The sequence below is a fragment of the Convolutriloba macropyga genome, chromosome 6 (assembly GCF_964194025.1).
Source record: "Convolutriloba macropyga chromosome 6, txConMacr16.3, whole genome shotgun sequence".
In the NCBI taxonomy this organism is placed as follows: domain Eukaryota; kingdom Metazoa; phylum Xenacoelomorpha; order Acoela; family Convolutidae; genus Convolutriloba; species Convolutriloba macropyga.
This window is the reverse complement of record NC_134473.1, coordinates 30,521,934-30,810,291: the sequence shown is the minus strand read 5'-3', so window position 1 is coordinate 30,810,291 and position 288,358 is coordinate 30,521,934. Positions and strand designations below refer to the sequence as shown.

At 35.7% G+C, this 288,358-nt stretch overlaps 2 protein-coding genes across 4 annotated transcripts in view; both read left to right on the top strand.

Moving 5' to 3' along the window:
• Window positions 1-39,808, top strand: part of LOC142341619 (glutamate receptor 2-like) — a 128,101-nt gene extending 88,293 nt beyond the window's left edge. For all 3 annotated transcript variants that reach the window (XM_075392707.1, XM_075392708.1, XM_075392709.1), the window contains 7 exons: window positions 2,374-2,535; window positions 2,883-3,181; window positions 11,146-11,419; window positions 18,390-18,562; window positions 19,111-19,411; window positions 20,106-20,448; window positions 39,506-39,808. In XM_075392707.1, the coding sequence (XP_075248822.1) occupies window positions 2,374-2,535; window positions 2,883-3,181; window positions 11,146-11,419; window positions 18,390-18,562; window positions 19,111-19,411; window positions 20,106-20,448; window positions 39,506-39,756 (1,803 nt within the window). In that variant the 3' untranslated portion in view covers window positions 39,757-39,808. The remainder of the gene's footprint in view (window positions 1-2,373; window positions 2,536-2,882; window positions 3,182-11,145; window positions 11,420-18,389; window positions 18,563-19,110; window positions 19,412-20,105; window positions 20,449-39,505) is intronic.
• An 8,483-nt stretch (window positions 39,809-48,291) lies between these two features.
• On the top strand, window positions 48,292-282,101 carry LOC142341618 (protocadherin-16-like). The gene is made up of 52 exons (XM_075392706.1): window positions 48,292-48,424; window positions 48,494-49,092; window positions 53,947-54,096; window positions 54,416-54,580; window positions 58,428-58,676; window positions 65,727-65,859; window positions 67,617-67,756; window positions 70,956-71,066; window positions 71,676-71,813; window positions 97,038-97,199; window positions 97,809-97,982; window positions 99,840-99,950; window positions 108,709-108,822; window positions 111,687-111,971; window positions 117,030-117,311; window positions 122,345-122,473; window positions 122,748-123,029; window positions 123,467-123,589; window positions 123,716-123,844; window positions 127,001-127,195; window positions 127,528-127,809; window positions 128,189-128,443; window positions 131,913-132,290; window positions 132,827-133,068; window positions 134,063-134,213; window positions 156,365-156,545; window positions 156,874-157,106; window positions 157,759-157,919; window positions 158,334-158,521; window positions 162,832-162,973; window positions 167,740-167,910; window positions 181,290-181,424; window positions 182,170-182,547; window positions 182,827-183,403; window positions 183,809-184,381; window positions 190,539-190,826; window positions 220,021-220,266; window positions 220,929-221,041; window positions 223,144-223,279; window positions 223,816-223,999; window positions 247,101-247,309; window positions 247,634-249,319; window positions 250,014-252,002; window positions 255,084-256,461; window positions 261,603-261,771; window positions 264,169-265,294; window positions 265,634-265,745; window positions 267,314-267,523; window positions 268,748-268,896; window positions 272,346-272,556; window positions 278,074-278,198; window positions 281,511-282,101. Exons 5-52 carry the CDS (start codon window positions 58,541-58,543, stop codon window positions 281,660-281,662), a joined length of 15,174 nt encoding a protein of 5,057 aa, XP_075248821.1. The 5' UTR covers window positions 48,292-48,424; window positions 48,494-49,092; window positions 53,947-54,096; window positions 54,416-54,580; window positions 58,428-58,540; the 3' UTR covers window positions 281,663-282,101.
• The last annotated feature ends 6,257 nt before the right edge of the window (window positions 282,102-288,358 follow it).

Here is a 288,358-nt window from a genome sequence, read left to right as displayed (position 1 = left end):
GCGAACTTTTTTTTCAAAAATTTTCCGCTATGTAAACGTTTATTATGTAATTTACGGACAAGAAATTCAAATCAGGGCTCAATTATAGACAGAAATTGTTTACAGTAAAAACAATCGAGAACCGACTTCATTTGATGAATAAAAAAATGTCGGCAAGGGTTTTATATTGAACTAAATGTTTCATTATTTTGGTACTACGCGTTTTCAATTTTTCTTTTAGCAAAATTGCATATTTTCTGTTCATTTTGTTTCCTTGTCGAACTATCGCATTATTGACAAGTCCAATTAAAAGAAGGCATTGTAGCAAAAATGCAAAACGTTGGAAAAAGCCGTATCTAGCATGTTAATTGTTTTTGTTGAACAGTTATGCTTTTTGGGCTGAGACAGAGTTTTCTCACAAAACTTTGTGTGTTTTTGATTTTGGCTAAGTTTGTCTTTCTTTTGGTTGTTGTACGCCATTTACCCAATAACGATAGACCTTAATTGCTTCCCAGAGACGTATATTGCAACCGAGTTGAATATTTCAACTTAAAGCTGTTTGTTCTAACAACATTCAAATTAAAATTTTAAAAAAAAAAAGATTTTTTTTTCACTTGTCGCCTTTTTAATTATATTTTCGTCGCCATGCTACTCGATCTCACTCATTAGAGGTTTTAAATATTTTTGTTGATTCAAAATTAATTTTGGCGCTTGGTTATGCGTTGTAATTGATTGCTTCGACCTTGTAGTTTAAAAAAAATTTCGAGATTATGTACGATCTTCGGTTTTCTTTTTGTTGTCATGTCGAAGTAGTCCTTTTATAAGGAAGATTCGCTGATGTTAAGATGAAAACAAAATGGTGATTTACAGTTCTTGCAGTTAACATCTTATAATTGTGCCTTGAGCAGTGTCATGTTGTAGAAATGTTTGAAGTTGTGGCTTCTTTATGAATTCGTTTGTTTGTGGGCTCGTTGCTTAGTCTCATTATTAACAGGTCCAATTGGCTTCTCGAGTTGTTGAAACTTAATTCATTGTGTTTTTTTGTAATCTTAAGTCTTTTCTGACATTGAAATATATCTGTTTTCAAAAATAATGGGTTTTGAGCTTCGTCTTTTTTATAGAGTTTTTTTGTTGATTTGTAGTTCAGTCTCTGTATAAATAGGTAACAATCCGTCTCCCGTGAGCTATATTTTAATCTTTATAACGGCTTTAGTTGCAATTAACCGTTTCCTGGTTTGTTACTTTTCCTACCACGAGATTTGCTAAAATGTTGTATTTTTATATCTCTGTATATTTCATATAATTTTTGGTTTCTTTTTAAATTATAACAATAAGCGTTGGTCCATTGGCTTTGAAAATTTGCGCCATCGAACATTGGATAGTGACTTGTCTCAATTGCTTCCTATGTAGATATAAATGAACATTTCTGTGTTTTCAGTTGATATCTAATGACATTAATAATTGTGCAATTAATTGTTTTCAAAAATGGATAATTATTTTTTAACTTCGCACCTATTTCCTCCTTTTTTTCTACCTGTTAACCAGTCGCATTGGGGACACGTCCCATGTCTTTTCTAATGAAATATACGTTTAATTGTTTTGGTTTTTATCTGATGCGAGTTTGATTTTGTTATGATTTTTTTATTGTAGATTTGATTAATATATTTTATTATAGACTTTATTATAGTTTTGGTCGTAAATAATCCTTGTTTGATTTTGATTTTTGTCCTTTCTAGTAGTCCTATTATCAGCAATTTTCATTGGCCCTCTAGTGTGGCGTTATCGTATTTCATTGGTTGTTTATTGAACGATGTGTATGTTTTTGAAAGTTTTATATCGCTTCATTATTTGGTAGCCAATTAAGTCAAGAATGTGGATGGGCGGGGTCGGAACATTATGCGCGTACGCGCATTACCGAGCCGCCTTGTTTGATTCATATTCAAGTCCAAATTTCTGAGAAATAACACAAGATTAGTACTTTTGCTATATTTTCTTAAGCTTTCTTAAATCTCCTAAGATAGCTTAAGTTTGAAATTCCATTTCTACAATGACTATCTAGTTTAATCTATGTTAACATAGTGGTAACAGCTTCAGACTGTCTTTGAATAAAAAAACAGGGTCCGGGAGTCCTGTAGTCTATCAGTTAGTTATCTTTAGGCTTCGATGATACCTGGTTGAAATAACCAAAAACGATGATACTTAATTGAGTAATATTGATCAAATGCCTTGACGGTAGCTATGACAATCAGTATTGTGATTCATGGAATTATTTACCTTCTCAAGAGGAGTACAAATATTTTCAGCTTACATATTTTGTCCAATCGAATGAGGCTTTATATTTAATAGGCTCCAGTGTCTCAGGAAAGATAAAGCGAAGACTCGGTTTCAATTTAGGTAGCTGATTTGGCTATTGCTCCTTTAACTATCAACGCTGACCGTCAGAGGGTGGTGGCCTTCACGAAGCCATTCATGAACATCGGCATCTCTATCATGATCAAGAGACCTCAGTCAAAACTACCTGGTCCGTTGTCATTCCTCGATCCATTCTCTAATGACGTAAGTAACAGTTGACCATTACCAAAAACAGTTCCCGGGTCACCTATAACGCAAAATTCTTAGAAGTCCTATATGGTAATTTATTTGCATTTTTTGTGTGAAATCTTGCGTTTCGTGGTTGCCTCATTTATGAAATCTTTGACTTCATGTGGAGCTTCTTTTACGCAAACTTGGATCTCAAGTAAAGACAATGTATGATTTCTTTGAAATTTGGTTCCTTTGCTGGATTTTTTTTCTCGTCAATACATCCCAAGTTACTTTTCACTGTTTGGAACAATTTAGATGTTATAAAAACCCTTGCCGTATAGGTTGCGCTACCGAACAGAAATAATCGGTTCGATTTTCAGATCTGGTACGGTATAATTATCGCCTACTGTGGAGTTTCTCTGGGACTCTTTCTGGTCGCGCGATTCAGCCCAATCGAGTGGCAGGATAAGGTAGCTTATAGGGAAGTCCTATCTTGTCCCTCACCCACCCGCATCAACCAACTCAAATCAAGTCAATCAGTCAACTCTGTGCTGTCCTCGGGCGGGGCTCAAACCCACACACAGGCTGTGTACATTAAACACAATGATTTCACACTCAACAATTGCATGTGGTTCTCGTTAGGAGCGTTGATGCAGCAGGGAACCGACATTGCGCCCAAGTGAGTACAAGTTATTCAATGGTTAATCAGTGGAGTTCTTCAATGGAGTATAAGTTCTTCGAAGTTCTCTCGATAAATCCATCCTAGTGCCTTAAATCTGCCATGCCAGTTCAGTTTCTTCCTAAAATGATCCTAATTCAATATCCCCATTAGCGTTACAGGCGTCTATCGGTACCGAATTAGCTCACTTATTACTTAATTTGATGCAACTTACGTACCAATTAAAAGGAATACCTAAGTATAGTCCACTTATGAAATGTCTTAAGGTACAAAATTGGAAATAAGTTTTAAAAGTGAGCAAATTTGCTCAAGAATTTGGTACCGGTAGCTTTTTTAATGCAAAACAAGTTGTTCTATGTTCTTGAGTTTTTTACCTTTAATTGTTTTTGTTCCGACCCTCTTGAGGGGGGAGGAACTATATACTCAAATGGGTTTTTCTTTGTTCCGTGAATTTTCGCCGCTCGATATATTCATCGTAGAGAGTTGAGACTGGTATCATCAGAAAGCTCGTCCAGCGTAGAATATGGAATTAAAAAGATTTTTGTAATTTTCGTTTTCTACAGGGGGCTATCGAGGCTTAAAATTCTGAGAAAAGAAGAGTGAATTCACGTTGTTTTTATTCACATTTTCCGGAATTTTTGCCTAAATTTTCGTCAATTTTGCTAAAATTTGTTATAATTTTTAAGAATAGTGTCGTTGATTTTATTTTTGAAGACGAACAAGCATTGTTGATTGTTTTGATTTAATTTTTTTGGTCAAAAAATCTGGATAAAATTTAGCCTTTTTTTATCAAAAACAGCACGAAATAAGCTACTTTAGTCCAGTTTGATTAAATTTGCCGACAGTACACCCCAAACAACACTCATACAATCTTTGTAGACTCAGAGGGGGGCTATTTCTACTTCAGAGTCCGCTGAGAGTGCACTGTAGTTAAAACTTTGCCGTTTTTTGCTAACTTTACTCGTTGATTATCAAAAATGCAGAATTTATTTTGAGTTTTCAACTAACAAATTATCTATATCTACAACATTCGAAAAATCAATCGTTCCTAACGGACAATAACTATTAGCAGGGCTAGTTTTGGGACATTCTTGGACTGTTACAATCCAAAAAAAATCGGGTTGTAATCAGTCGGTCTTTTTTTTACAAAAAAATTTCGATCTTTTTTATATATTAATTAAATAACAGAACATTTCAAATCAAAGCTCAGTAGTGATAGGTCCAACCAATTCGCTTGCTAAGCAGCTCCAAGCTTATGCATTTAGTTTTTTAATTGAAAGTTTATGGTCGTTTCTTTTTTAAAAAATAATTGACTTTTCAATAAATAGTGGCTTAATTAACTTTTCCTCTTTCTTTTCTTAATTTGTTCATTTCCAGCATAGTGTCAGCAAAGAAAGACTGCTTCTTCTTTCTACTGATTTAACATTTATTCTCGGTAGCAGTTTTCAGCCTGAAGTTATTGTTTTCTGGCTTTGATACTACAAGATTTCAGATTTTTGTTTGTTTTGATGTTTGCCAGTTTTTCACGTTTTCTAATTTTGTCACATTATCACATTATTGACAGTTCTCATGTCTCCTTATTAGCATTCAGAATAAGGTACAATTGCACATATTAAAATCCTGAAAGATATACATCATCGTTTTAACGGCCTCGACGCCTCTTTCTTGAAGAAAACAATTGAATTTTTTAATTTTGTCTCTAACTGTCATTTATACTTTGTCGTTTATGTCGTATGAAATTTCCTGTATTGTGATAGCTTTCATTGGCTTGTCATGGAAGAATAGAAGAACTGATATTCTGATATTAGTAGATAACTGATGGCTTTCATGACTTTGAAAACAATCGTTTTCCAAAATTTAAAAAAAAAACTTTTTAACTTCGCAATTTTGTTCCTTTTATGTTTCTTTTTGTTACCTAATCTCGTTAGTTAATTACAGGTCAAACATGACATTATGGGTGTCAAGGGAATAAAGGGGATTGGTGTCCCAAAATCTTTTTTTTTAAGAATTTGTTATGACCTTACTGGCTTCGACACGGGTTTTTCACAAAAAAAAAGTAAATTAATTTGGTTTTTGTCATATTTGACGTTCTTTTTGTAGATGCAAGAAATATTCTGGATAATTACAGGTCGCCAGGGCTTCCTTTTCATGAATAAACGACCCTATTTAAAAAGCTCTTTTTGTAATTAATGCCTTTCATGACATTGAATGTAATTTTGTTTCGAAAAAAAATTAAAAGTATTACATACTTTAGCACTTCGCTTTTTTGTCTACGTGTTACCTAGTCTTACTAATGAATGGCCACGTACTGCGTTATAGCTGTTTGAAGAAGGCGCAATCAAATATATTTTGAGTGCCAAAATTTGGCTTGACGGTTTTGACAGCGTTTTCTGGCAAGTTTCAATTTAAATTTTGTTTGTTCTTTGTTGTTCTTTTTAGCCGCTGTGAAAAATGAATAAGGACAGGTCCTAATGCCCTTCTATAGAAGCAGTGGTAATCTTAATTTAGTGGTAATATTAATTGATTCCTAATGGTATTTTTTACTTTGAAGTTAACTGTTTCAAAAAAATAAGTTAATTTTTTTACTTTACTGTTTTTGTTCTTTTTTGTATAATTGTTACCAAACCTTTTTATGGACTGGTCGCATATGTTTTCTGGTGATTTATAAGTTATTTTTGTTTAGTTTTAGGTTTATCTGACGGTATGTTGACTTTGTTATTAAATTTAGTTTTTAAGAGGGACATAAACTTACTTTTTGATGTAATTAATGTTTGTTGTTGTTGTTGTTTGATTTTGCTGTTCGTCTTGACTCGCTTTAATAACATTGGCATATCACAGCAATTTAATGCATCAATTTTTACTCCACTGAGTTATTTGCTTTGGAGGCTATCTTATCGTTCATACCGAATTTTTTGAAAAAGACTTGGGCTTTTTTGGGATTCGCAAAAAATAATTTTTGGGTTTTTCTATCTGTTCCTCATTTGGTAGACAATTATGCCAAAGATTTGTATGGGCGGGGTCGGAACTTTATGTGCCATCGCACATTACCGAGCTGCCTTGTCTTTTAAAATTTCACTGGAATCTGTAATGGTCTTAACTACTAAAAAAATTTTAACGAATGAAATAAACAAACATCAATCGAGATTACATAAAAGTCAGCGTTCTACGAAACCCTGATAATGTTGGCTCCTCAAAAATTATGAGATCGAGAAAAACTATCAGAAACGAAACTGCTTTCAAAACTATAGACGATTCCAGGAAATTGTGCAAATTTAATCGACTGTAACAAGAAGATTGCAAAAATGCCATATTATGCCTCATAATGCCACAGTATGCCTAATTATTATCTTTCTATTGCTATCTAAACCTGTGCAGATGTAAGATGTTTTCTTGGGTTTCAACATATGAGCTCAAATTAGGTGTTTTTGGCAACTTTACTGCGGCCAAATGGAAAACAGTACCGGGTTTTCTTCAAACATCTTAAATCTGAAAAAAAAATATTATTTTTCGCAGAGCAGTTCCTCATTGGAGGGTTCTTCATTGAGGGGTCTTCATTCGTAGAGGATTCTTCATTGAGCTATTAAAGTCAACGACGGGAAATATCTAGTTGTGCTTGCTGACTAAAAAAGTTTATTAAAAGCTAAGAAATCAAGTATGGCTAACATAAAACATTACAGTAACATTCGAAAATAAAATTTTTCAGATTCGGCGACAAAACTATTGTGCGTTATTATTTGAGATAACGTAGAAAAATTCAAATTTTTCAATTTTTTTGATGAACGGAAAATATTCGGTCAGATGGAACAATTAATTTAAATTAACAGTTTTATTTTGTTTCACAGAAGTACGCAACTGAGACACAGAGCTATTCATAAACATCTAAACAGCTTCTGCCAGTAACAGTTTATAAAATTATTTATAGAAAAGATATCAAACGACATCACAAAAAGATTACTTAGAGAAAAAATAAAACAGAAAACTTATTCCATATATTTTTTTGATACTTTATTCCCGTTTGCACACACGTATAAATTTCAAGACTTCCAAATTAGTCTCGAAACTTTTTTGTTAGTAGAAAACAAATGTTAAAAATCAATGCATATGGGAAACATTTTTAGTAATCAAGTCAAGATCAACATTCGTTTTAATTGCTGTTTGAAACAAAACAAATTATTGCCAAGCTCTGCAGTAAATCTAATATGGTCATATCTCAATCTTTTCCATTAATAATTCTCCGGGACAGTTGAAATATTGTGTTTGCATGTAAGTAAGTTCTGTTAAGCAAGTTGTGGTCACGATATGGAGCTTGAAATGATAACTGAAAATAAGAGGGCATATTAAGGCTCTCGCAGTGCGGAGCAGTTGGTTCAGTCAAGAGCTGAGGATTGCAATCAATTAACAGGTTTGTGAGGTTCCGACCTACAAAGAACCCAATCTTCCCTCCCATTTTATTGTTGTTAACAAAGAATTAACATGGCGAGCGAATAGCTGCTGTAATAGGTTAGTGGCCCAGCAGAACGCTCTAACCACATGTTGAAAGTGACGAGGCATGATGCACAATTTAAGGAGTTATGTAATAATTTGGGATCACAAGAGGAAGGTTGAATTTATAGCTCAAAAAAAAGAGTATATTAGGACTCTCTCAATTCGGAGCAGTTGGCTCAGGACTGCAATCAATTAAGAGATTGTGTGGTCGCAATCCGCAAAGATTCCAAACTTTCCTCTCACTTTGGCGGTGTTGACGCAGCGTAGCGATCTAGAAGTTGCTCTAATATGTTTTTAGAGCGTTTGAAAGCACTTTGAGAAAATATTTTTTAATGGCGATTTTTTGATTTTTCAAGTATAGATAATCAAATAATTAATTGAGTTACTTTTATTAATTTTCAGTTACTCAGTTGAATTTTTTTCCTGAAACTGAATTTTATTATTTCCATTTTTTGATATTCCGCCTTTTCTGAAGGCCATTTCTAAAAAGCTTTTAAAATCTAAAATTGCAAATGTTTAACAATTTTTCGTGAGTACTTTTTTCAAATTTCAAACGAGAAAATTATCAGGTTGAAAACACTTGGAAATCTTATGTTCTGACTCTTTTTCGATAGATGAAATATGCAAAACGTACCAACAGTTCATTCAATTTTTTGCTGTTTATTGATATCAGTGTTGCTTCTCGTGGCAGAAAATTCAATCCATTAAAAAATTGGTGCACAAAAAAAACCAAGTCGTGGTCGCATAATTTTCCTAACCCTAAGATAAGACTTTATGCAAATTGTGAATAGGCCCAATATAATCAAGTAAATGGCATAGAATAGTATATTTTAAAATTCCTCTGCGATTTGGTGTAACATGTGTTAGAAGAGCGAGTTATTGGCAAGCTCAGTGCAAGTGTAAATTTCGCGAAGAGAGAATGAAACTTACAAAAAGGAAATTTTAAAACGGTCTGGCCTGAATCAGTTTTCTGTTGCAATCATTTCAGTGCATGCCGTTATTGTTTTGTTATACAAAAATCAGCCAAAATGACAAGTTTTGGCCATTTGAAATGATTTGGTAAAATGTATCACAAGAGTACATACAAAAGAATAAAAAAAACCTCCAATGTCAGGTAACTTCATTGGGAAACTCATCAACAACTGGGAAACTCATCATTGGGAAACTCATCAACAACTTTTATTATTTCCATTTTTTGATATTCCGCTTTTTCTGAAAGCCATTTCTAAAAAGCTTTTAAAATCTAAAATTGCAAATGTTTAACAATTTTTCGTTAGTACTTTTTTCAAATTTCAAACGAGAAAATTATCAGGTTGAAAACACTTGGAAATCTTGAGTTCTGACTCTTTTTCGATAGATGAAATATGCAAAACGTACCAACAGTTCATTCAATTTTTTGCTGTTTATTGATATCAGTGTTGCTTCTCGTGGCAGAAAATTCAATCCATTAAAAAATTGGTGCACAAAAAAAACCAAGTCGTGGTCGCATAATTTTCCTAACCCTAAGATAAGACTTTATGCAAATTGTGAATAAGCCCAAAATAATCAAGTAAACGGCATAGAATAGTATATTTTAAAATTCCTCTGCGATTTGGTGTAACATGTGTTAGAAGAGCGAGTTATTGACAAGCTCAGTGCAAGCGTAAATTTCGCGAAGAAAGAATGAAACTTACAAAAAGGAAACTTTAAAACGGTCTGGCCTGAATCAGTTTTCTGTTGCAATCATTTCAGTGCATGCCGTTATTGGTTTGTTATACAAAAATCAGCCAAAATGACAAATTTTGGCCATTTGAAATGATTTGGTAAAATGTATCACAAGAGTACATACAAAAGAATAAAAAAACCTCCAATGTCAGGTAACTTCATTGGGAAACTCATTAACAACTGGGAAACTCGTCATTGGGAAACTCATCAACAACTTTTATTATTTCCATTTTTTGATATTCCCCCTTTTCTGAAAGCCATTTCTAAAAAGCTTTTAAAATCTAAAATTGCAAATGTTTAACAATTTTTCGTTAGTACTTTTTTCAAATTTCAAACGAGAAAATTATCAGGTTGAAAACACTTGGAAATCTTAAGTTCTGACTCTTTTTCGATAGATGAAATATGCAAAACGTACCAACAGTTCATTCAATTTTTTGCTGTTTATTGATATCAGTGTTGCTTCTCGTGGCAGAAAATTCAATCCATTAAAAAATTGGTGCACAAAAAAAAAACCAAGTCGTGGTCGCATAATTTTCCTAATCCTAAGATAAGACTTTATGCAAATTGTGAATAAGCCCAATATAATCAAGTAAACGGCATAGAATAGTATATTTTAAAATTCCTCCGCGATTTGGTGTAACATGTGTTAGAAGAGCGAGTTATTGACAAGCTCAGTGCAAGCGTAAATTTCGCGAAGAAAGAATGAAACTTACAAAAAGGAAACTTTAAAACGGTCTGGCCTGAATCAGTTTTCTGTTGCAATCATTTCAGTGCATGCCGTTATTGGTTTGTTATACAAAAATCAGCCAAAATGACAAATTTTGGCCATTTGAAATGATTTGGTAAAATGTATCACAAGAGTATATACAAAAGAATAAAAAAAACCTCCAATGTCAGGTAACTTCATTCGGAAACTCATCAACAACTGGGAAACTCATCATTGGGAAACTCATCAACAACTTTTATTATTTCCATTTTTTGATATTCCGCCTTTTCTGAAAGCCATTTCTAAAAAGCTTTTAAAATCTAAAATTGCAAATGTTTAACAATTTTTCGTTAGTACTTTTTTCAAATTTCAAACGAGAAAATTATCAGGTTGAAAACACTTGGAAATCTTAAGTTCTGACTCTTTTTCGATAGATGAAATATGCAAAACGTACCAACAGTTCATTCAATTTTTTGCTGTTTATTGATATCAGTGTTGCTTCTCGTGGCAGAAAATTCAATCCATTAAAAAATTGGTGCACAAAAAAAACCAAGTCGTGGTCGCATAATTTTCCTAACCCTAAGATAGGACTTTATGCAAATTGTGAATAAGCCCAATATAATCAAGTAAACGGCATAGAATAGTATATTTTAAAATTCCTCCGCGATTTGGTGTAACATGTGTTAGAAGAGCAAGTTATTGACAAGCTCAGTGCAAGTGTAAATTTCGCGAAGAAAGAATGAAACTTACAAAATGGAAATTTTAAAACGGTCTGGCCTGAATCAGTTTTCTGTTGCAATCATTTCAGTGCATGCCGTTATTGGTTTGTTATAAAAAAATCAGCCAAAATGACAAGTTTTGGCCATTTGAAATGATTTGGTAAAATGTATCACAAGAGTACATACAAAAGAATAAAAAAACCTCCAATGTCAGGTAACTTCATTGGGAAACTCATCAACAACTGTTTGTAACGAACAAACAATGTTTAAAGCACTCACTTATTTTAATGTAATATTTAAACATTTAATCATATAAAAAATTATTTATTTATTTATTTTTCAAAATTTAGAGCTCCTGCCTCGCGTATCGTGGGTGGGGTGTGGTGGTTCTTCACCCTAATTATAATCAGCAGCTACACTGCCAACTTAGCCGCATTCCTCACTGTTGAGAGAATGGTCACTCCAATCAACAACGCAGACGAGTTACCCAATCAGAGGGAGATCAGCTATGGTACTCGGAGCAGTGGTTCCACGAAGCAGTTCTTCAACAATTCCCAAATCGATGTTTTCAAAAGGATGTGGGAGTACATGAGTTCGGCTACCCCGTCCGTTTTTGAACCCTCTGTAAGCGAACTTTTGAAGTTTAAACAAAAGAATACCCGGGTCGAGAATAAATCGGAAAAATATGTAAGATAAGCTGTGAAAATTTAGTTTTTCACCGCAAATTTCGTACATAATTTTGCGGTGAATGCAGTGTAATAAGCGGTGATCTTACAAAAATTCTAAAATTTTTGTTTTGAATATAAATCAAATTCACTCTACTTTCTGTAAAACATGCGCGGTAAATTTTTGTAAGATTTGCGATTTTTAGCGGTGAAATCACATATTTAGTAGCGGTGAAATGTGGTGATTTTTTGTATGTTCACCGCTTACACTAGTGGTGAATTACATAAATTCACCGCTAAGAAAAAAGTGCCAAAAAGATGTAAGATTAAGGGGTAATTTTAATGGGAGGATAAATCTAACAACTCCTCCCTTACTCCCCATTAATCTCACCGCATTCTTTGCTGATCTCACACAATTTTAACATTTTTTTCCAAGCGGTGATTTTATGTATGTTCACCACTAAGTTGAGCGGTGAATTTATGTAATTTAACCGCATTCACCGCTTATCTTACATAATTTGGACAGTTTTTTTCGAAGCGGTGAATTTATGTAATTTCACCGCTAAATTCAGCGGTGAGTTTATGTAATTTCACCGCTACCAGGCGATAAACGTTTTTTCACCGCATTCACCGCCTGATTTATGTAATTTCACCGCATTCACCGCTTATCTTACATAATTTTGCGTTGCGTTGAATGGCGGTGACACCTCGACCCGAGTAGCAATAATTTAGATGTTATACTAAATCATAGTTTTAACAATAAACTACCCGAGGTTACAAGCTCACCATTAAAATGTTCTGAAAAAGACCATTTGTTCTTAATACATGAAATTTTAAAGACGACGAATATAATAGTTTTGCGATTGTTAGTGTATCATGAAGGGCAACAGAAGATTTTCGATTCTTCTGAAGAAATTTTTAAGGACATCATGGTGTGTAAGTAAATTAAAAGATTTAAATGAAATCAAACAAAATTTAGGTAAATTTGAAGATTTTTGTTTTTATAAAGCTGTGTTTTGATGTTTGAAATTTCTATATCGCCTCTTTCAGCCAAAACATTCGATTTATTTTTTGGAAAGAAACAATCCCTATCCAAATGTACCCTCCAAACGCAATTAACAATGTCTTTAATTGGGTTAATGAACAAAGCAATCCCAGAAAAGACAATAAAAGCAGACAAAACATGCCTAGGAAAAAATTGTCCAAAATTAACAACAGGTTCAAAATTTGACTGTGCTGAAGCAATAATCATAGAAAAGAAGGCATTTTTTAAATCGACAAATTTTACCAACAATAATAAATCGCGTATTTTTCAACAATTTCCATTTTTTCATTTTTTTTGCATTTTTCTATTTCTTTTTCATTTTGTTGCTAACTTTTTGAGATATAGAATTCCTCAGACAAACAGCAGCTACTTGCCTGCGCTTTTTTAATGTTTCGTTTGTGACTATAATGAACAAGGCGGGTCGGTAATGTGCGATCGCACATAAGGTTCCGACCCCGCTCATCCACAATTTTGGCATAATTGTCTACCAAATGAGGAACAGATAGAAAAACACAAAAATTCAAGTATCTTTCAAAAAAAACTGGTGTATGAACGAAAAGGTAGCCTCCAAAGCAAATAACTCAGTGGAGTAAAAAAGATAAAAAAGATGCATTAGGTTGATGAGACATTCCGATATTAAGAAAGCGAGCGAAGACGAACGGCAAAATCAAACAACAACAACAAACATTAATTATATCAAAAAATTTTTGTCCGTTTTGAAAAACAAAACTTAATAACAAAGTCAAAATAGCGTCAGATAAAACTGAAAATGAACAAAATAATTTGTAATTCACCAGCCAAAACTGATTTTTCACCAGTTCATAATAAGGCTTGGTAACAATTAGACAAAAAAGAACAGAAACTTTAAAATTAGAAAATTCGCTGAATTTTTCTTAGAAAAACAATTAATTACAAAGTAATGAAAACCATTAGGATTACGCTAAAATATCCCATAGGTTTAAAATTACCAATGCTGCTATAGAACGGAAAAAATAACTGTCTGTATTCAATTTTTTATGCAGTTACAAAAAGAACAACAACCATACAACAAACAAAAAATCAATTAAAACTTGCCAGAAAATGCTTTGGAAGCCTTAAAGCCATACTTTGGCCCCAAAAAAATGTTCGTTGGACACCGATAATGTATTATGTTACCGCCCAATAATTAAACTAAGTAACAATTAGACAAAAATTTAAAAAAAATATGTAATAATTGTTTTTCTTCGAAAAAAAATTATTTCCAAAGACATGAAAGCCTTTAATTAGAAAAAGAAAAGTTTGAATGGGTTCGTTTATTCTTCCAAAGGAAGCCCTTGAGAGTTGCAATTTTCCAGAATATGTCTTACGTCTACAAAAAGAACGCCAAATATGACAAAAATCGAAAAATCATTTACTTTTTTTTTGCGAAAAACCCGTATGGAAGCCAGTAAAGTCACAACGAATTCATTCAAAATATTAGATTTGTGACACTGATCCCATCTGAAACCTTCCCTTGAAATGTATTCTTTGACCTCTCATTAATGAAACTAGGTAACAATTACACAAAAAAGAAAAGCAAAATTATGTAATACTTGTTTTTATCGAAAAAATTTTATTTCCAAAGACATGAAAGCCCTTAATAACAAAACGAAAAATTTGAATTGTTTCGTTTTTTCTTCCAAAAGAAGCCCTTGAGAATTGCAATTATCTAGAATGTGTCTTACGTCTACAAAAGGAACGTCAAATTAGTTTACTTTTTTTGTGAAAATCCCGTGTCGAAGCCAGTGAATTCATAACAAGTTCTTTAAAAACATTAGGTTTGTGACACCAATCCCTTATGACACCTTCCCCTAACAAAAATAATGTATCTTCAACCTTTATTTAACGAGGCCAGGTAACAAACAGACAATAATAGGAACAAAATTGGGAAGTTGAAATGATTTTTTTTCATTTTGGAAAACAATTATTTTCAAAGTCATGAAAGCTATCATCTCTCTTCTAATATTAGAACATCGGCTCATTTACTCTGCAATGAAAAGCCAATCAAATCGGGTCATTGTACAGGAAATTAAATAGGACTAAAAAGACAAAGTATAAACGACAGTTAAAGACAAAATTTAAAAAATTCATTTAACTCTTCGAGAAAGTATTGTCAAAGTGGTAAAGAACCCCAATCTATATCTTTGAAGATTAAAATATCATGAATTGTCTTTTTTTTTGAACGCAAAAAATCTGATATATGAACTGCCAATAACGTGATAATTTGACAAAACTAGAAAACAAGAAAAATGGGCAAAAACCTAAAAGTAAAAAAAAAATTGTGAAATCTAGTAGTATCAAAGCCAGAACACACAAACTTAAGGCGTAAAACCACGCTAAAGACTAATTTTGAATTTAGCAGAAGGAAGGAGCACTCTTTGATTGCTGACACTAAGCTACAAGTTGACCAATTTAAGAAAAAAATGGAGGCAAATTTCAACAAGCCATTTTTTATTTAAAGATCAAATATTTTAAAAGCCAAAACGACCATAAACTTTCAAACAATCAACTATATTAATTAATTTGGAGGAAATTAGGAAGACAATTGGACCTATCACTAGTGAGCTTTGATATGAAATGTACTGTTATTTAATTTATATAAAAATATCGAATTTTTTACATGAAAAACCGACTGATGACAATCCGAACTATTTTTGGATTGTAACGGTCCAAGATTGGTACAAAACTAGACCTGCTAATGTTTGATTGTCCATTAGGAATATTTAGTTTTTCGAATGTCATTGATATAGATATTTTGTTAGTTAAAAAACCAAAAATAAATGCTGCGTTTTTGATAATCAACGAATAAAGTTAGCAAAAAACAGCAAATTTTCAATTACAGAGCACTTTCAACGGAAGTTGAAGTAGAATTAGCCCTCTTTGCAGTCTACAAGGATTGTGTTAGTGGTGTTTGGGTGTGCACTTGGACTAAAGAAACTTATTTCGTGCTGTTTTTGATGAAAAAGTCTGAATTTTGTGAAATTTTTAGCCGGAATTTGTGACAAAAAGTTCAATGAAAATAGTCGACAATGTATTTTGTCTTTAAACGTAAAATCAACAACATTTTCATGAAAAATTTTATTAAATTATATCAAAATTGACAAAATTTTATTCAAAAATTTCGAAAAAAGATGAATGAAATTAACGGAATTCACTCCATTTTGTCAAAAGTTTAAACGTCGATATCTCCCTGTAAAAAACGAAAATCAAAAAAATCTTTTTAATTCCATATTCTACGCTGGACAAGCTTTCTAATGATACCAGTTCCAACCATCTACGATGAATATATCGATCGGCCAAAATTGACTGAACAAAAAACATAGCCGGTAGAATACCGGAAACGACTCGAATCGTCGTGCAAAAAAATCTCTACCATAAATTGGACAAAATCAGAATATCGAAAAAAACACTAGAAATAACAAAAATAGCAGACCAATATAACATAAAAATCGTTAAAATTTTTTCAGTTCAGGGGTGTGGGTAGGTGCTGGTGGGGGGGGGAGTTGGTAGGTGGGGGGCAGGTAGGTGGTGGTGAAGGGTGTAGGTAGGTGGAATGGGTGAAGGTACGTTGCCGGGGGGGGGGGGGGTAGGTGGGTACGTTGCGGGGGGGGGGGGGTAGGTATGTACTTGGGGAGGGGGGTAGGTACGTGGGGGGGGTAGTTTTTTTTTGGGGGGGGTAGGTAGTTAATTGGGATCAAATTTTCTCATATTGACCTCTTCACCTTGAATTACAGACTTTTACCAACTGCTATACTTTACAAATTAAGCTATTGTTAAAATCCAATGTTCGAAAACAGAAGTCAACAATCAAAAACGGAGGTGAATGCTCGAACAGAAAGAAGTCAAAATTCAAGTCATGAACAAACTTGCTTTTTGCTAAAAAAAAAAAAAACCTGTAGAATATCATTACTCCTCTTCGAGTCGTAAAAAACCCATTTGAGTATATAGTTCCTCCCCCCTAAAGAGGGGTCGGAACAATAATGTGAAGGATATTTTAAAAATCGAAGGTCTTAACAGTAAAAAAATTATTTCAATTGGACGCCGATATTTAACAAAATAATGAATCAGTGCCCATTTTTGGGGAAATATTGGAAACAGGAAAATATCGAATATTATCGAAAACGTCAAAACAAGGGCTTATGTAATAAGACAGATTTGAGAAAGACTTAATGCAAAGAGTGATTAAAGAAGTTTTCGTTAGGGTTGGTGACTTAACAGAACAACTGTTGTCAATTTTTTCAAATTACATTGTTTTGATTTGGAGAAATGGAAGGTACATTTCTAAACATATTTGTTTTGCATTGATCACAGTTATTGTTTTCTTCAATTTTTGATTTCGCGGCTTTTGTTCTTGATTTCAGAAGATTTCTGGGACTCTTCGCTGCTTAACCATGAGATAAATAGATATTACCTCGGATAAATTTTTTTTCAAAAAAAGTACAAATGAACAATTTCAAAAGCATGAGTTTCATTAGCTGTTTTCAGTTATCTTCCCAGTTAACCCTTTTTCTCCTATTCTTATAGAATTCTGACATAGATATAGCAATCATCTGCTCTAGCTGGCACGTTTTTGTTAAATCTCATCCAATAGTTGGATTGTTGTGAAAGTTAACCAGTTTTTTTTTAAAAATTTTTGTTTAATCTGGTTTTATTATTACTTCTCTGCTCCAATAGCTTGAGGTAACGTAGTCATGCCTCACCAAATTTTCATCAAAAACAACGGAAGTTAACTCAAAGACTGTGTTTTTGTCAACTCTTTTTCCAACTTTGACCATGAACTATAAAAACGCCCGATATTAAAATTTTATTCTGAGTCGCTCTTCTTTGAATTTGAAAGCGGGCTAAGTACTGAAATGTTAATGATAGGCAAGCACGGTTCTATAAGATTTTAATGACTTCTTAATAGGCTTATGTTATTTTTCGAATTCCTTCCGAAAAACTTATAATCTAAGTTTTCCAAAATAACTGAAGACTTTTCTGAATCAGCGCAAAAAAATTGTTCTTTTTTTCAGACTCAGCAATCTAACTCAGTTTCACAAATTATCAAGATCTTAAACTGACTGAGAAGATTAGTTTTGTGCCACGCAGAAGTTCTAGCAAGCATTCTTGTTTAGTCATTAGGCCATATTAAACAAGAAATTATGACTTATGACATATGAAACATGACTTATGACTTATGACTTATAAAACAAAATTTGTGTGCGGGTGTTTGGAGAATAAAATGGTTTTAGGCTTTAAGATAGTATTGTTTTAGGTTTTATGTTGGTTGTATACATACTGACAACTGCATCAATCAAAATTATAGATATAATAATCAATTAGTCTCGGTTGGATTTAAAGTTGACACCTTTTTTCCCAGTACTACAAAACTTTTGAACATAATTCTTCTTGAGCAAAAGTTATTGATTTGATTTTATCATGAACGTTACTAAGATGAGGGGCTCCTTCGTAAAAAAAACCGTTTAGCATAATACATAAAAATAGCAATGTTCAAAGATATCAAAACCTATATGAGCTCCCTGTTGCATAAAAATCTTCCGATGATTTTTTTTCGGCGAAGAAATAATGTTTTCAGAAAACAAGTTATCAAAGTTACACAGAACGTTATGTAATTAATTTTTTTATTGTTTAAATTATTTCGGAATGCCATAACAAAATTTTTTGTAAGAGATTGGAATATCTATAGTCCAAATTTTAAATAAAGAATGTTTTTGTCACATATCCTTCCCTGTGTTTTTCACAACTTCTAATACCTTCTTAATCTCAGTGGATGCACAAGAACGGTCAAGATGGGAGATACTTGGAGCAGTATCGTGTTTTGTATGTTTATTTTATAACTTTTAATCTGTTGACATTTTTCCTTTAGAACAATGCAGGAATAGCCCGTGTGCGGAATAGCAATGGCAAGTATGCTTTTCTGATCGAGAGTGCGATGAATGAGTACATCCAACAGCAGAAGCCCTGTGACACTATGAAAGTCGGTCCTAATCTGGACTCGAAGGGATACGGCATTGCAGCTGCCCACAACTCGCCATGGGTGTACGTTGAAAATTACGTCACTAACTTTTCTAAATGGTTTCTGCGTTTATAAGCATTTTATTGATTGGCTTTGTTTTCATTTTGTAGTGGAAAACGCATAAGAAGGAGCCCATTTTTGAGTGGTATTTTCAGGAGCGCTTGGTCAAAACACTCACGTTATTTTTGACAGGTATGATCGTCGTTGGCTGTTTTTGGAAAATAGGAAATGTCCAATTTTGAACTGCATTTTTGCAAATGATCGTTTTTGCCGTGCATTTTGACGAAATGGTCGGTTAATTCTAAGAAAGTCAAAATTGTGACTAAAATTGTCGACTATTATTGTCGTATTTTGAAAACTGCGATTAAGTTGGCCAACTTATATGAAATTTTCATTAAAGAAGAAACTGTTTCTATTTTGATTGTTGAAATGTATTTTATTAACAATATTAAGACTGAGAAAATTATTATCGTGCAGTATCAAGGTGACTCAGATAGCATCAATTGTAAAAAATTGACTGGTGAGATCATTCCTGATTCTTCTTCTGACATCGATAACAATTGTATTCTAGGAAGAATATAACTCTGAAGATCTTGAAGTACCAGGAAGACGGAGCCCTGGAGAGACTCAAGACCACCTGGTGGGTTGACAAGGGCGAGTGTGGGGGCTCCTTCTCGTCAACCTCCACCGACTCCACCAACTCTCTGGGCCTGTCTAGTGTTGCTGGCATCTTCTACATCCTCATCTCTGGTCTCGCTCTGGCTATGGTATCCGCTGTGGCAGAATACGTAATCAAGTCCTGGAAAAATGAGTCTGGGTCTGGAGGAGCAAGTGCGAGTGCAGTTGATGGGGTTGTCGGCAAAAGCCATAATGTAAGTGATTGCAATAATATGATTAGAACTTTCGGGTCTTTCTGATCAAATATAGAGTGGGTCGTAAGTATACAATAGTGGGTGTCTATAATTTTGTGGTGTGCAATATTGTGAAAGATCGGATCCGACTTTTCAATATTGCAACGGAATAATAGTTAACAGTACTTTTTATCAGCGTTTATGGACCCCAAGACTATCGAAATAAGCAATTTATTGAGTGATTTATTTGGCTAGCGATCAGACAACTCTTGTTCATTGGGTTGTCCCCCCCCCCAGTACGTTATGCCCCTCCCCCAGTACGCTATGCCCCCCCCCCAGTTACAGAGCACGTGCCATTACACAGTAAATCATTATGTAAAAATAATATGGCACGCGTGCGTCTGGGGGGTGCAAATAAAATGCGCCCACTAAGCTGGGGGGGGGGGGGGCACAGACGGAAAAAATATCCTTTGAGCCTAACAAGCAAGCAGTCAGGTTATCCAACTTTCCGTGGAAAATTAACTCACAATTTTATGATAGCAGGGAAAAAACCAAAAACAAATAGGTAACAAGCGACGGAAGTCAAAGTCACAATTTGGTTCCACATTTTCTATTTCTATTTCATTTCACTTTCATTTCCAGTTTTTATTATTTCTATTGTTTCCAAGATTTCATTTTCAACTTTTTTCATTTCAATTCGTTTTGTGCTTTACAGCGAGTGTGCTATGAACCAGTAGCATGTGTGAGTGAAATGCGAGACCCTAAGGATCTCAACTCCTCCTTTAATCCACCCAACATTCCACCTCCGGCACTGTCAATCATGGGGGGCTCCAACAGTGTGTATGGATTTGTGCCCCCCAACATACCACTCCTGAATGCTCACACTGGGTCTGTGGGGCCAGTTCATAACAATTTGGCAACCAATATCGGGTTCTCTCTTCAGCCGGTTCCAGATGGGAATGCAGGCGTGGGCGGGGCTGGATCTCTTGCTAGTGGGACGGACTTTAACACAAACTATGCCACTCTGTACAACACACCATTCCACTCTCCGTTTCCAGGTGAGATCTAATAAAAACAACTTTTCATTGAAAACATTAGTGGGATCTAACGCAAGCGCAACTTCTTACGAAATATACCAGTACTGGGTTCATAGCAGTACATTTTAACTTCCAAGTCTAGTGTGGTACGCTTTCTCACCAACTCGTCCTAAAAAGTCATACTGCGTTTCCCATGTGACTGCTTAAGTTCTATAAAAAAATGTGACAAATGTACTACAAAACTTTATTGCTAATAGGCTATAAGGGTATGCATTTTCTTATCGGATCTCATAAGACGTTTATCAGATCTGACGGGACAATCAAAATTCTTTTTTCAGACTTTGAATATTAGTGAAATGCACTCCAAAATTTTTTTTTGTTGATCAGATCTTTTGAGATCTACGAATCGTCTTGTCAGTACTGTCAGTGTGAACTTCCACAAACACTCTAAAACACATAAAAAACTTTGTTCTGGTGGTAACTAGATAATGGATAAGTTTGGTTTCTGATATCTCCCGGGCCGAGGTGTCAACGCTAAAAAACGCAACATTATGTAGGATTGGCGTTGAATGCGTTGAATTTATGTAAGATCTACGCTTGAGCGTAGATCTTACATAAATTCAACGCATTCAACGCCAATCTTACATAATTTTGCGTTGAATTTTGGCGTAGATCTTACATATTTAGCGTTGAATTTTAGCGTAGATCTTACATATTTAGCGTTGAATTAAGCGTAGATCTTACATAAATTCAACGCATTCAATGCCAATCTTACATATTTTGCGTTGAAATTTGGCGTAGATCTTACATATTTAGCGTTGAATTTTAGCGTAGATCTTACATATTTAGCGTTGAATTTTAGCGTAGATCTTACATATTTAGCGTTGAATTTAGCGTAGATCTTACAAAAACTCAACGCATTCAATGCCAATCTTACATAATTTTCCGTTGAAATTTGGCGTAGATCTTACATATTTAGCGTTGAATTTAGCGTAGATCTTACATAAATTCAACGCATTCAACGCCAATCTTACATAATTTTGCGTTGATTTTTGGCGTAGATCTTACATATTTAGCGTTGAATTTTAGCGTAGATCTTACACAGATTCAACGCATTCAACGCCAATCTTACAAATATTGCGTTGCAGTTTGGCGTAGATCTTACATATTTAGCGTTGAATTTTAGCGTAGATCTTACACAGATTCAACGCATTCAACGCCAATCTTACAAATTTTGCGTTGCAGTTTGGCGTAGATCTTACATATTTAGCGTTGAATTTTAGCGTAGATCTTACATATTTAGCGTTGAATTAAGCGTAGATCTTACATAAATTCAACGCATTCAATGCCAATCTTACATATTTTGCGTTGAAATTTGGCGTAGATCTTACATATTTAGCGTTGAATTTTAGCGTAGATCTTACATATTTAGCGTTGAAATTAGCGTAGATCTTACAAAAACTCAACGCATTCAATGCCAATCTTACATAATTTTCCGTTGAAATTTGGCGTAGATCTTACATATTTAGCGTTGAATTTTAGCGTAGATCTTACATATTTAGCGTTGAATTAAGCGTAGATCTTACATAAATTCAACGCATTCAATGCCAATCTTACATATTTTGCGTTGAAATTTGGCGTAGATCTTACATATTTAGCGTTGAAATTTGGCGTAGATCTTACATATTTAGCGTTGAATTTTAGCGTAGATCTTACATATTTAGCGTTGAATTTAGCGTAGATCTTACAAAAACTCAACGCGTTCAATGCCAATCTTACATAATTTTCCGTTGAAATTTGGCGTAGATCTTACATATTTAGCGTTGAATTTAGCGTAGATCTTACATAAATTCAACGCATTCAATGCCAATTTTACATATTTTGCGTTGAAATTTGGCGTAGATCTTACATATTTAGCGTTGAATTTTAGCGTAGATCTTACATATTTAGCGTTGAAATTAGCGTAGATCTTACAAAAACTCAACGCATTCAATGCCAATCTTACATAATTTTCCGTTGAAATTTGGCGTAGATCTTACATATTTAGCGTTGAATTTTAGCGTAGATCTTACATATTTAGCGTTGAATTAAGCGTAGATCTTACATAAATTCAACGCATTCAATGCCAATCTTACATATTTTGCGTTGAAATTTGGCGTAGATCTTACATATTTAGCGTTGAAATTTGGCGTAGATCTTACATATTTAGCGTTGAATTGTAGCGTACATCTTACATATTTAGCGTTGAATTTAGCGTAGAACTTACATAAATTCAACGCATTCAACGCCAATCTTACATAATTTTCCGTTGAATTTTGGCGTAGATCTTACATATTTAGCGTTGAATTTAGCGTAGATCTTACATAAATTCAACGCATTCAACGCCAATCTTACATAATTTTGCGTTGAATTTTGGCGTAGATCTTACATATTTAGCGTTGAATTTAGCGTAGATCTTACATAAATTCAACGCATTCAACGCCAATCTTACATAATTTTGCGTTGATTTTTGGCGTAGATCTTACATATTTAGCGTTGAATTTTAGCGTAGATCTTACACAGATTCAACGCATTCAACGCCAATCTTACAAATTTTGCGTTGCAGTTTGGCGTAGATCTTACCTATTTAGCGTTGAATTGTAGCGTACATCTTACATATTTAGCGTTGAATTTAGCGTAGATCTTACATAAATTCAACGCATTCAACGCCAATCTTACATAATTTTCCGTTGAATTTTGGCGTAGATCTTACATATTTAGCGTTGAATTTAGCGTAGATCTTACATAAATTCAACGCATTCAACGCCAATCTTACATAATTTTGCGTTGAATTTTGGCGTAGATCTTACATATTTAGCGTTGAATTTTAGCGTAGATCTTACATAGATTCAACGCATTCAACGCCAATCTTACATAATTTTGCGTTGATTTTTGGCGTAGATCTTACATATTTAGTGTTGAATTTTAGCGTAGATCTTACATATTTAGCGTTGAATTTTAGCGTAGATCTTACATAGATTCAACGCATTCAACGCCAGTCTTACAAATTTTGCGTTGCAGTTTGGCGTAGATCTTACATATTTAGCGTTGAATTGTAGCGTACATCTTACATATTTAGCGTTGAGTTTAGCGTAGATCTTACAAAAATTCAACTCATTCAACGCCAATCTTACATAATTTTCCGTTGAATTTTGGCATAGATCTTACATATTTAGCGTTGAATTTAGCGTAGATCTTACATAAATTCAACGCATTCAACGCCAATCTTACATATTTTGCATTAAATTTTGGCGTAGATCTTACATATTTAGCGTTGAATTTTAACGCAGATCTTACATATTTAGCGTTGAATTTAGCGTAGATCTTACATAAATTCAACGCATTCATCGCCAATCTTACATTATTTTGCGTTGAATTTTGGCGTAGATCTTACATATTTAGCGTTGAATTTTGGCGTAGATCTTACATATTTAGCGTTGAATTTAGCGTAGATCTTACATAGATTCAACGCATTCAACGCCAATCTTACATATTTTGCGTTGCAGTTTGGCGTAGATCTTAAATATTTAGCGTTGAATTGTAGCGTACATCTTACATATTTAGCGTTGAATTCAGCGTTGATCTTACATAAATTCAACGCTTTCAACACCAATCATACATATTTTGCGTAGAATTTTGGCATAGATTTTACAAATTTAAGGTTGAATAAAGGTTGTAAAATCCAATTGACACCATTTTAAGGGTTTCAAAATTTTCAAGTTTTTTTTCAAAAAGTTAATTTTTTAACTTTTTCAACCCTATACTGCACAGGTGAGAAAAATCACTTTTTAGTGCTCTTTTTTAGTGCAAAATCCGTTTCAGACCATATTACGATTTCAAAAGTTTTTCAAATTTTTTTTTCAAGAATTTAATTTTTTCACTATTTCGAACTCTATACTCCAAAGGTGAGTAACAAGAAGTCAGAAAAAAACTTTTTTAGTGTTCTTTTAGAGTGCAAAATCCAATTCAGACCATTTGAAGATTTCAAATTTTTCAAGTTTTTTTTTCGAAAAATTATTTTTTTTTACTGTTTTGACCCCTATACTGCACAATTGAGAAAAATGAAGTCAGCAAAAAATAACCTTTTGTACTGTGCAAAAACCATTTCAGATCATTTTAGGTATTCAAATTTTTTTCAAAACTTAAAAAAAATTTTAAATTTTTTCCAGTACTTCCCACATGATAAATGCGCTGAATACGTTGAAATTATGTGAGATCTCGGCTAAATTCAACGAAAAATATGTAAAATCTATGCTAAATTCAACGAAATATATGCAAGTTCAACGCTAAATTCAATGCAAAATATGTAAGATCAACGCTAAATTCAACGCAAAAGTATGTAAGATCTACGCTAAATTCAACGCTAAATATGTAAGATCTACGCTAAATTCAACGCTTAATATGTAAGATCAGCGGCAACTAGCGTTGACAAGTCTGAAAATTCACCGCCATTTCTTACATAATTTTGCGCTGAATGCGTTGAATTTTTGTCTTTAAATTCAACGCATTCAACGCAAAATTATGTAAGAAAATTGCGGTGAACTTTCCCACTTGTCAACTTAGCAAATTTACCGTTATTTTTGGTTTGTCAACAAATTCATCTACCTTTACGTCTACGATCATCCTAATACTGTTAGTGCAATTTTACACTTAGATCAAAAAAAATTAAACGACAATATATTTCACGACAAAAGACGAACGGAAAGAACAAAAGTTTGCGAAAAACTTTCTAAATCTTGCAAAACTTTTGCTAAACCTTGCGAAATAATAACTTTCTTGAATTTTCATTCACGTTGTTTGAGTAAATCTAATCAATTGTGTAATTGTTTTCAACAATATCCGTTGACACCGTGACAATTAGGCAACGTGAAGGAATTGCTTGAAAAACCACCGCATTACAAATAGCTGATTAGGGAATAGGAGTCTTACACACCGAAAGCTAATGAATAAATTTAAAAATCCATAAATTAAAACGATGTTTTCTGTAAAGCACTCATGGTGGAAGACAGAAGGCTATCTTGTAAGATATTGCAAGATCGTTTTAAAAGTTATCTGGCGAGCGCTTCAAGTTATTGCAAGACAAACGTTAATCTCCTAACAATAAGAAATTTTGCAAAGTGAAAGTTTTTCTTGCAACAAATTACAAGATAAAAGGTTGCTGCAAGATCAAGAAGGATGAAAGGATCTCTTGCAAGTTCTTGAAAGACGAAAAGATATCTGCCAACAATCGTGCAAGTTTGCTCACGGTGACCTCTGATAGGTTCAATTTTGGCGTTTAAACCATCATTACTCGGAAAGACCATTCAGAAAAAAGATGCACATATTAGATAACCCTTAAACTGATCTAAAATTACAATATATCAAAACTACAGTAACTGTTTCAACTGAAAAAAAAACCTTATAAAAATTTACGCCCGAGTACAGGTTGTTGTTGTTCCTCCTCATCGCTGCTGCGAAGAACTCCGCAAATCTCTCGACCTCGTCGTGGTCGGCATTCCTGTTGGCTGGTTTGGCCATTTTAGTGGTAATTCAATAAAGTAAAATAAACGATAACGAGGAACAAAATCAACTAGAAGTAACTCCAACAAAGAAAATTAACTCAAACAAGAAAGCCCACCCAGGAGCGCCACTGTAAGATTCTGAACTTTATTAGGCAGCCCAGAACGGGAACTAGCGCCCAGATCTCACAATTCAAATGGTTCGATCTTGTTTTTAACCCCGTTTACTTGCTCTTTCCGGCTCAAACAAACAGTTAGTGTAACTATTCAGTTAACTAACTAAATAGATAAGTGATCAACCAAAGTAACAGTAATTATAAATCTAAATAAGCAACAATCAACAAATGCTATCCAACTATAACAGCAATTCTACAGCACTAACTAACATACACTTAAGAACTGCTCCGAGTACTGACTGGTAATCCTTAAGCACAAATCAACCCAAAAACAACGCGAAAGGATAAACTACGGATCGATTATATACCCGCGATAAACGCCGTAACTCGAAAACTGCCAGAGCAATCGCTCTACCACTAACTAGTCACCTAGCGATTTGAATCACGCTAGAACGCTAACCGAGCGACCCGCTCGAACTAACCGGCAAAACTCTGCCAGATAATGAACGCTCGACTTAATCACGATTACCAAGAAGAGAAGAGCGCCCGGCTCAAAAATACCGGCAATCTATAACAAAAACAATCGATAATTAACTTATTCGCGATTTGCAACTTCTGCGCGGCGCTTATAGTTTAAGCCGCTTTTATACTAAGCTGAGCAAACAATTTGTTTGCTTAAACAAACAACCGTCATTATGAGCCAGGTATTCAGCTCTCTATAAGGCTATTCGCCGCTTCTTTTACATTCCACCACATCAATGCTGCACTATGTTGACGTGTTAAACAACGAACGCACTTACTAAGGTCAGTCAATATGGCCGCCCAAATAACAAATAACCTACAACACATATACAGGTTCCTAAAACTTTTGGGGTTACGGGCAGTTTATTTCCATAGGGGAAGTCCGAGTAAGGGACTACGTATCAGTTAAACGGTTGCAGGATTCCGGCATAGTCACGAGGTAAGCACCTAATTACCAAAACAATCAAAACCGCCGACAAGTCAACTTATACCTAATTTCCTACTAAATAGGTGTTTCCGTGTCTTTTGTTTACATAGGGCGGTCAGGGGGTATGGATCGTATTCCATCTAATCAGGCGTAATATGAATAGCATTCACTAAACTCAAAAATGGCCGATTTCGGATTTTACCCCGAAATTATCACTTTCTCCCCTTATTAGTGTTTATAGCTCTGTAATGGGTAAAGCTGGCACTACCAATCCTGATTTGGAAATAGCTTAGGGGTGCCCTAAGGTGATGATAACCCCAACTTGGTGCAGCCATGTCGGCTTCAAAAAATCGGGGGCGGGTGTACAATATTTCGGTCCCAACTTGTAAAAAATTTCTGAATTTGACCAAAATTACGAAATTTGTAAAACTCAAGTTTCTTTCAGTTATAACAGAGGTCAGTGAGTATAACAAGATATTACACTACAAAAATGTTCTCCACGACATCCTCAAAGCTCCTTACACGCAAAGAACGACATTTCCGGACGAAGCTTTGCTCATTCACTGTCTGGGATGGAAAACTTTGCAGAAATGTGGAACAGGTTCTTCACAGTGAAGACGCATATCCTACGCTACTTAAGGTGCATCAAGACAAAAGTCACCTAACCGCGTGCAGCTTGAGCTTTTGGCTTGTGGCAAGTACCAAGTCGAAAGGTTACGTCCGTTTTGCCAGCGAATTGTGACACAGTGCGGAAAGTGCACTTTCGAGGTTCGTAAGACCTGACCTATGGTTCACTTTAACAGGTCCCGAGTAGCGTGACTATGTAAGCAATTGCGTATCCCATTGGATGGAACAAAATCACTCTCTCGAGTGTTGCAGAAGTAAGTAACATAACCCTTTGAAATATCCAATTAACAATACTTTTGTAATCACATAGCTACATTCTTTCAGTTCGGATTCTCTCGATGTCACTCACTTCCAAGTTAGAGCCGTATGTACGATTCATTATACGAACAACTGCGTATGTGCAGCATTATTGGTCGTGCTTTCTGGGGATCGCGATTCTGGTGGGACTATCGAAGATTGGGTGAATTGTCTGCGACAAAAAGGACCAAATCGTTAGCTATTTGATCTCCCCGATGAGGTACGTTTAGTAATTAGACCGAAGATGTTAACGAGCTCAGTTTGACCAACCTACAGATGGTTGCGCGGGCGCTCGAAACTAATATCTATATCTATGTTAGTTCACCAGGACAGCCAGAACGTCACTGGTAAAGTTATGCGGGCACGCACGCTTGCCCATCGGCTCCCGCTATTTATCTTGCGTTCTCGGTAAATGACGAACCATTCGGTCATGTTGATCTCGTACGGAAACTGGAGCAAAAACCACAATAAAATAAATTAGAAAATTTAGACTGTATACACATATAAAACGAAAATGATGATGAAGATAGATACAATGATGATGACGATGATGAAATTAATAATACGAGATACAAGTTTAGTCTTTAGTTTTTCTCGGCCTCCTCCTTCTCCTTCATTTCCCTATTGATCTCCTCCTCTGACTCCGTTCCTGTCAGCCAACTTCTTTTCTTTACTGTTCACCACCTTTTTCTTCATTCTCACCACACGTCTAGCACGATCAATAACAGTTTTCAGCTTTCAACTCAATTTTATTAGCACAAACTAGATTTTGGTGCGTTTTGGTGTTCGGTAAATAGAACTTAGCAAATTTACCGTTATTTTTGGTTTGTCAACAAATTCATCTACCTTTACGTCTACGATCATCCTAATACTGTTAGTGCAATTTTACACTTAGATCAAAAAAAATTAAACGACAATATATTTCACGACAAAAGACGAACTGAAAGAACAAAAGTTTGCGAAAAACTTTCTAATTCTTTCAAAATTTCTGCAAAATCTTGCGAAAAAATAATTTTCATGAATTTTCATTCGCATTGTTTGAGTAAATCCAATCAATTGTGTAATTGTTTTCAACAATATCCGTTGACACCGTGACAATTAGGCAACGTGAAGGAATTGCTTGAAAAACCACCGCATTACAAATAGCTGATTAGGGAATAGGAGTCTTACACACCGAAAGCTAATGAATAAATTCAAAAATACATAAATTAAAACGATGTTTTCTGTAAAGCACCCATGGTGGAAGACAGAAGGCTATCTTGTAAGATATTGCAAGATCGTTTTAAAAGTTTTCTGGCAAGCGCTTCAAGTTATTGCAAGACAAACGTTAATCTCCTAACAATAAGAAATTTTGCAAAGTGAAAGTTTTTCTTGTAACAAATTACAAGATAAAAGGTTGTTGCAAGATCAAGAAGGATGAAAGGATCTCTTGCAAGTTCTTGAAAGACGAAAAGATATCTGCCAACAATCGTGCAAGTTTGCTCACGGTGACCTCTGATAGGTTCAATTTTGGCGTTTAATCCATCATTACTTGGGGAAACCATTCAGGAAAAAGATGCACATATTAGATAACCCTTAAACTGATCTAAAATTACAATATATCAAAACTACATTAACTGTTTCAACTGAAAAAAAAACCTTATAAAAATTTACGCCCGAGTACAGATTGTTGTTGTTCCTCCTCATCGCTGCTGCGAAGAACTCCGCAAATCTCTCGACCTCGTCGTGGTCGGCATTCCTGTTGGCTGGTTTGGCCATTTTAGTGGTAATTCAATAAAGTAAAATAAACTATAACGAGGAACAAAATCAACTAGAAGTAATTCCAACAAAGAAAATTAACTCAAACAAGAAAGCCCACCCAGGAGCGCCACTGTAAGATTCTGAACTTTATTAGGCAGCCCAGAACGAGAACTAGCGCCCAGATCTCACAATTCAAATGGTTCGATCTTGTTTTTAACCCCGTTTACTTGCTCTTTCGGCTCAAACAAACAGTTAGTGTAACTATTCAGTTAACTAACTAAACAGATAAATGATCAACCAAAGTAACAGTAATTATAAATCTAAATAAGCAACAATCAACAAATGCTATCCAACTATAACAGCAATTCTAGAGCACTAACTAACATACACTTAAGAACTACTCCGAGTACTGACTGGTAATCCTTAAGCACAAATCAGCCCAAAAAAAACGCGAAAGGTTAAACTACGGCTCGATTATATACCCGCGATAAACGCCGTAACTCGAAAACTGCCAGAGCAATCGCTCTACCACTAACTAGTCACCTAGCGATTTGAATCACGCTAGAACGCTAACCGAGTGACCCGCTCGAAATAACCGGCAAAACTCTGCCAGATAATGAACGCTCGACTCAGCGACTATTCAGAGCTTCTCGCTTAATCGCTCCGGCAAAGTTAAACGCAACGACGCTTAATCACGATTACCAAGAAGAGAAGAGCGCCCGGCTCAAAAATACCGGCAATCTATGCCAAACAATCGATAATTAACTTATTCGCGATTTGCAACTTCTGCGCGGCGCTTATAGTGTAAGCCGCTTTTATACTAAGCTGAGCAAACAATTTGTTTGCTTAAACAAACAACCGTCATTATGAGCCAGGTATTCAGCTCTCTATAAGGCTATTCAGCGCTTCTTTTACATTCCACCACATCAATGCTGCACTATGGTGACGTGTTAAACAACGAACGCACTTACTAAGGTCAGTCAATATGACCGCCCAAATAACAAATAACCTACAACACATATACAGGTTCCTGAAACTTTTGGGGTTACGGGCAGTTTATTTCCATAGGGGAAGTCCAAGTAAGGGACTACGTATCAGTTAAACGGTTGCAGGCTTCCGGCATAGTCACGAGGTAAGCACATAATTACCAAAATAATCAAAACGGCCGACAAGTCAACTTCTATTTAATTTCCTACTAAATAGGTGTTTCCGGGTCTTTTGTTTACATAGGGCGGTCAGGGGGTATGGATCGTATTTCTTCTAATCAGGCGTAATATGAATAGCATTCACTAAATTCAAAAATGGCCGATTTCGGATTTTACCCCGAAATTATCACTTTCTCCCCTTATTAGTGTTTATAGCTCTGTAATGGGTAAAGCTGGCACTACCAATCCTGATTTGTAAATAGCTTAGGGGTGCCCTAAGGTGATGATAACCCCAACTTGGTGCAGCCATGTCGGCTTCAAATAATCGGGGGCGGGTGTACAAAATTTCGGTCCCAACTTGTAAAAAATTTCTGAATTTGACCAAAATTACGAAATTTGTAAAACTCAAGTTTCTTTCAGTTATAACGGAGGTCAGTGAGTATAACAAGATATTACACTACAAAAATGTTCTCTACGACATCCTCAAAGCTTCTTACACGCAAAGAACGACATTTCAGGATCATTCACTGTCTGGGATGGAAAACTTTGCAGAAATGTGGAACAGGTTCTTCACAGTGAAGACGCATATCCTACGCTACTTAAGGTGCATCAAGACAAAAGTCACCTAACCGCGTGCAGCTTGAGCTTTTGGCTTGTGGCAAGTACCAATTCGAAAGGTTACGTCCGTTTTGCCAGCGAATTGTGACACAGTGCGGAAAGTGCACTATCGAGGTTCGTAAGACCGGACCTATGGTTCACTTTAACAGGTCCCGAGTAGCGCGACTATGTAAGCAATTGCGTATCCCATTGGATGGAACAAAATCACTCTCTCGAGTGTTGCAGAAGTAAGTAACATAACCCTTTGAAATATCCAATTAACAATACTTTTGTAATCACATAGCTACAGTCTTTCAGTTCGGATTCTCTCGATGTCACTCACTTCCAAGTTAGAGCCGTATGTACGATTCATTATACGAATAACTGCGTATGTGCAGCATTATTGGTCGTGCTTTCTGAGGATCGCAATTCTGGTGGGACTATCGAAGATTGGGTGAATTGTCTGCGACAAAAAGGACCAAATCGTTAGCTATTTGATCTCCCCGATGAGGTACGTTTAGTAATTAGACCGAAGATGTTAACGAGCTCAGTTTGACCAACCTACAGATGGTTGCGCGGGCGCTCGAAACTAATATCTATATCTATGTTAGTTCACCAGGACAGCCAGAACGTCACTGGTAAAGTTATGCGGGCACGCACGCTTGCCCATCGGCTCCCGCTATTTATCTTGCGTTCTCGGTAAATGACGAACCATTCGGTCATGTTGATCTCGTACGGAAACCGGAGCAAAAACCACAATAAAATAAATTAGAAAATTTAGACTGTATACACATATAAAACGAAAATGATGATGAAGATAGATACAATGATGATGACGATGATGAAATTAATAATACGAGATACAAGTTTAGTCTTTAGTTTTTCTCGGCCTCCTCCTTCTCTTTCATTTCCCTATTGATCTCCTCCTCTGACTCCGTTCCTGTTTTCGTTCCATTACTCCTGGCAGCAAATAGCCGTTTCCCACGGGTTATTTTCTCCATGCTTACTAATATCAAACGCTCACGATCCAGTTCTTTTATCCGCCGCCTCAATTCTCTGTCAGCCAACTTCTTTTCTTTACTGTTCACCACTTTTTTCTTCATTCTCACCACACGTCTAGCACGATCATTAACAGTTTTCAGCTTTCAACTCGATATTATTAGCACAAATTAGATTTTGGTGCGTTTTGGTGTTCGGTAAATAGAACTTAGCAAATTTACCGTTATTTTTGGTTTGTCAACAGATTCATCTACCTTTACGTCTAGGATCATCCTAATACTGTTAGTGCAATTTTACACTTAGATCAAAAAAAATAAACGACAATATATTTCACGACAAAAGACGAACGGAAAGAACAAAACTTTTGCGAAAAACTCTCTAATTCTTGCAAAACTTCTGCAAAATCTTGCGAAAAAATAATTTTCTTGAATTTTCATTCGCATTGTTTGAGTTAATCTAATCAGTTGTGTAATCTAATCAGTTGTGTAATTGTTTAAGCTATTGCAAGATCGTTGTTAAAGTTAACTGGCAAGCGCTTCAAGTTATTGCAAGACAAACATTAATCTCCTAACAATAAGAAATTTTGCAAAGTGAAAGTTTTCTTGCAACATATTACAAGATAAAAGGTTGTTTCAAGATCAAGAAGGATGCACATTATAGATAACACGTAAACTGATCTAAAATTACAATATATCAAAACTAAAGTAGCCGTTTCAACTGAAAAATCCTTATTAAAATTTGGCAATAATTTCAGAAATTTATTTTGCTTTGGTTTGGAAGATTTCGGGTAAAATATCTTTTGCCCCATCGCTCATCTTCTGGAGCCTCCTTTATATTGTTTTTGCAATTATTTTTAGAATATTTGTTAATAAAAAATAATAATAGCTTTTACTTAACCAGAGATATCCTAAGATATCCGAATTCGGATTAAGTTAACGTTCATCTTTGTGCACTTCTGTTTTATGTTCTAGTATTATCTGGTTTGAGATATCATGGTCTAAAATTTAGTCAGTAATTATTTTTTAATCAAAAATTCGTCAGCACCCCATTATGCACATCACCAATACTGATCGTGTTTACACGCGTTCAGTTCTATAACAATAACTGCCTAATTAGAAGAAGCAGTATAAATAATACGATCCTGAAATTGTTCATTAAAAATAATTTATATTGCAAAATTTTAGACGATGCGAAAAGTAAGCGGATTTGCCAACCAAAATTAGTCGCTAGAAACAAGTTTTTCGCAGATGTCAACATTCGCTCACGTACTGACTCTATATGACTTTTTAGAATAAAATAAGAACTACATTTTCCACTTTTCACAATGACAGTTTTAGGTGTTCGCGAACCTTTTCTAACAATTGGATCAACACGAAAATTGATTAATTCGTTACTTAAGGTACATATCTAGGCATTATCTTTGAGCTAACAACAAGTTTTTTTTCCTATATCAATGTGTTCGAGTTTAGGTTTCAATACCCCCATTCAGATTATGCCTGGTTTTGTAATATGGAATCTGGATATTTTCATGTAGAGTTTTAAAATGTCGCTCGATATTTGTTTGAGGTAGAAGTTTTGTTAGAAAATTGGCTCTCATTTCTTTTGTTGGTGTATACAGGTGTTCAATAGTTTATCTGTTTATCTTCAACTCTTTCACGGTGAAAATAATTCTATGTGTCGATGTGTTTCAATCTTTTATGGAGTTCTGGATTTTTGCTTTTTTAGGACTCTGATTATCTTCGCAAATTGCACTAGAATTGTTATGTGAGTGTCTCATATCCTTAAAAAGACTTCGAAGAAATATAACTTTTTGTACTGCTGCAGCTAATACCTGATACTTGCAAACTAACTGCTGCACTTGTCTTTCCAAGTTTGAAATAATATCCAGTATTTGATCGTCGATCGTTCGCGTTGTTGCTCCAATCCGCATCTGATTCTCCAATTAGTTCAAATCGCTACCTCGTGGGGACGTTAACTTATAAACTTTTGAATACCTTAAGTTTCTCAACACTCGTTTTCCGGCAGATCAGTGATAAGTTGTAGTTTCATTCTTGAAACACTAAAGAAATTTGGTTATGAACAAGGTATTAAGTGTAGTTTGCTTTGCTAAGAATAGCAATGCCCCTACTAGGCTTTCATAGATTGTTGCAATAGCTTTGTTTGACTCTGGTTTAGCTCTTTATAATTTTAGGTTAAGCTCTGCTGGTGATTTGATGGCTTCAGTTACTCATTTTAAATCTTTGAAAAATGTTCGCAATACATCTTCCCTGATCTTGACTAATATGCGTCTCATGATATTCAATTTTCATGCCTAAAAAACACTTTAGTTCTCCACAATCGTCCATATTGAAATTTTTCTCTAAGGCTATTTATGTTTTTGAAGTACTTCTTAGCTTGTACTTGCAAAAACAAAAAAAATCTACCTAGCTTAATATGCAGAACTTTTCTTTGCCTTCATTTTTGTAAAAAAAAAACAAAGGTCACTTTTACTTTGCTCAAAATTTTTATTTTGCAAGTTTTTTGCTAGTTTTTGACACCAATTTTTAGTCGCTTGTTTTAGTCCATGGAAGCTTTAGTTGAGCTTACAAACTAGTCTTTCAACATTCTGATCTCGTTTTTAAAAACGATGAGGCTGCTCTAGTATACCTCTTCTTCGCATTTTGGATATAAGTAAGCTCACTTTACGTCCATTTGTCTCTGCACAACATTCTTTTTAGCAGCTCGAGATAGCGAAATTCTAAATAGTTTGGGCGAATTGGTGCGAATGTATCGAAATCTTCAAAACCCTAAACTTTTCTTGACTCCCCTTGCAATATGACGTGCTTTATATTTTTCAATAGCACCGTTTTCATTGGTTCTGATTTTGTATACCCAATTTACTGGTATTCGGTTTTGACCGGTTGGTTTTTGAACTAACTTCCAAGTGTTCAAAACAAACAATGAGCTATATTCATGTTGCATTCCCACTTGTTTTTTGATTCAATACCTTTTTGTAAGTATTTAGTTCAACTAAGCACTCATAGCCTTGTGCAGAGTGGGTAAAATTTGACCATAACGTTATGGTAAGTGTTTATTTCTGTCGCTTGCTTGAGTTCTTTTTTCTTGCTTTTCCTGTTTTCTCTCCTCTTTCCATTAACCATACTTAATCAAATGTTTATCTGTTGTATTGTCTTAGCTAGGTAGCTTAAATTTTGTGAACTGTCCAACCCTTTTCATTCTGATCCGGACCTATTTTGGTTTAGCTGGAGTTTTCTCTATTTGTTCAATAGAAGCTGGATTTCTTGTTTTTGTTCTAAACTTTTTGTTAAAAATAACTTTCGGACGTACAACCTGGTGCTCTTTTGGAGTTTCAATTTTTGGCTCGGGAGACAACGTTTTTTTTTACGCCCCTATTGACTCAACTCAACTCAGTCGGCTAAATTGAACTGGACTCTGAGCTTTCTACATCTTGCTTTGCATCCTGAGTCTGTGCTCCACAGATTTCTCGGGTAGTTTAACTTGTCTTGGCTTCTGATACTGTTCTACTTTATTTCCTATTGGATCTATGTTCACTACTAGTTAAACAAAACATTCATAGCTTCTTTTAATTTTCTGGACTCTAAGTTCTGAACGAATTACGCTGTTCTGTCGCAACGCACATTTTCGAGTTTTAATATCAAGTTTTTGCTTCTTCTTGGCATTGCTGTTTTTCAAGTAAGGTAAACAATCAATTGCTTTCAAAAGGTCTGTTTTACGATTTCTTTTGAATATTTTTTTGAATGAATTTTTTCCATCAGTTTTTCTGCTCGCTAAGTTTCTAACATAGTTGGCGCGTACCCGATAAAATTTCGGTAGCCTTGATTCAATTAGCAGGCATCGTGCTGACTTAGTTAGTGTTCGGTGATATCTTTCCACGACGTCATATATCTGGGGTGTTTGGTATTGTAAACTCATGAATAATTTTGTTTTTCATCGAGAACCTTGTTAAACTTTAAGTTTTTGTACTCTCGCCCGATGTCTGATCGCTGATTTTGTGAAAATTTTTTCAGCCACATACATTTTGAAGGATCTAAGTACTTCAGTTTTTTACTTCGTGTACTTGACACATGCTTGACCCATATATTCGTCAATGAAAAATCAACAAATCTATTACCGCTTATACTAGAGGGAGTTACAGGTCCTAATACATCTGAAAGTACTGTTTTTGAGTTGCATTCTTCTCACTTAATTTAGGTACTGGCATTTTGGCTGTTTTGCCAACTGCATAAGTTTTACAAGGTTTGTTGTATTCTTCTTTTTTGATATGTTTACTGTGTGACCTGTGTCTTTTAACTTTAAATGTCCTAATCTTCTGTGCCAATGCTTAAACTGAAATTTTTGACATTTTAAAACGATTCACCAATTTTTAGTTTCAGGGCACTGCTTTTACTAAAATGCATTATTGAATGTCCTTTTTCAACTACTGTTGAAGTTGCAGCTAGATTGGTTTTGTAACCTGGAACAGGCGAAACTTTTTTTAATTCTAAGACAACGCTTGTGCCCTTAGAATCTTTTGCACTTATCTCAACTTCTCTGTAACTTCAGCAATTGTTTTCCCTACATCTGGGTCATTAACAACTGCATCTAGTTTTCCCTAAGTTTTGATTTACTCGCTCGGAATTACCCCTTGACCTGTACTGCCTGAATCTGTATTAAGTTCAAAGTTACTCGCTCCCAAGTAACTATTTTTATCACTGGTCAAAGCTTAAGCTAAACCTGTATGACTGTTTTGCTTGCTTTTACAAACTTGAGCTAAATGACCTTTTCTTTTGCATTCTATTCACTGTGCACTGTCTTTCATGAAACAGTTCGCTTTCACTTGTGCTGCTTTTCCGCATACATAACAACATGGAACCTTTTGTTCAGACTACTTGAGCTATTTTGCTTAGCGTGATAACAGCTATCTAGTTTCACTTGAGTGTAAGTTTATTTTACCCTCTGAATTGGTCTTTTAGCCGTCCAAGCAGTGTGCTGATCAATATCAGCGCCCTCACGATGGTGTCCATTCTAATCAATTGTTCGTTTGGATAAAAAATTTTTGTATCACAAATTTCTCGTATCGACCAGAAAGACCATTCAGGATCATACCATTGAACAGCGTCTTTGAAATGTATTCAATTGTGTTATTCCAAATTGCTTGATTAGCTGTTGGGCTCTGATAAAATACTCGTATAGATGTTCATCGTCTTTGAGCTGCAATCGGGTCAATTGTCGCATGAGACTCACTAATGCCGTTGTCGCTTTGCATTGAAATCGTTTTCACAAAAACATCATGCTCGTTGTCTATTTCCAAGTCTTTTCTCATTGACGCAGTCTTAATCCAATGCTTTCAGCCAGTGCATCTTCTCTTTCTTGAGTCAACCTCTGACGTTTTTGAATGTTCTCTGCTGACGCATCTTTGCCAAGTCTTGACAGTGCTTCTGGGAACTCTTATGTCTCCAATAAGGTATCGTGCAGTTCTTTCGTCTGAGCGTATGCTGCAAAGCCTGTAGACCATTTAGCAAATTTATCTTGAAGAACACTGAATCTCATCCACTTCATGTTGTTAGCTGATTCCACTGTTTTGCAGGTTGATCACTATGGTTTTGGTTACTTATTTTTTAGCTGAAGATAATTTGTTATTCGAAAGCTTAGCGAGGGAATATTTAACTAGCAATTTCATCTCTGGACCCAGAACCTGTTAGACAAGATTACTGAACCTCAGCGAATCGGATTTGAGCACAGAAATAATTGCTAGAAAATATAATTAATGTTGAAGTTACCGTACGGAAAATTGTGATGGAATTGTTATCAATATACACTATTTATACAGAAGTTTGTTTAAAATCAACGGCCGTATAACAATCTCACTATTACTTACTTATAATAGTTTAAGTATCAGAGCGTAATCTCTGTTTATCATATTCACTTTTCTATTTGAGTCCAAATTGTTCAGCACTGGCGTTTCTATTTGTGAAGTTTGAATGACACATCAAAAGGTTGACAAGTTTTCTGCAAAGGTCAATGTTCCCTTTCGCGCTGGCTTTTTACTACTTCTTCAGAATAAGTTTTCTACTTTTCAATATGACATCTTCTAGGTTTTTGCAAATTTTTCTACCAAACGAATTAACACGAGTGCAGATGAATTCGGTACTTAAGATACATATCTAGACATTAACATTGACATATTAACGTTTTTTTCAATCTCAAGATATTCGGATTTAGGTTTTCATACGATGTAGGGTGCTGCAAGATTCTGTCAGAATGATGTAAGATAAACTTCTTATCTCGACTTGGGATATAATGAATTGAAAACTCGTTTATGTATAAACAAAAAAAACAAGATTACGAAAGATAAAAGAAACACACTTTTGGCACTTTTTTATCAAAACTATATCTTTTGTTCGATGTTTCCTTTGGCCGGATTGAATTTCTGCCCAAGTTATGTTATGCTTACCTTTCAAATCATTTACTTTTGATTGAAGACTCAACCTTTTACCAGGTATACGCTTGACTATTTTGTTCCGCTCCCAGACAAATATTTTTGGATTCAAAATATTCAAAAACAAAAAGTCAAATTGATCAAATACTCTCCTTTCCATTTCCATTTTAACTGTGCTTTAAAAATTTGAAAACAAAAGCAGATCACCGCCCAAATTGTCTTGAAAACCATCTTCATTGGATGTCTAATATAATAAATAACTCGTTATGATTGCGACGCTTTGATGTTTTCGAATATGCTAACGGTTATGGTTTTTAATTTAGATGTCTCCTTAAAAAAAGAGTATTGAAATAATACTCGTATTCGAATCTGTTCACTCCTTGTCGTCAAATACGGTTACTTCTGTTATCTAAATTTTGATGTTCTTATGGCGTATCGCAAACCTTGTGGAGCCACAATTAAACTGTTTCTGCGATAATTTTCAGAAAAATTTTATAAAAACTGATTACTATATTATTTACTTAACCAAAGATGGTCGAATTTTGATTGTATTAATGTTTATTTTGGGTTGAACAAATTAACTTCCTGATAAGCTATTCCTTTTGAGGAATGTAATTAATGTCTTGACTTAGGAACTCCGACTGGTCAAAGTTCCCAATCTGCCACTGGATTCTTTCCTCAACCCACTGGAGGCGTACCCTCTGGATCTCTCGCCGGCCCATCCTCAGCCCCAGGGTTTCAACTTCCCCTCGTCCCCTCACCCTCCCCCAACTATCAATGCCAGACTGGCATGGCAACCGGGGGAGAAAGGGGTGTTCTGGGCTTAGGACACGGTAGAACAGGTCATCTGAAGTCGAGGAAGTCCAATCATACTGATGTTTAGAGTTTCAAGTTTAATCAACAGAACAATTTAACCAAAGTTAATCAGAAATTGTCTCGACCCTTCTCTATAAAATTGTTCTTTCAACTAAAGTTTATTAACTCAGCAATCATCTCTAATGGCAACTAGTAGATAAGAAATTAAGCATATAACTTCCATAAAGAGCATATCTGCATAATTAAGCATATAACTTCCATAAACGTATCAAATAACAATTAAGAAATTGGGTACGAGCCGAGGTGTCACCCTTAATCTGAGCCTAATTACAAGGGATAAGAGTGAAAGGTCCACTTCACTCTTAACTATTGGTTAAAATAGTTTTAAAGTCTAATTTTGGGAGATTACATGGTAATTACGCTCCAATCTTCACTCTTTTTATACGCTTTATTCCTGTTGTTTTCGGGAAAACTTCTCCATTGTTTGTTTTTGTATGTTCGTGTAATAGTTTAAGTATCAGAGCGTAATCTCTGTTTATCATATTCACTTTTCTATTTGAGTCCAAATTGTTCAGCACTGGCGTTTCTATTTGTGAAGTTTGGATGACACATCAAAAGGTTGACAAGTTTTCTGCAAATGTCAATGTTCCCTTTCGTGCTGGCTTTTTACTACTTCTTCAGAATAAGTTTTCTACTTTCCAATATGACATCTTCTAGGTTTTTTTTCAAATTTTTCTACCAAACGAATTAACACGAGTGCAGATGAATTCGGTACTTAAGATACATATCTAGACATTAACTTTGAGATATTAACATTTTTTTCAATCTCAAAATATTCGGATTTAGGTTTTCATACGATGTAGGGTGCTGCAAGATTCTGTCAGAATGATGTAAGATAAACTTCTTATCTCGACTTGGGATATAATGAATTAAAAACTTGTTCATCTATAAACAAAAAAAAACAAGATTACGAAAGATAAAAGAAACACACGTTTGGCACTTTTTTTATCAAAACCTTATCTTTTGTTCGATGTTTCCTTTGGCCGGATTGAATTTCTGCCCAAGTTATGTTATGCTTACCTTTCAAATCATTTACTTTTGATTGAAACCTCAACTTTTTACCAGGTATACGCTTGACTATTTTGTTCCGCTCCCAGATAAATATTTTCGGATTCAAAATATTCAAAAACAAAAGGTCAAATTGATCAAATCTTTTCCATTCCATTTCCATTTTAACTGTGCTTTAAAAATTTGAAAATAAAAGCAGATCACCGCCCAAATTGTCTTGAAAACCATCTTCATTGGATGTCTAATATAAAAAATAACTCGTTATGATTGCGACGCTTTGATGTTTTCGAATATGCTAACGGTTATGGTTTTTAATTTAGATGTCTCCTTAAAAAAAGAGTAATGAAATAATACTCGTATTCGAATCTGTTCACTCCTTGTCGTCAAATACGGTTACTTCTGTTATCTAAATTTTGATGTTCTTATGGCGTATCGCAAACCTTGTGGAGCCACAATTAAACTGTTTCTGCGATAATTTTCAGAAAAATTTTATAAAAACTGATTACTCTATTATTTACTTAACCAAAGATGGTCGAATTTTGATTGTATTAATGTTTATTTTGGGTTGAACAAATTAACTTCCTGATAAGCAATTCCTTTTGACGAATGTAATTAATGTCTTGACTAAGGAACTCCGACTGGTCAAAGTTCCCAATCTGCCACTGGATTCTTTCCTCAACCCACTGGAGGCGTACCCTCTGGATCTCTCGCCGGCCCATCCTCAGCCCCAGGGTTTCAACTTCCCCTCGTCCCCTCACCCTCCCCCAACTATCAATGCCAGACTGGCATGGCAACCGGGGGAGAAAGGGGTGTTCTGGGCTTAGGACACGGTGGAACAGGTCATCTGAAGTCGAGGAAGTCCAATCATACTGATGTTTAGAGTTTCAAGTTTAATCAACAGAACAATTTAACCAAAGTTAATCAGAAATTGTCTCGACCCTCCTCTATAAAATTGTTCTTTCAACTAAAGTTTATTATCTCAGCAATCATCTCTAATGGCAACTAGTAGATAAGAAATTAAGCATATAACTTCCATAAAGAGCATATCTGCATAATTAAGCATATGACTTCCATAAACGTATCAAATAACAATTAAGAAATTGGGTACGAGCCGAGGTGTCACCCTTAATCTGAGCCTAATTACAAGGGATAAGAGTGAAAGGTCCACTTCACTCTTAACTATTGGTTAAAATAGTTTTAAAGTCTAATTTTGGGAGATTACATGGTAATTACGCTCCAATCTTCACTCTTTTTATACGCTTTATTCCTGTTGTTTTCGGGAAAACTTCTCCATTGTTTGTTTTTATATGTTCGTGTATATGTGTATTATTTGCTGAAATCGGGAGGAGGGTTGAGAGAACACTTTTGATAATCAGCTCCTGATTTCTCGATTTCATTCCGAAATTACCAATAGCAATTCCCCATAACTCACTGCTTTTTAGAAAAAAATATCAATGGTTTTCAAAGCTACCAAGTATCTGTTTAATTTATTTTCAAATTGCGATGAATGGTTTTTTATTTTGGTTTTCAAAAAGCAAATGAGTTTATCAGCTATGCTGCACTTCTATCGTTATACATGACATATAATTTTGTTTATTACTCATTTGTAATTGCATGATATGCATATTGTAAACCTATTTTGCAAATGATATTCGGTAAAATATTGCAATGCAATTCAGTTTTAGTTTCATTTTTTGTGGATAAAATAGATGTAACGAGTAGAAAAAGAAAAAAAGTATTTGTGAAGGATTCCATTAGTCTGGTAATTGTATTGCAGAAATAGGAGGTTCGTGTAGATAGCATTCAAGACTGAACGAAAAAAGCCGATGATTTTTCCAAAGCACTTCCATACTCACAGCAAAAAGTGCCGCAAAATGGAAAAACAACTTGTTCTCAGAGGAAATGTCATATCAGAAAAAGCAATTGATGCAGTGCCAAAAATCGTCACAAATTTCCAATACCGGTAAAATAAGAACAATTTTGCAGGCTTCTTTTTTACATGAGACGAAAAGCTTCGTTCACATGACCTAATTCTGCATTTACTACAGGAAAACCATAATTTTGCATTCTCATTCGGTTATGGATAGGTTTTGATTAAGATACTATTGGCATATGGTATGCTCGCAATGTAGCAACTGATAATTAAGAGAATTACTTGAATGAGAAAAAAACTACATTTGATTGGAGATTGAAAATATAGGTGTTCTCACATTTAAACTAGAGAAAAAAGTTTATCTCTGAGTCCTATAATGGCTGTACCTATTTAAGTTATGAACGTATGGAACAACAACTGAACCATAAAAACTGCCATTTTTGTCTCCGTGTGGTCAAAAATTTAGCAAGTAGCTAAAAGTTTTGCCATCTTCACGTTGCGATTACCCGCCTCAAATTTTATTGAATGCGTCAGATCCTGAAACAATATCTCCAAGATGCCAAAAAATCAACATATTATATAGTTGCTAGAAAATAAAAAATAAACCACTGAAAACTTATTTGCATAAAATTTTCGGAAAGACCAATACTTTTTTATAGACATTGGCCAAATGTTTGACCTCGGTTACCGTTGTCCTCTGAAGTACACAGAAAACGATCAGATTTCCACTGACCTCAGGGAATTCCACAGAACATTTAGAGCAGCATTCTAGCTACAATAGAAGTCTAATGAAGCCCATCTTTCAATTGGCTTTAACTGAAGTATGAGCCAGCCATTGTACCGCTGCACCAGATAGAACCTTCCTGACTAATGCCAATTAAATACAACGTAAATTCATTTATCATAACAGAAACATAATGCGTGTAAATTTTCTGCCAATAGGTAATGTTTCTATGATCTCGGGTCGAGGTGTCACCGCTAAAAATTGCTCAAAGATATAAGACTTGCGATGAATTCGAGTAAAAAGTGTAAGATTTGCGCTCAATGCGATGAATGCAGTGAAAAAAAAATTAAGCGGCAAGATTTTTTTTTCACCGCTTAAGCGGTGAAAGAAAATTTTTCTCCACTATCAGCAGAATGCGGTGAAAAAAAAATTAACGCTATCAGCAGAATGCGGTGAAAAAACTTTTTAATCGCTAAAATAGTAAACCTTACAAATATTTACCGCTAATATCAACGCTTATCTTAAATTCACATAAAATAGCGTAGCAGTACGTGATAGATGGCGCAGTGGAAAATGAAGTTGGGAACATAATGGAAGTAAAGTTAGTGGTTCGAACCCCTGTACGCAGTTTTTTTGTAAGAAATCCGGTGAATGCGGCGAATCTTACAAAAATTCGCAGCTTTCACCGCATTCAACGCTAAAACATGCGGGCGCTTTGCAGTGAAAAAAAAATTTTTCACAGCTATTTAACGCTAATCTTACATTATTAATTGACAAAACCTCGACCCGGGATTTTACTGAGATCTATTCGGCTTCTCTGGAATTAATAAGATCCATCGATAGGAATTTAGACTGCTCCTGGCAAAATAGGAGCAAACTGACCTGCTCGAACTTTGATATGTAATAAAAAACACACATTGAACTTTTAGCTGAAGCTCTGAACTCTCAGAAAAAATTAACTTCAACCAGAAACCTACCACTCTGCTCAAGTAAATTTCAAAAAAATAAATAAACCGTAAAATTTTGCACTCTATCAAGATCTAAATTGCAATTGAAGCATAAAAAGCCCAAACAGTCTCTGCCATTATTAAACCACTATTTCAATCTTGCATAACACAGTCATCAGAACTGATTTCTACGTCAATCCTTAAGCATTACCCTAAAATTTCATTGATGCCTGGAGAAAACAAGTATCTACACTCTAAAAAAACTTCTGGTAATCGGAAGTTCAGGTGAATTTCAGGTTTACGAACAGCTGAAACAATCCTGAATTCTTGTTTAGGTAAGTATTTACCTCAACAAGCTCAGGTGCTCAGGTAAATGAAATTTTTTTTGCATTCAGCAACGAAATAGTAAAAACTTTTTTTGTTCACACGAAACTAAACTAAAACAAAAATCATACAAATTTAAGGGGTCTCAACAACATATTTACCACGTAATGTTCAGCCGTTTTCTATATTTTGCAAAGATCGGTCTAAATATTGCAGTGAGTGGTTTAAAGAACTTTTTAACTTTTGGAATCAGACCAACCAAAAACCGAGGAATTTCAAGTGGATCAACTTGACTCCAATGGACTGTTCTCAAATATTTAATCAAAAAGAAGCATTCCAAAAAAATAGATCACAAGAGCACTGAGTTCCGCCACTCTGCAAATGGTACCAATAAACGGTCTTCAATTAGTTTCTATTTTCTCAACTTTTTCAAAATTTGCCCTAAAATTCGGTTAAAATTCAGGTAAACAGAATTGTACAAATTACCTGAACATATTAGGTGCTTTTGCAGTTAAATCTCAAGTAAGTTCAGGTAAAAGATTAAACAGTGGTACCTGATCTTTTTGGGTAATTTGCCGGAACTTTTCAGGTCTCTTCAAGAATGGTTCAGATGAGACAAATTTAACTGAACAGTTCAGGCGTATTCAGATGTTGTTTCAGGTAATTTTACCTGAATTTTTTTGTGTAGAGACCTTTGATCTTACTGAAACTACGACTGCCAAATCCAATTCCCGTTGTTTTTGTTTCTACAAGCCAAATCAAACAAAAAAAATGACGTTAACTGTTCAATGGCAATTACAATTCCAAGTTAAATCTACGTTAAACGGACTCTGAGCTCAAAAAAGCATCATGATACATCTGTATAACTGCGTCAGTTCATATACATTGTATCAGCAAATTATTGCTCAATTTCAAATACTCCTACATAAAGTCTACATAAAGGAAACCCACTTTCATGTAATGTTTACTAAAAAATAGAAACAAAGTTGAAAACGAAGTTCACCAGGAAAAATTTTTCCATTGAATAATCTCTTCCCAGAGAGCCTCATTTCTCTTATCTTCATGAGAAAGAAGATTGTAGCTTAAATATTTTGGCCCCAAAATTATGTACTTGTCGTGTCCTATACATCTAGAGCTTATTTATTCAGAGCTACAAATAAAATTTACAAAAGACATTGTTGTTATTTAGTTTGATTAGTTGCTTGGCTTGATAAGATTCTCCCATCGCTTGAAAAATCAATTGTCAAATCCAATTTATTAAAAACTTTTTAAATTTCCGATCTCAAGGGGCCACTTGAGTTTAAGGTCAATGAGTGTGAAGTAAGAACACTTCAGTTTTTGTTTGCTGTCAAAATAATTTAGGGAAAGCTTCTAAAATTGACCCTAGCGTCCCCAATTTGAATATAAGTGCATTAAAAAGCTTTAGAGCCAAGAAAATGAAATCTTACGGACGATTCAGATGATCACAGCAAAAGTGAGTTCCATCCCTAGTGAAGCACCAAAACTTACACCGGGTCAAATTTTTCAGCCCAAAATTATGAAAGAGGAGGGCTGCAATGGGAGGATATTTTGGAAAAAGCAGTTGAAAACTCTTACGTCTTTTTGTGCTGCATTAAGTTTCCAACGGGGGTAAAGTGATGAAAGAGTTCGGGGGCAATTTCTACATTACCCCCAAACTCTTACATCATTTTACCGCTCTTGACAGACCAAAAAGATGTAAGAGTGGGGGGTTAACTTGTATTTTAACCCATCACTCTTACACAATTTTACCACCGTTGGAAGCCTAATGTAGCTCAAAAAGACATAAGAGGTTTGAGCTGCTTTTTCCTAAAAAATCCTCCCGTCCAGTTCTTAGCTCATTTTACCCCCTCTGGACAATAACCCCCAATACTTGAACAACTTTACCCCCCTTGGGAGCTCAAACCTTACCTGATTTTACCACTCTGAACAAATTACACCTTCACTCTTAAACCGTTTAACCCCCCTTGGCAGCCCAGCTCTTACCTCATTTTATCCTCTGAACAAATATTCCCTCTCACTTACACCATTTTATCCCCCTTGGCAGCCCAACTCTTACATCATTTTATCCCCTTTCTCCACTCAACTCTCACATCATTTTTCCCCTCTGAACACCTTACCCCCACTCATACACCACTTTACCCCCAATGCAGCACAATGCAGTCCACTCTTACATGGCAATTTTAGTCAGGGGAGGTAATTTATCACAAATCATCCCATTGCAGCCCACTCTTACATGACAATTTTAGTCAGAAGAGTTAATACCTCAAAAATCTTTCCATTGAAGCCCATTGCAGCCCACTCCTACATGGCAATTTTAGCCAGGGGAGGTAATTCTTCAAAATTCCTCCCATTGCACCCCATTGCGGCCCACTCTTACATGGCAATTTTAGACAGGGAGTAATCTCTCTAAAGTCCTCCCTTTGCAGCCCATTGCGGCCCACTCCTACATGGCCATTTTATTCAGGGGAGGTAATTCCTCAAAAGTCTTCCCATTGCAGCCCATAGCAGCCCACACTTACATGGCACATTTAGTCAGGGGAGGTAATTCCTCAAAAGTCCTCCCATTGCAGCCCATAGCAGCCCACACTTACATTGCAATTTTAGTCAAGGGTGGTAATTCCTCAAAATTCCTCCCATTGCAGCCCAACTCTTACATCATTTTACTCCCTCTGAGCAAAATACCCCCACACTCTTACATCAAATTATCCCCCATAGAGAAATTAACCCCCCCCCCAACTCTTACAACAAAATGGGAGGACTTTAGGGAGGACATTCGAACCGGGTGCTAGGGAAATCTTGCAAAATTACTGCAAAAGGTGATGTTGCAATATCGATGATAGAGTTAGTTTGCATGGTCTTGTAAATCAGTGCTTCTAGAATTCTTATATTTACCCGGATCATAGTAAAATAGCGAATCAGCGCTGAATCATAGAGTTTTCATTCAAGGTTTCTACTATGATCGTACTCTGATCATATCGCTTTGTACCATGAAATTGGTAAAAGTAAGGGTAAAATTCAACCTATAATTTCAATACTGATTGACGTCCTATTATCAACAAATTCAACTCTATGATCAACCTATATTGCCATCCTGTTTTTACGCTTCACTCAGCCTGAACAGACAAAAAACTGAATTCTTTTATTTTTTGAAAAAAAGGCATAATAGTGAATTCAACGATTCTATAGAATCTCAAGATAAACTTTTAATTGAGCAGGTTGAAATTAAAATCGATGATTGAGTTTCCAACAGAGAAAACGGTATCGAATGCTTAGAAATACCTAAATCATTCTTGTAATGCACCGTTTTCTTTTTTTCATACGGAAATTGTAAACATTACTAACTCTTATTTAGTTTTCAACTCAAGATCTCAGAAGCAAAATGGATAACGTCTTTATTTTTTATGAATGTTTTTATGGTGTTCTAAAAATGTCAAATACATGTTGGCAAATTTTTATTGACGTCACCATAATTTTATTGAAGTCATTTTCTGCAGTTTGAAGACCAACGAAACTATTGTTGACAACTGAGGCTTGAACACATTGTTGAAGATGTTAAGAGAGTATTGAGCAGTTTTTTGGCACTGTTGTTCTGAAGTTAATCTCAAGTCTTTTGTTTTTAATCCGACCGTAAAGCTCTTGAAAAAGAAACTCAACTTCAGATTATAAAAGTGTGCTCAATTTTAAGAGATGCTTCATAATATTGTATAAAATTATATTGCAGCTTTGTGTAAAAATATCAACTGTTGTGTTTAGTTTGTTATGTACACGTGATATTCTGGTAAGTTTTAATCAAATATTCTTGAGCGCAAAGTTTTGATATGAATTAACAACGGCTATGAATTTTCAGGTAGCTTCGACAGGACTGAGGAAATGTTCAAAACGAGGAGAACGAAAGCAGGACAACTTGTTCAGATTGTTGTTCACGAATTGGTTTCAATCATCCCCAAATATTGTCCTTGCAATTAACCCCGGATCCCTTATTAATTATTATTATTATTTAATTAATCGTTCTGCTGTTTCTTAATTTTTTTCCTTTACTATATCTTTCATGTTCTCCTTTATGTTATATTTTATCTTTTGTTTCTAACTTCAATGTATTTCATATAAGAATTATTGTGAAAATTAGTATTTTAATTTCGTATTCCTGAAATTTTAGCTGTTTTTAACTTCTTTAGAGGCAAGTATATTTTTCCTCAAATTTAGTCGGCAGCTGTAAGTTGTTTTATGGTATAACAACTGTTTATTGTTTACTTGAGATAAGGATTTATTTTAATTTTTATAACTAGTTTATCATAACAGGTGCTTCGGGTGCAAGGGATTGCAATGCTGATGAGTTCTTATGTGGGTTCAATGATGCAACAAGACCTGAAGACATTGGCTGTGTCAACAACAGTACCCTGTGTGATGGTGTGAATGACTGTGGCGACTACAGTGACGAATACAACTGTAAGTCTCAACAATCAAAATTGAATTTTCCGATTAAAATATTGTTGATTGAAACCATCCCAGACCGAGGAAAACTCTAATTGAACTTTCGTGCGTTTTTGCAGTTCTCAGGTTGAGGTCGCAGGTGGAAAGTTTCTATGTCCTAGTTGGAAAGTCTCTATGTCCAGACGGCCCCAGACGGAAAGTACCTATGACTTTTGTGTGTTCATCAGACCTCTTATTTAAAAAAATGACCAGATTTTGGTTGATTTTTCAATAATACTAAAATACTCGAACACGATTTCAATTTTAATTTGTGAAAAATCGATCACGCACAAAAACCTCAGAATCTTCATTTCATCGTCCGATCTTTCTCTATCCTGCATGACTTCAAAACTCTTTATCTTGTGATCTTACTCTCTATTTTGACTCGCAGCTCATTGGGTGTGACAAATAAAGTATGTCTAAACAAGCCTCAAAGTTGTCAACAAATTTTCCTTCTTCTCAGAGAAAAAGGGTTTCCTACTATCAGTTTTGCGAAGCTCAAAACAAAACAGTTTTTCCGGAGCAGCTTTGTGTACGGACTTTATGTATTATGAAAACTCAAAGATTCAGAACTCTCGTTATGCTTACCAGATATAGAACCACAAGCTCTGTCAATTCTTTTACATTAAAAAAATACTTTCCATAGAAACATGAAGTTCAGAAAGAGCAATATCATAAAAAATGATTATTATTATGCCAAGTTCTGTCTTTTTTACGAAAATTTTATTCAAAATATATTTAATTCACGTGTTTTATACTGGAAAAATTTTATACAACTTAATTTTAATTCAAACATAACGAAAAACAGTATATGCATTCGATGTTCAGGTGACAAATCAAAGACAAGAAAGAAGTTCATTTTTCTTACAATTTTAATTTAAAATAAAGTGTTGTATTATTTTACTTAAGATTGCGTATTTTATAATAAGTTGATCATTCAATCAATTTTGAATTATTTGGCGGAAAGTAGGTTCCAAAATCAAACAAAACTCAGTTGAGAAGAAAGGTGAGCTGTTGATGAATATAATAAGTTTCTGCGTTCTTACCATAATGACTGTCTCCTCCTGCTCCTTTGAATACGAAATTCCCATATTTGATTAATTTGTCCTGATTTGTCTAAGGCGAAGGGATCACCTAATTACCTAGATTACATGGTTTTGCCTATATTGCAGAAATTTGGAAAAAAAATTACAGAATAAAATTGTAACGGTTTGTTTGTCTGGTGTGAAACTTATAAAAAGCACCCCCATATTATTTTAAATATATATACGAATTAGTACTGTTCAATTTTACATAGCAAGCATCAAAGTCAATTTGGATCTCTAAAAGCAGAAAAGTTGAAAAAGTAAAACAATTTTTTGTTTCTCAAGAAATCGCGTTTTTTGTTCTTGTTTTATTACCGAAAATTTACTCAGTTTTTCAATATTGAACTAAATCCTTATAGTTTGCTTTGCAATGTTCAGCTTGACTTTTTGATTTTCTACTTTAACACAAATTATTCGAGATATCAGTATATTTTTTCCGCAAAATTTTACTTGTAGCTTTTTCAAATTGTCTTTTGACTGAAGTTGCTGACCATTATGAGGACAAAAAGTAAGTTGGAGCTCTTCGTCTGAGGAAGCAAGCCATCAAAAAACATAGAATTGTAAAAAAAAATCAGTTTTTCTTTTTCAAAAAAATATGATTTTCTGATGTTCTTGACCTTTAATTTGAAACAAAATCATTATAAACACTTTTTAGCTTTTCGATGAGTTTTTTATACATTCTTAGGTCAACGGGGCAAATAGATTGCGAATTTTTTTTGAAGAATCAGGAACAATCAATAGAATCAAGATTTAAAGGTTTGCGGAAAACGGCCTTTTTGTTCCGACCCCTCTTAAGGGGGGAGGAACTATATACTCAAATGGGTGTTTCTTTTTGTTCAGTCAATTTTGGCCGATCGAAATTTTCATCGTAGAGAGTTGAGACTGGTATCATTAGAAAGCTTGTCCAGCGTAGAACATGGAATTAATATGATTTTTTTAATTTTCAATTTTAACAGGAAGTTATCGAGGTTAAAATTTCTGCGAAAATTAGAGTGAATTCCGGCGTTTTTATTCACATTTTCCGGAATTTATGCCTAAAATTTCGTCAATTTTGATAAAATTTGATGAAATTTTGAAGAATAGTCATGTTGAATGACTTTTAAAGACCAAAAAAATTGTCAACCAATTTTATATAAATTTTTGTGCAAAAATCTGGCTAAATATTTCAAAATTCAGACTTTTTCATCAAAAACAGCACGAAAAAAAAGCTTCTTTAGTCCACTTTGATTAAATTTATCAAAAATACATCACCAGACACAACAAACACAATATTTGTAGACTCAAAAGGGTGCTATTCCTAGATGAACTTCCGTAGAGATTTCTCTATTTTAAAACTTTGCCGTTTTTGCTAACTGTACTCGTTGATTATCAAAAACGCAGCATTTATTTTTGATATTTTCACTAACAAATTTTCAATGTCTACAATATTCAAGAATTTATGTTTTCCTAAAAGACAAACAGCACTAGCAGGGCTCGTTTTGGACCAATTTTGGACTGTTACGATCCTAAAAGAATTCGGATTTTAATCAATCGGTCTTTTTTTAAAAAAAAATAACCTTTTTTTTATTAATTAAACAACAGAACATTTCAAATCAAAGCTAAGTAGTGATAGATTCAATTTGCTTCCTGGGCAGCTCCAGAATAATGCATCAAGTTTTTTACTTGAAAGCTTACGTTCGTTTTGACTTTGAAAAAATGATTTTCAAACAATGGCTAATTGAAATTTTCCTGTTTTTTCATAATTTGGTCAATTTGAAGCTTAGTGTCAGCAAATAAAGAACGCTTATTCTTTCTACCAATATAAAACTCAATCTCTATTGCGGTTTTACGCCTTAAGCTATGGTTTTTTGGCTTTGATACTACTAGATTTCACATTCTTTTTTATTTTCAGATATTTGCCCATTTTTCACGTTTTCTAATTTTGTCATTTTATCACATTATTGACAGTTCACATATTACATTTTGGAGTTTGAAATAATCCAGAATTGAACATTTTAAAACCCTGATGATAAATATGGTTTCAACGGCTTCTACATTACATTCTTAAACAATTTAATTGAATTTTTTATTTTTGTCTTTAACTGATTTTTAGTCGTTTTAATCGTATGAAACTTCCTCCATAATGACAGGTTTTATTGGTTTCTATAAAAAAAACTAGATAAGGCGATATTCTGATATTAGTAGATAGCAGATGGTTTTCATGACTTTGAAAACAATTGTTGTCCGAAATAAAAAAAAACTCTTTTTAACTTCGCAATTTTGTTCCGTTTATTATCTATTCATTGCCTAGTCTCGTTATTTACATGTCAAATATGACATTATTGGTTTCAAGGGAATGGCGTTACAAAATCTAACGTTTTCAAGGAATATTTTATGAGTTTACTGTCTTCGACGCGGTTTTTTCACAAAAAGAATAAAGTAACTTTTAATTTTTGTCATATTTGAGGTTCTTTTTGTAGAAATTAGGCATTTTCGAGATAATTGCGGGTCTCAAGGGCTTTTTTTGGAGAAATCAACTAATCTATTTAACTATTTTACATTATCTGTGATCGAAGAAGGCGCAATCGAACAAATATTGAGGGCCTAAACATAGCTTTACTTCTTTGACAGCGTTTTCTGGCAAGTTTTGAACTTTTGTTTGTTGTCTTTTTGTTGTTCTTTTTAACTGCAAAAGAACGTGGAATGGGGATAGGTCTTAATGTTTTTCTATAGAAGCATTGGTAATCGTAAACCTATGGGACATTTTTGTTGATTTCTAATGGTTTTCATTACTTTAAAATTAATTATTTATGAAAAATTAAGCAAACTTTCAAGTTTAGTGTTTTTGTTCTTCTTTGTCTAATTATTACCGAGCTTTATTATAGAGTGGTCCCATATGTTTTCTAGTGAATAACAAATTATTTTGTTTAGTTCAGTTTTATCTGACGTTGTGTTGACTTTGGTATTAAGTTTTGTTTTTTAAAACGGACATAAAGTTTTTGACTAATGTTTGTTGTTGTTGTTTGATTCTACAGTTCGTCTGAACTCGCTCCTTGAATATTGGCGTATCTCATCAACATAGTGCATCATTTTTTACTCCTGTGAGTTATTTGCTTTGGAGAGTATCTTTTCGTTCATACAATATATTTTTGAAATTTACTTGAACTTTTGGTTTTTCTATCTGTTCCTCATTTGGTAGACAATTACGCCAAAATCGCAAAATTGTGGATGAGCGGGGTCGGAACCTTATGTGTAATTGCACATTACCGAGCCTCCTTGTCCTTTTTCCTCCAGAATTTTTGTTTTCTAATCTTCTTGATTTCTCTTCGAAAATGTTCTGATGACTTACTCACATTCTGACTTCAATGAAATTGATAGTTTACTGTACACAAATGGAAAACAAGAGTTCGAAAATCACTTGAAGCATCTGAACGATCTACATATAAAAAGTTGAAAAAGGAGACTTTTGTCGCTATTCTGTCACTTCAGAAAAACAGATAAACTAATCATTTTCATTTTTGTTTGGTCTTCTCATTGTTCTCGAGAAAAATGTTGTCTCTAGATTTCCTTTCATTAGTCAAATCACAGTTGTTCATTTGGAAATAGTTTTTTTGCAAGTAATTTGCAAGAAAGAGGCAGATTGTAAGCATTTCGAAGCAATCTCTACGCAGGAAATATGGAGGTAGAATTGACTCAAAATATATGCTTTCCATGGCTCAAAAGTTGCTATTTCACTAGCAATAGGGTAATATTTTCCATTGTACAGGTTACTCGGGGCACGCTCAGTATTCATGTTACCATGACGACGGGTCCAACCAGTACAGGTCAGTGAACGTGGTGTTGGCCAACCTGTGCAATGGCAACAATGACTGTGGAACCACTTCTGATCAGACCAGATTTAGAGACGAATTGGGATGTTAGTCAGAAGTTTAAAACTTTGTTTCGCATGTCCTCCCGGACTCTAATAACAAAGGAAAATGATGCTGGTTTATATTCCATGGAAAAAACGCGAGTAAAAGATTAATAATTAGGTCTTTCCTTGATATAGCCTTCCTCCCACTCGGCCCACGCCACCCACCCTCGACGCACGCAACTATTGAACACAAATTGTTTTGAATGAAAAAATGAACTTGTAAATGGGCCTCTGAAAACTTTTATAAGCAATTATTATCTGTATATACCAAAATGATACAAGCAAATTCAGCCATTACTTTATAACATAATGTTGTTTGCAGGTAGAGATGTTAACTTCAATTGTAGTAAAAGTGAGTTTGCGTGTCGAGACACGGATAGGGCAATAGTGAAGTGCATAGACTACGACACTAAGGTGTGTGATGGCTTGAATGACTGTGGACAGTACGGGGGATCCAAGCCATGGCACTATCAGGACGAAGCAGGCTGTTAGTAACTTCGCCAGTGATACTAGTTAATAAACCATCCTAGTTAATAAACTTACGTTTAAAAAACCGATCTTAAACATCTTTACTTCTTAATACACGTGGCCTTCGAGTTGCTACCTCTTGCCTCGTCAGTAGCAAAATGGCAGCTTCTATATTAATGTAGTGCATGTGATCTAGTTGTCAATCTATATCTCAAGTCAATTTTTCAGTATTCCCGCACTAACTTTACAAGGCTCAAAAAGTCCCAGAACGTTACATTATGTAGAATTTAGTTTCTGCGTAGTTTATTGACACCTTTGTTAGTTGCAACTTTATCTTTCACACCGAACTTTTGCGGGTAAAATAAATAGGCCCTAATTTTGACAGGTCTCAAATACAAATATGCGTCTTAACATTAGGGCTAATGAAACAAACACTTAGGACTCAAATATCTTGTTCTAACAAAGATAAGACCGAATTAGCACACAAATGACCAACAATACCAAAAGTGGAGTTTTGCACGGCAAATAACACCTGATAAGAGGCACACAAAATTGTGGCGCAAATTAGAGCAAGGCAAATAAGACCAAGTTTATTCGAGTTGGAAATCCTCGGGGTCATTCACTTTAAAACTTAGCCTGCTGAAACTCCAATCGAAGGAAATCAATTTGGTGCCCTTTTTTTTGGTCATTAAAAACTGAACATAGCTAATTGCTATTATTGGCCTTGCTCCATATTACCCTTGTTCGCCAGGCTTTAAAATTTAACTTACTCGCAGTATGGACGGCAAAATTGTTAAAGCGCGACATGGAAAGGCCCCGATAAAACTACCTCCAGTGGCTGGCAAAACGCCACGGGCAGAGCATATTCGAAACTCCAAAACGAAGGCAAAGAGGCGAACAAAAAGCGGCAAGTCTAACAATGGAAAGAAGACCCTCGCAGCGAAATCAGACGAGCAATCACAGCAATCAAGCAAGCAACAACAGCCACCAAACGTTCAACAACAACAGCAACACGAACAACAGCATCAACGAGCATGCGATAGCGACTTGTCCGACGACGAAAAAGCCGAGCAACAAGCGCTATTGGAGATAAAGAAGAAAGTGCAAATCGAGCGTCCGTATGCAGTGTAAAAGCGAACTTTAATTTAACTTAGATATCTGTCATGTGTGTGCTAGTCCGGGTTAATAAATTATGTCATCTAAATTGAACAACTTACCCCTCATTTTTTTTGCTTAACACGAGTAACAATAAAACAATGCATTGTTCCACCGCTCATGCCGGCCTTTAAGTAAATTCCTCCTCTATTTGGGCCCATCTTATTTCCAGTATAGCAATCCCAGTGGGCTTGCTCGAACTCATCGGTCTCATAAAACATATAAATATTAGTTCTAAAGGTTCGGGCTAGCATTCTCAAATCTGTTGTTGTAACGAAATTAAGATCATCTGGGCCATTAATAAGAGGGGCAGCGCCCATCAGATTTAATAAGTGGCGGTCCGGGCCTTCTTTTCGTAAAGAACGAATTACTTCTTCAATTTTTCCGCCTTGATTAGGGTTTCCGGTCAGAATTGTGCTAAGAGCAGCGCACACGCAATTGTAATCGGGATCAATAGTGTCCACGGTTTTAGGGATAAAAGAAGTAGGATCTAACGAAGGGGCGTTCTTGAAGCAATTTTTTTTCTAGTAACGGCCTTTCGTTAATAACTAGGCCTAATTCATAACAAATTCTATCCAGTGTAATGCGAGAAGCATGAACTAAGGGACCGGTAAAACGGCGATGAGTAATTTTTTCATTGCAATAACCACAGTTACGTACTACTTCTCGAACGATAGGCTGGGCTCTCTGGACATCATAAGATTGTTTAACAAGCCGTTCGAGCTCAACTGCTTTAATATGCTCGTGGTCCCGATGTAATTTTTGTATAATAAATTTTGCACTCCTTGAGTGCAATACTTTAAGTCCGGTCTTTTTATTAAAAAGAGTTAGTTTGGGTTTGGTGTAGCGACTACATAATTGTTTAAAACGGTGCCTTTTCTGTCGATTAATACTTATATCTTGTGGAATTGTCCCACGACGATGAAAATTGAGAATAGACTGATACAATTGGAAATCCATTGGCACTCTAAGTTAGTAGGTAAATCAAAGCTAGTAAGAAGTAAGGTTTAATAAATTTGCTAGTTGGTGATTTGCTAGTATTTGCATAAGATCATTGGCAAACAAGAAATGGCGTGCGCACATTGACTGAGTTATCAGAGCATGAAATATTGATTTGCCACTCTATGATACTGCTTCAGGGCCCCTAATTGTCCCAAATCCAGGCGTCCGCATTTTCACCACCCCCCCCCCCCGCAAGTCCTGAAAACCCTACTTCCCCAAGTCCGATCACCATGAAATTTTAACTGATCACTCCCGGGACAATTTCTTACACATTGAGAAAAACAACGGGCTTTTTCCTGTACCCGAAACCGTTCTTTTGGCCTTTAAAGTAAAACATAGAAAACAGATCAAAGGCCAATTTCTTATACTCCTTTGAAAGAAGCGACACTTTTCCAGAGTCAAAACATTTTACCAAGGCCTCGTTCAGAGTGGAAATATGGGATAAATTACCTTGCAATCCCAAAGTATTCGCACTGAAACCATTCCTCAAAGGAATAAGGGACAGAAAGAGCTAAGTTTTATTTTTCTTTTTTTTTGATGACTCTAGGGAAATGGTTAAAGTTTTATTTAGAACGGGACATTACTCCAGCCTAAATGGGAAACAAAGGTATCATAGTTTAAATTGGATGCGTATTCGTTACTTAGGAGGGAAAAAGCAAGTGTGCGAAAAAATTGCACACGTATTGCTCAGCATGAAACATGGATTGTGCCATATTCTGAAATTATCAAACCGAGTTAAACACGCAGCTCCGGTCATCTCGAACAAACATCAACATAAGATAAGTGGCATCTTGTGACTGACCTTCCACGCCAACCATAACACTTACACGTTAGGTCAGAATGTTCTAAAAGGAACGACACGTTACGTTTTGCTGATAAAAAACTGATAAGGTTGAGTACCCTTAGGCACAAGAAAAACGACCAGAGAGAGATTTGCGAATCTGAAAAGCAGTAGTTCGTTAATTAAGTTGGTTATAGTTTGAGAGACGAAGTTGACGCGTGAGTTCAACTTTCCTAGAAGAAAAAAAGTGTTGAAAAGAGCGATTAATCGATCTTTCGGATTAGCTTAAATTACTCTGACTTAGTGGAATCGGGATTCTTCCAACTGTTGTAAGTTGTTTATGATTCTTAATTTTGAATAACAGGAGAATATTTGATTGTGTTCATTAATTCTCTACTCCGTAATTATTTATTCTGGGCATAACTCTTAGCTTCATTTCAACGAGGCAAAGAACCGAGAGATACTTGGTTGTTTTAGTAACTACATTTCGACGAATTATTATTTTTATTATTGGAAAGGAAATTAATTATTGTGCGCAGCAAATATTTTTTTTTATACAGCTTTGAGAGAGCACAGGGGACAAAACTCTATACTTAATTGTCAGACGGACTCACTTTTCTTCGAAGAACCTTTCAAATTTGATAGAGTTTTGTGCGCTAGTCAGTCCCCAGCTAGAAGCCTTCTAACGATAAAAATACAAAATTCTACACGTTAAATACCAGTTCATAGTAACCCGGGTCAGAAAAATGCACGGCAAATCTTACTAAAATTCACCAGTCAATTCGCCGCTACTTTTGCAATGGTTTTCCGCAATCAACGTATTCACAGCCGAAAAATGTGAAACTTGCTGAGTATAAAATGGACATTTTACCCAAAGTTATGCAATTTTTTTCTTATGGCTTCTTGGCACTATGATTGATGTTAACAGGCAATTCTAACTGCAATGCAAACGAGTACTACTGTCCAATCACAGGAGGGTGTCTCCTAGCAGATGGCACCTCTTCCGCAGAAGTGTGTGATGGAACAAACGACTGTCAGGACATGAAGGACGAACTGGGATGCAATTCCAACTGTGGTGTGAACGAAGTGCACTGCGGGGGCACTGAATGTAGCCCGAATGTGTGTGATAAGAATAATGACTGTGGGCCAACTTACAAATATGTCGACGAAATTGGATGTTAGACATTATTAATTTCATCTTTCATCCAGGGGGGAACAAAAGTCTATAAAAATTTCTCAAAATTAGCTTGTGAGGGCCGCTACTTTCGCAATGGTTTTCCGCAATCAACGTATTCACAGCCGAAAAATGTGAAACTCACAGCCGAAAAATGATTTTTATAGACTTTTGCAAAGCGAATTTGACCGAAGTCTTCATTGGCTATGTTAGGCGTTATTTTATATACCCACAAAACCTCATCGGTTTTGCGTGGATTTCTGGCACTCGAAATGCCACATCTTCCTTTGGTCAAGCTGTATCGCAAGGGGAAAGAATTAATATCACAAATATGCAAAAAGAACCCTGCTGTTTTCCATTTCCGGTTAAACCACTTAATGCCACTTAAACCACTTTTTTGAATAGACTGAATTGATTAACGGGAGTGCAAAAGCAGGACTATTGATACTCCAAGCACAGCTGAAAATTACAGCATAATCATTCATTTGAATTTTTTCTTAAAAAAACGAAAAATTAAATTTTTGCATAATGTGATGCATATTTTTGCATATTGTAATTTTTGCATTCGTGATGTTGGAGCTGAGCTTAAGGAATAACAAGCTTGCATAGGCGGGGAAAATAGAAATAAAACACTTTCTGTTGTCTTAGTCATTTAATAGTTATAGTTATAGTTCTAGTTCTAGTTACAGTTTGTCACGTGAGAAAAAAGAGAAAACGGGGGAAATAACAAAAAGCAACACACAGAACTCAACGTAGCAGCCGCAGAAAACGGCTTAAAGTATAACTCTGCAAAATATTGCAAAAACAAATTGTCTTGAGCAGTAAATAACGTGTTACTGTGTCTTGAACTAGAAATATTCCTGAGCAGTAAATTGTTACTGTGTCTTGTATTCAAAATATTATTCTTGAGCAGTAAATTCAGTTACTGTGTCTTGCATCAACGAATTATTGGAGCTGAAATTCAACTGTTACAACCCCAACTTCTGGTATTCTGAACTTGTGAGTACAAACAGCAAAAGCCAACTTAGGTTTAAATTTAAATATTTTTGCACAAACAGGTCTTAGACATATATCTTTGTCTTCGATTTGTTTTTCAAATATCAATTTGAACTGGATTGCTACAGATCACACAATACGGGATCTCTTTATGTATACCAGTTCAATCCGATAGAAAAAACAAATTGAAGACAAAGATATATGTCTAAGACCTGTTTGTGCAAAAATATTTAAATTTAAACCTAAGTTGGCTTTTGCTGTTTGTACTCACAAGTTCAGAATACCAGAAGTTGGGGTTGTAACAGTTGAATTTCAGCTCCAATAATTCGTTGATGCAAGACACAGTAACAGAATTTACTGCTCAAGAATAATATTTTGAATACAAGACACAGTAACAATTTACTGCTCAGGAATATTTCTAGTTCAAGATACAGTAACACGTTATTTACTGCTCAAGACAATTTGTTTTTGCAATATTTTGCTTAGTTATACTTTAAGCCGTTTTCTGCGGCTGCTACGTTGAGTTCTGTGTGTTGTTTTTTGTTATTTCCCCCTTTTTCTCTTTTTTCTCACGTGACAAACTGTAACTAGAACTAGATTTATAACTATAACTATTAAATGACTAAGACAACAGAAAGTGTTTTGTTTCTATTTTCCCCGCCTATGCAAGCTTGTTATTCCTTAAGCTCAGCTCCAACGTCGCCGGCCCTGTTTTCCTTCGTGAAAACATCTTTGTCCATTGATAGCACTGGAGCGAGCTTCACTACTGGTCTCTTGTAGTATCCATCTTTCGTTCGGATTGTCGCTGATCGAATCACTCCGTCGGAACCTTCAAAAGTTTCGATTATTCGAGCCAGATCGTAATATCCACGTTTGTCACTGTCTTCCACTAACCACACAAGATCGCCATGCTGAAGACTTCTGTCCGTTGTGGTCTGCCATTTCTTTCGACTATTCAACGTTGGCAAGTATTCTTTACGGAATCTGTCCCAGATGAGGTCTGCGTAAGCTTGTGTTTGTCGGAAGAGCTTTCTATGATCAACAAATTGCTCTGCACCTGAGAGATACGGTAAACAAAGGTTCTTGTTGCCAAGTAGGAAATGGTTTGGAGTAATAGCTTCTAAATCGGTAGCATCAGAACTGACTTGTGTCAGCGGTATAGCATTCAGCGTCTGTTCAAGAAGACACATCGTGGTTGACAGAACATCCTCCGTGACTGATCGATTGCCCAGCACTGCGTACATTGCCTTCTTGCAACTCCTAACCAGTCTTTCCCACACTCCTCCAAAGTGTGGTGATGCAGGTGGGTTGAACTTCCATCTGATACCTTGTTGAATCAGATGTTCTTCAATTCGCACCTTGTTCCATGCTGCTATATACTCTGCCAGTTCTTTTTCAGCTCCAACGAAGTTTGTCCCGTTATCGCTAATCATTTTGACCGGTTTGCCTCTTCGTGCAATGAATCGCATAATTGCGTTCAGACAACAATCAGTGTCTAATTTTGGTGCAATCTCTATGTGTACCGCTCGTACAGTAAAGCATGTGAATAGACAGCACCAACGCTTTTCGTTTCTTCGACCAATCTTTACTGTGAATGGTCCGAATAGTCTATGCCCACATTCGAGAACACTGTCGATGCCACTAATCGTTCTTCAGGTAGATTTGCCATTACTGGTGACTTTGTTTGGGCTTTTCCCTTTCGACATCTAATGCATTTGTTTTTGATTGATCTCAAAGCATTTCGTATGCCTAGGATCCAGAATTTTTGCTGGACTATGTTTCTGACATGTTCAGTACCTTCGTGGTGATTATTCTTATGTTCATTTTGCAAGAATAATTCAACTACATGGTGCTTCCAATGTAACAGTATTGGATGCTTGGTTTCGAAGTTCAGATGACTTTTACCTATTCTGCCTTGAGCACGAATAAGTCCTTGCTGGTCTATGAATGGTGAAAACTGGAGGATTTTGCTGTTTTTTGGAATTTCCCTTTCAACCTTTTGGAATTTTATCTCTTCAGTAAACTGTTCTTGCTGCAGTAGTCTGAAGATGCTTGCTTGTGCATCCTCTCTTTCTTCAACACTTAGTGTTTTTGTTGCCGGTTTGTGTTTTTTGAATACACGCTGTATGTATGCCATTGTATTTACTAGTCGATTGTAATTGCTGAATCGTTCCCACTGAATCATCGGCTTCTTCTCTTCAACCTTTGCTGAGAAGACCATTTCGTCGTTTTGTTCATCTGAAGCAATTGTTAAATTCAACTGTTCAGGCCATTCGTTCTCTCGTTGTTTCAACCAGGCCGGCCCAGTGAGCCAATCTTATAGTCCAATGGACGTTGAAATTCGTAGGCATCTTGTCCAAGTATGATACCTACTTCCATCAGGTTGAATGTTCTGTTAGTGAGAACATTCAGGTGTCTGAATTTGTTCTTCAGTTCCTTGTAGTCATATCTTGTGTTTCCCAACGAGATTGATGAGTGTGCAAACGCTTCAATTGAATGCACCTTTGAATGTAGTCCCTTTATTGTGATAGGAACCTTCTCTGTCCTCAAATCTTGCGTCCCATGTATGCCAGCTATGTTTAAGGTAATGTCCGTGCCTTTGACTTGTAGTTGATTCTTGACACTTTGGTCGATGAATGAAACTGTTGACCCACTATCGAAGAAAGCATAGGTAGTCAGCCTGTTACCACCACTCTGAACCGATACCGGAACTATTTGAAGAAAACTAGTAACTTGGTTACTCTGGCTGATTGTTGCTGCGCTTACGTTAACTGCGTGACTACCCTCGTCCATTCGGTTTTCTGAGTGTAGCAGTCTGTTGTGCTTTTTGCTACATCCGTTTATACCGCACAATTTGACTTTGCAATCTTTGATTGCATGTCCTTTTCCCAGACATCCATAACATAAGCGTTCTCTCCTCACTGCCACGTATCGATCATTCACACTCATGTTTTTGAATGATGGACAGTTGCAAATTTTATGAGTGCCATCGGCTAATGGGCAGTGATCGCTTTGCGTCTGCTTGGTTTCTTGCAGGTTTGAACTTGCACTGAAGTTCGATGTCTCCGAGAATTGTTTTTCTCTATTTGCGTTGCGTCGGTCTTCTTCTTTGCGTTCCCCTTTAAACGCTGAAAACCCTTCATGCACGAATGCCATTCGTGATAGCCATTTTTCAAACATGATAAGGTCAGGCCAGTCCTCGTCTTTGTCATCGACGTAGAACCATTTTTCTTGAAGAACCTGTGGTAGCTTATCAACTGCCATGTACAATGTCGAACTTGATTGCAAGTCACCAATATGTTTGTACTCTTTAAGCACGTTCACGAAGTTAGATACAATAACAGAAAAATTAATCAGACTGGTTGAATCATGAGGTTTCACTTGATTAGCTTTTCGTAAGCTCTCGAGCTGCGCATCTATAATTACATAGGGTCTTCCAAATTTTCTTCCTAAAATGTTCCAGGCAGCACTATAAAACTGTCCAGAATAGCCCATTCCCGAGATTACAGATTTTGCTTTGCCTGTTAGCAGAGTCTTCAAATGGCTCATTTTTTCTGAGTCGGGAATCGTGCTTTTATCTACTGTTGCTATGAACATGCTAGACCACTCAGGCCACTCCAGTGGGTTTCCGTCAAAATTGTTCAACCTCAATTTTGGTAAACTACTGCTTGAATGTCCAGTGTTGTAGTACCTTCCAGCTATCGGCGATATATCCCGCCCTTCAACACTTACTGAGCGTTCGCGAGAGTTTGGGTACCATGGGTAATGCCTCTGCTTATTCCGTTCAGGGCTGACGTCAAAGCGAGCTCTTGGTCGAATTGGCGTTTGCGTGTCGTTCATCGAATTCGCCCACTCCGAGACATCTCTCCCTTTTGGGGTGCAATTGAAAGGTTACTTGTCACGCGCCTTAGTCGATTGAGAACGGAAGTCATCTTTCTCCAACGCTGTTTTTTGCAATTGGCGCTCTGGGTCTCGCTCTTTTTCCCGAAGCTGATGTCGCATCTCTAGTTCTTTCATTTGCATTTCTAGATCCAACCTCTTTCGATCAAATTGTGCTCGTTCGATTTGCAACTTTCTTTCAAATTCAATTTCAAAGTCTTTTATTCGTTCTTCAACCTGACGTTTCACTGAAGATGTTTCCGAAGCGTTTTCTGTATCCTGGTTGATTGTCCGTGTAACCGTATTCGTCGTTGCATTGCTTGTGTTACCATGGTTTTGGTTAAACTCTGGAATTCCAACGTTTTGTTCTAACTGATGCACATTATTCGCAGGCGGCTGCTCTTCATTGGCTTGAAGAGTTGACTGGCTTTGCTGGCTTGACATGTTTGTCTCTCCGTGGATATACGGTAACCACTCTGCGTTCAAATATTGAAAGTATTTTTTTCTCTCAAGTTTGCATTTTAAAGAAATATCTGGGTCTCGGAGAGTCTCAGCTTTCTTATTCACGAGTTTTTGAATGCTGTCGTCCAATTGCAGTATCTGCTGATAAAGAGTCTTGAGCTTGCTTGGTCGATCTCGATTCTCAATGAGCTGAAAACCTTCTTCCTGTTTCTCAATCCAGTTGTTTCGCAAGTTGTTGATCTGTCGATCCAAAACGCTTTGACTCTGTGACGGAGTCACTTCTTGTGTACTTCGGGACTGCAGCTTGAATCTCTACAGCTCCTTTGTTTGTTTGCTTTAATTGAGTTTGCTTTTCAACGTTCCTATTCGCTTTGCCTAATTGGCTTTGCGTTGTTTAATTACTCGATGAGTTTTGTTCTCGTTCGTCGATGACTTTTTTTACTTCGACTGTTGGGTTGGACAGCAGTTTATTCCACTGTCCGGGTCGGCGGACCAAATGTAACGGCTGCTCTCCTTGTGTTTCACAAAGAAAGTTTTACACCGCCCAGTTCGTTCTGAGTGGTTACAAAATCTGTCCGGATAAAGTTGAGAATGCCAGAAGTTGGGGTTGTAACAGTTGAATTTCAGCTCCAATAATTCGTAGATACAAGACACAGTAACAGAAATTACTGCTCAAGAATAATATTTTGAATACAAGACACAGTAACAATTTACTGCTCAGGAATATTTCTAGTTCAAGACACAGTAACACGTTATTTACTGCTCAAGACAATATTTTTTGCAATATTTTGCTGAGTTATACTTTAAGCCGTTTTCTGCGGCTGCTACGTTGAGTTCTGTGTGTTGCTTTTTGTTATTTCCCCCTTTTTCTCTTTTTTCTCACGTGACAAACTGTAACTAGAACTAGAACTATAACTATAACTATTAAATGACTAAGACAACAGAAAGTGTTTTGTTTCTATTTTCCCCGCCTATGCAAGCTTGTTATTCCTTAAGCTCAGCTCCAACATCCTATAACTATAACTATTAAGTGACTAAGACAAGAGAAAGTGTTTTGTTTCTATTTTCCCCAACTACGCAAGCTTGTTATTCCTTAAGCTCAGCTCCAACATCACGAAGGAAAACAGGGCCGGCGATGTTGGAGCTGAGCTTAAGGAATAACAAGCTTGCATAGGCGGGGAAAATAGAAACAAAACACTTTCTGTTGTCTTAGTCATTTAATAGTTATAGTTATAGTTCTAGTTCTAGTTACAGTTTGTCACGTGAGAAAAAAGAGAAAAAGGGGGAAATAACAAAAAGCAACACACAGAACTCAACGTAGCAGCCGCAGAAAACGGCTTAAAGTATAACTCAGCAAAATATTGCAAAAACAAATTGTCTTGAGCAGTAAATAACGTGTTACTGTGTCTTGAACTAGAAATATTCCTGAGCAGTAAATTGTTACTGTGTCTTGTATTCAAAATATTATTCTTGAGCAGTTAATTCTGTTACTGTGTCTTGTATCTACGAATTATTGGAGCTGAAATTCAACTGTTACAACCCCAACTTCTGGCATTCTCAACTTTATCCGGACAGATTTTGTAACCACTCAGAACGAACTGGGCGGTGTAAAACTTTCTTTGTGAAACACAAGGAGAGCAGCCGTTACACATCATTTAAAACAGAAAATAAAAAATTCTAAGAATATAGAAATTACACAATTTGAGGTGTATATAGGTTATGACTCTTCGAGTGAGTGTGGAAGCAGTAATGACAAGACCAAGATACAATGCAAAGACAACTCAACGTGTGTGACTGTAGCCGAGACTTGTGACGGAGACAACGACTGCGATGACTACTCAGATGAAAGGTCAGTCGGTTGACGTATTTTTAGGGATCTATTCTGGCTCTCTCTCATTGCACCCCCTCACTTCCCCATTTTTACACACCTACACACGTGTAATCATTACATAGCAACGTTTTGTATAAGAATAACTCATAATTGGTAACAGGTGGTGGTGGTGGGGGGGGGGGGGGTGGTAGACAATACTGCACAAGGGGGGTTGGGGTCGAACACAGATCTATTTTTTGCTATACCAATTTTGACCCTTTGCTATAATAACTTTTTTTAAAAGCCATACAATTATTCCGGTGGACGCCGTTAGAGCTGAACGGGCGTAGAGCAGAATGCATTAAAATGAGATTTAAAGCCGAATATTTCCCTGTGTCAGGACGAAACACCCAATGCCAAATACTTTTATTCTAATGCTGAAATTACCAGAACGATTATTTAGCATATTATTTATCTAATGGATTTGGCCATGCCTCGCGGGCCATGGCCAGATGCGGTTAAATACCCTCGTTACACTAGTTGATAAACCTTCGTTACGCTAGTTGATGAAAAAACTGCGGTATATTTGTCCGCTTACGAAATAGTGTTTTAAATTGGCCAATCACAGCTTCAGAATAAGTTTTATTGCTCATTTTACTTAAATTGTCGGCTAAATTTCTCATTTTTTGGTTGTCGGCTAAACGCCCTGTCGGCCAATACGGCGGTCACCTTACTCTATATACTCATTCTTCTGTCATAACTAGGGGAATACATGATAATTTACTTGCAAAAATTGAATCAATTGTTAAAGTGTATTGTCCGATATCAAAATTTACGTCATTAATGATTCATTGAGCTATTTGGCCACCAATGAGAAAATCTAATTATCTATTCTGATTGGCCAATTCTGAAGCTGAGTGAATTTGAAACGTGTTCCTTGCCAGGGAGAAATGTAATCGACATTACAATTGCTACAGTGCGTTTGACCGAAAAGTTATTAAGCCTACTATTACGAAGCGAGTTGAAGACAATTAATCGAATAAGTGCGGTTTAACGAATGAAAGCTACATAATCATATACGAGGAAACCGAAACTTCTTTTTCAGGCTAGCTTTTCCTTGTTATTACTTCAAATTTTTGAAGCTGATCCGTTATCAAATATTTATTTGGCTCCAAATTGTCTTGGTATTATACTCTACGATACCGGACGTTTTAGAATACCAGCTAAAAGGAAAACCATTTTATTCCTTAAAAACTTAATATCATTTGAAGTTCACTATTATAGCAACTATTTGAAGACTTTCTTGGAAGAGAGAATTCTAGCCGAAAGGGCTGATGGATAGCGGACTGCGAGAGATGAGAATTCTAGCCAAATAATTTAATTTCATTGGGTAGGGAGTTGCAACCGAGGATTCACGGATAGGCCTTCGTTACGCTATTTGAGAAAAACTGCAGTATAATTGTCCGCTTACGAAATAGTGTTTTAATTGGCCAATCACAGCTTCAGAATTAATTTTTTGCTCATTTTACTTAAATTGTCGGCTAAGTTTCTCATTTTTTGATTGTCGGCTAAATGCCCTGTCGGCCAATACGGCGGCCACCAGAATTCTCAATTTTAGCGTTCTGATGAACTCCCCTTTCTCTAGAATTCTCTAGTTTCGTACAAAATTGCCTAAAATTCTTCAAAAATGCGTTTAAACATGAGTGAGCCATCTCACTATGAATAGTTTTTCAAGAAAGTCAATATTTTGAGTCTTTACGTATTGTGTGTTTGTTATTGGTGATATTGTGTTGAAGAAACTGTCACACCGCCTGTGGTCTGACGGAGTTCACGTGCGACACTTCCCTGGCCAGTGCCCACGTGTGTATAGTTGAGGGTGACGTGTGTGATGGGAAACCGGACTGTAACACCACAAGATACAACGACGAACTAGGCTGTAAGTTAATATTTTTGTTCTGTGTTTTGTCTTTGAGTTTGGTTTTAGTGTTATTTGTTTATGCAAAAAAAGGCATATTAAGATATTTTGAAAAAAAAAATTAAATTGGTGCCGTTCGTTTTGCACACATCTTTTTGCAAGAAACAAAATGTATCTTTTCAACAATTACCCTTTTTTGCGAAGAGCACCTACCTACTGAGGAGGCAATCAGTTACAAATTTTTATCTCACCCCATGACCGGGAGGATTGATCGAAGTCCACTTTCTATCTGAGTACCCGGGTCGAGGTGTCAACGCTAAAAATGCAAAATTATGTAAGATTGCCGGTGAATGCGTTGAATTTATGCACGATCTACGCTTGAGCGTAAATCTTAAATAATGTTGCGTTTTTAAGCATAGATCATACATAATTTTGCGTTGTATTTAGCGTTGGTTTCACATGACTTATGAAGAATACGGTTCCTAAGATGAAGCAGGTCAGTGGTAGTAAAGGGTACAATCACGCAGGAGGTCAGCGGTTCCAGTTTCACAAACAGAGCTATAAGCTTTGAAATTTTGTAAGATTACGCTAAATTCAGCGCAAAATTATGTGAGATCTACGATAGAAGACGCAAAATTATGCAAGATCTACGCGTAGAAACGCAAAACTATGAAAGATCTGCGCTTAGAAACGCACATTTCAACGAAGTCACCGCAAAATTATGTAAGAAAATTGCGGTGAGTGTTCGGACTTGTCAACTCTAGTTACCGCTCATCTTACATAACTTTGGCGAAATTCCTCGGCCCGGGTAATTGTCTGAGCAAAGATAAGATATCTCTAGCGCCATTAACTTGGGTGTCTGATCAAGAGTTGACGTTTAATTTCTACACATATTTAATTAACCACCATGGCACAAAACTAAGATTTTCTCAATTTAAACTTCAAAACAATGCCTAGAGTAGATTTGCTTAAAATGTGAAGAGCAGGCATTTGTCAAAAAATAACTGAGAACGTTCAAAATTTTTATCTTCAGGACGCCCATTGTAAACTGATCATATTCTCAGAGTGATAGAGTCACATATTTTAACCTTTATTGAGCAAGGCATTCTATCTGGTATTGCAAACGTGAAGATATTTGGAACTCAATGCATGTGCTCCGTATTTGAGCCTCAAAAATTCCTTCACAGGAAGAGTGGGTTGAGGAGTAACTAGATATAAACTAAAGGATTTGCTTTTAGTGATGCCATCCATGCTTTTTGAAATTTTAACTTGGGTCCAAATGGCTGAAAACTGCTCCAGATACCTTTTGACTTCCAGGCGTTCTTATTTAACCGTTTGGTATAAGTGCTTAAGCAAATCGGCAGAGTTAATCGAAATAAAAATGAAAAACCTAGCAAGTTAAAAACCTAGCAAGTTACTTTTTTTTTGAAGTTCAGAAATTTGAAACAAACATTTTTTTGGAAACGTGCTTTTGAAATGGGAATCAACTTGCGACTGTTTTCCGAGCCTTGGAGAAGACTTGCAGTATTTGTTTTCAGACTTGCTCAGTGGTGATATGGGGATATTAAATTGCAAATAGACGTGCGCAAAACTAATTCACGCTTTTAATTAGGTCATGGAGGACAGAGCAATTCGTTTCTATTTTTCCTCGATGTTGAAAATTGTTTTTTTTTTCGAAAGAAATTGTCAGTCAGTTTCTGTAGTTTTCTTGCTGGCAATATAAATGCTGGTTATCAATTTCAATAAACAATCATGATATTTCGTTTGGTAAAATGCAACCCAAATTAACGGCAGATATAGATCAGGGTGATTGATCCTCTAACACGTTGGAATAAAACGCTTTTTTCTTACCTCAATCAGCTATTGGAAAATTTCAGATGCTAAATAACTCAAATATTCAAGCGCTAACTTCAACTTGGAACACGGGTTCATAAATCGAGACTATAGTTTTTATAATTCACGTCTGTTTATTCAATTGAATTTCGAGCCCTTCTGTTTGTGTCATTGTTCACTGTGAAATATTTTAAAAGCTTTTCAATGTAAAAATGCGCAGACTTATTTTATAAGAAATAAATTTTGCTTGTGGCATCAGATATAAATTCAGCGTATAATTTCTGGATGCTTTTTTTAAGTTGCAAAGCATGTTAATGTTTTTTAATAATTTCTCAAAGGCGGAAAGGAAGACTAAAACCTGCACACATAGGGTTGCCGTACTTTACACTCTAAAAACGTTCAAGAAGATTTACCTGACATTGTTCAGGTAATTTTTACTTTGATGCACCTCAAATGTTTTTCAGTAGGATTTAAATGTCCTAAGGTCTTGAGTTCGCTTTCCGGAGTTAGTCAGGATTCATTTGACACTGGGGAATTGTAATTCATTTCTTTCGTTGCTCCTCAAATAAGTAGTCATAAATCTTGCACTGCACGGCTCCGCTGTAGAATAATACTAGCCACTTCAGTAGAATGAACACCGGTAAGCAAAAAATGATTGGTAGCAAAACAATAATTCGATACAACTTTTAACTATTTTTCTATTTTGAAACTGCTTTTTGGTCCAGCCCAGAAAATTAGAAGAATAAACAGAAGGAACTTTATCCATAGAATATTCTCTGTTAAGATCAGAAACAACTGTGCTTTTAAAGTGAATCAATACACGAATTTGAGCAATATTTGCAGTAAAATATCAAAATAACCTCTATATGGTCAAATAAGGTAGCAAGATCAATGTGTTTCAACAGCAAAGGGGAGCATCCAAAAGTTGTATTTTTTGATTTCGTTTTCAGATCAGCTATTAATTATTTTGAACTCGATGAAGATTATCTGGAACCATTTGAAACTCTTTGAAATAGTTCAAGTACTTTTCCTCAATAAATTGCATATCCGTCAAAAGACTGAAAGTTACCTGAAATTCAGGTTGTTATCAAGTGAAAATACCTGAACATGGAGAATTTGCTTGAACTGTTCAGGCATTTATTCAAGTGTTTCTCAGGCTTATTTAGGCAAATTTTCAGCTAGTGGTGCCTGTAAAATTTAGGTAAAATTCGGGTAGCTTTATGTGTTGTTCAGGTGCGAAAGATTTGCCTGAACAATTCAGGTTTATTCAGCTTTCTGTTTCAAGTAATTTTACCTAAGCTAAAATATAATTGTCAGCTCCTGGCTTTACCATAGCTTGCAACAAAAGACTTTGGTAATTATTTTTAGGTTTTTTTAAACTTTGCAGGCAGTTCGTGCACTCCAGCTCAGTTCCAGTGCCTAGCTGGCACATGTGTGTCCAAGACAGTGCTGTGTGATGACAGCAAAGACTGCCCTCTGCTGGAAGACGAGGCCAATTGTAAGTGGAACGCTTTTGGAAAGTACAAAATTGGTATATTACTTGTATATTTACTGTTTGTTCGAATCAGACCATTTTTTTTTTCAGGCCATTTAGTAATTGTTGGCTTTTAATTTCAAGCATTTTTATAAGAGTTAGTTTTTAAGCAACTGCGACAGGAAACGTTTACAGCAGTTAATTGTTGTCATGCTACAGTAAATGGTAAAGGTATTAAGGAAATTTGTGAATTAATTGATAATCAAGAGTCGAACTCCATCTCATTCTTTTTGTTAATAACCATTAATTCACACAAAATATTAAAATATTTTTGTTTGTATCCCAAATTTTAGAGCATTGAGGTTCTTTTGCTCAACGTTGTTCGATATTGTTTAAGATCTTATGCTCAATGACATTGTTTGGAATTGAAATTTGCCTCAAGCTAAAGTCTCAAGTTTCTTAAGGTAAATTTGAAAAGCTATAACTGACACCTTTATAATGAAAAGTCGTAATTGTCGTGGCTAGTGGCCAGGCGCATCCTTTATCTGAAATCACTGTTCACCGGGGGCGGGGTGAGGGGGGGGGGGGCAAGGCAGTTTTGTAAAAACAAAATATGCCTTCTACAATTGACAGGTGACGATTCTTGTAATGATGACGAATATGTGTGCAAAGTCACTGGCACCTGTCTGCAGTTAGACTCACCCTATGCAAGTGCCTCCTCGATCACTACTCAAATATGCGACACTGTCAATCAATGTGGAACTTATGAAGGTAACCGACGGAAAACTTTCTAGCCCATGTCTTTATACTTCAAACAAAGTGCAGAAAGTGTGCTTGGTTGAACCGTGCTCAGTTATTTTGACGTTTTCGGCAATTCTTTAATTGCTTGCAATATCGGTTGCATGTAGGACATTTGCAGTTTAATAGACTGCAGTTTAATATGAAAAATATTGAGGGGGGGGGGCTAGTTTGCACAATTCAAATTTTTAACTAACTTTTTGTTTATTGTTCAATTTATTATTTTAAACAGTGAATGAGCTCTTGTTTAGTATGGTGATGCTTGAAAGTTTTACTGAAGATGAGACAGTCGGAAGAATTCCGGAAAGGACTTCTAAAATCTTGTCCCCCACAAAAGTATCTTGTGAACTAACTAGTGTGGAATACAAAAGAACAAGGATGTTCGGTAATGTGCGTTCGCACATGATGTTCCGACCCGCGCCCATCCACATTTTTTACTTGGTTTTAAACCTAATGAGGAGATAATTAAAAATAGATATTTGAGTTTTAAAAAAAAACGTTACACAACCGAATTACTAATTGAATTACTTGATACCATGCCTCATTACAGCGGTCAAAAGTCTGCCATTAGAAAGATTACGAGGAAAAAAACAAACAACAAAAAAGCAAAAACAAAAAAAAAATTAGCGAATGTGCTATAAAAGAAAAGAAAAAGAAACACAAATATTGACATCTCTCAAAATTTTTATGAAAACGCATATTGTCCAACAAACAAAACATCAGTTACGACATGATATCAATTGAAAAATTGTTTTTGAATTACAGGGAATTGAATGGAACCTTTCAATGATGAGAATAAATTACAAGTTGACGAAAAGAACAAAAATTGAAAAGTATAAAAAATCTTTGAAAATGATCAATATCATAAACTGTAATACTAATCGCTATAAACTGACTGCATTGAGTAACATCATTCATTTAATCTTCAATTGAAAGCCTATGAGAGCAGTCAGCATTTTACGACTACATGAAGAAAAGAGCAAAAAAACAGCTGATTCAATGAAAAATTGAGCGAGGAAATTGTCGAAACCATTAAAAAAATGAATTTTTTTCTAAAAAATTTTCTCGCTTCATATAGTTTTTTAACAGCAATGGTGTTTTTCTTTTTTTAACAATATGACCTCAAAAAATCAACAAGTTTGAACAAATATAACAAAATTTTGGAGAAAACCCGTTATACCAACGTCATTAAATTCAATAGATTTCAACGGAAGCCAAAAAATATGCTGAATTATGCCTCAATGAGAAGGCAAGCATGTTGGTCGTTCATGAGTCATCAACAGGACCACACAATAAGTCTTATAATTATGAAAACAACAACAATTACATGCAAAAACCAAAAGTTCAGTAGAAACGTGGCAGAAGAAAATGTCGAAGCCAATTAAACCACACGCGTTTCTCTGAAAACTTTTTTTATGATCCATTGGAAGTCTTCTCTAAGCCAATGGGAACTATCAATATTGGGATAATGTGATAATATTTCAAAAGGAACCAAACTTACAAAAAACCCAAATTTTTTTCAAAAGTATGAAAACTCGTGGCATCGAAGTCCTAAAAGCAATAGTTAGAATATAAAACAGCTTACCCGATTAATTTTGGTTGCAGTAAAAAGGAAGTGAGTTCTGTCATTTTTGAGACTGACTTACAGTTCTTGAAAATAAATTTAATAGTGGTTAGTAATTAAAAAAAATCTTTTTAAGTCAACAGCTACTAAAATCAATAGCTCTCAACGGAAGTCAATACATACGCAAAGCTTTGCCTCGATAGGAAGTTGAGGATGATTGTTATTCCTAAGGCATCAATAAAACATCACAATAAGTCTTAGCATTATGAAAACAACAACAAGAGCAGGCCATAACCAGGAACTCAGTACAAAAATGCAAGAAATTGTCGAAGCCTTTTAAACCACAAACTCTTTTCTGATCCTTTGAACGTCTTATCTAAGCCATTCGGAACTATCAATGTTAGTATAATGTGTTGGAATTTCAAAACGAACCATAAAGACAAAAAAAATATCCAAAAATTAAAAAAGAATTATAAAAACTCGTGGCATCGAAGTCATAAAACCAATAGTTAGAAGACAAAACTGCTAAGCAGATTCATCTTAGTTGCAGTAGAAAAGAAGGAGGTCCTGTTGTTTTTGAGACTGACTTACAGTTCACAAAAATATGTTTAAGGTTGGTTAATGTCCAAAAAATTCAGCCATTAAATTCAAGAGCTTTCAACGAAAGTCAAAAAGTACACCAAGTTATGCCTCGCTGGGAGGATAAAAGTTATTTTCATTAATATGTCATCAATAAGACGTCACGATAAGTTTTTTGGTTATGAAAAGAACAAGAAATACAGGCAAAAACCAAAAAAGTAAGAAATGCGAGAAAGTTTCAAAGCCATTTAAACCATTTTTTCTCTGAACACTTTATCTACGATCCATTGGACGTCTTTTCTAAGCCAATGGGAACTGTCAATTGTAGGAAAACGAAATAAGATTTCAAAAGGAATCAAATTTCCAAAAAAAATCTGAATTTTTTTTTTGAAATTTTGAAAACTCGTGCCATCGAATTCATAAAACCGATAGTTAGCATATAAAAGCGCGTACCAGATTAATTTTGGTTGAAACAAGAAAGGGGGAACTGCCATTACTGAGACTGATTTACGCTTCATGAAAAAAAAGTTTAAAATTGGTTAATTTTCAAAGAACCTTTGGAAAAATTATTTTTGAAAATCTTAACAGCCATTAGCTGTCCACTCAAAGCACTATATAGGTTTACCTAATGCACATTAGGAAGCCGATTGTACTTTTAGTTAGCGAATCAATACCGTAGGACTCCCAAAATTTAGTAAATTCTTAAAACGTAAATCAAAAATTTCGTTAGAAGTTTCGAAAACTCAGAGTCGAAGACAACAAAAAACATGAGCGATTTATGAAAACGAATATTATTTTCAATGGGTATAATTTGATTGTTAATAAGGTTTGTCATTAACTGAACTTCGATATGAAAAGTGACCAATCTCTAAGTGACTAAAAAACAATAATAAATAGGAAAATTTTTCTAGAAGAAACAGCTCTGAAATTGAATTCAAGTTTTTTTACAGTAAACTTCCTCGTGAGACCAGAACTAGCCTTTTTATCGGTCTGTTGGTAACACAAAATTGTTTCATTTTGTAGCGTCATATGTAGTTTTAAACTTACATTTTCATAGAAAAGCCTTAATTTGTAAAAATTACGCTAAAAGTGAACAAAATCATGCAAATATCACGTGTTCACATAAAACTTTAAACCTCAATAAATCCTCGAAAAATACGAAATTCAAAAAAACTTTTTATTTCGAATTCTACGCCGGACGAGCTTTTTTATGATACCACTCATATATCTCTACGATGAATATATCGATCGGCCAAAATTGTCTGAACAAAAAAAACCCATTTGAGTATATAGTTCCTCCCCCCACAAGTGAGGTCGGAATAAGTGATTTGTAAACAATACCAAATAAGTGATCTTTTTTCAGATGGCTATATATAAATAAGCTGAAAACTAATCGAAAAATTCTAAATAGAAAATGACAAAATTTTGTTTCCTTCAACATTTAATATAGCGAAAAGATATTTCTCCTGTAATTAAGCGTGCTATTTTATGCTGGAAAACTAGGAAGCTGCTGTATTCTCAATTAGTTTAAGTTTCTACAGTTTTGATTATAGAAAATAGTTAATGTTTCTCTCAAATTTTACTGTGAAGTTCACAAAGTGATAAAATACGTGTCTAAATAATTTTTGCAATGTTGGCCATGACCGAAACTGTGTTGAGATACCGCTTGGAACTAGAATCTATAATTTCTACCGCATATACATGTGAGTTGCAAATTTTGTTCCAAGTAGCATCTCTTTGTCAATCAATTATTATAAACCAGTTATCATTCAATAAAATCAACGGTTTAGGAATTGAGCTATCCTCTGCTCCTTTGTTTGTGCCTGCGCTGTTGTGAACGAAATTGACCATTATGAGGGATGTTCGAGATAGATGAGAATTGGTAGTTTTTCCACCTCTAACAGTTGCAATCTGAATAGTACTAAGGCACAGTAATAACTTTTCTCTAGGCCTCCGGCGGAGTCAATTTGCTATTTTGTCAAATCTTGTTTTTTAAATAATGGTTCAAATAACAGTAAATTATTAAACATCTTGGAACCTTTTATTTCAACCTATTGTTCAACTTATTTTATTCACGCTGTCTAAGCTGGTAGTTGTTCTTCTTCTCTTAGTTACCGTTTCTAATTCAGCAACTTTTAAGAAGGCCTTGATCAGAGATACTACCCATTCGTCTCTGATTATGGTAATCAACAAATTGAGAACTGCGAAAGAGTTGAACTTTCATACAAATCAAGCTCTCTCTCTCTCTCAGGAAAAATTCTATTTTGCTCTCATTAATTCAGATATTGATTCTTTTGTGAAAAACAGATCTCGTTAAAACCCCTTATTGGAAAATTGGTTGGACATAACTGTTGAAAAACCTTACCTTTTGCTCACTGATTTTTCTGCTGTCTGAATTTATTGGTCTGTATGACGATGCTAAATTTTGATTGGTTGAAAAAGACTTTTTGTAAATTCATACAGCACGCATTAATTATCTTGAAATTCATACAGACGATTCTGCTCAGTACAGTTCAGTTGCTTACTAAATTACTTGAATTGAAAACTTATAGCAGAAAAAGAGCGTTTTTACCGATCCCGCGCTCCGAAGAGCACTTAGCAAAAACTTGCAATTAAAAGCCTTTATTAGAAAGGATATTGCAACGATAACTCTGTCTTCATACAATATAGCACTTGGCACTAGCACCTACATAGCCGCCTCTAAAAAGATAAAAATGGAAGAAGCAAGCTAAGAAGAGAGTTATCATATGGCGACAGAGATGTTGAACGCTTACTTCTGTTAAAAAGAAAGAAAAATTTGCAACTCATGGAGTTAGCCATTAACGGAACAACTTACAATCTCCAAATCATTAGAAAAACAAACACTGGAATCAGCCTTTATTTTATCGCACAAGAAGACAATCAAACCGACATCAAACGGATCCGTATTATAAAAAACTCAGAACTTTACAATTTCTTTCAAAACTATCGAATTCGATGAATTAACCAAACCACAAGCACAAACCAACTTTATCCATTCAAAATTATTTGAGCATCAACCTATTTGTTTTGCTAGCAAAGAGAAAATACAACGCAAACCACAACAATACTTCTATGACACTGTTGGAAGGCTATCATCCTAGAAACCCGTTCGTATTCTTCAACGACAAAACAATCGACAGAAAAGTAAGTCAAAAACTTGCAGCGAAGAACAAAAAAGACCAATCAAATAGCCTAAACTGCAAACTCTGTGACACAGCTAAATTGGAGAAGCGCACAAATTGCTCTTTCCACAGAAACACTTCAACAACGAACTGACTAAAAGAAAATGGCCGATCCAAGTCCGCCTCACGTACATCTGAAAAGGTTCTCAGGACTACCAAACGAAAACTGGCCTGAATTTGAAGGACTACTGAGAGCAAGCATTGCCGTATCTAGAATTCCTGAAGCGAATCACCAACGTGCACGATATCTTCACCTACACTTAGCCGGTAATGCACTCAACTATTACCTTCGACTCGCCGAAAACACACGAAACGACCTAGACGATTCGCTTGAAAAACTACGCAACCGATATGCAGGAGCAGACCAAAGAAGAAAGTTTGAGCTCGATCTGCAATCGAGAAAGTTTGATCCAGTGAAAGAACGACCAGATGACTTCCTCACAGATCTGCAACGCCTCGCCAACCTCGCAATTGTGGACGATCCTGCAGCTCACATCGACCGCACTGACGAAAGAACAAGACGAATAAGAGAACAATTCATTCAAGGCATGCCCTTCAAGTACAAGAAAGTGTTGCTGAAAGAGAATGACAACATCACTGTGAACGAACTATGCGCTATCATCAAAAGACGAGTCAGAATTGATCAGATAAACCCCGAACCACAATACATCACGGCATTCAATACACTAAACGCATCAGGAAACCCTGCTGTGGTCCAAGCCACAGAAAGCATAATGGCGGCAGGAATAGCATCAATGCAAGTAGCACAGCCACTGCATCAGCGCGTGGAGAGTACTCAGTACCCTAGCTACAGAAGAGGAAATTACTACAGAGGCTACAACTACAACAGACAAACTTACCAGTATAATGGAAACCAAAAAGGCCGAGGATACAGTAACAACTACAACAGCAGAGGACGTAACCGTGGAAGCTTTCAGAGAGGTCGAGGAAATTATTCGAGAGGAAGGTCAATCTTCCAACGAAACGACAGAAGTAATGGACGTACCGAAAGATCTCCTACACCAAGGAGAACATTTTGCAGAACATGTGCTAGCAATGAGCACACTGCCCGAGATTGTCCAGAACGTCAACCAGCATATCGCGATGGAAACATGCCATTCAATCAGCAATCAAAAAACTAAATAACCTGCATGTTTTTTCACAACGTATACCAGATAGCATGACAAACTATAGCGAAAATGTATTTATAATACCTCTGCAGTTCGAAATATTAATAATGAAAGCAGTAGCAGACACTGGAGCATTCAGCAGCGCCATGTCAAAGAAACATTTTGATAAAATAAGCAGAAACCTCTACCAAAAACCAGAAAAAACAAATCCTCCTGAAATAAACGTCTTTACAGCTTTCCTACACCAATCAACCATTTTATTTACAGTCCAACTGACATTCAAAATTGGCCACTTACAATTTGAGGAACAGTTCAGGGTGTTTGAAACACTTTCCGCTATCCTTCTTGGTTTTCCCTTCTTTGACAAAAATGAGATTATTATTGACGCCCACAACAGACTACTCCAAACACCAAAATTTACTTTTCAGCTAAATCTAATGCACATAAAAGGCAACAACAAACAAAAACGTCTCAACAGCCGGAAAAAATCATGCTCAAAACCAAAACAACCTATACGCTCTCACCTGGGGAACAAAAATCCCTGGAACTAATCCCATCGGAAGAAACTGATGCACAAGATCAAATTGGACTCGTAGAGCCTACTGTCAAATTTGAAAAACTGGGCCTTGGTCTAACAAGCACACTTGACAAACTTACAAAAAACAAAACTACCACTCTACTTGCAATCAATACAACAGAAGTTCCACTTCACATTAGACAAGATTCGCCAGTAGCAACATTCAAAATCATCACACCAGAGCAAGCACATTACCTGATACCACTTGAGCCAAAACTTTTCCCATCAAGCGACTCAAAGAAAACAATAAAGCAAATAGAAAAATCTATAGAGAGAACAGCAAAAGGCGAAATAAATCATATAACAATAAAACATGAAAACGGATTCTGGTTTCCGACCCCAGAAACCAATCCCGACACATCCAAGATGAGTGCAGTTGAAAAACGCATATATGACGAACTTGTTAAATTTAAAAATCTTGAAGTAATTCAACCACTCTCGAAAAACGAAGACAGGAAAACTTTTCTTAACGCATTCAAATGGAGCGACAGCGTACTCTCTGAAAAAGATAAAGAATGAACAGAACAGCTTCTAGTAGAATTCAATGACATATTCACGAGGCACCGCCTTGACATTGGCTACACTCACAAATTCTCAGTCAAATTGACACCAGACACAAACAGACCTGTATACTCAAAAACTCAAAGAATCTCAATCCATCTCAAAGACGATTTGCTTGTTGAACTAGCCCTTCTCCAGTACTACAGAGTCATAACAACGCTCCCATTCAGCCGCTATTCATCTCCAATATTTGCAAAAGCGGAAGCCAAATGGGAAGCTCAGAATATTAGTAGATCTCAGAAAAATAAACCATCTCATTAGAAACGACTACAACAATAACAACTTCCCGATAGCTACACTAGCAGATGCGGGAACCCACTTAGCCGGCAAGAAACTCTTTTGCAAAATGGATGGCAGCCACGGCTACTTCTCTGTACCAATGGCAGATGAACAATCAGTACATTTACTAGCCTTCAACTTCGCATCGAGAACATATGCTTTTAAAAGACTGGCCCAAGGACTAAGCAGAAGTGTCAGCGCCTTTAGCTCATTCATGCGTCAAAACTTGACCCCGTGATAACAGCGGATAATTGCTTTCAGTACGTCGACGACATTGGCATCGGAGCACATGACACAAACGACATGTTGGAAAAACTTCGAGCAGTCTTTACATGCATCCGCGAATCAGGAATGAAACTCGCAACAGACAAATGCGCATTTGGACCAGAGAACTACATTTCCTTGGTAATACGATAACCTCTGAGGGTCTCACATCAATTACACAGAAGATTACAACTTTTCTGAAAACATTCAGAAAGCCGCGAAACCCAAAACAAGTCAAACGAATGATCGGATTTTTTCAATTTTACAAAGCCCTTATGCCTGAACTTGCTGAAAAACTTTTACCGTTCTATCGTCTACTTAAGAAAGACACCAATTTTGTGATAGAAGAAGAACTCCAAGTTATGCTGGAAAAGCTCACAAATGATCTAAGAACAGCCTGTGACCTTTCACTCAGATTACCCAAAGTTGACCAGCAATATGTAATAATGGCCGATGCATCCTTTTACGCAGCCGGATACGTACTAATGATAGAAGACTACACAACAAATGATGATAATCAGGAACTGAAAATTTATGCACCCGTCAGTTTTGGATCTAGATTTTTCCACCCAAACCAACTCAAACTTTCGATATATGCGAAAGAATTCCTCGCAGTTCATTTTGCCCTAGACACCTTTGCAAATATTATATGGGGATTAAAAAAACCAATTCTCATTTGACAGACAACAGATCAGTAACCAGGTTCTTCCAAACAAAAGTTATACCGCCAACACTTTGGATTGCTCTCGATCATGTACTCAGCTTCGACATCATACTGGGACACATACCCGGAAAAGCCAGTTTAGCAGCGGATTATCTGTCGAGAATACACATAAACCCGAAAGAGAAGCTCGAGCTACGCATCAACTCACGCGTACCGGTGCACGAAATCGAAATCAACACAGCAGCAGATACACCTGACAATTCAATCAGTTATCTGAGCAGCTCAGAAAATGACGATACCCCCAAAATTATGAAAACATACTTACTTGAGAGAAAACAAACCAGCGGAGAAGATCCTATAAATGTTCGAGCTGACGTTCAACTGCAAATTCTTGCACCTGCAACGGAACAAATAAACCCCATGCATGAACAAAACCCATTGGTCGAATTTATTACTCATGGGCACGGACCTTTAGACCTGCACGCCGAACAACAACAAGACAAAGATATCAAACGGGTACTGCTCTGGTTTGAGAGAGGTTCAGCGACTACAAGACAATATCTATCCAGTGACCTAAAAAGTATCTCAAGCAGTTCCCAAGACTATCGATAACAGAAGGCGTCCTTCATCGCAAGTTCTATAACCACACTGGAAACCAATTTATTAAACAATATTGCGTCCCGTCGCACTTACAGAAGGAAGTACTCTACAGAACTCATAACAGTGTTTGGAGTGGGCACAAAGGAGTCTCACTGCCAATAGCAGAATTCAGAAAACGATTATGATTATACTTCCCGAACTTCATTGAACGCCTAACAGAATATATCAGAAACTGTCTCACATGCTTGCAAACAAAACCAGCGCCAACATCTGCATTGAAACCTCCATTACAACCACTTTCGTCTCTGCAAAACTTCCCGGCAGACCTTTTACTAATAGATCTGGTGGGAAAGATGCACCCTTCTCCCTACACGTACATTCTCTCAGGTATTGACGTGTTCTCGAAGTACCTTTTCGCCACACCTCTTATGAAAGGCGACGCAGACATCGTAGCACAAGCCCTTGTCTCATTTTTCTTAGACACTCCGACATTCCCTCAAGAATCATATGTGACCTTGGTACTGCGTTTACATCCGAACTAATGAGCGAACTAGCAAACCTATTGGAGGTAGAGCTCAAACATTGCACATTGAAACATGCGCAAACCATTGGCTTACTTGAAAGAAACCACGCACCGCTCTAACAAATCTTGAGAATTAACGAAAACCAAACTTCCTCGGACTGGCATAGATACGTTGACATCGCAGTATTCATACACAACACAACATTTGCACCAGCTCTTGGGTGCACGCCATCTGACGTTTTTCATTGCAGAACACCAATAAATCCTTTGGACCTCAGATTTCAAAACACAAAATTATAGGAGTCTCACCCAAAATACGACTGCATTAAAGAGCTACAAGAGAAAACTAAGGAGCTTTTCTCCAGCGTAAAAGACAACCTTATCTCGTCTTATCTGAAATATAAAATACTGACAGAAAAGCCAACGCCACACCACTAAAACCCAAATCATACTGCCTGATCCTTGACCCAAAAAGCACAACACAAGTAGCAGTGATGAATAAACAGCAAAGCAGATGGATACCATTATACAGAGTAGAAAAAGCTCTCACGAATGCAAACTACATTGTACGCAAAACCAACACAAATTACACGCAATGTATCCATCGAATGAGACTTCGACCTGTGAAACCTCAATATCAAGTAGAAGACCTCGAACATGTAGACCCCGAAAACTTTGAAGCAGATCCCACCATACCAGACGAAGAGAGAGAACCACAGCTGTTCGACAACCAAGTCAGGCACCTCATTAAGGAAGACAACATGCAGCTACCCATAACAACACCAGATGTCCAGTCAGCTTCTTTCAACTCAAACATCCAAACAGCTAATTTTTCTTCTGAAGACCCGCCAATACAATTTTATGATATGACACACAAACCGACGTTTGACCAAGATGAAGTCTTCGTGGAAGGCTCAGTTCCAAGCGGAAACACGCAAGAAACACCAGAATCAATTGATACAGGAGACTACGTCTTCTCAAACAACTCAAACTTCTTACCGTCCGACAGTCGTTTTGGCTCAAATCGACGATACAACCTTCGCAGAAATGATCATCTGGCATTGGCCCGAGAAAACTTGCTATATAACCTTTTGCAACCATCAGAAAAAGCAAAGGAAGAACAGGTAAAAGTAATAACTTACTTCCCACTTGACTACATCCCAGACCCAAACCTGACAATTGATACAACAGAAACTGATCACGATGAGAGCATTGCAGACTCACAAGCAACAAGCACACAGTCGCGAAACCAGAGTCTCAATGACTTCACGTTCGATTCATCTGAAAATCTTGGCGATCTATTTGATGACGTTAATAGCCCCGTATACACGCCCCCAATATTAGACACTACAGGCGAAACCTTATACCGGACCAACTCGATCAACGATAATTACCACAACAATACAACCTCAAGCGATGATGTCCAACAACCGAGATCCGACGAGAACAATGAGCACTCCCTTATAGGAGGCAACTTTTCACAAATTGAAAATAACGAGAGCAATAGTGCTATTGAACAACACGACAACCCAAGAACATCTTCACCACTTCCTCAAAGAGTATCCAACAGAGAACTAGCGGACCTTGGCCCAACGCTTCAAAACAGACGAAGAATTGTTCCGCTAACACTTCACCGTCGGGAGATCAACGGAAACCTTCACCAAACTTTTGGCTTCGAAGATGACAGCCAATAGGAATTGAGACACAATTCTCTATTATAGATACACATTAGATACGTCACCAACCAATGAAAACACTCCAAAAAAATGCTAATTTAAAAGGAAAAAAGACACAGCTCAAATCATTTTCCACAATTTTGTACCTCAAAATCAGTCGCACAAGGGCTCTAATTCAATTTCACAAACAAGCCTAGTTAGCAAAATGCTCAATATCGTACTATTTTTACTACAACTTTTACCCCTGATAAAAACGAACCAACCATCGGTGGAAACAAAAGATGGAGTATTATTCAACCTTCATCAGAAAATTCTATTGACAGAAAAATTTGTCAAAACTGAAATCCTGGTCCCCTACCCAATATATAACAGAACAGTAGAAGACAAACTGATCAACCTGACAAAAGAGATAGACAAAATGTGGACTTCAGAAAATTATGGATGCCCATTGAACTTCACTAATATGACTGACTCGACAGCAGGCCTCCACTGGATAGCGCAACAAACAATGATAGAAAACCAACAGGCCCAACACGACATTGTAAACCTCAAATTGGAAATGAACACACTACTAAGAGCAAACAGTCAAACTTCTACAACACTGCAAAGACAACTGCCGCAGTGCTTGGAATTGGAATAGGAACAGGCGACAAACTACTATGCTTCATCAAATCAGTGTTTGGAGGATGCGACAAAAGAGTGTCTAGAAACCAGAAAAACATCAGACAAGCAATGGCTTATCTCCAATACCTAACCGATCATGTTGAACAAATAACAATCCAAAACAATGGAAAATTCTATGTTGTATCAGGTGAACTGAAAGCCATCAAAGAAGCCCAGAAATAATTGAGAAACAAAGCAGGAACTGGGAACTTGCTGAAAGACAATTCAAGGCGTTACGACAAAACGTGCACCACATGATAAACTGCATCCAATACTTATACGCAAGAGAACAAATCAATCAACATAGTCTCGTACTTAGCAATATTTTTCAAGCAATACTTGCTAACATCAAAACATACCGATCGGCCCTTTATACGTTTCGAATCAACATACTGAATGCCTTGACGCCTCTCATGAATCAACTATTACCAATGTCATTAGTCCCAAGGGAGCAGTTGCATGAAATTCTTACGATTGTTCATTTGCTACAAAATGGACAACAGGATCGATTATCTCTAGCCGTACCAATCCAGGAGATTCTCTCGTACTATGAAACAAAATTAGTCACACAAGTTGAGGCAATTGACGCAGGTCTTATACTTACACTTGCAATTCCAATGGCTTCAAAAAGTACAGTTATGAACGTATTGCATGCCATTCCGATCCCAATGCGGGACGGGGATACGGGTTAAGCTTTAGTTTGGCGACTTGAAGCCAAATACATGGCCGTCTCAGACGACGGAGAAGAACTAGCGTTGATTGATGAAGACGAGCTCGCAAATTGTATCGGATCCCAAAAATACGCAATATGCACCAAAGCCATTCCAACAGAAGATTTATCAGTCCTGTATGGCTACTTTACTTTACCACGATGACGAGCTACTTGCATTGCAACGCTGTCAACTGGATGTAGTAGAATTGCCGTTGACTGAAAAAGCACGCAATCTCGGCTTCGGTCTTTGGTTAATAACATCGTCCAAAGACGATTATACACTCATCGAAAGCGCTGGTAATGGCAGCAATCCATGGGCAAGAATTGAGCATCCTGGGTGCAGAGTTTGTATCATCACACTGGGATGTGGAAAACAGCTGAGAGGACCAAATGTTCATCTTCGCTCAGACCTCACTGCTTGTGACACAGTACCGGCAATACTGTTAGATTTTCAATTACCAGATCCAATAAGTACACTCTTCAAACTACTGCCCCCATTGGATGAACTACCAAACTTCTCATCAAGATCTGAGGCACAAATTCAAATTCTTCAGCAAGTTCAACCAGATTTCAAACAAATGGAAACACGACGAACAAACAGCAAATCAATAGAACAAAGGCCGAACCAATTTTTGAAAGAATAAGAGCATTCAAGCCCGAACTCGAACACCGATTCGAACAGTACAAACCATGGAAAATGTCTCTTCTTTTCGGATTTTTATCCTTCTTGATTAGCGTATTACTACATCTAACCTATTCGCATCTTTTACACAAATGGGCAAAACTTCACCGACGTTTCCCTTTCCGAATAACACAAGAAGGACGGCAAATAAAACAAAACCAGTACAAGTTGTCGCATTAAATGACTATGAATACCTACAAGAACATCCAGAACATCCCCTGCACAAATGCTCACTAGTACTACCACTCGAAATTAAAACTGAGTTCGAAAACCAAAACGAAAAAAACATAAATAAACCTCGCACTCCTTTCACATTCCTAAGAGACTACATCAGGAGACTAAAACGTAACGAAGAACCAACTTTCAAAATCGATCATGTCAACAGGCCTGCCGCACCGAGTCAGCCAATCTATACACATATACCGGAACACCCACCGATATCCCATTACGGAGCGTACCCTCTCAGAACAATCAATACAGGAAACGTTTTAAAAAAAAACCTGACCGGGACTCGAACCCTCAACTTCAGCATGAGAGTGCAGCGCGCTACCAACTGCGCTAAGTGGGACGGCTGCGTGATCCGTAAAAACAGCTTATAATTAAAAAAAAGGAAAAAATGTTAAAGTTTTTTTTACCCTTCCCCTTTTCTCTACCCCCTTACCCTTACCCTAGCTTACCCTTACAGCCCTTTGCCCTTTCCCAGATTTTTCCCACATTATGGAAGCACCTGGAACCCGCCGGGATTCGAACCCGGAACCCCAGCTCAACGGTCAGAAATACTAACTACTGAACTAAGTCACTTGTTAAAAGTTATTAATTACATTCAATTCTATTCTACCGCGAATTAGAAATTTTGTTAGCAGTTATGAAGGGAAAATAAAATTAAAAAAAACTAAAAAAAACATGATTTGACTACATTTTTGAAAGTCCTAGATATACCAGAGACTCGTTTCCCCCCTGGAAAGTACCGCACCATTATACTTGCGAAAACTTACTTCATAATTTTGACATAAGTCGAGTATCAAACCGAAATTTTTATTACTTGAAATTATTCTTTGAGAAACCGAAAAAAAATAAAAACTTACAGAGCAATTCCCCTTAAACCTTCATTGAAAAAGGCGGGGATTTGCTCCCTACCTTTTTATTCACCGACAAATTTATTTTTAAAATGAATTTATACTGACGCACTAAACAACGGAGTAATAAGATGCAACTCCCAAAGGAAACTTATCAATTATCTGTCAAAGCGAGAAAAAGAAGGCAATCCATTAACCCGGAAGGCGAAATGTCCATCAATCACAATGACGGCCTATAATGGAACACTAATCAACCCAACCAGGGATAATTCCCCACAATCCCAATTAATCAAAATGTCAAATTTCCCCCACTTCCCCCGCAACACTATCAATCATTCAAACTACTTTATGCCTACTAATTACCAGCAACTCTCTTCATTGCTAACTGTTCATTCTCTCAATCTATTATAATTTCTTCGCGGATAGAAACTTGGAATTTATTTCAAACAACTTAAACAATTTTCCTACAACTAAAATTTTACCTTTTGCATTACTCCAAACATTTTATAATGAATCCAGTATATCACTTCAGAATTAAAGTTGAGCCGCGCATTAACACTACATTCAACGGCCAGCCAGCTTATATTACTGAATACAGCATTGCCTTTTTTACAGATCGTGAAGCAATAATTAGTATTAACGTGCAACAGGACAATATTGTCAACAATATTTATTCAATTTCTTTTATCCCCCTTACAGTGAATGAGACATCAGCCGTATGGCAAACAATTCTACAATGCATACAATCGGGAAATAATTACATTAATATGAATTTCTATCTTAACTCAGAAGGAGAACCAGTTGCAGTAGAACCATCGTAACCAACCATTTCTGAAAGTCCCGAAAGCCCTGACCCTACATCAGACCACAATTCAACTGAATTAAATTATATTCCAATTTCTCCCCCATCACCCATTCCATTCTCAGTTGACTCCATGTAAATTTCCTCAAATATTTGAATTTATATTCCATTAAAAATCTTATCTCATGCCTTATCCACCAACCCCAACTTTCACCACAATTGACCAATCAGAAGAAACCATTCCTTACATCCCTCCAATTCCAACCCAATTTCCACTTTATGCTTACTTTCTCACTGATTTTGATATAAAACTTGCAGTCTTTTCTGAATACTTCATATTCCCCTGCAATACCTTATGCTTCTGGATTAACTTCCTGGATAATAATCAAGACAAAAAAATCACTTTGGAACCAGATCATACAAATTTTCTTACCTTTTTGAATTTCTTACAAAACACCAAAGAAGAATTTTTAGAATGCGAATTTGACCTGTAATTTCTTTTCGAAACCATATTTACTTATTCTTTCCCTGATATTTCCAAATCTCTAAACGTAGCATCTCATCAATTTTAATTTTCCTCAAAATCATGACTACAAGCATTTGGGACCAAATCCGGAACTACGTCGGCCCAGAAGACATCGCCCCAAAATTACACACCAACCACAACATCAACGTTTGCGTGAAAGTAGGAATCCAATACAGGGAATGTTTTTTCAATGAATATGTCATACTACAAAATGGAACCATCGTGATCTGGGCACACTCCCATACAGGCCTTCTCACGAAAAAATGTTTTTTCTACACAACCTGGGAATATTACACCTACGTTTACCATTTCATTACTTCATCCCAAGGTACCCAATAAACCCACCAATTCTGGGATTTTATTCAAATGGACAATGACGACCCCATTGAGTTCGACCCTGTTGGCATCCGTGTATTCACTTAGACTTGCATAATTGTCTTTAATTTTACTATCCAAAATAATTTTTTTAAAATTTTTTTTTCTCATGAGTCGCAATTAGTTTAACGTAGTACCATTTTATAAACACCGCAAAATATTCAAATATAACGCCTCCTCTTCTTATTTCTTAATTTCTTACCAATTTAATTTTTTTTATTCTGACCAAAAATTTTACTCGTGAGTCATAACTCGTGAGCACAATTAAGCAACCCTAACATAGCAAACTATTATTACCCAAACTATTCCCAACCATTACCAACAAAAATTGACATCCCACCTTCTTATCACTTCGAAGAGCACGCGATTGAAAGTCAAAAAATTATTGCTTACACTTCATACGACTGTGCAAAATAACGACCAAAAAACTCACGAAACATCTTTTTTTCCAAAACAACACCAAACTAACACAGACAGGACCCTTACCGATTGCTCAGTATCAACAAAAAACAGTCCAATCAACATACGTTGAAAGGGCACGGGCTTGAAATAATAAAATCTCAAAAAAAAGTTCAGAAAAAACCTGGCAGTATAGTTCCAACCCTAACAAAAAATAATAATAATAATAAATTAAAGTTGAACAACTCACTTATTCCATTGAAGGATCCTTTGGAGGAGGAAACGAATACACAATATTCTCGTTATCGTTCGACTGCGTTTTCGTTTCCCGTTTCCCACCCCATTTTCTTCGATTAGCTCGTTTGTTATTTGTTTTTAAAATTATACCACTATTAACGAAACTCTGCACATGCTCAGTCACATCACTAGCACCACCCGTTGACACTTCCCTTTCTTTCGCCCAATCTAACACTGCATTTTTATTTTTATTTGATATTACAGTTCTTTTCACCACCCCCTTACGCACACCATAAGCAAACGATCCCAAAGTCCGATCGACAACAACTTGATTCGATTGATCACGCGCCTCCCAGCCAGTCACCAACGACAAACCTCTTGTAAAAGTTAAAAGAGCATGCGCACACAACGAAGGCTGGCACAACACATTATCTTTCATCGGAATGAAAAACCAAAATCCTTTCCCAAACCACTTGCAGAAGGACCCTTCTTAATTAAATCCATAAAATATTGCGGAGTACCCATAACATTATTAAAATCCCTTGATGTCTGATAACTTCCACAAATCAGAAACAATTTCTCACCACACGGCGTTTTCGAAACACTATCATTACCCCCAATTTCATCATGTGCTGCCGTCGACCACTCATTCCATTGTACCATGGCATCTCTCCTTACACCAGTAAAACCATCAGGCAAAACACCACTCATCAAACCATCCACACAAAACGTCTTGAATTGCACAAACCAGCATACGACCCAACTTCTTGATACCACCTGCTATCACCACTCTCCAACTTTAATTTACTAACATAATTATACACATCGCCCTGATCTCTACAGCCCCGGAACGCTTCTACTAAGCTTTCTTGTAATCCCAACATTTCTCCATTATTTACTGCCAATGGTACCTTTGGCCAACCATTCTCTCCAACCAGTCCCCCTTTACCTTCTATAGTTAACTTATTCTTTAAGGAGTTCCAACTATTTATACCCCGCCCATCGACTGTTTCCACTTCTTTCCATCCCAGACTTATTAATTTTTTCCGATCGTAGTACTGATGTTTGAACTCGTTCATTTCGATTAGCAAATCTTGTCTGCCTCGTGTCGTTCTAAACACGATAATTCTGTTTAAAATTACAAAAAAAAAATATTAATGCTAGCCTATGAAATCCTAAATTGTTATAAGTAATTAACGAACCTTTTAGTGTCCATACTTTGATAAAATAGAATATCCCGTCTCTTTGTTATTACAATCGTTTTTGCAAAGCTTCGATGAAAGATCCAACAATCGATGAATAACGCCGCTATTAAAGTTTGACCTCTTCGCAGTAAACGTATTCTGAATAACTTTATCAATAGAGCAGTCAATCACACTGTTCTCAATTTACTTTCCTCCAAAACTTCCATTAGTGACTATCAATTACTGCCATACCGAGGGAATTACTTCCGAAAACTCCATTAGTGACTGTCATTCACTGCCATGCCGAGGGATTTACTTCATTACTCTACTCCCCTCACAACGTGGAGCAAATGGAACTGCCACACTTGACAGATCACTACTACATTTATCTTCCTGGGAAAAATACAAATAAACCCGAAGAGATTATCAAACAACTGTTTACACTGATACAAAATCTAATGAACGGCCTGCCACTCTAACCTTACTCAGAAAAAAAAACTATTCATCACTTTATCCATTCAGTCTCAGTTTTATTTTCAACAGCGAAGAAAACGGCAGCGAAGAAAACACAACAAATGAACTATCAGCCTGAACCCCCACAACTCTTCTCATTCGACGGGAGGCTCGCCCTGCTAATAAAAATGGGCATACCAGAGACGCCGATTCACCGCACCTACGTGCAAATTACGTACGTTTGGCAGGGCGAGCCCACGAACCTGGACGTCCTGAGAAAAACAGCCCTCATACCAAGACGAAGCACACTTATGCCTCACCTAAGGAGAGTTGTGGGCGGTCAGGAGGCCCTCAATCTACAAATACAGCCTCACCACTATGTAATCAGACACTTTTAATCTATTTTTGTACAAAACTGCACGCCTCTATTTTTTCTAATGCATGCTTACTACGCCTGCCACGACCAACACGAACATCCTTAAAAAACTTGGCAAGAATCGAGGACACAAATCTCCAATCCCTCCATCACCAACTGGACAAATATGGCTCCGATATGGCACGAAACTCACATCCACTTGGCCAACGCGGAATGTAGTATTCTTTTCACAACATACAGCAGTCGCGTTCCCCAGCTCAATTTCTTCGCATACATCAGATGAGGAAACAAGAGGCCACAAAAGAGCAAACAGAAAGTTATCTTTCAGCCTTTTGATCTGGAATACTCAATAAAAACTTAGAACAAACCACTATTGATGTTGCTTTCCATTTATACTTAACTAGCCCAGTAAATCCCTTGACTTTGACAATACCACTAATCAAGACCCACTTGGCACAGCACACTAGGCAACCCTGTTTATAATCATAAGATTAAAGGTTCGAAACCCATCGCCTCCGCTTTTTCTAAAGAGCCGTAATATGACGATGCTAAATTTTGATTGGTTGAAAAAGACTTTTTGTAAATTCATACAGCACGCATTTATTATCTTGAAATTCATACAGACGATTCTGCTCAGTACAGTTCAGTTGCTTACTAAATTACTCGAATTGAAAACTTATAGCAGAAAAAGAACGTTTTTACCGAACCCGCGCTCCGAATAGCACTTAGCAAAAACTTGCAATTATAAGCCTTTATTAGAAAGGATATTGCAACGATAACTCTGTCTTCATACAATATAGCACTTGGCACTAGCATCTACATAGCCGCCTCTAAAAAGATAAAAAAAGGAAGAAGCAAGCTAAGAAGAGAGTTATCATAGTCTGTAAAACGGAACAATAAATTTTGTGAGTTTTGCTTTAAAATTTTCTACAAATTTGTTTGACAAATTATTGTCCATTGTTGTTCCCAATTAACAAATTGCATCAACAGTTTCAATGTTTTTCCCGTTGGTAATAAGTTAACCAATTTTGCTGTGAGGAGTTTTTCTTAAACAAAAATGACTTTGTTTTCTAACTGTTAAGAGTAAAGTTGTTTTCTTCTGCTCATATTTATGTTTGCTCATATTGAGTTCTGATTTAGTTAATGTTTTTAATCTGTGTCATTTGCGAATAGGATTTTTCCGATTCACCAACAAACGTTTTCTCTCATTCTTTTGTTTTGTCTCTATCATTCACATATATATTAGGAAAAGAAAAGGTATCTAAACAGAACCCTGTAGCCCACCGTTTTGCCTATGAGCCCTGTTGGAAGCAACAACTTCAATACGAAGCGTCTGCTTTTACAGCTAGTTTTTGTTGCAATGTTTCACTAAAAAATAACAGCAGGATTAGTAATTTTTGGCAAAAAGCATACTGAGCTGGAGACTTGATTGATCTACACTAAACGTGAAACCGTATTTTAACCTAAATTTTGAAAAACTCCAGCTATTGTTGGTAATAAATATTTTGGTCTGAAGTTTGATGGGTTACTTTTTTCTCTAGATTTCTTTGGAATAGTTTATGCTCTTCTATTGCATTCTGTGAAAAGACCTTGGCTTAAGCAATCATTGAATCTTTAAAGAAGGGATCAAATAAAAAATTTGTGAAGCAATAAAATTTTATCTCATAGCATTCCTCGTTGTGTTTGAGGAGAATTTCTGTTTGTTTTTTTAAAAAAGATTTATGTTTACACTTTTGAAAAGCATTTTCTGTTTTGACCCTTATTGTTTTCTTTCTGTTTTTTCTTCAATTTTTCTAGAACTGTTAAAGTGTTCTTTATGCTTATTTTTCTGGGGATGTTTTTCGTTCGTATTTTTGTCTTTTCCTCACAATTTGCTAGAGAAAATTGTAAAAAATAGCAAGAAAAACAAATCAAAACTTCTTTAAAGTTATTAGAGAAGTTTTGATTTGTTTTTCTTGATATTATTTCAATTTCTATTTAATCTCTTGCTCCGTCCATCTTTCGGCCCTTTTGCACTCTATATTTTTCAAGCTGATCTTGTTTTTTGTTTAAGTTTCAGTCAAAATTCGTTTTTTCCGCTGCAACCTTTTCGATTTATTTGTGTATCAAAATTTTTCTGTGTTTTTATAGACCCTCTGAGTAAGTATTGGTCTAAAGTTTCATAAGAGGTATTTTGAAGTAAACAGAACTGAATGTTAGTTTCTTTTCCTGTCCTGTCTATTTATATTAAACGTTGCAAAAGAACAAAATAGGTTTTTCCCACGGAACAACATTTGCTAATTGGTTCCATTTTTGTTTATGTTCCATCTTCATTAGTGTTAATTTCATGACCAATGGACAATGAACGGTTATGTTTGTGATCTTTGTATTTTTTTGACGAGAAGTGTGGAAATACAGCTCCATATAGGACCTTGGCCCCATTGTCTCGGGAGTACAAAAATTTTCATCAAATTGTTCTGAGTCAAATCATTCATCAATTTCTGTCAGATAGCTTTTTTTTCATAGATCTGAAATCGACAGTAACATCACATCTAAGCACATGCAATCTTTATATTTCAGCAACCTGTTGCTCTGAGTGTGAAGTGATAATATCAAATAATGTACGGTAGCATTTGACAGATTTTGCACATGTCAACAATAAAGATTTGCTTGTGATTACGAAATTCAAATTGAAAGCTTTTATGTATTTTAAGACATTTTGTTACATATTTATATATAATACATCAAAACTATGTCGCAAAAAAATGCCCCCTCTTCGACTTCTTTTGTCTCTAATATTTTTTAATTTTTTTTATAACCATTTAACTGAATTGTTTTGACAAAATAGTTTTTTCAACCATGTTTCGCTGTGTCAGGTTGTTAGTTATCAGGAAATTGCGTAGAAGCATAAATATATTCAACTAGGCAAAATCCTGAAAAATTGTCTTCTACTAGTGTTTGTTTTTCATTTGATGAATTGTGGAATTTTCTTTGAATGCTAAAATTCAAATTCTTTATGCTATAACCCTAATTTAAAATTAAACTCTTTTCTTCTTTCATTCTTTGATAGGTTTCTGTTTTGATACAATTTAGTATGACAGCTCTAAAAATTCCACGGATACTTGATTCTTCGGCATCAAACTCGGTCCGCAATTTTAAAATTTAGGCCTAGTTTTTTTTAAAGAAAAACCATGTTTATATAGGAATACAACAAGGCGGCTCGGTAATGTGCGATCGCACATAAGGTTCCGACCCCGTTCATCCACAATTTTGGCATAATTGTCTACCAAATGAGGAACAGATAGAAAAAAAACAAAAAATTCAAGTATTTTTCAAAAAAAAAAACTGGTGTATGAATGAAAAGATAGCCTCCAAAGCAAATAACTCATTGGAGTAAAAAATGATGCATTAGATTGATGAGATGTGCCGATATTAAGAAAGCGAGCGAAGACGAACGGTAAAATCAAACAACAACAACAAACAATAATTACATCAAAAAATTTATGTCCGTTTTAAAAAACAAAACTTAATAACAAAGTCAAAATAGCGTCAGATGAAACTGAAAATAAACAAAATAACTTGTAATTCACCAGAAGAAAAATGATTATTCACCAGTTCATAATAAAGCTTGGTAACAATTAGACAATAAAGAACAGAAACTTTAAAGTTAGATAATTCGCTGAATTTTTTCAAAAAAAATTAATAATTTCAAAGTAATGAAAACCATTAGGAATCAACTAAAATATCCCATAGGTTTTCAATTACCAATGCTTCTATAGAAGGGAATTAAGAACTCTTGGTATTCAAATTTTTATGCAGTTACAAAAAGAACAACAAATAGACAACTAACTAAAAATCAATTAAAACTTGCCAGAAAATGCTTTGGAAGCCGTAAAGCCGTACTTTGGCCCCCAAATATATGTTCGATTGCACCTTCTTCGAACACCGATACTGTATTATCTGGCCGCTCATTAGTGAAAAAAGCAACAATTAGACAAAAAAGAAAAAAACGCAAAATTATGTAATACTTTTTTTCTTTCGAAAAAAATTTATTTCCAAAGATATGAAAGCCATTAATTACAAAATGAAAAAGTTGAATAGGTTCGTTTGTTCTTCCAAAGGAAGCCTTTGAGACCTGCAATTAACCAGAACATGTCTTACACCTACAAAAAGAACGTCAAATATGACAAAAGTCAAAAATTAATTTAAATTTTTTTGTGAAAAACCCGTGTCGAAGCCAGTAATATCATAACGAATTCTTTATTACATTACGAAAACATTAGATTTTGTTACACCAATCCCTTTTGACACCTTCGCTTGACAAAAATATTGTCATCTTTAACCTTTAATTAACGAGACCAGATAACAAACAGACAATAAAAGGAACAAAATTGCGAAGTTGAAATGTTTTTTTTTCATTTTGGAAAACAATTGTTTTCAAAGTCTTGAAAGCCATTATCTATCTTCTATCGGAAAGTCGGCTCATCTACTCTTCCAAGAAAAACCAATCAAACCGGGCTATTGTACACGAAAATAAATACGACTAAAAAGCCAAAGTAAAAACGACAGTTAAAGACAAAATTAAAAATTTCAATTGAATTCTTCGAGAAAGTATTGTCGAAGCGGTAAAGAACCACAATCTATATCTTTAAGGATTTAAATATTATCAATTGTGCATTGTTTTGAACGCGAAAAATGTGATATATGAACTGACAATAACGTGATAATTTGACAAAATTAGAAAACATGAAAAATGGGCAAATACCTAAAAATTAAAAAATTTGTGAAATCTAGTAGTATCAAAGGCAGAACACCATAACTTAAGGCGTAGAACCACAATAAAGACTAAATTTGAATTCAGCAGAAAAAATGAGCACTTTTTGATTTCTGACACTAAGCTACAAGTTGACCAAAGTAAGAGAAAAATGGAGGCAAAGTTCAATAAGCCATTTTTTATTTTAAAATCAAATTTTTTAAAAGTCAAAACTACCGTAAGCTTTCAAGCAATCAACCAGATAAATTAATTTCAAGCTAATTAGGAAGCCAATAGGACCTATCACTAGTGAGCTTTGATTTGAAATGTTCTGTTTTTTAATTAATATAAAAAAGATCGAATTTTTTTTATAAAAAACCGACTGATGACAATCCGAATTATTTTTGGATTGTAACGGTCCAAGATTGGTACAGAACTAGTCCTGCTAGTGTTTATTGTCCATTAGGAATATTTAATTTTTGGAATGTCATTGATGTAGATATTTTGTTTGTTAAAAAATCAAAAGAAAATGCTGCGTTTTTGATAATCAACGAATAAAGTTAGCAAAAAACGGCAAAGTTTTATTTACAGAGCACTCTCAAAGGAAGTTGAAGTGGAATTAGCCCCCTTTTGAGTCCACACAGATCGTGTTTGAGTGTGCACTTCCTGCCAATTTAATCAGAGTGGACTAAAGAAACTTATTTCGTGCTGTTTTTGATGAAAAAGTCAGAATTTTGTGAATTTTTCAGCCGGAATTTCTGACAAAAATTCAATGAAAATAGCCGACAATGTGTTTTGTCTTTAAACGTAAAATCAACAACATTTCATGAAAAATTTTATTAAATTGTATCAAAATTGGCGAAATTTTAGTCAAAAATTCCGAAAAAAGGTGAATGAAATCAACGGAATTCACTCTATTTTCTCGAAAGTTTAAACCTCGATATCTCCTTGTCAAAAAACGATATCTCCTTGTCAATCTTTTTAATTCCATATTCTACGCGGGACAAGCTTTCTAATGATACCAGTCTCAACTCTCTAGGATGAATATATCGATCGGCCAAAATTGACTGAACAAAAAAACCCAGTTGAGTATATAGTTCCTCCCCCCTCAAGAGGGGTCGGAACAATTAGTCGTCTGTGTATCAAAAATAGAAAAAAAATTTAAATTTTTTGGTTAATGAGAAATGAACAACAATTTAAAGAAAATTTGCGCAATTCGAGTAGAAAAGTGACATTTGAAAGATATTTTCGTTTTCCGGAAGAAATAAGAGAAGTCGAATAATTGTTTGACATTATGTTTTTTTTTGTGATATTAAGTAATTGTGATGAGAAAAAAAAGAGAAAAATTACTTTTATGCAGACGAGTTCGAGTGCGATTCCGATTGCGATGCTGCCAGTCCATACAAGTGTGGCAACTCCACTCACTCGGTCACTGGTGCTGCTGGATGCGTCGCCCTGGCCTCCATATGTGACCAGAAGAACGACTGTGGCCCACCATACAACTACGCTGACGAAGATGGATGTGAGATTTTAACTAAATGAACAACTAGTTTTCAATTGTTACAGCCTTTAGGGAACAGTTTTTTGGAAAATAGTAAATTAAACAAATTCTTGGTAAATTGTGTCAAATACTTTGCTCAATCGTTATGAGCAGCAACAGTAATTAATGAGTTAACCCGTTGAAGTCATTAATGTCATGTGCTGTTTGAGATTTTTCTCTTTGCATGTTCTTTAGAGACAAACGTAAATAAACCGTGTCATGGAACTCTGTCGTAGGACAGACACAAATTCTGGTCTATAAAAATGTCATAATGACAATCAAGTTTAAATTGAATACTATTTATGTTTTTCTTTTATGTCAGCATCAAAAACGAAAAATTTTCATGAGCCATCTGAGGACATATATTAAAAAGGCCACCACATTCCGCTGATTTGAAATCTTTCATTTTCAGTCCTTGATAAAAAAAAATGTATGCTTTCCCATTAGACACGAAAGGAAATTATTGAACGTTGTATATATGAGACGCTCTAAAATTGGAAGGTGTTACAAGCAAAGAATCCAATAACACACGCAGTGCGAATAGTGTTTTTTTTGCAGTTGGTTTATCCGAAATAATATTTTTAATTTCAGGTTACGAGGGAGCTTCAGAGCAATGTTCTGTGGGGAACTTTCTCTGTTTGGACAAGTCGAAGTGTATCTTGAATAGCAAACTGTGTGACAGCAGCACTGATTGTGGGGATTTCTCAGATGAGGGAGGATGTCATTCTTCATGTACAGAGAACCAGTTTTACTGCTCTGTGTCTGGTAGGTTTCTGAGTGGAATGATAACAACTTTTACTCTAGGATCTTTTAGGCTCCCCTCCCGTAACAGACCTCATTACAAGCCTATACCGCTACCAAATTTTTAAGTAAATTGACTCATTTTTATCGCTTGTTTCCACCTTTGAATTACAGTTCAATATAAAAGTGGACTTGATTGTTTTATGCTTAATCGTCTTTAGTTGGTCGGTAGGTCTTTGAATGTAGGTTTATATCGGTGCCGGTAGACGCTTGTTATGTCTGCGAAAGGGCAGTCGCCTATTTTCTAATAAACTCAGTTATTGGGGTCTATGAGTTCTAGCCCAACTAAACTTAGAGGAACTGTTAACGGGAAACATTTTGCTAAAAATATAATCCAAAGCTGAAATCAATTATTACTATCTAGTTTTTAGCTATGATGTGCGTCATTTTTGGGAAAATTTGTCTTACTAGAGAATATGAGACCATAAAGTAGCCAATAATGGATTTCCTGAGTAAAACTTACGCAATATTGTTATTACTTTCACCACCATCTGTTAAGATTAGGGTTATAAACATGTGTGAAAACTAGTAACGTTAAGCAAATTTAGGTCAAAAATTTTTTCGACTTCTGATATATTTGAAACTAGTTTGCATTTTGAGTAACTCATTTCCACATGCAGTATTTAATAACAAAAGATCTTTCCAATTAGATTGTAATGAAAGAAAACTTAAATGGTGATATTTCCAGAGTTGTCCATCTCTATTCTAGTGGTGGATTAGGCAGACAATTAGTGGTTTGACAATTACCCTAATCAGTCTTCACCAGAACAAATGAGTTGAATTTGGTCCCAAGTAATTACAATTAAATTTTGGGCAATAAGGTTTTAAATTAATTACATTATCAAAATTGTGGAATTGGATAACTTATTTTAACGTGGAATATAGTTTCGCAATATGAAAATGATATTGCCACCCGTTTCCACAAAACGCCATAATTTTCAAAATTTGCCTTTGAGGAAGCACTTTCCGATATCGAATTAAAACCGTTGAAAAAGGCGAGGAAATTTAATGGGGTACATACTTTATACTTCTAAATCAGTCACCGGAGTACGCTTTGGCTTTTTTGAAAACAAAATGTATTATTTTTTGATATAAAGAAGTAAGATTTCTTTAAGTCATCAAATTAACAACCCGTGAAAGCTTTTTTGGCCTGTTTAACGACTTGAAAAATGGTATTGTTTTCGTGTACTCTTTTCAATAAGAATACAGACCGTTTTTTTTAGAATTTATCGTTTTCATTTTTTTAGTGCAAAATTTTATTTGATGTTTATAAATCTCAATTGTATCTAAACATTAATAAACACTAAATCAATATTAGTCGACCTGCTACGTGCCAATGTAATTGGAGTTTTATATATCAAATGAACTAGGTTGATTAATGGACCACAAAAATTTTGCCTGGAAATGAAAACGACAAATTCTAAAATTCTGAAAGTTTTTGCATTAATTGAAATAATTCAATTGATTGCACTCAAAAATGTAGCGCTAGTCGCCACCTCATTTTTTATGTAGGTTCCGTTGAATTCAGGCAGAATGTATCGTAATTTTCTCAGAAGAAGCGGTCGATTTAATTATGAAGAGGTGTTGTGGTGATAAGCAAACAGTCAAACACACCTCAGGTAGAGGATTAGCTTCATTTCAAATTTACATTAGATTTATTTGAGAACTAGTTTTTAATGCACATTTTTTGCAGAAATGCTACGGAGTGGGCTCCACGCAGAGAAAAACAGCAATGAAATATGCCGCCAAAGAAAGAAAAGTGTCAAAATACAAGATTGGGCCAAAAACGATTTAGAATTTTTGCCTTTCGATTTGTTCCAGGCGTGTGTGTCGGTATCTCAGCACATGTGTCCGTCTCTGCCACTGGATTGACTTGTGATGGCAAGAATGACTGTGGTGCTGGCAACGACTTGTACAATGACGAACTCATGTGTGAGTCAAAATTACAAATCTTAATTTCTTCAAACTAGTGCTCCATTTGAAATGTGATTGGGAACTGTTTCGCTTCTCTCTTGAAGAAGGAAAACATTCCTCTGATTTTCCTGAAGAGGTAGTCCGCGATCAGTCTTCAAAATATTCAAAAAAATTTCGGATTTCAGACCATTTAGAGGTAAAGATTAGCTTAAGTAAATTTACCTGAACTTTTGTGTTACATTTTTCTGTATGTGATTGTAAAAATTCTTGAAGGAGGCAGAACTGCCAGACAATTGCCGTAAGTCTAGGCGGTTTTTAGGTAAATTTACGTGAACTTCATTTAGTGAGCGTTTTTGTCCGTATTTTTTTGTTACAATATGGGACTAATGGGGCTCATTACATGTGACATATAGATTTATTTGGATGTAAAATAGATGCATGATTGATTGTTGAGAATTAAAAATTTCTTGTTTCAATATATATGATGTTGCTTCAATTAGTACGGAAGTGATCGGAACTACTGCTGTTATATGTCTAATGGGCTAAGGCAGTAAAACATCCAAGATTGAGGGAAATAGAGACCCTGTGAAGAAACTTCTAAACAAAAAGTTCTATAACGTCTCATCTAACAAGAAATGCTTGAGATATGTAAAATATTCTTTTCTCGGAATGTTATCTAAATGTATGAAATGGAGATCTGTACTAAAATGAATCGAATGATTTGTCTCAGTTCAAAAAGATAACTATTTTGCGGCATTGAAGTATAAAGTATCTATTTTGCGACGGAGTATTCAGCTGATTGTACTTTGAGCACTTCTTGAAGCCACTCATTTGAAGATTTAAGTAAGCATATCACGTCGGGTTCACCAAAAAAATGTAAAATTTTGTCATCTATGCTTGTGCTAGTGTAGATTCAACAAATGTTTTAAATACCACTTGAAGAAATCACTAGTTCAATTTTTTCTGAGGAAACGATATATACCTAGAGGTTGACGGAAGAGCACTTTTTCAGGATGGCCAGGGCCCCGTTCATGCTGCAATTTACACTGGCTAGTCTTGATATCTGAGTAAAGTATACTCATGAAAAATAATATGTTCAGCATAACTACCGCCAACAAGGTTTAATTTATGTGCGATCCCAACTTCCGTGGTATTCGCACAATTATTTTGTGGGTATTTGTGTAATTATTTGCATCAATTAATTTGCGTAGCAAGTCTTAACCACTAAGCTAAATGGGTTTTGTGGTAGTTACCTACAACCTAGATTAAGAATAAAGAGCGTGTATACTACTATAATAATTACCATTTGTAAGCAAAAAAAAGTATGACATTATGCTGCTCAGGTGCATGAGTAATTTTCAGACCAAACGGGGTTAATTTAGCCGGGGCGAACTCTATCACCTCAATATAATCACATGAGGAAAAACTGTGCATAAAGAAATTTAAAACATTCTGTAGATGCAATGTTTCATAACTGAATTAAGTTTTTATTCTTGATGTTTGCGGGTTCAGCGCTGAAATACTCTGAGACTCAATTCCGGGAAATATCTTTCTAACATAACGCCTATGAGTATATAACGCTTTAATATAAAGCATGTAAATAAATAAACGCCTATAAATAAATAACGCCTGTAAATAACATCTTTATCACGTCTCTGTTAATATTGTGACGTGTATAAGCATGACAATTTTTTTAAAAAAAATCAACATCCTTTTTAATCCTGCGGTTACAGAGGTGAAATTACTTTCAGTTTCCAGCCAACTACCTATTTTCATAATTGACAGGATCTTAACCAATGTTGGTCCTTTAATAGATTTTTGCAAAGTGCAAAGTATTTTGAAAAATTTTGGTTATCAAGAAATTCAAGGACATATTTTTCTCTTTCGAATGAAATTAAAAAATTATATACGATTTTTAAGCTTTGAGTAGTTCTTGGGGCCTAAAATTTATGAGCCTAAAATTTATGAGCCCAAATATGAATTTAACTCTTGTCTTTTTGAAATATAAAGAAACATCACGAAAACCATATTTACAGAAATAGTGGCAAAGCGGTGTCAATTTTCCTGAACCCGTTTTTTATTATTTCTAGGGGCTTTTTTGCGTTAGTTTCTACTGAATCAGTCGATAATACAAACATCTAGATGCTGATAACGTTTGCGCAGAAGTGGCTGGTTGGAATCCGTCAAATAGAATTAGAAATGTTTCTGTAAATTTTCATGCGGTTTTTATATATATTTTTTTAATGATGGCCTATATTTCAAAACGTCAATCAGCAAGTGTTCAAAGTTAGCCACACGGTTGATTTAAAAGATTGGAAGAACACAAGAGGAACGTTTAAAGAGAAACATTCAAGAAACGTCTAGAATCACTGACTGTTTTTTGTGTGAAATATTTATCCACAGTTTAGTTTGCTTTTATCAAACTTCCCACTGGATGCTTCTCAAACGACTCAAACAGCTGGTTTTTATGAAAACTTGTTAAGGTGAGATTCTACTGGAATTTTCAGTCCACATTTTTTGTTTTTGGTGTCATGGCTGCAGCAATTTTTCTTGTACTCGAGGAACTTTCTTTCGAAAATTTATTTGCCCTCAGATATGCCATTTGTGTTTTTTTATGAATTCCTTCGGCTTTACGAAATAGTTAATGCCCCAATTTGAGCTATTCGCTAGCTTATTTGTAAGAGTTTATTGAGCCAGTTTTTTATCTATTAATTTATTGCTATATTTTGTCAAATTTATTCTTGCATTTTGTTAAATTTTTAAAAACAAAAATATTTTCCGGTAAGAAACTTTAGTTTGGAAAGCAATTTCCACGCAATTTTTCCAAAAATGAGATTGAGAACATGAATATTGATTCAGCATCGTATCAAAGGAAAACAACAGTGCCCAGATCTCGCAATTCTGAAAGGTTTGGTTCCGTGATTTGTCTTTTTCTTGACAATAGAATTCTAGTACTGTTCTTTTGGCTGTTGACAAATTTTGTTGATAAAACATTTAAATTAAAAATCTTATAAATAAATACAACAACTCAATATGCATCAGATAAAAAGATCTATTAAGTTAAGCAAAGTAATTATAACTTTAACGGAATCTAAATCAAGCACCCGCAAGCTTCGAACAAAAAATAACTAAATAAGTTAATCTCAGATCAGCTACTAACTATTGCAATTGCCGCGAGTAGTTAAAGTTATTTAATGCAGCTGGAGTTATCCCTCGGCTAATAACCGACTGATGAACCACAATCAAATAACAACAATAACTTCCAGCTTCCGAGATTTTTACTCAATCAATCAGCCAAAGTCTGCCAATTAACTTCAAATTTATAACAGCGACTCATCAGAACCTAGCGGTAAATCGCTCTGACAAAATAACACTGCGGGGCTTGAAAACTATTAAAGGAGACCTTAGTTCTTCTATACCTGCAGAGGTGGCCGTTAAGGTGGTTAAGTCGCCTAGAAAAGATTTTCGTCCGATCTTGTTACGCATCATGTGAGACACTTAAGCAATTTAGCAAAATGCATTTCCGGGGTTTTTGTTCGTATTGGATGGTTTGGGGTTACGGGTCGTTTACTGCCTAACCCTACATGACCTCTGGGCTCAGATGCATACTTTTATAAAAGGCTTCAAAAAAACTCTTTTCCAAAATTATAACTTTTTGCCCTCATAAGTGTTAATAGCTACCCACTCCTAAAAGCTATCCAATTATTGTATACAAAGAGTTTTGGGGTCTTGTGAGGGGCTGGTTATTCCCGCTTGTTACCAAGAGATTGGCTTCGCAAAAAGTAGTGTGTACAATTTTTCCTTCCTAATTTAAACAATGTTCAGATTGGACCAAAATTTGTGGTTCAGATTTTACCAAAGAATGGTTTTCGGCGAGTACCAATTACTTTGGCTTGTCAGAAGCTATCCGCAAACTGCAGCCAGCAACTATTCAATACAGAACGCTATTTCGTATAAATCACTGTAGAGGAGAATGAGGTCCGCAATTCGCTATAACCGGATTATGAACACCAGTCGCCTAGAGATGATTTTCGTCCGATCTTGTTACGCATCATGTGATACCCCGTACTCCTAACTAAATAGAAGAAGCGATAGATAGAGTTTGATTGATTCCTTCGCAGCGGCTTTGATGGTAATATTCTTCTCACGGTAACATTTCAATTATGACAATTTTCATAATCCCAGTCCTTACAATAACATGCATATGATAACAGTGTGCTCCAGGGTTCTACCGACTTTCATTTAGTGCATGCTAAATCATGTAGGCTTTTGTTGAATATTTGGGACTTCTATGAGGTTGGGGTAAAACAATTTTTGACTAATTTCTTTCTCTCTCCGTTTCTCGCTACATTCCATACTAAGCCTCGAAAATTATTTTTTTGCCCAAGCTCTCAACCGCTGCGTTTTGAGCAGTGGATATGATTTTACACTGAATTTTGTTGCTGCTCGATAAATCAAACATACGTAATTTAAAAAATTCGGAGGTCACGCAGGTCTGTTTGTGACACAAAGTTCCAGTTTAGTCAAAAGCAAAACCTAAATAAGAAAATAAATGAAAGATCATACATCACTGTTGAAAAATTAAAACAAAAGTGTCCCATTTGGAAATGTCTGAGTTTTTTTACAATCTTGTCAGTTTTCAGGAAGTTTAGTTCTTCCATATAGTGATTTAAGATGCATTTTACGGTTTTTCATTTCAAAGTATAGAAGCTTGATCGGGTCTGCTTGGTTTAAACTGGTCCTCTGCCAATTAACTTCAAATTTATAACAGCGACTCATCAGAACCTAGCGGTAAATCGCTCTGACAAAATAACACTGCGGGGCTTGAAAACTATTAAAGGAGACCTTAGTTCTTCTATACCTGCAGAGATGGCCGTTAAGGTGGTTAAGTCGCCTAGAAAAGATTTTCGACCGATCTTGTTACGCATCATGTGAGACACTTTAGCAATTTAGCAAAATGCATTTCCGGGTTTTTGTTCGTATTGGATGGTTTGGGGTTACGGGTCGTTTACTGCCTAACCCTACATGACCTCTGGGCTCAGATGCATACTTTTATAAAAGGCTTCAAAAAAACTCTTTTCCAAAATTATAATTTTTGCCCTCATAAGTGTTAATAGCTACCCACTCCTAAAAGCTATCCAAATATTGTATACAAAGAGTTTTGGGGTCTTGTGAAGGGCTGGTTTTTCCCGCTTGTTACCAAGAGATTGGCTTCGCAAAAAGTAGTGTGTACAAGTTTTCCTTCCTAATTTAAACAATGTTCAGATTTGACCAAATTTTGTGATTCTGCAAAACTTCGTTTTTTTTCCAGGAAGAATGGTTTTCGGCGAGTACCAACTACTTTGGCTTGTCAGAAGCTATCCGCAAACTGCAGCCAGCAACTATTCAATACAGAACGCTATTTCGTATAAATCACTGTAGAGGAGAATGAGGTCCGCAATTCGCTATAACCGGATTATGAACACCAGTCGCCTAGAGATGATTTTCGTCCGATCTTGTTACGCATCATGTGATACCCCGTACTCCTAACTAAATAGAAGAAGCGATAGATAGAGTTTGATTGATTCCTTCGCAGCGGCTTTGATGGTAATATTCTTCTCACGGTAACATTTCAATTATGACAATTTTCATAATCCCAGTCCTTACGATAACATGCATATGATGACAGTGTGCTCCAGGGTTCTACCGACTTTCATTTAGTGCATGCTAAATCATGTAGGCTTTTGTTGAATATTTGGGACTTCTATGAGGTTGGGGTAAAACAATTTTTGACTAATTTCTTTCTCTCTCCGTTTCTCGCTACATTCCATACTAAGCCTCGAAAATTATTTTTTTGCCCAAGCTCTCAACCGCTGCGTTTTGAGCAGTGGATATGATTTTACACTGAATTTTGTTGCTGCTCGATAAATCAAACATACGTAATTTAAAGAATTCGGCTCACGCAGGTCTGCTTGTGACACAAAGTTCCAGTTTAGTCAAAAGCAAAACCTAAATAAGAAAATAAATGAAAGATCATACATCACTGTTGAAAAATTAAAACAAAAGTGGCCCATTTGGAAATGTCTGAGTTTTTTTACAATCTTGTCAGTTTTCAGGAAGTTTAGTTCTTCCATATAGTGATTTAAGATGCATTTTACGGTTTTTCATTTCAAAGTATAGAAGCTTGATCGGGTCTGCTTGGTTTAAACTGGTCCTCTTGTTGTCAATATAATTTTCGTTTTAATGACTCAAATTGTTTTTGAAAAATTAGTTTGTCAAATCGAATGGTTTTCGGCCCTTAATTGGTTACATTTGATAATGTATTGAGCTTTTTATTTATTATTTTGGCTTACTTTTTCTAATTGGTCAACTTTCTGAACCATCTGATTAGAGATGTTAGTTTACTTGATGCTCCTAAATAATAATTGAACAAATTGTTTGCATTAATTTCGTAAATCCGACGCTTGTATTGTTTCCAATGCTTTGATTCCTTTCCTTGTCTGGTTTTTGTTCTTCCCGTTTTAGGTTTGCTTATGTTAAGAATATAACCCAAAAAGTTGACTTTAATTTGTTCTAGCTCTTGTGGTTATAAAAATAGTGCGATCAATCCTTCCATATGTTTTTGAACAATTTTTTCTGCTCCTGTTCAAATTATTTAAGCATGTTAGTGCTTCGTTGCTGTTTGCAGAAAGGTTATTAAATTGCTCTAAGTATACCGATAGTTCTTTTGAATGCATTAGTATGCAACCTATTCTTTTTCTAGCCAACTATTTAGGTTTTATGTAGGCTGTGTCTTGAAAAAGCTTAGTTTTGTCAAACTTATATTTGAATAAATTGAATATATTATTGATGAAATTTTCATATTTCAATGTTTTCAATCATATTTCAATCATTTTGTATCTTTCAGTGCCCTGCAGAGAAATGAGGTCAAACGAAACAAAAAAATGAAATGTGAAAATTTATCAATACTACGTTTGATTTCTTCTAATATAAGTTTGCCAAAATTAAGCTTTTTCTCGATACAGCCTACATAAAATCGAAATTGTAGGCTAGAAAAAGAAGAGGTTGTGTCTGAGAGTTAGATAAATAAAGAAAAAAATGAAAGAGTTAAAATATTTACTTTTTTAAGCATGGTTATTATATGTTTGTTAAGTTTCGGCTATTAATGCCTTCAAAGGAACTATTGGTATACTAAGATCAATTTAATAACTCTTCTGCAAATTTGATAAATTCATTAGCCTCAAAATTAAGCCCAGGAAACGAAATATGTATAACGAGGACAGTTTTCAATTTTGGTTCTCTTTATGTCTGTCAAAGTCTATATTTTTTTTCCACAATTGACCGTTTCGTTTATTGAATTTTGGCTCTTAAGTGGATAATCATCTGTTTATCTTGATTGTTTATTGTTTTTGAATTTATTCTTGAGATTTGAAAGGGCAAAATATGCCTCATTTCTTCAGTGTTCGAATCATTTGAATGAAGAACCAAACAGAATTGTGCGAAAAAATCAAAACACAAGTTTCTCATAAGATTCATTTTTGTACTGTGTCTTCCTGTTGTACTGTGCTGTACTGTCTTTTTCAGTTATTGGGTTCAAAGTACTCTTCAACTCTGAAAAACGACCCAGAATATTTCTTCTCTTCAACTCTGAAGTAATCAAATTGCTTGAACAGATAAAACAAATAGAAAAACTAGAAGCTTACTAAATTAAGAAGAAGAGTTTGACTACTGAGATGGTATTTTCAAATGTAAACTGAGCTTCTTGTCTTGTTTCATCACATTTTTTTAGCTTCAGTATTTGATAGGGAATGATATATAATGAAGATACGCACTCTTTTTAAATAATGTTCCAAAACATATGGGGCCGCGGTGGCTTGTAAAAATTTATTTGCGGCGCAACTTTGCTATAAGTCAATTGTGTTTTACATGTTTTTGTCAATAATAGCGAAATGTTGGAACGGAGCGAGAAATCTAAATCGGTTTTATTTTTTGTCCTGTAATCCCTAGCAAGAGGTTGAAAAATTGGAAAAGAATTTTGTCATTTCTTAATTTCTTTGTTCTCTGTATTTCTGAAACTTTAAGGGTAAAGTCAGCAAATTGTCAGCAAATTTTTTCATTTCTAAAGTAAAAAAAAGCTGAAATTTACTCAAATGCTTGATTTTTTGAAGAATTATTCCTGTCGCTTTTTGAAGTCTTCATTGAAAACTGGTGAATTTGTTGAAATGTTGCTCGTAATTTTTCCATGATAATAAAATCTAGCTAAGTACAGCTGTTTAGTAAAACTATCAGAAAAGTACAGCTGTTTAGGAATTTTCGAACAATTTGAGTTTTTTTGTTAAAAATATTGTACTTGTCGTGGCTATTGTAAAAACAATTTATTTCTTTAAGCGTTGATCAATTTACGCTTTAGTGATGTAAGAAAGCGTTGAAGAAAACCGATTTTTTTAAAAAAAAAAAAAAATTTCCTGTCAGAGCACAATCTTAGTTCTCTCTCATCTCATGTCTTCGGCCCAGGACACTTCTGAAACATCAATTTTTCTCATGAGCTATTCTTAATTTTTTGGTCACACAATTCTCCTGCAGGCTATTTTCATGTATGAGACTGATATATTGATGGGTATAATTTAGATCGTGATCAAATAGGTAATCTGTAAAGTTTTCAATTCAATTATTACTCCACGGACTAACTTTGTGGAACTTTAAAGTTTCTAGAAGACACTTATACTTTGTATAGCTTTCCGATACAGCATGAAACTGCATTTTTGTAAAAACGATTTACAAATTCTCCCTGTTCTAGGCGACTCTAGTTGTGCTGGTTTCAAATGTGGAACAACTTCCGAGTGCATCACAAATACTACAAAGTTATGCGATGGATACAACGACTGCGGGGCATACGAAGATGAAAAGAAGTGTAAGAATGTAAAATTTGATAACGATTAACTGCAAAACGACATTTTTTGCTAAATTTTTGTTGTAACAATGCATAAATAGAAACATAACCAATATTGTATTATTTTGTCGAATTTTTTCTGTATTAGATAGGTTTACCATTATTTGTATGGAAAATGGCAAGCATGAGAAAGGGTGATTAGCTTCACGTCAATAATTATAGCTTTTATAAGTGATATATCAATCACCTAAGTGATTTTGTCACGAGCAACAAAATTTTTATCGAGAATTAAAAAAAAGGACATAATAATAAAATTGTTCAACTTTAACGAGCAAGCTTGACCGTGTAATTGTAATTGTCTATATTGAAGAATATGCACAAGTGGTTTTTTGTCCGGTTTATTTTGACCGATCGGTATATTTATCGTAGATAGTTGTGAGTCTTATCAATAGAAAGCTCAACCAGCGCAGAGTATTTTTTAAAAGAAGGTTTCTGCGCATTTCGTCTTTATAAAGGAGTTAACATCACTTATTTATTCTCTCATACGCTTTTTCGAAACTTTTTAATCTTCTGTAGTTTTGTTTTTTGCTGAAACCTCTGATACTTTATACGAGCACTGCCCTAAAACTTGTTCAAACAATATTCTTTTTTGCTAATTAAAGCCGATCAAAGTTTATTTTTTTACTCTTTACGTCATTTCTGGTCATTTATAGACAATTTTGCAATTTTTTTAACATTTAAAAGACATGAACCAGTGGAGAGAATTTTTTAGTGTCATTGCAGTTTGGTTCCATGCAAAACTGGTTTGTATTGTACAATGTCTTTTTGAAAGTTCTGCTCATGTTTCGTTATTTTTATTTCAGTGAGAGATCAAACTTCATTCATAAATTTGATCACTCTGGTATGGTAAATATAGGGATAAGTGAGTAAGTTTGACGCTCAAAACTTTCTAAAAGCTCTTAAAGTGCAGTGCTGCAAGGGCGTTGGAAGTCATTTTTTTGACACTTTTTTCTTTATTCGTTTCTGAATTTTTGAGTTCAGCCCTTGTTTTTGCTCTTTTTGTTGTCTTGTTCTCTAAACCTCCCATCTTCCGTTTGGGTTGCTATCAAGCGTTTGGTAAGCAATGAAATTTTTCTAGTTAATGGTGTGTTATTTTTATGACATTGATACTTTCGTGTTCAAAACATTTTTGTGAGTTTTTGAAGTTTAACCGCATCTTTTGCTATTTTTTTGGTATAGACTTAACGTTGCAATTTTGAGAGTGTTCATTGATTTTGTAATGTGGCCTTTGAGTAGCAATATTAGTTTTATGTAAGTTTTTATAGAGTGTTTAGTTTTTATGCGTCAACAATTTGCGTCAACTCACTACAATGTCAAATAGAACGGTGGTTAATAGTATGCTTCCAATAAAAAGAAACGCAGAACATAACAACTTGCATACAATGTATGCAAGTTTTTGTGTTCTGCGTTTCCTTTTATTGGAAGCATGCTATTAACCACCGTTCTATTTGACATTGTACTGTTTTGACGCCTTAGTTAACTAATATCATGTCTTCAGTTCATGGCTTCTGATCATTTGGTTTTCACATAATGTGTTTTTAAAACATATTATTTGTGAGTTTTGAGCGCTTTTTTAGCGCACATATTAGTTGTGTTTTGAGCGCTTGCATAATATGTTGGCTGTCTATTCCAATAATTGACATTTTTTGAACTGAAGAACTAATTTAGCCTTTTCGGTAAACTTCTCATGGTTTTTTTTAATGATTTTGCACTCTGTTTGTCTGAAAGACATCTGGGCGTTTTTAATTTTTGAAGTTTTTCTTTTTGTTGTCTTGTCCTTGAGACCCATTGAAATTGGTTTGACTGCACGTGTCTTAAAGTGCTTTTTGTATTTTGGAGTGTTGTTTTTGATAATTATTTTTGAAGCAAATGTTAATCCCACTAGATTTAGCCGACGGATTTTTGCTCGAATGCTGTTTTAGTTTTGTTTTCAGCCGGTAATTTTTCCATTGCCCCTTAGTCTCCCTAATAATCGAATTCATCGGTCCCCCAATGTAGCTTTTGTTACTTCAGTGTTCGTTCTTTGATTGTTTCTTCAATTTACAGTTTATGGCGAGTATTATTGAGTGAGACACCATTAATTTTGGTGAACGTTTAGTCACTTGGTGAATCTTGTTTTTATTAGTTGTTCACTTGCCTGTAACAAAATTTAGCTGCGCGTCACTTATGAATGGCCTGAATTACTTTAATTTTTTCATGTGGTTTTGTGCTCTGTTATCTTTGACTCTACTAAATTTTGAAAACATTTTCAGTGTTGCAGAAAAATTGTTTTTTTATCCTTTTCACTACTTCTCTCTTTTTCGCAAAAATTCTTAAAGTAAACTCCAATAAATTGGACCTGGCTTTAATATTTTTTTTCGCGCTAATGCTCCTTAATTGTTTGATGTTCAGGTCATTAGATTTTTCTTTTCTTCAAATTGCATTTTTTCCTGGAATCTTTAAATTAGGTGTTTGTTTGATTAAAAAATGCTGTTTTTTTTCTGCTTGAGAGATTGTATTTGCTAGGTTTTATTTTTTTAAACAAATGCTTTGCCCGTTTAAATTTTCTGCCGTTTTCGTTAAATAAAATTGCCTACCGACATGTATTAACACATACACTTCTATACTAATTTGAGAATCCATCAAGTAGTAAATTACAAAGCATAATTTGCTCTTATCATTTTCAAAGTTTACCAATCTTTGCTTCATTTGGTAGAGAAATAAGCCAAGAATGTGGATGAACGGGGTCGAAACATTATGTGCGACGCTGGACATTGCCGAGGCTCCTTGGTAGGTCCCCCCTTTTATAGGTCTCCTTCGTTTATAAGGTGTGCTGCTCGTTTCAGGCCATGCATCCTGCTCAAACGCTCAATTCCGCTGCAGGACCGGCTCAACATGCCTCCCCGAGGCTAAACTGTGCGATGGTGTGAACGACTGTGGCGACCTGTCTGACGAAATGAACTGTGCCCGCGACTCATTGACCTATAACACGTGTAATGATGGCACTTTGTTCTACTGTGGTGCCACCAAAGGATGCATTAGCGAGAGTCTCTTGTGTAATCAGATCAATGACTGTGGAGGTGTTGACACTGAAGAGTATCAGGATGAAATTGGATGTCCAGGGACCCAAAGTTAGTACATTTCTCAAATTAAGTAATTTTTGTTGATTAAAGAACGATATTATAATTACGAATTCATTACGTGCGTGTTTTCTGAAGATTATAAAGATTAAGTCATTAGCTATCATTTTGCTATTTTTTTTCTAATCATGCATTAATATCACAAGAAAGAAGTCTATCATAAAAAGAACATCGCAATTGAGATCTATCCCCGCATACTTTTGCCGTGCTGTTTGTTTGCGATAGTTTTAAGTCTGCAAATCAACAATCAACAAATATCAGGGAAGAAAAATCTAAGCATGGCCAATCTAATCATCACAAGCGAGTAGTTTGCTCGAAGAAAAAGAAGAGTTGTGAGAGTAACTTCTGATTAGTTCGAATCGCAAAACTGGCATTTTAAAGCAGAGGTAAAAAAAAATTTGAATCCATTCCAGGAAACTAACGTTTCAATCGGATTGGCTCATCAGATCAGCAGCTTATTAATAATTGGTGACCAATTGCGAAGTTATATCCCCTCCTGCCAAATGGGGTTTCTTTTCTTAGGACCATAAGAACGGATCTTTTTAGAGAGATGCTCCGGTTTTGAATAGAAATCTGTTGAATGGATTTACGCTAATGCACACCACAACTAAATATAAAAATCACAAAACTGAAATCTGTTGATCGGGTTTACGCCAATGCACACCACTACTAATTATGAAAATCAGAAAACATCTTTTGAACGAGTTTACGCTATTACACACCGCAACTAAATATAAAAATCACAAAACTGAAATCTGTTGATTGGGTTTACGCCAATGCACACAACAACTAATTATAAAATCACAAAACTGAAATCTGTTGAACGAGTTTCAGTTGATGCACACCACTACTCCCACTGGCTTTCAGAGTCTTCTGGAATCATAATTTTGCAAATTTAAACTCGATAATTATACAAAATGAAATATTTATTTTTGATATACTGAAAAACTTTTGTTTAAAAATTGATCTATTTCGCAACCATATGAACAATTGAGTGTCTTCCTAGTAGACGCACAGCATTGTCAGGGCTGATCTTGATCTCACCATGGATCCTTACGGCAAACAATTTTAGATTTTAATGGGGCGCGGCCTTTTCAAAATATTTCCGCATTTATAAATATTAGGTAAAGTACTGACAAGAATTTCAAATTGGGGCTCAATTATTGACAGATACTATTTACACAAAAATGAGGCCCAACAAACATATTATGGTTTCAGAGTTAAGGTTATGCTTTTAATGGCTCTGACCAATTGTTTTCCTAAAATTTTATGGACTTCATTTGCAAAACCCTTTGTAGTCAAATAACTCAGTCTCCCCATTCAAAGATCGAATTGGTTTTTTGAGAGGTATAAGTGAACCTAGACGATGTTTTCATTTGTTATCAAATGTCTCATATGACTTTGAATATTTTTTGAGAAAATGTCGTTGACTTTTTGAACTTTGCAACTGTTTTATTTTACTTTTCTCAACCTCTGGCATAGTCTCAGTTAAAACAGGCGGAAACCCCTTTCCTGTGAGTTCTAGTTAAATGTATGTAACGGTTTTATTTTTAACTAATTGTTTCTAGGTTTTGATACGACTAAACGCTCCAAATTTCAGATTTTGAAAGCTGGTCAAATTCCGAAAGTGACGAAAAACTTCCATTTGATAATGGAACTGCTTTTATTTCACATAATAAGACATCTAAGATGAGATGAGCTTTTTTATCGTGCCCATTTTAACCTGTTTTCTAGCTATCTCTTAGTGCCCTCAAAGTGATCGTAAATTGCACATCTGTTTCATAAGCAGTCAAAAATCATACTGAGTATTGATCAGCTTGTTTTCCACTTCTGGTTTGTCCTTTGTGGACCTTTCCACGCTTGGTCATTCTTTCTGTCACAGCACTTCCTTCTATGAATTTTTTTCGACCCCTCCTGAGGGGAGTGGGAACTATAAACTCAAATAGATTTTGTGAGTGGTATCATTAAGCAGTCGGGTTTTCTAGAGCGAGTTATCGTGAATATTAGACCGATATCCGCTATTTTTATTCAAATGTTCCAAAATTTTTGCTTAGAACTTTGTCAGTTTTCCTAAAAATCAAACAATTGCTAACAATAGTTGTGTTGATCTTATATAATACTAAAGACAAAAAAGATTTTTGACTGATTTGATTTTATTTTTTGTCTAAATTAAATTTTTGGCTAATTATTTCAAACTTCAGCCTTTTTCATCAAAAATTGCCCGAAATAAGTTTCTTGAGTCCACTTTGAGTGAATTTTCCGGAAGTACACACCCAAAAACAACTAACACAATCTATGTAAACTACAACGGTAGCTAGTCCTACTTTCACTTCCATTGAGAGTAGTCTGGAATTAAAACTTTGCTGTTTTTTGCTTACTTTATTATTATCAAAAACGCAGTATTTATTTTTGATTTTAAAACTAACATTATCTGAACCTGTAACAATCGCAAAATTTGTGTGTTCCTAATGGACGAACAGCATTAGCAAAGCTGGTTTTGGAGAAATTTTGGCCTGTTACAATGCAACATTAATTCGGATTGTAACCAGCCAGTCATCTTTTTTTAAAAAAAAATTGGTCCGTTTTTTATTTAATTAAAGAGCAGAGCAATTCAAATCAGAGCTCATTGGTGATAGACCAATTGGCTTCCTAATTAGCTCCAAATTAATATATCTAGTTTTTTTACACAAAAGCATATGGTCGTTTTGGCTTTTAAAAATGTTTGATTTTTAAATGCACAATGGCTTATTGAACTTTGCCATTTTTTGTTAGTTTGGTCGACTTGTAGCTTAGTGTCAGCAAAGAATGGCATTTTTAGCCATTTGCGCATTTATTTTTAGGCATTTGCCCATTTGTTCCATTTGCACAATTGAACATATTGAAATCCTTAAAGGTATAGATAATGGTTTGATTGGCTTCGACACCACTCTCGAAAAATTGAATAGCATTTTTCACTTTTGTCATTAATTGTAGTTTTTACTTTGTCATTTTAGTCGTATAAAATTTCCTGGTTAATGACTGGTCTCAGTAGTTTTTGATGGAGAAATAGATGAGCCCCAATTCTGATTTTAGTCGATAGCTGATGGCTTTCAAGACTTTGCAAACAATTTTTTTCACAAAAAAATAAAAAAAAGATATTTCAAAACATTTCAACAAAATAAAAAAAAACACAATTCAACTTCGCCTTTTGTTCTTATAATTGTTTATTGGTTAACTAAGCTTGTTAATTACAAGTCATATATGACCTTATAGGTGTCTGCGCAGGGCGCAAGTGGACAAAATCAACTTTTCAAAGATTTCGTCATGACTTTACTAGCTTTGACACGGGTTTTTCGCAAAGAAAGTAAATTAATTGTCAAATTTTGATCATAATTGACGTTGTTGACATAAGAAATATTCTGAATAATAAGGTCTCACGGGTTTTGCTTCGGACGAATAGACGAATCTATTTAATTTTTTTTCGTTTTGTAGCTAATGGCTTTAATGAGCTTGAAAATAGCTTTCTTCGAAAAATAAAAATATTTTACTTTATTTTGCACATTTTTTCTTTTCTCTGCTTGTTTCCTGGTCTCATTAATGAGAGGTCACATGCGACGTTGTCGGCGTTCGGAGAAGGCGCAATCAAACATATTTTGAGGGGCAAAATGGCTCTACGGTTTCGACAGCGTTTTCTCGCAAGTTTTAATTGATTTTTTTTGTTGTCTCTATTTGTTGTTCTTTTTGTAAGCACATAAAAAATTTAGAACTCACAGGTATTAATGCCTTCCAATAGCAAGATTGGTTATCATAAATCTTGGATGTTTTCAGTTGATAGCTAATGGTTTTTATTTCTATGAAATAAATTGTTTTTAAAAGTTTAAGCGATTTTTAACTTTGCTGTTTTTGTTCTCTTTTGTCTAATTGTAACCCCGCCTTATTATGGATTGGTTCCATATCATTTCTAATGAATACAAATTATTTTGTTTAAATTCAGTTTGATCTGACGCTATTTTGACTTTGTTATTAATTTTTATTTAAATTGTGATGCATGTAATTAATGTTTGTTGTTTTTGTTTGATTTTTCTGTTCGTCTTGACTCGCTTTCTTAATAATGGCAGACCTCATCAATCTAATGGGGCATTTTGTTACTTCACAGAGTTGTTTGCTTTGGAGGCGATCTTTTCGTTCATACACCAATTTTTTTTAATTTTCGGGTTTGCTATTTAGTCCTAATTTGGTAGACAATTATGCCAGAAATGTGGAACGTTATGGTGGGGTCGGAACGTTATGTGCGATAGCACATTACGGAGCCTCCTTGTCTACTTAGTTCCCCTTGGATTTAATCTGGCAGCCTTTTGATTCCACGCTTTGTTGAGCACTTTGATGTAATCCTCCTATCTTTTATGAACATCATCAGAGTGCGTTAAAATTTTACCCGATGTGCTTTCGATGCAGCTTAACATTGACGAAATTCTATTTTTGTTCTATTTTCCCAGTAATTTTTCCAATTTTCTGCCGGGCTTGTCGAAGAGGAAACAAGTACAAATGCTTCACTTCCTTGTACTTTGGAAAACCCCTTGGCCTGCATGAATTTTTTTCTGACCAAGGTTTAGTTTTCTGCTGTGTCGGGACCAGTCTTTTAGGTCAGTTTGGATGCTATTAAACTTTTCATTGTTTGTGCTGAAGTTAAGGTGTTTGATTTGTACCATGGCGTTTCAGTTTTTGGCAGAATTTCGAAGAGGCATCTCGAGACAACATGAAGATGCTTTATGGTTTAAGTAAAGCTTTCATCCTGCAAGAATATCTGTAGCTTTCACTAGATGACACACAAATCGGTGTTAGTTAAAGTAATGCGATCTTCTAATAAAACATACGTAATGAAAACCTTGGATTGGCCTGGACGTTTCAAAGCTCTTGATTTAATCTAAAACCAAGATATTGTAATTGATTTTCGGAGATACAACACTAAATATGCTAAAGTGAAGTAGGACGGCACTACATTTGACATTGTTCTGATTTTAAAAATTGCTAGTTCTGGTAATAATTCAAACTAACCGTCTGAATTTTTAGCTTGCTCCTCAACTAGTTTCGCATGTGCGGTCAGTGCGACATGTGTACCCGAGAGCCAAATATGCGACGGAAACAACAATTGTGACGACTACTCTGACGAAGAGGGATGCACAATCTCACCAGCCACTGTTTGCACCAATGAACAATTCCACTGCAGCGGAGTGAGTGGAACCTTTGCTTATGATACTTGTGTGGGGGCATATCACTCTAACGCGACTGTGACGTGCAACGGAGAAAACGATTGTGGAAGTTTGAACTTCGGAGACGAACTTGGATGTAAAGGTGAGAATGACACTTTACCTTGGGGGGCGGGGGCTAGGCCAACCTTGGCTAGGCCAACCTTTCATGATGAAGGTCTTATTAATAAGGTCTAAGTAAACTTTTTTTGGGTCTTTCCCATTATAACCCCCTCCCCCCCCCCCCCAGCTTAGTGGTCAGATAACCTATACCCCCCCCCAATCATGGTAAATGGGGGTCTATATTTTCATGGGGGGCTATAATGGGAAAGACCCCTTTTTTTCTTGAAACTCATGCAAAGAAGTTTTGCAAAGTTTTAAAAACATTCATATCTACTTTCGTTGACTCATTTTAGGATCTATTCTCCCCCAGCTTCTTGGGTATATAAATTTTGCACCCCAGACGCACGTTCTAATTTTTACATTGTAATTTGCTATATAACAACTCAAAAAATGCGGGAGCATGCGAAACACTGGGGACCGAAATAAAATGGATCCAATCTTAACAGTTTGGAATAATTTCGCCCGAATGCTTTATCTTCAAAATTGATAATTAAGTTATGTCTTACCATGGTTACCCCACAGCATTCTTATGCGAAAATTTGGAATGAAATGTGAAAACATTGAAAGTCATACCTTAGATAGTTTTGAGTTTTTCCCGCAAAAGTTTCGCAAAGAACAAATCTTTTGAATGAGTAAGATATTCTTTTCAGTATAAAACGCGAATCGGCGAATTGCCTCCATAAAAAAAAACGCGAATACGCAGTTTGTAGGAAACGTCAAGTTATGAACTTAATTTACCCAATGAACTAAAATATGAAGTTTGTCGTTCTGACTTGTTGAACTAAAACGAGTCTGTCGTTCTGACTTGTTGAACACTATAAGATCTAAAGGTATTCTTTGAAGTGCGTGTTTGTTATTCAACCCCAACGAGGGGCGCCAGATTAATTTTGACATCCATGCTTGTGTTAGTGTAGGTTACATCTGCTAATTTTTTTTTACTGAAGTGAGCTAATGTCATGTTCGTTTTGCCCAGTTAAAATCTGGAGGTAACGTTTGACATTTTAAACTAGAAACAAAAGAATTGGCAAACCGTTTATGGTTCCGACCCACTTTAGTGGGCGAGGAACTATAAACTCAAATGGTTTGTTTACTCAATTTTTGGCGATCGATGTATTCATCGTAGAGGGTTGTGAGTAGTATCATTAGAAAACCCGTCCAGCGTTTTATATATATATATATATATATATATATATATATATATATAAAATTTTTCAAGGGAGTTATCGAGGTTTAAAGTTTTGTGAACATTTTACTAATTTTTGTTGTTTTTGTTCTCACTTTCCGTATTTTTACGCAATTTCTGCCGATTTTGCTGAAAAATGTGTTAAAATTGTGAACGATAATGTTGATGGTTTTACCTCTAAAGATGAAAGAGTGTTGTGCAACTCTTTCATCCAAATTTTTGGCTAATATTTCATCCAAAATTGCACTAAAATAAACTTCTCTCGTTTACTTTTGTTTAAATTTGCCGGATCAACACACTTAAAAACTGCTTACACAATCTTGTTTAACTCCAAGGAGGGACATGTTTGATTTTTGTCTGTTTTTGTCTTTTTTGTAGACGTATGAGATATTATAAAATTTGATAGATCTCAATTTTCCTTGAAGAACTAAATGAACCTATTTTTTTTCTCAGTTGATAGCTAATGTTTTTGTCACTTTGAAGTTTATTGTTTTCGAAAAGTTCAATTATATTTATAACTTTACACTTTTTGTTGTTCTCTGTCTTGTTGTAACCTATTCTTTTTATTCGCGGGTTACACATGGCTTCCTTTGTGCTCAAAGAAGGAAAAATTGACTATACTTTGTTTTGTAAGGAATCGATTATGGCTTTAACGGCTTCGACACTGTTTTCTCGCAAAATTATACTGAGTTTTTGTTTACCATTTGTATGTGTCCTTTGTTTCTGTAGACATACGACATATTCTGGACAATGACAGGTCTAAATGTCTGCATATGGTGGTTTGAATGATCATGAACCTATTTAAAGATTTCAGTTGATAGGTATTGGTTTTCATTAGTTGAATTTTTCTGTTTAAAAAAGTGATTACTTTTGTAAGTGATTTGAGTCGGAAGCCATTTTCCATTCATGCTCTAATCATTTTTGCACGGTATTGGATTTTTTTGAAAGTTTTGTCTCTGTTTTTCATTCGGTGGACATTTAGGCAGAAAAAAAAGTTGCGGGGTCGGATTATTATGTGCAAAGGCATATCATCGAGTCTCATTTTCAGGTTTAAGTTATTCTCTAATTTTTTCATAGTTCAAAGCTAATAGAGCTTAAATGTGAATATACTATTATGTGATTAATATACCGATTTCCGTTGTTATTGCTTACATTTTCCCTAATTTTGCCCAAATTTCCGTTCATTGTTCATATTTCTTTTTGCAATGGGGCGCAATCAATTTTTCAACAAAAATTGGAGTTTGTTTTATATGATAATTGCCGACTAAAAAGATCAAATCAAAGTTCATTTAGTTCAAGTTCCGGATAAATGAAAATGAGCTCTAATAAACATAACATAATAGCTTTTGAGTATTAGCTAATGATCTTCAACGCTGCGTACAACGTGTTTTTAAAAACATAAATTGAATTCTTGTGTTTTACCAGCACTTTTTCTGCGTTTTGCAATCTCATCACTTAGTCATTCTAATCAAAAAATGCAATTTGCTCCTTTAATTGGCACAAATAAATCAATATCGTGTTTTCAATTGATATGTAATGCCTCATGGCTTTGTATATATTTGTTTTAAGTGAGCCGTTGAAATATCAGTGAATTTTTTTTCAACTTTGCATCTTTTATATCTTTTTTTTTAAACTTGCAGACAGCAATTTTTTTTGTCCAATCTGAAAAATGTTTTTCCTATAATGGTTTAAATTTAACTAATTGTTTCTGCGCTTTGGTACTAAGAGTTTCCAAAAAACGTGAATTGAAGTGTTATCTCATTTTTGTGGTTCATCTTTAATAGCTTGACAAATTATTACATTATTACAGGCCCAACTGACGTTTAAGGAATGCGCAATGAAAATATTTAATGTTTTCGGTGAATGTCTTCTGGTTTTGGGGCTGCGACACCGTTCTCTCCCAAAGTTTAATAGAAGTTTAAAGTTTTTTTGTTGTTCTTTTTGAATTCGTCCAAAATATTGTAGTTTTTGAAAGATCTCAGTCGCTTCTTTTGGATGTATAAAAGAACCAATTCAATAATTTAACTTCATAGCTTTTGTTTTAACGACTTTCATTTTTTGAACTTTCCCTTGTTTCTTTTGTGGTTTTGTCATCATCTGACTTAGTTTTTTGTCGATGGTTACCATCAACATTTTGGTTAGCCAAACACTATATTGTCTGTTGGTTATATCTTCTTTGATTGTTGTTTTTAGGGCTTAGACAATGTTCTTATTGGAATTCTTTTTTTAGTTTTCTATACTGGTCAATTTTTTTTAATTCTTTTTTTCTTTTTCGCATAGAAATTTTAAATGAAGACGCCATTGATAATCAAAAGAGACCCAAATGAAGCAATAAATTACCTGAAGTATACCATAGAATTAATAGTTTTTAATGATGTTTAAAATGACATAATTTTAATGGCTTCAATACTGTGGTTTGTTAAAGTTGTTTGTTAAATTGACTTCCGTACGTGTTTATTTTTTAAAACATAATAACATTCTCACTAAGAACAGCCCAGTTTGATTCCAACGGATTGCAAGTTAAAAGTTTATGGTTTTTATCACTTTTGAAAATATTTGTTTCAAAAATTGACTTTTAAAACTGGGTTTTTGATCTTTGTCATCTTTTATCTTCTTTTTGTGAATAGGTCGTTTGGTCTCTGTAAGGTGGAGTCTTCTTTCTAGCTAGCAAAAATACAATGTTTATAACTGTTTTGTTTTCAATTAATTAATTCTTGACTTTAATGATACGCATTTTTAGTTCAAAAAATTTTGATTTCGGATGTCTGCGAATATTTGAAATTACGCTCTTTTTCCATACCACAATATCACACAGATGAGGAGATCCCATTAGCGTTAAAGATTGCGCAATTGAACAAAAGTTTTGTTCTCAGTGAATATATTATCGTTTTAACTTCTGCGACACCGTTTTCTTGCAAAACTATTTGATTTTTTAAAAATTTGTTTGACTGTTTATGTCGTTCTTTTTGTAGTCGTATAATATAATCTGGAAAATGACAGGTCTGAAATGTTTTCTTAAGAGGTATAAATTAACAGGTAGCAATAACTCCTCAATTATACTTTCAGACGTATAAATGAATCTTTTTAATTGTATTAGTTGATACCTGATGGCTTTAATCACTTAAAAAATAATGGTTTTTCTAAAATGGAAACTTCTTTTAAACTTTGCGAGTTCTGCTCTGTTTTTTTTTTCAATTTTTATGGAGTCAAATTAAAACCCGCTCTCATATCCTTATTTGTAGTTTACAGGTTTTATTTGTTTTGTTTTGGTGTTAATGGATACCATTTTGATTTTATTATTTTGTTTTCTTCTTTTCTTCTGCATATAGACACAAAACTTTCAGTGTTATTAATGTTTTATTTGAATTTTATATGTTTTATTTGACTTGTCTCGTAGTCTCATCAATGGTAGTTTTCATAGGAGGGACCTCAAACGTAGCCTCTAACTTTTTCTTCTTTTATTGGTTTATTGAACAATATGTGAATTTTAAATTTGTCTATCTCTTCCTCATTTGGAGGACCATTAAGTCAAAAAAGCGGTTAAGCGAGGTCGGAACAATATGTGCAAACGCACATTACCGAAGCTCCTTGTTATATCTTAATAATCTTTTGCAATTTGCGACTTTTTACTATTAAACTCTTTTCAAATATTTCAGCGTTCAACTTCAGATTGTCGTTGTCTGAAACGAAAAGAGCGATTGTTTGACTTTATCAAGACATGTGCAAAAGCATTCACGACTCCTTCGCTGATCAGTGAAAATAATAAATCATGGTGCTAAATAGTACGGAGAGAGTAAAAAAGCCCTGGAAGTTGTTTTTGAATTTATTTGTAGATGCTACCTCCAACTGTGGTCCCACTGAGTGGCTGTGTCGTGTGACGTCTGATTGTGTGGCTCTCCCTAACACGACCTACTTCTGCGACGAAGGCAACGACTGTGGAGACTATTCTGATGAAGACTACTGTTAGTCAGAGTTTTTATTAAACTAAATCTTTGCGATGAACATTATTTATTCCTCACAAACAAAGTTTGTAGCAATTTCTAGGTCCTATTGTTCATTCGATTTTTCGCTTTTTGTTTGTGACTGTTTGTCCTCATCAAGTGGATGAAATGACAAAAGCCTGTTTAACTGCCCTTAAGTCTTTATATATATACAGCTATAAATAGCAATTAAATAAAGTTCAGTTTCGATATAACAGTATTGTTGCCATATGTAAAGTTCTATTGTATACTTCAGGTGATAACTCGTGTGCTGTTGGTCAGTACAAATGCCCCAATGCCGCCCTTTGTGTGAAAATTACGGGCACGGCTGGTAGTGGGGTTGTGTGTGATGGGCAGAATGACTGTGGAGACTACTCAGATGAATTGGGTTGCAGCAGTAGACCCAACACCTGTGCAGAGGGAGAGTTCGACTGTGGAACTAATCTGGGTGGTGATCAAGAGTGTATAGCCAGTTCTCTGACATGCAATGGGGACAATGATTGCTACTACAGCAATTTGTACAGTGATGAAAAGAAATGTAAGTTGTTATAATGGTTGCGTCAGACAAATAACGACAGTTTTCTAAAGCGTCAGATTGCAGTTTTAGCATTTTAAAAAGCATTTTTTATATTACCGATCTGATCCCTGGTCGAAACAATTGTTATATTGCAAGATTCCCGAAAAAAATGATTATCTTGCAAGTTTCTTGTATCACAAATGATTATCTTCTAAGATTCTTGAAAAAAATGGTTCTCTAGCAAGATTCTTGCACTACAAATAGCCATTTGATATCCAGTGGAGATATTTAGATACGAACTGCAGTCAAAGATTTTTAATGCAGGGAGGCAACACTGATAGTTGAGTCTTCTAATTAATTAGCAATTAGCTATAGCGAAGAAAATGGAGAAATTATAACAAGAATTTTAAAAGAAAGTTTATCAAGGCACCCGATATGATATAGGGATTCGTTTCCAGGTGGAGGATGTAGTCTTTCTCAGTTCAAATGTAAGACTTCTGACCCTGAACAGTGCGAGCCTGTGGCCACTGCACTCTGTGACGGAGTGAACGACTGCCACGACTTTTCAGATGAACAACACTGTTAGTGCTACTCTGAAATAAATTGTGTTCGTGAAATGGTAAATCGTGTATTTACACAATTTTTTTGGGAAAATATAAGACGCCCAGATTTTTTGTTGCATTGTATTATGAAGTGGGTATTAACAGGTAGCTACAGTGCCTGTGGGAGTAACAAAGATCACTACTATTGCAACAATGGAACCAATGTCTGTGTTGTTGAGACTAAAGTGTGCGATGGATATAAAGACTGTGACTATGGGGAAGACGAATATGGATGTGAGTTTAATATTTTAACTTGAATGGAACTTGAATTTAATCAAAAAATCATTGGGGAAAAATCGTTGGAAGCAATTTACTTAGAAATATGTGATTTGAATAAGATTCAAATAATTTTTTTTGGCGCATGCAAATTTAAAAACAACCGAATGGTTTAACGTACTTGCAATAAAAAGAATTATAAATCATGCAAGCAAAATTTGGTGTTTTTTGTTTCATGTTGACAATTTTTTCTTTGCGTAATTTGAAACTTAAAATTTTTGATTTTGATCTTTTTTGTTGGCATATACCATGATTCAATTGGATTGTTGACAAATTGGCGTTCTTTTGATGTTTCGATCCCTTTTCTTCGCAAAAGTTTTTTTGTTATGAACTCAATTGCCTGTGAAAGTTTTAGGTAGTTACCAAGTATTATTATTCAACAACAGTTGGAGGGTCATGTAGTTATATAAGCATTTTCCATCTAATTGTTCCTACCCTTCTTGAGGGGGGGAGGAACTATATACTCAAATGGCTTTTTTTGTTCAGACAATTTTGGCCGATCGATAATTTGATCGTAGAGAGTTGTAAGTGGTATCATTAAAAAAACCGTCCAGCGTAAAATATGGAATTAAAAAGATTTTTTTGAATTTCGTTTTCTAGAGGTAGTTATCGGGGTTTAAATTTTTGTGACTATTCGACCGATTTGCGTAAGTTTTTGTTCAAATTTTCCGAAATTTTTGCTAAAAATATGTAAAAATTGTCAAGAATATTAGTGCTGGCTTTATTTTAAAGACAAAATGGTTTTGTTGACTATTTAATTTTAATTTTTTTGGCTAAACATTTCAAAATTCAGCCTTTTCTTCATTAAAAATTGTCCATTGAGACTTCTACTTCCATTGAGAGTAGTCTAGAAGTAAATTTTTGCCGTTTTTTGCTAACTGTACTCCAAGATTATCAAAAACGCATCATTTATTTTTGATCTTTTAACTAACAATATTTCTAGATCTATAACATTCGAAACAATTGAGTGTTTTTAGTGGACGAACAGCAACAGCAGGGCTGGTTTTGGTCCTTGGACTGTTACAATCAAATATATTTCGGGTTGTGATCAGTTGGTCTCCTTTAAAAACAAATTCGATCTTTTTTATGTTAGTTAAAGAATAGAACATTTCAAATCAAAGCTCACTATTGATAGGTCAAAATGGCTTCCTGACCAATTCCAAATTAATGTATATAGTTTCTTTACGCGAAAAACTATGGCCGTTTTGACTTTTAAAAATGTTTGATTTTTAGATAAAAAATGGCTTATTGAACTTTGCAACTATTTTTCTCTCATTTTGGTCTAGTTGTAGCTTAGTGTCAAATAAAGAATTTTTCTTCCTCCTCTCCTTTCTACTGAATTCAAATTAAATCTCTTTTTGGTGGTTTTACGCGTTAAGTTAGGGTTTTCTGTCTTTGATTCTACTAGATTTCACAGAATTTTTTTGATTTTGTTATTTGGCATTGGCGCATTTTTCAATTTTTCTCATTTTGTCACATTACCACATTATTGACAGTTCCCATACTACATTAATGGCGTTCAAAATAAGGCCCAATTGAATACATAAAAGTTCTCTATGGCATAGATGATGATTTTAACGTCTTCGACACCCCTTTTCTCGAAGAATTTAATTTGAAATTTTGACAATGGTCTTTAACTAATTTATACTTTGTCTTTTTAGTCGGATGAAATTTCATAGATAATGACTTGTCTCCCTGGTTGTTTCTGAAGAAATAAATGAGCCTATATTCCGATTTGAGTATATAGCTGATGGCTTTCATCACTTTGAAAACAATTGTTTTCAAAAATAAAAAAACACTCTTTAACTTAGCATTTTTGTTCTTTTTGTCTCTTTGTTACCTAGACTCGTGAATTACAAGAAACATGACATTTTTGTCATCGAAGTAAGGTGCAAGAGAGCAAAATCTAATGTTTTTTTTAAAAAAATTTGCTGTGAATTTACTGGCTTCGACAAGGGTTTTTCGCAAAAAAAATTACCTAATTTTTTATTTTTGCCCTTATTTCACGCTTTTTTCCGACGTAAGACGTATTCTGAACAATTGATGGTCTCAAGCGCTTCTTTTGACGAACCTATTTAATTATTTTATTTTTTAGCTAATGGTTTCCATGACTTTGAAGGTAATTGTTTTCAAAAAATACAAAAGTACTACTCAATTTTGCTTTTTCTCTTTTTTCTACTTGTTACCTATTCTCATTAATCAGAGGACGCATACTACATTTTTGGCGTTTGAGGAAGGCTCAATTGAATATATTTTGAGGGTCAAAATTTGGCTTTCAGGCTTCTACAGCGTTATCTCGCAAGTTTTAATTGAATTTTTGTTTGTCTCTATTTTCTGTTCTTTTTGCAACCGCATAAGAAATTGAATAATGGCAGGTCTTAATGGCCTCATATAGAGACGTATGTGTTTAAAACTTGTTGGATGTTTTCAATGGCTCTATAATGGTTTTCAGTTTTTGAAATTAATTGTTTTTGAAATTATAAACGAATTTTTCTTAACTTTGCTGTTCTTTTTGTCCTTTTTTGTGTAATTGTTACCGAGACTTTTTATGGAGCGGTATCATATCTTTTCTAGTGCTGTAAAAATTTGTTTGTTTAGTTTCAGTTTTACCTGACACTTTTTTGACCTTCTTAATAGGTTTTTTTCAAATGAACATAAAGTTTTGGATGTATTTAATGTTTGTTGGTATTGGTGTTTGATTTTGTTGTTTGTCTTGACTTGCTTTCTTAATAATGGCTGATCTCATCAATCTAATGTGGTATTTTTTACTCCACTGAGATATTTGAGTTGGAGGCGATCTTTTTGTTCATATGTGGATGAGCGGGGTCGGAACTTTATGTGCGGACGCACATTACCGAGCCTCCTTGTTGTAATCTAAAATACCAATCACATGCGGGTTTGTTTTTAATCATTTTCTGCACCATTGTTGACGCTTTGTTTTAACATTGGTTTTTGATCAAGAGACTCGCGCGATCCTTTATTGCCGTCCGAAATCTTTTTTTTTTTCATAAATCATTTCAAGTGACTGCGTTTTCGTAAAAAGGGTGGTCATTTACAGGGAAAACTAATTAACAAAATCAAAATTTTTATTGCGATTCCAAATTGATTTTTCAGGTTTCATCGGCTCCTCGACCAGTGTGTCCTGCACCTCCACCCAGTTCTACTGTGGGTTGGGTGCCACCAGTGTGCTGCCAGCGGATACGAGCACCGGATGTGTTTCTAAAGATACAATTTGCGATGGATTCAATGACTGTGGCAACTTCGGCGATGAAATCAATTGCGATGACAAACGGTCCAATATGTGTGGAGGTAATTCCGTTTTTATGTTACTCAATAAGATTTTCATACTGGTGATCATAATATGTTTTTCTCAAGCTATGATATAAAGGTGCCATGATCGCCTGGTCAAAATGTCAAAAGGTCGCAGGAAATTCTTTACGAAAATCCTTGTACCACACGACGAGACAACAGTGCCTTTTGGTGATCTCTCTCTATTCAGTAAAAAAGTGTATCCAAAAGTATAAAAAAACATATATTTTTCTTGTTTATCTGATCCGAAAACAATTTATTATTATTATTTTTATTGTTTATCCCGTAATACCTTTTTATAATGTTTGCTCTTTATGTTTGTGGTGATTCAGAAAAAAAGTATGAATGCTTCAACACAACCAACAAATGCGTCGATGCTGATCCAAGTGGGACAAACGAAGTGTGTGATGGTGTGAACAACTGCGACTACTTTGAAGACGAAATGGGCTGTGGTCCCACATGTGGTATCTACCAACTGACTTGTGCAAATGGGAACTGTGTCACGACAGCTTTGGACGGAAATTCCGAGAAACGATGTGACACATTCAATGATTGTGGCGATTACACTGATGAGATGCTGTGTGACTCCATGATACAGCTGAACCCTGATACATGTGAGAAAAAACCTTATCTTAATTTCTTTTGTCCCAGATCTCAGAAAATAAGCGGTTTCGATCCTCCGTTTATGTTGACTTTAGACTGATCCGGCGCTGATTTGGTCAGCCACTCCCCGCCGAGCGGAAAATTTTTCATAAGGTGGATTTGCGTCTAACCTCACCCGTGCTGAGCATGAAAATTTTTTTTGGAATGTCGGTGAGTTGCATAATTTCTCGGTGTTTTAAAAGCATAACCGCTTTCAAATGACGACCGATCAACTAATTAATCTGGGAAAAAAAGAAAAAATAAAAGCAAGAGATTGTAAAGAAAAAACGGATTGTGTGTTTGCAGAAAAACGGGTGAAATAGATCCTGTTTCGGATATCTGTTGATTTAGACACGTGCACGAGTGCTAATGAGGACTTCCAGTGTTGGGACGGGACTTGTCTGGCCAAGTCCAAATTGTGCGACAGAACTGTCGATTGTCCTTCATATGATGACGAACTCAACTGTGAAGCATATTCAAGTGCCTGTCCAAATCCAGATGACTTTGTCTGTTTCGACAATGCATCCTGTATCGTTTACGCGAAATTGTGCGACGGAGTGAATGATTGCGGAGATTCTTCAGATGAAAATGATTGTAACAACCCAGGTAACTATATTTCGAATTTGATTTAACAGATTAGTTTTGTGCATTTCGGGATTCTACTTCTTATCTACTCGCTTAGTTTAACCGCATTTATCAACGCCATATCATTTCACCCCTTTATCATTTCACCCCGCAGCAACAGTTCGAATTACAAGCATCATAATTCAGCGGATGATATATCCCATTTTCTTATGTGACAGTTTCAAATCAAGTCCCAAAGGCTGCTGAGGCATGGTGATGATCCGCGAGGTTTGACCAAGTGATTATAGTACCAATGTTAAAAGTATCAATTATATTAAAGATTAAAATTGGGGTCAAATGATAGAGTTTTTAAACAAGTAGGGGTGCAAAAGCTATATATGATTTATTGACGTGTAGTTTTTTGTCCATAACGTACACTTTTGCAATGTTGGTGTTTTTGTACACGCCGTCTTATTTTCTCACATTAATCAGCATTTCTCGCTATGAAAAATTGATACGTTAATCTTGGACAACACTGGCCAAATTGCATCAATTATGTCACCCATTTTCACGGATAGCCAATTTTCAGTTTCCATTGACCAATTTCCACAAAAAAATTTGTACAAAGTTCTTCAACTACCTTTAAACTCGGTTTTTGAGTTTTTGAATTTTATAACAAAAGAACTAGTTTGGGTTTTTAAAGAAGTTTTTGAGCCATGATATTGATAGAGGCAAATGTGTCTTGTTAATCAATTATTAAAAAAAAAATTGTGCACTTATCAACGATTTTTCACTTAATGACCAATTCTAAACAGATAGCAGCAATTAGAATTTTTCCATAAATGACCAATTTTAAATAGATAACAGCATTTAGAATTTCCCCATAAATGACCAATTATAAATAGATAGACAATTAAAATTTCTCCATAAATGACCAATTGCAAACAGATCGCAGCAATTAGAATTTCTCCATAAATGACTAATTGCAAACAGATAGCAGCAGTAAGAATTTCTCCATACGTGACCAATTGTGAACATTTAGCATCAATAGGAATTTTTCCATAAATCACCAATTGTAAACAGATAGCAGCAAATGGAATTTTCCCATAAATGACGAATTGTAAGCAGATAGCAACAAGTAGAATTTCTCCATAAACGACCAAATGTAAACACATAGCAGCAATGAGAGTTTTTCCATAAATGCCAAATCGTAAACAGATAGCAGCGATTAGATGTTCCCCATAAATGACCAATTATAAATAGATAGACAATTAAAATTTCTCCATAAATGACCAATTGCAAACAGATTGCAGCAATTGGAATTTCTTCATAGATGACTAATTGCAAACAGATAGCAGCAATTAGAATTTCCCCATAAATGAACAATTGTGAACATTTAGCATCAATAAGTATTTTTCTATAAATCACCAATTGTAAACAGATAGCAGCAAATAGAATTTTCCCTAAATGACCAATTGTAAGCAGATAGCAACAAATAGAATTTCTCCAAAAACGACCAAATGTAAACACATAGCAGCAATTCGAGTTTTTCCATAAATGCCAAATTGTAAACAGATAGCAGCAATTAGATGTTCCCCATAAATGACCAATTGTAAAAAGATATTAGCAATTAGAAGTTCTCCGTAAATGTTGAACTATAAACAGATAACAGCAATTAGAATTTCTCCATAAATGACCAAATGTAAACATATAGAAGCAATTAGAATTTATCCATAAATGCCAAATTCTTAACAGATATCTGCAATTAGAATTTCCCCATAAATGACCAATTGTAAACAGATAGCAATAATTACAATTTCCCCATAAATGACCATTTGTAAAAATATAGCATCACTTAGAATTTCTCCATTAACGACCAAATGCAAACATATAGCAGCAATTAGAGTTTTTCCATAAGTGCCCAATTGTAAACAGATGGCAGCAATTAGAATTTCCCCATAAAAGACCAATTGTAAAAAGGTAGCAGCAATTAGAAATTCCCCATAAACCACTAAATGTAAACATATAACAGCAATTAGAATTTCTCCATAAACAATCAGATGTAAATATATAGCAGCAGTTAAAGTTTTTCTATGAATGTCTTATTGTAAACAGATTGCAGCAATTAGAATTTCGCCTTCAATTTCCCATTTTAAGTAGATAGCACCAATTAGAATTTCTCCATAAACAACCAATTGTGACCTTATAGCAGCAATTAGACTTTTTCCATAGATGACCAATTGTAAATAGATAGCAGCAAGTAGAATTTACCCATAAATGACCAATTGTAAACAGATAGCAGCAATTAGATTTTTTCCATAAATGACCTATTGTAAAGAGATAGCAGCAATTCGAATTTCTCCATAAATGACCAATTGTAAATACATAGCAGGAAATAGAAGTTACCCATAAATGACCAATTGTAAACAGATGGCAGCAATTAGATTTTTTTCCATAAATGACCAAATGCAAATACATAGCAGCAAGTAGAAGTTACCCATCAGTGACCAATTGTAAACAGACAGCAGCAATTAGAATTTTTCTATAAATGACCAATTGTAAACAGATAGCAGCAATTAGAATTTCCTCATAAATGACCAATTGTAAACAGATAGCAGCAATTAGAATTTATCCGTAAATGGTCAATTGTAAATAGATAACAGCAACTGGATTTTCTCCATCATGAATGACCAATTGCAAACAGATTGCAGCAATTAAAATTTCTCCAAAAATGATCAATTGTAAACAGATGACAGCAATTAGAATTTATAGCAGTGGAGTAAGCTTAGGTGGACAACAGTAACCATAACAGTAGTTAAAATGAGCAAAGTGACATTAATTTTCAAATTTTACGCTTGTTCAAAAATAGGTATCCTGGATAATAGTGACTGATGTTTCTAATTCTGAAGCAATTTTATCTATTTTTCTTAATGCCACTGTTGTCGACATATGCTGACAGCTTGAATCTTAAAAAATGAGCTTTGAAAATTGTTGGTATATTGGAAGTCAAATTTGCTATCATGCAGCGTTTATGTCCATAAATTTTGCGGAGTATTCTGTGTTAAATTGGAATTACAGGAATTGAATTATCGGGGTATCTATGCACTTATAACTAACGTAAAAAATACGAAACAACAAGCACCCTATTTGAACTAAGATATCTAATCTATCTAGAGCAATGCACAGTTGCATGGATTGGTCTCAAGGTCTCAAATTTAGGCATCCTAGCCGTTCTCTTTTTTTTTCTGGTTGATAAAAGTGTTGTACCCGTTTTTTGCTCTGTTTTCTGTTCAAGCTGTCATATATTTTTTCTGGGTATACATTCAACCTTCCGTAAAGAATCCTATCTCTTCCTTTATTACGGGAACGTTCAAGTTAGACTTTCAGTTAAAACTACATCACATTTATCTCTATTAATCTGTTGTTGTTTTTTTTAAGAAAAAACTTCATATTTTTGCTGGGTTGATTTAGAAACACATGCAGCGATCTTTCACCAGCGTGTTTGTTTCAGCAACTCCAGCTACTTGTCCGACGAAAACCACCTACAACGGAGTGAGCGAGAACAGCTACTTGTACTCAGTCGACATTGGACCCGGATCCTCTGGATACGGCGCCTGGCTCAGTTGTGACCTCACATTCACTTTCGCAAACGACGTCTGCATTTACTTCGAAGCTTTCAACCTCCAAACTATAGACACCAAAACTGGAAACTGTCGAGATTATGTTCAGATTGAAGCTGGTGGTGTAACTCGTGGGCCCTATTGTGGAACAGCGAATCCAATTCCAGAGGCAACTGTTTTGGACACGGATGCAACGTCAATTGTGGTCAAATTCAGATCAGATTTGAACTCGTATGGCACTGGAGTTTCAATTGTGACTTATGATTGTGGTAATTTTTCACCTTAATAATTGCATTACGTTTGTGCACCCACCGTTTTTAGAGATTAAATTGCACTTTTCATATTCTCTCGGTTTAAATCAATTGGAATTAAAATCAGTTTGCATGATGAACTTTTAACCGCGAGATTTTCAGCTAATTAATTTTTAAAAATATTTTAAAAAAATGTAGTTTTCCTTCAAAAGAGTCATATTGTTTACCAATTTTAACTGGAAGTTATATGAATTGCCTTTTTTTGTCCAAAGTTGAAATACAAAGGGAGATTTTGTTGGGAAACTATCGACATAATGAAATCAAGTACAAATTTTTAAATCTGGGATTGAAAGGTCTAAGTTTCGAGGATTGCACCACAGTTGAAATAAATTTTTCCTACAAAGACACAAAGTCATACATCGAAATAAAGGGTGACCCTTACGGTTTTCGAACAATTTTTTTGATTTACTGGCGTTAAAAACTGCTTCTAAACACTGCAATAGACACCAATTTTATAAGATTTGACTGTTATTTTGCTATATAACAACTTTTAGTCATTACTGCTGAACAAATTTCGGGTGGATCATTTACAATCCCTGAAAACAGTGCAGCTGCTACTGCATTGACATCGAGTGTGGGACTGTCAATCAGAGGCACAGGGGTACAATACGACAGTCCCAAGTGGAGAATTGTGTCCCCCACTGGAGGACACCCATTTGTGATGAGCAATGCTGATGCCACTATCGGAACAATTGCAGTAGCTTCTGACAATTCCCTCCTTGACTATGAATTGCAGGTGATTAGATTCAAAGAATGGGTGAATACTTCTTTTTTTTAATCTTCAAAAATGTAAATTTAAAGTTATAACCACAACAAAAACGTTTGATTAAATACTCAAAATCGCCTCGTAAATATATGAATAGTTTGGTCTTTATACTTCAGTAGAAAAAATTCCTAAAGCGTCTTACTTGTCGATCTATTGGAACACGTTCATGCAGTTTGACCATTTCGCTGCTTAGTTTCTCCTTAAATTTATTTTTAGTTTTTTCTTTTCGGATCTCAATTGGTAAATTATTCCACTTCCTAGAAAAACTTCTGATCAGTGACCTGTCACTCCATTTCGATTGGCACTTATTCTTTGGAAAAAACTGGACAGTTCTGGAGTTTTTGGTCAATTTCGACAATTCCCTCCTTGGCAGTGATTTTCTAGCACTGATATGAAAATATTTCACACTTCTATTATCTGCTATGTATAGTTTACGTACGTGACTCTGGTGGATTTTTTTCACTGAAAAAATCTGTCGGTAAAAACCGCGCAGCGATTCAAGATGGAAGCTAGAATCTCGAAGTGGCTTTAGCAGAGTCATGCGAGTAACCTTGCTTGAGACATGCGCTGATCAAATTTTAAAATCTGGCACTCTGGAATTTGCAGATTTCTAGCATTTTAAAACCTGAAATTGAGTGTTTCAGACTTTTGAAAAGCCTACGCAAGGACTTTTGCTGCATGTTTACAATACTGCACTAAGTTAGAAGTACTTTTGGAATAGAAAAAGTCGATTTAGTGTTTGTTTTCAACGTCCAAACTAATTAAATCCGGAGGCGTGTTGATAAATGAATAACTTTGTTAGCCAAGTTTTACCCGTACTACCATGCTTGTTCGTATGCATACATATTGGTATCTTCCTTGTTGATGAAATGCATATAAGAACAGAAGGATTCTAATTATTTTGCTGTAATCGAAGTTTTATTCTGCGAGTGTGACTCACTAATAGCTGATGCTGTCTTTTTAGAAAGTGTGGTACCTTACAGTGGGTGCTTTCACAATATACACGCCCTACAATGGATATGCGCTAGTGACCATATTTGTGCAGGATGTTGATGAAGCTCCCTCATTTTTTCCGATGCCAGCTGCAATCACCATTGATGAAAATGTCCAAATAGGTTAGTTAAACAGTTTTCAAAAATACTTTGAGTTGAACTCCCAGAACAAAATGATCTCAGACCAGATCGCCCCAAATCGAAATGAGCTCTAATCAAACATTTTCTGTTCGAAACGATCTTTTATCAGACTTTCAAAAGCTCGAAATAGTTTTAAGTTCGAATTTGGTTAAAACATTCCTCTGACCGGACCCATCCGGACCAAAATAGCCTGTGCTTATATCGTCACTGACCAAAATGACCTTTTTTGGGAAGTAGTATAACGTGAGCAAAGCTGGGGGGGGGGGTAAAAGGAAGTACCTATGTATTAACATTAGGTATAGCCTCCTACCCTCCAATTTCCAAAGATGTACCTCCTCACAGCATGATACCCAAGCTGTTCACACGAAGGGGATTAGCAAGATAATCCTTCAATAATAATTTAGGATGACTCATTTACAGTTACGTACGACTTTTCAAAAATGTACCTCTCAGCATGAGACCCAAGCTGTTCACACGAAGGGGATTAGCAAGACAGTGCCTTAACATCGAATCAGTAAGGTCATTGACCCCCTACCATATTGCACTATAATAATGTAAATTTTCAAAAGTGTACCTCACAGCATGACACCCAAGCTGTTCACACGAAGGGGATTAGCAAGATAATCCTTTAATATTAATTTAGGATGACTCATTTACAGTTACGTACGACTTTTCAAAAATGCACCTCACAGCATGACAGCTTACGTGATTTTCAAAAATGTACCTCACAGTATGATACCCAAGCTCTTCACACTAAAGGGATTAGCAAGATAGTGTCTTAACAACAAACTAATAAGGTCATTTACCCACCATAAGTGTAAATGACTCATCCTATCTATTTTAATATTAAAACATTACCTAGCTAATCCCCCTTTGTGTGAACAGCTTGGTGCAAAAAAGTACAATTTTTTATTTTTGATTTTTACAGATTTTGTTACAATTTTTTAAATCAATTTTTTATTTAAAATAGTGTTTCACTGTGTCGTTTTAAACTGATTTTCCAATTTTCCGATTTCAGAAAAAGTTGTATTATTGTTTTGAAAATGTCTATTTCTTATTTTTTTTAGCCAATCACATAATCTGTCAGATCTGATTTTGGAATGTTGATGCTGAAAAACATTTACGATTCATTTTGTCTTTTGTCTTGGTTGAACAAAGTAGCCTAAAAAAAATACAAAATACTCCAATTCTTCCTTTACTTCCTTCAACATCTTTTCTTTCTACTTTTCATTCAGATTTAGATTACGCTCCTATCACGGAAGCATCAATATTTAAAACGGTAGTAACCGATAACAATTTTGAATTATCTTTTGAGGTGGATTGCACTAGAGTAACAATTAAAACTCAGACAACTAGCTTGTCATTTCCGAAGGATTTGTGGAGAACTTTAGAGGCGGCTAGACATCATAACCTCCACCTAGCCGAAGAAAAAGTCAACAATTCATTGCTTTCTCCCCAAACTTATTTTCAAACCATTGAAAGAATTCGAAAAGAACAAGGGTTTCACCCGTTGAAAGACAGCAAAGGAATTATGTTCCCGTACTCTCGTGACCTAAATCACTACGGTGTTTGGTGGGTAGAAGACATGTTCTCCAAGCATGCTGACTCATTTTCTAAAAAACCAGAAGCCTTCAATCTGCCCGATTTCAAAGACCTTATTCTTCCTCCGATCCAGGAAACTGTCAATGAAGAGACTCAATCATCTCATCAAAATATTCCTTTCTCGAACTATAGGTGTTCTCCGATAGAATAGTGAGATAACTCGCTTGAGTTCGATGCTAAAATTTCCCTCACGTGACTAAATATAGAAAACTCATCTTTGGCATCACGTGATGTTACTAAAAATAGAAGTGACATAACTATTACGTCATGATGCACGCTCTATTTTCATTGGTTACGAATTATTTTATAACATCTCATTGGATACGAAGTTTATTTTTCGCTACTGTTCTCGTTTTTACTTGATTTTCATTGGTTTAAGATATCAAGCCCTTTCTTGAAGACAATTCATTCATTTGTTTTTTTTCCACTCTCAATATTCAGTTACCCTTGTATACCCAACTTTTCTACTTTAAAAACTCATTTTTACTTACTGATGGATCAAAGCTCAGTCTCACCTAACTCCAAAAAACAATTCTCCTTTCCCATCCGCAAACGAAATTACAAGGGAAAACCAGTTGTTCCCTCTCCACAGTTTGATTACCGCAATGAGAGCATGTTTTCTCTATATAAAGACATCAACGATAAAAAAGACAACACTGACCCAAAACCAAATGAGGACCACGATGGAAGAAACAACTGTTGGTCCTTTCAAGAATACGGGAACCGGAAGTTTCAAATCAATATCCCAGAGGAAACCGTCAACACCAACTCTAACTGGACTCACTTGAAAGTATTTCGCGAAAATGTGGAAAGTGAATATGTTCTGCATCAATTTCTGATGCTAACGGCCAGAGAATTGAAGCTTGTTATTGAAAAGATACCTGATATGATAAAAGAAGCACTACTGTTCGAACCTACTGTAGGTACTGCGAAGCTGGTGATTGACGAATCTGTGTTCAAACCAACTGATGTTGAGGAAAAAGCAAAATTTGATGTGTTCTGGGAGGTGAATGAGACTGCTCGACGGAAGGTGTGTGACTAGAATATTTTTCCAAGATGACCCGAATCGATGTTATTTCACAATCAAGCTGTTCACACGAGGGACTGAAAAGGACAATTTTAGAAGGAAATGCTTTCTTTCGGTCAGAATTGGTGAGATGGAGAAACTACACAGAATGAGTGATGAAATTATTTCAGTGCTGAACAAAGTCAAAAATCAAAAAAGATCGCAAAGTGCATAACAGTAATTGTAAATTTTTTATATTGTATGTTGTGATGTTTGTCTTTAATCACTTTTTAAAATTTAATATTCCAGTAAAGTTGCTTGATATGAACATTGAGGAAATTGTACCGTTAGAGAAAGAAATCAGTAAACTTTTTGTTGGAAATACAAAACGCAAAAGTTATTTTTTGGCTGTCTGTCGAAGCTTGAACAAAAATGTAGATCTGGATAAAATCAACAGAGAAGCTGCGTTTGGGGGACTAATAGGAGTTGGTGACTCAAAGTTAGAAAAACCTCTCAATTGGTCAAAAGTTTTTCGATTACATGCTACGTTTCATGATGCCGCAGGATACCTGAAAACAAATCTAAATATTGGCCCTGGATTTTGTTACGTTGTTCCATTTTTTAATTCTATATTGCATCACATAATGTGTCTGATCTGATTTTGGAATGTTGATGCTGAAAAACATTTACGATTCATTTTGTCTTTTGTCTTGGTTGAACAAATTAGCCTAAAAAAATGCAAAATACTCCAATTCTTCCTTTACTTCCTTCAACATCTTTTCTTTCTACTTTTCATTCATATTTAGATTACGCTCCTATCACGGAAGCATCAATATTTAAAACGGTAGTAACCGATAACAATTTGGAATTATCTTTTGAGGTGGATTGCACTAGAGTAACAATTAAAACTCAGACAACTAGCTTGACATTTCCGAAGGATTTGTGGAGAATTTTAGAGGCGGCTAGACATCATAACCTCCACCTAGCCGAAGAAAAAGTCAACAATTCATTGCTTTCTCTCCAAACATTTTTTCAAACCATTGAAAGAATTCGAAAAGAACTAGGGTTTCACCCGTTGAAAGACAGCAAAGGAATTATGTTCCCGTACTCTCGTGACCTAAATCACTACGGTGTTTGGTGGGTAGAAGACATGTTCTCCAAGCATGCTGACTCATTTTCTAAAAAACCAGAAGCCTTCAATCTGCCCGATTTCAAAGACCTTATTCTTCCTCCGATCCAGGAAACTGTCAATGAAGAGACTCAATCATCTCATCAAAATATTCCTTTCTCGAACTATAGGTGTTCTCCGATAGAATAGTGAGATAACTCGCTTGAGTTCGATGCTAAAATTTCCCTCACGTGACTAAATATAGAAAACTCATCTTTGGCATCACGTGATGTTACTAAAAATAGAAGTGACATAACTATTACGTCATGATGCACGCTCTATTTTCATTGGTTACGAAATATTTTATAACATCTCATTGGATACGAAGTTTATTTTTCGCTACTGTTCTCGTTTTTACTTGATTTTCATTGGTTTAAGATATCAAGCCCTTTCTTGAAGACAATTCATTCATTTGTTTTTTTTCCACTCTCAATATTCAGTTACCCTTGTATACCCAACTTTTCTACTTTAAAAACTCATTTTTACTTACTGATGGATCAAAGCTCAGTCTCACCTAACTCCAAAAAACAATTCTCCTTTCCCATCCGCAAACGAAATTACAAGGGAAAACCAGTTGTTCCCTCTCCACAGTTTGATTACCGCAATGAGAGCATGTTTTCTCTATTTAAAGACATCAACGATAAAAAAGACAACACTGACCCAAAACCAAATGAGGACCACGATGGAAGAAACAACTGTTGATCCTTTCAAGAATACGGGAACCGGAAGTTTCAAATCAACATCCCAGAGGAAACCGTCAACACCAACTCTAACTGGACTCACTTGAAAGTATTTCGCGAAAATGTGGAAAGTGAATATGTTCTGCATCAATTTCTGATGCTAACGGCCAGAGAATTGAAGAATGTTATTGAAAAGATACCTGAGATGATAAAAGAAGCACTACTGTTCGAACCTACTGTAGGTACTGCGAAGCTGGTGATTGACGAAACTGTGTTCCAACCAACTGATGTTGAGGAAAAAGCAAAATTTGATGTGTTCTGGGAGGTGAGTGAGACTGCTCGACGGAAGGTGTGTGACTAGAATATTTTTCCAAGATGACCCGAATCGATGTTATTTCACAATCAAGCTGTTCACACGAGGGACTGAAAAGGACAATTTTAGAAGGAAATGCTTTCTTTTGGTCAGAATTGGTGAGATGGAGAAACTACACAGAATGATGGATGAAATTATTTCAGTGCTGAACAAAGTCAAAAATCAAAAAAGATAGCAAAGTGCATAACAGTAATTGTAAATTTTTTATATTGTATGTTGTGATGTTTGTCTTTAATCACTTTTTAAAATTTAATGTTCCAGTAAAGTTGCTTGATATGAACATTGAGGAAATTGTACCGTTAGAGAAAGAAATCAGTAAACTTTTTGTTGGAAATACAAAACGCAAAAATTATTTTTTGGCTGTCTGTCGAAGCTTGAACAAAAATGTAGATCTGGATAAAATCAACAGAGAAGCTGCGTTTGGGGGACTAATAGGAGTTGGTGACTCAAAGTTAGAAAAACTTCTCAATTGGTCAAAAGTTTTTCGATTACATGCTACGTTTCATGATGCCGCAGGATACCTGAAAACAAATCTAAATATTGGCCCTGGATTTTGTTACGTTGTTCTACTTTTTAATTCTATATTGAATTTTTGTTTCTTGGGACATATAACAGGTCTCGCATATTGTTGTTTTTTGAAAATGTCACCACGATTCCAATTAATCAAAGTGTGAATCATTATTACAAAAAGACGAACAAAAATCAGTTGCTCTCTAATGACAGATGATCTCAATCACGCATCTGAATTTATTTTTGATAATAACAATCCGGAAAGACCTCTTTGGAAAATCTGTGGTCGCACTTGCTCTCGAACAGCTTTTTTGTCAATATTTCAGTGCTTAGTTGTATTAGTACTGCTTCTGTTTTCAATTATTAATTTTATTTTTGCTAGAACTTGTGACGAACGAACAGTTTGGATTGCTATTCTTTCAAGTGCCGTTGGTTATATACTTCCTAATCCCCGAACATAAAATGAACAAAATCATTTCAACAAACGAACGAATTTTGATGTATCTCGTTGGTCCTTCCGGATCTGGAAAAACTGTTTTTATCAATGATATGCTACGAATGAAAACTTTTCAGCCATCATTTGGTCGAATTTTATACTTTTATAAGCACTTTCAGCCAATTTACGACACAATGATGCAATCAATTGCAGACATAGAATTCATTCAGGGAGTTGACTTTGATTTAATCGATAACTTACCCGCTGACGGCACTAAATATTTACTTATATTCGATGATTCATTAGACATTCTTTCCAAGTCGGAAAAATTCAACGGAATTGCGACAGCCGGTAGACATCGAAACCTAAATTGTTTATATATCAAGCATAATCTCTTCCACAAAAACAAAACTGGACGTGATGCCGAGCTGCAGACTACTCACATTGTTTTGTTCAAATCACCGAGAGATGTGCAGCAGATTGATATCATGGGAAGACAGCTAGGTCTCGGAACACAACTAAAACAGTGGTATGATGATGCAACACAACAACCGTATGGTCATCTTATGATTGATTTGAGACCATCTACACCTGATTTGTTGAGATACTGTTCAAATGTAACATCATTTCCCTCAGAATTCTTCGTTCCGAACAGTGGTGCTCGTATTACTGATATTAATGATAAACGCACAGAACTATTATACCCTGAAGCTCTTTCGGAATCTCAGCAAGAAATTTCAACCAGTTTTCCTTCTAAATTCTCCTAGAGAGTTCATCAGATTTCTCTGTGAGTGTATTGTAAACTTGATTGAAGGAAACCTCACAGGAGTAAGAAAAAATCAGTTTGTGCGCTTCCAAAGACAACTTAGAAAGCTCACTTCAAAATCAACAACCCTCAATTCCAGAAGACTTATATTGGGCTCGAAAGCTGGAATAACAATATTAAATTACATATATCAACCTTGTATGAACAAATTTTCAAATTTCTTCAATGAATGAGGTCAAAAAGTTTGTTCTTGTTCCAAAAGAACTGTGGGAGAGCAGAAAAAGGAATTTACCGGAACCCTCCTGCGAAATCTATAAAAAAGAAGAAACTGTTTTTCCAGTTATCAAAAAAGCGAAAGAAGAAATTAGTTCCGAAAAAACCGAGCGTCCACCTAAAGATCTTAAGACAGATCTGGAATTTCACTATAAGAACAGTCCCGAGACATTGAAAACTTTGAAAGAAGTTTATGAAAACAAACGGTTGAAAATTTCACTTTCCAATACAATTATTGTTGACAACGTTGACACAGGAGTTGATATAAAAACATTCCTTCATTCAATCAAATTGAAAAACGCTCCAGTTGATCCAAACTATTTCCTAATTTATAAAGTTCTAAATCTGAGACCATATCTGGTTAAAAACAACATTTTGAGGACACAGTATGGTTCAGACTGGTTCAATTACAGCTTCAGATAGAATCAAATTGCAGAAGTTGTATAAAGCGAAGGCACCAACAGCTTTCGGTTCTATCAACAACCTAACAAAATCAAGTGGAATAAGTCGCAAGAAAGTTACAGAATTTTTACAATCAAAAGACTCTTATACGAAGTACAAAGGGATCAGAAGAAAATTTAACCGGCTAAATGCGCATGCTCGTTATATTGATGAGATTTGGTGTTTGGATCTTAAACAAATGGATAAACTATCACAATGGAACCGAGGTATCAACTTTTTACTCGTTACTGTCGATGTTTTTTCTCGATTCTTGCGAGTAGAAGCATTACGAAGCAAAGGAGCAGAGGGTGTGAAAGCAGCTTTTATCAAAATGTGTTCGAAAAAGAACGAACTCAATTTCCCGAAAAAATTATGGTTAGATCAAGGAAAAGAGATTTTTGGAGACATGGCCAATTTCAGCGAGGATGTGGGAGTCAAATATTATCACACTTATAGTGAAACAAAAGTAGCTTTTGGCGAGAGAGCTATACGAACCCTGAAAAACTTAATTTACCGCTACCTGGAGGAAAACGACACATTATCTTACATCAAAGACTTTTTGACTGTCATATACAAGCGGATGAAACTACGAAAAAACAAGAAGCCTAATTTTAAAGTAGGTGATAAAGTTCGGTTGGTATTAGTAGGGCACAATTTTCAAAAATGATATTAGCCTCACTATACACATGAAATTTTCCTAATTCTAAAAATAAACACTTTGGCTCCTTTCCCGACTTACTTTGTTGTTGATCAGAAAGGAGAAACCATAGATGGAGTTTTTTACGAGCAAGAATTGTCAAAAGTTAAATAACCATTTTTCAATTAGTCGAGCTAGAAAACGGACGGTTACAATCTACCTTATTTAAAGGAGTTCCTCGTCAGAGAGGGCGTGGCTTTGGAGCCTTGGCTAGAACAGTCGCAAGAACAACTCTTCCAATTCTCAAGAAATACGTTTTACCTGCAGCAAAAAAAATTGGACGAGATGTAATCGAGTCAGCCATTCCCAAAATTGGAGGTGTTTTATCAGGACAGACTTCAATTTAAAAAGCAGTAAAGAAGACTGCGAAATCAACAATACGAAACCAAGTTGGTGGTGGTATGAAAAAGAGGAAAACCACGAGACAAAGTATCGTTCGGCAAAAAATTCGGAAAGACTTTCTGAAGAACCTTGACTAACCATTTTCCCAAACAAACGTCACAGAGTACAGTCAAACATCATGAATTCGTTTTATCTTGAATTAGTATCCAACGCTTCCTCTCAAGTTTATCCTCAAAATACAATGGCTTCATTCACTAATTTTCTTCCCGACAAAATTGAACTGGATGGATCTTGGGAAGTAGCTTTAGTCGAAGTATCATATCCCGGTATATGTTATAACGTTGAAGGAGGATTGATGACCTTTCACTATGATGAGAAATTTAAGCATGTCTTCGCCATTCCACCAGCAGTTTTTAACTCTATGGATGAATTTGTAAAGAGTCTTACAGATATTCCTAAAAAAGCACGACATCCCAAAAACTTAGATCCTCAATTTTCCATCAACATCGACAAAAAAAGTCGAAGACTAACTTTTTGCAATAGAGAATCTCAAAATGTATCATTCAGCAAAAGTTTGGCTGTTAACTTGGGCGTTGAAGCTGACAAACCTGTTATGCCTTATTCGAAAAGATCATACAACAACAAGTCCTGGGCAACGGCAGATCTCCCTTTTGATATTACTGGAACACATACAGTTTTACTCTACTTGGATATAGTTGAACCCAATTCAGTCGGTGATGTGAAATGTCCTCTTCTACGCTCCTTTCTCCATTCAAACACCGAGAGTTCCATAATGATGAGAATTTTAAGAGAGCGCAAGTTCTGAGTTATCGCAGTTTCGAACACTTGAGATTCCATAAAGTAATCAAATCGGACTTCCACAGTATCCTTGTAGAATTAAGAAACGCTGCTGGACAGCTTGTTCCCTTCTTCCCTATTGGTCAAGTTCAACTTACTTTATTATTCCAGAAAAAATCTTGATCATTTCCTCAATTATCATTATAAAAAACGGTCGGCTAAAATGAGTTCCTTGTCTCACTTTATGCTCGACTTTTTTGGGAAAGTTCCAATTTTAGACCCAATTCTTTGGTCGAATGAACAACAAATAATTCCAACAAATTCCTTAAACGAGTCAACAATCGAATTTCAATTGGAAACAGATCGTAATATTTTTACTGACTTGCGATCTACTCGATTATTCATCAGAGGAAGGGTTATTAAAGGAGATCGAACACGTTTGGATAATGCCGAAGAAAGATTATTGGTAAACAATGCTCTTCATTCACTTTTCTCTAATTGCGAAGTCCATCCAAACAATGAACAAGTTCACAGTGCCAATTCTCGTTATGCTCATCAAGGTTTTGTTTCTGCTGAGTTTTCAGGTACAAAAGGAACGAAGGAAAGCTTGTCTCAGAGTCCAGGATATCGATACGAGATTGAGCCAAACGATTTTACTAAAAGACCATTTACAGATGTTGTTTTTCAAAAAGATAAAGATGAGTGTACTTTTTACGGTCCGTTAGCAATAGGTCTATTTGCTTGTGAAACTTTACTTCTCCCAAATGTCAACCTCAGACTGAAATTGATCCGGTCTTTCCCAGCGTTCTATATGATCGATACTGGTGGGCTGAACTCTGAGGCCTTAATTTTGGAAGCTTGTCTTTTTACTAGACAGGTAGCGATCTCAGATAACTGGATGAGAAGTTTTAAAAGTAGACTGCTTTGAGAGCCTGCCATATTTTACTATAATGAAGAATTTCCAAAAGCGTTTATCATTCCCGCAGGACAGAACCAGTTTATACAAGAAAATATATTTTCAAACAAACCAATTCGAATGATTGATATTGCTATGAATGTGAATAATGAGTTCAGTGGAACATACAACACTAATCCGTTCCATTTTCGTAAATTTGGTCTTCGACAAGTTAAAATTGTGCGTGGGAGTCAAACTATTGTAAACTTGAAAACAGAAAATCACGTGAGAGCTTATGCTGAAACGATGAAAGCACTCAAATTTGTTGATGACGGTCCTAACATTCAATACAAGGAATTTGAAAACCATTTTCATTTATTTTTTGATCTCACTTCAACACAGGAGGCCAATGTCGAAATGCATTTTCCTGATGTAGTTGGAGCAGGAATTCTTTTGGAGCTCTACTTTGCTAACAATTTGACCAATACTGTAGAATTATTTGTTAGTGGTGAACGTATAAGCTCAATTGCAATTGATAAGCAGGGATCAGTCACCAAAAATGGATAATCAACAACTCTTACATGTTGTCAACAGGTTCCCACACCTAAAGTTCAAATATCTCGGATCCTTCCCTGCAGATCTTCGACCAAAAAATTTACCTACAAACACGTTTTGTATAATCAACACAGATCCATCTACTCAACCGGGCTCCCACTGGATTTTTCTTGCGAATAAAAATGGAAAGTTGTTCTACGGTGATTTGATGGGAGAAGTTTCGGAAAAATATGGCATCAAGACGAAATCAAACTTTGGTTCATTAGTACAGGAGAAACTCCAAGATTCAGAATTGTGTGGTTTATATGCAATTTTTTTTTGCACATGTGTTATTTTCTAAGGTCTCATCTAAATATTTAAATGATTTTCATATATTGAAGTTCTTTGCTGATGTTTTGTGAGTTTTGAAAACCAAAATCTTGAAGTGTTTAAGCAGTAATCCGTAAAATGTTGCAAATGGTTTTCAAAACTTTCTATTGAGGTTTTGTAATTTTGTATTTAATTATTTGTATGTGTATTTGTATCTAATTCATTTATTTCAAAAAAAGGTCTTTTGTTGAAAAGAGATTTCGGTAGGAAAACTGAATTAAAAACATAAGTAAAGAGGCGATGTAAGTATAAGACTAAAGAAAACGAGTTATAAATCTAAAGGAGTAGTGTGAATACCATCTTCACAGACTTTACGCTTGGGATAAAAATATGACAGTCCCACTTTCTTTAGTTCATAGGTACAAACTTTCTTGTTGTCAACAACTCTGAAACCACGATTTGTTGAATAAACGCGCTCCTCATTGAACAGAACTTTTCTATACTTGTTTAGGGGCTCCTCGATGTTTTTCTTGTTGAGTCCTTTACTTGATAGTTTAACTGTGTCTGTTTCCTCATCGTAACAGCAGTACGTCTTTGAATAAAGAGCAATCATTTCAGAGCACCGAAATTCTTCCTTAAAAAGTCCAGGAGTTCTCTTGTCAAAGACAGCATGTTTTCTGCAACATTCTCGTGGGAAGAAATTGCTGCTGGAGTTTGCAGCAAAGTTATCAGTGCAGTCGCTCTGTCTCATCCAGTACCACACTGATTGCATTTCTGGTCGAATGATGTCGTCAATTTTTTCCTCGCTAAGGGCCATGTAGAGACTGTCTGTATCCATTTCAATGAGTTCGTACTTGTTCTTATCACAGAAAGGGGAGAAGAAATTGTATTTAAGTTGTAACATGGTGAGTTTGGCGTACGGGAGGATGAAGAAGCCTACAATGATTGGTTCTCTGTGATCGATACGCGACTTGCTCATTTCTACCTCATATATCTGCTCTGGTAGCTCATTCATAGTCTTGAAGAGCCTATTGTTAATAAATTTGTCCACCTGTGATCCTTTCACGTACTTGCTATTCGTATGTCGACTACGGTCCATGATCTGATATCCATACGAACTGTTTCCAATCAGCTTTATTGTCTCCGCAACGACTGTTGACTCCTTATTCTGGTCTCCTTCGCGGCGGGCATCGACAACATTCTGAACAAATGTCTCAAAGCAGCGCCGGGGAGTGTATTGGAGAAACTAAAAGACGTCTTTTAGGATCACACCCTTTTCTAGATAAAATAACAAAAGTGGTGTAATAACTGGTCCTCGTTCAAGCTTGAAACTGGAAATGAGCATTTTTCTGGGTCTGGGTAGTAATTTGTTGCGTTCTGCAAACTCTTTCATATGGTCCCCAATGTCGTCTCGTCCAACCTCACAATTCTTGAAAATTGGAGGAAAGTCATCAAAGTATGGATACATTTCCTCTGGAACCTCAAGACTACAATCGACGACACCAAACAGTTCTCCACGTTTAATTTTCTCGATGAGCGAGTTTTTGTTCATCGATGGTTGGAATGGATAATTTGACTTGAGAAAGTCTTTAACCCCATTTGTGTTTTCGCTCCTCCATTTCTTCCATTGACACTCCCACATCTCTTCAACATTCAACCTCAATCCCTTCAGGTACTCTCTTGTATCATTGTCACGTTCTCTTCGCTTCAATCCACTTTCAATGTCCTCGAAGAGAAGTGGTTTTTCCTCTTGACACTGACAAAAGTGGAAGAAGCAACCCATTGCCTCCAAAACCGTGTTGCAATGACTACAAAACCCGTCAACTAAATAAGGTCCGAGCTTCTTTTGTTTCTTGTGTGTGAACTGGGTTTGTATTTTACAATTAGGGTGAACCTGTTGGAAGTAGTCCATGACCTGCTGTTCAAAATAGCTCCCCCAGTTCCTCTTCGGAGGGAATTTTTCGGTTTCTTCATTGTACTCCCACTTAGTATAGGGCCCTGTTGGCATCTCTTTTGTCATGGAAAAAGGGTAAAGTTGACTTGCATCAATGCCTACTATAGATTTGCAAATATTTTCAGACTCTCTGATCTTTGTTTCCCCGACTTTTGCATAACGTGTAAAAATGATGGAGGGTCCCCCTGTCAACCATTTTCGAATGAAATTATCATATTCTTTATCTTTCTCACAAAACGGAAAGAAAGCTGCTTCTGTTGACGAATGAAGGAACCTGTTTGCCAAGTTGGGAAGAGTGTAGCCCAACTTCAACATGTCTACTTGTCTTGAGTGGTAAAAACTGATCATTTTATTCATAGCCTCAAGTGTAGGTTCGGCATCTTTGTTATTGTACCACATGAGGAAGTCACGAAACGTCTGCATGCCTTCTCTTTGCCATATATTTTGGAGCTCCAAGTAATTTTCTTCGGTATTTTGTGGAACTTTCTTGAGGCTCAACTTCTTCAAAATTTCATCCTGTTCCATTCCACCGTTTTTCAATTGCACAAACTTATCGTACTCGACTGAAAGAACGTTGTGGTTCTTCAATTTGCTCCAAAAGCTGTCGATTGGTGGTAGATGGGATACATTCAACTTCTCAATGCTGTCGAACCATTCATAGGGGAAGAAACCTTTTTCTTCACTCGCTCCATAGGCTTTTAGGAAGTTATCCAGAGTTGTCGCTCCTCCCAGGAAATTTAAAATGTCCAGAAACTGTAGACCAAGAAAATTCATGCCAATATATTTGTTCCCCATTCGAATCACTTTGGGAACAACGTTTTTTTCTATTAAGAGGTGATGCAGAAGATTCTCTTTGATTAAGTTTAAATCGTACCTCGAACTGTTGAACCCAAACACAGGAATGGTGCTGTAATAGTTCTCAAAATCTTGTCTCAATTTTGATAACATCTTGAGCTCGCTTCTCAGTCTCCTAATTTCAAGATCTTCGTCTTCCTCTTCCTCGGGTTCAGCTTCGCTCTCAAGTAAGTCTTCCGTTCCGGTGGGCACCTGCTTGTCTTTCACTGGAACCAGTTGTCGAAGAGCCCAATATTTTTCTTCCAATACCAGTACGAAATCCTTGAGTTTTTCCCTCATTAGAAGCGTGCTCTTTTCCGCTATATGTGTTAAGTTGGATACAAAATCACGAATTAGTTGATTGGGATCTTCGTTGAGTATGGGGTCATCAAGTAGGTTGGAAGCTATCGACACGCTGATGGGAACATGTTTTCCAATCCATGAAGTCAAATCTGTGTTTTTGAGTGTACTGTCGGGGACTGTTGTTGACTCAAAATCGAATACGATAAGATGAGAAGACAATCTCAGCTCTTGCGGAACATTAATATTTACATTTTCCAAGCGCTCGAAAATAGTTTCAGATAACTGATAGGCTCCTGTTGGATATTTGTGTTGCGTGTTTTCTGAGCAGTTTTGCATGTTCCGCAATAGGTTGAATGACCTGTCGAAAAACTGATCGCATACGTAGCACCGGAACTTTTTGAGGAATTTGTTGATGTCTGCTGTCCAACAGATATGGTTTTCATATCTCAGTAATGAAGTTGTCTTTATGCGTTTCATCGAGGAGCGACGAGAAAGTTCAGCAAACATTTCCGATTCTTCGTCAAAAAATTTTGAGTAAACTTGAATATTTCTGTCAACTATTGCCTCAAGAACAGGAATATCGTCCTCATGTATTCCTGGAAAGGTTTCGTCATCTCTCCTTGTTGCTCAGAGAAACATCTGCATCAATTCCATTGTTTTTTGTTGTAAATGAACACTACCATACAAATCGTAAGCCAATGCACGGAACATACACAAGTTGTCTTGGTAGGGCTTTTTTTCACAATCAGAAACAAAACACTTGATGTAACCGTTCCTGAGCAAAATAGATGGAACATTTTGAGTGATACAGCCTAGAGGAACACCACTGAGGAGAAATACAAAGAAAGTGACATTTGTAACGCAATAAAACTTCCATTTTGTGTCTGGACGTTGATTGATTAGATTTGGTAAAGTTTCATCTTCTCTTAAGGTTGATTTGATAAAATTGAGGTCTGAGTCATCGGCGAGAACCATAGGATTTAAGAATACGGGGTTGTTATCTGCGGCGTAGAAGTAGCGAAACTCTTCAGGATTTTGCACACTCTGCAGCACGAATCCAAAGGAAATATTGATTTTAGCTGAACTGGGTAACTCGTTGTAGACACAATCCAATTTTTCGATCACTGTATCATGATTGATCTCCATTATTTTGAAGTTGTGAACTTTCTTCCTGGACAATTCGAGAACCGAGTCTCGCAGAAAGTGTTGAACGGTTTATAATTCACTATGAAGAGCGGGAGAGTCTCCATAGATATATAAGTCAACTTCCTCGTAGGTTCTAGGAATTGAATGTTGGTGACTTTTTCTTTTGTGATTAAGGAGTTAATAATACGTAGAGAAGGATAAGGGACAGCTGCTACAAGAAAACTTCTTCTCAATAATCAGAGACGGTGAATGTACAGAAGCAATGTGACGCTGCAGTTTCTCGTCGTCCGGAAATGACTGTGAGCATTGTGAACATCTTTTTGCATGAAGCTTCTGATGTCTGCTCATATTGGATTTCATAATAAGCTTATTGCAGGAAGAGCACTGTTCCTTTGGGTTAGAACTTCTGGGCGTTTTGGCTAAAAAAATACAGAGCAAGATAAGGATTTGTTGATTGGAATCTGTGAAAGTTTGCACGGAATTGAAAAGTGAAAATGAAAGTAAATGTTAAAATTGAAAATAAATTCCACAATTGTTAAACTGATTTTTGAATTGTTAAAAGGGAAAATGAAAGTTTGCCTGAGTACTGCTGTCCTCTCTACTGTTTTCAAACTCCAGAAATTGTTTTGGAAATAATACTAAAATGTGCACTTCTTTGCTGCCTTATTATTATTAAACTCTCTGGAAAATTAAGAGTTTTTCACAAAGAATTAATTCAGAATTAATTCATAATAGGTATTAGAAATTTTCTTAATCTTAATCTTACCTCCCGAAAACAGATTTTATTAAAAGAAAACTTGCCTGTTCGTTTTCGGATTTGGAGGTGAAGTGAAGTGTTGCGTTATCTACTGTTGAGGGAAAATTTTGGCAGGCTAAAATGGTTCAGTTTAAATACAGGAAGAGACTAAGATTTCTATTAGTTTAATTTGAGCAAACTTACCTGTTTGTTTTTGGATTTAGATGTGAAAAAAAATTTTTCCGTTATCTACTGTTAGTGGAAATTTTGGCAGGCTAAAATGGTTCAGTTTAAATACAGGAAGAGACTAAGATTTCTATTAGTTTAATTTGAGCAAACTTACCTGTTTGTTTTTGGATTTAGATGTGAATAAAAGTGTTGCGTTATCTACTGTTAGTGGAAATTTTGGCTGGCTAAAATGGTTCAGTTTTAATACAGGAACAAATCAAGATTTCTATTAGTTAAATGTTTTGCTTACCCGCTTCAACACTGCAAGTGTTCAACTTGAAACTGTCAATAAGGAGAAAGAAACAAAGTCTATCTGAAAACTGTCAACTTGAAACTGTCAACAAGGAGAAAAAACTGTCAAATTGAAACTGTCAACAAGGAGAAAGAAACAAAGTCTATCTGAACACAAAAAGATAAATTGAAACTGTCAACAACGAGAAAGAAACATAGTCCATCTGAAAACAGAAAATTAAGTTAAATTAGAGTTTTGACCAACTGATTTTTAGATTTTGTTTTGAAATAATTAATAGGAGTAGTGGCGAAAAAATGAGTAATCCAAACTGATTTGTTATTGAGGGATTATGTTGCTAATCCCTTTCGTGAGAACAGCTTGGGTATCATGCTGTGAGGCACATCTTTGGTAATTGACATTAGTAAAGTGTAATATTATAAGGGGTAAATGACCTTACTGAATTGTTAAGAGATTATCTTGCTATTCTTTTTCGTGAGAACAGCTTGGGTATCGTGCTGTGAGGTACATTATTGGCAATTGTCTTTTTCAAAGTGTAATATGTGAAAGGGTAAATGTCCTTACTAAGAGATTATCTTGCTGATCCCTCTCGTGAGAACAGCTTGGGTATCATGCTGAGAGGAACATCTTTGGAATTTTACATTAGTAAAGTGTAGTATGAGAAAAGGTAAATGACCTTACTGATTTCTTATTGAGGGATTATCTTGCTAATCCTTTTCGTGAGAACAGCTTGGCTATCATGCTGTGAGGAGGTACGTTTTTGGAAATTTACATTATTTAAGTGTAAAATGGTAGGGGGTCAATGGCCTTACTGATTTGTTGTTAAGGCACTGTCTTGCTAATCCCTTTAGTGTGAACAGCTTGGGTGTCATGCTGTGAGGTACATTTTTGAAAAGTCGTACGTAACTGTAAATGTGTCATCCTAAATTATTATTGAAGGATTATCTTGCTAATACCCTTCGTGTGAACAGCTTGGGTGTCATGCTGTGAGGTACCCTTTTGAAAATTTACATTATTAAAGTGCAATATGGTAGGGGGTCAATGACCTTACTGATTCGATGTTAAGGCACTGTCTTGCTAATCCCCTTCGTGTGAACAGCTTGGGTGTCATGCTGTGAGGTACACTTTTGAAAAGTCGTACGTAACTGTAAATGTGTCATCCTAAATTATTATTGAAGGATTATCTTGCTAATCCCCTTCCTGTGAACAGCTTGGGTGTCATGCTGTGAGGTACATTTTTGAAAAGTCGTACGTAACTGTAAATGTGTCATCCTAAATTATTATTGAAGGATTATCTTGCTAATACCCTTCGTGTGAACAGCTTGGGTGTCATGCTGTAAGGTACACTTTTGAAAAGTCGTACGTAACTGTAAATGTGTCATCCTAAATTATTATTGAAGGATTATCTTGCTAATACCCTTCGTGTGAACAGCTTGGGTGTCATGCTGTGAGGTACACTTTTGAAAATTTGCATTATTAAAGTGCAATATGGTAGGGGGTCAATGACCTTACTGATTCGATGTTAAGGCACTGTCTTGCTAATCCCCTTCGTGTGAACAGCTTGGGTGTCATGCTGTGAGGTACATTTTTGAAAAGTCGTACGTAACTGTAAATGAGTCATCCTAAATTATTATTGAAGGATTATCTTGCTAATCCCCTTCGTGTGAACAGCTTGGGTGTCATGCTGTGAGGTACATTTTTGAAAAGTCGTACGTAACTGTAAATGTGTCATCCTAAATTATTATTGAAGGATTATCTTGCTAATACCCTTCGTGTGAACAGCTTGGGTGTCATGCTGTGAGGTACACTTTTGAAAATTTACATTATTAAAGTGCAATATGGTAGGGGGTCAATGACCTTACTGATTCGATGTTAAGGCACTGTCTTGCTAATCCCCTTCGTGTGAACAGCTTGGGTGTCATGCTGTGAGGTACATTTTTGAAAAGTCGTACGTAACTGTAAATGAGTCATCCTAAATTATTATTGAAGGATTATCTTGCTAATCCCCTTCGTGTGAACAGCTTGGGTGTCATGCTGTGAGGTACACTTTTGAAAATTTACATTATTAAAGTGCAATATGGTAGGGGGTCAATGACCTTACTGATTCGATGTTAAGGCACTGTCTTGCTAATCCCCTTCGTGTGAACAGCTTGGGTGTCATGCTGTGAGGTACATTTTTGAAAAGGCGTACGTAACTGTAAATGAGTCATCCTAAATTATTATTGAAGGATTATCTTGCTAATTCCCTTCGTGTGAACAGCTTGGGTATCATGCTGTGAGGAGGTACATCTTTGGAAATTGGAGGGTAGGAGGCTATACCTAATGTTAATACATAGGTACTTCCTTTTACCCCCCCCCCCCCAGCTTTGCTCACGTTATACTACTTTGGAACAATGTCCACACCATTGTACGGACCTTCGTGCGCTCTAACTTTCTTCCCGGAGTATAAATGGTTCCACAAGTCTGCGCTCAAAGTTCATTTGATCAAAGGACATTTTGATTTGTGACTTCCACCTGCGCAATATACAATTTGCAAGTATGCATTTAATTAAGTCGCAAAGCGTAAAAATTTTGAGTTTGTTTGTGTGTAGATATCGACATGTATGCTATGATTACTTACAATTAATAACCAAAAATCGAGTTGGTTGATTGAATTGTTGTCTCCAGCTCTATTTAGCGGCATAGTTTTGTCAATGACAAATCAATCTTTCACAAAAACATTATCGGAAAAGTCGTTCACTGTAAATAACTTTAAAATTTTTTCAGTTTGCGTTTCATTTCTTAGCCGCTTTGAGTTTTATTCCAGCAATTCAAGGACCAAATAGAACTGAATCAAACAATAACATGAATGGCATTCATTTAAAGTCTGCCTGGAATTGACAACAAAAAAAATTTCTAAAAGATTCGGTTCTTATTTGGTTTTCGCGACAAAAACTGCTTAATATTTTTTTCAATTTTTCAATTCTAGTTACTTGATTGGTAAACTTCAACTTTTCTGGAATTTTAGAATTGAAATCTTTCTACAACTATTCACTATAGTTGTTGATACCACAAACATCAAGAAGTGAAGTTGTTTTGTTTATTTTTACAATTTTGTAGTCTTTATGAGAGATTACGGCAAAATTGACTAGCTGTTTCAATGTTTTGATCTAACATATGCCATAATGTGGTTTGTGAAATTATTTTTTATGAGAAATATGGATTTAACAAAGTCTTTTTTTTCTAGCTGAAATTTAATCAAACTCAATTCATTTTTTTTAATTTTCAGACAGTGTTTGCAATTTATTTCAAAATAAAAGTTGGTTTATCAAGTTTTTATCAATTACGAACAAAAGTTACTTAATGTAAAAAGTTTGACTCATCGTAAATTTCACGTGTCAACAAATCTACTGGGCAGGCAAATTTACTGAGCCCAAAATTAAATCTTAAAAAAAATCGACATCAACTTTGTAGATTCTGTAGATTCTACCCAGATTTTGCGCTTTTTTGCCCTCAAACCAAGTTTGCAGCAACTATATCGGTCTTCTTGATCTTTATATACTGCCAATTTTTTGTCTGCCTTACAGAATATATAATATTTCATCGTGGGGATCTGGATAAGCTGGTAGAGCTTGATGGCATTAATTTGCCCTGCAATTCTTTAAGAACCTTACTAGTCGCTAAGTATGCGGTTCGACGAACCCCTTGACACCAATTCAAGCCAAAACCTCGCAAGTCATATGAGAGCAACTTGCCTGCCGTTAGTCTTAGTTTTGTTTCTTTTTTTATTTTTCCACAAAGCTGCTAAATTTTTTATTCGTTTTTTCATCTTCTGACAAGTAAGTTTTCTATCAAACGATATATTAATTGTGAGTTCATCGTTTCTTTTAGTTTCAGTTTTGGTATTTTGTTTTTTTTCCGCAAAAATCGTGTCCGATCTTCTTATGTTGATTATTTTCGACATTTCTATTTAATCCGCTTCTCGTATATTTTAATTTATAAGATCTGGAAAGCAACTTTTGATTTGTTTTAAAGCATGCTGTACAGTATTTTGCATAGTTATTTTTTCCTCATTTTGCAATATCTCGAGTTCTGAAAATAGATGACGAAAGAATTAATTCATTGAAATAGATAGAGTTAAATTGGTTATCTTCACACTCAAACTGTTCTTTGTTGACTTACTAATCAGCAGATACGAACCATCTCAGAATTATTCTAATTTCTTTGTTCAAATGCTGGTTTAATAATTTTCACATCATTTATTAGAGAAATTTGATTATTTAAAACAATGTTTTTCGCTTCAATTTTTTTCCCAGGAAGTGTAAAAAGTAAGATTTTGAGAACGGTTTTTTAATCTATAGGCGCAGAAGAGAGAACTGTATCCGAAAAAATTTGCCTGGATATTAGTAAATGTTTTTTTAGAGAAGTTTAAATTAGCTTACAACTTTTTAATAAGTTAACTGTTAACTATTAGAGTCAACAGCTATGCGTTAATTTTTATCTGAAAACTTCTATATAGAAGATTTTGTCTGAAATTTTCGTTCGTTTGTTCGTGTTTGTTTATAGTTTCAAAAAATTTTTATTTATTATCTTGTCCGGACGACCCGCTTCCTTAAAACAGAATTTGTAAAAATTATCCAGCCCAGTTCATTTCATGCTGCATAATTGAACACAGTTGCTCAGAATTGTTTCCAGTTAAAGTCATCTCGACATTGAGAATAGGAAGATTGGATGCATTAAAATTTATAATTTTTCTAAGATATGTTATTCAAACGGCCATGAAGCCAGTTTTGATACGGTTTCATTTGTCAATTCCTGAGTTGCCAAAATCGGTTGCCAGTTGCAGGTTTACTTAGCTAGTGAAATACTGCAGGTGCCTGTTGTCTCACATTGTCTTTTATTAGTAAGAGTCGTCATCCCAGCTGGAGAGAGCTGTATCTCATATGAGTCGGTCTGATTGTACTGAGAGAATTTTTTTCATCTCTCGTATTTGTACTTGACTGTACAGGTTTACCAGCTAACCTTCTGGTTCACGTCATTTTTAGCTACTGTGAGCTTCCTATCCCTTAGATAGCTAAAATATCTATTATGAATTTTGTAAGCTTTTGAGACCAACCAAGAAAAGAAAATGTGTAAAGTTTAGAAATGGTTTATTTTTAAAAAAACAGTTTATTAAAAAGGAAAGAGAAGGAAAGGTTAAATTCTTAGCTCAGGTAGATATTTTTTTGAAGTTTTGTTGGAAAAACCCTGGGAGGCAAATTTTGGGCGCTCTCTCTCTCTCTCTCTCTCTCTAATTTTGAGGTTCAAAATGGGTTTCCTGGGCACTGTTCCTTATTTTGCGGAAATCCGCCAGTATTTCTTGATCTGGAACAAGGCAAGCGGCAAGAGTTCTGGTGTAGAGTTCCGCTTTGAAGTGGGGGCAATCGCCATCAGATGGTTGAAAATTCATTTCTCTTCCTCCGAAAGGAGTGATCTGCCATTCGATCTGCGATCCAATCTCCGTATCACAAATTAAATGTATGGCCTTGCATTCATTTGCTTGCCTCACGTTCAATAAATCGCAAATAATTGATTTGGAGGAGTTTATGTCGATGGTATGTCGCGTGTGGCGGTACAGAGAGAAAATTAGTTTAATTCGGATCTCAGATTTTTGATCTGTTTAACCCATAGTTAGTTGAAAATACCTTCAACAAAGATAACTTCCAGCAATATCCCTAAGACTCGTTGCAATGTCAAAAAAGATGCAAAAATATTCTTTGTCACGCACCTGCTCACGTGAACGCTCTTATTCTAAACTTCTAATGCGTTTGTGGTGCAAGTATGGCCTTTCTTGTGATTTTCATTTCTTATAGGCTCTACAATCTTTGCACTGCGAGCCAGTGATCCAGACGCAGCTGATAGAAGCCAGCCTAACTTGCAGTTCTCTTTCACCACTGCTTCGTCTGAGTTCGGGGTAACAGAAGATGGCTACGTGTACACCAAAGCAGCTTTTGACCATGAGGCCACAACACAATACGGACCCATTACTTGCAAGTTAGTAAAATGCAACCAATGTAAAGTATTCCAAAAATTAGCTGTATCTACTCTTTAGTACAAAACCTATAAAACCCACTTTTACTCCAAAAAGATGGAATCCTGAAATGTTTCTTTGTTTAACTCTATTTTTCAAGCAAAGCCAAGAGATCCATCTAAGTGAAATAAATGTTCCTTCCTCACTAGAGCTGTCATGATCAATTTTTTTCGCCATTTAGGGCACTTTTGAGTTTTTTTTATTTTTTGTGTGTTCTGTTTATGAATGACCAGATTTGATCAAAGCCATATATAGTAATGAAGAATATCAGGAGGAAAATCTGTATTTCAGAGTATGCGATGTTGATGACACAACCAACTTGTGCGACAGTTCCTACACCCTCAAAATCAACATAGCCAATGTCAATGACAACCCACCCGTGTTGGGGACAACAGCATACACTGCATCAGTTCCAATCACTACAGCTCCAGGCACCGCTGTCACGTTGACCCCCACTCTGCAAGTCACAGATGCAGATGACGGGGGAGGAGTCACTGACAAGACGCTGCTACGATTAGATGGATGTTAGTCATACCCCAGTCTTCACTAAGAGCCCACTTTTGCCACCCTTGTAATTGTCCTATGTTAACCCTTAGTAACCTGAGATCTATTCGGGGCTGTCCCAATATAGCCCCCCCCCATTAATTTGAACAGTTTCAACAAAAAATCTAGGATTGGCTTGGGTGAATGGTTTCAACATTGTTTGTTCAATCATTTTGAGACAAATAGCTGATACTGAGTTCGCCACTTCAAGTCATCTGGCTTTTTTCTTTCCTTCTGGATTTACTCTTGTAATACATAAAGTCATAGTGGGTTTCAAATGGTCAAACACCTGTCATATAACTGACTTTGATTGGGGTGAAATTTTGAGAATGACATTGTTGTGGTTTTTTCATAACAAGCGAAGAATAGGCTGCGTGACTCCGATGAAGTAACGAAAAAATCTGTCATTAATCGAAAACTCCGCAGTGGTTTTTGAGGTTGAAGCCAAAAATTTGAAATGACTTTAGCAAGAGTCACCTAATCTTGCTTGTAACACGAACTGGCAAGTTTGGAATCTGGTTCCGTGTAAAGTAAAATCTGGCATTGCAGAGACCTGACATTTTAAAAGTGCACGTGGATGTTTCAATCGACCAATACTGATTTGAACAGTTATATTTTCTTGCTTTGTTTTAGCAACCGACCTGTTCGCAATGGACCCTGACGGGACTGTGAGACTGACTCGAAGGGTGGAGATTAGTGAGGAAAGTACCACAGTCATACTTCGGATCATAGCATCCGACTCCTGGCTCAACTTTGAAGACACAGAAGATGATGCAGCCACTCTGGCCATTACGGTATTAAAACCAGTGTTAAATGATTCATGATCTGAGGTTGAATTGGATTTATAGTTTTTCTGAAAAACAGAATAAAATGCTGTCCAATGCCAACTAGATCAAGAGTTAATTTGCCATTTTTGTTCCTCCCTACTTCTCCATTTTTTCTTGTTCAGTAACTAGTGCTTCAAATTGTTCACAAGGTCTTGATTTTCTTGACAAAACTTCGATTTTTGGCAAGATTTTGCTAAGCTAAGATTTTTTGATATCTCTTGACATGTCTTGATGAAAACTTGATTAAAACATCCGCTTTTTTGACAAACATGATAAGATCCAAAAAATTGTGAATATATTGACGTTTTCGAGCCAGCCAAGTTTCTTAAAAAATCTTATCAAGAGATTTCAAGTTCCTATTCACTAGGTTCATGTGTTTAGATTGGAAGTGGATCATTCTACGCCCCCACGTGTGGTCACTCGTCTATGACTAAGATCTACTCTGAGGCCAGACAGGTGGCAGTGGAGTTCATTGACAATCTGGCCTCCCTTTTTAGCTGCACAGATCTGGACGGAGATCATCTAACATTCACTTTCACGTCATCAGATCGCGGCATTTTCACCATAAGGTGCACGAGGAATAAAGTTGATTGTTTAGTTACGCGAAATATATTTAACGAACAAAAAATATCACGTTTGTAACCCTCTGGTTAAAGTCTTCGAGTAAAACAAAAATATTTAGCGAAAAATGAATAAAAGAAAATTTGCTGCTCCCTGTTTTGAGATGTAAGCATGAAATATGAAAAACTCATTTTTTCTTTCCAAAGACGCAGGTTTGTTGGATAAACCCAATAACAAAGTTTAATATGACCGAATTTTGTAAATATTTTTTTTCGTGCTTGAAAACGTACTTTCCTACTCCCATTTATTTAGCACTAAAAAATGTGAACGCAACTAGCCAACAAAAACTCAGAGCATCTTCGAAACTCAGAGAATAGAATGAGATTATCATTTTTGCATAGATCAAAAACTTATTGACTAAAATACTGCTTTAATTGGGGAGTTTTATCTCACAACAATCAACAAACAGTTAAACTGATTTCAATTATGAAAAATATTACTTGCCCAATTCAAGGGTTTTGCGTCACGCAGGAGTTTCCAGTGATGATTTACTCGAGAGATAGATATGGAGGGATACAGAAAAAATTCTGCCCTTAATGGAGACGATCAGCGTTCATTGTCGAAATTGAGCCGAATAATGATGACCACATCCAACTATAATTGAAAATATGGCTGGAGTTTATTTGAATTGTCAAAAAAAACAGCGAAAAACACAACAACTAATCAAGATTGATCATTTGTTGGCTCATAAAATGTGAACGCATCTAATTTGAATCCCTAAAGAGCAAATTTTCTTTAATTGATTCCAAATTACGTACCCCAAAGTTCAGCCACAATCTAATTGAACAATATGTGAAAAATTGCGGCATATCAAGTTTAAGAAAGCTTAACTTGAATGAATTGGGCCTCGCTTTGACGATTGTTTTTAAGGCTTTTGGCATAAAAATTTTTATTCCTTTGGAGCTGACATCTATTAACTTTTATTTAAAGCAAATGCCATTTGTCATATCCGACTGAAAAAGGTTTTAGAGAACGTTAAAGAAGAAAAATTATCTAGTTTAGTTGAAAATTGGATCGAGATGCGCTTTTTCTAAGATTGAAGAGGCATGTGAAAATTGTATCTTTACTGCTGAATGGACGCTTGTGAATCGTAGCTACGATGTAGGTTTTCGAAACTCGACGCAACTGTTAGTAACAAAAATTATTAAAATTTTTGAGAATTTATTTTTAGCCAAAGATAAGGGCTTCAGAAGTTTGTCGTTGAAACTAACGATATTTTCTTGATTCAATTTGAACTACCAGGTGTAGAGCTCGTTAGCTTACATGAAGTTTTTCGAAATTTTGTTGATACACGATATTTTGTTGAAGCGGATTAAAGAGTTCCCAACTTTCGTAAATATGAGGAAATGAACGTTGACAAGTAAAATTTATCCGGAACTGTTGTTCCATATTGCTTCAAACTATCCTTAGTTGTGCAATGGGAAACATTAGACACCCTTTCGGATGATAAGCAGCGGTTTCTTTTATTGGTTTATGTTGGCCTGGAGCTGCTTCTGATTTTTCTCACCGAACGATTTTTTAGAATATCATAAAATTTCATTCTTTTTTATATATTTCTATTTTTTGAAGCGTGTGTCTTAACTCGTAGCGACTATATGGAACGTGAAAGCTCCAATGATTAATGTTTTTTTTTCGAGAAAAGTAACATGTTTGCAAATGAATGGACTTTACTTTGCAGGGCAATTTTAGTGTGCTATTTTCAATCTCTGTGCAAAAATATCAACTGGCTAAAATTGGTTTAACTGCAAACACTTTTTACATCAAATGTCAAAATAAAGAATAAAATTATAGTGCTAGATAAATTGTTTCTAATTTCAAAATTTTCTCTCTGCTGGACGGTATAGATTTGACTTGAAGTAATTGGCCAGCTGGGGAAGCAAGTTTTTTGAAATGTATTTTTTAACTTGGAAACTTAACATTGATTTAAATCAAAAGGACGTTTTTTCAAAATTGTTTACTGCCTCTTAAAAACTATTATTTGCTCCTTAAACTTTTTCAAAAGTGTTTTACCTTTTTTAGTTTTACTAAAGTCACTTATTACTCTTGATGTGTGATTTACCTATTGTTGAAGCTGAAAGGATTTCAGAATTGCTTCAGCGCCGTTACTCAAATATGGCCACTGTCAAAATGCAAAATCAAAAGAAGACAAACCAGTAAATATTTTCCCGCAATCTGTCCACTGTGTTTATTATTTTACATAAAAGGTTTTTAAACTGCCACTTATTTATGTAAACTTTTTATCTAGTTAAATACGGAGATACAAAGAAGATTTTTGAGCAGAGACAAAATTTAGCTGATGACTTGTTTAAGCTATTTCTTGGTAAGAAATCATCATTTATTTTTAGCTAGAGCAGAGACAAAATTTAGCTGATGACTTGTTTAAGCTATTTCTTGGTAAGAAATCATCATTTATTTTTAGCTAAGTACTGTATTGTGCGCTTTTTAACTGTTTTTGTGGAATCTTTCTGTTAATAATTGTTTTTTTGGCTTCTCATCTTCTACAACTAAATATACTTTAGGTCTTACGCCTATTATTCCGTTTTGAGTAAAAGTCACTCAATAATGTTTATAGCAAAAAATTTAAAATGATGCTTTTTCATTGAATGTAGTCATAGGGGTCAAGAATATTTAATTTTATTTTTTTTATTTTAATTTTCTCACTGTTTTTCGGGCTGACAACCAAGCTTCAGATAGCTTTATATCTAGCAAAGGGAATTTTGTACAATATTTTACCCTATATAAAATTTGACAATTGACAACATAAACAATTGCCACTTTTTTAGGAAAATGTCGAAAGTTCTTTTGTAATGTTTCTCGTGGATCAAGGTTATAATTTTTCGAAAAATATATTTGTTTAATTTGCAAGTAATTTTTAATAATGCAGAATTGTTGCATTTTTAAAAAATTTCTGCTCACTTTTTTAAATTCTTGTAAAAACAAAATTTGCTTTGCAGTTTTTTTTAGAAGCAATTTTTTTAAAACTGTTTGATAGAGTGACAATATTTTGATGATCAAAAATTTAAATTGTTTTTATCGGTCACTTATAAATCGCCTTTGAAATTCTTCATAAAGTTCGCATTCATTGTTTTGGAAATTGAACTTTGATTTTGAGTGTATTTGTAAATCTAATTTGGTTCTCATACTCTAACTTAAGAAATTGATACTTAAAACACGAGTTTCTACTTAATTTTCTTTTAATTATGTTTATTAAAATTGTCCATTTCCGATATTTTTCTGTTTATCAAGTATAAATAGATTGTTTCAACAATAATAGGTTAAGTTAGTATGTTAGCCTTTGTAAAAAAAGTCTGTTGGCTTTGTGTGGGGGAAAAGCTAAAGCATTTCTAGCAGTGATCTAAACATGGATCATGAGTGTTCTAATAGTAGAAAGATCCCCCAAAAAGCAAAAAATTGTGAATTTTATATGGTTATTAATAGCCGCACAGCGATAGCTGGGGCTATTATTGGCCTTCTCTTGGTTTTTTTTATTTCGTCGTCATGATTTTTGTTACGACCATATGACGTCACAGCCACTTTTCGTTCATGCAATTTCAACTGAATCGCATGCGTGACGTCATTTTTCGCTCTTAGTGGAGCGAGTTTTTTGTTCATTCGCGTGATTAATTTTTTGGTCACACTTGACTTACCTCACTCTCAAAATTGACTTCCTCACTTTGAAATTGACTTTTATTTACTTTAATTCAAAGAGATAAGGTCAAATGGGTGTGTGTCACTCTAAATGAAGGTTATTTGAGATCAGCTAATAGAGGCAGCAATAACTTATACAGATTTTTAGTCAAAATATAACAGATAAGCCTTCATTCAAAAGACAATTTTTTTGGTCTGTCTTTTTTACTGTTTTTTTTTAGACTGCCGATCTACGAATCTATTGCGGCTATTTTCTGGCAATCTGCCAGCTATGTTTAAATATCAACAAGCGAATTTTTCTTTGTAGTTAATGTTACATATAGTATAATCACTTTACCAACTTCCAAGTTTTACATTTTGTGCAATAACTTTGCAAAATCTCTTCAGCAATTGAGTCAGTATCGGCAAATATTGACTAAACAAAAATCGTCTGGCTGGCATAGAACTCCTAAGCTCCTTCGAGGAGAGGTTAGAGTAATATTTTTTCCACGACAAAAGTTTTCCTTGCAATCTGTAAAAAGCCTTTGTAAGGATTTCTTTTGACTTCTTTTCGGATAGTTGGGAAATAATATTTCAAAATGATTGAAACTGAACAGATTGATGTTTTTAGTAACGGCCAAGACCTGCAGTTCATCAACTCGACAGCGTACATTGACTTTGAATCTTTTGGGAACGTATATCTCTCTTTCGAGGTGTCGGACGGGAGTTGCACATCAGGCATTGACTGCCCCAAAGTTAATCTCTGGATCATCGTAAGTTGTTCACGGGAGATTTTCATATTCTGGTTTTTTCACATCATGATTTTTTTCAGATCCAAGTTAAGGTTATCTGGTTTGTTCTGTAAACAGTTATCATTAAAAAAAACACCAATTTTTTATTCATTCAGGTTTAAGGTTGCTTGATTTGAACGATACTTTCTTTAAAGTTTTGTTGTTTTGTTCTACGTTTTTTGGTTAGTTATGCAAAATGGACCAATTGATGTAATTCGTTATAACTGAGTTTGTTTGCGTTCACTGTCATTCTCAATCATGCGAATTATAGCAAATCACAATTAAGCACCAATAAGGAGTGGTTCTTTCTAGTGCAAAGATTATGGCACACTGATTGATATATTTAATTGAATATATCTCCAATAGTGAGTGTGTGCGATTTCTTCAAGCAGATTTCAAAATTATTCAATTTTCGACCATACAATGCTATTTGCAATCGTTATAATAACTTTGCAGTTAATATGCAGTTACAATGCTTGAGCATGTTACCCGAGTTAGCTTTAGTCTCGACATTATGGCGATTGTCAAATTGGCCGGGCTGGGTTTAGCCGACTACAAATAAAGACGAGTATTTTAACCAAATAGATTTGTCGACCAATCAGAATTAATTGGTTGGCAAAGTTTCTCATTTTTCTTTGTAGGTTCACACCCGCTCTCGGTCAATATTCCTAGCACTTGCCTTTATGTTCCCCTTCGTAGCTTAGAAAAGCGCTTTGCTTGGAATTGATATTTAGCTAGAGAATTAGCAGGGTACTGCCGTCAACTCTAAATAAAGGTACTGCTATCAAGGTTACCCCCTTTCTTTAATAGATCTTTTCCGTTTGTTGCCCCCCCCCCCCCCCCAGCTTAGTGGGTGCATATTATTTGAATCCGCAGACGCACACTGTCATATTTTTGCATAAGGATTTACTATGTAGTGGCAGGCGTTTTGTAACTACGGGGGGGGGGGGGGTCGCATAACATAATGGTGTGGGGGCATAAACCGAAAAAATCCTATTTAAATTTAAAAAATTTAAAAAAAATTTAAATAAAAAGAGATTAGTCTATATTCCAAGAGTCGTGAAAGACAGACGGTAACCTTGCAAGAATCTTGCAAGAAAGACAGAGGATTATATGTAATATATATTGCAAGGTAGCTATCGGTTTTGGACTAGGGCACTAATTTTGCTTTACCTTTTCAGGTGAACTCGGTAGGTGCTCCACATTTATTTTCACCTTAGCACCTGTAGATGTAGTTATCATAATCATCATCACTCTGTTCCCGCATCCACTCGCTTTAGACAATGAATCATCTTTTGACTTCTGGTCGCTCGTTGCAATACATTGCTTTTGATTTTTATCATTGCGCAACCAAGAACTGCTTTCTGCAAGCTGCAAAAACATCCCAGTGAAACAAAATTTGATAGCCTTGATAAAAAACATATAAAAACATGGTAAATTTTGCCAAAATCTTGCCATGTTGCATGGCTAGATAATATCAAGATATGTACGAACTTGCATTGCTGTCAAGAGACAAGATCTTGTCAAATTTTTCAAGAAAGATTAACCACCATGACATTAACCACTGTCAAGTTTTAACCCATGTGTTAGCAAGGTGTATCAAGTTTCCTTTCAGTGGAATTAATTTCGCAAAAATTTTCATTAATTAGATTTACTACTTGCCTAATTTTTAATAAAAAGCTTCTGTATTTTTGAAATGTTGAACTGAGTCAAATTTCGAGTTAAAAATCTTCATTTCAGCCGACCAACGGAGCTCATCAGAATCAAACTACTTATAGCATTCAAACTGAATAATGCTTTGCACTGCTTGCGCTATTATAATTCGGGTTTATAAATGATATCTCATTTCACTCATCATTTTAGGCTAAGCCCTAGACACTGAATTTTTTAGCACAGAAAAGCACTTTTTGTGATTGATCGTTGTTTGGAAGCACTCTAGTTTTTCGCGGCACTTTTTTTACGGCTAATAACTTGAACGAACTCTGCGCTATAATTTGGTTTTGGTCGAACAAGCAAAAAAAAACAAGAAGTGAACCTGTTACTTTCCAACAATATTTCTATTTTTTCTTTCTTTCTCTCTCTCTCTCTCTCTAAGGTTTGACAGATGTTCTTAAGGGCAAGTGCTACACTTGAGGAACATGGTGTTATTTTTACCGAATTCCTCAAAAACACAGAGGTCATTAACATTAAACTGCTGCGTACTTTTGAACTTCTATTGCATTCGATAAGTAACCAATATGACCATGAACTTTTGCATCAGCTCAACAATGATAAAAACAAAAAAAACATAGCAGGACAAGTCCTGACGTACAACTTAAAGAATTTTCACTGACTAAGCAAAAAACTAAACCTAGAACGGACTAGCAGTGCATTGGGAAAACCATTTCTAAAAAAAATCACATTAAAAAAATTTAAAAAAAAACAGGAAATCAATGTCAAAATGTCGCATGTGAACAAAAAAAACCACTAGCGAGAAAAGGAAATTTGGTTCAAACAAAAAACTAGGCCTAGATTGAACTATGAATGGATTGGGAAAAACATTTAGAAAAAATCCAATCCAAAAATCGAAAAAAACAGTAAAAATCAGAGTGAAATTGCCGCATGTGAACAAAAAACCACTAGCGAGAAACCGAATTTTTGTTCAAACACCGTTTTCTCACTCTACTTGAAAATTAGAGCGAAAAAATTTCACACCGCAAAACCACTCGCTTTCTCAGTCCACTTCCTGTTTCGGCGTGATCAAAATCACTACTCCAATTTGACTTCAAAAATCATGAAAATTTTGAACAGATCTTTAAAAAAAGACAGCGCCCCAATACAATTCAAACTCTCTGAATTGTATTAAAAAGACAATTACACACGAGAGTGTAACGAAAAAAAAATCGACACTAATCATTAAATCATCAAAAGTAGTTCTGTAATTGTTATACTAAAAGGAGTTCTCTAATTGCTTAACCTTTAATTGATTATCTAAGTATGCAAAAGAGTGACCTCTTCTCAAAAAACATTTTTTTGGTAACTTTCGAGGAAAACAGCTGAGGAAAACTTTTTTTCCTAACCAAAAATAATTTCAACGAAGAAGTTCAACTCGGTAGTTAAAACAGGCTATTAAAGAAGAATCAAGGGGTTATCAACTTGAATTCAATTAAAAAGGATGTGACGAGACGAACTGTTTCATTGGTAGAACATTTTGCGGATTCGGCTTTTTTTTACCATATCATACGAGTTTCAATTTCCCTGAATGACTTGTACTTCTTAGATAGAATTTGGACACTTCATTTGAAAACCATCAGGTCTAGAGCATCTTCGTTTTTGTTCAATAGCTCTGTACTGCATGAAAATGTAATGCGTGAAATTACAATTTTCCTGCTGATCAAATTGACTGGCGATCACAATAAAACCAGCTTTGATTTGTTTGTCGAAATTGGATATTTTATCATCGTTGATATGCTAATTTTTATGTTTGCAAAGTTTACGAAACCTCATAGCCGTCACCGATTATGCAGATCAAATCTTCTATTGATTTTACGGGAAGAGAAATTGAAAATCAAAAGCCATATTAAACAACGCAAATTAACGATATTGTCACAAAAAAGGTCTAGTTGACATAAACCAAATTTATAATGTTAACTATTGTAACCAAGTTGTGATGCAAAAATTTCCTCTTTTTGTACTCTTCTTAGAGTACTCGCAGAGGACGGCAACTTCATTAGAGTGCCATTAGATCTACGTACTGTTTTGTTAGAGTACTGATAAAGCTTGTATATAGGTGGTCTAATATTGCAACGTATAATGAAAATGAGCTATTCTAGAGATGGCAACTGTGACGAGAAACGATTAGCTGGACGACCCTCAATAATTTCAAAGGAACAGTTCGACTAACTTTTTTGGAAAATGCGTTTTCCTTGTTGTAGCAAGAGTTTCGGGAAAAAAAAGTAACCGAACGGTTGTTAATGACCTCTCGAATTTCCCATAACACTTCGGTTTTACCTTGGAAGTTAATGTCTTATCGATCACAATATTATTCGACTGGTGATTGGTACGACAGTATTTTGTAAACATCAAACTCAGTGTAGGTCTTACTCAATCCAATTTTTTCAGTACTTGCTTCTGTAAGCTTTCATTTGTCAATAGTTAGCATTTCAGTTCTCATGACACTTTGAATTATTGAATAAGATCAGCTTTTGAAATGTTACTAACTAATGTTATAGTAATTACAACAGCTGTTCTTGAACAACTCTGTTAGTAGCTATGCTTACTCAACCTATTTACAATAATATTCTCAAGCTTTGTTACAGCTCTAGCATTTCGGTTTCGGGAAAAAAACCTTTGGAAAGAATCACTTTTAATTTTAGATAGGAAACGACCCCCAGGGAAATAAACTCCCTCTTGACTATTACAGAGCGCGTTTGGCCATGCCTTAGCAGCCCGTGGGATTTGTTTGAAACTATCACAACTTAACAAACTATGATGACCAAAATTCAAACATAAAATGGGGGTTGATTTCCGTGGGGCTTTATTTCCGTTGGGATTTGTTTCCGTGGGGCTTTATTTCCTATCTAAAATTAGGCTGGGTTTTTTTCCTTGCGGATTTATTTCCTAAATCCATAGCGTTTTTATAAACATTTTTCTCCACATATTAACCCAACGGTCTTTGGGAATGTGCTTTTGAAGGTATATGATATAGAGAAGTTAATACAGATTTGTATTATAACATAATGCCCTGATTTAGCTTGGGTTCTATATAGGTGGTTCCAGTGAACGACGCCAGAATACCCTTCGACTACGCGGATAATACAGTGACAGTTTCTGAGAGTGTAGCAGTTGGAACTCTCCTCTTTGACAATTCTGTCACAACCTGTGTGGACTCAGACCACGCAGTACCCGATCATGCTATATGCTACTACGAGATATTACAGGTCAGGAAACCTACCATCACGTCAAGCCCAGTTTGGTATGCAGGCAGAAAATAGATCACTAATTCCATGTGCTCAAAAAAAATTGTTGCACCACGTGTGATATTTTTGGCCCAGGAAATCGACTTTCGCTTTTTCAGGCTGGGAAACGTGGAAGGATTTCTTAGTTTAGTTCATACGAAAATTATTTTCTTTCTTGCGTTGTTTGTGCTCAAGGGACGATAACAGTGCTATTGTAAATTTGTTATGTTGTGATATCAAAAAGTCATCAACTTAAACTATCATCATTTTTGATACGGACATAAATTTCTCGTATCTTTTATTTTTGTCGCGGCGAATTTTCTTGTAGACTTTGTTTCATGACTAATCTTAAACATTTTCAAGATGAAAGACTTAGGTTATAGTTGCTAATATAGCTTTCACTGTTCTATAGACTCCTCTTGTGAGCAAAGCAAATTATTGGCTTCTGAGGTTGCCGAGACCACTTCTCACCACCTTATATACAGTCGGTTTGATTCTAGCCGCGAACCTGTAAGCTGGGCATAGCGATATTGCGGTGATCTTGGTTTCTGTTTCGTCATCTGACGCTGTTTTTGTTTTAAAATTTTTACGGTGCAAACTTTAAAGGAGCTATTTTAATGGTTTTTTCATGCCACTATTTACTTTTTGCAGTTTTTATGTGCATGACGTCATTCCCTAAACGAATTGGAGGTGAGTTTTAAGCTGAACAGTGTGCGAAGTTTTATCCTAACTGACTTACCTCACTCTCTAAATGAATTCTAATTTTATTAAGATCAATTGAGATCACTCTAACCCCTATCAACGTGAATAAAGGACCCTATGCAATGATGAATGTTGACAAAAAAGCATGGCCTTAAAATAAAAATTTAAAATAATCAAATTAAAATAACAAAATAAATTAAACGAAATTGAGTTTTGTTTGAAAGGAACTTTTTTTGAAAACGTTTCAGTCATTAAAATGTTGGTAACTGCCTCAAATCAATTCTGTATCTGTTGCGATCTATAGTATACAAAACGTGAGTCTGTTTCGCTGCTAATTTGGTAATCTGCTATGTTTGTAGTCAAATCATTCCGTTGTTGTGTAAATTTGTTTTGTTAAAAGTGAATTAGATGTTTTTTTTCAGGCATAAATATAAACATTACACAAAAATGTTGTTATCTCTTCTTTAGTTGATTTGTTGCGTACGGTTCCAGTAGACCAATTGCACTTTGTGTCATTGTCTCCGTTTTTTATCGGACTGGTCAATTTAGAGGACAAACAATTTTAGATAGCTTAAAACCGTTGTTTGCATTTATTTTGATTTTGCTTTTTTTGTTCTATTTTGACATTTTCATTGGAAATTTGAAAGATCAAATTGCATAGTAGTAGGTCAATGTTTTGAAGTTACATAACTAATGTAAGACGTTTTTGACATTTTTGATGTTCAATTCACTTCATCTTTGGTTTTATCTTACGTTTTGCGCAATACTGATTATCGTGTTTGATTTTGGACTTAACTCCCTCACTATTAGAACTGAACAAAAATCTGATCTAATTCAAAAAAAATCACGCGATGCGTTTCAGGTCAAAAAGTGAAATCAAAAAGAAAGGGTCTCAACCGAAAGATTTCAGTCATTAAACTTGGTCCATTATCTTAACAAATTTTGTCAGAGTAAATATTAATTATTTTTAGTATTAGGCTTATTCTATAAGTGTGAACTTTAGGTTCAAGTCAGAAAAATGTATAATTTAATGCTGCTGACCAATTTAAAACACTTCTGGCCACTTAATAGGCTCTCAATTTTTGTACTTATTTCAATCTCATAGTAAGTCAGGGTTCAAGGAAGGCTATTTTTCTGGCTCTCCTCAATGCTAGCTTTTTTAATGTTTGACATCTTCTTCGAGTATGTAGTTTGAGCGATGGGTTTTTTCGGCAGATCGTAAGTCTCTTAAAATCCAATTTCGGTCGAGCACGTTATTTAACTTTCAACCTCTCTACTAGATTTTCGAAATGTTTGTTAATTTTTCTCGAAGAGAAGCAACTATTGGCAACGTGTGTGTCTTATTACCACTCGATGAGTAGTATTGGAGTCTACAGGTTTCTAGGACTCGAAGAGGACTATCGAGATTCTACAGGTTTTTTAACAGACGCAAGCTTGTTCATGACTTAAACTTTGACTTCTTTTGTTTCTAACAATTACCTCCGTTTTTGATTGTTAACTTCTGTTTTCGAAAACTGGACGTTAACTTGGTTTGTAATGTAAAGTAATTAGGAACTGCTGATAATATCCAAGTTGAAGAGGTCATGAGATTTTTTCATCCTATATAAGTCAACCCTACTTATCTAAACTACAGACACCCCACCTACCTAACCCCCTCCTAACTACATACCCCTACCTACCTACACCCTCCACCCCACACACACGCACACATACACACACACACACACACAAACCTACCGAACCCCCCACAACTACCTAACTCACACCCTCAAAATGCCTACTCTCCCCCACCTACCTACCGCCCCCAACTACCACCCCCCCCCCCCCCTCCAACAAAACAAACTACAATCCTTCCCATTTTTTTTCTCATTTTTGACAAAATGTCTACGGTTTCATTAGGCTATTAATTTCTTCTTTTTTTCTATTCTCTGATTTTTTTATGGGTCTTCCCATTTTAGTCCCCCAAGCTTAGTGCTCAGATAACGTATAGCCCCTCAATCATAGTAATTAATAATGCCTAAATGTGGGGCTATAGTTTTATGGGAGGGCTATAATGGGAAGGTTCCCTTTATATTCTATCATATTTTAGGTAAAGTTAGATTTAATTATATTGCACGACTCTTCGAATTGCTCCCGGTAATCTACGTTTGTTTTCTTAGCTGAGGTCATGACTTGAAATTTGATTTTTTCAACTTTGACTTCTGTTTTAGAACGCTGATTCTGTTTTCGATCAATGGACTGTAAAAGTAGCTTGGTTTGTAATGTATAGTAATTAAAAGCTGATGGTAATATTCAAGGTGAAAATGTCAAGGTGAAGAATTTTTGATCCCATATTATTTCCTCCAACCTGTATAATCTACCCCCTCTTCTCCCAATAGCCCCCACGCCTGCCCCTCCCCCGCACACCTCCCCCCACCTCCCTACCTACATTTCGCCTTTTGAATTTTTGGATTGTTTCCGTACCTGCCGCCAGCTTAGTGGGTACATTTTATTTGCACCCCAGTCGCACGTTTCTAATTCTTACATAATGATTTACTATGTAAAGAATGATACGTGTTCAGTTACTGGGGGTGCAGATCTTATTGGGAGGGCGTACGAAAGAAAAAAGTTCGATTCTTAATGCACGACTCTTCGAGTCGTTTCCGGTTTTCTACTGGCTATTGTGTTTATTGCACAATTTTTGCCTGACCTTTTTTGACCTTTTGAGTGACTTTTGTGCCCTTGATTTTCTGTGTTTTGGGTGATCTAAAGTTTTCTCTCATATACAATTTCACGCAGCAGAACTCCATTTAATACCAAAAGTCAAGTGATAAGTGCACCCAAACTGGTGCCACTTTTTCACTTGTAACAGCCCTATCGTTTTCTTCCTTAGGCATTATTAAGGCTCCATTTGTTAAACCGTTAATCTTTAGACGCCTATCCGCCTAAATTTTATTTCTTTTTCGCGCAACTTGTGCATAATATGTTTAAAGAGAGTGTTTCAAGAGCTAAATGTGATTTTGTTTCGCTGGTCCTCTTACTTTGGCCTTAAGCACATAAAACTTGTCGGCTTTCAAATCCAGTTAGTTGAGCTCTTTCTCAACAACTATTTGTGATAGGCTTATCAAACGTAATTTATTCTTATTAAATAACAACTTTGAATTCAAGCAAGAAACCTTAAGTTAAGTAATAAGGTAAGATCATTTAAATATAAAACTTAATTATTTTAACTAAAACAACCTAAAAAACCACGCATCCCGCATTCGAATCTTCTAAGTCAAATTTTACAGTAACATACCGTGTTGTTCTCTTGTTGACAGGTCCCGGATTTTTTTTTCACAAAATGTAAGTTCCTGCACTATTCGGGAGCTTTAAAGTTAATTGTTTTTTTTTAGAAAAAAATGACTAAAGTTTTCGTTGGTTTTTGGCATTTGCTTGACAGATAGCAGTTGTTCCTTTTCTTAGTTAGACAATAATCGCTTTTAAATTTGGAACGCTTTGAAGAATATGCGCTAATTTCAGAGGCTTTTTAGGCTTTGTCTGATTTATCGGAAAATAGACGCTCCTTGTGTCCGCAGCTTCTACTTTCCCGGTGTCTGTAGGTCCCACGCCCACGTAATAAGATTGAGGGGCTTAGCGAGGGAGTAATTGGCGGCTTCTACGGCAACATTAAGGACATATAACTTTAGACGAGAGTCCTGAAATCCTATGTTTAAAGAGTCTCAGCGTTCATTTTTTTAATCGGTCAGCAGCCAGATTTTTCCGGCGCCATATTTTTAACAATTGATATCTGACTTGCCGGTAAATACCCAGGTGGAAACTTTGTGCAGCATTTTTTTTATAATGTTTTAATGTGAATAGTAATAAATGGCTGACGCAGCTCTGGTTGCTAAACTTCTACCAGAGCCTTTCAATGGAAGAAGTGATATTCAGGCCTGTATAATACAATTTTAACTTTTGCCTTTGCTACAGAATTGGCTATAAAAAGCATGCAAATTGAAGTTAATCCGCAACAAGACAGCGCTGGTCAACAGGCTTATATTGATAACCGCCATACTATTTTTCCCTTACGATTACGAGGCAGTGTTATTGAATTTTATCAGTCTTTAGATGACGCCATAAAAAATGATTGTTCAGAGCTAAAAAAACAGTTCTTGCTCCAATACCAGTGATCGCTTGAGTTTTTTCGATTATCACTTGCAAAACCTATTTAAAGCGAATCTGAAAAAGTCAGTAAATTTTTCAACTCAGCTCAAACTTCTATCTAGTAAGGCTCATCCACAAGACACACAGGCAATCAGAAATCATATTATGCTTGAATCTTTTATTGATGGCCTTCACAATGTTCATGTACGATTCGAATTGGAAAAGAAGCCGACTGATGTTAACACGGCCTTAGAGTCAGCACTCTACTTCGACGCAATTTTTCGTCTTGAAGCAAATGCAAGCTCAGACATCGGCTACTTCCTTGAGTTCCACTGAAGCGATTTTGCGTAATGTTGACAAACTCATGGGCGGACAGATTAGTTATCAATCACGTCCTCATCGGGTCGCAGAGTCAACTCTTCTCACAGATCGCCTCCGTTTAACCAGCGCAAATCACCTACTTTTTCACGTAGCCCATCACATCACGGAGAGCGCCGACAATCTTTCTCGCCTCGAAAAACGTTTCATGATAAATCGTTTGAAGTTTCATGATAAATCGTTTCACACGAGTCGCTCAGTTAGTAACGAAAATAAAGTCAGGTTCAGCGGACCAACAACTATCTGCTATGGTTTTAATAGACAAGGTCATATCGAAAGTAATTGCAAAAATTTTTGGAACTGCGGTTCTTCTCAACCTCAACGACGTAATTGTCCGAAATCAATATTATATTATAAACGACAGCTTCTTCTATCGCGATAGTTTTCTCTGAAAGAATTTGTTCTCTTTTGTTAAAGAATGCATGGCCGAAAAGAAGTGTGTTTTATGGCATACAGTCGCTCTTTTCCAAAAAAAAAATAGTCGCCGATCACTTAATGCCTGCCCTGTTTGATTCAGGTGCCGCAATAAGTGTAATTCGTGCCGATGTTTTTGACATGTTCAAGAACTCTAGCCATTCACTTACCTTGGAAGCATCTTATATCAAATTGTCCGCCATAAACTTCTCTACGCTCCAATTCAAAGGAATGTGCTGGCTGTTATGCCGTTGGCTTGAAAGTGGACCTAATTTTTATCTCAAATTTCACATTCTCGCCCAACTTAGTGTTCCCTGTGTAGTCAGTTTTGATCTCTTAAGCAAATAGAATTGTGCAGTAGACTTCTATCGGGGCTTATTAGATGTAGTAGACGCAGTGCTGGAATGCATCAGTCCCTTCTCTCAGTGGTTTGAGTATAGTTCTCCGACAACTGACACGTCGCTTTGTTCAGTAATTTAGCGTTTTCTTATTCCACCTCGAATTGAAGCACTTGTAAAATGTAATCTCAAGTCACATCATGCGCATAAGTTCACTCCAAACAGTTCGCATGCTTTGTATGGCGTAACTGCTGGTTTGGTAGAACCCCACGTAGGTTTCGCCAGTTTAAATCTTTTAGTTGCCTAATCTCTATCAGTTTTTCAGAATGAGTTTTGGCTCAGAGTACATAACCCTACCTGCATTTCAATGGCTTTATACCCTCCGCAATCTATTGCACAAATCATGCCCTACAAGGAGACTATTGGTTTCAATACTGAATGCGAAACTTTTATGCAGGTCTTTAAGTCACACTTTAGCACTCTCAATGAAAAACAAGAGAAGGAAGCTTTTTGTCCACTCCAACAATTTGAAGACGTGTTTGCTAACGACAAATAGGATTTAGGTTCATGTAATTGGCATAAGCTGCATTTTCAGTTGAAAGAAAATGCTCAACCTAGTCGAGTACCATACCGAGCAAAAACTCTTTCTAAAAGAAAAGATCTCAAAAATAAAATAAACAAACTCCAACGAAAAGACCTTATTTTTCCTTCTCATTCCGATTGGACAGCTCCATTTGTGTTAGTCACGAAATGTGATGGGTCATATCGCTTGGTTATTGATTATCGGAAACAAAACGCTCAAACTGTTAAAGACATCTTGGCCTCTTCGGCGAATTTCAGATATTCTGAATAATCTTCAAGGAAGCTCTTTCTTCTTTAGTCTAGACCTGTGCAGTGAATTTCATCAAATGGAAACTGAAGAAGAGGATCAACATCTAACTTCTTTCATTAGGCTATTGGGATTGCATCAAGGGAAACGGATGCCTATGGGTCTTTGCATTGCACCCGGAGTTTTTCAAAGGCTCAAGGAGATGGTCTTATCAGGATTGACCTGCAAAATTGTTCTTGTTAATCGACCGAATATTTTAGTATTCGGTCGATCATTCGAAGAGCACATATAACGTCTCGAACTTGTGTTAAAACACATTGGGGAAGCAAATTTGAAAATTTCTCCAGCCAAATGCTCCTTATTTCAGACTAAGTTAGTATTTCTGGGTCATGTGGACTCTGCTGAAGGGATACACACTGATCCTGCCAAAATAGCAGCTGTCGAAGAATACCCAGTTCCACAAACTATTCGTCAGTTAATATCATTTATTGATCTTGTTGGCTTCTATAGAAAATTTTTTCTCAACTTTGGTGTCATTGCATGCCCATTGTATCAGTTGATGAATAAAACGGAATGTTAAGTCTTATGCAGCACTCTTAACTTTTGAAGAACTGAAAACAGCATTAGTATCCGCTCCCTTCTTAGGTTTTCCAAATTGAAAGGATCAATTCGTCCTTTGTACTAACGCATCGCTTACTGCCATTGGAGCTGTGCTCTCTCAAAAACAGAAAAACGTTGAAAAAGTTGCTGCATATGCTAGCAAAGCGCTGCATAAGGTTCAAAGAAATTACTCAGCTACATAACGTGAACTCTTTGGTGTGGTATATTTCAGTTCATACTTCAAATAATTTCTTCTGGCGGAAAAGTTTCAGATAATCACTTTTCATCTTGCTCTCGTTTGGCTCTATTCGTTCAAAGCGTCGGATTCAATAGTTGCCCGATGGATGAGAAAGCTAAGCATGATTAATTTTGAAATTGTTCATCGACCTGGGAAAACTATTGCCAATGCTGATGCTCTTTCCAGTTTACCAAGATTGAATTTATCCGCTACTTCTGTTACTTCTGTTCTTTTGCCGGTGTGTTTTGCAGAAACTCATGATTGGGAGAAAACTATATCTGCAGTCAAATCATAGTGCCAATCAGTAGAGAAACCACCTACAGCTTTGATGCTTGTTCGATCATGTCATGCAGTGGTACTGGCAATTCGCATTAGAAATTTTGGACGGTGTTTTGTACCGGCTATTTCAACGAGTCGACAAATGTACACTATTTCAACAATGTTGCGTTCCTTCAGGTTCAGAACATTCTTCTTTAGTTGCTTGATTCACCTGCCTTGGGACATTTGGGAAACAAGAAAACTCTTGATCGCGTACGCCAACAATTTTACTGGAGAGGAATGAAAAATGATGTGAATTCCAGACCTCAGGATGTGCAACCTGTCAGAAAAGAAAAAATCCCAAGCAATCACATCAGCAAGAAATGCAGCCGGTTGAACGGGAAACTTTATAAATATATTTTAATGATTGCAGATCATTTCACTCGTTGGTTCGAGGCTGCACCACTGCAGGATATCAAGGACGAGACAATCTGCAGCACTTTCTTCGATCAATGGGTCACTAGATTTGGTCTACCTGAATATATTCACAGTTCACATCGCAACCTTTCACAGATATGTGCAATCGGCTGCAATTAACCAGCTCAAGATCTACTCCATACCACCCGCAAGGTAATGCCAAATTAGAACGCATAAGTCGAAATTTGGAAGAGGGGTTGGCAAAGTATTGCGAAGAACGACATGAAGTTTGCGAAGAACGACATGAAGAACGACATCAACCTTTTCTGATGGCTTATCGTTCCGCAATTCGTGCGTCAGCAGATCAATCGCATTTCCGATTACTTTCCGGGAAAGAAATACGCCTGTCTATTGATATGCTATATCGAACATTGCCTACTTGAATCAGGACTAAATTTCCAATTGGGTCATCCGTAATATATATTTCAACGATTATTTGAATCTTCTTCCATTTTCGATTCCGTAATTCAGAAAAACGGATGGGAAATAAGCGACAAAGAGCCATTTTATGGTCCTTTGTTTAAGGAAGGAGACTTAGTGTTTTTTTTCATTCACCCGTTTGTTAGCAAGGACGAAACCCTAAACTAAAAGCTTCTGGTCTGGACCTCACTGCATAATAAAGTACTTAACCAAATTAATTTTTGTTCTGCAAGATGTCATAGATATTGAACCTTTACGCCACCAGAACAGCGATTGCGCAGAAAACGCTCCAAACAACTTGTAGAAACAGTTCCTCAACTAGTTGCCGTTGAAGACAATAATCTTGTGTTTGTCGCTTTAGCTGACTGAGAGGCTCCTACTTCTAATAGGTCACAAAGTACTATAACCCGTTCAAGTTGCGCCACTCCGTCACAGTCAGCCGGTTTGTCGGAAAACCGAAATGGTCCTAGTTTCACAACGGTTTCCCTTACACCGCATAGAGCTGCTGCTGACCATGCACGGCATCCAGGATTCTTTCGCTTAGCTTATTTTGATTCGAACAGTGATGTTGAGCGATTTGTTAAGATGATCTTTGTGCAGTAAGTGCTGCTGTTATTGAGTAGTCTTGCAGAATGCAGTTTCTTAAATTTTGTAGGCTATGTTTTCAAGGGGATCCTTAAAACAAAAATTTAATCGCTTCTTCCGAGTGAACAGTGTACGCCCTATAAACTCAGCACCAGAATATCATTTTTGGTGGTCTGGTTCTTCATGCGCATTAAGTAGACATTCAGATGGGCTTTTGCATTTTTCAATCTTCTTACGCTGTTACTGGAATGGCGCGTTCTGCCCGGTTCGTTGACTCCGTGTATTTGAAAGAATACATTCGCCTAGTCCCTACTTTCTATGCATTAGAAACTTGGGTTTGCCCAGATATTTGGAGTGGTAGCAGTTTCAAACTCCCAGGTTTTGCATATAAAACTTTGCATGCAAAATAACTGAGGAGGATCTTCTGTTCGATGGTTGGCCATACAACCCTGGCAATTTCAACGTTTTTGACCTCTCCTACTCATTCATGCATTGTTGTAAGGAAGCTGGAATTTATTTCACTGGGCCTTTTCGTTGGATTACACAGGGTAGTTCCAAAAAACACGCTTCCGTTGTTATAAATGCTAAACTCCCTATCGGCAAAGTAGTCAACACCTTAGACAAAACCAGAACCCCTTGGTCGCTAATAATGACCGACTCCAATGAAAGATCAACATCTTGCAGTTTTCCAGGATCTGATTTTCAACATGGCTGTCTCTTGTTTACCGCATTTCTACGGCCAATGTGAGATTAAATCAATATTCGAGTTTTCGGCGGAGCATCCTGGCGCTCAGATCTCATCTGCTGATTCCATGTATTTGAGTTGAAAAACTGTTTCCAGGGATGATTCCCGCGTCTTTTTTATTTAGGTTTTGAACACCACTGTAAGCGTCAGCTCGTAGAAAATTCGACTAACAATCTACTCTGGTGTGTATTTTGTCATTGAACCTATAACAGAGCAACTTCGGGAAATAGACTACAACACAGATGCGATTCCAAACATACACTATGGATTCAAATTGGGTTTTTGCATATCGATGCGCATCTTTCGCGGCAACGAATTGCAAACTTCGTTAAAAATGAAATTTGCAATACGCGTCAGATGATATTAAATGGACTCATTTCTTTAGCGTCCAATCCAAATCTTTTCCTTGGATCTCACTGCATGGTTAGTATACATGCGGAAAAAGCGGCTGCAGTTCTTTAGGTTCACAAATGTGCAAAAGTTGAAGCTAGGATTGCGGATTTCCTCTGTTGCAAGGAAGAAGTTCCAATGATTTTGGGCAAAGATACGCGAATTTGTTTCATGAATCCGATCACACAGGTTGTTTATCCAAATTATACGTTAACTGATTGTGATCCCATATCCCTTTACATGTTCCGCACTTCTGAAGGCATCTCGATTCAGTATGGAGATAATTATTCGGTCGCTCGTCCGCCCGAATCTTTAATTATTTTCAGCCACTTAGATTTTATTGATAACATACCTTCATTACATACCGCTGGTCTCTTTTCTTATCAGAACTTGAGGCAAAGCGCGAAGGCTCGAGTTTTTAAGTACTCGCGATGCAGCATTTCGGGACGAGAATTATTCCTTGGTCCTCACAGCCAATATTCTCATCCCGGTTAAATGCATTTTAATCCCAGCGTTTCCGACGAACTGAAGAATTCGGCAGCATGGATATACTTGATTGATTTGCAATCTGTGGCCAGTGATGGTTGCTATTACGCCGAGAGGTCCACTTTAATTACGCTAACAACGTTGGCGCTTCTGGTGATATTTTTTTATCTAATGGAACTTGTTTTTGCGCTCAGACTCCTTTCTCATGGAGTTCATTTCTGGACAGTTTCCCGGCTTCTCTACCCTCTCGCGCCTTTTACGCAAATGCTTAAAAATCACATGCATAATATAGATGCATGTGCGCCTACGAATTCGGACCAACTTGTAATTGAAATTGATGATTGATGACACTCTCGTCAACCGAACTGTTGTAGTTGATTCATTTTATCCGTCAGAACAATTAACGCTCTATTAGCGCGCTATACAACATAAGTTTATACACCAGCTGATCTTTTGTTTTACCTAGTGTTTTTTTTTTATTGAAACAGTCAGTATTCTGAATTTCTTTGCAGCTCATATGCACTTCTGTAAACCATGAACAGTTAATACTTGTTTCAGATGTCGAAAAGCTCGGTTTCAGTCAACATAATGCCTGCATCTCCAGGCCCTGATACTCTTTTTGACCTGATCTGCTATCAGGTGCTGCTTCTCCTGCAATTCCGCTGCTCGATGATAACATGGACCTGCAATCAAATTCAGACATAACTTGAAACTAGGCAAGTGACCAGTCGCTGGAGTTCAAAGGGAATCTAACACAGCATCGGGATCATCAGCAGCAAACGGATTTGGGTTCATCTGCGTCTTCTGTTGAAATGACTGTTATCTCTTGTCCGCCATCGGAAAACATTCAAGTCGTACAGACTGCTTCTGCAACAGCAGCTTCGGTTCCACGAACCAGCCCTAAGCCCGCAAAAACGAGAAAATACACGCCAGGCTATGGGTCCTCCGCAAAATTTTCCAATCCGGCTTAACGGTTTGGTCTTCTCACCAAATCTGCACGCAGTGTTGCGTGTTGTTGAATTTTACCGCAATGGAAAAGTTCGCCTTCGGGATCCTCACAATGCAAGGTGCAAGCCTCTGCTGGATCCTGTGGATCTTGTGTCGATCCCAGTCGACAACTCCGCTGAAAAGCGCAATCTTCGGGATCAGCTGATAAGGCTTTGCCGGTCTCGTGAGGCTTACGAACGTGAGCTTTATGAGGCGACAAATGAGATCGACAAATTGAAAGTTCGCGTTTCTGAGATCACGGAGGTCAAATCGTCTGCTTTCCGCAGAGGTTGTTACTTTAGAGAAAAGACAACCTAAGCTTCCAAAAGCTTCTAAAGTCCGCAATACTGGGTGAATACGGACACTGTGTCTGCCTCTGAGTCTTGTTCGACGCCATGTCATCTAGGAGGTCTTCAGAGTGAGTTTCGCTCTCTGCCTTCTCAATTACTTAGGGGAAGTGAGAATGCGAAATCGAAGATAATAAAAAGGAAGCCTCGCTCGCGTTCTTCGAGCTGATTGTCCTCCTCGAGTTCGGAAACCGAATAAAAGGACACGAGGACATGTCCTTCCTAAGCGGAGTGATGTGACAGCCCTACCCCATTCTTCCTTAGGCATTATTAAGTGTCAATTTGTTAACCTTTAGACCCGTTTCCGCCTAAACTTTATTTTACTTTTGCGCCACTTGTTCATAGTTTGTTTATTTTCTATAGCAAAACTTGGAACGCAATTTGTTTAGCTTTTGCGTTTTTCAAAAGCTAATTGAGATTTTGTTCCGTTGGCGCTATTCTTTTGCCCATTAGCACATAAAACTTGTCGGCTTTCAAATCCAGTTAGTTGAGCTCTTTCTCAACAGTTATTTGTAATAAACTTTTCAAACTTAATATTCTATTATTCAAAAACTACTTTGAATTCAAGCAAGAAACCTTACGTTTAGTATTAAGGTAATGTCATTTAAATATAAAACTTAGTGAATTTAACTAAAACAACCCAAACCATGAATCCCGCATCCGAATCGTTTGACTTAATTTTTACAGTAACATACCGGGTTGTTAAACACTTAAACTTTGTCTTAATAGTGCTATATATTAACCTCTAATGAGCTTATTTGAAGCCCAGTAGTGAACTTTTTAGTCCCATTCAGGCTTACACCCCCGCCCCCCACTGAAGCAGGCTGCAATTGATTAGACATCCTACTAGTAGTTCGAGAGCTTTTTTTCCGACTGTAGTCGGTTATATTTTGGTTTAGCAAGTTTTTAGTTCATTCAGTCAATTATGACGGTTCTACCTAGCACGTCTCAACAGTTCCAAAAATTTGAAATATTGTTCCTAAGATACAAATTAGTAGTTTCCTTTAATTAGTTATAGCAGAACTTCTTTGTGTCATTTCAGGTAACTCCCAGCTCTGGAGCGGAACTTTTTGGTGTGAACCCTCTATCAGGTGACGTCACTCTAACGCAGAGTCTGAACAGGGAGGGAAATTACGGATCTGCAACATACACCATCAAAGTGGCTGTCAAGAGCTTCGTTAGTTCCTTCTGTCAAAAAATATATCTATCAAATTAATTTTTGCACCAATCTTGTTGATGTGTTCAATTGATATGTAATGTGGCTTATAAAATGTATAGCTCTTCAACTCGAGAGAAGATGAAAAGTACGTGGCCTTATTTTCGGTCCCATTGTGTCAAATATTTGAATCTTACTCTTCCTCTTGAATGATGAAATGAATTTTCGCGATGAGTGAATTCAAATTTCAAAAGAATATTGCATCATTGTTATGCCAAGCATTCAAGCGAAATCTAAGAATCTTTCCAGATATGGATCTTGGCGAAAAATTGACGTTTTCCAATGCTCTAAAACGCACAGTAATAACATTTAAGTACTGGTAGAATAAAATCCAAACCTCTAATTACTAGAAATTCCGAGATTCAAAATCTTGCAAATTTAAAAAATTTTTAATCCCCAGAAAAATCGGAAGGACATTTTTGAGGCTAAAAACAGCTAAATGTGCAATTAGAATAATAAAATTTATCCCCTAAAGTAATCACTGTGTGGTTTTCTATTAAACATCTTTGGAAAGCATTTTTTTTTTCGCAAAAACCATGCTTGACAAAGATCCTAATCCTTTTGAGGGCAAATCAGCTAATCATCATTTTCACGAAAAAACCGCACATTATAGTTTTTTTACAGTATACCAAAATTAACATTCTATTCTAATTTGAGCAAAGGGAAACAAGTATTTTTTGATACTATTTTCATTCACGATATTTAGGGAGATGACTCAAAATTGACTTCAAACTCTTTCGACACCCTAGTTCTAACAGTCACAGACGCCGACGATTCCCTACCTATTAGTCTCGCAACTCTCCACTACGCAACAGTCAAACAAACTGATGTGAGTGTACTCATCTATAGATTCAACGTGTCAGACCCAGATCCCGATGCGACTATTGTGTTCGCTACGACATCCACTGATTACACTGTGGGAGCGTCGACTGGACAGGTCACAGTGACAGACAAAAGTGCGCAAGCGTTGGATGCCAAGAACTGTCCGACAGATGACTCCGTTGTCGTCACTGCAACTTCAGGAAGCAATATCGTAACGATGACACTCTATGTCCAAGCGATTCCAGAAGATATTACAACTCAGGTAAACTTGTTGTAATCAGTTTTTGTATAGATTTATTTTTTCGTTCATGTGACATTATATGTCATATCTCTTTATGGCTCATCTCATTTGCATATATAGGTCTTCAGATAAAACTACTCTTAAGACGAATTCTGTGCACTGAAAAGAGCCGATGCTTCGAAATAATATTTTTCAAAATCTGAAGTTTTCACTAACCGAGTTTGACTTTGAACTCGAGACTAATAATGTTTAATGAATTTTTGGGAACAAGAGTTCAGGCCGTGTAATCTTCGTTCTCAGGTTTTCAACCCAGCTGCGATTCCAGATGTAGGACCCTTCGTGGAATTAGCAAATCCAGTTGGTCACGTGATACATTCAGTGACAGTCGATGACGACGATTGCGAACTTTACGGTGCTGAAGGAATCCGATTCACCTTAACACACTCAACAATCGATTGCTGCATAATATCGCCCAGTCCTGCTGCTAGTGGTTCAGTTTCAGCTAACATAGTTCTAAAGCAACTTTTGAATTATGACGAAACAGGAGCATCGTTTACTCTGACGGTCACTGCCTATAATATTTTGAACCCAGACACCAAGACTATATCAGATACCTTTGCGGTATCGGTGACGGATACACCAGCTAACGAGGTTCCCGACTGTCCAAAGACAGTTGTTGCATACGTTGATGAAACACCTGCAACGGCAGCCACAGTTGTGACGTCAGTGGCATGCGCTACTGGACCCTCTTACGCCTACTCATTGACAAATTCATTGTTTGAGCTGAGCGGAAGTGATATACGGATTAAGACGACGGGATCGCTTGACTATGAAACAACCAAAGAATACGCTTTCACAGTGGCTGCGGTTGTTACAGGTTGGTACCAATCTAATTAGCCGTTTAAGATTGTTTTCATATTTACCGCGTTTGGAATGAAAAAGTAATTGACTTATTTTGCTGATTTATGCTTGGTTATTCTAGATTTTTTCATTGTTTTGTGATTTTGATATGCTTTTGTTGTAATGTTATATTTTTTAGTGTTTGTTAGCTACCCAGTTTTAAAGGCTAAAGCATAGAAATCTCAGGTACCAAACTGTAAACAGCCTAGCCAAAACTTGATATGGTGTCTAATGGCCGAATCTGGACATTGAATTCGGGAGAAAAGATTTTGATGCCTGGAGGAAACCTTTGTGCACATATGATTTCTTCAAGGGAATCAGATTAAATAACCGATTTAAAATTAATCCGCTTTAGTATAGTTTACACTTATTGTTCTCACAGGTGTCACAAATTCGTTTGACATCCAAGTGAAAATTTACGTACAACCCACCGACGAAGCAGCACCATCATGGTCAGGCTCTTCCAGTCTCTCAAAGAGCGAAAATCTGGCTGTAGGAACCACTCTGGATACATTCACTGTCACTGATTCCGACACGGGAGGCCACGGGATCCTAAAAGAATCCATTGCCCTGGTTGATAATTTTGGCGGAACCTTCCAGTTGTATGTTGAAGACAACGCTGGATCCACAAGCTATGACGTCCAGTTGATTCTGGCAAAACCCCTGGATTATGAAAGAGTAACATCGTATTCATTGACTTTGACGGCGAGCGATCCGGACACGACTGATACTCATGCGGTTGAACTGACAGTAACGAACGAAGCTGAATTTCCTCCTTCATGTTCTGAAACTGCAATAGTAATTGCGATCAAGGAAACGGTTAATCCGACTACTGTACTTCATCAGGCATTGAATTGTAACCCAAATGACGTAGGAGAAACTATCACATACACAAGCACAGACGCAAATGGAAGATTTACCATTTCATCGACTACAGGAGAAATTTCGTTAACTTGTGAGTAATTAATGAATCTTAACCCGATGGCAGTCTGTATAATGTGGGGACATATTACTCCTTAAAGTTATTAAAAAGCTATAAAACAAAAATTTGAAAAAAATTGAAGAACTAGAACGTGTTATTTAAAAAAAAACAATTCAAAAATCTTTCTGATTGCTTTGTTTAAGAATAAAAATGTAGATCTTGTACCACACCCATCCCGAGTCTGTACTGTACTCTATATTAGTATCATACTGTTTGTTTCCATGTCAGACCATTGTGAACTGATGATCACTTCTTTTGTTTTTACCCGAATTTTTGCTTATTCAATTGATTCAGTTGCAGCCGTTATGTCAGTATGATTAGTATGTACTGTACTCTATATTACAATCATACTGTACTTAGTATGAAGAGACGTGTGGTAATTTCCATGTCAGACCATTGTGAACTGATAATCACTTTATTTGTTTTTACCCGAGTTTTTGCTCAGTCAACTCATTCAGTTGCAGCCGTTAATCCGGTACGATACGTTTGTACTGTACTGTATTTTAGTATCATACTGTACTTTGTATGAAGAGAATTGTGGTTATTTTCATGTCCGACCATTGTGAACTGATGATCACTTCTTTTGTTTTTATCCGAAATTGTGCTTATTCAGCTCATTCATTTGAAGCCGTTATTTCGATACGATAAAATTGCACTGTACTGTATATTAGTATCATACTGTACTTTGTATGAAGAGAATTGTGGTTATTTCCATGTCAGACCATTGTGAACTGATCATCACTTCTTTTGATATCATCCGAAAGTTTGCTTATTCAGCTTAATCATTTGAAGACGTGATTTCGGTACGATTAGTATGTACTGCACTGTGTATTAGTATCATACTGTACCTAGTATGGAGAGACTTGGGGTTATTTCTATGTCAGACCAGAGATGCTTTTCAACGCCTTGGTCCTCAATGGTCTGCCAATGGGGTATAAAAGTTTTGCTATACAGGAAAACTTCAACCCGGCAACAAACTTCGCAGAAGTGAGGAAAAATCTCAAGAACGTTAGAGATCACAACCCATGGGCACAGTTGACAACATGGCCCAATGGCACTAAGAGTGAAGCCTCAATCTAAGAAAGGACCGAAGAAAAGTAACTGCTTTGTATGAGGGATCTGTGGACACTTTTTCAAGGCCTGCAGGAGGATTGACGCATTGCAATGAAACAAATCAGGTGAGAAGGGTCACCTAGACAGGGTATGCAGAAGGCAAAGTGAGGGCGGCAGACATGAGTCTGTGGTGATGCGTCCAACATTGGATGCACCATACGAAGGGTACTGGACAGCTCTTTATCAATGGAAGACAGCAGACATGATAGTGGAGCGTAGTTGCACAGATTGCATTGTGACAAACATCCATGCGTTCCTGGACTTTGTTTTCATTCAATTAGTGGTCAGAAATCCGTATGGTGTGGCTTCTCGAGTAGTGTGACGTTTAGCATAACCTCAGACAAGTGAGAATTCCAATGCGAACTCAAGAATGTTTTGTGTGCCTGGCTGTTCTTCAAATCAACCTATCAGTCTCGAGATACACGTAGTGGGATTTCGGCTTCATTTTCCAGAAAAACAACAGTTGCATCAAACTCCAGAACAAAACTCGGGTATCTCACTCAAGAAAATAATTTGATTTTCTTTACCTGCAGCGTTCTAGAGTTCAAAGCGAATTCCAACATCGTGAATATTAGCTAACAGTGCGAAGGTGTGGCACAAATGATTGTATCGTCTAAGTCAATTAGATGTGTCCAGGAATGCACCAGAGACAGTGAGGGAACACGAAGATGTGTGCAATGTGTGCGCTTGGACAAAGATAACTAAAATTCTAGTACCGGGAGGGCCAGAATCCTAAGCAGAATAGAATTTGGAGAGGGTGTTCACAGACCTATTTGGACTCTTCAGAGTAGAGTCATTATCATGGCTCCGGTTTTGCAATGCGCTTGCAGCTCAGTACATGACGTTTGTGGTTGTTATTTTGCTAAATGCAATTATCGAGGCAGTGGCCAGACTGAAGAAGTTTTTTCTCCGTGTGGGAACGCGCAAGAAGCTGAGACAAGACAATGCGAAGGAGTTTCTCCCAGAGCAGTTGAAGACGTGCTCTTTAGACGCCGGCATTCTACAGGAGAAGACCATACCAAAACCGCCACAACAGTACGGTTAAGCTTAAGCTGAGAGGTGCAACGGGTCATTGCTGGAGATGGCAAGATGTTTGCTTATTGACTCGTTCGAGATGTGATCATCAGGCGGTCGGAAGTATCCTCAAACCTTGAAAAGACAGAGAATAAGACCTACTAGACAAAAGGCAGGAAAAATTGTGGATCTGGCACCCAGTTGATGGTCATCGAGTTGATGTAATCACGACACATCTACTGCAATAGAGGAGGAATTGCATGATGTAGAGAGTGTGAACACTCAGGAAATGTGTATGTGGGATCTCTGGACACTTTTTCAAGGACTGCAGAAGGATTGAGGCATTGCAATTTAGCAACTCAGGTGAGAAGGGTCACCTAGACAGGGTACGCAGGAGGCAAAGTAAGGGCGGTAGAAATAAGTCAGGGGTGATGGGTCCAACATTGGATGCACCGAACGAAGAGTACTGGGCAGCTCTTTACAATGGAAGACAGCAGACGTGATAGTGGACAGTAGTTGCACAGATTACATAGTGACAAACATTGATCTGTTCCTGGACTGCGTTACCATTCACTAAGTGGTCAGAAATCCGAATGGAGTGGCTTCTCGAGTTGTGTGACGTTTAGCATGCCCTCAGACAAGTGAGAATTCCAATACGAACTCAAGAATGTCTCCTGTGTGCCTGGTTGTTCTTCAAATCAAGCTATCAATATCGAGATACAGGACTTGGCTTCATTTTCGACAAAGACAACAGTTGCATCAAACTCCAGAATGAAACTCGGGAAACTTCTTTCAACAATATAGATCGTTTTTCTTTTCCGGCAGCGCTCTAGAGATCAAGGCGAGTTCCAACATCGTGAATCTTAACAATGTGAGGGAATGGCACAAATGATTGTATCGTCTAAATCAACTGGATGTGTCCAGGATTGCACCAGAGACAGTGAGGTAACACAAAGATGTGTGCAAGGCTAGCGGTTGGGCAAATATCGCGGAAACTTAAGTACCAAGAGTGCCTGAATCCTAAGCAGGGGATAATTTTGAGAGGGTGTTCAGAGACCTGATTGGCTATTCAGAGTAGAATCATCAACAGGGTTCTGGTTCTGCATTGTGTTTGCAGCTCAGTACACGAAGTTTGTATTTGTTAACTTGCTTAATGCAAATATCGAGGCAGCGGCCAGCCTGAAGAAGTTTTTTCTCTGTGTGTGAACGCCCAAGAAGCTTAGACAAGACAATGCGAAAGAGTTTCTCTCAGAGCGGTTCAAGACGTACTCTTTAGACGGCGGCATTCTGCAGAATACCATACCAAAAACGCCGAGATGAGACGAGGAACCTGAGCAATAAATAATCTGCATTTTTTTGGAGAAGTGAGGACTCATTTTGTTATAACTGATGGTGGCTATGTGGAACCCAAGACAGTAAATGAAGCCAAGCAGGGTTATGGTTGGGACCAGTGGCACCGGACAATGCAGGATGAAATCAAGACAAGCTCTTGGTACTCCATGAAAAGACGACTTGGGATCTAATGAGAGCACACCACTCACAGACAAAGATGTAATCGCAGGCATATGGTTCTACAAAGTGATTTTGAGACCCTGTGGTCAAGTTGACAAATACAAAGCACGCTATTTGGCAAATGGCTTCTATCAAGTTGAAGCCTTGATTGCTTTGTGATTTTCCCTCCTACTTGTAGGCCAGAGACATTCAGGATTCTGTTTCAATTTTCAGCAAATCAGGCTATGTGATGCTCCAATTTGATCTCAAGACGGCTTTGCTGCATTCGCCAATAAAAAAAGTCGGTCTGGATTAGCCGCAGGAAATTGTGAAAAGCGGATTGGGTGGAGAGAAGCTATTATGTCAACTAAATAATTCAATACATGGTTGGGAACATGCTGCTAACAACTGGTACAAGGAATTGGTAAACTCCCTACTGAGACAGAGATTCACCAGAAGCAGGACGATTATTGATCATTCGCAAGAGCAGAGACAGATGGTCACAGTTTTATACTGGTCTGGGTTGACATCATTATACTGGCATACAGAAGCATGACATAGATCTTCAATGTCAAGCAAACAAGAACTAACTTTGTACCTGGATGACAGGGGTAGACAACACTATTTTTTGGGCATAGTCACAGTCGACCCAGAATGCTACATAGAAAAAATGCTTGAACGGCTTCAAATGGGTTTTGTAAATCGGGTTTGGATTACTTGAACTTGAAACTTCAGGCACCACACAACAGATTTTAAGAAATGGACCAGTGGACGTACAGAAGCTTGGTTGAATCAATTCTTTATCTGGCCAAAAAGACGAGGTCAGACATCTTGTTCACAATCAACATTCTGTGCAGAAACTTGAGTGCGCCTAGCAATCGTTACTGGCTATGCGTATAACGACTCTTGCTTTATCTTCAAAGTTCAAATGTTTAAAAAGTTACTGACTCAAGGGAGGCTAGTTATGGTTTAGTGGGGAACTGATGCAGGCTGGTCTGGTCGTTGTCAGGGCATGGCAGCAGCAGTTCATGAAGCATTTTATTGGAAACAACTTCAAAACAACTTCAAGAAGCTTTTATCATCCAGAAAAACCAATAGAAATTGGAGAGGATAATCAGAGATGTATCAAATTGTTCCGAAACTCAGTCATTCACAAGAGGCTATGCCGACTATGCGTGAAACGACTCTTGCGTCATCTTCAAGGATCAAATGTTTAAAAAGTCACTTTCACAAGAGAGGCTAGTTATGATTTAGTGGGGAACTGATGCAGACTGGCCAGGTCATAGTCGGGGCATGGCAGCAGCAGTTCATGGAGCATTTTTTTGGAAACATTTTCAGGAAGTTTTGATCATTTTCAGTCAGGATTTTTCAGTCAGGAAGTTTTCCAACTGAAAAATCCAAAAAATATTGGAGAGGATAATCAGAGTTGTATCAAATTGTGCCAAAACTCAGTCATTCACAAGTGGAGCACATCGAGACAAAATTGCACTTCATTCGGGACAATAGGGAAGATGAGACTACTCTAATTCCTTACGTGTCTACTGACAAAATGGCAGCTGACATTTTCACAAATTCTTTACCCGTATAGATGGTGCAAACATTCGGAGTAGTTTTTATAGGAACAGACTCAACGCAATCAGCTCAGTTCTTAGTGAGGTCGTTAGATTTTTAAAACTAAAGCTTTACCTTTGAAATGGACCAGAGGACCATCTCAAAGTGGACCAAAACTTTGAAATGGACCAGAGGACCAATATCCGAAAGTTTTACTTGCCAGTATAATCAGACAAAGGTAAATCTTTTCAAGTCACGAAATTGATTCAATGGTTTTTCAAGAAATGGTGCTTATAATCAATGCTCAGTTCAAATTGATGAATTGAGATGGCTAAAATTAAATGCATTTTTTTTGTTGTAATTTCTTGTCTGCAGGTTTTGAATGATTATGATATCACCGGAAATGGGAACGAATTCTTCGAAAAAGTGCAATGCATGCTAGTTATGTTGTCCCATGCGAATGATTTCCGGAAATTTGTCGAATCAAACCATATTTGGTAATCCTTACGAGCCCCCACTATAAATCATTGGTGCTGTGGTTAGAGATTTATCTTGACTTTTTCACACTGAAAATGGGTATAAGTACAGCTGAGTTTTGGGCCTTTTTTCATCCCCAAATCCAATTCACTATCTCGATCTATTACTCAGATCTTTTGTATAATTTTATTTTGTTTTTTCTCCTTTTTGAGAAAATAATTCTCTTTACTTAGTTGACAGCGCTTTTCATTTCCACTGCGAAATTCCATATCCCAACAGGCTAGATATTTTTCGTTATAAAAATATTGTATACTCTTTAATACATGTCTCACATGCATATTGAGAGAAATTCTGTGTTTTTTGTTGATGATTAATTATCTGAAACGTAATACTTAGAAAACAAGAAATCCATTTTAAATTTTTCCGATTTCCTAATTAATTTCAACTACGAATTTTAATTTTGATAGAAATTGAACTATTTCAGCTCAAAATCTGGACTTTGAGGACGCCAACAACAAGTTTAGCTTCACGATTAAAGCGGATGACGGTGGTGGCACTGAGGGAACCGTATTTGTGACAGTAGAAGTCCTGCCCGTGAACGACAACTCACCCAAGTTCGCAGTTAGCAATTTGCCCGCGATTAACGTGACCGAGTCCACTGACGCTGGAAGTTTGATTGCAACAATTGTGGCTACTGACCTTGACCACGATACTGCAGCAACGGATCATGGGACAATATTGTATCATATTTGCAACAGCTTGGAAGTTGAAGGTTACTAAAACCTATCTGTTCTGACTTGAAGAAGTCTTCTTCCAGAAGTGTGTTCTGTTTTAACTAGATTCTATTGTTAATTTGGTGAGCGACGTGACTCTGCTTGAAGTCATTGTGAATGTCTGGCATTTATTGAGAGCCGCGAAGATATTAAGTCGGTTGTTGAGCCGGTTCGAGATATTAAGTCAGAATTTCGAAGTGACTTTTGCAAAGTCACTAACCATTCTTAAAACACGAAACGCGCACGTTTTATAATGACGGAAGTCAACTTCTGACTAAGTAGCATTTTCTGGCACCGCAGTCTTTCGGCATTTTAAAATGTGCACTTGAGTGTATTAATTTCAGTTTTGTCGATAGCGCTTGAATGTGAAATGTAACCACTTTCGGGTACCGATTCACTTTCCATTGATTTTGACTGTCAACAATCTAAGCAGAAGGCGTGCACTCAGATAGCGGAGATTCACTGAGCCAAAAATAATAAAAGTTTTTCGAAGCAAAATGATTGGATGATTTTTAGCTTTCGTTTCATGTTACTCTATTTTGATTGGACAATCAAAATAATAATGGAAAATAGTGATGCTATGTTAATTCTTGTTAATTGCTCTCTGGCAAAGTTTGTAGCAATTACGTTTGTCCTTTATATGCGATTCCCCTGACCGATTTGTCGTCTGACCCATTTGACTTTTCGTCCTCAAAAACGGGATAAACAGGTTGTGGAAGCCCAGTTGTCGGTTGGAGAAATTGAGTATGTTGCGGTGCAACATTAATTGAATCACTTGCTTAGAAATGCTTTATTATAACGCTTTATGCTTAAGAATCTCAAGCTCGAAAATACCAAGTGAATGTGATAATATCGTTTGAAATTATGAATATTTGGTTTCAGCACGTGGTTAATTATCATTGTTTTCCTCATCTTGCTCGGATTCCATTGAAGGTCATTGTATCAAAGGCTATTGTAAATCGTAACATACCGGCCTCCTTGAACTGGTGAAACTTTTTTAATATATCATTGAAACTGGCTTTCTGGTTAAAGGGCCAATTGCGGTAAATAGTTTTTCTCAGCAACCCATCACAAGTTTATTGATACTTTCTTAAATTCAATCAGTTGTTGTTTGTCAGTTTTGTACAGTTGTAATTTACATTTCCTTGCTGTCATTCCTCGTCTTCATCCTGTTGTTTAGTCTTCATCTGTGTCATCTTCCTTGTCAGATCTTAATGGCGGCATGTCATTATCGTTTTTCATTAACAAGACAAGCTTGTTGACTGGCCGTATAAATAGTCCAAATGATGTCTTCAATTCAACAACTCGAACTATTTTATCATTTCATCAAAGACCTTTGATATTCGTCCCATTGGCCACAGAGTGGGTGGTGTGTTCTCTTCCTTGATTGTTACTACATCATTGATGTCAATATTTGTTTGTCAATATTTGTTCTGTCTTGTCAGGGAAATTGTTTCTTCCGTTGTTTTTGGTTCAGGCAATGCTGTGATTGGTCGTCCTATTAAAAAAGTGTTCTGGTGTAAGTGCTAAGGCATCATTGGGATCATTTGAAACGGAGTTAATAGGCTTTGAATTCAAGATTGCTTCAATTTGTGCCAACAGTGTTGTGAAGTCTTCAAAAAACAGTTTTGTTTTTCCAATGCTGCGGTAAATGTGGCGTTTCAAGGATTTGACAGCAGCCTCCCATAGTCCTCCAAAATTTGGTGTTCTCGTCGGAATAGTAAGCCAAGTAATATTGTTCTCCTTGCCGAATGTTGATATCAAATCTTCAAACTCGTGAGTAGCTAAGGCTTGTCGAAACTCTAACTCTCCCTTGGTCCCAATGAAAATTGTTGAGTTGTCGCTGTTTATTTTGTCAGGAATTCCTCGACGAGATACAAATCTTTTAATGGCTGCAAGACTGTTGTCCTTGGTCAGAGACATAACTGGCTCTATGTGAACTGCCTTCGTACTGAACCAAATGAAAATTGCAACTTATGTTTTCAAAAGCGTTCGAGTTCCATTTTTTGTGAAGAACGGTCCACAATAGTCGAGTCAGCAGTGACTGAACGCAAACGACGGCACTACTCTTTCTCGAGGTAGATCTCCCATCTGAGGCTGTAACAATTTGGTATCAAATCGGATACATGGCTTGCATCTGTATAAGACACCCTTCACTACAGAAAGCCCTCCAGGTATCCAAATAGTTCGTCGAAGCGTGTATAACGTCAATTGAGGTCCTCCGTGAAGATTTTTCTCGTGTGCTTCTCGAATAAGCATTTCAGTGATTGGTGATTTTCTTGGAATAAGAACTGGAAATTTTCGGTCTATTGTGTAAGGTGAATTAGCTAGGCGTCCCCCAACTCGAATCACCTTATTTTCTTCATCAAAAAATGCTGAAAGGCTGTTGAGACTGCTGCTTCTAGGAAATTTTCGTCTTCTGTGTCTCCCCTTAGTGGCTGCTCCATAGGCGTTAACAAAACCTTTTTTTCTCTGGTTTCATCTTTGTTGAATTGATGTACTGTTTCGCTAGAATTGTCTGTATTCCCGGTAGACACGATGTACAGCTGATCCCCAGGGCCCCCGGCCCAAACTATACCATGGCTGACATCATCCTTTGAGACCCCGACACCATCTACGCTGACAAGACATCCTATATCTAATGAATTTGTAGAAACTGAGCTCGCATTTTCACCTGCGCCCCCGGCGCTGACATGACTACCCGGACCCCTGGATCTACCTGTACCTAAGGAATTGGCAGTAGAAACTGAATTCGCATTTTCACCTGCGCCCCGGCGCTGACATGACTACCTGGGCCCCCGGCCCTACCTGTACGTAAGGAATTGGCAGTAGAAACTGAGCTCGCATTTTCACCTGCGCCCCCGTGCTGACAAGACTACCTGGGCCCCCGGCCCTACCTGTACCTAAGGAATTGGCAGTAGAAACTGAATTCGCATTTTCACCTGCGCCCCGGCGCTGACATGACTATCTGGGCCCCCGGCCCTACCGGTACGTAAGGAATTAGCAGTAGAAACTGAGCTCGCATTTTCACCTGCGCCCCGGTGCTGACAAGACTACCTGGGCCCCTGGCCCTACCTGTACCTAAGGAATTGGCAGTGGAAACTGAGCTCGCATTTTCACCGGCGCCCCCGGTGCTGACAAGACTACCTGGGCCCCCGGCCCTACCTATACCACCAAACCCCTCTGGTCCAGTGAATTTGTTACGTTGCTGAATGTCTTGTTGTGTCGCATCTCTGCTGCGGTTGCTTGCATCTTCAGTGGGCTGATTCCTGATGGTCTTGAATTCATGAAGAAAATTTCGCTGTATGAAGCTGTACAGTTGAAGTCGTCCTTCGTATACATCTTTCCCTTGTAAGGAGACTGAATTATAAGTCCAGATCATTGGTTGAGACGTAGACGCATTACTATCAGTCCATTCGTTTGGCGTTGAAGAGCATGCGTTTATGCTTTTCGACAATTTTGTTGTCCGTTGTTTTGCTTTTGAATATTGAATTGTTCTCTTGATACTGCTGATGAACCTTTGGAAATAGGTAAAAATCCTTGTAACTTTATGTATTGACGAATGCCGATTTATCATCAATAAAACTGCGTTATCTTCGTTCTATGAAATCATTGTCACGTTTTCAGATTGCACCTTTACTTCTTTTTCCGTCTCTTCTCCTGTAGGTGACAAAATGTCTAGTGAGGGCCAGGCGTTTTCAGGTAGCCGCAACCACTCTGGTCCATTCCACCAAAGTTTATGGTTCAACAAATCAGCTGCTGCTAATCCTCTTGAAGCACGATCTGCTGGATTATCTTCTGTTGGAACATATTTCCAACTACTGGCTGGAATAATTTCTTGTATTTCGGCTACTTGGTTGGCGACAAATGTTTTCCATTTCCTCGGATAATCTTGTAGCCAGGCAATTGTAACCGTGGAATCTGACCACGCAAAAACTTTTGGATTTGGAAACCGTTCATCGCTAATAGCATTTGTCTCTGCTTCGACAAGCTTAGCTCCAAGCAGGGCAGCACAGAGTTCCAACCTTGGCACACAAACTGATTTGATTGATGCAACTCTTGTCTTTGCTGTAAGCATTTTTGTTTCAATGAAGTTGTTTGTCTCCTGTATGATGAAAACAACAGCAGCATATGCTGTAGTTGAGGCATCACAAAAGACGTGCAACTTCAAATCTGATTTCTTGGCTGACTTGAGAACCTTCCGTTGAAGACTAATTTTTTCAAGATCTTTCAATTGTGCTCGAAGTCGCAGGTGCTGCTGTAGAATTGGGTCCGATAAAGGTTGATCCCAGCTAAGGTTTTCCATCCACAACAGTTGAACAAAGGATTTATGTTGAATAGTTGTTGGTGATAGCCATCCGAGTGGGTCAAATAAACGTGAAACTTCTGAGAGGATTTGCCGTTTAGTAAAGGGAGCTCTCTTGTCAAGTTTCACTGTGAAACCAATTTGATCAGGATTTGGATTCCACCTTATCCCAAGCGTCTTATTGGCATAGTCTTCGCTTTTAATTATCTTCTCGTCTTCCGTTTCTCTGAAAGTGGCAGCTAGTCTTGATACAAGTTTTGAGTCGCTAGTTACCCATTTCCGTATATCAAAACCTGCTGAAGCAAGAAGCGTAAAAATGGCGTCCTGCAGCTTCTCTGCGGCTTTTGAATCCTCGCATCCTGTAAATACATCATCCACATACATATCAGTTATTAGTGACAAACGAAGTTTAGTGTTTGTTTTTTCTTCGGCAAGAACGTGCAGTGATCGAATTGAACGAAAAGACAAAGAAGCAATGCCAAATGTTACCCGAGTCATACGATAAGTTTCAATCGCCTCTGAATTTGGATCTTTCCACAATATTTGGTGATAATCTTTGTCTTCCTTGTCCAATTCCACTTGCCTGTACATTTTTGCAATATCAGCAGAAAGTGCTACTTGGTGTAGTCGAAATCGAACAAGAATGCTGAAAAGGTCTTTCCGAATTTTTGGTCCAACCATGAGTCTGTCGTTAAGAGATACTCCTGTTGTCGTCTTTGCGTTCTGATGTTGGAATTTTCTCCATGTGTCCGAGATGAGAGAACTCTCCAATGAATTCTGCGTATTATGTGGGGTCGTTTTTTGGTTTGTTGAAGTGAATCTCCCAATGCTTTTGTCTCGTTCTTGAAGGGAAGTTTCACTATGAAGCGACCTTCAGGGCTTCTTCTAGTTGTTTCCTTGAAGTGATCATCGCAGCGTTTTTCTTCGGTTGTCCAAAGCTGCGCTGCTGGAATTTCTTCTATTTCCCAAAAAAGCTGCAAATTTTCTGGCTCTGAAGAAACAAAGAAAGTCTGCAGATCGTTTTTATAGGTTTTGTCTGTCTGTTCCATTCCAATAACGACCCAACCGAACATTGATAGCCTATATGTTATTCCACAGTTAGGCTCCTTTAGTCGATTTTTGCCAATCATTATATCTTCATAATGAGATGCTCCAATCAAGAGGTCCATTGATGACGGCTTGTTGAAGTCTGGGTCAGCAAGCTCCAACTCCTTTACTGTTTCCCATTGGCTGGTGTCAATGAACCGTGATGGCAGATTATCAGTCATTTTTGTCAAAATTGACGCACTAATATTGACAGTAGACGATCTGTTCTTTGATGAGATAAGAAGGTCCACGCGACTTTGTTGTCTTGAACCGTCCCACCTAGTCCAAAAAATTTTGTGTTGCTGCTTTTCTTCTTCAATTGTAACCTTTGTACTGCTGATTCAGTTATACGGTTGTTTTGTGAAGCTGAGTCTAGAGGTGCCCTAAGTAGAATTGTCTCGCCGTGAACATTAACGGAAACAATTGCGGTTTGAAGAAAGACTTCTTCTGAAGTTCGTTGAGTCATAGCTCCTGTGAACTTGTTTTCATCCTTAGATTTTGCAATTGGTGTTGTTGTTATAGCGTTGTTCTTCTGTTTGTCATTTGCTTGAGTGCTGGTTGTTCCGCTAGTTGTTTGCTGATTGGTGTTTCTGTTGTGAATGTTTTCACGATGAAGAAGAGTGTGATGATTTCTACCACATTGCTTGCATTTCGATCCATCACAATCTTCTGATCTGTGTCCCGGTCGCGGACAATTGAAACAGAGTTTTCTAACCTTTATCAGCTCTGCACGTTCCCTTACTGAAAGTTTCTTGAACTTTCCGCATTTGAAAATTTTTTGCGTTTCTTCACAACATTTGCATTGTTGCTCGGAAGTCGCCAAATGTGTGTGCAAATGTCGTTGGTTCCCGTTCATTTGAGTTTTTGTCGCTCCTACTCCATTTGGCGCTGTTGCCTCGAGTACTTGTGCGTGTTCCTCTAAGAAAAGTCTGAGCTCTGCATACCTTTCAGGTTCCTTGCCTTTTGAAGATAGCTCCCCTTGTTTTCTTGTCTCTGTAGGAAGCTTCTCACTGATCAAGTAAACAAAAAAGATGTCTTGACTGTTGACTGGTTCTCCCAAATTCTGCAAGGCAAGTCGATGTTCGTCCATTGCTTCAATTAAATTTCTTAAGTCTCTGGCATTATCGGGTGTCAGTGATCGATGCGAAACAATTGAATGCAGGTGTGTGCGAATGATGATCCTCTTGTTCTCGTATCTGTTTATCAGAGTGTTCATAGCAATGTCGAAATTGTGATCGGTAACTGGTATCGAGGCAAACAGTTTGGCGGCATCACCTTTTACAGATGCTTTCAGATACTGCAACTTCTGACTCATTGAAGAGAACTGTTGTCGATGACCGCTCCTTTGAACAAATCAAAGAACGAAGTCCATTCCATATAATTACCCGAAAAAACTGGCAGATTGAGTTTTGGTAGCTTGATGTTGGCTGAGTTCCTCATAGCATCGGAGAGCGTTGAAGTAGATGGCGTTGAAGTATCTGCTGCTGTTGAAGGTCCCTCAAAACGTTTCGTGAAGCGTTTGATTCCATCAATGTTCTGTGTCAACTTGTCATCAACTTCCTCGGACTCCAGAATGCCATTGTCCAGCGCTTCCGCCTCCGTCAAGTTCTGTTGAAGTTCTTGGTTCAAAGTTACCAGAAAATTCTGCTTTCGGGTGAGAAGTGTCGCTACCTGATTTAGCCTGTTGATGTCTGCTTCTGAAATGGTGTCTAGATCTTTTGACATATTTTCAGCCTCATTGTTAAACCTTGTAGCAACGCTGCGGTGTGATCCCCGCGACTGTTTCTGCATTTCAAGATTGGACATTTTGACTTGCTGTTGCCTTTGAGGGCGTTTTTTTCGTGTCTTTGATGCTGGTCTTTATTCGTATTAGTTTCGTTTGTCTTTTTCGTGGATTTTGCTGTGCTGAAAGCTAAAAACACACTAAAAGAACGCAAAAGATGGGAAATCGGGTTTCACTTAATCACCCCGTCAAAAATGCGGCATATTTTTGCTTAATTGGAACTTAGTGCTATTACTTCGGGGGAGCAAACCTAAACTAAAAATTTCGAGTTCTCCGCGAGAACTGAGAAAGAGATTGTTTTCCCCGAAGTTTCAAAAAAAAAGTTTTTGTAACCCTTGAGATATAGTTCCCCACTAGATAACTTTACCGGGTCTCAAAATTAGGTTAATCAACCTGGTTATACAAGTTAATCAACTTGTATAACATGAGGGGGGATGTGTTATCTAGTTGGGGGTCCGCTTTCAACTTCCCCTTTAAGTTTCCCCTTTTAGATTTTTTGCTAAATTTTTTGAGAGAGTTAATGCTTTTGGTGCCTAATGCTTTGACTATTTTATCCTTAACCTATTTGTAGGCGGACCAAATGTTGCAGTGCAACATTAATTGAATCACTTGCTTAGAAATGCTTTATTATAACGCTTTATGCTTAAGAATCTCAAGCTCGAAAAGACCAGGTGAATGTGATAATATCGTTTGAAATTATGAATATTTGGTTTCAGCACGTGGTTAATTATCATTGTTTTCCTCATCTTGCTCGGATTGCATTGAAGGTCATTGTATCAAAGGCTATTATAAATCATAACAGAGTAACTATTACTTTTTACTAAATCATGGCTTAGCTACCGAATCAAATCGTTGTTACTATCATGTGTGTTTATTTCCATTTTCATCATTTTAAATTTTGCAAGATTTTTTAAAGGCACGATCTTTTATTTTTCCGTTAAATCTGCGCATTGTATTGTCGCGATTTGAGAACATTTGAATTCTTGTGGGCTAATTTTTGCTGGCTTTCGTTATTTTCCGAGTGTTCATTGTTCTGAGCCTATAGGTCTTAGTCACCATTTAACCAAGTTTAGTTTACATTTATTTTAATGCTCTTTCTGCTTGACACTACTGTTATACTTGGCTCTTACCTGCTCTTTTTGCATTGGTTCTGGTTGATTTTCTCGGTTTTGGTCCACGTTTGAGGTCAGGTTTGGTAAACTTCTTTGTGGTCCATTTTGTAGATCTGGTTATGGGGTTTTCAGTCCACCTCTTTATTCTCCTTTCCTCGGTTGTCTTCCGATCATTGTGGTGGTGGGGTTTTTTCTACACTCCATGGTGGGTCTCGGGAGAGGTCATTCCAGAATCTGATTATCCGCTGTTTCTGCTTGTCAGCTGTTTTTTTAACGAGTCCTCTGAGTTAGTGTCCGATTGGTTCAATTTTTGTGTGTTTCTATTATCACATTTTTTGTTTTTTTTTCTTTGCGTGATCCTTAGACCTCATATTGTACGGAACAAACGTTTTGTAAGCATTATCATTCTCAGCAGTGGTAAGTTTTTCATTTTCATTCTCGTAAGATACACGAGGTTTCTCAGTCGCTTCAGTAGTGTCTGTTGATTGGCTTTGCTGAACATTCTTGGCTTTGCTGAACATATCTTTTAAGCTGCGTGAGACTTCAGATTTTCAGTTGTTCCTCTTTCGTGGTTTTCTGCCTCTTCTCTTTTGTGACCTTATTAGTTTTCTCTCTTTAATTGGGTTTTTTTTTGTCTTTTTACCACTTTTTGTTCAAGCTTGAAATTTTCATAATAGGTTATACTGGTCTACGGTTAGTGGTACAATTTCCGTTTGCGGTGTGTTTGTAGTTTATGACTAGGTGTATAGTTAGTTCCTTTTTCTGTTTTAAATATTGTTGCTTTACTAATTGTTCCGACCCCAGTTGTGGGGGAAGGAACTATATTATATACTCAAATCGCTTTTTTTTGTTCAGTCAATTATGGCCGATCGATATATTGATTGTAGAGAAATGTGAGTGGTATCATTAAAAAGCTCGTCCCGCCTAGAATTTGAAATTTAAAAGATTTTTTTTTAATTTCGTATTTTTCGAGGAGTTATCGACGATTGAAGTTTTGTGTGAACACGTGATATTTGGTATGATTTCGTTCACTTTTAGTGTAATTTTTCTTCAAATTATGATCTTTTCTTTAAAAGTTTTTCATTAAAAATTACACTTCACGTCACAAAACGAATCAATTTCGTATTCCTAATACACGAAAGGTGATAAAAGACTAGTTCTAGTCTCATAGGGAAGTTTACTAAAAAAAATCGAATTCTTTTTGAGAGCTGTTTTTCTTTTAGAAAACTTCATATTTTTTAGGTCACCTAGAGACTGGTCACTTTTCATATCAATTTTTGGTTAATGATACACCTGATTTACAGTAAAATGACGCCTAATGAACAAAAAAACACGTTTTCAAGGAATCGCACTTTTTTTTGTGGCTTCGACTCTGAGCTTTTGTAATTTTTAATGAAATTTTGATTTTCTTTTTGAGGTTTAACTGAATTTTTGGAGCCCTATGGCATACAATTGTTGCCTAAAAGCTCTTTGGGTTTCGTAATGAGCCTTAGTGAAGCTATTCATTTCTTTGATTATACAGCTAATGGCTGTTAAGACTATGTATAATTTTTCAAAATTTAACATTAACCGATCATAAATTTATTTCTGTAGACTGTAAGTCAGCCTCAGTTCTGACAGGATCCCCTTCCTTTCTACTGCAACCAAAATTAATCTTTTTAGCAGTTTTATCTTCTAACTATTGGTTTTATGACTCCGATGCCACAAGGTTTCAAAAACAATTTTAAAGTTTTCGGTTATTTTTGCATTTCTGAATCGTTTTGAAATTTTACCACAATATCCTAATTTTGATAGCTCCCGTTGGTTGAGGGAAGACGTTCAATGGATCATAGATAAAGTTTTCAGAGAAAAGCTTCTGGTTTAAATGGCTTCGACACTTTCCTCTCGCATTTTTCTACTGAGTTTTTGGTTTTTGCTGTATTGGTTGTTGTTTTCTTAGTCAATGACTTATTGTAATGTCTTATCGTATCGATGAATAGTCAATGAGAAACATCTTGGTCGTCCTATCGAAGCATAACTCTTATGCTCCCATCGAGTGCTTCTATTGCCTTTCGCTGAAAGCAATTGAGTTTAATGGCGTTGATACTACCGGTTTTCTCAGAAATTTCGTGGTCTTTTAAAGTATGTGTTCATATGTAATGATATTTTGAAGTCATATTGAATAGAAGAATTTCATGTGTTTAACAATTATTGGATGATAGAAAAGTCATTACCGAAAAGTTATTTTTAATGGCTTCGACACTTTTCTCGCTCAATTTTTTTTTGAATTAGCGAATTTTGCCCATTTTTTAAATCTTAAGTTAGGCGTAAAATGCTGACCGTTCTCAAAAAATTGTAATTGAGTTTTCAATTATTAATATTACCCGAGGCAGTTTTTTTATAGCGAATAGTCTCAAAGTTTATGATTTTATACATTTTCAATGATTTTTTAAACTGTTCTGTTTTTGTTGTTTTTTTCGTCAACTTGTAGCTTATTCTCATCATTGAGAGGTCTCATTCAATTTCTTGTATTCGATTTTAATTTTAAACAAAATTTAAATGTCAAGTAATATTATGTTGTAACTGATGTTTTGTTTGAAGAAAATATGCGTTTAAATAAAAAAATAAAAAGTTTTAGTGGTGTATTTGTGTGTTTTTTTTTCTTCTTTTAGCACATTCGCGTAATAACAGATCCCAATTATTTACTAATGTGGCCCAAATGCACTTATTTAATCTTTCAGTATAATTTTAGTTGCATTAGTATGAATGAAAAAGGAGGAAAGAATACATAGTATTCAGATAATAACTAATGATTTTAATGGCTTCAATAATTTGTGTTTTCGCAAATTGTTTAATTTTTTGAGTTTTTCTGCTTCTGTAGTCCGTTCCTATGGCCTAATCTGACCAACGACAGGTCCTATTGGTTTATAATGAATGCTTAGTAAAATTATTAAGATTTATTTCCCTAAAAGCGAATGATTTTTAAGACTTAAGAAATTATTTTGTTTAAAAAAATGTTGATTGATTTATCAATTTCGCCTTATTAGTTCCTTTTGTCGACTTTGTTACCTATTTTTTTTTTGCCATCTGCTGTTTAGTATGGACAAAGTAAGTTTGTGCAGCTAAGGTTTTATACGATTGCATTTTGACGTTGTTACTAGGTGCGTTCAAATTTAGATATTTTGTTTTTGCCGTGAAAATTTCGTTTTTGCTTCTTTTGTTGTTTGTTTTTTTTCTCGTAGTTTTTTCAATGAAAGTTCTCGTCAGCGCTGTAATGAGGCATGGCATCATGTAATTCAATTAGTAGTTAGGTTCTGTGCCAATTTTTTTAAAATTCTAACAGTAATGTGTATATGGGTACCTCCGCAACATAGAGCCGCGATATGGTACCCATATACACATTACTCTAATTCCCGTTATATATCCGCTACTCTATATTGTCCTCTTTTATATTTTAAGTCTATCCTTCTTGTCTCACTTAGTGCAAGCCACTAGTACAGAGTTAAGCTGGTAATTAACCATTATCAGACGGATAGTTCGGGTTCTATCCTCACTGACTCCAGTGAACGTATCCCAGATACTAGTATAAAACTAGTGAGACCGTGTAAAAAGCACGTAAAACCAACTTGCGAAAAGACTTGAACAAAAATTGAAAGAAATATTAAAATAATAAAAATTTTCATATATCTCCTAATCAATATTTAATCAATTTAAAATTAAAACTTTCTGTCTCACTTGGTGTAGTGGTTAAATCATCGAGTCTAGTTAGGTTGCTTTAGCAAACGGAAGGTTTGGGGTTCCTTCCTCACTGACTCCAGTGAACGTCCCCCGACTCTGATGAAATAGTATAAAACTAAGTTAGATAAAAAAAACCAAATTCACAGTTCTTAAAAACGATGATCCCTGCTGTGAGACTGTATATGGGACACACTGTGATGGGTATACAGTCAAAAACACTGAGATCGGTGGAAACACAGTGATTAGTGTTTTTCAGTATAACTAGTGAGACCGTGTAACAAGCACGTAAAACCAACTCTCGAAAATTGTTGTAACCACTTCGTGGATAACTTGAATAAAAAACCAGCTTAACTCTTTTATAAAATTTAACTTTTGCTATTATTTAATAAAAATTAATTATCTGCGAAGCAGCTTCACTGGTAAAACCTAAATTCACCATTACTATCTCTAATGCCCTTATCATCAAATGGATCTATAGCTATTTTATATTGTTCTTCAGTTTCTAAATGATGTTTATTACTATCAATAGTATAATTAGTTACATATTTAGTTTTACCTTCATATATAGCACTAGTATAATCTTCAATTGTAATCTGTTTTTTAATAGTGGCTTTAGTTATACCTTTTAACTTTTTCACTTCTTCTCTTTTAACAGTATTGTAACAATATGCTTTAGCTTTAAGGAAACTTGCTTCTATAATAGTATCATTAGGTAATTCATCCTTCATCTTACTTAACTCATTATTATGTAAAATATCTTTTATCTTATCCATTTCTTTTTCTCTAGTACTACCTAATGGAATATTTACGTTTATAAATATACTATCTGTATCTGTGTAATGATAACTACAATCTAACTCTTTCTCAAAGTAATCATATATAGCTTTATACATGAATAATTTAGCTTTTTCTAATATAACAAATCCAATATAATTAAACTTATCTAATTTGACATTACCTCTCGTTTTATGTACGGCTACTAAATCATCATCAAACTCTACAGAATATTTGAAACCAATATTTTCTACTAATTTAATATATCTATCTACATCATTAACTAACTCTACATCTTGTCTATTATATACATTCTCTATTGTTTTTCCATAGAAGGCATTATTCATTAACTTAAAGAATACATCCCCAAATTCATCACACTTAGCTTTAGCTTCTTTTCTTTTCTGAATATTAAACTCAATATAAGGCTTTAACCACTCACTCTTACTATACTCTAACCTTTGCTTAATTGTAATATCTTCCAACTTCAAACCACTAGCTAAATACCAATCTAACATCTCACCATCAATTACATAATTGTTTTTATCCGTTAACTTCAACATTAACTTCTCATTGGGTTTATATCCTTTCTTTTTTATTTTCATTTTGATGGTCTGTAAACTGGTTAATGTTAGCTTTTGTCTTTTCAGGAAAGAATGGATATTTCTTTGTTTTCTGTTTCAACTCATCATTATACTTTATGTCAATGGTATAGATATATCCAGTATTAGAGCTAGATCTAGTATATACTGTATCTGCTAAGCCAGTTTCTGGATCGAGAGTGTCACATACTTTGATCTCACCATTAGGTAAAGCTTGAACCATAGCAGAAGCATACAATGAGTTGAAGTCTAAATACTTTAAATAATTCTCTTTCCCTGTATACGCAGAATCTATTTCTTTATTTTTACATTTTACATGACAATCACCTAATACTGAAGCTAACCCACCTCTAATACCATGTTGTATTGTATCATAAATATTAACTGTATTTTCTTTATAATACCTAAGTCTAACGTTAGTATATTTCAACCCACACAACCAGGTTAACCCAGGAGTAGAATATGTGTAACATGGATCTATTTCATAATATTCTAAACACATAGCTCTAAATTTCTCAAATACATCAACTGATAATAATACATCTGTTTTAAGATATAACATCATATAATCCTTTTTTGTCCCCCATCCAGTATTATTCCAACAATCTATTGCTTGCTTATATTCTTTATCTGTAATACCACTTTGTTTCAACTTAGAATAGAATGCTTCCTTAGGTGGTAATGTTGTTTCATATAGTTTATCTATACTATCAAACCATTCATATGGGAATATACCTTTACGTCTTTCTAAGCAACATTTATTTAATGTTATACATTCTTCATTACTCAATGTTTTACTTATAGCATCTAAGCTAAGTGGAATGAAGAACCTAAACATATCTAATGCTTTAGCATAACCCATATCAATACTAATATAATTCTCATCAGTTTAAGTTAATACTTTAAGTCTAATGGGACTCTGTCCATGGTGTTTCTCACCCTTCTGCTTTGCTAGTTTAGTTACAAATAGATGATTATCATAATTAGAAGAATTAAATGCATATATTGGTACAAATGTATTCTTAGCTTGGAGGTTACATTTATTGTGAGCCTATCCTCTAAATTTACCATTCAGATGATCATGATCTCTAACGACGTCTTCACCCAAGTTCTCATTGCAATCGTTACATCTACTATATAACGGAGTATTACTATCTTCTTTCAATGAATATTTATACTAAATATATCCTTAAATAATTTATTATAATGATCTACTCTATCCACAAACCAATCAACTACTTTATCGCCACAGTTACATTCATACTTATCTTCTAATATATCAGGATAGTCACTTTTTATATATAAACCACAAGCAATAGAAATGTGTTTACCATCTTTTATTATACTTTCTAAATCATAATACATAGCAAATGGTACTCTGTTTTTATAATGGAACTTATCAAACTTTAGGTCATCATCTTTATGGAATGTTCTTTTTCCTACATGTTTCTGTGTAATACATATTTCTAAATGTTTATTTAATGCATCTTCTGTTCTAAATGATGACGATGGGTAACGACATGGGTAACACATATGTTTAGATGATTTTCTTAATAAGAATGATACATCTCTACATAGGAAGTAATGATTATCCCAGTATAATATATTACATCCTTTAGGATCATTATGATTAATTAATACAGGATTAATAGTTTTATTTTTATTTAGATTAAACACATTGAATAATATTTTATCTTTATTTAGTTCTTGTATTTTCTTTAAGTGATAATAATCATAGGGGGTGTAACTCCTATTGGTAATTTTATCTCATTAATATATTCAGGTTTATTTTAATTACTAACTCTACTGGGATTATGTGGCGCAGAATGTAGATAAGCAATTAGACACCATAGCAAACACTTATTATCAGTATTATGTATATTAAGTATATATCTAGATGTGAATGGTAACTCAGTATCACATCCACCACTAGGATAAAACCTATGTATTTACATTGTCCTTTTAACAAATCATTGCATGCTCCATCCAGATTGATTCATTTCTTGTACCTGCATTCTTGTCTCTAGTTCCCCATTCAATAAATCCAAGTCATGTGCACCATTATATTGCCTAGTCATTAACCTAAAGGTGAATTCGTTTTCTTCTAACTTATCCTCTGTAGGTTTTGTATACTTAACTACATCAAAGGTGTTAAACTTAATATGGGGATGTATGTTATGCAATGACTCCAGTATATTCAAGAATTAAGGATCTTCATAATTACTACTAGTTATTATTATTTGATTATGCTTCATGTTATGCTCTAATCCTAACTCATTAACTTTATCTCGCCACTTCCCATCAACAAGTTTTTTCTGTTTAACATTTTCTTTATGTTCTTCTGATTCATTGTGTTCATTTTTATTGTTATATCTATTATTACATATATTGCAATATCCTTCAGTTATATTCTTATCTATATCCTTATCCTTATCCTTTCCCTCTACATTATCTAGATGCATCTTTGTTTTTAAATGCTGGTCAACACTATATTGACTCAGACTTGTCTTACATATCACACAATCAAACTTACTTCCATTCCTTACTATTTCTCCAGTAACCAATCTTACATTATTCCTATGTTTTAATGTTGTTAAATGTTTATTATAAGCAAAACTTTACTCCTTCTTCTATATACTGCTCATCCAATTTTTGTTCTATATCCTCATTAGTAACTTTTATTCCATCCTCATTAGCACTCTCAATAATTTTTATTTCTATTATATACATTCGCTCATTCTTTTTATGTTTAAGTGATTGAATGTGTCGGTTATAATTCTTTCGAGTCATCTCTTCATCACATTCTTCACATCTAATCCTATTTGTTTTAGGCTTTTGAACATAGACAAAATCATCAAATGAGTCTAAATCTGAGTCCTTATCTTTATCAGAATCTACATCTTTATCTTTATCCTTATCCTTATCATAACCTAAATCCTTATTGGTGTAACCACTTCGTGGATCTAAATCTGGAAAGTATTTTGCTTCAGCCTTTCGCAATGACGCACGCATATCTTCTTCTTTTTGTTTTAATTTTGCAGCCTGTTTATCATACGACTCCTTCATTTCTTCGTTTACACGATTAAACCTTCTGATTGATTCTAAAGATTTTTCTAATTCTATCTTTTGTCTTTCCTTATCTACTGGTTTGATTTCTTCCCTTGGTTTGTTTTAATTTTTTAACATTTGGACCGCCGTGCTAGTAGAACTAGATTGAGCTTTCTCACTTCCAGATTGGACTTGTCCACTTCCAAATTGAGCTCGCTCACTTCCAGATTGGACTTGTCCATGAGATTGAGCTCGCTCACTCGTGGAATGAATGTAACCGGTATAATCTTGTCGATTCATTTTTATATGCCAAATTTTGAAATAATATTTTTTATATAGCTTTTCAATACTATAAAAATGATTAGTACCAAATGTGATAAATGTAAAAATAAGGCTTGGAGTTGGAGTTGTGATAAATGTCAAAGTAAACCATTTCAATGTTTCATATGTAATGAAATCATAACATATAGAGAAAAACAAAATCATATGGTTGTTCATTTTAATAATCTCAATCATTATTTAGTATGCAAAATGTGTAAAGTAAATAAACACATCTCTCAGTATAGATTTGAACATTTCTATTGTAGGTTATGCATATATCTCCATAGATATAGGTTTCATCATACAAAAGAAAGATTCTTAGAACATGCAAAGAAATATAATATCAGCGAAGCTGGTTTCCAAATCCACGAAGCTGGTTCCGAGATTGAAGTAAAGCTATAACTAATTATAGTAAGTTTATTAAAGAATGAATTAACAATTCTTGATGATAGAAAGTTTATTGAAGCCGCTATTAGATTATATAATGTTTGTGATATTTATTTTTATAAAAATGACTAAACTAGAAACACTTATAAAATTAAACAATCTAGAAAAACAAAACAGAAAGAATAGATTAGAAGATAAATAAAACAACAAGAATATTATGGAGAAATAGAAGAGTTATTTGATCCTTTAACTAAAACTATCAGTGAAACTACTTCGCAGATAAATGCAAACAATGAACGCAATCTAGCATTAAGTGAACAAACATTAAGAGCAATAGATTGGCAAAATCAAGTGTTAGATAAACAAACTAAGATGATAGAGCAAACTAGAAACGGGGCATTAATGAAGCCAAATTTGTCCAATGAAGTCGTGGAGGAAACTCAAGATATGGCACCAGTTTATGTTGATACAAAAACAGCCAAACTTCTTCATGACATGGGGGCTCAAACTAATCCTCAATTAAGATTAGAACTCATAGATTTACCTACTAGGAGATATAAAATGAATGGTGTTGATATAACCCTAGAACAGGGTGCATTTTTAGTTAGGGATAATGTATATGAGTTTTCAGAAGGATTTACTGATTTTCGTACTAAATCAAATATAACATATGATAATGTTGAGGAAGATGAAAACAAAATTGAAAGGTTTTTAAAGGATATTGGATATGATTTAGTAAAGGGGGATAAGAAAAGCGCTAGATATAGAACAATAAAACGTATAATGGAGGTAAAAGATGATGTATTTGGCAGGGGTTTAAATAGCAACCGAAACCCAAATAGTTTAATAGAAAGATTAGAATTATTAATACTAGAAACAAAAGCTGGTCATGATGGATTATATGATGAAATGCTAGATATATCTAAGCAACTATTATCTTTGAATATTATTAATCAAGACCAACTAGATAATTTTGTTTTTAACTATGGTAAATAGGTGAAATCATGACTACGTCCATGAGCAAGCTCACAACTTCGTTGACCAGGGAACCTGCTTTGCAGATAGGTGAAACCATCAGGGAACCTGCTTCGCAGATGACTACATCCATAAAAAATGTGGAAAAACAACAACAACATCAACAACAACAACTAGCTAAGGAAGTATTCAGTCTTCGAATAACAAAGTTTAGAAGAGAAAGAATAATACCATTATATAAAGATGAAACATGGTCAGCTGATTTAATTGATAAGTCATTTCTAAGTAAATACAATAATAATTATAAGTTTATATTAACAGTTATAGATATTTTCTTAAAATATGCATGGGCTATTCCATTAAAGAATAAATCTGGTTTATCTATAACTAATGGTTTTAAAACAATCCTATCAGAAGGAGGAAAACCAGAAAAGTTATGGGTAGATAGAGGTAGTGAGTTTTACAATAAAACATTTATACTTTACTTAAAGAATATGAAACCGGCAAAGCCGCTTCAGGGATAGAGCTATTTTCTACTTATAGTGATTTAAAGGCTGTGTTTATAGAGAGATTCAATAGAACAATATTACATATAATAAATAAACCAATGTTCATCAATGGTGATGGTAATTGGGTAAATATATAAAATCATGCGGTCATAACATATAACAATAACATTCATTCAACAATTAATATGACACCAGTTGATGCTTCTAATAATCCTGATAAAGTTAAACACTATATCAGTGAAACTGCTTCGCAGATTAAATCTACCAAAGCAACACCCAAACTTAAAGTTGGTGATTATGTTAGAAATGCAGATGAACGTAACATCTTCTCTAAGGGATACACTTCTTATTGGAATAGGGAATTGTTTAAAGTTAATGAAGTTCTAAAAACACAACCACTAACATATAAAATAGAAGATATTAATGGTGAGATAATAGAAGGTAAATACTATGAACAGGAACTATTAAAATCCGATTTTGAATTTGAATCTAATAGTAAAGTTTTAGAATCATTAGACATAATTCTTACTGTCAATAAATACAGAGATGACAAGAAATAGATTCAATCAAGCTAAACAATCAATATCAACATCAACAAACAACTGAACACTAAGTAAGGCTAGTGGGTTATTCCTAGAAGATAATGATAATATTGATATGAAGGATACCTATAAAATTACAAATGTTCATCCTCCGATAGATGAAAAAGATGTTGTTAATAAAGAGTATTGTGACAATAACTTATTATCTTCTAATATTAAAATAGACATTTTGAGTAAAAACATAACTGAACTAAGAAAGGGTGACTTTGATAAAGTTACAACTAAAACATTACAACTAAATGAGACACAAGTTAATGATGAACTAATTAATGAGTTTATTGAATCAACAAATGAAGTCATAAATACTGTTAAGTTTTGTAATAAAGTTGCTGCTGATACTATCTCTAAGTATAATCAATTAAAACAAGAATTTGATAATAATAAGTTTAATCAGAATATCACTAACATGCAACTAGATGAAATGTTTACTAATGGGCTAAAACAATTTAAAGAAGTTAACAAAAAGACTAATTCTTTTAAAGATGAAGCCCTTTTAAAGAATAAAAGGACAAAAGTACAATATATAATTGCTATAATTTTACGAAGTACGTTACTTGATAATAAAGAGAAATACAGACTTGAGATGCATTATGGTTTTAAACAAGATATAACGAAAGAAATAGAAAGTTATTTTACTACTGAAAATGAGTCAACCAACAGCACCGAGTGAGAGATTACTATATCCAGATTTGTCATCAGTATCAGAAAGATTGATCCGCGAAGCGGCTGATTAACAGATCAGCAATGCTGCAACTGCCAATGAACAGTTGATAAACAAAAAAAATCCAAGCTAATAATAAATTTAACAACAATATTAACATTTTAAAAGATATTAGAATTTATTATGAAACTGAAACTAATAACTATAATAAGAAATTAAGTAGATATAAAAATTATATTAACGTAGCTGAGATAACAGAAATACTATTATCATCAATAGCAACAACGGCAACAACAACATCAGTTGCATTAACAGGTATAGGATTACCTTATTCTATACCAACAGCTTTTGCTACAGCAACTGTTTGTGGTTCATTATCGAAAACAATTAATACTAAAATAAGAAATAAAATTATAAAGTCTTCACAAATGTATATTTTAAGTAAACAGTTTAGTGATAAGTTTAATAAACTATATACTAAATCAATGAATAATAATAAAATAGATAATGATGAGTATAATGAATTTGTTAAGTTATATGAAGAATATAAGAAGAACAAGAAAAATAAGTTGAGTATTTTTTTAGATTAAAGATATTAGTGTTTAGTAATAATAATATTAGTATTAATATTTATCCGCGAAGCGGTTACACCGATCAGGGAAACTGCTTCGCAGATCGATAATCATAAATATAATATAATCATAATCATAAATATAATATAATCATAATCATAAACATAAATATAAACATAATCATAATCAAATAATTATCTTTTCTTTGTACCTAAGTATAACCCTCTACCTTTCTGTACTACTTTTATACATTCACCAGTAGTTGCAAATTTAATTAAATCGGATGTGGCTGATAAAGCAGCTCTAGGGTTTCTACTTGCAGCTGCACTTCCTATTTTACTTGCTATTTCTAATGCTCTTACTGGATTATTAGCAACTGTCTTTCCAAATTTAACCGTAGTTTTACCAACACTTTTGAAGAAATCTTTCAATCCCTCAGCTTCTATTGTTGCATACTGTCATTGATTTATTCCTTCTACATTTAGTGCAGGATCCTCTTAACATCTTAGTACCTTTTGAAGTAATAGCTCCACTTATATTATTAGTACCACTATAATGTCTACCTCCAACACAATATGAATTAGTTTTGAACTTATTTAAAAGACTCATTTCTCTATATAAAAAATAATGGAAGTTAGAAAGTATAATCCTTTTGTTGTTATTAAACCCAAGCCCAAGCCTAAGCCCAAACCCAAGGTTAGGTCTAAATCTAAACCAAAGCTTGAAGCTGGAGGTTTATCCAGGATGGATGGAGTCCTATCTCTAGAGAATAAAAAGAAATTAGATATTATTTATGCTAAAGGTTTTGTTAATACTAATAAGAAATAGATAGGTATTAACAAGAGTAACAATTAGAGCTGACTAGCTATAAGTATGAGTATAAGTATATGGTTATGTTTAAGTAAAATTATATAATTATAATAATAACTATATTATACTATAATTTTAAATTATCGCTAGAGTTATATCTAAAATTATAATTATCGCTAGAGTTATATCTATAATTATAATTATATCTTTGACTTAAATTATATCTATGATATTATATCAACCATCTTATTACCATCACTATTAACACTAATAACTTTTCTAGTTAATACTAAGGTATGACATATGACATCTGCAACTGCAGCACTAAATTTAAAATTAAGTTTTATTGGTTGTGGACCTATATGATCACTTTGATATCTAGTATCAAATACATATATTCTATAACTGCTTTTGAATTTTCTATGATTTATATATGGTTTTATATTATGTGGTAGCCCATTATAATCTTTATTAAAGCTTTTATTAAATCTTTATTAAATCTTTATTAATATTCATTCTATCCTCAGGATAAAACTCACTACCAATCTTACAATAACATTCAGTAACATTCATTATATGAAATGTACTTGCATCATGAGTTTGTTCATTTACATTATTATTTTCAAAACCAACTATTATATATTGTGGTCTTTCCATACCACTTTCCATACCTAGATCAAACAAGAAATTAGTAGCATTGGGCACATTCTTATAAAATGTCTTTCTTTCATAATAGTTAAAGTCTACATTTTTCTTTAAACTTAAACCCTTTTGTACAATAATTCTATTATCATTACTAGGATCAATACTAGGCACACACCATGATATATCTCTAATTTCTATATTACTATCATTAGCAACTGCACCAGGATTAGCATTAACTCTAAATCACCAATATCACCAACATCATCTGATACAACAAACTCTATCTCTAGATATGAATCACGTAAATTTAAATGATTCTCTTCTCTATTGAGAATGATATTAATATTAGTATTAACCGTATTCATTGTTGCTAGATTATTAGGTTTATATTTTATAATCTTACTTTTATGTATATCATTATTATAATCATAAGTTGTATCCAAATTAAAATCCATTTTTGTAAGATAAAAAATGACAGACAACTTAATCTTAAGGGAACTACAAAATATACACGAAGCTTTAACTAAAACTAAAGAAGAGCATACACTTAACTTTAGAATGATAAAACCAACAGAAAAGTTTAACTTTAGTGAACCTATACTTAATACAACAGAATTAGGTTTAATTAGATTATCTGTTTATAATTCGGTTTTTAATGTGAATAGAAGGAACAATCAATTCATATATGCTAGTACTGTTATAGAAGATGATGAAGCTTTACCTCGGGCTCTTAGCTCTGACCCTAACCTTAACCCTATCTCTACCTCAAGCGCAAACATTACATCTATACTTAGAATCCCATTGCTATATTCAACTATTACACCGGGAGCATATGAGTTAACTGATATAGCAGAATTAATAAAAGAAGAAACTGATGGTAATGTTATAATAGAACCCGATAAGAATACGATGAAATGTTTAATGGAAATAAAACAAGGAGCACTCAGCTTTGATATAGCAACTCACTAACCTTATTACTAGGATTTAGAAAAATCATTTATAAAAAAAATAGATATAAATCTCAGAAAATTATTGATGTTATGGGTTTCAATAATATTAACATTCATTGCAATATTATATCTGGAGCTAAAGATAATGGTAAAGATACAGACATACTATATACTTTTAATCTAACTGAACCACCAGGCTATTTAATAAATATTATACTAACTAATATCTTATATCAAAATGTAACTAAAGATAGAATAGAATATATTGAATTTCATATTAAAGATGAGCATAGAAGACCTATAGACTTTAATGGCGATGTATTAAGTTTTACTTTACATCTAGTGTAACTAGTTGGGCGAAGCCCCATCAGTGAAGCTGCTTCGCAGATCTGGTGTAAACAGCAGACCGGAGGTCCATTTAATTTAGATACAAACTTAAACTTAAACTAAACTACAAAACTCTCCGATCCCAATTAATTCTTAGTTTACCATTAATATTTTTATTTTTAGTTATATCAATGACAATATAATTATAAGGCTCTTTCCATACCTTATTACATATATTAGCAAAATCATTATAACTAAGTTCAACATTATTAAAGAAATCTTGATATATAGATATGAGGACTTTACCTCTCTATTCAAATAAAATAAATAGATTACAGTTCTCTCTAACACTCTGCCTATCCAGAGAGAACAGGTTTTGATTAAGATATATCATATTGCAATTATTATGTCTACCTCTACAAAAGTATTCATTAATAACTGGTTCTTTGGCTCTAACATCATCGAATGTCATTAGTTTCTTTAAGTCTTCGGGTAGTTTATCGGGAGATGGTAAATCTTTTATATCTTTAATAAATTCAACATCTGCTTTGGGGTTTATTCTTTCTATACCATGGTACTGGTCGCCAGTAGGTCCAATGATGTATAGCTTATCAAAATATATACTAGCTAGAATTAGTTTTTTTAATAAGAATGTCTTACCACATTCACTAGGACCAGATATTATACATCTAAAGTTATCTGGGAATTTGGCTTCAGTAATTATATCATCATCATTTAGCCATGAATATAGATCATCATTTATATTAACAGAAATCGCTTCGCGGATACTGTTAGTAGGACTATTACTTTTGTTATTACTATTATATTTACTCCTTTGATTTTTTCATCAAATAGATATATAAAATTATCTCTATCATTATCATTATCATTACAATTATCATTATCATTATCATTGTTAGCAAAGCTACTTCGTAGATCATAATCATTATCATTATCGTTATCATTATTGGCAAAGCTACTTCGTAGATCATTATCATTATCATTATCATTAACTTTATCCTTATCTTTATCACCACCTCTACTACAACTTAAACAAAAACACTCATTATATATTCCTGGATTTTTACATTGATTAACTAGAATATTCAAAGCATTTTTAATTCTAAATCCTCTATCAATAAGATAGATCATATATAAACAATAGGCCCCACAATAAGATTCATCATATTGTTGTATTCTCTCATTAGAGCCTAGATCAACATATTCTTCTAGGAATAATGGTGGAGTTTCTACACCAAAACTATCAAAGTAATACACAGGACCATCTTCTCTTCTTATAACTAAAACCCAATGTGTACCTTCAGTTGGATGTAGATTTACAATAATGTTAGAGTTAGGTTCACTTACCATTTCTGGTTTATCATCTCTCATTACAATTTCAATTGGTGTTAGACATATAACTTTGCCTATATCTTTTATTCTGATATCACTCATAGCATTATTATCAATATTAAATTTATTATTGAATTCCTCAAAAGTTAGGATAAGCATTTTTATATATAAAAATGGATAAAGGCGGTATACTTTTTTTTCTTATTATTATAATTGGAATTTGTTTTATAATATATGATTCAATACCGAGTAAATACACAAAACTAGAAGAAAGCTTTGGTGGATTTATGAATAGGAGTCTAGTTAGTTTTGAATATGAAAAGTAACCATTACATACTATTGTTTATGGTGGAACTGGTACAGGCAAAACATATTTTATTAGACATTATTTAAAATTATACTCAGTCCAAAATCAAGAACAAGACCAAAACCAAGACCAAGCTAAAAATATAGTTATAGTGTGTAAAGATGACAGAGACTGGATAGATCCTGAGTCTAATAAGTTTTATACTGGGTTTAATAAATGTGATAAAAATATGATCACAAAAAATAATATGCATAAATTTCAAAATTGTGTAATAGTACTTGATGATATGGGTGATAGGTTAAATAAGGATATAGCTTATTATTCTACTGAAGGTAGACATTATAATATTCAAATGATTGTAATGTGTCATAAACCAGCTCAAATAATTAATACAGCAAGAATGAGTTGTGATACTATTTATTTAACAACTTATAATGGACCTGATCTATTTAAAAACTTTAATGAGATATATAAATGTGAACATTACTTTAGTAAAATAATTAGTGAGTTAAATAGTAACCATTATATTCGTACAGATGGAATGTCAGATGAACTTCGTTATGGTATAATTAAATATAATAAGAAGCAAAATACTTTTATTATTATTAATAGTAATAGAACAATGATATATGATTCAAGAGTTGGTTTCCTTGATTTAAAAGCTCTTAGTTTAAAAGATGAATTAGAAAGAGAAGACATAAATAAACTTATAGCATATATGAAACCACTCATGATAAATGCAACAGATAGAAATGTTATTAATCACGATAACTATATGTTCTATTTTAATAAACTTCTTAAATTAAATAATAATAAAATACAGAATGATGTTTTCACTAAAGAAATGATTATGGGAAAGGGTATAAAAAGTTTATCAACTATTTGTGGAATTATAAGCTCAGGTTTATTTATATTTAGTTATATTTGTCCTGATATAATATCAAGAAATGCTGGGAGTGTAGCAATGGGAGCAAGCACAATGTTGAGTAGAGTAAATACATTAGTTAACGTTGGATATGGAGAAGAGTTGGATGGAGAAACACGGACAAAGTCCGATCCACGAAGTGGTTACACCAATAATAATCTGCGAAGCAGTTTGGTAAACCACGAACAAAGTTCGTTCACTGATCTGCGAAATACAATACAAGAAGAATATGTAAATCAGTGTAACTGTGACTTCGTCAATGAAGAGATGGGAATTTTGAATAGAAAGGGAGGAAAGTTTTTAACCAGACTATATGGAAATAATGAAGAACTTAGAGAAAAGATTATAAATTTTGTTAGAGATAAAAAAAGAATTAGACCTTGAATTGATTTTGGATAAGAGATTTAAAACTAATACACTCAATACGTTAGGAAATAAATATTTAATAGAGTGTATCACATCTAAAGATAATACTAAAGATTTAATTGAAATCATGGCTAAATATTATCCGCGAAACGGTTACACCGATCAGAGAATTGATTAGGTAAACATTAAAGTTTACCCTATTATAAATGCTTTTAAAATGTTTAGAGTGTACATATAAATATGGAAACATTGCTGTTTTAAAATATCATTATGAATCATGTCATAAAGATAAAACTGATAAATGTATGTGTGGTAATATAATACTAAGTGGTATTTGTGCTAATAATTTTTCTCCATGGGGTTTTTCTTTAAAAAATGAATCTAGTTCTAGTTCTAGCTCTAATTCTAGTTCTGGTTCTGGTTCTAGTTCTATTTCGAAACCTAGTTCTAGTTCTAGTTCTAACCCCAATACTAGCTCTAGTTCTGGTTCTATCTATGACTATAACTCTAACTCAGATCCTAACCCCAACCCTAACTCAGATCCTAACCCCAACCCTACCCCTAACCTTATCCCTACCCCTAACCTTAACCCAAGCTCGAAATTATTAAATAGATGTTGCAATAAGTGTAATTTTATAAAAACACTAAATAATTTTGATGAGGGTAAATATACATGTAGAAATTGTACTTCAGCTAAAGTTAGTTGTCCATATTGTGCTTCTGTTGTGAGATATGATGGGATAAGGGCTCATGTAAAGAAACAACATCCAAAAGTAGAGTTAACTAGACGATTTAGTAGAAATCTGGGAACGGACGAAGTCCGTGGCAAGCCAAGCAGTTGGGGAACCAAGACCGAAGGTTCTTACACTGATCTGGGTGAGAAAACAATTATTACTAGAGCTGTAAGTCCATTAGTTATTAGCCAAACTGGGGATCTTCGAAGCAGTTATACTGATAGTTGTTCATGTAAATACTATAATTTTGTGTCATTTCTTATTAATAATGGAATAAATATAGAAAAAGTAAAAGAAAATATAAATTTGTTGAAGAGTATAGATAATTTGAAATGAAAAGTATAAAATAATTTAAAAAGAGGGAATCACTCTTTAAGAGCGAAAAAGAGCGATCTTTTCTACTGGGGGATCACTCCGAATAAGAGTGAATCACTCTTTAAGAGTGAAATGTAAATTTTGCATTGATTTTTTGATTTTTTTGTTTTATTTTTTTATTTTAATTGATTTTTTATTGAATATGGAGCTAATATATAGTAGTGGATAAAACAAGGGATTCAGCCAATAGCAAAATTTGAAGTTAAAAGGTATAACTAAAGCCACTATTAAAAAACAGAATAATTTGGAAGATTATAAAAATGCTATATATGGTGAAATCAGTAAATATGTAACTAATTATACTATTGATAGTAATAAACATCATTTAGAAACTAAAGAACAATATAAAATAGCTATAGATCCATTTGATGATAAGGGCATTAGAGATAGTAATGGTGAATTTAAGTTTTACCAGTGAAGCTGCTTCGCAGATAATTAATTTTTATTAAATAATAGCAAAAGTTAAAATTTATAAAAGAGTTAAGCTGGTTTTTTATTCAAGTTATCCACGAAGTGGTTACAACAATTTTCGAGAGTTGGTTTTACGTGCTCGTTACACGGTCTCACTAGTTATACTGAAAAACAATAATCACTGTGTTTCCACCGATCTCATTGTTTTTGACTGTATACCCATCACAGTGTGTCCCATATACAGTCTCACAGCAGGGATCATCCTTTTTCAGAACTGTGAATTTGGTTTTGTTTATCTCACTTAGTTTTATAGTATTTCATCAGAGTCGGGGGACGTTCACTGGAGTCAGTGAGGATAGAACCCGAACTATCCGTCTGATAATGGTTAGTTACCAGCTTAACTCTGTACTAGTGGCTTGCACTAAGTGAGACAAGAAATGATAGATTTAAAATATAAAAGAAGTGAATATAGAGTAGTGGATATATAAAGGGAATTAGAGTAATGTGTATATGGGTACCGTATCGCGGCTCTATGTTGCGGAGGTACCCATATACACATTACTTCGAACGTCTAATTTTGTTATCTCTTCTTTTGGCTGACAATTAGGTCAAAAGTGTAGATGAGCTCGGGTCGGAACATCATATGCGAACGCACATTAACGAGCATCCTTGTTTACTATCTAAATTTTTCTGTGTCATTTTTGTCTGTTTCTTTTTCCCCTTCCAATCTTTAGTAAACTTTAATCGCTAGTGCTGGGGTGTTGTTCTTTCGCCGATTGTTCTTATTGACCTGTCCCTGACGATTTTCGTAATTGAGGCATGTGTGTTTGCTTAAACGTCGTCAATTGATTGAAACATATTTGAATAAAATTGTCGGCTTTATTTCCGCGTGATTTTTGCGATTTTAATATTTGGCCATTTTTTGAAATGGTGGTACTCTGAGACCAGTAAGTACTTTTTGGTTTTTGTGTTTTATTGGTACGTAAAATTCTATCTGTAGTTCCTGGTTATTTTTGTATAATGTTTTTACTCTAGTTATTTTGGTTTTTAGGTTTTTGCCTGAGCGTTTTACCTGATGTTTTTTGTGACTAGTTTCAACTAATCTGATGTAAAATAAAGATGCAAACTATTAGAGAGTAAATGAACAAAAATTTGTTCAAAAAAGAATAGACATTTTGGTAACAAAATGAATTGTTTTGCTTCGCTAATTCATTCATTCTTGACGATTCCTCTGTGATTAATGAATAAGCCTATCAGATCATTTCATTTTTTCTTTTTTAATTTATTTGAATAGTCGTGGAGGGGAAACGAAGTGAGTATAGGATATAGAATCTGTAGTTGTCGTAGCAAATCCAAGTATCTTCAGAAGATACTTGGCTTTGCTGTAACAACTAGAGAGTCTGGTTCTTGCTTTTCTCATCATTTAATTTTTCCTTCCACTTCTATGACTTCACCTTTCCAAATTCCTTTTTTCCATGTTTTTTTAATCCTTGAACAGAGTGGGGAGGGAAAACATTTTTGAACCTCTTTTTCAGAAGTTTTCAACATAGTCCCGTCTGGTGCAGAGGCGGGCGAACTGTACTTAACGAGCCAGCTAGACTACGAAACAAAAAACACGTACACATTCGAAGTTTGTGCCACAAATCCCTCCGATCCAACTAGTGCTGATCCGACAGCTACCCAGACTGTGACCATGTCTCTCACTGATGAAAATGACAACGGCCCGAATTGCCCGCCGTGTCCTTTTGTGGTCACGCAGAATGAAAATGCCGCTTCTCCAGGTAAAGATGATTTTTATATGAGTATATTTGCTGAAAATCCATGCAGTAGGAACTGCCTGAGGATATACAAGATTGAAACGATTAATGAGGGGCTCTTGCGCAAGGCTCCTATTTCTTCCCATTTTCTCGATTATTTTTTCTGCTCATTTCCTTCAACAAATTTGTCTTATTTCTTTATGTATCCGCTTTTTTCGGTCGAATTTAATCGGAAAGGAAACTAAAAAAAATTGTAAATGTCTTTTTTTTCGAAATTTTATTGTTTGGAAATTTTTAAGGCAGTGAACATGGTTCTATGCAGTACCGCCGAGTTAATCAGTTTAATCAGTAGCTGGGAGGATATGACCTAAACGTTAGTTGGTGTTTATGGCCGCAGAATTTTATTTCAATTCTTAACAAAACTCTTGAAATTAATTGTGGTGATGTTATTTTTTTTGCAACTACAAACATGCCTTATGTATTAAAACATGCCTTATGCAAAAAGTGCCTTAAAGTGTGGTATATGGCAGCAAAGGAACGATTATACTATTTGGAAGTTATACGATGTTTCGGTTCTTTCTCGCCAAATCCCAATTTAGCGCTATATTTATTAAAGGTAGGCGCGGCCCTATTATTTAGTAATTCCAGATTGGCCAGAGTGACATAATCGTTAACTGCTTGTTTAGTGACCTCTGTTGACCTTCAGTGCTCGGATGCTGATGCAGGTACTACTCTCACGTACACTTTGAGTGACAGCACCAACTTCGCAGTCACAGCAGGCAAACTAGTCCTCAATCCGGTTAATAATTGTCTTAATTTTTTCACAAAATTATGAAGTACGAAGTGTTGCTGATCAAGCTTGCAATTGGTATTTTTAAGAACCTGAACAAATTGCAAGTTACTCAAAGAATTTGCGTCAACTGCAGACTGCTCTGTGCAATAAAAATCATATTCTAGAGTTCAATTTATATAGTTCTGGGGAATTGCATGCTCACAGTTGAAAAACAACGTCTTTTCTCGATTTACAGCACGTTTTACTCCTCAATACCTAAATCCGAATAATGTACGTGACTCATTACAATTTCATTGAGTGATATAATTTTTGTTTTTGTTTCCGGTAAGCTTTTACTTAGTGTACTCAAAACATTTATTCCAAAAGCCATTCTATGAAGCATCTTTTTTGCTTTTTCATCGAATTTTCATTTGCTATCAATAACTAAGCCGAGGTGCGTCACAATTGTTGATTCTGATATTTTTGCATTGTCGACACTCAAAACGGTATTTGTTAACCTCTTCCTGGTGCTGAATAATATATACTTTGTGTTTTGTTTGTTGAGCATTGACTGTGACCTGGTTAAAAAATTGCCACTTGTGGCGAGATGTTATGTTCAAGTTTTGCTTTTGACGACCATTCAATCTTCTTCTGTAATCTTTGTAAAATCATTCACGTAAGGGCGAAATAACAGAGGACCTAAAATACCACCTTTTAGAATTCCTCTTTTCAATGTTTTCCTAGTGGATCGAATTTCGCTGAGGACAACTCTTTGTGTTCTCTTACTCAAAAAATTCTTTATTAAACTGGTAGCATGTTAGTCAAAACCTATATTTTCAAGTCTCCGTAAAAGTATTTCGTTGTTTATGGAAACAAGAGCCCTAGAACGGTCTAAAACTCACTTGTAACGGGTTTTCTCCTGTTGAATTTTTATCTTATTTGTTCTGTAGATACTAAGATAGCATCAATTGTTGAAATTTTTTGCTAATCAAACAGACTGTCAGACAATAATTGTTCCCTTTCTTAAAAACTTGTTATCTTAGAACTAAAAGTCTTTTCAAAATTTTTTGACAAAGTGGATATAAAGAAAATAGGCCTATACTTTTTGGTAACGGAAAAGAGAAAGTACAATGGCTTTTTTAAGATGTTCAGGAAATTTTCCTTTTGTGATGAATTGATTAATGGGATAACTAAGTGGTTCCGCTAGCGCTGCTGTAGCGTCTTTTTTGCCCATTCTGGTATTTTCACGGACCTAGTAGTTTACCTGTATTTGATGAATCTATAAGCACATTGGTTTCCTTGGTTGTTATGTATCTGAAATTGAAACGATTTCATGGTGCAGTTTTAAGAGGAATGATGTTTGTTCTTTGCAAGCCAATGGAATCTACAGTTGGCTTGGAAATCTGTAGCTTAGAAAATCTGTAATTTCCATAGGCTTTGTTATTTTATGACAAATTAATGCTTGGACTCTTGTTTGTGTCTTTTTATTACAAAGGTTGTGAATGAAGTTCCACCTGACTTTTCACTATTCCGCTCCATAAAATTGGAGAGAATTTGATTTTCTTTTTGACGAAGTATAATTTTCTTTTACAGATATTAATTGACGATAATTTTCCTCCAATTGCATGGGATCCAATTTTAAATACATTCAAAGTCCATTTTCTATCATAATGATCTTTCGTTAGTCCACTTTAACTCCACTCGTTAGTCCACTCCACAAATTAGAGCAATTTTATTTAAAGGTAAGGCATGGCATGTCTGTGTCGTTATTGAACCCATTTCAAATTATGGGGGTTTTCTTCCCTCCCCCTTCACTTTGGCATAGATTATAACGTTTCATAACTGGTATCTTTTATTAGGCTATACAAACATTTGTAATAGTTGCACTTGCATTAGTTTGTTCGCACGTGGCAGTGAATAATTTCTTCGCCACTGAAAAGGAAAACAGTTCTGTTATGCGTTGTTACATGCTAAGCGTGGGTGGGGGTTTCTTAAAACTTACAGACTAGAGAAACAGAGTGGAGCCGGAACAGAATAGATCCATGCAAGTTATCGTATAATAAAACTAGAATTCATAATATATTTTTCTGCGAGAAAACGTGAATTGCGTGCAATATTTGCTATTATAGCTCAACTACGAGACGGCAGCTTCTCACAGTTTAACAATCACAGTCTCAGACGGAGTGGCAGCAAACAACTTTCTATGCTTTGTCACCGTCTTAGTCGGACCAGTCAACGAACAGTCCCCATCTTGCGACTCGACTCGTTAGCCAATCACATCTCATGTCTCCAGACTATTCTGATTGGAGCACTCAAATAATTTTTTTTTTAAACAAGTAAATTGAAAATATAACCCAGGGGTTAAATATTACAAGTTTAAAATTATATAAACAAAATTAGTACAATGTTAAAAATCAAAATTAGTGGTTCCGTTTTCTAAAGGTAAAAATAACTTTTGAAGCCACCAACGTTAATGAGAGGAGAAAATACGCAGTGAACTTAATAAAGCTGCAGGGAAATTACGATATCAAAATTTCTTGAATGTAGCCATTAAACTAATTGAGCGCATACTTTGATTACTGCAGTGAAGACTAGAGGATTCAAAATTGTTGAGCAAAAAGATGATGAGCATATTACGCTGATGATATCCAGTAATTATACAATCTAGTAAGCGTTTCTGACCTCATTTAATAGCTGACAATATTTAGTCACCATTCACGTTCCCAAACAAATAATTCGAATTCGTGATTTTCCAGATCTTGATTTTTTTCAATCACTAGCGAAAGCCTGAATTTTTTCAGCATTCTCTGGCTCAGTAACAGAGAACACGCTGGACCAATCAACTATCGTACAAGTGAGCGCCACCGACTCTGTGGACGGGACGAACGCGGACGGCATCACCGGACAGGGTACCTACAGTCTGGTAGAAGCATCAAAAATCTTCAACCTGGACCCAGACACTGGAATCATCACTAACATTGTCAGGTTTGTTCTGTTCAGTAATTGCGTCTATCAGCAAAAAAATTGATTTCGCATTTTGTTTTCATTTCAAACATGCAAATTCAAAAATCTAGCCGAAAAGTTAAATTGTTACAAGCTTTGAAAAGTATATAATTTCAATGGGTCTTTTAAATATCTTAATACAGTAAAATTTGCCTTTACTTATGCTTTTTGAGTTGTGCATTGTCATGAAAAAAAAATGAGGCGCGCGCACCTGTACTTTCTCACAGCTAGTTTTGATCTTTTGCTGGAAGTCAATAGCATCAAAAACCTCAAAATGTAGATAGCCAAGTTTGATTCATGCATTTGAAACTTTTAGTGACAAAATTCAGTGCTAACGGTATTTTAGGCGAACGCTCGACTAATCCACGCTAATTTTGAAACCATTAGGCGAAATTGATCAACTATTTTTTGTGGAAACTAGGCGCAAATCAATTGAAACACAAGGCGGTACCTCAAAATCCGCTTGAACGCTACAAAGAACTCAAATGTCCCTAATAATTGTCTTGCTATTACAATAGCTTACATAAAAACAGAAGAAAGGTTTTCAATAATGTGAATATTATACAGCAGTTCAGTTTAGGACTACCATTTTTATCGACCAACATCCCAACATTTTTATCGAAGTTACCCGCGCCACATAGCTCTAAGCTACAAAGAACAATGCGGGTCGGTAATGTGCGATCGCACATAAGGTTCCGACCCCGCTCATCCACAATTTTGGCATAATTGTCTACCAAATGAGGAACAGATGGAAAAACACAAAAAATTCAAGTATTTTTCAAAAAAAAACTGGTGTATGAACGAAAAGATAGCCTCCAAAGCAAATAACTCAATGGAGTTAAAAACGATAAACTAGATTGATGAGATTTGCCGATATTAAGAAAGCGAGCGAAGACGAACGGCAAAATCAAACAACAACAACAACAAACATTAATTACATCAAAAATTTATGTCCGTTTTAAAAAACAAAACTTAATAACAAAGTCAAAATAGCGTCAGATAAAACTGAAAATAAACAAAATAACTTGTGATTACCCAGAAACAAATGGTTATTAGCCAGTTTGGTAACAATTAGACAAAAAAGAACAGAAACTTTAAAGTTAGAAAATTCGCTGAATTTTTTAAAAAAAAAAACAATTAATTTCAAAGTGATGAAAACCATTAGGGATCAACTAAAATATCCCATAGGTTTACAATTACCAATGTTTCTATAAAAGGGAATTAAGAACTCTTGGTATTCAAATTTTTATGCAGTTACAAAAAGAACAACAAATAGACAACAAACTAAAAATCAATTATAACTTGCCAGAAAACGATTTGGAAGCCGTAAAGCCATACCTTGGCCCCCAAAATATGTTCGATTGCACCTTCGTCGAACACCGATAATGTATGATGTGGCCGCTCATTAATGAAAATAAGCAACAATTAGACAAAAGAGAAAAAAAGCAAAAATAACTTTTGAAGCCACCAACGTTAATGAGAGGAGAAAATACGCAGTGAACTTAATAAAGCAGCAGGGAAATTACGATATCAAAATTTCTTGAATGTAGCCATTAAACTAATTGAGCGCATACTTTGATTACTGCAGTGAAGACTAGAGGATTCAAAATTGTTGAGCAAAAAGATGATGAGCATATTACGCTGATGATATCCAGTAATTATACAATCTAGTAAGCGTTTCTGACCTCATTTAATAGCTGACAATATTTAGTCACCATTCACGTTCCCAAACAAATAATTCGAATTCGTGATTTTCCAGATCTTGATTTTTTTCAATCACTAGCGAAAGCCTGAATTTTTTCAGCATTCTCTGGCTCAGTAACAGAGAACACGCTGGACCAATCAACTATCGTACAAGTGAGCGCCACCGACTCTGTGGACGGGACGAACGCGGACGGCATCACCGGACAGGGTACCTACAGTCTGGTAGAAGCATCAAAAATCTTCAACCTGGACCCAGACACTGGAATCATCACTAACATTGTCAGGTTTGTTCTGTTCAGTAATTGCGTCTATCAGCAAAAAAAATTGATTTCGCATTTTGTTTTCATTTCAAACATGCAAATTCAAAAATCTAGCCGAAAAGTTAAATTGTTACAAGCTTTGAAAAGTATATAATTTCAATGGGTCTTTTAAATATCTTAATACAGTAAAATTTGCCTTTACTTATGCTTTTTGAGTTGTGCATTGTCATGAAAAAAAAATGAGGCGCGCGCACCTGTACTTTCTCACAGCTAGTTTTGATCTTTTGCTGGAAGTCAATAGCATCAAAAACCTCAAAATGTAGATAGCCAAGTTTGATTCATGCATTTGAAACTTTTAGTGACAAAATTCAGTGCTAACGGTATTTTAGGCGAACGCTCGACTAATCCACGCTAATTTTGAAACCATTAGGCGAAATTGATCAACTATTTTTTGTGGAAACTAGGCGCAAATCAATTGAAACACAAGGCGGTACCTCAAAATCCGCTTGAACGCTACAAAGAACTCAAATGTCCCTAATAATTGTCTTGCTATTACAATAGCTTACATAAAAACAGAAGAAAGGTTTTCAATAATGTGAATATTATACAGCAGTTCAGTTTAGGACTACCATTTTTATCGACCAACATCCCAACATTTTTATCGAAGTTACCCGCGCCACATAGCTCTAAGCTACAAAGAACAATGCGGGTCGGTAATGTGCGATCGCACATAAGGTTCCGACCCCGCTCATCCACAATTTTGGCATAATTGTCTACCAAATGAGGAACAGATGGAAAAACACAAAAAATTCAAGTATTTTTCAAAAAAAAACTGGTGTATGAACGAAAAGATAGCCTCCAAAGCAAATAACTCAATGGAGTTAAAAACGATAAACTAGATTGATGAGATTTGCCGATATTAAGAAAGCGAGCGAAGACGAACGGCAAAATCAAACAACAACAACAACAAACATTAATTACATCAAAAATTTATGTCCGTTTTAAAAAACAAAACTTAATAACAAAGTCAAAATAGCGTCAGATAAAACTGAAAATAAACAAAATAACTTGTGATTACCCAGAAACAAATGGTTATTAGCCAGTTTGGTAACAATTCGACAAAAAAGAACAGAAACTTTAAAGTTAGAAAATTCGCTGAATTTTTTAAAAAAAAAAACAATTAATTTCAAAGTGATGAAAACCATTAGGGATCAACTAAAATATCCCATAGGTTTACAATTACCAACGTTTCTATAAAAGGGAATTAAGAACTCTTGGTATTCAAATTTTTATGCAGTTACAAAAAGAACAACAAATAGACAACAAACTAAAAATCAATTATAACTTGCCAGAAAACGATTTGGAAGCCGTAAAGCCATACCTTGGCCCCCAAAATATGTTCGATTGCACCTTCGTCGAACACCGATAATGTATGATGTGGCCGCTCATTAATGAAAATAAGCAACAATTAGACAAAAGAGAAAAAAAGCAAAACTATGTAATACTTGTTTTTTTTTTTCGAAAAAAAATTTATTTCCGAAAACCATTAATCACAGAATGAAAAATTTGAATAGGTTCGTCCATTCTTCCAAAGGAAGCCCTGAGACCTGCAGTTATCCAGAATATGTCTTACGTCTACATAAAGAACGTCAAACATGACAAAAATCAAAAATTCATTTATTTTTTTTTGTGAAAAACCCTTGGGGAAGCCAGTAAATTCGTAACGAATTCTCTTAAAACATTAGATTCTGTGACACCAATCCTTTTTGACATCTTCCCTTGAAATGTATTATGCGACCTCTCAGTAATGAAACTAGGTAACAATTAGACCAAAAAGAAAAAAAAAAGCAAGGTTATGTAATACTTGTATTTATCGAAAAAAAAATTATTTCCAAAGACATGAAAGCCATTAATGACAAAATCAAAGATTGAAAAGCTCCGTTTATTCTTCCACAGCCCTCGAGAACTGCAATTATCCAGAACAAGTCTTAAGTCTACAAAAAGAACGTCAAATATGACAAAAACGGAAAATTAATTTACTTTTTTTTGTGAAAAACTCGTGTCGAAGCCAGTAAAGTCATACCGAATTCTTTAAAAACATTAGATTTTGCGATACCAATCCCTTTTGTCACCTTCCCCCCTCGACAGAAAAAATGTCATTTTTAACGTTTTATTAACGAGACCAGGTAAAAAACAGACAATAAAAGGAACAAAATTGGGAAGTTGAAATGTTTTTTTTTCCATTTTGAAAACAATTGTTTTCAAAGTCATGAAAGCCATTATCTATCTTCTAATATCAGAACATCAGCTCATCTACTCTTCCATGAAAAGCCAACCAGACTGGGTCATTGTACAGGAAATCAAATACGACTAAAAAGACAAAGTAAAAACGACAGTTGAAAACAAAATTAAAAAATTCAGTTAAATTCTTCGAGAAAGTACTGTCGAAGCGGTAACGAATCACAATTTATATCTTTAAAGATTTAAATATTATCAATTGCGCGTTATTTTGAACGCGAAAAATGTGATACATGAACTGAGACAATATCGTGATAATTTGACAAAAATAGAAAACATGAAAAATTGGCAAAAGCCTAAAAACTAAAAAAAAATTGTGAAATCTAGTAGTAGTATCAAAGTCAGAACATCATAAAATAAGGCGTAAAACCGCAATAAAGATTAAAAAATTTGAATTCAGCAGAAAGAAGGAGCACTCTTTGATTGCTGACACCAAGCTCAAGTTGACCAATTCATGAGAAAAATCGAGGCAAAGTTCATTAAGCCATTTTTTAATTAAAAATCAAATTTTTTAAAAGTCAAAACGACCATAAGCTTTCGAGCAATCACCTAGATGAATTAATTTCGAGTTAATTAGGAAGCCTATAGGACCTATCATTAGTGAGCTTTGATTTGAAATGTTCTGTTATTTAATTAATATAAAAAAGATCGATTTTTTAAATAAAAAACTGACTGGCGACAGTCCGAATTATTTTTGGATTGTAATTGTCCAAGATTGGTACAGAACTAGTCCTGCTAAGAATAATTAATTTTTGGAATGTTGTTGAAATAGATATTTTGTTAGTTAAAAATCAAAATTAAATGCTGCGTTTTTGATAATCAACGAATAAAGCAAAAAACGGCAATTTTTATTTACAGAGCACTCTCAACGGAAGTTGAATTGAAATGAGTCCCCTTTTCAGTCTACAACGATTGCGTTAGTGGTGTTTGGGTGTGCACTTCCTGTAATATTAATCAGAGTGGACTAAAGAAACTTATTTCGTGCTGTTTTTGATGAAAAAGTCTGAATTTTGTGAAATATTTAGCCGGAATTTGTGACAAAAAAAAATCAATGAAAATAGCCGACAATATATTTTGTCTTTAAACGTAAAATCAACAACATTTTCTGGAAAAGATTTATTAAATTTTATCAAAATTGGCGAAATTTTAGTCCAAAATTCCGGAAAAAATGTGGATGAAATCAACGGAATTCACTCCATTTTCTCGAAAGTTTAAACCTCGATATCTCCCTGTCAAAAACGAAAATCAAAAAATCTTTTTAATTCCATATTATACGCTGGAAAAGCTTTCTAATGATACCAGTCTCGACTCTCTACGATGAATATATCGATCGGCCAAAATTGACTGACCATTTGAGTGTATAGTTCCTCCCCCCCTCAAGAGGGATCAGAACAACAAAGTATTTTTCTGAAAAAAGTAAACTCTTTCTGCTGTGACTTTTGTGTTTCCTGGATTTTATCAAGGACTGTAAAAATGATCAAAATAATTGAAAGATGTTACATTTTACATGTATTTCATCAACCCATTTCCATGTTAAGACAATTGTTAGGGACACTTGAGTACTTTAGCGTCAAGCGGATTTTACCGCACCGTCTTTAATGGTTTTGATTGTTTTTTCGCATATTTACCTCAAAAAGTTAACTGGAAAATTTTGACAAACAGTCACCAAAGTTAGCTTTAGCTAATCGAAATTGAAAATTTGCCTAATATCTTACGAAACAATGCAGCGTATATAAAGTATTAAAAAATAAAATACTACATTTTTCTGTTAAATTGAAGTCAGTGTGAAAAGAGTTGTTTCGTGATTGCAGCATAGACTGGCTAACTCTTGCCGCAGTTTGATTGCATTTTTGACATTGTACAAAAAACTATGAATAAGAAATGAACTGTGAAATATAAAACACAGAAGATAAACTCCAATTATAACGGTGTTTATAAAGAGTAACACTGGAGTCAGAGGTATACACGTCGTGTAAATACTAAATTAGACTGACTGCAGTTAGTGGAGTTAGCGCTATTTAAAAGATAATATTGTCTTCTCAGTCTCTGATTCGTTGGAGGTGTATATCCAGTATTTCGACTGCTACATCAATCCGGGGTTAAGAGTTTTTAATCTGGTTTTGTGAATTGTAGCAGAATTACGTTCAATGTGCAATCTTGTTGCGTTTGAGCCGATTACTTGTGCCGTTGTCTGGAGTGTCTGTCAGTGGAGTATTGACTAGTGTCCTCAGTGTATAGCTTAAAGTGTGGAGCCAGCGATTTTGCCAGTTTCCGGGTGTGCTGGCCAGTGACCTCAGTCCTGTTAGAGTACACAACTGTCTCTCACTGTCATGTAGTGAGGATTTGTTCCCAGTTGGTAGATCGCTTGTAGTCGCAGTCTCTTGGTTTGTACAAGGACATTTCTGTTTTTATCTCCATCCGGTACAATTTTGTTCCGATCGGATTTACCAGCTTACCTTCTGGTGGAAATCAATCTTTTAGCTACTGTGGGTGCCACTTAGTCCCTTGAACTTTTGTTAAATTTTAATGCCTGCTGAGTAAGCTCCGACCAGAGAAAAGAAGAAAGAACTGATCCTAATCTTCAATTGAGACAAAGAAGAATTAATTGAGAAAAAGGATTATATATAAGAAAAGAGAAAAAATGAGTATAAAAATTAAAATAGAAATGAAAGAAAAGTCAATAGTGAGTTTGTGAGTTTTGAAGAACAGTGCGTCCTTTAATCAATGGGTCAGTGGCCCAATGTGATAGGACAGTGGCCTATGTGTGGAATTCGAATTCAAAATCAGTGGCCCGATTATCAGGGTACCTGAAAAATTCTAAGAATTCCTTATCTCCCGCAAGGCAGGTGACGAGAGCTCAAGTGTATAAGTGGGTGTTGCAGTGTGGCTTTGTCGCCAGGAGATAGTTGAGGACTTGTGGTTCCTCCGGTATAGGCTCCCCGTTTGCTAACTTGTCCACTTTCCAGTACCTGTAGAGGACGTTGAATGTGTTTCCATGCATACAATTTGTGGCTCCTCCCTCTACGCACTGGAGGTATTCAATAGGGACAAATACTGGGTGATATGCTTTCGCGTAGAATGGCGAGAACAGTAAATAGTTCTTGGTTGGGTCAAAATTAAGTACGGTGCGTTCACAGTGGTTGGAGTTGATGGTATAACTGTAATTAAGGTAGGAGGTAGACGTGAGCTTTATGTTAGCATACTGTAGACGTGAGTTTATGTTAACCAATGGATTTGTCCTGTGAAGGTGGTGCTGGACAAAGAGGTAATTGTATATCGTATGTAGCATCTTTGCCCGATTGACTTTTTGAGTTTGGTTATTTACATCGATTTGTGTTGGATGTAGAAAATCAAACTGAAGGTAGAAGGGTTCGTATTTTTGGTAAACACGATAGGGAGCAACATCTCTCGTTAACATTGTTTTCAAATAGTTGTTCTGTCGGTCGGCCAGAGCGATTAAACATTCGGACGAATGCCAAAATCTTTCTGTGAAGCGGGTATTGATGGGAAAGTGGAGACATTCTTGAGGGATATCCTTGTCACTTCCCTCTTCGACATAATCGTTTTCCGATTCTCGAAGAGAGCACGAGCTGGCCGTCAGTTTCAACGTTTGGTGAGGTGGTGTTGAAACATTGTTAATTCTCTTTGGGACATGAACACCATGCTCCGTGTTAATGCCCAAAGGATTCGTGAATTGGTGAAATCTGAAATTCGGGCCAGGTGCTCTGTGAAAGGTGCTCTTTGTGGGAGCAAACGGGTTTGCGCGTTGTCTGGTTGACAAGGGCTGTGGGCCTTTTGCTGGACTAGGTGTATGCCGAGCAGGTGACTGTGAGGCCTGAATCGGTGATGCACGCACGGGGTATATTTCATGCGTGGTATGCCGGGGACATCTTCGTGGTGAAGGGTCCCTGCAGGGGTTGGTGTCGTTCGCAGTTGGCCGATCATATAAAGGAGGCTGAAGGAAGGACGGTTGAGGTCGGGATAGAGGAACTGTGGGTACTCCATACCTCGATTGTTGGATGTTTTTTGGTTGTGCTATAGGTGTGGGTATCACAGGCGGAAGGTAGACAAGAGGACGTGAACGCGGATTCATCCAGAGTAGGCACAGTTTGGGACAACTGTTTCGGGTGTTGAGCCACCCGACTGTTCGGCTGCAACCTCGTCGGTCCAGGAGGAGCTATGTGGAGGGTGTGGGGGTTGATGTTGCACCAATTGTTGTGGCTGTGGCACCGTTTGCCGCCTTTGTGGGAGCAGTTATTGTGACGAACTGATCGGTCCTTTAGTTGCAGTCGGTGAGCTTGTGTCGATCCCCATAAAAGGCAATTCTCCCAATGATGATTAGGAAGTGGCAGGTGAAGTCAGTGGGTTCACCCGTAAATAACTAGCTGAATCTACAGACTGTGGCTGTGGAGAGGCCTCAGCATCTCGCAAACTGGTTCAAATACTGGAGGAGGCAGTACCAAGGGTGTCAACGGCAAAGGAACAATGTCAACGACATCCAGCATGATATTTTATGTCGTGGGGTCGACATTTGGAGGGATCAGTGAGCCTCCACCATGAGAGCTAGGGTTGACAGCTGTGGTGTCGCTGAAACAAAACAAGTATCATTTACGAGTACTAGATAGGTTTAAAATGAGTTGTTCCGGCATTTTCTGGTAATCAGGATCATCCTCAAAAAAATCTTTAAGTAGTGGAATGGCTCTTGAACGTTTACGTTTAATCGGATTAAAGGTGTGTAGGTGTAGTGATTTAAAATCCGTTTGTGTTGTGATTCTAGTGGTAAATAGCATTCGTAAATTGATGTGGGGAGAGTTGAAGTTCTATGTTTAATTGAGTTATTTTGTACAGAAGAGGATAATTTTTTGTAGAAATTTTCAAACTTTTATTGTAATAAATTTAAATGGTTTTTGAAAATACAACAAAAAAATCCAGAGCTGATATCAGGTTCTAAAAGTGATTTGAGATTATATGCGTTAAAGACTCTACGAAATAGTCCAAAGAGACATTGTAAAAAATTAAACACTGTCCAAATTATGGATATTTCTTTTGATACTTACCACGGGTAGCCAAAAATTCCGATAAGGAATTCTTTTAAATAGTTTCGAATGATAAGATCACGCCAATCGAGACGGTAAAGTGTAAATTCTTTTCCGTTAATAAATAGTTTATTAAAATAATTTGTGTATTGATTTTGTAAGTGTGAAAATTGTGCTCGTAATTGTGCTTGTTTTGCAAGGTCTACAAAGTTTTTTTATGCAACTTCAAATTTCTGTGCAGCATCATCTACTAATTGATTAAAGTTCATTTTATCTGTAGAATTAGTCCAATCTCTTTGTCTATATATGCCAAGTTGTTGTGCAGTGAAATTGGCGTGGGTCTTTCAATTTCATCGGGCGTGAATACTTAAACGAGGTTTTAAGCTTTAATTGGATAAGGCGTTAAGCGGTATGACTCGCCATGTGCGTCTAGTGAGATTTGCTGATCGAAGCTGTCAGTTTTACATGGTGCTGTAATAGACCAAGGGAATGTTTTACGTATTACTTGATCTACGAATTGAAGTTTTTCTGATAGTGTATAGGTATACGTTCAAAACATTGATTCTCTAATACATAAAGTGGCGAGGAGACAGTTTTACAGTTAAAAATGGAGATAATTTTTGAAATTTTTAGTTTGGCGAATGTGTTTCGCTGACCTGTGCCTATATATCCGACAAGTGGAAATTTTTGTATTAATAAGATAAAGGCGGTCTGTATCAAATGCCGATCAAGATCGCAGTGTTTTTCGTTAATAGAAAGACTCTTGCGGTCCATGTCAAGTAATACGCGACTCATCATGTAATCAAGTTTAGCGTCGATCTGTAAGTTGGGGTGTACAGCACCGAACCAGTTTTGCTTTTCAAAAAAGTTCGTATTTTTCCGATTTTCTGTCGAACTTTGATTTTGGAGGATTACATGTCCATTCATAATAATAGCTTTAAGGTAGAATATGCATTGTTAGGGTTGTCATGTGGACATCCTTGAATTCCTCCTAGGCGTTGCCTGTGACGAAGTTAAAACCTTCTTTGTATGGTATAAAAATGACTTGATTTTGTGTAGCGTAATAAGGGCGAGCCTCATTAAATTTTTAAATAGGCTTAGTGAGTAATTCCAAGCGAGAGAGTGCGGAATCTTCATATTGTCTTGAAAACGGTCGGTGTACATGTCTGCATTGTGTTGGTGTCCAGAGTTAGTTTCACTTTTTGTGAATGTTAACGTTTTTGGAATTTTACCATTCGGGCATTTGATCTACCAACGTTGAAAATTCGACATTGATTATTTGGTTCCCAAATGGCTGTTGCTTTAATAGCTTGATTTGGGAGACAGTACTCTGTTTCAATATTGCATTTTATGCTTGTTTTGCCATTGTAAATACTTTAAGATTTAATATCAAAACTAACTGTGATGTTAGTTAATTGAAGTGACCATCCTAGTGTGTGGATGACATGATATTCCTGTTTAGAGTTTTGTCCTGGGAAGTTTGCCCAGGGAGTATCGGTGGCGTTTGGGATCCAATCATGGTCCCGTGATTTATATATACGAGATTTCCTTGTTGAAAAGCAAAAGGGCGGTAGCGGTCCAGTTGGAAGCGGCCTTTTTTGGCTTCGATTTTAGCTTTCCAACGTGGATCATTTAGTAAATCGAATTGTATCAACAGTGGGGTAAAGCGGGGGAGTGTCCAGTAGGACGAGGTCCATCTGCAGATTTGGCAGTAGTAATGACTGAGTATGGCTGTTCATCGGTTTTTTGTGCTTGTGATTTTTTTTATAAAAGAGTTTAAATAATGACATTATTGGATGGATTGTTTTGTAGCGTCGCTGTAAGAACAACTTTGTGATTCAGTGACCGGGAAGGCACTAGGGTTGGTGTTGGGTTGTTGATTTGGTTTTTGATGTTGCTGGTGGTGGAAAAATTGGAAGTTGGAAGCAATATCTTTTTTTAAAGTCTTTTATGTAAAAAACCCATTCACAACAAGTGTGTGAAGAATAAATGTGATCTAAATTATGAAGTGTTGAAAGCGTTTTCGTTTTTTTTGAAGCTTTGAATGTATTGGAAAGTATCAGTGTAAGGAGTTCTTCGAAATAAGACTGCGAGTCCGTGTTGCAAAGTTATTTGCATACCTGTCTGTAGTGAAGACTATTGATAACATTCAGTGTTGTGAAACTGAAAGTTTATAGAATGAGAGAAGGCTGCTGTGATCTGACCGACTGTTGCTGCTGTGATCTGATCGACTGTTGCTGCTGTGAGCTAATTGAAAGGTCTCCTTGAAGTGATTGAAAGAAATGTAGTGTGAGACAGTTCTCTTTAAGTTATCAAGAATGCAAAAATATTTGTAGAATCTTAGATTTTTTTCTACGTTAGAAGAAAGCTAATGAGGGAGAGTTTGGTATATTTCAGAACGAGAAGTTGAGAGAGTGAGATGGCTTTGAGAAAAATGTTTAGAGTTGCGATCAAAGAAAGAGAGAAAGAGAGAGTTGCCAGTGAGGAAGACTGTGAAGTGATTTTAGACGATGTGGTTTGGTCTGGCCACGACTTTTCTCCGGGAAGAGAAAAAAGTTAACGAGTCATATCTCGTTAAAATAAATTTTTGGAGAATTTTTTCCATTTTTCCAGACCGACCTGTGGGTCGGCTGTTAACTTAGTTTTTGGTTAATTTACTTTTTTTTACATTCGTGGTGAATGGACTGTAATTCCCTCTTTTTCGTTTCCGGATGGAGGGGTTTTTGCTCTGCTTGGGTAGCAGGTGGTAAAATAGTTCATTTGCTTTGTTAGCTTAGAAAAAGGTCTTTGTTGGTTTTCGCAGTGGGAGTAATTGTATTAGAAGGGAGAGGCGTGAAAGAACTATCCAATTTTTTTTATCCCCCTTATATTAGAGAGCTACGTGTTTGTTTTCTATGTGGTTGTTTTTTATGTAGTATTTTAGGTATTATGCTAAATTATTTTCGTCTAAAGCGAGAGATAAAAATTTTGTATGTGATTCAGGTAGTATATGTATGTATTAGAAGTACGTTCTTCGTAAAGCCGAAATGTGTGACTGTAGTAAAACTCTGTAATCTTTTGTCGAAGAGTTATTTGGGGTAAAAAAGAACGATTTTACTTCGATGAGTTATTTGTTTGACCGAAAAGTTCTCTAGTATATATGTTACCCTAGTGAGGCTATCAATTATTTTTAAGGGCCAATTTCCTGTGGCTTTTTATATTTGAATTCCCATCTGTAGGGCTTTACTTACGATTGAAACATAAGTGTTAATTTTTAGTGGTTGAGCTTTTCCAAAACGACAATTTATGAACGTGCTTACTTGTTTATTCTAATTGAGATAGTTTTGCGCATTTTATAAGCGTCTGTGTGTTTTTTTGTCTATTTAAGAACCAGCGTGCAAAACTTCCTCTCTGTATTTTTTAAAATTTTCTTTGGGTGGATACCAAGGTGATCAGTGTGCGTGTGTTAAGGGAAGGAATGGCATGGGGAAGCTTGTGACGGACTACAATTTTCGAAACTATCTGTGGTGGAAGATAGATTAAACATTATTGGCTTTTTAGATTTGATACCGAAAACAAGTTCATATGGTGAAAGAGTCATAATTGTTCTGACTTTTGAGTTAAAAGTAAAAGGAATTTTTTTTACTTTTTGTAACCCCATGTTGTATTTTGTGTGTAAAACTGTGCGGGGAAATGTGTTAAGTTGTCTAATGCTGTTTTCTACACATCCATCTGACCAAGGTGCATACAGTGTACGTGGTTTAAATAGTACGTTATATGTACGACCAAAATGCTTGAATTCGCCATTAATGTATTCTTTTCCATTATCTGTGACTAAAATATCAGGTACTCGGAACTTAACTATCCAATGGTCAAATAACACATTTAATGCATTGGTCGCATCCTTTTTGGGTGAAGAACGAAGAAGAATGTAATGTGTAAAGGCATCTACTCTGACGTAGATTTAAGAGTTTCCGTCTGAAGACGGAGAGGTTGGTCCTTTAGTTTCCATCGAATTAAGATGGTTGAAGTATGGTGAAACTTCTAAGAAATGGTGTTGGGGAGCCAGAAGGAGGTTTGGCAAAGATTTGCTTGATTAGCACTTAGGCAATCTTGTGTGAGGATTGCTATCCATGTTTTAATATTCGGAAAATGATAAGTTTATGTTATCGTAGCGCGTGTTTTCTCACGACCGGGATGGCCTGAAAGAAGGTGTGAATGTGCTTGTGAAATATTGTTAGAAGTAAAGAGTGGTACACAGATATTTGGTATTTGTGTTTCTTGTATGTAATATAAAATTTGATTCGCTTCGTTTATGCTTAGATCTTGGATTAGACATTTGTTTGCTCTGATTGTTAAAGTGGGGGTGACAGGGTGATTTTTATATTGTTTTCAAAGGAGAATTTATCGCAAAATAGGATTTTGTTGTTGCGGGGAAATGAGAATTCGGGAAAGTGTAAAGACATTCATTGCGGGCAAGTGAGAATTTTATACAGTTTATCATTTCTTCATATAGTCATTTATTGCGAGGAGGAATTGAGGGGAAGTGTAAAGTCGTTCATTGCAGGGAAGTGAGAATTTAATACAGTTTATCATTTCTTCGTATATCGCATTTTGAGAGTCAGATGTGAACGGCTCTGTTTTTTTTAATGTACCGTCTGTGTGTTTCACTATGGGGTATGTTTCTTAAAGTGTTTTTTTGTTTGGTTCGTTGACTATGTACGTGTTCTAATGTTTGTGTTGTTGTTTTGTACTCATGGTATGAGACGGTGAGATACAACTTATCTTTTAATTGTACTTTAAATTAGTTCTTTCATTTGTAGATAGATTGGGGAATGTGTTAAATCTACAGTGGAGGCGGTAGTTATTGTGTTAGTATTTTCTTTTGATACAGCATGTTGACATTGTATTTGTTGTGTTTGTAAGTTGTGCGTCATAAAAATTTTTTAATGCATCGGGAGTTTCTACCGTTCGCAGTCAATGTTCGTCCTGTGTTGTCATCGTTAGTGAAGGGCATAATAAATCTGGAAGTGAAAGGTTTTGCCTTCCTTCCAAACTATGTGTAAGTTTGGAAACTTCGTTAGAATTGAGATAAAATGTGTAAACTGTGATTCGGTTTGTTCATTTTTGTGAACAAGAAAAGTATTGGTTTGTGATCTGTGTATAAAATAATAGGATATTGTGATCCTTGAATAAGGAATTCGTATTCCAAAAGTGCATAAATTATAGCTGAGCGTTCTAGTTTGGTGAAAAGTCGAAGTTCAGTTGTGGAAAGTATGCGGACACGAGTTCCATTTTCCGAAATTAATTTTTTTGCAGGAGTGCACCGCCGATACCATAGTTAGAGGCATGGCAAAATTTTTAAAAGGGTTTTTTGATCCAGGAATAGCAAGACGTTGTGTACCATCTGCGAGTTCTTTTTTTTAACTCTATCAAAGTTATGTTGGAGTTCTGGTGTCCATTTAAAATCAACTGTATCTCTAAGTTGGATATCGTAAGTTGGAAAGGTCGTAATTTTACTTGTAAGTTATATATGTATTTCAAGATCATTGTTGGATTTCAGAAGTTTTGAATTTTCACAAATCTTGAATTTCAGAAGTTTTAGAAATCTTGGATTTAAGTGGGTGAATGCGATTATTTTCAATCTGATGTCCTAATAATTTTACTGATTCTAAAAAGAAGGAGGATTTATCTAGAGCGGCTTTAAGGTTTTCTGTTTCTCGAATTGTGTGATATTTATCTAAAATTTGCAACATTTTGTCTATCGTCGTGTCTTGTATGAAGACATCGTCCAGATACGTGATTATTTTAATTTGGCGAATTAGTGGTTTGAATATGCTGCTCATAAGCAACCAGAAATCTGCTGGAACAACGGATATACCGTCGAACAAATGTTTAAAACAGTATTGCTGTCCTGTGAAAACAAAGTTAGTTAACCGTTGCAATGATTTATCTAGTGGCATTGGTTATGTGCGCTGTTCATGTCGGCTATTGAGAAAAGCAGTCCTTTTGTCCATATTGGAATAAATTGTATTGTCTCCTCTGGCCGGCTATATTTAGTTTTGTCAATCATCGTGTTCAATTGACGGGCATCTAATACGATTTTGGGTGATTCCCCTTTTTAAGTATAGTTACGGTATCAATAAATATGTTCCCTGTAGTTTGTGAATTTGTGTCGGCGGGTGCAATTATATCAAAGTGTGTCAGAATGTCGAGTAAATGTGGTACTAGTTCCTGTAGTTGTAGGGGTATACGATTAGCGCGTTGTTTTTTGAATATTGCTCTGGATTTCAGATGTAGATTTAGTTCAAGCTTGATTTTACCTACATCGAGTTTAGAAGTGGCATAGCAGTTTTTGTAGAGAATTAAGAGTTCTGCTCATTGTTCAAACTGTTTTTGGTTTAATTTCGTGTGTTATAATTTGCGTTTTTGTTGTTTTGTCAAATTTAAGAAGTATAGTTTTTAAGTTTCTCTGATGTACAATGTGTTAGATAGTTTGCTGTGTATGCATTATTGAATTGCGTGAGTTCATTGATAGGATATTTCGTAGTTTGTAGGTCTGTTAGTGAGACATCTGGTTGTGCATATCCAATGAGTCCTTTTACAAGTATTAGTGGTTGATTAAAGGGCTTTGGTTTAGAATCTGAATGAAGGATTGAAAAGGATATTCTAAATTATTCCTATCTTTAATAGAAAAGAGCGTTTTTTATGTAGTGGTATGAATAAAAAGTCAGATTTGTAAATTGTGTTTCCATTTGTGTACCTACTTTTACATTCGTATTCAGTGAGTGAGTAAGTTAAGATACGATGTTCGAATTTTTGGAAATATAATGTGCGATACCCGATAATTGGAAATAATTGGGCATAACATGGTGGTGGTTTTGTGGATGATTCATAAAATTTCAAGAGTTTTTTCTTGTAATTATGTTTTATCTCTTGTGTGTGAGATGAACATATTAAAGATTCTACATATTTCTTTAGGAATGGTGTTCTGAGAATGTTAAATATGGTGTTTGATACATGAAAAGTTGACGTAAAAGTTATGTTTTGGTATATTCTATGTTCTGTTACGTCTTGATAAAGTTTTACAGTGCAATGTGGTTGTAATTTAATATTGTTTGCTGCCGAAATGACAAATATTGATGTTATTAGTTGGAGGTTTCGATATTCCCTAATTTTGTTTCAAGTGTCATTATTTAATACGTTAAATGTAGCTCTTGAATCGATTAGAAATGCAATTCCGAGATGTGGTGAGATTGTTCTAGTGTGATCAAGTGCTTGATATGTATATATTGTTTTACAAGATGTATAAAGGATGCTTTCATCCGTGAGAGTGTTACATTCTTCCTAAAAAGTAAAATATTCGTTTTGTGAATCTTGGTTGCGTTCCAAGAGTAAATCGTTAAGTTACTGAACCAGAGGTTGTCCTTCTGAAACGTTTTGCGTTTCTATTTGTCCATTGTTAGACTTTGTGTCGTCAGTCTGGTCTTGGTCTAGATTTGAGTACATATAATTTCGCACATTTCTAAGGAGATTACGTGAGAGTGGTCGTCGTGAGCGATTTCCCTCTCTATTGTAATTAGGTGGTTGTGCTCGAGAGTTACTAGAGTGATTATTGTTTTTCTAGTTCGTTTTATTGTTTTAAAAGTTTTGAGGTCTGGGGCATGGTGAACTCGCTCTGCTTAGTGGTTGAAAATTACTGTTTCCATAATATGGTTAAGCATTAGAATTTGAAGTCCTATTATGGCTTCTGTGTCAAGAAGTGTCTCCATTTTCTCTGCTATTGCTTCATGAGCGATAGGAAAATGGTAGTGGTTTGCCAGTCATATTATTAGATGTGGCTTGTTTGTTCGGAAGATTATGATTACCTTTCATGGCTTGGTTAAACGTTTGCTTTCAATAATGTGGTTTTTCAAGTGGTTTTATGTATCTTTTTTCCGGGCATGTGGAGATACTGTGTCCTGATCGTAGACATTTTGTTACAAAACTTAAGGAGCATTAGTTTCCTTTTGATGTTTGGATTGTTTGAGTGGTTTTGTTGTATTAAAATGATTCCATAAGCAATATTCTGTTCCATAGTTTGTACATCATCTACTGTGAGATTGTCTATATCCATAGATAAACCATTTACAGATGAGGAAAGTGTGGAGTTTATGTTTATTTTATATCTATCAATGTGTGTTCTCGTAATTTATTCCTGATGTAGTTTTTCAACTAAATGTGCAAATGGAAGCGGTGGTTCCAACGCTGTTGATTTTTAGCTATCGTTTTGAGAGCCTTTCTGGCTAATTTTAGATCTAGTGCTTTTACAAGTGCATAACTAATTTGGGAATCTCTCATATGTGGAGCGTTGTCGACATAAGTTTTTCTAGCACTTTGTTCAAATCGAAGGGCCAGTGTTTTTATTTGTTCGCCTGAAGCAAGTGTTGTGCTTTCTAAAAGTAACTTCGCTTGTGTTTGTTGGTTATCAAGAGTCTTTTAAAATTCTCGGCAAAAGCTTGCCAATTCTTTTTAATATCGCGTGGTAAATGTAAATACCACTGTTATGGTAAAGCTGTTCGTATCCTGGCTATTTGTTTAAGGGTCCAAGCTTCATGATACGGTGAGTCAACTTGTTCTGGTCCTGCTGTCATTACCAAGTTTGCTGTTATAGCATTTAAAAAATTTTCTGTAGTGTATGTTGGATCAGTACCATCAAACGCTCTTAATGACTGTTGCATGTGTACTGAGCCTCCTAAACAAGAATTTATCTTTTCTGCGTTTATTCTAACAACCGTTGAAGCTGTTTGTGTTGACGCAGCTTGTAAATAATAAGGGTTTGGAGCGTTTGTAATTTGTTGAGTGTTTTGTGAATTAAATTGTCTAGCAAAATTTACTAATTGTTGGGGATTCAATTGAATATTTTGATTATTTGTCGATGCCGGCAGGGTAGACGTATTTAAGATGACTGGTTCAGTGTTAAAATGAACTGGATTTTGTCCTTGTAAACGTGGGAAAGGTGTATTTACATTAGGTAAAAGGGGCAAAATTGTGTTTAGTGGGTTCAAATGGCAAAATTGTGTTTAGTTTGTTGTTATCTCGATCTATTAGTGATAGAGTGTTCACTGTATGTGATGAAAAAAGTTTTCCATCTTCTTGTAATGTGGAATTGAAGTCAGTTTCTAAGGGTTCATTTAAATTTGAGTCCATTGGTTATGAACGTACCAAAGTATCCATATTTTCCTCCGATAGACGTGTTTGTGTTATTTGTTATATTAGTGAATGTAAATGTCTGGTTTTCACAATTGTGGTTTCTCAGTTGAAATTGTCCATGATCAAGTTTCAATTGTTGTATGATTTCAGATGGTTCTTCAGTAATGGTTTTATAATTTTCTGGAAATCAGTTTGGATCATAGATATGTTTCTGGTAATTTATCCATTAACTGGGGTTATGTTTCTGCTATTAATTTTGTGGCTGAAAAATTATGGCGTACAGGGTTTTTCCAAGATTTATGGATGTACCAAGATAAGAGTGTGTAGTATATCTTCTGCTGGTAGATCTGCATCTTTCACTTAGCTAATAATGTGCCTTTATCCGGTTAGTGAAACCTTCATTTTCTTGTCTAGCCATTTTGTGTACGCTTTCTTTTCTTCATTGTATAGCGGCAGTTTTTAATGTTGATGCTGAGCGTTTTGTGTGTGACGATTTTCCAAATGCACCAACTCTATCAGATGGCTGTAATTCTTTGTATTCTCCGTTAAGGAGTTCAAATAGTGTCTAATAGTGGACTGAATAAAGTTTCATAGATGAGTGAGGTATAAATATCAGTGAGAGGGTCACATAAAAAGTTGTGCCTTTTGTAATTTGAGTTCCCGATATCTCAATTGAAAGAAAAGCTTTTCGAGAGACTCGTGAAGCCTTATCAGTTAGAGAGAGGAGAGGCTGTTGCTCAACACTGAAATAATGGCGATTAACTTGTTGTCCCTTATTTAAGAATATGTTTAGTTCATATTGGTTTTGATAGTCTGATACTTCAGAAGGTTTAATATCACGTACAAGGCGCCTGTTCTTTTGTGTAAGAACAGCTAATTGTAGGTAATTGGAATGTGAGTCAGATTGGGATGATGTTTGGCCAGTGTGAGGGCTCGTTTTAGTACGTTTATTAGTATTTCTTTAGTGTTCTAATTTTAGTGTTCTAAAGCGGACCCGGAGAGGCAGCCTTTAAGTATAAAGAGTTAGGGCTACTTATTTCTGTGCGCGAAGTAGGCTTACCTATGTCTCTCAGACTAACCGACTTTATAAAACACAGAAGATCGATTTCAATTATAACTGTGATTATAAAGAGTAAGAACCGAGTAAGAGGTATACACATCGTGTAACTACCCTATTAGACTGACTACAGTTAGTGTAGCGCTATTTAAAAGAGAATATTGTCTTCTAACCAAAACCAAACAGAAACCAAAGAGAATAGAACCAAACCCAAACACACAATAAGTCTGCAAAAAGCTGGTGGTGTCTTGTCAGTTAAAAGGAGGGAGTCTCTTTCAAGTTTGCTCAATATTTGTTTCAGAGATATTTGATAAGATATTCAACATAAGATATTTTGCTAAAATTTGTTAAAGGTTTTCAGAAAGTGTTGTTGATTTTAATCTTAAATGCAAAAAGTATTGTCGGCTATTTTCTTTTTTCGTCAAAAAATCTGGCTAAATATTTCACCAAATTCAGACTTTTTCATCAAAAACAACACGAAATAAATTCTTTAGTTTACTTTGATTAATTTCTGCAGGAATTGCACGCCCAAAAGCCACTAACACAATCTTTGTAGACTCAAATAGGGGATGTTTCTACTTCAAATTCCCTTGCGGTTGCTCTTTAGTTTAAACTTAGCCGTCTTCTGCTAACTTTAATCGTTGATTATCAAAAGCGCAGCATATGTTTTTGATTTTTTAACTAACAAATTTCTATATCTGACATTCGAAAAACTAATAGTTCATAATGGACCAACAGCAATAGCAGCGCTAGTTTTCGATCAATCTTGGATTGTTACAATCCAAAAAATTTGGGTTGTAATCAGTCGCTTTTTTAATTAAAAAATTCGATCTTTTTGATATTAATTGAATAACAGAACATTTCAAATCAAATTTTAATAGTGATAGGTCAAATTGCCTTGCTTATTAGTTCCCAAATCATTTATTTAATTTATTGCTCGAAAATTTATGGTCGCTTTGACTTTCAAAAATATTTGATTTTTAAATAAAAAATGGCTTATTGAACTTTGATCCATTTTTCTTTTACTCTGGTCAATTTGTATCTTAGTGTCATCAACGAAAGAGTGCTTATTCTTTCTATTGACTTCCAATTCAATCTCTTTTGCGGTTTTACGCGTTAAATTATGGTTTTCTGGCTTTGATTCTACTAGAATTCACATTTTTTTCAGGTTTTTGCCCAATTGTCATGTTTTCTAGATTTGTCACATTATCACGAAATTGACAGTTCATATATCACATTATCAGCGTTCAAAATAAGGCAAAATTGATAATATTAAATTCCTTTGAGATATATATTATGGTATTATACGGCTTCGACACTACTTGCTCGAAGAATTTAATTGAACTTTTTAATTTTGTCTTTAACTGTCAGTTTTACTTTGTCTTTTTAGTCGTATGAAATTTCCTGAAAAATGACCCAGTTTCTTTGGCTTTTATGGAGGAATAGATGAGCCGATTTTCTGATATTAGAAGATAGCTGATGGCTCTAGTGTTTTTGAAAACAATTGTTTTCCAAAATAAAAAAAAAACACTTTAACTTCGCAATTTGTTCCTTTTATTTTCTGTTTGTTACCTAGTCTCGTGTTACCTAGACATTATTGTTGCCAAGGGAAGGTGTCAAAAAAGTTTGGTTCAACAAAATCTAATTTTTATAAAGAGTTCGTTACAAATTTACTGGCTTCGACACCTGTTTTTCCACAAAAAAAAAGTAAATTATTTTTGATTTTTTTTCATATTTGTCGTTCTTTTTGTAGACGTTAGACATATTTGGAATAAATTCAGGTCTCAAGGGCTTATTTTGGAAGAATAAACGAAACTATTTAATAATTTCATTTTGTAATTAACGGCTTTCATGTCTTTGGAAATAATTTTTTTTCGAATTTTTTTTTGACTTAGATTTGCCTTTTTTCCGTTTTTGTCTTCTTGTTACCTGGTTTCATTAATGAGAGGTCGCAATTTGTTCAATTGCAGTTTTATCTGACGCTCTTTTGACTTTGTTATTAAGTTTTGTTTTTTAAAGCGAACATAAAATTTTTGATGTTGTTAATGTTTGTTGTTGTTGTTTGATTTTGCTGTTCGTCTTGACTCGCTTTCTTAATATTGGCATATCTCATCAATCTTTCAAGTTTACTGTTTCTGTTCTTTTTTGTGTCATTGTTACCAAGCCTTATTATGGACCCGTCCCATATGGTGAAATACAAGTTGTTTTGTTCAATTGCAGTTTTATCTGACGCTCTTTTGACTTTGTTATTAAGTTTTGTTTTTTAAAACGAACATAAAATTTTTGATGTAGTTAATGTTTGTTGTTGTTGTTTGATTTTGCTGTTCGTCTTGACTCGCTTTCTTAATATTGGCATATCTCATCAATCTAATGCATCATTTTATACTTCACTGAGTCATTTGCTTTGGAGGCTATCTTTTCGTTCATATACCAATTTTTTCCGAAAAACACTTGAATTTTTGGGTTTTACTACCTGTTCATTCGGTAGAGAATTATGCCAAAATTGTGGATGAGCGGGGTCGGAACCTTATGTGCGATCGCACATTACCGAGCCTCCTTGTTATTTTTGTCTACAATTGTTTATCATTTAAAGCAGTTTTTACGAAAAAGAGCAAACATAAAATAACAAAAATCTTTATCATTTTTCGCATTTTAAAATAAATACAATGTTTTTCATTATGTCATTTATATGGCACAACTTCTGTAGCATCACGAGCATGAAAAGGTTGTACTTTTTGCTTTTTATACTCTTAGCGATTCTATAGAACGAGAAAGCCTTAGGACCATTATCTTGATGATATTACAGCCAATACGAAATCATAATCTGTTTGAAATTTTAATGCTTTTTAATTGACTAATTTTTATCAGTTTTTGAAATCAATATAAGACTTGCTCCGTACCTCAAACAATGTTCAATTTCATATTTTTTGTTATAGCTTTTTCTTCCATTTCACCAGCATTCTATTTGTAGCGTGATCCCTTGTAAATGTTTAATAGTCTGCACAAAAAAAGAATCCATTTTTTTTGAAACATTAAATAACTTTTCTCTCCCCGTCCATTTTTAATCCTTTCTTTGCATCTGATGCGGCATCTTGAATCTTTCATCAATTATACATAGATAAATACATAGTTTTGAGAAGTCTTAAGAGATTACATATGAACCTTTCTTTTTGTCCAGTATTCTTTTCAAGAGACATCACGCGTCTGGATTAGGCCTTTTTGAATATATCTCAAGCGTCGTGTGTACCAACGGCGCAATGTGCAAAGTGCAGTGCTGAACAATTCAAAATCCGTGTTAATTAATTGCTCTCAAACAATAATTTAAGCAATTATTTGGGTCCTGATGGTTTGTTTATGCGATTTGCCGCCTGGTTGATTTTTTCTCGGTTTGATTTTAACGCAGTGGATGGCAGTTTACTATTAAAAGTCGCATGTAAGGTGTGTCGAATTTCATTTCAGTTTTTTCTTTATAATTTACTAGTGGCCCATAATAATCGCCCATAATAATCTATAATATGGCCATATTGAAACCAAGTTGGAAGTGCATAATTTTTAAGGCTTGATCGGGAGCAAAAAGACTCGTATGAATTTGATGTGATCGCATCGGACGGTGCAGGCAATGCGGTGACATGCTCCGTCTCAATCACAGTGGTGGACGAGAATGACAATTACCCCGTATTCAGTCAGAACAGCTACACTGTCTTCGCCTATGACAGTCAGGCTGCAAATCCTCTCATCACAATCACAGCTAAGGACAAGGATTCGGGTTAGGATATTCAAATTATATATTGTTTGTTTTTTTTATTACTGCTAGTTTCAATTTTCTCCATTTTTTTATTTTTGAATCAAAATAAAGTTTAAATTTTGGTGGAATTAGAACTAGACTCACTTTCTCGAAGCGTCACGCTATGACTGATCAAAACATTCTTAAACATTTTTGAAGTCAATTTTTATTATTCTGCCGTTCGATATCAATCAAGACAAAAAGGCTACTGAGACATGCCGATGATCCAAATTAGCTAATCTCATGTTTGAATTTCTGTTCACCTTCTATCTACTCTCATAATTCCCTCATAAGCCCCTCTTTTAGGTGGAAACGGTAACATTCTGTACTCTCTGGTCAATGATTTTTCATCGCAATTCTCCATTGTTCCTGCAACTGGGGCCCTAAGTGTGGTCGCACTCAACTTTGACGATCCGGCTGTGACTTCAACTTATGACCTCCAGGTTGTCGCAACTGACCAGGGTTTGACGCCTTTTGCCATAACAGCAAATGTTGCGGTAACTCTACAGCCTGTGAACGAATTTGTGCCCCAATTTACTGGAACGCCCTACACTGAAACGCTTGCTGAAAGTTCTAGCCTGGGAACTGTTTTGCCCTCTGTGGTTAGCGCTACAGACTCTGATTCTGCGACTACGGGTGATGGGCAAATTAGATATTTCATCGATCCACCGAATGACAAATTTGAAATATCGTCAAACGGTGGAATAATTTTGACAGGAGAACTCAATTACGAATCAATGATATCGCCGTTTCAGATAACTTTGACAGTTTTTGCAGAAGATCTTGGAGAAAACCCCGAGCATAAGTCGGCTTCAACAAGATATGTAATAACCGTAACCAATGTGAATGATATTTACGCGGAATGCGACCAAACTATCATAAATGTTTACCAAGCCGAAGATCCAAGCGTGACTTCCGGAAATTTGGCAACTCTTTTGTGCACTGATTCGGAGGCCGATACCACAATGGGCTACGCGGTATACTCCGTGAACGGCCTGACTAGTTACTCCGGAACCCCGGCATTTGCTATGACTGGCAACGTTCTGGGTTTCTCTGGCGGTTTTTTCGACTTTGATGCGACTAACTTTTACGAAGTGAGAATTGCGGTTACAGATCACGCAACGACGCCTTTGACGACGTTTGTGGATGTTAGAATTTTTGTGACGAAAACGGTCACTAACGATCCAACTTTCAGTCCATCATCTTACACTCTGAATGTTGACGAAAACCAAAATGCAGGAACCCTAGTTGGAGATATAGACACAACAACAGAAGGGACGAACACTGTTTACTCTTTAATTGGAACCACTTTGTTCTCAATAGACCCTCTGAATGGAGAAATATACACCACCAAAAGTTTAGATGCAGAATCTTCACTTTCTCATTCATTTGTAGTCCAAGCAACAGCAACTGAATCGACGGTTGTTTCAACTGGATTGGATGGTTACACGAATTTGCCAGTGAATGTGACTGTTAATGACCTGAATGACAATGCTCCGGCGTTTGCGTCGGAAGTCTATACAGTAACAGTGACCGAAGGTTCAACGGCGACCGTATCACTCATAACTTCCGACAATGACGCAACAGCCGCAAACAATGTCATAGCAAGCGCATCCATAGACACAAGTTACAACGGTGGAAGTGATTCTGCAAGTTTTGTATACGGTTCAGATACTCTTACCATAAATGGAAACAATGCGTTGGACTACGAACTCGGAACTCGAAACTTTGAGATCAGACTTGAAGTTGTCGATTCGGGATCCAGCGCTCTGACGGGGACTTGCACTGTTTATGTGAAAATTGAAAACGCCAATGAGGCGACTCCAGTGTGGGCTTCGGGTACGTCTTTCACAGTTGAGGAAGGTCAGCCAGTCGGCACAACGGTTACTACAATATCCGGCACGGATGCGGATTCAAACGATACTGGAGATGGTGTGTTAAGATACGAATTTACAACTTCGAATTCAGACTTTTCAATTGGCTACACAACGGGTGAGTTCAAAATTAAGGCATTTGCTAATTATATTTCGACTTTGTAATTTTCGGCCTTCGGGCAAAAGATAGTTCTCTAATCACACGAGCAATTTACCGATAAATTAGTGGAAATGAGCATAAAACATTGCCAAAAATTGTAATGTTTTATTTTTGTGTTCAAAAAGCGCTTGATTCTGTATTATTCGCTAGCACCACTCTTGCTGTTTCAAGCTTGTTGTTGAGGGGGCTGAACTTTAGGCCAGAGAAGTTTTTTTTAATTGACACCCGTGGCCAAAATGTTTCCCCGGGTACCCGTTGTGTCTTTTGTATGAAAATAGTCGGATTCGTGTTTTTTGTTTCTTTTTGTGTTGGCTTTCTCGCCAACAACCAGTTTAAAGTTCAAAAAAGTAAGGAAACAAAAAAAAACGATATTTTGTTTCAACTGCTTTTGATTTTTATTTTAAATTTTTTCAAAACTTTGAATACAAAGGCAACTTTTGAAAGACTCATTGTGCCTGGCCGCTGCCCCGGAAATTTTTTTTGACATAACACGCAAATTACCGCAGGTTGAAATGGAACTTGTGTAAAGAAAAAGAAAGCTAAAATGACAAAAACAAAAAAATGTAAATCCAACAAATGCTATCAGATCACGGGAAATATTGGGATTGCTGCGGACTGGAGAGCAAACTTTGATTTTTTATGTTATGCTTAGGCGTCATCAAAACAAAACAAATGTTTGATTACGAAACAACGCCCTCGTACTCAATGTCTGTGAGGATATCTGATCTTGGAACCGTTCCAAAAACGGTGGAACAACTGATTACAATCAACGTTAACGATACAAATGATGAACAGTTAACATGTGGGTCTCCGAACGAAGCGTTTGTGTACTCCTATGCAGAAACAACATCAACTAGCGGAACTATTGGAACCATATCTTGCAATGGTCAAGATTCAACAACTTCTCTTAATACTTTAATCTTGGGATCCATTGTCGTAACACCAAACGTTGCATGGATTAATGTAGCCGTTTCTGGGACCACAATAACCATCTCACATACCGCAGCAATTGACTATGAAAGCTTATCAGTGTATTTTTATAGTGTGACCATAACAGTTTTGGATAACGCTGGTGTTTCGCCTTCATCAAGTGTAACTTTGGAAGTCGACATTGAATTCACGAATCTAAACGAAGCAACACCAGTTTTGACAGGATTGCCAGCGACCACCAGCATTGATGAAGATGTCGCAATTGGAACCAGTATCTTTAATGCCACAGGAACCGACACAGATGCGGGAACCTTCGGTGACTTGCGATTTGAGATCACAAATGGTAACACAAAAGGTGCCTTCGAAATTGACGAGTTTTCAGGTCAAGTAAAGACCGCGGATTTGGTTGACAGCGAAACATTGAATACATACAGCCTTGAAATTTCAATTTTTGATGGTGCCGGGCTTACTTCGAATGCAATTTTGACAATCAACATAAACGACATCAACGATAATTCACCTATCTGCCCTCCCCAGATTGCAGCTGTGAACATTCCTGAAAACCATCAAAACGTGAATGGAAGCTTCCTAACTATACCATGCACAGATGAAGACGTAATCGTGGACACATCTGCTGTGATTACATATGCGATTACGTCATCGCTTCCTTCGGGTCCCTTTGAGTTCGACTCCCTGAATGTGAATCAACTTCAAGTTAAACCATCGGCAACTTTGGACTACGAAACTGCCCAAAATTTCATTTTAATAGTCGAAGTTAAAGACTCAGCAAATATCCATACAGCAACTACGACAGTTTTCATTACGATAGACCCAGTTAATGAGTTTGATCCAACCTTCAGCCCGTTAACTTACGAGTGCAATATTACAGAAACTTACGTAATCGGTGACATAGCGTGTACAGTTTACGCAACAGATGATGATTCTAATGAGGATGGTTTAATTTTGTACGCAATCGATGCTGCAGGAAACCAGGAAGGAAAATTTGCTATTGGCTCTGAAAATGGTATCATAACTTTGCTGAGCACAATAGATGTCGACAGTTACTCGAGGGACCCTGTAACATACATTTTGACAGTCACCGCTGAAGATCAGTCTTTTACTTCTCACCGAATTGCAAGTCCTGCTGCAACTGTCGTGATCAACGTGTATGACGTCAGAGATTCCGGTCTCGTGTGTGAATTGTATCAAGCGTTCAGCCTTACGGAAAACTCAACGAGCCCTGCGAATCTCACCGACATTGATTCTCTATGTACTGATGAAGATGATGAAGAACCGCTTTTTACAAGCTACGCCATCATAACAGGGAACTCGGAAAACAAATTTGCGATATCCGGATCTCAATTTCAGTTGATAAACTCTTTAAGTTTCGAAGAAACCAAATACTACAACTTGACAATCCGAGTGTGCGATAGCAGCTCTCCGTCTGTGTTATGTGCAACATTGACAGTTTTGGTAAATGTGGAACCAATCAACAAATGCGCACCTGAGTTCGCCCTCCCTAATTCTGGGATCTTTGAAGTTGCGATTACTGAAGACACTCCAATTGGGACTACAATAATGACTCTAACTGCATCCGACTGTGATGACTCGACAACTGATTTTGGACAGTTCTTTTTCGAAATGGTCAACGCTACCGCTGATGGTTCTGAAGCTCTGACCGTCGACAAGTTTTCTGGAGATATTATAACAGGTACTGGTGTGAATTACCATGCTATACTGCATCCATAAGATTTGACGGCTTCTCTGAAAAAATAACACAATGAAAACAAGGCGGCTCGGTAATGTGCAATGGCACATAAGGTTCCGACCCCGCCCATCCACAATTTTGGCATAATTGTCTACCAAATGAGGAACAGATAGAAAAACCCAAAAATTATTTTTTGCGAATCCCAAAAAAGCCCAAGTCTTTTTCAAAAAATTCTGTATGAACGATAAGATAACCTCCAAAACAAATAACTCAGTGGAGTAAAAATTGATGTATTAGATTGCTGTAATATGTCAATATTAAGAAAGCGAGTCAAAACGAACAGCAAAATCAAACAACAACAACAACAAACATTAATTACATCAAAAAATTTATGTCCCTCTTAAAAACTAAATTTAATAACAAAGTCAACATACCGTCAGATAAACCTGAAACTAAACAAAAATAACTGATAAATCACCAGAAAACATATGCGACCAGTCCATAAAAAGGTTTGGTAACAATTATACAAAAAGGAACAAAAACAGAAAAGTAAAAAAAAATTAACTTATTTTTTTGAAACAATTAACTTCAAAGTAATAAATACCATTAGGAATAAATTAATATTACCACAAATTTGCGATTACCACTGCTTCTATAGAAGGGCATTAGGACCTGACCTTATTCATTTTTTAGAGCGGCTAAAAAGAACAACAAAGAACAAACAAAATTTCAATTGAAACTTGCCAGAAAACGCTGTCAAAACCGTCAAGCCAAATTTTGGCACTCAAAATATATTTGATTGCGCCTTCTTCAAACAGCTATAATGTAGTACGTGGCCATTCATTAGTAAGACTAGGTAACAAGTAGACAAAAAAGCTAAGTGCTAAAGTATGTAATACTTTTAATTTTTTTTTCGAAACAAAATTACATTCAATGTCATGAAAGGCATTAATTACAAAAAGAGCTGTTTAAATATCGTCGTTTTTTCATGAAAAGGAAACCCTCGAGACCTATAATTATTCAGAATATTTCTTGCATCTACAAAAAGAACGTCAAATATGACAAAAATCAAATTAATTTAATTTTTTTTTGTGAAAAAGCGGTGTCGAAGCCAGTAAGGTCATAACAAAATCTTTAAAAAAAGATTTTGGGACACCAATCCCTTTTTATTCCCTTGACACCCATAATGTCATATTTGACCTGTAATCAACTAACGAGATTAGGTAACAAAAAGAAACATAAAAAGAACAAAATTGCGAAGTTAAAAAAGTTTTTTTTTTTGGAAAACGATGGGTTTGAAAGTCATAAAAGCCATCAGCTATCTGCTAATATCAGAATATCGGTTTTTCTATTCTTCCATGAAAAGCCAATGAAAGCTATCACTATACAGGAAATTTCATACGACTGAAACGACAAAGTATAAATGACAGTTAAGACAAAATTAAAAAATTCAATTGATTTCTTCAAGAAAGAGGCGTCGAGGCCATTAAAACGATGATTTATATCTTTCAGGATTTTAATATGTTCAATTGTGCTTTAATTTGAATGCTAATAAGGTGACATGAGAACTGTCAATAATGTGATAATGTGACAAAATTAGAAAACGTGAAAAACTGGCAAATATCAAAACAAACAAAAATCTAAAATCTTGTAGTATCAAAGCCAGAAAACAATAATTTCAGGCTTAAAACTGCAACCGAGAATAAATGTTAACTCAGTAGAAAGAAGAAGCAGTCTTTTTTTGCTGACACTAAGCTGGAAGTTGAACAAAATAAGAAAAAAATAGAGGAAAAGTTGATTAAGCCATTATTTATTGAAAAGTCAATTATTTTTAAAAAAGAAACGACCATAAACTTTCAATTAAAAAACTAAATGCATTAGCCTGGAGCTGTTTAGCAAGCAAATTGGTTGGACCTATCACTCCTGAGCTTTGATTTGATATGTTCTGTTCTTTATTATTAAAAAAAAGTCTTTTTTTTAAAAAAAAAAGACCGACTGATTACAACCCGATTTTTTTTGGATTGTAACAGTCCAAGAATGGCCCAAAACTACCCCTGTTAATACTTATTGTCCGTTAAGAACAATTGATTTTTCGAATGTTGTAGATATAGATAATTTCTGAGTTGAAACTCAAAATAAATTTTGCATTTTTGATAATCAACGAGTAAAGTTAGCAAAAAACGGCAAAGTTTTAACTACAAGGCACTCTCTGCGGACTCTGAAGTAGAAATAGCCCCCCTCTGAGTCTACAAAGATTGTATGAGTGTTGTTTGGGGGTGTACTGTAGGCAAATTTAATCAAAGTGGACTAAAGTAGCTTATTTCGTGCTGTTGTTGATGAAAAAGGCTAAATTTTGAAATGTTTATCCAGATTTTTTGACCAAAAAATTAAATCAAAACAATCAAAAATGCTTGTTCGTCTTCAAAAATAAAATCAACGACACTATTTTTAAAAATTATAACAAATTTTAGCAAAATTGACGAAAATTTAGGCAAAAATTCCGGAAAATGTGAATAAAAACAACGTGAATTCACTCTTCTTTTCTCAGAAGTTTAAGCCTCGATAACTCCCTGTAGAAATCGAAAATTAAAAAAATCTTTTTAATTCCATATTCTACGCTGGACGAGCTTTCTAATCATACCAGTCTCAACTCTCTACGATGAATATATCGAGCGGCAAAAATTCACGGAACAAAAAAAAACCCAGTTGAGTATATAGTTCCTCCCCCCTCAAGAGGGTCGGAACAATAATAATATTTAGTTATATAATCATAGTTGCCATAAGACGATTCATAAGACTTATTTGTACGGTATTCTATAGTAATGCACCAATAAAAAAATCAAAAGTAACTTTCTGAGGGGCTCCACCACAGCCAAGAGTCTAGAACAAATGTTCCTTGTCGTTTTTTGCAATCATGTAGATAAAATGTTTTTATTCATTCGGTATACATTTATCAATAATGACCATATATGGCACTCTTTGGTAAGTTTTTTTCTCAGTTATGGGTGGTGAGTCTCGGTGCTCATTACACTGATCGATTTTGCTTACCAAATAAAAACCTTCCAAATGTAACTCAAATTTTAGGGAAACGACTTGATTTTGACACCGCCCCTACAACCTACACGTTCGAAGTGTCAGTTTTTGACTCGATAAGAGACGCAGCAATTTCCAGATCTTCAGTTGTGAATGTGACAGTTAATTTGATGGATGTCAATGACAACCGACCTCTATTCAGTCCTGCTACATACGTCGCAAGTGTAATTGACGATGTGTCTTCTGGAACCCAAATCAAGACTTTAACCGCTACTGATGCCGATTCGGGTAACAATGCAGTGATAACTATGCGAGTGACTGGAGGTGATCCAGGGCAACAGTTTTTCATGGACGGAAACATTTTGACTTTGAGTCGTAGCTTGGATGCTGATACTGTTGACAGCTACAAACTCGAGGTCGAAGCCAAAGACAATGCTGCAACTGGCTACGAATTATCATCAACTGCACTGGTCAGTGTCTACGTGTCCGAGAGAAACAACATGCTTCCAACAATTGTCCAGCAAGACTATACCTCACTTTCATTTCCTGAAAACACAGCAATCGGAACTTTGCTATTCCAAATTCAGGCACATGACGATGATAGTTCAGCTACAATTTTGACTTTTGCAATTTCAGACGTTACATCAGGTCGAAACTCGCCTCCTACACCACAATATGAAATCGATTCCTCAAATGGTAACGTATACTTAGGAGCTGAGTTTGATTACGAGGACGGGAAAGCTGATATTATAACAGTTATCGTATCCGACGGAACGAACTCTCAAGCAGTTCGAATTATAGTCAACGTCACAGACGTGAACGAGCACGCCCCAACGTGCAGCTTCAGTCTCGGATCTGTTGGGTTTATTGAAAATACGGGTAAAACTGTAGTTCGATATTTAGAAGCATCTAATTTGGTATACGATTTAGACTACCAAGCTAAAGGAGTTACTAACGCTATGAAATTTACGTTACTTTACGCGTCGGCCCAGGACGTTTTCGCGCTTGATCCATTCACAGGCGCCACCGGCAGCACTTCATTTACGGGCAGACTCGAGTTAATAGATCCGATTGTTGATTACGAAAGTGACATCACAGATTACCATCTTATTTTCAGCGTTTCAGATCAAGATTACAATCCCGTTGCATTGACATCAACCTGTAACATTAGGATTAGAGTTCAAGATGTTAACGATAATGCTCCCGAATTTCTGCCGGAATCGCTTTTCATCGAGGCGATGGAACAAACTTCGTTCAGCCACGTTCTGGACGTTACAGACGCTGATACTCTGGCTTTGGGTGGCTCAATCGCAGCTTGCACAACCAACTCCTCAAGTTTTTCAGTTGTATTGGCTAGCAAAACTTTGAGGTTTGACTTGTCCAGTACACTGTTCACGAGGGAAGATCTCGGAATTACAGACACTTCGCTGTAAGTGCAAAAATACAAAAATCTTTTTATAATGTGAGGGCCATATTTTGGGTCAAACTGTTAGGCCAAACTGTTGGTTTAAAGATGCATAAAAACCATGCTTACTAATGGAAGTTTTTGCAATATTTCGTCCTAGACAAAAACAATTGTCCACAAAAAGTTATCCGAGCAAAAATTCTTGATTTGTGGAAAAAACCTATCATTTCTTCCTTGGTTGTTATAACAATTACACTTATACTCATCTGTCTTGTTTGCATAATCCGTTTTTGCTGACCAGATCGGACTTTATTACTGCTGATTGCAATCTTAGCCTTAACGGGGGCTTCATAATCGTTCTTGGTCGAAATTTGAAGCAATGGTTTTAGTCTTGCTAGTCTTTTCTATTTGGTTTCTTCTCTGATAACTTTTCATCTACCCAATTTCTGTTGACTTCCTGCTTTATTTGATCAAATTTGCTACGAATGAGAGTTCAACGCCGAGGAACTCAATTTAATGGAGTTTTCTACAGGAAAGCGAAAGATAACGCTGAATTTGGCTTCATCTTTAAGTTTTAACTTAATATCTAGTTTAAACAAGACTACTCGCGCGAGACTGTGCGTAGCACAGAATATTCCAACATACGTCTCAAGTTTGTCAACAATTTGGTTCTATTCCGAGTTGAAAAGATCCTTTGACTGTCAGTTTTTGGAAGCTCAAAATGAAGCAGACTTTCCGTGGCAACCTTGAGTACATTATTTTGCGAAAACGATTTTTTCAGAACCCTTATGTTAATATAATTTTACCAGATGAAAATCAATTGCGCCATCAATTAGTTTGCAATGAACAAATGATTTTCACAGAGTTGTATAGTTCAAAAAGAGCACTGTGTGCTCAAAAAGTTAACTGCAAATTATGTTAACTAAAGTTAACGAAAAAAAAACGAAACCAAAACTTGGAGTATAATATGTGAAGTTCCCTTTTGGGCAAAAAGTTAAATTCAATTTATTTTTAATTCATGTGTCCTATATTGGCACAATTTTGAATTTTACAACTTAAATGAAATCAACATCAAGAGAAATTCTTCTTTTCATGGTTTACGTTACAAATACAAAAAAAATGTTTTTTTTTTTAATTATATTTTTGTAGTTGACAAATTGATGTTTTTGTATATCAATTAACCCAAGCAGGTGGGTTCTAGTGTTTGCTGATAACTTGTTTCGACAATTTTTGGTTCAAATTGAGATGTTCAAAATTCAACCAAGCATCAGATTAGAAGAACAGTTTTATTCGTTTTTTTCTCATTTCTTTCGGATGTTGTTTCGAAGTTTCTATAGGTTATCATGAAAATTGAACCAGTATTGCTCCATCAGATAAAGCTCCTAGAAAAAATGAATCTGAAAAGTTCTTTGCAGCAATATAGAAAACTGTTTCTCTACTTCACTAGAAAATTATCTTTTTTATTAATTGAATTAACCACATTGAATGGACTCTTGGCAAAAATGTTTTTTTTTGTCGAATATAAAACTAATTGAACTGCTAATCAATATAGGTCCAACTGGTCGTTGCAAGCATCAAATGAATTTCAAGTTACTAAAATCAAGAAATTAAAAAAATAAACGTTTGTTTTATGTTCTTTCCCCAAATAGTTATTTTTCTCCTTTTGTTTTCCAATGAGCCTTAAAGAACCAATTTATTGATCTTACTGTCAAATTAAAGACCGTAAAAAGTAAGACATAGGGTTATAAGGTATACCTTGAATTTTTAAATTTTAACCATGAAATTAATATTTTCATTTCCAAGAATTTCCTGAATTGGGTTATTTATTTCTTAATGAAATAAAAAAATTCATGTGGCTGCTTCTGCTCATTTTTAGTTTTAAGTTATTAGCGGTTATATGTAACCCAGTTGAAAGTTTACGTTAGATTTTTTTTGAAGCATAGGGAATAGTCTTCAGAATATAGAAAAAGGAACGTTTTCCTTTTTCCCAAAAATGTGGATTTTATGTTTTTCTGCTCTGAAGTACCCCATGATTGTGCAACTTTGCATAGTTTCAAAATTGTCAATTTGCAAATGAACTCTGGGATTTGGGCTTAGCGTAAGTGACCACAGAATTTTCGACAAAATTGTATTTACTTTAAGTTTAATTTGATCCTCCTATATAACCGAAAAAGTTTTTGTAATCTTCAAATAAAATAAGAGTTCTTCAGCTTATAAGAGTTGAATCGGAAAGTCTACAAAACGAGGCGCTTATTTTGAACACAAATTTCTTTGTTCAAAGGCCAGAGAATTTTGCAGAAAGATGGACGAACTATTTCATCTTTGTTTAGACTCTTAAATCTTCTCTAGAAGAATTGTTTCATATGTTTCATGTACATCAAGAGTATCACAGTTTTTCAATTGGGTTTATTTTTTGGCTAATAAATCCAAAGAAAAAGTAGAAAGTACTACATAGTTCAAGTAATAATTTAAAAGTTTGATTGAAGAATCTAAAAATTCTCCTTTCCTTTTCTCCATTTATAAGTTTTTTTTCCCATCTGTTAGTCTTTTGCTTGAGGTGTTTTTTCGATTTCCACGTTTTATAACTTTTCTATATTTTGGTTTACATCCCGAACCTGTTAAATTACGAGAAGTTGTTATGAAATGAACAGCATAAAACAGTAATTAGAAGAAGTAACCCGTGAACAAAGTAGTAACAAAAGCAAGATTTCTTCGTTTTTGAATACAAAATTTTCTATAAAGGTAGAAAGTTCTTTTTTGGTTTCTGAAAATAAATGTAACGTAGTCAGCAGTTTATCATGAGATATCGGCCGTGGAGACCATTAGTGCACATCGGGATTGAAATAAAGAAAGAAAGAAGAAGAGATATGAATCGATTGAAATTTTCCCAAGTGTTTAAATGTGTTCCTATTGGATGTGCACTTTCAGTTCTATTCTAAAATAAAATTAAATCAATATTTAAAATAAGTAGCTTATAAGTAATGACAGCTAGCAACTGCTGATACGAAATTTAGTCAATTAATGCACTATGACCTAATGACGAAGCTTTGTCAGTTTGTCACGTTTGTTTTGATTTTGCTTCGTTGACCCTGCCCATATTCACTATATTGCGTAAATGAAATAGTAACTTATGTAAACCGAACGACTGGATTGAAAGATAAAACGAATTGAAAAAATATAGACGGATGAATTTTTGGAACAACTCGAAGAGTCCTCTATGTCAAGAAAATTAGTTTTTCAGTTAAATGGTGCTTACTAATCGGATTAAGAATTTGCTCACACAGAAATAGTTGAGTCACCCCATGCTCAAAAACTTGTCAATTTCTGAAGAAAAATTGAAAACTGCACGAAATTGGCACAAAATTAGTTATAAAATTTATACTTTTTGCATCGTTTTTCTCCTCTAAAACACTGTTTTAAACGCTATCTAAACATAAAATTATTATTACAGTCTATTCATTAATGTAATGCAGTAACAATCGTTGTAATTGTTTGCTCATGCCCACTTTGCGGTTCTGCATTTTCTGTGCTATCTGATCTTTCTGCAGTATTGTGACTCTTTTAGTTACTGTAAATGAAGCGGGCTCTGTTTATCTTGTTTAGACATCACTTACCATTTTTTGTTCGTTTTTCAGACCTCCAGACTGAGCTTTTAACTTGCTCTTCGCTTCCTCCTCACTTTTGCAATGATTACTCGATAATGGATAGTCTACGTAAACAAGATGGTTCTTGATCGCTGGATTCCTTTAGCAGACAGTCAAACAGAAAGTAAAATATCTTTGAACTGATAACACATTTCGATCCTTTTTTAATGTTGAAAATGTTTTCAGAGCCTAATTCTGCGCTGAAAATTTTGTTGTACTTGCCATACGCCATCCCAGCCTGCGGGGGTTTTAAAACTCGAATCATTTTGGGGATCCCGTCGTGGAAGTTTCGGAAGGTCAATGAAAAGCTTATTCGCTCTTCTCTGAAGTATTGGATTGTTTCTAAGTATCAATTTTGTACGCAGAGCTCTTCTTTTTCTGAAACAAACTTATGATACTTGTTCAATCGGTAATCAGTTCTGCGTTCATCTCTGCTTCTTCATTTTGCTTCGAAGTTTTCCTTCTTCATCTAGCATTAATAAATGCCCAGAATTTTAGGGATCTGTCTGGGACCTCCTTTTTGCAACAAACTGACATCGTCGTTATATTCTTGGTAAACTTTGATATACTTACAAATTGCGCCCGTTCTTATGTTCTTGGGTAAGGCTCGTTCTTTCAAAATAGATGCTCTTGAGTACTTTGAGAGAAGAGGAAATAACTCTTTCTTAAGTGTTCTTAGTATTTGTGGTTGTTTGTATCATAGGGAGAAACAACGGTTATTTATCATGTAATCACCATAAGTGTCTTCGCATCTACAGGTAAGTTTCATTCAAAGCGAATAGTCTTAATCGTCGACTCTTAATGGGTTCAGTGAGTCTTGAGTCGGTTTTTTATGTGCAAAGTAACATTATTTTTCACTGAGCATGTATCAAGTAGTGAAGGATCTGTTGTGGTCTTCCGATAATCTCAGTGGCCATGCGAACAAGTAACGTCAGAAGTTGATCATATTTTCTCTGGAAAGTTACGCTTAAATAGGGGGTTGATGGGATGCATGTCCTGATCTCTGTCGTATCTTATCCTTTTCATGTTCAAGTTATCATAGTTACTCTTGTTTAGTTCCTTTTTACTTCCATGACTTATTTACACCAAATGACTCAAATTGACGATAAATCAAATTAAAAGCGAAGAAGCTAACCATTAGCATTAATGGCTCACGCACTCTTAAACTCACTCGTGTGAGATCATATGAAAAATCATGTCGACACACGATTTTTCGGGAAAAAAGTGACACACGATAAACCTGCCTGTTACTTGATTTTTCATGCAAATTTACATTAATCTCTCGGGTTGGGCATCGCGGTTTCTCGTGTGATTTACATGGAATTGTAACAATTTTCGTTGGCAATGAGAAACTTGGGACTCAAACCTATCGAATATTTTTTTGGCTTTTAACTGATGTTTTCATGTTAAACGAAAAATCGCGTGAAATATAAAATCGTGCAATCTCACATGACAAAACTTTAGAGTGTAAATAATTTCATTTCATAAAAACGCAATCTATATACACAGCATTGTTTACAGGTTTGTTCTGGAGGTGTATTGCTCTGACAATGGAGCAGTGCCACTCACAGGTACCCAGACAGTCTATATCCGCATGCAGGACGTCGACAACAACCCTCCCCAGTTCTCATCTGCGTCAATCACCGCCACGGTCGAGGAGTGTGCGACTCTAGGAGTTCCCGCGTTTTATGTAAGTCTCAATTAATTATTTTTAAAAAAATCGAACGAAGGTAATTTAAATATCTTAGGTCTTTTAAATCATTGTTAAATCTGCCATTGTAATGGCTACTCTCCTATCAATTACAAGGAAAGTTTTATACCGCCCAGTTCGTTATTACTTTGCAGTTCGCTTCTATGACTGTATATCCGCTATGTTGTAGATTACCGTGGAATTAAATGATATCTAATTAGCCCAAATAACTAATCGTTTAGTTTTGCTAAATAAAAAATAGCTTTATACTCTCGCAATTTAAAGTAACGAGAAGTTAGCTTTGTTAATGACATTAAAACATTAAAACAAATCGCGAAAAATTCCGAACCAAAAATTGTTGTCTATAACTTGGCTATTGTTGCGCAACGTTCAAAGGCTATGTATTAAAAAGACGTAAAACAGTTTTGGTCCCAGCAAGTCCGTATGTTTCCAAAAACGTTCTTGCTCAGGTACTTTGCTCAGGAATTTAAAAGTAACAGTTAATTCTAATTTTCAATTTCAATAACTTAAACTTCCCTTTCACCAATCGAGATCGCGAAAATTGGGAAAATTTACAAATTTTTTCCGTTCGCACCATACAGTAACTTTCTGCTCAAGTGTGACGGCAATTTATATCAAATGAACATTCAAATCTTTAGGTTTTCTCTTCACTTCTCCGGTAGCTTTTTCAAGTTCCCATTATTGTATGATCTCTCCGTTTCGCTTGTTAATTTTAAATTGCCAATTAGTTTAAATAAGCGATGTCAACAGACCTACAAAACGTCACCTTTTCCATCCAAAATCGACGTCTTAAGTTGAGTGTTGATCAAGTAGAATATCTATTGAATATTCCAGGTCAACAATTTGGTGTAGAATTGACTAAAAACATGTGTTTAATTAGATATAACGTAATCAATATTATTTTAATGACATTGGTAACTAATTTAAGAGCAGCCTTCACTTTGCCGGCCCTGTTTTCCATCGCAGAACATGTCACGTTTGGTAGTACAGGAGTGAACTTCACTACTGGTAATTTGTAGACTTCTGCGTTTGCTCAAACTACAGCTGATCGAAACGCACATCCCAAAACCTTCGATGTTCTCCCTAACTCGACCCAGTTTATAATATCCTCGCTTGCCACTCTCTTCCATCAACCAAATGATATTGCCTCCTTTTAGATTTCTTTTTTGTTTGCTGTAGATTGCCATTTTGCCGATTACTCAAAGCTGGCCGATAGTATTTACAAAATCTATCCCATATGAGATTTCTTAAGCTTGAATTTGTCGAAAGAGCTTTTGATTATTGACAAACTATTTTGCGCGTGCTAGATAGGTTAAACAAACGTTCTTGTTTGCAAGCAACAAGTGAATGGGAGTTAATGCTTCTAAGTCCCTGACATCTGTGCTGACTGGAGTGAACGGTATTGCGTTGAATGACTGTTCAACAATACACGCCGTAGTTGAAAGAACTTCCTCGGTGACTGATTGCTTCCACAACACTGACCATATTGCTTTCGGGCAACATCTAAACAATTGCTCCCATACTCCTTAAAATTGAGGTGCCGTTGGGAGCTCAACCTCCATCTGATCCCTTTCTGAATCCGATGCTCTTCGACCTTTGAATTGTTCCAACCCTACTCATTTTTTTGTTCATCTCCAAAAAAGATTCTCTTTGTTGCTGACTATTGAAGTTGGCTTGTCTGTTCGCGTAATAAATTAGAATATTGGATCCTTAATTGGACAGATGCAACTGTCAGCGTCTCATAGTTTGACATATAAAAACACGACATCATCGCTTTTTTTTTCATCGAGCAATCTTCAAATCAAGCTCACGTGTTCAACATAAATTAATGGTGAAATTTTTGTGTTGCGACTTCTAATTTGTGTAAAATAAGTTTTAAATGATCGTCTCACGTGCCTTCTTAAAAGCGCGTCTGATAGTTTGAAAGCTTTTATATTGTGTCTGAAGTTTTATTTATTCTTGGCTGCTATGATTTGATTGAGTAGTTTGTAGTTGCTGTTTTGGTGTGGTCTTTCGGAGGTTTTTACGATACAAGTTGCTAAAAAATGAATAGCTAAATTCCTATAAACACCGAAAAAATATGAAACAAAAATAAAATTGGGCATAGCAATGCTTTCCGGTTAGGCTACGCATATGTGCCACTTTTATATCGTTGCTGTTTATTGAGACACGATGGCGTTAAAAGAGTGACATGAAATCCTATTTTAATCATGAGAAAGTGGAGTTATGCAACAGTGGATGAACCATCAAATCATTTTCGCATTGGAGATTGAGAACTTACTTCTCTTTGGCGATAAAAGGCCTAGTAATAATCATTAGCAATTTCGCATGTGTTACATCAGCTATTTAGTATCTGATATTTGATATCTATTATAGGTAACTGCTCCCGACCTAGATTCTGGAGACAATGCTGAAACCACTTACACAATACAAACCGGCAGCCCTGACTACGCCCGTGCCTCTGATTGGTCAATCGATTCAAATGGTGGATGGTCACCAGTTGTTCAGCTCGATTACGACTCTGTTGCCGACAGAACTTACCAGTTCGAAGTCATCGCCGCTGGTGTTGCAAATCCAAGTCTAAATGACCGGACGAACCTGGTAATATCTGTTACTAATTGCAATGATGAAGCACCTTCCTTTGCAACTGGAACCGTCTTGACCTTCACAATCGGGGAAGAAGAGTACAATGTGAATACACCGGTGACGTCACAAATCCCGCCTGGAGGACTCGCAAGCGTCACTGACCTTGACAGTTCAAGTTTCACTTATGCAGTCATCGCCGGAGAAAATGCAAACTATTTCACTGTTGACGCAAACACGGGAGAAATTTTAACCGCAGTTGCGAGAATTAACGCCGAAGAAATCAGCGAATTTAACTTGACAGTTCGTGTATCCGATACAGACGTTCCAAACTTGTACATAGATGTTCAATGTATTATTCAAGTTGTTGACGTGAACGAGTTCGTTCCAGTTTGCGGATCGAACGATTATTCTGCGACGGTTTCTGAAGACGCCGTGGCTGGTACAGAGGTCATAACGATCACAGCAACTGACCAAGATCAAGGTCAATATATCGAGTACTCAATTAAGAAACAAGTCTACGTGAACGATTCAAGTTCCAATGAACTCAGCACTTCAGTATTTACAATTGATTCAACGTCTGGGTTAATCACAGTTGGAACCGCACTGGACTACGAAAAGGGATCTCGGATCCTTCTGGACGTTTGCGCAACCGATTCCGGAACTCCGTTTCGGAACACAACCACGTGTTCTGTAACTTTGGTTGTCATTGATGTTAATGACAACTCGCCAGTTTGGGTGAACACACGAAGCACAAATTTCTATACAACTGGATATTTTTGTGACGGAAGTGTGTCTGATATTTACCCAGTGGTTACTGTGGAAGCCATTGACAACGATGCCAGTGGAACCGATTTTGGAACGATTACTTATGGATTCGTGGAGAGTTATGAGTCGTTTGAAATAGATCAAGCTACAGGTCAGTAGGCTGCAAAAATTCAAATGCTGTGTTACTAAAATGTTATTTTGTTGTTGGAGAATTTAGCGTAGTTACTTTTTGCTTCAACGAGAGAACGAAATTTTCTTGAGTCCTTAACTTATTTTGCAAAATAATGAGATTTCTGAAAATTCTTCCAATTTTTTTCGAAGAAGGTTAAAGATGGCTTTGAATGTGTTTTTTCAGGAAAATTGAAAATGTGAATGTTCACTGCATTCATGAATGGAAATCAATGCATTTTATAAACCAAAATTGTCAATTTTCATTTGAAAAGTTATTTCAAAAATTTATCCATATTGAAGCTGTGTTTTAATTTTCCAGGTGGCGTGTACTTACGAGTGGGTGCATCTCTGGATTGTTACCGGACATTTGTGTTGGACATTAAAGCCCAAGACGCAGGCACTCCACCCAACGAGGCTTTCAGCAAAATCAGGTAAACAATAAAAGCATCTGACAAAGAATCGGAATCAGTACCCGAGTCCAATTCTATGGGTTATTTTGCAAGATTCTTTCAGAATCTCACAATATAACAAAATTTTTCTGTTCGAATATTGCAAGATGACTATTTTTCAGCAAACATTTTTGCACCTGCATTTGATTCTTGAAAATTCCCAGAGTCGAAGACAGAACTCAATCTGGTGAACTCGATTCTAAGTCCTTGGAATCTTAAAATAAAAATGTCCTATCGTCGCATTAATTAATTTTAGACATACACTTTGTACTTACTTTCCCGTACCGAACTCCAAGTGTAAATCAGTTCTGGTCAAGAGTAAATGAAAGTCTCCCATTTAATATATTTTGCTCGCTTTCTCGCTTGAAATTCGCTTCTTTCAAGCGTATATTGACGGCACAAAAGAAAAAATATCACCAGTCGAGGTGCCACAGAAAGGAGGACAAACGGTTTGGGACCGAGAGATTGTCGGTTCAATGCCCAGACGGAACTTTATTTTTGCACTTGGCCCAAGTCTGACCACAGTAAAATCAGACTGAATGCAAGTCTGACAAGTCAAAAAAGTGACATGAATCACTCTATGATTCAGTAATGATGAGAAATTGCAATTATACTGGCCCAGTACTGAAACGCACTTGGAGTTAGGTACGGGTTGTAAAAGAACATCAGAAAAATTATTAATCTGATGCATCCAAAAAAAGAATTCATCCAACTAATTTCACAACACACACACACACACACAAAGTTTCATAATTTTGCTTTAGAAGTGCTCTCGTGGTTATTCCTTTTAGTATCATATATAAGTGTTATTAGCTTTATACAGGGGGAGGGGGCACTTGGCAAAGAACCCATAAACAAATCACCAAAACTGTTTTGAGGAGAGAATTTCAGTATGTGAAGGGCGGTTCTCAGTCTTAAAATATGGACACCCTTCAGCCACCCCCTCAATCATCCCCCTCCCAACCTATACTCCCTAGCCACACCCCGTTTGTCCTCCCGACACCCTTTCAACCCTCCTCCAACCTGGCGATTTGAATCCCCCTCTCGTCCAGCTCTCCCACAATCATATCCCCTTCGCTTGACTCCCACTCCACTCACACACCCCTAATGCTAGCATCCGTAAGCCGAAGACAACTGCGGCTGATCCAAAAATTGAGAAGTCTTTTTTCAAGAAAAAAACCTGTTTAAGTATATGATCTTTGATATTTTATATATAAGCAAAATGACAAGTATGAGCTAATGATGACCTGTATAAAAACTATGAACTTTTCAAATCTTCATTATTGGATTAATTCAGGGGCCTAAGCAAAATTTGAGGTCTATTAGCGCAATTTGGGTCAACAAATTGAAAACGACCCAAATTCTTGGTAAAATCGAGAAAACATCAAAAATTTATTCTTCGCGGGCTTCTTATAATATCACTTGAAACTGCTTGCCTAAAAAGCATCAATTGATTAGTGAAAAAGTTCATTATGATATTGTTTCTGACAGATTATGTTTCATGTACATTTGACGATGAATTAGTACAATGATGAATATCATGTTTTCAGAATTGACACGTTCCCTCCCGCGCAACACGCGGTCAGAATTGGGCTAAACCTTCCTCTGGAGAGATTTGAGGCGGATGCTTCTAACTTCATTTCTAGTTGTTCAGCCTTCTTCCACGGTCTGGGATACATCGGTGCAATTTGTGGCATCCACGATCCCACCAGGTTCAACTCCCTCACCAATCGAGAGAGACAGAAACGATCTCTGATAAGGTGAGTTTCTAACAGTTTCAATAACTGTCCCAACCCCCACCCTGTGAACAGTGTTTTCTTTTATTTCATTTCCATATATGCTCTCATAATGCCGGTTTTTACACTCATTATATCCTTTTAAAATCTTAAAAGGATATGATTAATTGCTCTCAAACGAAGTTTGTAGCAATTATATTAGTCCTGTCGGTCTTTTTTTATGCGATTTTTCGCTTGACCAATTTTTCGTCTGACGCTTTTGACTTTTCGTCCTCAAAAACGGGATAAACAGGTAGCGCCCAGCGGGCATTATGTGCTCTTAGAGCCTTTCAGGTCGGTTTCAGCTCAAACTGTCTTGGAGACTTGTACTTATACTTATGGTGTGAGGGGCGGTTCTTAGAGATTGACACCCCCCCTTTGTTGACCCCCCACCCCCACTATTGGCTCCACCCCCCCCCCGTGGCTAGCTACTGACCAAGCCAACCGCTCGCCGGTCGTTTGAGAGCAATTCGCCCGACGTTAGTCGGTTATGTTTATTATTCGAGTGCTACACTAGCATTCGCAATTAACGTATATTATTATAAAAGTATAATAATAGCCAGCCTTAGTCTAGTGAGGAAAAATAAACATTTCCCTTTCGCAATTGTTATTAATCAGTATTCTGTTTTTCTTGCACTACTTTACTGATTTCTAAAGATCAGTTCGATGGCCCATAGTCACGTGACTGTTCGGAATTTGAGTTCAACTCAGCTTCCTTTATAGAAACGCCTGAATGGTTTTTCGAAGTTTTTTCCTGATCGCATATTCATGGCTTTCTCCTATTAAATGTACTAGAACTCACAATAAGCGACATTCAATCATCGAGAACTCGTTCACCTAAAAGAAGACTTCTCAAGTTATGGCAAGCAAATTAACAATTTTTGGTATCATGAATCAGTTAGCAGCTGTGCACTGCTGAAAGTTAAACAAAAATGACAAATTGGTCCGAAGTTGGTTTCTTTCTTTCTTTTCAATTTAGTGGTATTTGGTCTCTAGTAAGCTCTTATAACATTATTTTAAGCCCATTGTATCCTCCCCAAGTGCAAGCTATAATTGAGACCCCCACCTCTCCTGCTATTTTTGATGCTTTGGAGCAATTCATTCGACCATAAGTAATTTTGTTTGCAATTAAAATAATGCATTTTAGCTGCTGTCTGACAGTATTATTCGACATTGAACTACCTTTGATGTTTTTTTTGCTCTTTTCAGTGATACTGAGGTGGGACTATACGTGATTTTGAATGACGCTGCGAGTACGGCAGAGGATCTGGACTCAGTGATGGAGTTCATGCCACAGGACCAGCTGTATGACATCATTGCCAGTAATGAGAACGGAGATCCCAATCAAAATTTCGTCAGTTAGTATCTTTCAATCTAATTTCAACTAATGACTCTCTTCCAGTGAGATCTATCAATCAAAAATATAATTATATGGCTTCTACCAAACTGAGCAGGAAATGACAAAAACCACATTGATTTGACCCTTGATCAATAATCTGGATCATTTCAGTTTTTGCCCCCCCATCTTAATGGTGCATATTATTTGCACCCCCAGACGCACGTGCCATATTTTCACATAATGATTTAATGTGTAATGACACGTGCTCTGTAACTGGGGGCGCCTAACGTACTGGGGGGGGGGGGCGCTAACGGAAAATATCCAATAATCTATATCTACTGTAGAAAACGAATTCTGGAAATACATGATTACGGTACAATAATTCATATCCCGGGTCGAGGTTTGGTGGTGAATTTTCGTAAGAAATGCGGTGAAAAAATAATTTTCAAAGCATAATTTTTTTGCGGTGAACCGCGCGGTGAATTATTTATTTTCACTGCGTCTCGGTATTCCTTTTCGCCTCCTGCATGTCTTTATTTTCTTATTCCTCTGAGACAACTGTAACTTACTTCTACGCTATTTCTTGTGAATTTAGATTAGATTCAATAAACGTTGGAAAACAAATGCGGTGAAATTTTGTCAGAAATGGGGCGAATTTCGCGGTGAATTTTTGTAAGAAATGCAGTGAATTATTTTTTTCAACGCATTTCTAATATTAATTCGCCACAAAAGTCGAAGCAGTGAATTTGTATGAAATGGGTGATTTCGTGGTAAATTTTCGTAAAAAATGCGGTAGAATTCATGGTGAATTTTTGTAAGAAATGCGATGAAATATTTCTTTCACCGCAATCACAGCACTTCTTACAAAAATTTGCCAATAATCCTCGACCCGGGATATATTTGAACGAGAAAAGTGCTTTGCACTGAGCGTCAATTTCTGCTGAGTCATTAGATATTGATTTAACTAGTGTATCAGTTTCTGGTATTTGTTTATTCATTGCTAAAAACTTCACTCTGCTAAAAAAACTCCTGCTAAGGTTACTTCTGAAAAAATTCTCTGGGAAAACCACGGACAGTTTTTTTACGTGTATATGGTCCTCAAAATCAAAAATTATTCGCTAAAATTATAAAGCAAATAATTTTACGTAGAGCCACCAGAAACAATTACGTAGAGCCATCAGAAACAATAAACGAAAAAATAAACATTGTCAATAAATTGGAAAAAAAGATGGATAAAACCTTTTTTTACTCATATTTTTTTGTTAGTCATACTTTCGTCTGACTGAACTATTAATTTTTTGCAAGTTGCCTGCTTTTTTTTCTAAAATTTTTTTCAAAACAACAAAACGTGAGACCAGCAGTCTAATCCTACTTGTGCTATAAATCAGGGGAACAAGATGATTTATTTGATTTCTTAAAGAACTCAACCTGCAAACTTTTAGTCTTGTTATTTTAGTCTACAAGACATGCAGAATTTTATTTTCAGAAACTTTTTAACAAATAATTTGTTTTCCATAAATATGTAATGGTTTTTTGTCTACTTACTACAAAAGCGTTTGAACATTTCTGTGCTAAACTTAAAAACAGCAATCTACAGAGAAAAATTTGAAAACAGCAATCTACAGAGTTATTCCGGTATTCTTTATTGAAATGTCGATTTGACAATTTAATTTGCTTTTAATTGGAAAAAAATACTGCATAAGTGTTAAAACAATAGAAAACGTTTCAGGAGTATTGATAAAATTGAAATGATATGGGATTATTATTTGCAGTTTTGTATGTTTTTAACTCACAACTGTAACATCAAGTTTTGACTCTATATGATCCTTATTTTAGAGGATACTTCTGGACAGAAATGAAAGGCTTCAAAAATGTCGACTGATGACGCTTTAATTTGTCTGGGAAATTTTTGTGCATTTTCTGTAAGAGTGACATTAAATTGTTTCTATTGATTGCTTTATTTTTGTCGCGTCATTTGTGGTTGATGCGTTTCTCATTCTATGTATGTGGATTGTAGGATCTAACTAATGATTAATTAGAAAGGCGATTCAGTTTTAAGGAATGTATTCTAGATCATCGAACAAAAACCGGAATTTTGTGGCATAAAGAGTTCATGATCAGAAAAACCAGATATTTTGAATGATCAGAAAATGTCTGATTTTTCTGAGCATGAACTTTTTGTGCCACAAAATTCCAGTTGTTGCTCGATGATATAGAATCATAGAATACATGTAAGTGAAATTGAATCTTTTTTAATTGTAATTTTTATTACCAACCTCCAAATTACCAACCTCCAAAATCGGTAAATACTTCTGCAATGTTGGGAATTGTAGCGAATTGCTTCGCTTGCGATATGTTCTGATTGTGGGTTTTGCCCATTTGTTTGAGGAAATTTCCTTCCAAAAATTTCCCCTTTTTTAAATTTTTGGATCATTTGATCAGCATTTGATCATTTGATATTTGGGAGCATTTGATCTTGGCTCATGTGATCAAACTGATGTGAGTTCTACTGGCTCTCATGCTTGTTGTTCTTTGATAAATAAATTTTTCAAATGCTCCCAGACTGCCAAATAGTCTTCATTTTGTTTCACACCTTTGTCTTCTGTGCTTGTTTCGGTTGGAAATTGAAAAAAAAGTTGCTGAATGAGATGTTGAAATATCAATTGCAAGCGCAATTTAACGATCATTTTGTGAAAAAACATAATTTTGTTTGATTAGTAGTTCTCTAGAATTGCTAAAGTTGAAGGAGCAAACTTACTGACTACGTTGTAAGCATCAGAGAGCATTAGATTTGCATGTAAAGTTTTTCCGAGTTGAAAAACAGACCCATGAAAAGATTTTTCTTCGACTGATGATTCGCGTCGTACTTACGTCGAGTGTCAAACATTGGTCAAGTTATATTCGAGAAGTAGCTAGGATTTGGACTGAAGTAAAGTCCAGCAACAAAGTAAATCGGAGAGAACCATAAAGGCGAACTAAAGTCTTTTATATCAGTCATTTCATAAGTCGTGGTCTAAAACTGGTACACGATCAATCTTCCTTGCAGTACTTTCAATACTTAAGTATTTCGTAGCCTCAAAAAGTAATCGGAAGATTGAAAAGTTTGTTTCAATTCGTTATCAATTAGTACTAGCAACTGAAAACAGTATTTTGTCTTGGGGAAATAAAATTATAAAATGTTAGAATGTTAAGTTTCCACTTTATTATCAATGAGACTGGAAAAACTGCAGACAAGAGTGGAAGCCCAATAAAAATGTGAGATTTGAAATATGAACTTTGAGCGATGAGCAAAAATCTCTCCGTAATTATTGATTTTTTCTGATGCATCAAAATTAAGTTGACAACCCATCATTGCAGCGTAATCATTGTGCTCACATCGTTCACTGGTTCAAGCATATAAATCGAGTAAGTTATTCGAGAACTTATATAATTTGTTTTGATATTGTTTAATTTTTACCTTCCATTTAGATTCTTACGTGTATACGAGCCCACTTGGCGTGACCAGCAACCCTATCTACTACGTGTCCAAAGTGTTGCCCACAGAGGCCACGCAAGATGGGGGTCCATGGGGAGAGAGTGCGGCTGGAATCGCAGTTATTGTGATATGCTCCATTATTGGCTTCTTCATTCTATGTGCGTTGGCTGTTCTTGTTTTCTACCTCATCAGGAAATGTCTCACGTAAGTATTAGAGCTCTGAAGAATTACTAGTTGAATAATGTCGATGTTTTTATGCTCAGAATTCTTTTAGAACTGTTTCCCAATCTGTAAAAGATATTTACAACTTTATAATGGTGTAAAGATTTATCTATACAAACAACTATATGCAGAAAACGTGTATTTGTTTATTCACAAACGCTCAAGGAAGCACAAATTTTGTTCATGGGATTAGGGGAACAGATTCGCTTCTCATTTTTTTTTGAATTCTAACGGGGAAATGTTAGAGAAGTGTATTGTATGGATTTGACAACTTGAATCCTTCAAACGATCTCAAACTTAATATCAATATTTTGAGTACTTTTTCTCTCACCAACGCAATCCCAACTTCTCTTAAGTCCCGTCTTGGAGTTAAAATGTATATAAAAAAAGCAAAATGTCAATTTTAAAAGTCAAATAATATAGACAAACTATGTGATCGTGCTGTATCTTGTCATGGCTACTGGAATATGATAGCTTGCAATGCTTGCATCAGCGACAAAACGTACGCATATAAAAAACCTAATCTATCAATTGTGTGAGAACCAAAGTTCCTAACCCGAGACAACCGTTACCGGCCGGCATGATTTATTTATTAAGTTGGAGACTAGGTCAACCATAAGCGCTCGTTGTACCCATCACTTCTTCCCTGCAGCCCAGACTCATCAGATCAAGCAAGAAAGAAGTCTTTTACGTATACAGAAAACGAAATGTTCAATATTCTCAAAGATCTAGTCACTTTGGCTTTCAATCCGATCGACTTATTTTTGAATCCTTTGGAGAACGCGCCTATTTGACCCAAATAACGTTGAAGTAAATTGCCCAGCTGGTTAACAAATGTTAAAAAAATCTTAGTTGTGAAGTCTTAGATGTGAAATCACGGATACGAGGGTTGCGTCTTCCACCGAAACTCATGTTTAATAAATAGAACTAACTGCTACCGATTCTCGATTGACGAGAATTGAGACAACTGAAACCATTTGATTTCCAAAAACCTTTTGATCGTTTTTCCATGACTGCGCGTGCTATTTTGAGAAGGTTTAGACTTTTGTGCTAACAAAGTTTGGATATCTTAGTTTTGTAGTAGTCCGTCCGCTACTTTCCTCTTCTTCCGTGCGTTAAGCGCTACTGAGCTATAGAATGTGTACATAAGTCTTAGCAAATAGTATACCTGTTATAATAACAATATTCTCATTGGACTAGTGTTTAACTGCTCTGAAACTGGACTAGTGTTTAATTGCTCTGAAACGAAGTCCTGTTGGTCTAGAGATTGAGTGTCTTTGCGTTTCAAGTCATTATATTATTAGTCTCTCCTGAGGTCAATTTTGTGTACATAAGTCTTCGTAAATAGTATGCCTGTTATAATAATATCTTCATTGGACTAGTGTTTTATTGCTCTCAAGCAAAAGTCGTAGCAATTAAATTATTCCAGTTGGTCTTTTTTATGCGATTTTTCGCTTGACCGATTTTTCCTCTGACCCAGTTGACTTTTCAGCCTCAATAACGGGATAAAGAGTTGGCGCCCAGAGGGCATTAAGTGCTTTTAGAGCCCTTCAGCTCACTAGTCTCCAAGTACGCTTCTTTGCTATTCACAAAAACTGGTTTAGAGAATAAGGCTAATACTTATGTTTTGAAGGGCGGTTCTTAGAAGCTGACTCCCTCCCTCCACAACAACCCCCCTCCCCCCTGATCAACCCCTTTCACTCACCCCCTATCGGAAGGACCATTTCTGATTAAACTCATGATTCCATTGCATTGCTTGCTATTCAGGGTGGCGAAAATACATTCTTTGTTGTAAAATCACGGATGTGAGGGTTGCGTTTTCTACCGAAACTCATGTTCAATAAATAGAACTGCTATCGATTCTTGCTTGTCCAGATTTCAAACAACTGAAAGTTTTTTGGTTTCCAGAAACCTTTTTGATTGTTTTGCCCTGACTGGGCGTGCTATTTCGCGAAGGTTTAGACTTTTGTGCTTACAAGAAGTACAAAACAAGAAGTTTTTTTTGTTTTGCAGTCGTCCGTCCGCTACTTTCCTCTTCTTTCGTACGTTAAGCGCTATTGAGCTATGAATTGAGTGCCATTGCGTTGCAATTCATTATTTTATTAGTGTCTCCTGAGGTCAATTTTGTGTACAGAAGTCTTCGCAAATAGTATGCCTGTTATAATAATAAAATCCTTATTGTACTAGTGTTTTATATCACATATCTGTTCTATTTTGACCTCTCATTAACTGTTTCAACGTAAAATATTGCTGTCAACGTAAAAAAAAATATTTCGGTCACCATCTGTACAATTGTTACTTAATATCCCGAACCTCTGAAATTGTAATGGTGGTAACTCACAAAAAGGTCCGTTAACAGAGGTCCGTCTGGTATTATTTGACAATGAAAAAGAAAATCATATGGAATTTTGGCATCATCTTTTAGTAGTATATAGAATAGGACGGCGCGCGCGAGTCTGTGCGCAGCGCGGAATATTTCAACATACCGCGCCAGTTTGCAAAAAACTTTCAAATTCTGTCAGAGAATCCATTGGCAGTAACCCGAAGCAAACTATGTGCATTGCAGGTAATTTGTTGTACTGTTTGAACAAAAAAAAAGTAGACTTTCAGATAGAAAAAAATTATAAATTTCAACAAATTCTGGAAAAATAAGTGTTGTACAATCTGAAAGACACAGCAAAAACATACAATCACAAACACACACCATACATTTTTACAAACAAACAACAACATACAATTACAATGCCCAGCACAAAAAATGGTCTTTTTAAGTTCTGTTTTGACAAATCGTCAATACGCAAGGTTCGTCACTGTTCACTTAGGCCTTCTTTGTTTTTTCTATAAAACTAGGCTTGGACATAACTAATATTTATACTAAACTTTGTATTGTAATTTTTTGATATTTTTACATTTTCTTCAATTTGGATGTTTAATGAGCAGATTGGGAAAATTCATTTTAAAAACTTCGCAAATGCGTGAATAAAGAGACTTAAAAACACGCAGTTTTGTTTTCGGACTTATTTTGTAGCTATTTGCAGCAAATAATAAGTAATTCTTCTACTTTTGTTGTGATTTCTGGAATTTTCTTTTTCATTCTGCTTCTATTTGTGTCCAACATTTAAGGAACCTAACTCTCTCAGAAAAACTTTATTGCTCTATCTCTCTCTCTCACTCACACACCATGCACATTGCAAACCCAAAGACACTTATTTACAGGCACACAGGCACACAAATGCACACATACAAATCCCGACTTCAAAAAAAAACATTAAAATTTGTCTTCGGCATTACTCGAGTTTCCTCGACGTTCAATTTCGTCTTGATTTTTTGGGGAACTTGGTGTAGACTTCTTGCATTTTTTGTATTGTCAATCGTAAAATGGACAACTTTTGAACTTTGTGACGTTTTTCGAAATATTTTGTAACTTTTGATGTTTCTTGAGCAAAATGGGACAATTAATTATTCATAATCTCGCAGACGCGTTTTCAATCTCTCTCTCTCTCTCTCTCTCTCTCTCTCTCTTCATCTCTTACACACTCTAAAATATATGTAGACCCATACATTCTTTTCAGGGACGAACGCCCACACAAACACAACACAAAAAGAAACCTTAGCACCAAAAAATAAAAAAATTTCTATTTGGCCTCTGCTCTTTACAAAACTTGTCAACGACCATTAGTTCTTTTTTTTCTCTCATTTCTTTCTTAAAAATCTGTAGTGGACTGTTTTTTGAGGCAGTTGCATCGGTAATCGTGAAACTGAAATTAAAATTTGAAATGAATTTTGTGTCATTTTCAGTTTTGATGTTTTTGTCTGTTTTGATGTTTAATGAGCATAATTGGCCGATTCGTCTTTGTTAAAAAATCTCTCAGATGTGTCAACTGCTAGTTTTAATGAGCACATTTTTGATTTTGAACATTCTTGAAGCCGCAATATAGCAAATTTCTCTAACTTTAGTCTCTAGTTGTTTCTAACATGTAAAGGAACGTTGAAAACTGGTTTAATGTAACTTAATTAGTATTTTTGAGGAAAATTTTTTATCACTAATTTTAACGTTTCGACACTTTCACTCTCTGAAATAAGAGCATTTCTTAAAGAAATAAGAAAAATTTAATTTTTATGTGAACTGAAAAAGAAAAGAAAATCTCTTCTTCTTTCAAAAATTTCTTTCATTTGAGGAGTTTCGCAATCAATAAAAAAAGTTTTTCGTTTGGCAAATGCGTTCAAAGACTGGAAAAGGTCATTTTGATTAACAGTATCAAAATATAAGTGAAAAAATTTTCAAAAAAATGTGTTAACTTATATTAATTTTTTCAACCTGGCATTCAATAAATCCTCTAATTCTCAATATCATCTGTAATTCATTATATTAGAAGAGATTTGTTCGAACTCTCTGCTCTGACATTATTAAGATTACAAATTAAAAAAGATTGAAAATCATTTCCTTTTTCAAATAATGAATTTGACTGATAGGATTTTCCATTCTTGAAAACAGTTTTTTAGGTCTCCAAGGTTTTTAAATTACTCAAACGGTAAATTTTGAGGAACTGAGTTGATTTTTAAAACAACAGCTCGTGATTTTAGAAAAGAAAATGCTTTTTTGCTTCAGTTTGACATTTTCAAATTTGTTTTCTTTGCAATTTTGAGAGCTCAAAGTAGCCTGAAGTCTACATTTTTCCAAGAAATTTTTTGATAGTGAAAAAATGGTTCACTCAATAGCTTTTAACTGGCAGAAAACAGATAAATGGATAATATTTTATGAACAAAATTTAGAGGAAAATACAAAGTAATTGATTTTTTTGGAAATTTTCCGTTATATAGTTTAAACTGTGAATTTTTAGGCTTGAAACTGTAAAAGATTACTGCAAAATTTCCAATTAACGTAAATAAAGGATTACTACAACTTTTCCGTTTGTTTCTATCTTTAATTTCAGCCCGATCTGTTACAAAATGGTGTCTTTCTTTTTTCTTTGCGATGTATAAACAAAAAGTGAAAATTTGACTGAAGAAGAAAAAACGAGCCTCGCCTATACATTTACCCTGTTGAAAAAATATTGGAACAAAAAATGTATAAAAAGTGTTATGGGCATCAACAAGTTTAATGGCGTCAGAAGTTGTAATAGTGGACATAAAATTAGTGGGAGAGGTCCAAACAGAACAGATCTAATTACTTTCATTTGCTGTATCTAAAATGCGGGCTGATTGAAGGTTGAGTGCACAACCAAATCTAATTCTTTTTGTCGAAGTTTTCATTTTGAAAATGTTAATCAATCTCTCTAGCTTTAGACTGACAGTCATCAACATATTTTGTTTTCACTGTGTTTTTAAGGATAAAATGTTGAATAATAAAAAAATAGCTACCGCTGACAACCTTTCAAACCCTTCTGTGTCTGTCCAGCTATGTTATAAATTTCTTTTCAATATGAATGTGATGTGATGTTCTCAGATTGTTTTTTACCCGTGCACGGCATGATAATGCATTGGTATGCGTGTTTATAGGAAGCGTCCGAAGGAGGTACACACGGTGAAAGGACCAGACATGGAGGCCAGACGGAACTGGAAAAAAGCCATCCGAAAAGCACTTCTGATGAGCAAGCTCACCACTGCTAAAGCCATCGATCCAGGTTGGTACAGTCAAGCGTAAATGAAAAAACAAGAAGCTCCGATCGGATATTGATTGAACTGAACGAGTTTGAATCAGATTCATGCTCTCTAAGGTTCATATTATCTTTTATTAAATCTTTCCTGATCACCTAATCATCAGAAATTATATTAACTCAAAATGATATTGCAGGGATAGCTATCTCGGCAACATAAGATTGAAAATTACTAAGTCTTATAAAAAATATTGAACTCAAAAAAATAAACTGTTGTATCCTTATTTTTTAATCATTTTTTATTAAAGCGTGTTAAAACTTTTTCAAGTGTTTCTTTGATTACAATTGCTTGGGGATTACAATTGAAAGATTGGGGATTCTTTCTAGTTTGACAAAAAAGGGTTCAAACTTCGCAGCCAATGAAAGTACTTTCATTCTATTTGTTTCTGATTATTAATAGTATTTAGAGACGTAACAAAGAAACGACATTATTTTAGTAGATCACACGTTTTTCGATCTGTGTACTTTGTTTATTAATTCTTTTTGTGTTTTATTGATTCTATTCCAACGTTTTACGTAAGATCTGCTCATTTTATGCTGCTGAATTCAAGCGTCTAATATTAATTTTGAAATTCCCTCATTCGAGTTTGGTGATATTGAAAATTTCCCCTTGTCATCTTGTGAACTTAAACTAGGCTTCACAGTGTGGGACAATTTAACTGCATTAAATCAAGAGTTTTGAGGGACAAATGGTGCGAGGCAAGCGTCTGCGTTCTCAATTGTCTAATGTTTAATAGCCGCGAAGCGATAGCGGCGATTATTGGGGACATCGTGGTTTTTTACAAACCAAAGGATTGTACTGGTGTGCTGTCTTTTTTCAAGATCTGTTCACGCTTTTTTTCGGCTTTTTCACGTCAGTGAGATGTCAAATTAGAGTGGTGATTTGTCACGCTGAGGTACCAAAGGGAGCGAAAATTAGAGTAGGCTTAAGGCGTGATTTTTTTTTTCAAACTACCTTTAAAGTGGAATCAGAAGTTGGTGTTTGAACAAATTTTTGGTTTTTGAGAAGGAGTTTTTTTCACGTGCGTCGGTTTGACTTCTGTTTTCAGAGTTTTTTTCTTTGAGTGCTTTTAGTATGATACATATGTGTTCAAATTGCGCCTAGTTGAAATTGCTAGAATTCATCAAGGGGCAGCTGAAACTTTTTATGACCTGAACAATTTTGTCAAAATACATTAAAGAATATTTGATTCTGCCCTATTTCGAAAATTATTTCTGTTGTCTTATCACTTATCACCAATGACAGGTCTTATTGGTTGATAATGAGGCGCAGAAAAACCTAAATAATGGTTCGAATTAATAGCTTATCAATTTTTATGACTTTGATACTACGTTTTTTTCAAAAATTATGAGTTAATTTTCGAGTTTTTGTTGTACTTTTGTATTTTTTTGTTGTCTTATTGTTCATTCTCCTAAATACCAGGCCTCATAGGTTGCTAATAGGGGTTCTTTTAGTGGATTAAATGGTTTCTTTTCAAAGTTGATGCCTTCTATGACTTTGACATCAATGTTAACTTTATTATCTTATAATTTTATCTCATTATTGACCGTTATCGTTGGTTTTTTTCTTTTTGCTTAAAATCCGTAATTCATAGCTGTTGATTTCTTTGAATTATGAGCTGACAGTTTTTAAGAAACTCCTAGTGAATGTTTTGCATGTATTATTGAACTTATTACTGTCTTATCATTGAACCTCATTAATGACAAATTTCATCGGTTGATAATGAGAAACAAGGGAATTTAATTAGTGGCATGACTTCTTAGAAGTCGTTTCTTTATTTCGACCATGTCTTTAAAAATGGATCTGATTTTTTTGTCTTGCTTTTTTGTTCTTTTGATAAAATTGCGTAATATCAATTGTGTCAAACTACATGTTCTCAATGGACATCTAATACGGCTTATTGTTTTGTCAGGTCAAAGCTAAATCAATTATTTGGATTGTAATTCAGGACTTGTCCCGCAATGTTTTTTTAATACGTTGTCACCATCGATGATTTTTACTACCATTTCGGTTACTTCTACTGCTTTGCAGTTAAAATTTGTGTGCTTGACGTCATTTGTTCTGCTTTTAAGTCAATTGCGTGACGTACCTCACTCAAACAAATGACTTCTGAACTCACTTTTTGAACTGTAATAGTGTGCATCTTTAATTTCAATAGTGTGCATCTAAGTAGTGCCAAACGTATATGCCCTAATTAATGAGTATTAGAGTCTTGAGTTTTTGATTTCGAAGACTAATATTGAAAAAGTTCTATTAGGGATTTTTTCTTATAGAGCGTATGTGTCTCATAAATATGCCAGTACAAATGTAACCCAAAAAGTCTAGTGGTCTATTAAATGACTGGTGGTGAATCTGTCTATCTTATTTCTTTATTTGTTTCAATCCCATGGAAGGCCACAAGCGTCTTTTGCTGCTATTTTCTGGCAATCTGCCGGCTATGTTTTCCCTCTTCATGCTTCACAAGTGGTCAAAATTTTTGTCCAAAAGAGATATGAGTACAATTTCCATTATTTGTTTTTAATAAATTTGACCTTCTGTAACATGAAAAAATTTTCCAATCTGAGTTTTGCATTCTGAAAGTTGCTCATAGTTTATAGAATGATCTTGCAACTATTAATTGCTCCGGAAAATTTTGCCCCTTGCCTGCAGCTTTTCGATTAACTTGATAAATTGTGCCTGTTACTAAGATTATGTACTTGGATATGTACAATTCTAAAATATGCTGCTCCTTTTTTGTTCGAAAAAGGTCATTTTATGTTTTCGTACTCTTCAACGTGCCATCTTCGAGCCAAATTTGTCATCTTTGTTAAAAGAGATGATTGGTGATTAAGCCTAGAGAATTTTTTGGCGGCTCCAGTGCCTCTGTTGCTCCAAAACTAATTTCCAGCGCAATATCGTTAATTCATTCGAGTCAGAAGCTGGTTTCATACTCGGCTGGTATACCTAAGTACGTTCCAAAATATAAAAGCAATTTTAAGTTTCTCCGACCCCTTCAGACAATTGCCAGTCCTGAACACTAATGAGATGCAATGAATGTAGGCAACATTGTGCAAAATTAAATTGAGTGATATTCTTCGATTGTAATAATAAAACCTCTGTCATTTAAGTGTTTTCAAAGGGACCATTATATTTACATCAGATTGGCTATTCGTGGTCTTAGAAAGGTTGCCCTTTTTGACAATTTTCAATAGAGCTTAATTAGTTACTTGTTTGATTTCATTTCCAAGCCATCCCACAATTTTTTGTGAGAAACTATTTTGAAGCTTCGAATTTTTCAGTGAGTGGTCGGGTGTACATCTACAACAAACTGACCAAATCCAGGCGCTGGCTCAAGACGACATCAGGCGCCCCAATCAAATCAGCCACTGGATACAGTCCAAATGAAATCGATCACCCCAATCCCGCTAAGGCTGACGACACAAAAGAGTAGACTGCCGGAGAATCAATTTGGATAAAATGAACTTTCGACCTTTTAAATGAAACTCCAATACTGACTCAACCAATGATAAACACTGGCACTCAACCAATGAAAAAAAAACTGAGACTAGAACAATGAGAAACTACAAGACATCTATTAAAACACTGAAGCACAATTGAGAAACTTTTTCTGATTGATGAAGACTTGAAAACTATCGACTTTTATTGTGAACACAAACTAAAAATAATTAACACGAATGGACTGAGAAATATCTAGCTCCAAGGACAGAAAACTAGTTTGCAAGCTATCAAAAAATGAAAAGACTATTCACTTAAATAGACTTTGTTTGAAATTGACTGAATCGAAATTGCTTCGATGTTACAGACTTGCAGTTTTCATTTATTTATTAACCTGTAACTCTGGCTGCTTTAATTTAAACTTCAGCAAAGCATTTTTTATATTGAATTTGATGGATTCTGACAAAATTTGTTATAAACAAGTAAATCAACTATTTGAAATGCCCTGATAGTCGAGCGGGATTGGTGTCCCACTCAAATTACATGGTAGAACTCATTAATGGTCGTCCTATGTCTTATTCATGGTTCAAAGGATGGTCTGTTAAAAGCCAATTTCGGCAAAACACTTACTGCAATTGTTATTATAGCTGCGAAGGTTTTTTTTTACAAATCAAAGAGTTTGAATTGTATTGGGGAGCTGTCTTTTTTTTAAGATCTGTTCACTCATTTTCATGATTTTTGAAGTCAAATTGGAGTAAAGATTTTGGGCACGCTGAAACAGAAAGTGGAGTGAAAAAGCGAGTGGTTTTGCGGCGTGAATCTTTTTCGCTCTAATTTTAAAGTAGAGTGAGAAAACGGTGTTTGAACAAAAATTCGGTTTCTCGGTAGTAGTTTTTTGTTCACATGCGGCAATTTCACTCTGATTTTTACTGTTTTTTCGATTTTTGGACCAGATTTTTTTCTAAATGGTTTTTCCAATCCATTCACAGCTCAATCTAGACCTAGTTTGTTGTTTGAATTAAATTTTCATTTCTCGCTAGTGATTTTTTTGTTCACATGCGGCATTTTGACATCGGTTTTCCGTTTTTTCTTATTTTTTTGATCTGATTTTTTTTTCAAAAATGGTTTTATCAATTCACTCATAGTCCATTCTAGGTCTAGTTTTTCTGTTTAGTCAATGAAAATTCTTTGAATTGTACGTCGGGACTTGTCCTGCTATGTTTTTTGTTTCGTCATCTGACGCTCTTTTTTCGTTTTACATTTGTTCACACAGCAAAGCTGAAAAAGTCAAATTTTCTGAATGACTTCTTCCTCTCACTAACGGCATTTGCGCGCGTGACGTCATTTCTCACTCGCTTTACCGAAAGTTTTTCGGTTATTTGCGTGATTAGATTTTGATCATATGTGACTTACCTCACTCAATAAAATGACTTTTGCACTTTAAAACTTAAGTATTTGAATTTGTTTATGGTCAAAGGAACTCACATGTCCAGTAAAGGTCCCTAATAAGAGGCTTCTGTGGAATGAATTTTAACAAGCTTTACCAATTTATCGCTGAATGTTTTTTACCTAGCTTTTTGAGCGGCGTCGGTTTTTTTCATTTTAGATCTGTATCTGTTTCTATCTCTACTATATGGCACGCAGGTCCATTCTTTCGCAGCTATTCCGGCAATCTGCCGGCTATGTTGTTTACCTCCGTTATCTTTTATAGCTAATTGGATCTATAACACAACATCAAAGCCCGAAACTTGTGTTTGAATCCACTCGATTCAATGATTTGCACGATCTCTCGTATATATCAATATTTAGTAAAAAGAAATTTCTGTAAAATTTAGAAATAACTATTTTTTTCTAAGTTTTAGTACCAGCTTGTTAATTGTGATATAAAGATAAAAGCTATGTATTTTTTCAAACAAGCTATATGAAAGATTTTTGGTAGCACAAAAACGTAAACAGAAATAGTTCTAAAAATTTTTTAATAGCCGCCGTCAATATCTCAACCGCTATCATTTAGGCGCTCTCCTGTTTACAATTCAAAGAATTTATATTGTATTGGGGCGCTGTCTTTTTTGAAGACCTGTTCACACATTTTCATGATTTTGAAGTCAAATTAGAGTAAGATTTTGGGCACGCCGAAACAGAAAGTGGAGTGAAAAAGCGAGTGGTTTTGCGGCGTGAATCTTTTTCGCTCTAATTTTAAAGTAGAGTGAGAAAACGGTGTTTGAACAAAAATTCGGTTTCTCGGTAGTAGTTTTTTGTTCACATGCGTCAATTTCACTCTGATTTTTACTGTTTTTTCTATTTGTGGACTGAAATTGCGGATTGAAATTTTGAAATAGATAGAGAAAACGGTGTTTGAACAGAAATTCGCTTTCTCGCTAATGGTTATTTTTTCAATTTTTTGGATCGGATTTTCTTTCTTACTGATTTTCCCAGTCCATTCATCGTTGATTATAGGTCTAGTTTTTGTTTAGTGAATGAAAATTATTTGACTTGTTCGTCAAGACTTGTCTTGCTATGTTTTTTTAAGTTCGCTTTACCTTTTGATCACGTTTATAGTTTTGCATAAACCACGACTTTCACGTTTGAGTTCTGACTTACTTCACTCACTGTTTCAACTGAATGGATTTTGAAATCTTTCTCGCATTCAATTACGCAATGTGAATACTGTCAAATTCAAAAGATCAAAATCAAAAGAGTCGGGACAAACCGATGAAACTCGGTCATTAGGTCATTGAGAATTAGGTTATCAAACTTCATCAGAGGTTTTGCTAGCTGATATTGGTTTTAAGATTATTAGTTTTCAGTTTAGAAGCTGAAATAAGTTTGTTTTTAGAATCCAACTGAAATAGCATGCAGAATTAGAAAACTTTTTGACTCTGAAAAAAAAACACAAAAAATTTGATTAATTTATCTCTTCTTTTTTCTTTTTCTGGTTCATTCCCGATGTGCAGCAAGCGCAGCAATGGCGGCTAATTTCCGCAAATCTGCCGGCTGTGCTTAGACTTAGCAAGAGTGTTGAACCCAAAACTCTAATATTTTAATGAATAAAATTGAAAATCATGGTTTTGGGGACAATGAAAAGATGCTTTTGAGCATTTTCAGTTTTCGGATGATACAATAAATCAATTTCCTGCACAAAATGAAGCATTTGTGCAAATTTTGCTCAGAATTTTTCCAACAAAGTGGACAAATTAAGATAAATTTTGATGTTAGAAAAACGGGGTTATTGATCAAGAATAACATTATTAAATTAATTCAATGAAGTGAATAGCATAATCGCATCGGCGATCAAATCATCGTACGTAAGCGTCGAATTTTAAAGCAACAAACCATCTTAAAAATCAATTGTTATACTTTTATGTTTTAATTTTCAAAACTGCTCTGCATACCACCCCCCCCCCAAAAAAAAACTGCATATATATGTATAAAAAAAGCAGAATCGTTATAAAGCGCACATCATAATTCATATTTCAGCGCTTGTTGCATCCTCTGAATATAATGACATAATCTCAATACATCCAGAAAAAAGTTAAAATCAATTTGAAGAAACATCCGAAACTTTGTTTCCCTTTGTGATAACCCTGACTATAGGGTACAATCGTGCTGTGAATCCACGTAGATTTAGATGTATGGATTCGAGGTACGAATCCACGTTTCCAACGTCAAATGGATTGTTACTTTTAGAATTGACTACAATCGCGGTGCGAATGTAGACAAATTAAATGATGATGGATTTGTCCTTCAAATCCGCTAAGATTTTATCTAGTGGAAAAGAGATTAGATTGTGAACGACTGAATTCAATAAGAAGATTCAAAAGAATGAATAGTTGAGTAAAAGTGGGAGGTGTGAACAGTATGAATTAATGACTTTTTAGTCGGCGGTAATTTATAATTATGTGAACATTGACTTTTAGTTTTACAAGGACAAGTATAAATTAATTAAGTACATTTTACTAAATGAGAACTAGATTATGGTACAACCGTACCACATATCCTGCGCTGAGCGAAAAATTTTAAACTGCATCAGTATAAAATTTAGAATAATATTAAAATATGTACTGGCTATCATAGATAGTATACATAATGAGTAACGATAAATGAGTGCCGTAGGATTAATGTAATTGAGTCTCGAATGTAAGAGAGAACGAACATAACGGAAACTGACAACATATGCAGTAAATTTTATGCACGCGATATAAATTAATGCACAAACGTGATGCGAATCCATCCAACTTTATAATATGCGAATTAGCGTTACAAATGCAACATCAAATTAAAGAAATGTAGAACTAACACACAATGAGAATTAAAATTGAACTAAAACATGAAATGAATGGAAAAGCAGGGCAATTCCGAAATGATTTTAACAATTACAGATAGGAAATAATTCAATAAGTTAACAATGACAATTTGAAATAGTTTTAGTTTAAATTTGGTTTTCCGCATCGAATACACTCATGCTAACTTCCCGAGCGTAATCTTCGTAATTGTACTCTTCAGGAGACCAAGTTCCCACTGGTGGTGGTGCAGAGGGGATGGCCATCGTCAATTCATAATCTGTTTCGGGAACTGGCGGCCGTGTAGCTTCTTCATGGAGAATTGTCTCAATCACCGGATTTGTTCGTTTCGGTTTCTTGGAAACCGGAGCTGTTGAATAGTCACTAACCGAATTGACCGAATTTTCGAATCCGTAATATTCTGGGGCTCGTCGGTTTCGTTTAGTACTAGTATTTGATGGAGAGGTGGTTGAAGACGTTACTGAAGGGGCAGCAACAGACGATGCATTTGATGTGTTCAGACTCACCGATGTGTTACGTGATCGTTTTCCTCCGGCTTGAGGCTTTCGTGGTTTTCGTGCCAACATTGATTTTGAGATGTTACTATTCGCAGATGACACGCCCGATGCTGCATCTGACTGTGTTGGGCGGTGTCGAATTTTGATCTCCCGCGAAACTTCTTCTTTAAGTCCTTCGTGTGCTGTGCAATTTTTTCTTCCGTGGTTTTATCGTACGGGAGGGGTCGACGTTGCGCATATTGCCATAGTTCAGTATTCCTTTCGGCGCGAGTACCGAATTTAGCAATATCGCTAATGCGAACACTTACTTCAGGTATCCCTGGTTCTTTGATGACGGTTGTCGTATCTGATGTACGAACAACCGTACTTCCTGGTGCCAGTGTTTCCCAAAGACCGCGAAGGTCTCGTTTGGATCGTTTAGTCACCTTGCGAGCGAGCTTCAAATCCAGTGACTTTTCCGATCTGGGGATGGGGTTATTTAGTTTTGGATGTAATATGAAGCGAGAGACAGATTTGTTGTGTTCGCCGTTGTAGCGGCGTCCGGCGTCAACTTGTGCTCTTTGCATTGCTTCCTCAATTAGAATGTCGCTTCTGTCTCCCGTCACCCATATATTGTCATCCAGGTAGTCCTCAACAGGGACAGTATCGGCGTCTAAATAGTGGTGAAGAATGTTTTCATATGACAGATTAGATGATTTAGGTGTTGTACTTATATTACTTAGTGTTGTGTTTGGCTTTCGTCCAAAATGTGCTTGGAAAGGTGTTACATTTGTAGTCTTTTGTTTACATATACGTAATTGATATACAATTGACTTTATTGCTTCTTTAATTGTGAATGTTTTATTTCTATTGTCTAATTTCATGCAGCCTAAGCGTCTTTTAATTGTTTGTATCAAACGCTCCACTAATCCTATGGCTCTATGATCGTTTACAGGGGCAGGTAGTATGTTAATATTATGTTGTTTGCAAAAGTTTTTAACTTTATAACCTATTAAACATCGTGCTTGATCAAGTCTATTGTTTCGGGGAACACCGTGGATTTGAATGTAATCGTCTAAAAATTTTAGTACATTTGGTCCATTAGCTTTATCAAATACTTCTACAGAAGGATATTTGGAAAAACGATCAATACATGCAAGAAAATATGTATCTTGATTCGTGATAGGACCTCCAAAGTCAATCTGTATTTCTTCATTGGGCTCTGTACATGGCAATAAAGGTTTCCAATTAGACGCCGGAATAACAGGTTTAAGGTTCTTACCAATATCAGTGCAAGGCTTGCACGTGGCCGCTTTTTTTTAGAATTTCGCGGTGCATGTACGGCCAGAACGCGTATTGGCCAAGCGTTATCATCCCCCAACTTCCTGGATGCGTTAAGTGGAGGCTTTCCAAGACCGCGTCTTGAATGGAGTGTGGAATCGCAACGCGTTCGTCCACACAAACACATCCCGAGCGGACGTGCAAGTCTCGCCAGTACGAGAATAGGTACGGGTTGACTTCCTTGCATCTCTGGGGGTCATCTTGAAATATGCAATCCCGTACCTCCTTCAGAACTGCGTCCTTGCTGGTCAATACTGCCAATAAGCCTTTTGTGAACAACTGTGTCAAGTTGTTCTCAAACACCTCTTCTTTGGACAATTCGACACTAGGGGAAGGGTGTCCATCATTTGAAGATCGAGTCGTTCCTGAATTTGGAGTGGATTGAAATGTCACTCGGCTGTGGGTAGGGGGAGTTTGGGGGTTTCGGCTGTGTGAAGGAGAAGTACTCATTTTGTGGTTTTCAATTACGTGGATATGAGTTTGGTTGGACTTACTATTTAATTATGACTAGATTTGAGTTGGATTTGTACTGGTACTAGAATGAGATTGCAATTGTGCTGCGCGTGCAGAGTA

Bases quoted from the DNA above. Each gene is read 5' to 3' on its own strand.
- LOC142341618 (XM_075392706.1), top strand. From the start codon at position 58,541: ATGAAGGACGAACTGGGATGCAATTCCAACTGTGGTGTGAACGAAGTG. The intron at 158,522-162,831 runs GTGCACGAGGAA...TGATGTTTTTAG, and splicing joins CGCGGCATTTTCACCATAAG to TAACGGCCAAGACCTGCAGT. The intron at 265,295-265,633 runs GTCAGTAGGCTG...TTAATTTTCCAG, and splicing joins TGAAATAGATCAAGCTACAG to GTGGCGTGTACTTACGAGTG.